This window comes from Stenella coeruleoalba (genome assembly GCF_951394435.1).
Source record: "Stenella coeruleoalba genome assembly, chromosome: 11".
NCBI lineage: Eukaryota > Metazoa > Chordata > Mammalia > Artiodactyla > Delphinidae > Stenella > Stenella coeruleoalba.
In genome coordinates, this window is record NC_137157.1 from 7,223,096 (window position 1) to 7,472,518 (window position 249,423).

At 48.1% G+C, this 249,423-nt stretch overlaps 9 protein-coding genes across 22 annotated transcripts in view; 4 read left to right on the plus strand and 5 right to left on the minus strand.

Annotated features, from left to right (window-relative positions):
* TNFRSF13C (TNF receptor superfamily member 13C) overlaps nt 1-9 on the plus strand; it is a gene marked incomplete at its 5' end in the record, with an annotated part of 2,160 nt that extends 2,151 nt beyond the window's left edge. Inside the window, one exon of the mRNA XM_079937707.1 lies at nt 1-9. This exon is cut by the window's left edge and continues 964 nt beyond it.
* A 7,600-nt stretch (nt 10-7,609) lies between these two features.
* On the plus strand, nt 7,610-13,370 carry SHISA8 (shisa family member 8; the record flags this gene model as incomplete). The annotated part of the gene is made up of 4 exons (XM_079935942.1): nt 7,610-8,845; nt 11,549-11,682; nt 12,458-12,604; nt 12,976-13,370. The coding sequence occupies exons 1-4, from the start codon at nt 8,322-8,324 to the stop codon at nt 13,368-13,370; spliced, it is 1,200 nt and encodes a 399-aa protein (XP_079792068.1). The 5' UTR covers nt 7,610-8,321.
* A 2,548-nt stretch (nt 13,371-15,918) lies between these two features.
* Nucleotides 15,919-76,764, minus strand: SREBF2 (sterol regulatory element binding transcription factor 2). Of its 4 annotated transcripts, XM_079937934.1 has the most exons (20): nt 76,412-76,764; nt 54,164-54,339; nt 53,908-54,049; nt 52,703-52,884; nt 51,876-52,022; nt 50,227-50,448; nt 49,108-49,222; nt 48,719-48,918; nt 42,249-42,441; nt 41,460-41,641; nt 38,969-39,245; nt 36,220-36,389; nt 28,746-28,914; nt 27,147-27,264; nt 26,199-26,308; nt 24,906-25,038; nt 22,270-22,438; nt 19,981-20,166; nt 18,375-18,486; nt 15,919-17,903 (listed from the first exon to the last, which is right to left on the minus strand). In XM_079937934.1, the coding sequence occupies exons 1-20, from the start codon at nt 76,662-76,664 to the stop codon at nt 17,683-17,685; spliced, it is 3,477 nt and encodes a 1,158-aa protein (XP_079794060.1). In that variant the 5' UTR covers nt 76,665-76,764; the 3' UTR covers nt 15,919-17,682. The 4 variants fall into 4 exon arrangements, with proteins under 4 accessions (XP_079794060.1, XP_079794058.1, XP_079794059.1 ...); XM_079937932.1 differs by having other exon boundaries at nt 53,908-54,339; XM_079937933.1 differs by having other exon boundaries at nt 48,719-48,900; nt 53,908-54,339; nt 76,412-76,763.
* A 1,114-nt stretch (nt 76,765-77,878) lies between these two features.
* CCDC134 (coiled-coil domain containing 134) lies at nt 77,879-94,658 on the minus strand. Of its 5 annotated transcripts, XM_079936269.1 has the most exons (8): nt 94,536-94,658; nt 94,051-94,138; nt 92,789-92,907; nt 91,963-92,084; nt 91,296-91,380; nt 89,308-89,489; nt 88,957-89,028; nt 77,879-80,377 (listed from the first exon to the last, which is right to left on the minus strand). In XM_079936269.1, the coding sequence occupies exons 3-8, from the start codon at nt 92,889-92,891 to the stop codon at nt 80,252-80,254; spliced, it is 690 nt and encodes a 229-aa protein (XP_079792395.1). In that variant the 5' UTR covers nt 92,892-92,907; nt 94,051-94,138; nt 94,536-94,658; the 3' UTR covers nt 77,879-80,251. The 5 variants fall into 5 exon arrangements, with proteins under 5 accessions (XP_079792395.1, XP_079792396.1, XP_079792393.1 ...); XM_079936270.1 differs by lacking the exon at nt 94,051-94,138 and having other exon boundaries at nt 94,536-94,582; XM_079936267.1 differs by lacking the exon at nt 94,536-94,658 and having other exon boundaries at nt 94,051-94,396.
* A 164-nt stretch (nt 94,659-94,822) lies between these two features.
* On the minus strand, nt 94,823-159,938 carry MEI1 (meiotic double-stranded break formation protein 1; the record flags this gene model as incomplete). Its single annotated transcript, XM_079936272.1, has 31 exons — nt 94,823-96,057; nt 96,846-96,958; nt 97,149-97,280; nt 98,229-98,335; nt 98,937-99,018; nt 104,568-104,743; nt 104,929-105,010; nt 107,601-107,761; nt 108,033-108,143; nt 112,842-112,946; nt 114,062-114,227; nt 118,494-118,769; nt 124,713-124,860; nt 130,121-130,289; nt 133,221-133,318; nt 134,637-134,697; nt 138,866-138,977; nt 140,572-140,713; nt 141,514-141,605; nt 142,704-142,818; nt 146,602-146,736; nt 146,864-146,963; nt 147,955-148,071; nt 148,893-149,007; nt 149,845-149,975; nt 151,184-151,387; nt 151,912-152,017; nt 153,342-153,415; nt 155,438-155,488; nt 156,552-156,675; nt 159,768-159,938. 31 exons carry the CDS (start codon nt 159,936-159,938, stop codon nt 96,012-96,014), a joined length of 3,822 nt encoding a protein of 1,273 aa, XP_079792398.1. The 3' UTR covers nt 94,823-96,011.
* A 14,812-nt stretch (nt 159,939-174,750) lies between these two features.
* SNU13 (small nuclear ribonucleoprotein 13) lies at nt 174,751-182,163 on the plus strand. Of its 3 annotated transcripts, none has more exons than XM_079937738.1 (3): nt 174,751-174,859; nt 180,175-180,295; nt 180,948-182,163. In XM_079937738.1, exons 1-3 carry the CDS (start codon nt 174,857-174,859, stop codon nt 181,208-181,210), a joined length of 387 nt encoding a protein of 128 aa, XP_079793864.1. In that variant the 5' UTR covers nt 174,751-174,856; the 3' UTR covers nt 181,211-182,163. The 3 variants fall into 3 exon arrangements, with proteins under 3 accessions (XP_079793864.1, XP_079793865.1, XP_079793866.1); XM_079937739.1 differs by lacking the exon at nt 174,751-174,859 and adding an exon at nt 178,229-178,256; XM_079937740.1 differs by lacking the exon at nt 174,751-174,859 and adding an exon at nt 178,268-178,402.
* Nucleotides 182,164-188,337: 6,174 nt separating this feature from the next.
* Nucleotides 188,338-217,903, minus strand: XRCC6 (X-ray repair cross complementing 6). 4 transcript variants are annotated; one of them, XM_079938213.1, is made up of 13 exons: nt 217,768-217,903; nt 216,526-216,612; nt 213,901-214,013; nt 209,032-209,170; nt 208,523-208,777; nt 207,791-207,974; nt 203,535-203,721; nt 201,564-201,732; nt 200,672-200,833; nt 197,773-197,902; nt 196,492-196,592; nt 192,555-192,668; nt 188,338-188,718 (listed from the first exon to the last, which is right to left on the minus strand). In XM_079938213.1, exons 2-13 carry the CDS (start codon nt 216,602-216,604, stop codon nt 188,522-188,524), a joined length of 1,830 nt encoding a protein of 609 aa, XP_079794339.1. In that variant the 5' UTR covers nt 216,605-216,612; nt 217,768-217,903; the 3' UTR covers nt 188,338-188,521. The 4 variants fall into 4 exon arrangements, with proteins under 4 accessions (XP_079794339.1, XP_079794336.1, XP_079794338.1 ...); XM_079938210.1 differs by lacking the exon at nt 217,768-217,903 and adding an exon at nt 217,270-217,398; XM_079938212.1 differs by lacking the exon at nt 213,901-214,013.
* LOC307193928 (small ribosomal subunit protein uS12-like) lies at nt 216,621-217,863 on the minus strand (the record flags this gene model as incomplete). The annotated part of the gene is made up of 2 exons (XM_079936538.1): nt 216,621-217,427; nt 217,859-217,863. 2 exons carry the CDS (start codon nt 217,861-217,863, stop codon nt 216,971-216,973), a joined length of 462 nt encoding a protein of 153 aa, XP_079792664.1. The 3' UTR covers nt 216,621-216,970.
* Nucleotides 217,904-218,069: 166 nt separating the features above from the next.
* DESI1 (desumoylating isopeptidase 1) lies at nt 218,070-241,066 on the plus strand. Of its 2 annotated transcripts, XM_079938150.1 has the most exons (6): nt 218,070-218,390; nt 231,385-231,406; nt 232,535-232,604; nt 235,816-235,925; nt 236,586-236,708; nt 238,466-241,066. In XM_079938150.1, exons 1-6 carry the CDS (start codon nt 218,303-218,305, stop codon nt 238,557-238,559), a joined length of 507 nt encoding a protein of 168 aa, XP_079794276.1. In that variant the 5' UTR covers nt 218,070-218,302; the 3' UTR covers nt 238,560-241,066. The 2 variants fall into 2 exon arrangements, with proteins under 2 accessions (XP_079794276.1, XP_079794277.1); XM_079938151.1 differs by lacking the exon at nt 232,535-232,604 and having other exon boundaries at nt 236,495-236,708.
* Nucleotides 241,067-249,423: the final 8,357 nt, after the last annotated feature.

The following is a 249,423-nucleotide window of genomic DNA, read 5'->3' on the forward strand; positions in this document are numbered from 1 at the left end:
GGACCTGCAAGAGGCTCCTTGTTAGGAGGCCAGGGCAGGCCTCTGGCCTTGAACCAGCTGGACCTGATGTCCCTTGAGTGTCCTTCTCTTTGTGGCCTGTCCTCCTCAAGTGCTTGGGTCACTTGGCCACTCTGTGCCAGCCCCCTATGGTCACCCACCATCCCAGTGGAACTGTTCCTCTGACAGTGGTGCCCCTTGCTCTGGGGCCTGGAGCTGAGACCATCTCTTCCAGTTCTGGACCATCCTGTGCACTCAGTCAGCCGCTGACTTTCCTGCCGATCCTCCTACACAGGGACACAGGGTTAGAACCTCCTGGCCTGGACTCCACCCTGGACAGTGTCCTTGGAATTTGTCACAGCTTAGCACCCTGGGAAGGCACGATGGACTGGGAATCAGCAGATGGGATTCTGAGTACCATTTTGTCCCACTTGTAGGTTCTTGACCATGTTCCTTTTTTTTTTTTTCCTTTGCCATGCTGCGCAGCTTATGAGATCTTAGTTCCCTGACCAGGGATTGAACCCAGGCCTTCGGCAGTGAGAGCTAGGAGTTCTAACCACTGGACCGCCAGGGAATTCCCATCTTGACCGTGTTCTGTTCCATGCATCAGTTGCTTTCTGCCCATCAAAGCTGCCCAGCAGACATCTGCCTTTCCTGCCCACCCCTTTCCCAGCTCAGAAGATAGTCAGCGGCCAGCAGTAGTTGGAGCCCCAGAACCTGGACTACTACATCTAAGCCTCTTCCTCTCCCTCCCAAACCCATCTCAGATGCCCCCTCCCCGCCCCCAGGCCACCAGGTGGCTGAGGTGAGGTCAGTGTGCGGGCACAGGCAGGAGGGTGGGGAGCAGGCCCAGAACGGGTCCAGCTTTCCACTTCCCTCCATCTCAGGATTCGGGGGGTCTGAGCTGTTCTCGGCCATCCGTCTCACGCCACCTTTTCTACCACAGCCAGGGGGTGGGCCCTGGAGGCGAAACAAGTGGGTGAACACCCCTGGGGTCCAGACACGCAAACCTCTGGCACCACCGTGTCCCCAGTGAACCCCTAGTCCAGTCTCAGTTTCCTTTTCTGAAAAATGGTGGTGGGGGGTTGGACGCAAAGTTGTCCTCGTGGCCTGTGGCCCTCCGAGTAGGACTGGGAAGGCAACGTGGAGGATCCTCACTCCCCCACCCCCATTTTACAGATAAGGAAACTGAGTCTCTTTCCCAGAAGGAGAGTCATTGCTTTAAAAAGGCCTTGACCTTTTTTAAGACCCCTGTTGGTCAAATTGCTTTCCTGAAAATCTGGACCCGTTCATGTCCGTGAGCAGGATGCTATGGCGCATTTTGCAGGTAGGGAAGAAGAGGCCCAGAGAGGTGAAGGGATCTGGCCCAAGATACAATAAGCAGCGGTGGAGCTGGGCTCCACCCGGGCGCCTACCTGTCCAGAAGTACCCTGGCCCAGGTGCTCTGCTGGGGAGCAGCAGACTCCAGGCGTTGATCCCAGGCTTTACTCCTTGTTTCTATCACTACTCAAAGATTTCCCTCCCCAGCTGGTCTCTTTCTGCAGTAAGAGGGATCCACGATAGACTGGGAGAGCTGCTTGTTGGGATGGGAACTGAGGGAAGTAGCCCGCCTCCCACTAGCCTGTTTCTGGACAGTTTTTCCTGATGGAGGGTCAGGTGTCCCGGAGGTCCCCAGGGCCCCACGGGGGGGGGGGGGGGGCGGGGTTGGCTGAAGTCTCAGTTCCTCCTGGGGCTTCCTGCAGGCACGTCTCACTTCCTGCCCTGGCAGCCCTAGCTCCCGGCTCAGGCTGGGGGTGGGGAGGCCCAGCTGGTGAGGCCAGGGAGGAAGGACCTGACCCCTAACCTCCCTCTGTCTCGGCAAGGATGGCCCCCTTGCCTTTAGACGCTGCTGCATCTCTTTGGGCCTATCTCCCATATTCAAAACGGAGCCTGAGGACCAACCAGTTGTCCAAGATTAAAGAGGTCATGTGGAAAGTATGGTCTCCACCTCAGAAGTGCCTCTACTTCCTTCCTTCCCTGGAATGAAGACACCTTTCTGCCCAGGGCCCCCAACCCTTAGAAATTCCCTCTGGGAAGTGAGTTTCCCAGTGAGTTTCAGAGCCTGAGGCTCTGGTCTCAGGAGTTACCACTCCCATCGCTCATCTATTTACTGCACCGTTGATCACACCAGATGCCAGCACGCCTGCTTTGTGCCAGGACCATTCTGGTCAGTGCCAGGAGGTCAGCCTCAGACCCTGCCATTAGGTCCTATTCCAGTGGGAGAGACAGAGCGGGACACAATGACAGGACAGGGTCCTGATCCCTGCCAGAGCCAGGGAATGCCCCAAGCGCGGGAGTGACTAATTTTTTTTATATATATATAAATTTATTTATTTATTTATTTATTTATCTTTGGCTGAGTTGGGTCTTCGTTGCTGCACGCAGGCTTTCTCTAGTTGTGGCGAGCAGGGCTACTCTTCCTTGCAGTGCGCGGGCTTCTCATTGCGATGGCTTCTCTTGTTGTGGAGCACGGGCTCTAGGCGCGCGGGCTTCAGTAGTTGTGGCACATGGGCTCAGTAGTTGTGGCTCACGGGCTCTAGAGCGCAGGCTCAGTAGTTGTGGTGCAGGGGCTTAGTTGTTTTGCGTCATGTGGGATGTTCCTGGACCAGGGCTCAAACCCGTGTCCTCTGCAGGGAGATTCTTAACCACTGCGCCACTGGGGAAGTCCCGGGGAGGGTGTGTGTGTGACTAATTTAGCATTTAGCGTTCTTTGGAGAGTAGGAGGTATGCCCTGAGTTCTGTGGAGTTTTCCTGCTGGAACAGAGCAGAGAAAGGGCATTCTTGGCCCAAGGAACTGTGTGCAAAGGTGCAGAGAAGAGGGGGCAGGAGGAGAGGCTGGAGACTTGGGCAGTGTGGCCCCTGAGTGCCAGGTGAGGCTGTCAGAACCTTCCCTGTGGCCATTCTGCCCCCACGGCACACAGGGGCACCCACTTCAGGGAACCCAGTGCTCCTCCAACCCCATCATTTGGTCTCACCCTTTCTGTCACCTCCGAGAAGCCACCAGACCCCTCTGGCCCTTCTCTGGGCACAAGGTGGGAGCTCATTCCCATTTGCTCTATTGTTGGTGGCTCAGGCCAAATTCTCCCTCACCCAGAACGGAAATTTGACCTCTCTCCAATATGAGCCAGCTCCCCAGCTGCCTGATCCTGACCTGGGGGTGGGGAAGGCGGGGTTGGGGGGTAGGAACCACTGCCCAAGATCACATGGAGAGTCGAGGAGAGGAGAAGCCAGGAGGACACCCATGCCAGTGTTCCAGCCCATGCTCTTTCCAGGGACTCTGCAGGGGTCCCGGGGCCCAGGGGGCCTCTGAGCATCTCCTCACTCCCCTGAGCTGCAGAGACTCTGAGGACCAGCCCCGGGTGTCCTGCATGGATCTAGGACGGTGCCAGCGACTCCAGGGCAGGTGAAAGTCTATCTCGGCAGCTCCTGCGGTCAGCGAGACCGGTGGCACTTCAGAAGGCGGGGCTGTGGGACGGAGTGGGTGGGGCCAGGGCTAGAGGCGCGGCGAGGGCGGGGTCAAGAGAGGTGGGGCTGAGGAACCCCGAGCCTCCAGGTAACACGAAAGGGGCGGGGTCAGGAGCATGTAGAAGGGGTGGGTTCAAGGCCCACCCGCAGGGAAAAAGGGAGGCCACGGATGAGCGGAGGCTACCAACTGTAGCCTCTCTAAACTCTGGACCACCGCGCTCACGCGGGGTCCCCATCCTCAAGCGAGGCCCGAGGACCGCGGCCCGAGCCAGGAGGGGTCCAAATGCAGGTCATGGCCCCGACTCTGGGGAGAGGTGGCCTCCCCCACTCCGTCCCCCGCCCTCCGGCTCCGGGCTCGGAGCTGACCTCGGAGGTGTGTCCCAGGAATGGGCAGGCTAGTGGGTCAGGGAGCACCTGTCCCGGGTGGAGGCGCTGTACGGCCTCTGCCGAGCACCGTCCTCTCTGGGTCTGTTCCCGTGCTATGGTCTTGGTGGGCAGCTCCGGATTTGCACCTTCACTGGGTGATGCGGAATTAAGAAGGGAAGCTGAGCTCCAGTTCCCAGCACCACCACCCCGAACCCCCGCTCCCTCGCAACCTCAGGAGCCCGGGGGTACCCTCCCTCCCACAGGCAGCTGGAGCCTGAGTCACGAGCTGCCTCTCATGGAGACAAAGGAGCCTCAGGCCCTCCCCTCCAGACCCCGCTCCCGGTACTGGCTTCGCATCTGCACTAGCAGGGAGTACGTAGTCCCCTAGAATCTCTGCTTCTTGCGTAACCCTCCACCGTGGACAAAACAAAAGCAGGGTGGGCTTGGGAATGAGGCCTTTGAGGCTTGTGGACGACACCCACAGTGGCCATCACAATCTTCTCAGCACCGCTGTGGCGGGGGCTCCCAAAAGGCTGCATGTTCCTGGATGTTTTTCATCCAGGGACCCATTGGCTTCTTCCTGCAGCCCTGCCAAAGAGGAGCTAGCAGCCCATCTTGCAGATGAGAAAACTGAGGCCTAGAAAGGTCGACTGGTCTTACTAGAGCAGGAATTCTAACCCACAATAGTCTGGTTCCAAAATGAAGAATAAACAGGAGCTCTCAGTGTGAGGGGCTGGAAAGGCCTTCCAGGAAGAAACAACCTGCTGGAAGGCCTGGGGGCTTATGGAGGAGCTGTCGTGTCAGGCGTTAGTCAGGCACTGGGTGTGCTGCTACTGGGGGTAGGAACACCTGCCTGGCCTCTGGGCTGGGGTCCTCCAGCTGCTCTCTCTGTTTGTACTAAACTGGCCAGAAGGTAGGTTTGGGGCTCACAGGGCAGGTTCCAGGCCATACCCCAGCCCTTCCAGGCTGTGTGCCGGTCACAGCAAGTCATTTCTTCTCCCTGGGTCTTGGGTTTCTCTCTAGGAGGGCTGGGCAGACTGGTGACCTACCACCTAAAATCAGGACACTGAGGCCCAGGACAGGTTTTCCTTAATGTCCACAACCTCTCCTCTCAGGACCCTGAGCCAGAGCTGGACACCAGGCGAGAACTCAACAGTGAGGGAAGAACACATATGCAGAGGCATATCCACACTGACACACACATGTGCGGGGAAGGCTCTCATAGCTGTGCCAGCACCAGACATGCACACTCTCACTCACATTCGTGAGCACACTCAGACACCTGCACACTCCAGCTTTCGGAGCTGGGGGTGGGGCGGGTTCCCTTCATGAACAGAGACACGGCTCCTCTGCCCGCCACATGGGGCTCACTGCAGATGCCAGGGGTTATTTTAAGCCTGGATCAATGGATGATTTTTGGTGACACAGGCTTGGGGACGGCGGGCAGTGGAGATGAGGGGCTGGTGCTCTGGTGCCTTGCTTTGGAGAGAGACCCCAGGGTCCAGGGAGGGCAGCCTGGGCAAAGGGATCCCCCCTTAGCTGGACTGCTCCCTCTCTAGATCCCCTTGCCCAGCACATGGCTGGGCACCTGGAGGACAGTGTCAGCTGAATGAATGGCCAGACCCCAGGGCTCAGCCAGTTAGCTGTGGTCTGTCTTTGCATTTGCCCTCTCCTGCTTCCCCCACTGCAAGGCTATGTGTTCACATGGAGAGGGCATGGAGCGCCTGGCACAGACCTGGTAGATGTGGGCATCTGTTGTTCCCGGCTGACCACTGAACAAGACTGAGATGGGGAGGATGGATGTGGGGAGGAGTTGGAGGTTGGACATCAATCCCTTGGGGGCACAGTGGAGGGGACAGCTGAAAGCCAGCTCCTTCATTGGATAAATGGATATATATATATATCTCCTGACTGCAGTCAACTTGGGGTGGAAGCTGAGCAGAGCACCCAATGATGCCAGGACAGTGGGGGCAAGAGAGGGGCCCAGGGAGGAAAGCATTGGAAGACTTGTTCCGGGCCCAGTAGGGTGATCCTACCTGGGAAGAAGCCACAGTCCCAGGGGGCAGCGACAAGCCTCTTTAAACCTAGTGCCCAGCAATAGGGTGGGAAAGTGGGGAGAAGCAGTCACCTTCCAAGACCCAGTAACACAGAGGACTGCTTGGCAGCGTGTGACGGGGGCACTGATACAGACTGGACAGTTTGTGCCGTGGTTCCCATGTCTAGGAACACCAGCTAAGGGAGCAGAAAAGGATGCACCAGAAAATACAGTTATAATATATAAATAAACAGAATAATAATCTGAAAGTTTGACAGCAAAAAGCAAACTAAAAGCCAGTTACAAAACAGTATGTAAAGCCTCAGTTATCCCTGGTGATGGGATTAAGGCAATTTCATTTTATCCCTTTGCTCATCTAGTTTCTTTTTTCTCTAAAATGGTAATAAAGTCTTTTAATGGGGTAGTGTCCTCCGGGCTGGGCGTGTTTGTGGGGGGAGGGGGGAGGAGCAGGCTGTCTCTGGCCAGGGCACAAGGAATCACCCTGATGGGGGAGGGCATTATAGGGAGGTCACCTGCCTTCCCGTTTTAGCCTTGAAATTAGCCTGTCAGCCCCTCATCTCATCAGCAGAAAACCTGATCCTCCTTTAAATGTAAATCCTTCTCCCTCTTCCTCCCTCCACCTCCTCCATTTTTATAAGCTGATCCCAGTTGCTGAGTGAAGAGAGGATGCAAGGGGGAGCAGGAAGGGCCCTAGGAGCCCAAATTCTTTATCTGAAACTAGAGACTAGAGTCACTTCACTTCATTCATTCAGCAAATACGGCAGAGGCCTGCCCTGTGTGGGAACATCGGAGAAGTGGTCCATGCAGCCCTTGCCCTCCTGACGCTCCCATCTAGACAGTGGGAGGCCCCGTATTGATCCCTGACCCCAGAACGGGCAGTTTTTGATGTTAAAATGAGAAACAGGCAGAGAAAAGCAAAGCACCTGGGATCGGGTCATATTCTCCAATTAAAACTAACTTCAAAAACACAGCCGAGGGCTTCCCTGGTGGTGCAGTGGTTGAGAGTCCGCCTGCCGATGCAGGGGACACGGGTTCGTGCCCCGGTCCGGGAAGATCCCACATGCCGCGGAGCGGCTGGGCCCGTGAGTCATGGCCGCTGGGCCTGTGCGTCCGGAGCCTGTGCTCCGCAACGGGAGAGGCCACAACGGTGAGAGGCTCGCGTACCGCAAAAAAAAAAACAAAACCACAGCCGAGTAGTGCTCCGAGTAGGTTCCATACCTGCCCTTCACCCTCTTCCCCCGGGCTTGAGAAAGGACCTGAGCATCCTGTGGGGACCAGGGCAAAGGATCTGCCCATGGCTCTGCCCCCAGGCGACGCCCTGCTGTCCTCATACAAGGCAGGGACTAAACCAATCTCCTCCTTTTCACACCTGGGGTGGCGGAGAGATCCCAGGAGGGCGCCGACCAGGCCAGGTCCATCGCCCATAGGCGTGGGGTCACCCCAGGACCCCAGCCCGGTGACTGAGAAGTTCTTGGACCAGGGTGTGCGCCCCGGGGTTAAAGCTCCTCCCTAGGTGGCGCGGAGGGGACCCATACTTGGCCCTCTGCTGCGGCTCTGCTGGGAGTTTCCTTCCCACTTAACATTCCCTGCCTCAAGTCACACCTCTGTCTCGATCGGAACCGATGGAGGAGACGGGAAGGAAGGCGGGTGGGCAGCAACGACTCTCTGGGGCTGCTGGGTCCTTTCAGTCCCCGCACCTGTGAACCGAAGCGCTCCCGCGGCGGGCGTAATGTCCGAAGTAACAGTTCCGAGAGCCTTGAGCTGAACCCTCTGGAGCACCAGTTCCGGGGAATGTTTGGGGGAGGCCTTCGGGGAGGGTCCCTGGTGGGGCACCCAGGCTGTGCGGGCCCTGCCGCGCCCCCTCCCTCCCGTCGCCTCGGCCGCGCTCCTCCCCCGGCTCTGCTTCCCTCCCGCCTGTCCCCCTTCCCCCCGCTGTCTCCCTCCCCCGCCCGCCCGAGGCCGCGCGGATCCGGAGCCGCAGCCAGAGCGCGGGCAGCGCGGAGCGGGCGGCGGGAAGGCAGCCGTGTCCGGCGGCCCGCCGCCCCCGCTAGGCCCCAGACTCGCACACCCGCCGGGCCGGGGAGAGGCCGGGACCGAGCGCAGGCGAGGACCCGCCGCCCTGCCCGGGAGGAGTCCCAGGGCGCGGACTGGCTGGCTCGGGTCCGAGGTGAGGCTCGGCGTAGGACGCGCCCGCCGGAGGCGCGGCCCCGCGACCCCACCAGGGTCTGGGGTCCTCTCAGGAAGCTGACGACCGAGGAGGTATCCGCCGGGAGCCAGCGCTAGGACGGCAGGGCGGGCTTGATCCCTGCGGGCGCGGACGAGCGGGCCCGGAGCGCGGCGGGAGGGAGCCGCGGCGCGCCGCCATGCGCCGGGTGCTGTAGCCGAAGGCGCGGGCCCGATGGAGCGGGCCTGGGCGCAGGGGCTGCGCGGAGGCCGCGGCCCGCCGGCGCTCGGGCTCGCGCTCGGGCTGGCTCTGCTGCTGGCGCGGCCGCCGTCGGGCAGCGCGGGGTCCCCCGAGGCGCAGGAGCCGGCGGCGCCCGGCACGGCGGCCCCGGCCGGGGGCGACCGCTGCCGCGGCTACTACGACGTGATGGGGCAGTGGGACCCGCCCTTCAACTGCAGCTCGGGCGCCTACAACTTCTGCTGCGGCACGTGCGGCTACCGCTTCTGCTGCCACGACGGACCGCGGCGCCTTGACCAGAGCCGCTGCTCCAACTACGACACGCCGGCCTGGGTTCAGACTGGCCGGCCTCCCGCGCGTGCCCGCGACGCCACGGTGCCCCGGGATCCGGGCCGCGAACGCAGCCACACGGTCGTCTACGCGGTGTGCGGCGTCGCCGCCCTGTTCGTGCTGGCCGGCATCGGGGCGCGCCTGGGCCTGGAGAGGGCGCACATACCGCGCGCGCGGCGCACCGTGACCAGGTGAGAGCGCGCCGGCCGGGGCCGGGGTCCGGGATCCCCTCCCAGCCCAGGGACAGGTGGCCTGCCAGGTGGGCGCCCCCTCGCGATCCTTCATCCTTCCCGCCCTTCTCCGAAACTCTGGTCCTCTCAGCAGCCCCCTCCTCCAGGTTTTCCCTCCCTGCTCTGTCTCCAGGTCTCTCTCGCCCCCCACCCCCACTTCACGGAGGGAGACAGCTGATACCGCTCTGTCTCCCCTTGACCTTCCGGCGGGAGCTGGGTGCTGGGCCGCCTTCCCCCGAGGCTCCCGCCTCCTCCGGAGTGGGCGGGGAAGGCAGGTCGCTCGACCGAGGGCACAAGATCCGCGCCTAGGGGAGGGGACCTGGGGCCCCCGAGCCCCACTAGCGCAGGGTGGAGGCGTGGGTCCCCGGGGAAGGGACACTTTCTATAGCTCTCTTGGCTCTCTCCCCACTTTTCCCTCCCTCCTCCCCTCCCACCCCGCATAGTTGTGACTCAGGCCTGACCTTATTTCCCTAGGATTTTTAAAAGGCCTCCCCACTCACCCCACTCAGTGCCCCCAGGCAGGGTCAGGGTATCCCCCTGTGTAGAAGCGGACCTGAAGTGTGTATGTGGCGGGGTACAGATTCGTTTTTGGTGAGGCCTGGACAGGTGTTAGCTGAGTTCTGAGTTTCATGTGACGTGGGGGCCACAGGACCCAGGTTCTCTTCCTCAGCTGGGATGGGGCTCTGGGATTCTGTGTCCTGACCCTGGAAGCCTCACCTGCCCCCAACACACTCACACCCCCCCTGCCCCCGACACACTCACATGCCCCCAGCCACCCCCATCCTGGGCCCTGCACCCTCCTCACTTGCTCACCCAGGTCCCCACTCCCTTGGCTGTGTGGGCTGCTGACATGTGTAAGACAGGTAGGCTGGTACTTAGAAGTGACAGTGGAGAGAGGCCCCCATGCCTGGGTGGGCTAGGTGTGGACGCTTCCCCACTCCTAGACCTCAAGGGCAAGAGGGCTTCCTTGGCACTCCACGGCATCCCTTGTCCCCCAGACCACTTAGGCCACCAGCTCCCAGACAGCTGTAGGGCAGAGCTGGGCCTGGAACCCTGGCCTCAGCTACTGTGCTGCATCCGTGATGTGTAATGTGGTGGCTCTCAGCCTGCGTCCTGGATGCTTCAGAAGCACGGCCTGGGCTTCCTGAGCTTGGAGCCTCATGCTGGGTGAGGGGGAGAGGACAGGGCCTGTTCTTGACCAGAGTGGGGCAGCAGGAACTGAGGGCCATGATGGTGTAGAGGGTGTGGCTGGGGCAGCCTAGTGACTCGTTCACTGGAACCCACTTCATCCTCAGGGGACCGGGAAACAAGTCTAGTAATGCTTCAGGAAGAGCTGGACCACCCTGATGTGCTGTGTGGCCCGGGCCAGTGCCTTCCTCTCTCTGGGCTTTAGGGTCCTGTGTGCCCTGACTCCTGCTTCTTATCTGGGGAGACCTGGAGCCTCACTTCAGTTCGTGTGTGGCTATGCTCTGAACCCCTGCCCTCCCCTCAAGTCTCACCCTTAATTCTGCCGTGTTGAGGTTGGTGGTCAGGGAAGGCTTCTCAGAGGGTTTGGTGAGGAGTCGGAGTCTGTCTTTGGAGAAAGTTTTTGCGAAGGTTCAGAGGCATGAAAATTGCTCAGGTGTTTGGGAGGGCTGGTTGGTGACTGCTTGCTCGGAGATGAGACCACAGGTGTGGGCAGCTGAGGAGTGGGCAGGGCATGAAGGTCAACTCAGGCAGGCACTAGGAGACTTTCAGACCCTGCCACATTGCAGCCAAACTGCGCCCACCCCAGGTGTCCCACCTCCAGTGTGCTTCTTCATGAATCAGTCATTTGAGGCCCCAGCTCCAGGAGGGAGAGACCAAGCTAGGAGAAAATCATGGGTTCCGTGCTCTGAAGGCAGCTGGGCTGAAGGCTGGGTCTGGCTGTCTGTGGGGAAGGCTCAGTCGGATTCCGTCACAGCTGGGTGGGGGCTGGGTGTCCTGGTAGCCAGGGAGGCAGCTGCCCAAGGTCACACAGCCTTTGGTGCGGGGCTGCCACTGCAGGATCTCCTGGTTCCTCCTTCCCCTCATTTGTCTGTCCTCCGTGCTTGTGCTGGCAGCTCTGTTCCAGAACCCAGCAGAAGCCCCTGCTGCAGGAGGGGCGTTAGGTAGGCAGGTAGAAAGGGCTTCCTGGTAGAGGAAGGGTTCTGGTGGGGTTTGAAGAATGAGTAGGAGTTTTCCCGGAGGAGATGGAGGAAAGTAACTGATGCCAGAGGGAATGGCACAAACAAAGTCCAAGAGCCTGATACACTCAGAGCAACTCTGTGTTGTATCAGAGCCTGATACAACACAGAGCTTGTGTTGGGAGAGGAGGCTCAACATGGAGGATCTGGGGGAGTGGACTCCAGAAAGGGGAGGAGGGGAGCCTTTGGAAAATAAGGTGGCCCTGGTTACACGTGACCCCATTGGTTTCCTGACCTACTCTGAGAACTGGCCATGTGGAGGCTACAGGTCGTGCCTGGGAGGGGAAACTGGATGTATGAGGTCAATCACAGGAGAGAAGGGAGGCCAGAGGGGTTGAAAGAGCTGCCCAGGGCCACACAGTGAGAAGCGATGGCCGGGGCTGGCCTTTGATAGACCAGACCTGGCTGATGGGGAAGCAGGAGGCATGGAGGGCTGCTTGTCACCACTCTTTCCCCACAGGACACTGACAGAACTTCTGAAGCAGCCTGGCCCCCAGGAGCCACTGCCTCCACCTCTGGACCCACCTCTGGGTAGCTGTGTCCAGGTGCAGATGGGCGATGGCCTCCCCCGGGGCTCCCTCCACAGGAGCACAGGTGAGTAGACTAGCGGGAGGGTGTTTGCTGATCTACAGCACAGAGCCGCCCTTGTCTGAGGAGGGCCTGGGAGCAGGGGAAGGGGTGTGCTGAGGCTGTGAGCTGTTTCCCAAATAGAAGTGAGCCGCCTGCCTCTGCAGGTGTGTGAGTGGGCAGTGGGCAAGCTAGTCAGCTCCTCTTGTTGGCCAGGGTCCCTCGACGGGTCCTGCAACGTCCAGCCTCAGGGACTCTGTGAGGAAGGTTCTAGATTCGGGGATCCCCAGCTCAGGCTCTGGGGTCTGCCTGGTTCTAGGCTCTGGCTCAGTGCCCTGGGGTCCGACTGGCCCACGGCTGTGGCCTCCTGTGGGCCTCTTCCTTCAGGCTGGTGCCTCCCTCTTGGACTCCTGCTGGTGAAGCAGGCTTGACAGCACCTCCCCTCCCCCCAGTATGGGTTCCAATCCTCAAATATTCTCTTCATCTCTGGGAGAAGCAGGTCCTGGGCCTCAGTGCCAGGCTCAAACGTTACGTGCTGGCAAGTCTTTTGTTAGATGAGCACCGGCTCAGGGCTGGCCACTGTTACTCACGTTATTCTGAGCCAGGCCCTGTCCTAGGCACTGGAGAGTCTGTCTTCAAGAGTCAGGTTCTGCTCTCAGTCTCCAAGGCGTAAGTTCATAAGTCATCTCACAAGCTCTCATTGAATCGTAGCTGGGGAATGGGCTGCGAAGAGGCGGTAGTGCTGGGGCAGGGTGACCTCCGGTCAGCGGGCCGAGTCTCATCTCCTCCTCCCCCCATCCAGACAAGAAACGCCCCATCAACGTGCCCCTGGCTTCGGCGACAGCGGGCCCCCCGCGCGCCCCGCGGCTGCAGGGCGGCGGCAGCCTGACGAGGCAGCCGGACTACGCCAAGTACGCCACCCTAAAGGCAGCCGCGCTCAAGGCCGCAGGTGAGTGGCCAGGTTTGTGCCCGGAGCGCCGGGCCCACCGCACCCGAGGTGTCCAAGCTCCAAGACTGCAGGGCTCGGGGTCCCAGTTCGAGTTCTAAAGTTCCCAGCTTCCGCATCGCGCCTACGCCAATCGGCTGCCACGCCTCGGCCGTACCCCCCCCACCCCGATCAGGCTGCCTGTCTGGGACCCCGTCGCCGAATCCGGAGCCCCGGGCCTAGGAAGCCCTCGTCTCCAGCGGCCTGTCCCCGTCCTACCCCTCCCCGGTGGGGCTGAGACCCAGGCCCCTGCGGACTGTCCCAGCCGGGAGGCTCTGAGGCCCCGCCCCCGGAGCCTGACCACGCCCCCGACCCACGCCCATCTGTCCCCGCAGAGGCCTCCCCGCGGGACTTCTACCAGCGTTTTCCCGCGACTGAAGCTGCCCCGCCGACCCTCCCGGCGCGAGCCCGGAGGCCCCCCGAGGACTTGCCTGCACTGCTCGACGCCTGCCCCTGGGCCCCGCCGGGCTACGTGCCCCCCGCCGGCCCCACCCCATCGGGCCACTACAAGGCCTGGACGGACGGCCGCCCGGCCCAGCCCGCCCCCCGTGGCCACCTGGCGGCTCATGCCTCCTCAGCGCCCCGGAGGCCCGGCGACGCACCCCGGCGCCAGTTCAGCGTGGAGAAGCTGCCCGAGGCCTTCAGCCCGCAGCCCCCTGGCCTTTATGGACGCGCCAGCCGCGGACCCAGGCACCTGAGCACCAACAGCAAAGCCGAGGTCACCGTGTGAAGAAGGGGCCGCTCGTTCTGAGGCACTGCACTGCCAGGAGCCCTCTTCTGCCTGGGGGACTCGCCATGGGCTTGATCGGGGGGCCCAGGCTACCGGAAGGAGGGGTGCTGGCCATGAAGGCCAGCCCTTCTGCCTGCCCACTGGACTAGGAGCCTCGGAGCCTGCAGGGCTCCTGGGTCCACTTGGGTAAAGTCAGTGGTTCTGTCCTGGGGGCCTTAGGGCCCGGGTTCCTTGTGTAAATAAACCCTTTTCTGTGACTCCCAACCCTGAGAATAAAGGAGCCCCAGCTTGGCTCTGCGAGGCACTGATGGCGGAGGCACTGGTCATTGACGGGACAGACGGCAGTGCCGGCAGAGGGCACAGCATGTGCAAGAGCAGAGGACCGCTCCTGAAAGCTGGTGGGCAAGGGTTCTGGGAGCCAGGGAGAAGTAGCTGGAGAGGGTGGTCAGGGCTGAATGCCAGGCTTAACGTCCACACCAGTAGGAGCCACGGGAGAGGGCGCAGTTAGGCCCCAGCCATCTTGAGGCTGGGCACAGGGGAGAGGGCTGGTGGGCTCCCTAGGGTCCATGCCCCTTAATGGAGGTGAGCCCCTTCCAGCCGGTCACCTGCTCTACAGCTTGAGTTGGCTGAGCCTGGCTGAGCCTCATTGACATTTTCTGGCCCTGGGCCGGCCCCTGGGCTGTTGGCCACTTGGCCAGTCTGGCCCAGGGCCACCCCCCTGATGACTGTGGGCTGTGGGCCGAGTAGACAGCTGGTACTCAGGATGGGGGAGCCTCTTCCCGGTGGCTGCTCTGGGGGAAAACAGGGATGGGGATGCTGGACCCAGAGCCTTGGCAGTGCCCCCACCAGGGTGCTTACCCCACTCATGCTTGGCACTGCCAGCTCTCCCCCTTCCTGCCAGGCAGGCTCCCAGCACCTGGCCATGGCCCAGGGCATTGCCAACAGCCTGCGTCCATCAGGTTCGTCTGTGCCAGGCACTGATGGGGAGCTTGAGGGCTGGGTTGTGTGTGTGACCCCATTGTGTGACCTCAACAAAGTTTCCCTCGTGTGTATCCTAGGCACACGGTATACTGTTTTAATAACAGTGGCCACCATTTGCTGCTATTTCTTCCATTTAATCCTCACAAAAGCCCAACGGGTGTGTGGCTTTTCAGAAGAGGAAACTGAGGTCCTGAGACCTAAGTAACATGCCAAGGTCACCCAACTGACTCCAGTTTAGGACTCTTCCGTATTCTGCAACCACTGTGAATCTGGTGGTGGGATGGCAGCAGCAGTCGGTGTGGGGGAAGAGGGAAGGTTGTGTGTTGGCAGAGGGGCCCTTGCTCCCAGGGTACAGGGAGTCTCAGGCCTTCCTCCTGCTGGCTGGGCTGCCCTGAGGCCCCCAAACCCACCAGCTCTTCACCCATAGGAGGGTCCACCTTGCTGTTTCTTCCGTCCGTTGAGGAAATCAAGGCCCAGAAGCCCGCGGGCAGAACAGAGCCCAAAGCCCATGTTCATGCCTGCAGTGAGGACGCCCATGGCTTACAGGGAAGGCAGCCCTCACACCCTCAACCCAGGATGGGGTTGTCCCCGGGACTCTCCTGCAGCCGTACAGATACGGCTGGGGGAGGGGGGTGGGTGCTGAGCCATGGATCCTGCAGAGACTCACGAAAGGACTGGGTTCCTGGGCACGTATCAGCCACCCATGGCCACCCACCCTGGTGACATAGGCCCTGGCTAGGCTATGCTGGGAGGTGGGCGTGACCTCTTGGTTCATTCTCAGTCCCAAGGGCCCTGGATCTACATCCCAGGGGGCCAGGCCTCCACTGAAAACGCTGCTGTAATAACTGTGGACAAGGACCAGCTACAGCTGCCAGCCCTGCCCCGGGCTGCTCTGGCCCGTGGGACGGTGTGGTCTGCTGTGACTGCCCTTCAGAGAACGGAGTGGCTTCGGGAGCTGAAGGGACTTGGCCCATTTCTCAGCCCAGCCAGGTCATGGACCATGCACTTCAGCCCCCAGGCGTATCCTGATGTGGCACTGCTGACCCCGCCTCCCCACAGGGCCCAGCACTCCCCCATCCCAGCCCTCCTTGGGGTCCGGCCCCTCACCAGCCTCACTAGGCCCTCACCATAAACTGGCACTTCACATGTGCTGTGTCGCTCAAACTGGCCAACAGCCTATGGGGACTTCGTCAAACGCAGGGACTGTCAGCCCCATTCTGCACACACGGAAGTGGAAGCTGAGGTGATGCATGCGCCCTCCCCCCACCCCACGCAAGGGGACCCAGCTGGCAAGTACAGGAGCTGGACTTGGACGTGACTTGCAGGCCACATCCTCAGAAGCTCACTGCTTCCCGGGAGACGGGGAAACCAAGGTGTGGCCCACCCAATAGGGGAGAGGTTCCTCTCTGAGGGGTGAACACAGAAGGGCTTAGCATCCCAAATCCCAAAAAACCCTGCTGTCCCCTAAACAGCCAGCTCTGTGTCCTGCATACAGTGACCTCTGACCCCAGCAACACCAATACCCCTTTTATCCCAGGTCTGTCCCAGCCCTGGAGTGTGAGCCAAGCAGCCAGCATTGGGAGGAAGGGGCCAAGTGCATGGGCAGGCAAGGAAGGTCCATCAGATTGAAGCCCCCTGGGGCCTCTCAGCAGAGAGGGAATGGCTATCCTCAGTTCTGACCCACTGGAGGCCGAGCCATGCAGTCACCACAGCGGTCGTGCCACAGACCCTCACACGCCTCACGCTGGGTGGTACCAATCTGTGTTTATTCAATAACCTACATCCAGGACACAGTGAATGATTCCACATCAAGGAAGCCATAGGTGTATCCCCCTGTTCAGTGAAAAAACAACCCCCCCACCCCTAAACGAGAATGAGAAAAGGCACAGTATATACACATGACACAAAGGCTGGCTCACCCAGTGGGCCGGGGCCATAAATTACAGTTGGGGGGGGGGTGGGCAGGAGAGAAAAAGTGGGTGAGGTCCAAGCTGACTGTTCCAGCCTGCACTTGGCCAGAGGAGCCCCTCCCTGCTGTGTACCCCCATCTGTGCTGGGGTCCCGGCCCACTTTCTGCCCCAACCAGCCTGAGTGGGTGAGAAGCACAGGGAGGGAGGGAAGGAGGGCAGCCCCTCTCAGCCTCCCAGCAGGCCCCGGGGTACCAGGCAGCCCTCGGGTCCCAGGAGAAATGGCCTCCGGGTAGGCACCAAGCCAAGGGATCCAGAAAAGTAGGACCACTTTTCCCTCCAGGGTCCCCCCCCGCAAGGAAGGGGGCTTCATTCCTAGTGCCCACCTTGGGCAACACTGTGCCCACCCTGAAAAGGGGCTTGTCACTGGGGAGGGGTTGGGGTCTGGTCCCTGCCACCCTGGCTTATTTTCAGGTCAAGAATTAGGGATAAAAACAGACTATGGAGGTAGGAGTTGGGGTGACAGGGAGCTGAGAACCCATGAAGGCCCCTGGTCCCCAGTCCTTAATGGGTGGCTTCATCTTTCCCAACCCCCTGGGACTAACCCAAGGTTGGGCTGACATCCCAGGGGGCGGGGGAGTGGGAAGGAACAGGACACTTAAATAAGATATCGTTTATTTTTTAAAAAATTAAAAAATTATGCCGACATTATTTCATCCATCCCCAGGTCTGCCCCCTACCCCCCACCCGCCTCCCAAGGGCTGGGCCCCCTCCTCCCGGGGCTCCTGTGTGGTAAAGAGAAAACAACGGACTGGCTTTGTTAGGCACAGGGGAGGGGACGCAGACCCAGGGAGAGAAAGAGAGATGCCACAGCAACTTAGCCCTGCATCACGGCAACCCCAAGCACACTGATATAAAAACATTCGTATAAAAAGGGGGGGCGTGCTGGCACAGTGCCAAGGGTGAAGCGCTCTGGTGCCCAGAGACCTAAGTCCCCCAGAGGGAAAAAGCCTGATAAACAACCAGGAAGCAGGAAAAGGTGGGGAGATGTTCACAGGAGAGAGTGTGGGAGGGCTGGAGGCGGGGCCGGGCAGCTTGGGAGCTCCCCCTGCCGCTTCCACGTCAGGGCGCCCCCAACTCCTGCCCCGCCCTGACTTTCCTCTCTCAGGCCCACTGGTGCCTGGACTGTGGGCATCTATCCACAGCAGCTTTAAGGGGCTCTGCCCAAGGGGCCCACTAGCCTGAGGTGGTCCAAAAGCCTTGGCAGGTGACAGCTCAGAAGCCACGGCTCATCCCACAGCTCCCAGAGGGAGGAGGGAGACTGGGAGGCAGAGGAGGAGGGAGAGGAACACAGACAGAGGGAGGAGGGAGAGAGAGACTGAGAGACAGAGGGAAGTGGTGGCCGAGGTGGGCAGAGCCGGGGGTCAGGAGGCGGCGATGGCAGTGCCGCCCCCCAGCTTGACAATCATCTGCTGGCAGTCGCTGCACGAGCGCCGGTCGCCCACCTTCTCCAGGGTGCGGGCGGCCTCGGCCAGCAGCACCGCCCGCTGGCCCGGCGAGGAGAGGAAGGAGAGGGGCAGGTGGCGGCAGGCCAGCAGGATGGCAGTGGCCCGCTCTCGCTGGCCGGGCCAGGCGTCCGCCTCTCCTGTGGGAACGATGAGACACGCACTCGCTGAGATGAGAGCCCGCCAGGACGCAGGCGCTGTTCCCAGGGCTCGGTGTGAGCTGGTTTATTTAATCCTCACACCCCTCAAGTGAGGGCGGTTCCAGTGCCCTGCCTAGTTCACAGAGATGAGCTGAACCCGAGGTGCCACAGGCTATTACTCCAAGGCGGGGCCGAGGTGTGGCCCATCAGCGCAGCCGTCCCCTCCTCACTCGGGGTTGGACCACGTGACAACGCGACCAAGGCTGTCCCAGCCCCACAGCACCTCATGGACCCTCCCCCGGCACCCACCAAATCAAGCCTCGGGTTTCCTCGGTTCTCGCGCTGCCTCTGAGAACCCTGCAGATGCCGAGGGCAGGGTAGGGCTGGGCTCCTCCCCCGTTTCCCCGCCCCTCCCCAGGCAGGGCCCGCCCAGGCTGCCCAGGCCGTGGCGCAGGGTGCCGGTGGGCTCACCATGCTTGGCGTTCTGAGCGGTGCGCCGTCGCAGGCTGTGCTCCAGCAGCTGGTGGGTACGGGTGGGGCTGGCCCCCGCCATCAGACGCACGGTGGCTTCATGCAGGAACACCTGGGAGGTGCAGGGGGACACAAGCCGGGGGTCCTTACCTGTCTGTGCCCCAGTAGGTCTCTCTCCCTGCAGCATCTCGTCTGCCACCCGAAGGCACCCCTTCTCTCCACAACACCCTGCCGTGCTCACCCCTTGAAAGCAACCTCTCTCGTCCTCACTCTGACCCCCGACACAAGCCAGGCAGGAAAGGGGAACACAGCACAGGCCACCTGGTGGGGCAGGAGCAAGGCTGCGAGCTGAGAAAGAGGCCAAGGGCTGCCTCCTCTACCGCTGACCCGGAGCGCCAACGCGCCCTCTGGGGTTGGAAAACAAGTAGCCTGGGGGGACCCGCACTTCGCTGGAGGCTGCCTCCAGCTGGAAAACAGGACAGAGGTGAGGCAGGGACAGGAGGGGGCAGGGGGACGGCTGCGCTAGCACCAAGGAGGTTCAGGGTCCTGTTGCCTCCTGTTTCTTCAGAAAGGAACAGAGTCCAGAGGTTTCCAGGTGAAAGTCTGCAGCTCTTCTGTAAATACAAGTCACTGGGGATGGGGGGCCAGGCCTCGGTCTCTAATTTCTTAACATCTCAAGGTTCTTTTACACCTTAACATCTCAGTGTGTGAGGAGCGCTGCCCTGGAAGGCACCGGGGGAGGCGGTGAAGGGCTTCCGCAGCAGTCTTTTCTGAGGAAGCCTTTGATGGGGGCCACAGTGCCTGGGGCACACTTCCTCTTCTCCACGGTGAGGGGGGTGGCTGTCACATGACTGTACTCCATCTGCCGTGTCTGTCCTGGCTCGCTGCACACGGGCCACAGCGTAACCCTGCGAGGGCCCCATAGCACCCTAGGGTGGGGGCAGCCTCACCCTGAGCCCTTCTTTTTCGCACCCTTCCCTCCCCACACTTCTGGCCTTCTCGCTTGAATTTCTGGAAAATAATTCAGGCAGCGAGAACATGCTGAGTATATTACCCTAATTAGCAATAAAAATAAACCAAACAACGAAATGATTTGCGTCCAGCAAGCCCAGTTACACATCTGCCCCCAGAGCTCATCTCAGACCGTGTTGCCATCGCCAAGGGGATGTTACGTGGGGCGTCGGGCAGCAGAACCAAAGCCCCCAGGGGCTCAGAAAAAGAATGAAAGGCATGTCTAGGGGCATTCTGCTGCTCTGACACCAATTATGAACCCAGAGTAGAGAGCTTCCTCGTGGCCTTCCCGCCCCTCTCCGCTCAGGCTGGGAGCCCCTTCTTGCTCCCACTGCCCCCAGAGCCCCCCATTCCCGAGTTTAACTGGTGAGGTGCAATCTGTGTTGTCCTCTGTCTGCGGCCGTGTGGCCTGCTCACCACCATGCTCCAGGGCTGGGCACACATCAAGTACTCCACCAACATGAGCCAAGCAAAGGGATACATGGCACCCAGCCCAGTGCCTGATAGCTCAGCTGACCTCAGGAGACCGACTCCACAACCCCAGGCCAGTGCTGTGCTGGGTTCTGCCCTCTCCCACCAGCAGGCCGGGCCTCACCTTGCGGTAGGCCGGGCGGAAGCTATGTGCCAGCCTGCGCAGGCTGCCCAGGTCCCGCTGGAAGCCAGCCAGCTCAGCGCCCGACGCGTGGTAGGTCTCACCCAGGGCCTGGCTGGCTCCTGCTTGTTTCTGCCAGAGTGCTGTCCGCAGCGACAGGAGCAGGTCACAGGTCAGCAGCTGGACCACCTGCAGGGTGGGCCACGAGGGAGAAGACAGGTGACTGGCCGATTCCTGGGGCAAGGATCCCAGCGCCCACCAGGCCCTCCCCAGCCTGATACCCGCCAGCTCCGGGACGAAGGGTGAAGCCCCAGACAGGGGAGCCTGGAAAACACCCCACAGGGAGCAAGAGAACACCTGGAGAGTGAACTTAAGCTCACGGCATCTAGTCCTTTCCATGGCCCCAGGTGGTAGATCTGTTCTCCCATCTTGCGGGTGAGGAAGCTAAGGCTCAGAGAGAGGCTGCAGGCTCATGTAGGGGGCACAGTGGCGAGGACATGGGCCTGATAGGAAGTCGCAGGTCCCTCCCACCTCACAGGAGCCCTCTCATGGCTGGCCGGGAGGCTGAGATACTCAAAAGGTGCCTTGGCCCCATCCTTCCAGTGGAATCCAAAAGCCTGCAGTGGCAGCACAGCCTGGAGATGGAGGACCAGGGAGAAGAGGCTCGCTTCAACAGAGGGCAACCAAGGCCCGGCCCAAGTGGCCTCTGGGGTCAGGGAGACAGGAGCCCAACAAGGCAGAGCCGCAGAGCAGCTGAATGCTTGGGTTTGGATCCACTGACCCAGATCTACCCTGACATATGACCAAACCTCTCTGAGCCTCAGTTTCCTCACCCACAAAACGGGCACCTCAGGGCTGCAGTGAGCATTACATGAGAGAATGCGTGGAGGCACCATGCCCGGCCTCAGAAGCACTGGCCTCAGCCCACACTGGCGCCATTAAGCACAGATGCCGCCAGGCGCCAAGGCCAGGCCACCTGCCTTGCTCCAGAGGGCCCTCGGCACCAGGGAGCAGCGCTTCTCGAGATGGGTCACATGCGGCCCTCAGGCTCTGATGGACTCCCCCAGGCCATTCCTCATCTTGTGCAGCCTGGCTTTCCCCTTCTCCAGGGTGCTGGACCTGGGGAGCTCACCGTGCTGCCCCAGACCTGGACCCTGCCTTGAACCTGCACGTTGGCTGACCCTCGGCCACAGTGTTTTTTGGCTGCTGACAGCTTGGTGGGGGGACACGGATGAGGTCTCTCTCCTCAAACAAAGGTGGCACTTCTAAGAGGTGGGGTAGCAGCCTGGGGCTGAATTCTGTCCCCGAGGAAGGCCAGCTTCTGTGGAGTTCCCTTCTTCTAGGCCCATTCTCCCACGCAGGAACCCCAATCCCAAGGGTGCCCGCAGCCTCTCTCTCCTTCCCCAGACTAAGCTGAGACAGTCTAGTTCTCACGAAGACGAACAGTACTGGACACCAGCGAGGAATCGCACAAAGCGAGCCGTGGCTCCCCTCGAGCCTCTGGTCTTGGGCCCTGTCGGCACACTGCCTGTCCTGTAGGGCTGCCTGCTGTCCTGGGTTCACCCCAGGGTCCGGGCCACTGATGACCTCTAGCCAGAAGTGCCAGACCAAACCCTAGTGAGGGGCTCAGAGCCGGACCCTCCAGGACACACCTCCTGTCTCCCTTTCTGGAGTGAGACCACGCTCCTCCCTGCGAACAGATGATGCTTCACCTTCAGCTGCGTGCACGCCTCCCCTCCCCTCTCCCGGATGGCCCTGCCTTGTGACCCAACAGCGAGAGCAGAGCCCTCTGACAAGGCCTGGCTGGAAGTCTCTCGAGGGCTGGGCAGGCCTCTGTGATGCACTGTGGAAACATTGCATGGGTACCGCCAGAACATGCAATGCAACTACAATGCACCACAGCTGCCCGCTCGAGGGTGTGCAGCCAGCCACGGGGGTGCCCAGGACGCTCAGCTGGCTCAGGATGTGCATGTGAGGGGGCGGGGGCCCGTGGGGGCCTGGGGAGTCGGGCAAGCTGCCTGGAGCAAATGCAGAGCCCTGGCCAGCTGAGGTTCGCCTGGGGCTGACCAAGCTGAGGGCCCGCAGGACCCAGGACTCAGGTGGGAACATGCTTGTCCAAGTACTGAAAGGAAAGCCACCTGGACCCACAGCCTACGATCTAGGGAAGGGGGCTGCTTGCCTGGTCTGTCTTTTGCACAGCCCCATGGGCTGGGTGGGCTCAAGGCGGGTCAGAGTGCTCTTACCCAGCAGAGCTGAGCACCTCCCCGAGGGGCCAGAGAAGCCCTCACTCACATGGCTGAGGGCTGGGTCGCAGGCAGCCCCACTGACGTTGAGGCTGCTCCACAGGTGGCCACTGGCCCTCTCGCAGTGGCAGAAGGAACTCTGCTGCCCGTCCGCCTTCCCGGAGAGTGAGGCGTGCATAGCTCTGCAGGTGTGGAAGACGGCCTTCACCAGGGGGCTCCTGGGCGGTGAGAGAGGCAAGAGGCAGGATGTCAGTGCACGTCGCCTGTGGAGAATGAAGGGGGAGCCCAAGCCGGAGACGACTGCCCCCTCGCTGCTGTGACACGTGGGTCTGTCTGTTAAACCAAATGCTGCCATCATAATGGTTTCAGATCCCCAGCTCCAGATCGGAAATGCCAGCCCTGAGTGAGGGAGGCTTCCCACCCCTAAGCACCTTCCTCATTCAAGGAAGGGTGACGGCGTTCATTTCCTAGTGAAGGAGTCGGATGATAAATGCATTAGATGCTGACTGCGTAATGCCAGGTGGTGCACGTGCCATGAAGGAAAGTCACGCAGAGGAAGGGGGTGGCATTTTATAAAGGATAGTCAAGGACGTCCTCTCTGGAAAGGTGACACTCGCGCAGAAGGAACCTGAGGGAACTCCTGAAGGAACCGGGGAAGCAGGAGTGTGGATTTCTAGGAAGGAGGGTTCCAGGCAGAGAAGCAGCATATGCAAAGGCCCTGAGTGTCTGACACATGTGAGAATATCCAGGAACGAGCATGGCTGGAGGAGGAAGTGAGGGGAGCAGAGGGAGAGCAAGCTCTAAACAAGGCCCTTCTCAGCCTGGCCGCGGCCCTGCCTCCCATCTGCCTCTGACCCTGCTCCAGGCTCCAGGCAACCGAAGCTCATCTCCTCTCCCTTCCTCACTCCTTGCCTCTGCTGACATGGGTGCCTCTGCCGGGAATACCCTTTCTCACCATTTCCCACTTGTCTCCTGAGACTTGTTCCACCTGCCCGGCCCTCTGGTCCGCCTTCTCCTGTCCTGCCCCCCACAAGCCTCCTCTGGCTGGCCCCCGGGTCAGGCCCCCTGGCTCCCCCAATTATGCGCCTCCTTCCCTCACCAGGCGCTGTGCGAACTCCCGGAGGCTGACCGGCCTCTGGCCCGGAACCCCTCCCAGCGATGCGCCGGCTGCTTCACGGGAGCCAAGACTGGCCTGGCACAGGCAAAGGCTCCCACAGGAGAAGGCGCCGAGCAGGACGGCCACTGTCTATTCGCTTACGGCTATAACTTGCTGTCCTGTTCACTGCCGCCTCCCAGAGCCTAGAACGCAGCCGACACCGAGTACGCCCTCAGCTAAGTATTCGCAGAAGAAATGACGGAATCATGGAAGAGGTACAGGAGACCCCAGAACGCGGCTCGTGGCCAACAGGAAGGGATCAGAGACGCAGGCTCAACCACCAGGGCTGCCACTAAGAAGCCGCCTAAGATGGTCATTCAAACAATCTGTGCCTCAGTTTCCTCATCTGTAAAGTAGCCACAATACCACTCGCTGCTACCTGTGGTGACGTACAGTACTGGTCCCATTATCTGCACCTGTTCTCTAACGGCCATTGCCCCAGAAGCCAGGTGTTCAACTCTTTGGAGAAACTTAGCCTCGTTTCATAGAGCAGGTCAGGGAGACAGTGGGGAGGCTGGGATTGGGGGAGGGGTCCCACAGCATCATTATCCCTAAAGAGCAAAGGGGCCCCGGAGTGACTGAGTTCGGGGGAAGGAACGCCCGCTGGGGGTCTCAGCTGCACACTGGGGCTCTGTTCTCAGAAGTGAGGTGACTTCAGATGATTTGCCCGCTGAGCCTCAGTTTCCTCAGGTGCGTTGGCTGGGAGAAAACACACACAGGGTGGGCGCTCACTGGTCAGGGTGCTTAAAAATGGGTTACTTCAATGAAACTGGAGTGTCAGACCGACTTTAGGGAAACTGCCTCAACCTGCTTTTCTCAGCTCCCTCCCGCTCTCCTGGTTAAGCATCTGCTCAGCCTTGGCTCTGAGGAAAGACCCAGTGAGGCCTTTCTGTCTTGGAGCATTTTACCATTTCTCTCGAATGGCAGAGGATGTCAGGGACACTGAGATCCAGTCAGAAGCAGCCAGGACACCGGCGGGCTGCTCGTCACTACGGGCCAAACGCCCCCGAGAAGCAGGCGTAAGTCCCCCAAGAGGACAGTCAAAGCTCTCCGGTGATGCCTTGTGCTAAAGGCCTGTTTAGTGATAGCGCCGGTGGCGGGGGGGAGGGCGGCGGAGAGGAAACTGGATGCAGTGCTGGCACCTGAGAGAAGGATCCTCGGGCCTGCACAAGCCGGTGCTGGCTGTAAGCCATCAGCACCCTGCCCGGCTCCACCGGGAGCTTCTGAACATGCTGGGGGCTGCCGGCTCTCCCTGCCCGTCAGCCTGTGCAAGGAGGCCCGGAAGCAGCGCGGACCGCTGCTGGAGTGACACACACGGACAGACGTGCTCGCCACGTTTGGTCTCTCCATGGTGCCCTCACCCCCTCACTTCATCTCTCCATCTGTCATGTAGTCCCCAGGCTGCCTGACCCTTCACCCAGATGGCCACCCAGACCTGCTCCCTCCCACTAACCCAGTGAGCCTGGCACAGCTGGCGCTGGGGACTCCCCTGGAGAGAAGCAAGCAAGTGGTCAAGGGGGGCTACGCACTCTGTCACTTCCAGGGCCTTGGGAACACGCTCCACTTCGGTAAAGTGAGCGCGCACAGCTGCGTCGTCTCCCTGGAGCCAGCTGATGGCCATGGTGATCGCGGACGTCCACCACCGACAGACAACGTCTGGACCTAGAGGTGAACAGAACCAAACGCTGCTCCAGCGCCCACAGAAACCAGAGCCTGCTGGCTGCACCTGGTTCCCATCGTTCGTGCCACCTCTCCCTCCTGGCGATGGGCTGGGGCCTGTGGGCTGCCCTCTCACACGATTCTGGTGGGAGCGCCAACGAGCACCATCTCAGAACACATTTGGCAATCTGTACTGACAGCCTTAAAAACGTTCACTCCTATTAACCTAGTAATCCCATTTTTTGGGCAATCCATCACAAAGCAATTGGCCTAGAGAAAAAAGGCTCCACAAAGATGTTCACTGTGGTGTTATTTTTAAGTAAAAAGCTGGAAACAACCTAAACTTCCAACAGTTGTGAAAAGTGGTGTTTCCAAAGTATTTGTAGTAACAGGCTCAGGTTAGAATCTTTTTAGTGTTTTCCTCTCTGAGGCTAAGTTTTCTCAGTGAACCTGTACGATGAAAGGCCTAAGAACATGTTCTTTTCTAAACTCTGAAATAAAGACAGGCCACGAGGTCAGTGGTCACGATGGGGCGGCTGCTTCTCTGGGATCCTTCTCTCTCTAGGGAGAGCGGCCAGAAGGGAGCTCCGTGTCGCTGTCCCCCAGCAGCCTCAGAAGCGCAAGAGGTGACAGCTCGTGTGCCATCACCCAGATGGCAGTTTAGAGACAGAAGCAAAGAATGTCCTGGTGACAACTCAGTCGGTGGTTGTGCTGTGCCACCCAAGGCAACGGGTACTGTAGCAATATAGGTGCCCAGATGAAAGGCCTCTTTGGCAGAGTGTCAGACCCAAGAGCAGCCCCGGGGACCACTGTGTATTGAAAGGTGAGCCCCTCCCCAGCTCCCGGTGCCGGGACCACTTGCTGCCCGTTCTGAGCGTTTGGGAGAATTCCTGACCTGCCCCACCCATCCAGGGCCCAGGGAGGGCACTGACTCACTCATCGTCACACTTCTAGGAGAATCATGATCTCCTGGCCCCAAAACGCTGTCCAGCACGGCGGAACTGTGCATGAGGGCTACGTGGGGGCTGCAGATACACACCTCAGATCCAGAGAAGATTCTCGAGTGTAGACTCATAACTAACCCTGGACCCTGGGACACAAGGGCTGTGAAGGGCTGAATCAAGCAACCTGAGGCCTGCGGAGCTGCCCCACAAGATGCTTACCAAGGGCTGACTTGAGCACGCAGCTGCTGGAGAAGGGGGCGGTCACAATCCCCACAGAGTCCACAAAAGAATTAAGTAACTTCAGGTACTCCAGAGCACTGGAGAATTCACTAGGAAGAAAAGAAAGGGTCCCACACACATCAGAATGTACACAAGGACCACGCTCATGGCCTGGCTGGTCAGCCCCCAGCTCTGAGACCCACCACACCAGGCGCCCCGAGCTCTGCCTCTCACACCACTCACACTCTCCCCAGGCTGCCCTGACACCGGTTCTGACACTCTCCCCTCTGCCGGGAGAGCCAGCTTTCTCTTGCATCCCTCGCCCTTCAAGACCTAATTCAACTGTCGTCTCTGCCCAGAAGTTTTCTGACCTCCCAGGTAGGACCGCCCTCCCCTCTCCGCTCAGGTGCACTCCAGTCAGGACCTGGGCCGTGAACCAGAGTGACCTTGGCCCGTCTGCCTCTCAGGTCTGACTCTGTGAAGGAAAGACTGCACTCAATAACTCTGTAAGAATAAGACACTGTCTGACACACTCAGTACAGGTCGGGGTCCCACAAGGTGTCTGGGCCAGAGCGCCTGCCTTCTGCCGAGCTCCCCACATTCCACTCCACACCCTCCACAGGCCACCCTTCCCCTGGCAAAGAGCAAAGCAAAAGAATCAAATCCCTGACTGCTCCGAGAACTGACTCCACTTGGTGAAGGGATGGGTAAAAAGGAGAAAAAGGCGGAAAGTGATACCCTTGGTCTGGCAGTACAAGGCAAAGAGGCCAGGTCAGAGCCCGCAGAGGGCCCTCGCGGGGCTGCCAGGTTCAAGAAGTAAACATGAAGGAATCACTGGATCTCCCTCTTGACCCTACACTAGGGCTTGTTTCCTTCTAGGCCTCACAGCCACCTCTGCGCTTCCCGGGCAGACGGCCCGAGGCAGGGGGCCCCTCCTGGGGTCAGTACCTGCTCTCCTCTTCCTGGTCTGCAGCTTTCTTCTTGGCCTGAGGTTTCACCAAGGACTCCACAGCTCGCTCCAGCAGGTTCCTGCAGAAGGCCTGGTGCACCTGGGCGATGGGGTCGGCTGAGGAAGAGGAGGCAGGCCGGGAGAAGGGTAAGTGGGTCTCACTTATGGGCTCATTTTGCCTTACAGAGAAAATAGAGGGTGGGGAGAGGAACCCAAGGAGCAGCTGTCCCCTCCGAATCGGGGCAAACGTCCTCAACAGACCCCAGCACTGCTTGTTGAACAGTCAGAAGGTGGGGATGGGGGTGGGGAGAGGTGGGTCCTGGACTGGCTCCGGGGGCGTGTGAGGAGTGCTGTGCCTCCTGGCGCAACGGCCAGCGCTTCCGTTCAAGGTTGGGAGCTGTGTGGCGGCCACAAGCCTCGTCAGGAGACAGGAGATGGGAAGGTGGACAGTACACCTGTGCACGTCTCAGGGACGGCCTCTTCTCCTGCGGCCCAGGAGGACAGCCAGCAGAGGGGCACGTGGCGCCGGCTGCTGCCTGGCGGGATTAGGGAAACGCCGCTCCCGCTTACCAGAGCCTTTGCGTGAGGCCTGTGGCCAGCAATCGTCTGGCTGAGCCTATTAAACAAGAAGCCTTGCAATGCTTGTGACAGCTGACTGTCACCGACAGGCCCCCCCAGCTGGCAGGGCGTCACCAGCCTTCCCCTCACTCACACGCCACAGCCGTGTGGGTTTCAATTTGACAAGAGCGGGGAGGCAGGACACTTATGAACACATTCTGGGCGAGAAGGCCTAGAGCCAGAGCCACCAGAGGTGAGAGAGCCAGGGGCAGTCCACGGCGCAGACAAAGCAGCCTGGCGACGCAGCTGAGATTTACGATGGCTTTTGCTTTCATCCTTACTTTCTGGTGTTGTACATCACTCTTCCTTTGAGCAATAAAGTTATTAAAAAGAAACGACGGTGGAACCTCCCTTCCCCACAAAATGTTTGACACACACCCCTGTACCTGCAGGACATGTCTGACTCGCCCCAGACTCCCAGTTCAGAGAGAGGAAAAGCGCAGAAAGCAGAAAGCCACGGCTGCTCAAGTCTGAGCCACCCCGAACAGCCTCTCCTGCTCCGAGGCCGGGTGCGGGGACTCCAATCACTGTCAGACACCGGGGACAGCAAGCCAGCATCGCCTCCCAACGCCTGGAGCCCTGTCCCTGCCACCACTCTGAGCACTTGATGACCGTCTGTTGCCTGTTGTTCCCTAACTGCTCTGTCTATGTCTGTCTGCTTTCCAGGGGGAGCGGGAGATTGGGGCCAGCAAACAGCAACTCCACACATCCTCTGAGTCTCCAAAGCGCCCAGAACAAGGGCAAGATTCCAGCTGGTGCTCAATCACCATTAGTAACGTGTGGCGGTGTGACTGATGTCAGGACCACGGGCTCTGCATGTCAGAGAGAGGCGAGCTGCAAACCCAGCTTAGCTGCTGACCAGGCTCATGACCTCCCTGAGTTTAAGGAAAACATGGCTGAGGCATCCTGTGTCCCCATGTGTCTGGAGTGTAGCCACCCTGTGGTACCGGTGGCTCTCATAGCTGCACAGGTGCTCTCACCTGGGTTCCTCTGGGCACAGTACAGACTCTCCTTGGCAGCCGACTTCACGGACCAGCTCCGCTCCATGAAAAACTTCTGACCCAGGGGGTGGCAGAGCCAGCGCAGCGAGTCGGGAACAGCGCTGCGCTCCGGGCCACACAGGCTCTGGGCGCGACTGAGGAAGTAGCTCTGTGGAAGGACAAGGACCACGGTGACAGCAGGGTGGCAGAACGCTGGCTGCGCCACCATGGTGGAGGCAGACTGGGGAAGGGAGGTCAGCAGGAGGGCTGGGGCACTCACATACCTGGAAGGAAATACCCTCACTGAAACCAGGGCCATGGCCCTGGTGGAGTCTTCCGGGCTCTATGACCGCATACCACCCCCAGCTGGATGGGGGTGGGGCCTCAAGGCACCCACGGGGGCCCGGCTGCACCCTGTCCTGCTGGGTCTGCCTAACCCGACTCGAATCTTGTTCTGGGCTGTGCTGGCATTCAACTGCAGAGCTGAGGAGGGCTCTCCCAGGCCCCTCGCGGCACTTTAGCCCTCAGCCCCGTCAATGGCGCTGCACCCTAGCCAGGTGTCCCACTGGGTCCTGGGACTTTTTCTCATCTGTCATTTTAATTACATATCTTTCAGAGTATTTTTAGGCAAAACCGTATTCTGCTTTGACTAATTTTCATCTCTTTTACCTCTGAGTGTGAAGCGTTTAGAACAGGCGCCCAGCAAGTGGTCAGTGACTGTTATTTACCATCACTGTCACTCTAGAAAGCACTGGAGTGAAAGGGCAGCCCTGAGCCTCGTCCAGCCCCCTAAAGAGAACCCTCTGCCATCCCTGGATGAGTCCTTGACGTGAACACCCTCTTTGCTGGACAATTCAAAGAGCCAGTGCCCCAGTTTCCCAGGCCCCTCTTCTGCCCACAGGATAACATCACTCCAGGGCCCCAGGAATAAGAATTGTAGGGACGATGCTGTCTAACCATGTTTTCAGAAATTGTGTCATTTTTTGAATAAGGATATCTTTATTCTAAAACCCATGTTTTCCAACCCATAAAAACCACTCGATACAGGCCAATCTGAATGAGAAGCTCAGCAGAGAAGGATGGAGGGAGAGAGAAGCGTGAGATGCAGGGAGCCCAGAGGAGGGGCTGCTGGGCCGGGCAGTGGACCTCAACCTTTACACTGCAGCCCTCACCTCCACAACGAAGGTAGCCACCTCCTTGTCTGGTTCAGTCTGATGGTTCTGACCTTTACTGGGCTCTGAGCAGCCATCAGCTACTGTGATGGCCTCAGAAGACTTGAAGGCCAGGGTCAGAAATAGCCCTGCCAAAGTACCACTCAAGAAACATGGACCAAGGAGACTGGCTTTCTTGGGGAACCTGGTGACGGCTGCCTAAATCCGGAAGAAAAGGACCCGGCCAAACTGTTCTCTAATGTTATCATGGCACTCACAGGACCAGGCGGGGCATGTCACTTCAATCTCTAATCACAGGGCCGGCAGCGCTAATGGCCTTTCCTCCTCTTTGCTGATCACCATACTTTAAAAAGGGGACTGGAGAGCAAATGTAGAGAATTCTATGACCTTCTCCTGACCCTCAACAAAGCCCTCCCTGGATGTGAGCTTGTAACTGCAACGGTCAGAGAACAGCAGCTGAGGAGCCTGAAGGGGACAGAGGTTGGGGGTGGTTTGGTGGTAATTCCAGGCCCTTTGAAGACTGCGAACCTTCTAACAGTTGCCCCCAGCTCTCTCCTGAGAGCACATACCTGACAAGCAAGGGAGCTTGATGGCTGCTCCAGGGGAAATCTAGGACCACTGATCCCTAAGAAGGGCCCAAGCGTCACCAACAGAAGCAGAAACAAAGCCTGGTTAGGTGATATTGCAAGAGGAACCCAGAGAAGCGATTTAGAAAATCATTAAGTTAAAATACATTTTTAAGCTTAATTCTTAGAAAAGAAAAACTTTAGTTATAACACATCTCAGCAGGAGGGGGAGCTCCAGTTTAGTGGTTTGAATTAATAAGAAATATAAATCCTGGGATAGTCATCCACGGCATGGCTTCTAGAAGGGAAACTGAGAAAATAACTTCTGTTGCTCTTTTTTTTTTTTTTTTTAACAAATACATTTATTTATTTATGGCTGCGTTGGGTCTTCGTTGCTGTGTGTGGGCTTCCTCTCTAGTTGCGGTGAGCAGCGGCTACTCTTCGTTGTGGTGCGTGGGCTTCTCAATGCGGTCACCTCTCTTGTTGCAGAGCACGGGCTCTAGGTGCACAGGCTTCAGTAGTTGTGGTGCGCGGGCTCAGTAGTTGTGGCTCACGGGCTCTAGAGAGCAGGCTCAGTAGTTGTGGCGCACAGGCTCAGTAGTTGTGGCACACGGGCTTAGTTGCTCCACGGCATGTGGAATCTTCCCGGACTAGGGCTCGAACCCATGTCCCCTGCATTGGCAGGCGGATTCTTAACCACTGTGCCGCTGGGGAAGCCCACTTCTGTTGCTCTTTTAATTTTCCCATGATCATTTCCTAAATTTTACAGACACCAGAATTCACTCAAGCTGGGGCTGAGGAGCAACCTCACCACCATAACTCATCTGCTAATTGCTGAATTGAGAGGCTGTGGCAGGAGACTCAGAACTGTTTGGATCCTGAGGGCCACCCTGTACCCCTGGGCCAGTTCCAACTCCAGGTTATGTCCTCCCACTCCAGTCCGACTCGGCGGTTCTCAAACTGTGTGCCAAGGCACCCCAAAACACTGCAGCAAACTCCACAGGGGTGCCACTGGATATGTCACACTTTGGGGGGAAACACAGCAATGCTCAACATGAATCGGACACCATGTAAACTGCTAGATGGAGGCAGTTCGGTCTCAATGTGAGACTGCATGACCGTCCTCTGGGTGGTGTCATCTTTGGGAAGCTGAGTTTTTGGAGGCTGTTTTAATAAAAAGCAAGTGCAGCGTGAAAGCTGGTGTGGGACAGGAAGTGAAGGTGGTGGTGTCCAGCCTGATTTCAAAGTCTGAGAAGGCACATGCAGCAGGCACACACATCCCATTAGTAAGTATCTATGGTTATTAAGAATAGAACTCAAACATTATATCTTCCTTCAGTTTTGTGTATTATTTTTCCAAGTGGCTACTAAGTTGTTAAGACAAGTATCTATTAAGATGTTTGCACCTAATTAACAAACAGAACTGTTAGGTATTTCCTTTAGCCCAAGGAAACCATGAAAAAAATTACTGAGGCACAAAGGGTGCCGCGAACCAAGAAAGCTTGGCAACCTCTGGTCTACACCATTTTCACGGAGGCCAGCCCTCTGCGTGACCCCCAATGCCTGACTCATTTGCTGGCTAAATACATTCCACCAAATTCAAAGCTTCTTCCTATTTAAGAAAGTACTATCTGGGTCTCTCATTCCCCTTCCAAGAGAAGCAAACAGATGAGAGGAGCAGCTACTTTCCTAGAGACTGGTTCCTCTCCTCTTCCCACCTTACTGAAAATGCACACTTGGCGATACCACTGATTTTCCAAATATTGATACTCTTTGACCCAGCATCACCATCTCTAGACTTAACCTGAAGAGGTATTGTACAAGCGGGTGAGGGTACTTCCTGCAGTACTGTTTCTAACTGCAAATGCTGGAAACAACCCAAACATCTAGCAGCGGCACACTGGCTCCATCAAGGACAGTATTTACACATGCTGGAGCAGCAAGTGGAATAGGCGGCAACAAAGAAAGAGGCCCAAGACTTATAATCTGGTTGAAAAAAGCAAGTGGCAAAACAGGGTTTCTGATATGATCACATTAAATAAATTATAATGCATATATGTTCTGACATGCAGGAAGAAAACTGAGGAAATGCACATTAAACTGCTCACTGCTTGTTAGGCATACCCAATATTTTTGGGGTGGGGGGACACTCATTAGGGAACCATTTTCCTGATCCTCAGCTGTTACACACATGCCTTCCTCAAATGGGCTGAGTAGCCCATTAAAGAACACCTGTGTCTTAGCAACAAAGACAATCAAAACCCCAGTGGGATTTCTGGGATGACGGGATGATCCTAAAATTTATAAGGCAAGGTAAAGAGCAAACACTAGTCACTAAAGCCGGAGGACTGACACTTCCAGATATCAAGACGTATTCGAGGGGTTGGCCATTAGGGGTGTGCGGTGTTGGTGCAATGGAACTGACTAGAGCGTCCAGAAGGAGACTCATCACACGTGGACATTTAATTTAAGCAAAAGGTGCCACTTGGTGCGGTGCAGAAAGGGCAGTCATTTTAACAACAGATTCTGGGGTTGGGAGATAATACATATGAAAAAAAGTCGATCTTGCACCCCTACCTCCAGCTCATACAAAAATCCGTTCTAAGTGGATTATAGACCTATGTGTGAACATTTGAAAATAAAGAGACTAGCAGATACCATAGGAGAGTATCTTCATGACTTTGGGGTAGGATAAAGATATATTAAACAGGACATAAAATGTCTAATTGCTAAGGAAAAGACGAATAATCTGGATTTCATGAACATTAAGAACTTATGCTCAGACTTCCCTGGTGGTACAGTGGTTAAGAATCTGCCTGCCAATGCAGGGGACAGGCGTGCGAGCCCTGGTCCGGGAAGATCCCACATGCCGCGGAGCAACTAAGACCGTGTGCCACAACTACTGAGCCTGCGCGCTAGAGCCTGCGAGCCACAGCTACTGAGCCCTCGTGCCACAACTACTGAAGCCCACGCACCTAGAGCCCATGCTCCGCAACAAGAGAAGCCACCACAATGAGAAGCCCGTGCACCGCAACGAAGACAGTAGACCCTGCTCACCGCAACTAGAGAAAGCCCACACACAGCAACAAAGACCCAACACAGCCAAAAAAAAAAAAATAACTTGTGCTCATCAATCAACACCACTGAGAGAGAGAACAGGCAAGTCACAGAGGGAAACGATATATGCAAAGCACATATCCAACAAAGGATCATAGCCAGAAAAAAGAACTCCTCAAACCAACAAAAAGAAAGACGTCACAAATAAAAAACAGGTAAAAGACTTGAACAGGGTTTTCACAAAACAGGCTATCCAAATGGCCAACAACCTATCCCAATGGCCAATGATCAAATGGCCAACAAACTATCCCAATGGCCAATGATAAGGTGCTCAACATCCTTCATCACCTGGGAATTGCAAATGAAAACTATGAGATACCACCAGCAGGGCTAAAAAAACAACACTGTCACGTGGTTGGTGAGGGTGCAGAACTGGAACTCTTTCCACTGTTGGTGAGGTGAAAATTGGTACATCCACTTTGGAAAACTGTCAGGCAGTGTCTACTGAAGCTGAACATATGCATAACCTCTGACCTAGCAGCGCCATCCCAGAAACGCAGTCACATGTTCACTGAAAGATGAACAGGGATGTTCACAGCAGCACTATTCACAATAACCAAAAACAGGAAACAACCCAGAAGTCCATTTGTAAGCGTCTAGTCATACAATGGACTACTATAACGTAATGAGAATGGGCAATCTGTAAGTACACGCAACGTAAATGAACCTTACACGTGACACTGAGCGAAGACAGCCAGACATATACAGGACCTATGTGTGACTCTCCTTTCATGGGGATGGTGGTCACCTGGCTGGAGGGCTTGAGGGGAGGGGCAGTTTGCTGACTGCAAGGGGCCCAAGGTAGGCTTCTGGGATCTTGGTCGTGTTCTGCTTCTTGATCTGTCTGCTGGTTATAAGAGTGTGTTCATTTTGTGAAGTCACTGACCTGTGTATTTATTTATTTACTTATTTATTAATATTATTTTTAAATATTTTCTTATTTGTTATTTGGCTGTGCCAAATAAGTACTTAGTTGCGGCACACAGGACCTTCATTGCGGCACGCGGGATCTTTAGTTGCGGCACGCAGGATCTTTAGTTGCAGCATGTGGGATCTTTTTTAGTTGCGGCATGTGGGATTTAGTTCCCTGTCCAGGAATCAAACCCGGGCCCCCCTACATTGGGAGCGCGGAGTCCTAGCCACTGGACCACCAGGGAAGTCCCTGACCTGTGTATTTATAATTTGCGTACTTTTCTACATGTATATTGTACTTCAATAAAAGGTTTACAGGAACAACAAACAACAGGTGGGTTAAATTACGGTGACAGAAATCAGAATGATGGTTACCTCTGAGGGGGGCAGCATGAGTGAAGGCCTGAGGAGGCTTTGGGGGTGATGGGAACGTACCACTTCTTGATCTGGGTGGTTGCTTACATGCGTAAGTTCACTTTGTAAAAAGAGCTGTTAAGTTAAAATGTGCATATTTTTCTGTATGTATGCTGTATTTCCGTAAAATTAATGCCTTCAAAGTACTTCTGGGGGGCAGAGAAGTTACAAATGTAACGACATTGGCCCAGAGCACTAGGACTGCTCTCAGCCTAGATTCACTTTGCCCAGAAAGCCCACCTTGACTTCCTCTAAGATGGGGTCGGGAGCCCAGTGTGCTCTCTGGGCAGCCAGATTAGCCCCACCCTCACACTCATCTACTGCCCTGAAGGCCTGGTCCTGGTCTGGTTTCCCTGACAGACTATGTGCTCCCCCAGGCAGGGCGAATGTCCTGCTTGCCACTGCACGTCCTCCCTGGGAAGTGCCTGGCCTAGAGCAGGGACTCAGTCACGTTTGCTGAATGAACGTCTTATTTGGGTCTTGGAAATGGGGTTGAGACACAGAAAGTACACTGGGCTCTCCTATGCCCTTCGTCACCCAGATTACGGTGACACACTTCAAGAAACGTATCAGCGTCACCACAGGGCACGGTCCTGCTCATTCTCAGCTCATCAGCGTTATTAATGAGATATGGAAACGGATAGGGGGGATGTGATCATTCTTTTCTGAAACAGCTGATGTGTTCGTCAGCCTACCGAAAGTAGACATTGAATGAAACGTGCCTGTGTCTGCTGCAGTAAGAGGAAGCCTGAGGTCAGCAGAGGCTGGGAACTAGCTGGTAACAAGGACTGTGAATTATCCAGTTGTGAATTCCCGAGGCTGGCCCTGTGTCAGGCTCACTGGAGGCGCCTGAAACCCCAGTTCCCACCCCAGAATCTGACCTGAGTTCCTCACAAGACATACATTGTTTTCCATTTCTGGATCCACAGTGCCGTGATCAACACAAGGTACCAAATAGAATACTTCTGAGTGAACAAAAGAACCAGGAGACACAACCAGAAGATTCCAAGCAGAAGAGTCATATGTTAACCCCTGAATACAGGTCGCTCTTATCACTGAATCAATCTTCTCACCTCAGGGCACTAAAATGCCTTGTTATGCTTCTAAGGGAGGAATTTGGTCTGTTGTGTTCACTGCCCTAAGTATTTGTGGAATGACCCACTGAATGAATGTCTACCCCTCTAGGTGGTCGGCCCCCCAAGGGCGGGGGCCCACACCTATGTTCACATCTTGGCTCCTGGCTGGGAAGGGCACTCAGCGAAGGTCCACAGGAGGGAACTGAAGCACACTTACCGCCAGGAAGCCCAGCTTGCCTCCACACTGCGTCTTGAGCCCCATGGCGGCCGTGAGATGGATCTCAACCAGCGTGCTCGGGGGGATTTTCTCCTCTGCACATTCAGCCAGGTTCACAGCGCACAAAGCCATGTGTACATCTGAACAGGCGGATCCCACAGGAAGCTTGCCTATGGCGGCAGAAACGGACAACGACTGTTGACAGATTCCCTCCACCCAAGCTTTTTCCTGCTTTCTCAAGCATAATCGGAGCACCAGCAGAACCAGAGGAGAAAGTCTGTGAGCTCGGTGATCACACAGTCCTGGATGGGGTGCCAGGCTCTGTGACTTCGTAGCAGTGTGCTCCTTTCTGCCTCACAGGTTGTTGGGGACAAGAGAAAACACAGGTCACAGGTCTGGCCCGCGGCCCCAGCCCTGTGTAATGGGGAGTGGCTGTGACCGCAGGCCGGTGAACAGGACTCAGAGGCGCGAACTCCAACGCTTTCCAAAACGGCGTCAACAGCATGGCCACGTCCTGCTAACACAATCCTGCGTCTCCAAATGTTGCGAGAAAGGTTATAAAAATTAAAGACAAAAACCCAAGAACAAACTGACCTGACTTTATTTTCATTCAACAAGACCCCACAGTATATAAGCGCACACCCTCCTGAGGTGGGGGGACGTGACACACAACTGAGCCGTGACAGCGGACACATCATGGGGCGGAGGTGGAAGGCCAGGAGAGGCTTACTAACCCTCCCGTGAGGGCTGTACAGCTCATCTGCGGTGGCCCTGAACTCGGGGACCAGAGTGCCCTTGCTCAGGCCCCGGGGCCCGTCGAGGCTCTGAGGCTTTCACGCTGCTGCCTGCTTCAGTCCTCACCACAGTGCAGGGAGGTGCCCAAGGCAAGCAGGCGCCTCACTTTGCTGAGCCTCAGGGGTGGCCCAGCCAGGCCTCCCAATCCCACCCAGCCTCTCTGGTCTTTTATCAGCCCCCAGACTTCATTCTGCACAGGCGTTAGGTGTTGGTCTCCCCTGGGAGGCACCACCGACTGGCCTTTCTCCTTTGCAGGGAAGGAAGGCGGAGGGCAGTGTGGGGACCGTGTCACCTCTGTCCTCTTGGTGCCTTGCGTGGGGCCAGGCCCACAAAGTGCTCAGTGAATGTGGGCAGAATGAGTGATGTGAACCATCCCAGCTGGAATTCTCCTGAGCAGATGCAGCCTCCAGATCAGAGACCTGGGATGGAGCTGCTTCCCTCCCCCCGGGCCCGGGCACACTGATGGGACAGAGAAGCAGGGGAGGTCTGCAAATGGCCCTCTGCTAGAACTCTACGAAGGCCCCAGGTGTTCACACCCCACAGCTGGCTCCAGTGTCTCATCTCCACTCCCCCTGGGGCCTGGGCTGAAGCTCCCTCCCTCAGCCACCAGGGCTGTTACCTATATCCTGTTACCACATCCCACTGCTGTTCTCTGCCCTCATCTTATCGATGGCCCAGCAGCAACTTCCCTTCTTGAACCCTCTGACTTTGCTCCCTCTACACCAAGCATCTTGGCCTCTCCTGCCTGACCACCTCTCAGGCAGCCTCTGCCCGACTCCTTGTCCCGGGCCTGCCCCTTCCGTGTGGGTCTCCTTCCACATGCCCTCGAGGGGCCCCCTTCACCACAAGCCCTCTCATCAGCACCCATGGTTTTCATTCTCACCTGCAGGCCAAAGACCCAGCTCCTTTCCTTGGCCTGCAGATCCAGCGTGGCCCCCACCACTGCATCATTTCCCCTCGGTGTCTCACAGGCAAGTGTCCCGAGCGGAACTTCTCATCTCCTCCCTAGAAAACTGATTTTCCTCTTGTTTTCCTTACCTTTGCTGGTGGCAACAGCGTTCACCCAAACGCTCAAGCAAGAAACCAGAGAACCATCTTAGCTAGCTCCCTTCCTTACCCTTCCCATCCAATGAGTCCCCAAGGCCTGTCAACCCCACTTTCTCCTTTATCTCTGTCCTGTCCTCTTGGCACCTGCATTAGCTTCCACTGGTCCTCCCTGAAGGCAGCCTCAATGCTCTCTTCAGAGCGTATCATCTCGACCTCAGAAGCACAGACCTGATGACGTCATTTCCTCCACTGCACTGGCTCCCATCCCTCTCCCCTTGCACAGCCAACCTTGGGGACCACTGGAATATTCTCCTCCAGAGCTACCCACGTGGGGTTCCTCCTTGGGAACATGCATCCCTCTGCCTGGAAGGCACCTCCCCTTCTGCAGAGCTGGTGAACTCTACGCATCCTTTCGTGCAAAGCCGAGACTTTCCAGAAAGCCTTTCCTGAAACCCTCCCCAACAAGGACCCCTTCCCCTGAACTGAAATCCAATTCTTCCGCTACCTCTACCACACGGAACTCTAATTCACTTGCTGACCTGTCTGCTTCTCCATTAGAGCAGGAGTTCGTTGAATGAAATAAATGATCATATTTCACTGAATCTAAGATGCCATCAATTTTAAGTTTCACTATTAAGTACCACCAAGGAAAAAACACTGCCAACTCAACCATGACATTCATTGTGTAGAGGACAAAGCCAAGCGTAGAGATGTTAATGTGAAAAACGTGTGTCTTAAATTGATGAACTGCAATCTTTACCGCTCTAGCTGTTTGTCTAACCATCCTAAACGGGTAGTGTGAAGGGGACATCATTCAGCTGGGGCAGAAAACTGGCAAACTGCGCCAGGGTGGAGCGATGGCATGGGGGCACTTCGAGGCAAGACAGGCCGTGGTGGCAGCCCTCACCTGTGATGTGCAGCTGGTGCAGCCTGTGATAGGCCAGGGCTGCATCCCGAGCGCTGGTCTTAGCTTCCTCCTCAAAGCCTGCGGCAGTGGCCAGGGTGGCCCGCCGGTGCTGGAAGACCTTCTTGAGCAGCCAGCGCACCAGGCGCAGCTTCTGCAGGCTGTAGCGGATCACGTTCCAGGAGAGGCTGCAGGCCAGGTCCAGGCGGGAGGTGGGCAGTGCCCGGCCCAACACCGACAGGCAGGTTTGCAGGTTTGCAGCGGCAGCTGCAAAATCTCCCTAGCAAGAAGCAAGAAGGTGTAACGTTCGCTGGCTTGACGTGGCCTTTTTGTTTTACTTTAACAAAAACTCTTACTTTCTCTTCACCCCTCCAGACTATTAGAGTAATACATACTCACTGAAGAAAATCTGGGAAAATTTAGAAAGCTACAAAAAAGTAAAAAGAAATCACCTGTAATCTTATCCCCCAGAAAGAATGACTGCTGACATTTTAATATATTTCCTCCCAGTCTTTCTACTAAATTGGGATGGTACTATGTTATATCTTCAAGCAAATACTATTCAGAATTTCAGAATTTATGTACGTAGCTTTCATACATATGGTGATGACATGGATCTAGATGATGAACGATGTGATCTTTCAGGTTCTCAAAGTGTGGTTCCCAGAGATCAGTAGCATCTTGTTAGATGCTACTGGTTTCTGGGAATCTTGTGAGAAATGTGAATTCTTGGTGCCTCACCCTAACCCTCCCCCCCCCACCCCCCCCCGACCTAATGAATCAGAGCCTCTGGGGTCAGGGCCTCTGGGTGATCCTAATGTCTGCTGACGTTTGAGAACCACAGTTTTAGGCAAATACACAGCTAAACTACTCTAACCAAGGATCTGAACAACTCTCTGCCAACCTGAGAGGGTCTAGCAGGGAGTCTACTGCCCTGTATTGAAGGCCTTTTTCTCTGTTTTTCTCATTACTGGAGGCGACACAGTCTTGAGAAACTGGAGTAAACGCTCTTCTCCTTTCCCATCACGCAGTGGGTATGATACCTGTACTTTCCTTCCTACACCATTACAGAAAAGAGGATCCTTACAAGGGGAAAGTAGATGCCAACGCTCTGAGGATGACAATCTCTGAGGTGGTGCTGCCATCCTTCCAGCCAGGAGAAGCACCTGTGTTTACAGGTTCCAAAGGAGGTGGGCCTTTCTCTGTGTCTCCTGGCTCCTCTTCCTCGTCTTTCCCAGGAAGGTTGGCTGTTTCCAAGGCTCGGGCTTTGGCTCTTGTCTCTTCCAACTCACCAATCCAACTCGCCCTTGAGTGCCCTCCCCTGGCAGACGCACAGCTTCCGGCACACTCTGGTCCCAACCCATCTTGGCCACCACGGCCTGCCTCCTGGTTGGGAAGCTTCTCACCCTCAGGGCCCTCTCATAGCACTTTCAAGCAACACGGTTAGATGGAGCCCACCACAGCTTCCAGCCTCCCCCATCTCTGAGTCACTGTCACTGCCACTTTCCTTCCATTTCACATCCCAGGTATTTCTTGAATTCATGCCTTTCCTTTCAATTTCCAGCTCCTTGTCACCTCTCACCCAGCCTCCTCTAAGAGCACCCTCACTTGCTTCCATGCATCTGTGTCTCCCTCCTCCAACCCACCCTTCATACAGCCACCAGAATGACGTTCGTAAAACACAGCCCTGAACCTGTCTCTAGGATAAACATCTATGGGTACGTGTCATCCTGCGTTAGGGGTGGCGCCAACAACCACACCTATATTGCAGTAGCCGCAGCCCTGGACATGGCTGACAGGTCCACTGACAGACTGGCTGGCCAAATTCTCTCTTGTGGGCTCCGCAGCTGGCAGGCGGGGAGAGCAAGCCCATGGCTACCTGCTGCCGAGGGCTGGACTGGTCCTTGCTCCTCCTGAGACACGGGTGTTTAACTCTTCCTTCCGTGCCGTGAGTTTGCCCCAGAATCCTTCCCATAAACTCCTTTGTTGATTTCAAAAGAGGATTTGCAGCAAATTTTCCTGCTCAAAAACCTTCCTGGTTCTCCAGAGAACTGGGACAAAAACCTCAAATCAGTTGCTAGTCAAATACGTCTCCAACTTGGGCCCTAGCTACACTACCAGCCTTAGCCCTCGTCTCCCCCGACATATCCTACACTCCAGACATACCCATCTACTTGCTAGTCCCCCAGAAGCCCACCTATTCCTGCCATCCTCTCCCCTTGGAAGGGCCTTCCTGCTCTTGACCACTCTGCTCACACCCCAGACTCCCAGAGCACTTTACTCTCCCGTCATATTACAGACTAGAGATCAGCTCGTGTCCGTGGAATCACTTCTGCCTAGGTGCCCTCTCCTCCGCTGCCCTGTAACTGTTGGGGGTAGGGTCCCCTCGTCCTCTTGTCCCGGGGTATTTTTATATGCTGGTGTGTTGGAATAAGTTGCTGAGTTATGGGCCGAGCCTGGGGGAGGAAGGGGAAAGGCAGGCGGCAGGACTCACCCGGGCCAGGTCCAGGTCTGCCTGCTTCCGGTGCCTCCAGAAGGTGACTGAGGAGCGCGAATGCGGCCGGACCACTGGCTCCCCGTGGACCAGCAGCTTCACAAAGACGCTCAGGACAATCACACCGTTCACCAGCCACAAGAGGAGCGTTGGCATCATCCAGTCAAACCAGCCCGCAGAACCTAAGGAGGAGCGTCTCAGCTGAGCCCGTGGGGAAGCGCCTCCTGAAGCAGCCCTGGGAGACTGCAGGGCACCTGACTGACCCCTCACTGTGAAAGCAAAGAGCCTCCTACCTCATTTTTGGAACAAATGCGACTGCTTCATTTAGTAGCAATGTCGAAGTGCATAGGGGAGGAATAATACATGCACCTTAATCCACACTATAGCAAATTTGGGACAGTTCTACAGCCTAACTAGGAACCCTGTAGCCCTTGTCTCTATGGGGCAGGATGCCACAAAAATCTTTGTTAGCCAAGGCAGGGTTAGGCCACTGGTTTAATGACTCAGGCAGTAAGAAGACCACATCCTCCTTCAAACAGCCACACCCTCAAACCCCCAATTAAGGCAGTGCAGGGTCCTGATTTGTTTTGCTCTTTCTGACTGAACTTGGGTTTGCCCTGTTACTTCTGAAATGCGACTTATGCCAGTCCCTATCAGAAGCAAGCAGGCGGGGGCCCCCTATGAAAGCCCTTCGGGACCTGGCGGACAAGCCGAGTGGCTGCATGCAGGGCCTTCTCCTGCCACAGCAGCCCACCCAGGCCCGGGTGGCACGAGGGGCCTTCCACCTACCTGACTCGAGAGACAGCATGCTGCGGCCAGAGCCTGAGTGTGGACGCTGGTCCGAGTCGTGGGCCCCTCCCCATTGCAGCAGGGCGGTCAGGGGGTTAAAGGAGAGGCACAGGAAGGTGAGGACACACAGCAGGATTCGCGAGCGGTCCACCATGCCAAGTGCTACAGGAGGAGAGTCTGGCTCATCTTTGACCTTCAAAACGGGGCCACAAGGTTAGAACGAATACTGCGTGGATATTTATAGCATTTTACTTTTATATATATCGGAATCAGATCATGAGATTCAAATTCAAGACCATTAAGTCAGATGGGAATAAAGCACTTGCCCTCTTGCCACCTGGGAGAAGAACATGTTCTAAAGACCAGAGGGACATGAGCTCTGCTTTTACAACAGAGCTCCATCACAAAAGAGAACACGCTGCAGGATTCTGTTTCTGTGTAATTCCACAACAGGCAAGCTCATCTAAAGCGACAGAAGGCAGATCAGAAGTCTCAGGCTGGAGAGACGTGTGTGCACTTCCTGCAAAGTGTAAGTTCATGGGAGATAAAAATGTTCTATATCATTTTGTTCTAAACTAGAAGGGATTTATTCATTTATCATTTTGTTGTTTTTTTATAAATTAATTTATTTTTCTTTTATTTATTTTTGGCTGCATTGGGTCTTCGTTGATGCGTGCGGGCTTCCTCTAGTTGCGGTGAGCGGGGGCTACTCTTCCTTGCGGTGTGCGGGCTTCTCATTGCGGTGGCTTCTCTTGTTGCGGAGCACGGGCTCTAGGCACGCAAGCTTCAGTGGTTGCCGCACGCAGGCTCATAGTTGTGGCTCCCGGGCTCTAGAGTGCAGGCTCAGTAGTTGTGGTGCACGGGCTTAGTTGCTCCGTGGCATGTGGGATCTTCCTGGACCAGGGCTTGAACCTGTGTCTGCTGCACTGGCAGGTGGACTCTTAACCACTGCGCCACCAGGGAAGCCCCATTTATTGTTTTTTGTTTTGTTTTGGTTTTTTTGGCTGCACCACACAGCTGATAAGATCTTAGTTCCCTGACCAGGGATCAAACCCGGGCCCTCAGCAGTGAAAGAGTGGAGTCCCAACCACTGGACCTCCAGGGAATTCCCTATTGTTATTTTTTAATTGAAGTATAATTGACCTACAACACTATGTTGGTTCGAAGTACACAACAGAGTGACTCGATGTTTTCATACATTACATCAGCTCCATGGTAAGTCTAGTTACCATCTGTCACCATACAAAAACACTACGATACTATTGACTATATTCCCCATGTTGTATATTTCACCCTTGTGACATTTATTTTGTAACTGGAAGTTTGTAGTATCTTTTTTTTTAATTTTTTTTTTAGTTTGTAGTATCTCTTAACCTCCCTCACCTATTTCACTCACCCTCCCAACTCCCTCCCCTCTGGCAATCACCCATTTGTTCTCTGTATCTACCAGTCTGTTTCGTTTTGTTGTGTTCGTCCATTTGTTTTGTTTTTTAGATTCCATATGTAAGTGAAATCCTATGTATTTGTCTTTGTCTGACTCATTTCACTTAGCATAATACCCTCTAGGATCACACATGGTGTGACAACATCTCATTCTTTTTTACAGCTGAGTAACATTACACGGTATATATATATATATATAATCACATCTCCTTTATCTACTCATCTATCTGTGGGCACTTAGGTTGCTTCCATATCTTGGGCTATTGTAAATAATGCTGCAATAAACATAAGGGTGAACATTACTTTTTGAATTAGTGTTTTTGTTTTCTTTCAGAAAAATACCCAGAAGTGGAATTGCTGGATTGGATGGTAGTTCTATTGCAAATTTTTTGAGGAAACTTCCTACTGTTTTCCATAGTGGCTGTATCAATTTTCATTTCCACCAATAGTGCATGAGGGTCCCCTTTTCTCCACATCCTCACCAACACCTATCATTTTCTGTCTCTTTTATTACACTTAGCATAATACCCTCTAGGTCCATCCACGTTGTCACAAATGGCAAGATTTCACTCTTTTCTTATGGCTAATATTTCATTGCATATATACCACATCTTCTTTATCCACTCATCTATTCCTGGGCACTCAGGTTGCTTCCTTATCTTGGCTATTGTAAATAATGCTGCAACGAACACAGGGGTGCATATGTCTTTTTTTTTTTTTTTTTAATATTTATTTCTTTGGCTGTGCCGGGTCTTAGTTGTGGCATTCAGGATCTTCGTTGCTGCATGTGGGATCTTTTTAGTTGCGGCATGAGAAATCTTAGTTGTGGCATGCAGGATCTAGTCCCCTGACAAGGGATTGAACCCATGCCCCCTACAATGGAAGCTCGGAGTCCTGACCACTGGACCACCAGGGAATTCCTGATGTTGAGCATCTTTTCATGTGCCTGTTGGCCATTTATATGTCTTGCAAAAATGTCTATTCATGTCTTCTGCCCATTTTAAAATTGTTGTTTGTTTGGGGGTTTTTCTGATGTTGAGTTGTATGACTTCTTTGAAAATTTTGGATACTAACCCCTTATTAGATATATTGTTTACAAATACCTTCCTCCATTCAGTAGGTAGCCTTTTAGTTTTGTTGGTAGTTTCCTTTGCTGTGCAAAAGGTTTTTCTTTTGTTTTTTTTTAGGGTTACATCCGTCTACTCTCTTTTTTTTCTTAATTTATTTTTATTTTTAGCTGCGTCAGGTCTTAGTTGTGGCACGCAGAATCTTTTTGTTGTGGTGCGCGGGCTCTCCGTTGTGGCGTGTGGGCTTCTCTCTAGTTGTAGCCCGTGGGCTTCTCTCTATTTGTGGCGTGTGGGTTTTTCTCTCTCTAGTTGTGGGGCGCAGGTTCCAGAGCACTTGGGCTCTGTAGTTGTGGCGTTTGGGCTCCAGAGCGCATGGGTTTTGTGGTTTGTGGTATGCAGCCTCTCTAGTTGAGATGTGTGGGCTCAGTAGTTGTGGCGCATAGGCTTAGTTGCCCAGTGGCATGTGGGATCTTAGTTCCCCGACCAGGGATCGAACCCGTGTCTCCTGCATTGGAAGGCAGATTCTTTATTTACCACTGGACCACCAGGGAAGTCCCAATGCAAAAGCTTTTTAATTTGATGTAGTCCCATTTGTTTATTTTTGCTTTTGTTCCCCTTGCCTGAGGAGACACAGCTCCTCCCAAATTGCTAAGACCAGATTTCCCTGGTGGTGCAGTGGTTAAGAATCCACCTGCCAATGCAGGGGACACAGGTTCGAGCCCCAGTCCGGGAAGATCTCACATGCTGCAGAGCAATGAAGCCCATGCGCCGCAGCTACCAAACCTGTACTCCAGGGCCTGCAAACCACAACTGCCGAGCCCGTGTGCCACAACTACTGAAGCCCGTGCGCCTAGAGCCCGTGCTCCGCAACAAGAGAAGCCACAGTGATGAGAAGCCCATGCACCGCGACGAAGAGTAGCCCCCGCTCGCTGCAGCTAGAGAAAGCCTGCACACGCAACGACAAAGACCCGACGCAGCCAAAAATAAATAAATTAAAATTAATTAATTAATTTTTAAAAATTGCCAAGACCAATAACAAAGAGCATACTGTCTATGTTTTCTTCTGGGAGTCTTATGGTTTCAGATCTTACATTTAAGTCTTTGATCTATTTTGAGTTTATTTTTGTAGATGGTGTGAGAAAGTAGTCCAGTTGATTCTTCTGCATGTAGCTGTCCCATTTTCCCAGCACCATTTATTGAAGAAGCTGTCATTTCCCCTTTGTATATTCTTGCCTCCTTTGTCATAGATTTAAGTATGGGTTTGTTTCTAGGCTCTCTATTCTGTTCCATTGATCATGTGTCTGTTTTTGTGCCAGTACCACACTGTTTTGATTACTGTAGTCTGAAATCACGGAATGTGCTACCTCCAGCTCTGTTGTTCTTTCTCAAGATTGTTTTGGCTATTTAGGGTCCTTTGTGTTTCCACATAAATTTTAGAATTATTTGTTCTAGTTCTGTGAAAAATGTCTTTGGTATTTTGACAGGGATTGCACTGAATCTGTAGGTTGCCTTGAGGAATATGGTCGTTTTAATGGTATTAATTCTTCCAACCCATGAGCACAATATACCTTTCCATCTGTTTGTGTTGTCACCAATTTCTTTCATCAATGTCTTATAGATTTTCCAGTACAGGTCTTTTACCTACTTGGTTAGATTTATTCCTAGACATTTTCTTCTTTTTGATGCAATTGTAAATGGGATTGTTTTTCATTTCTCTTTCTGATACTTTGTTGTTAGTGTATAGAAATGTAACAGATTTCTGTATATTAATTTTGTATCCTGCAAACTTACTGATTTTATTTATTAGTTCTAACAGTTTTTTGAAGGTGTCTTTAGAATTTCCTATATATAGTATCATGTCATCTGCAAACAGTGACAGTTTTTTTTTGTTTGTTTATTTATTTATTTTTGGCTGCATTGGGTCCTTGTTGCTGCGTGCGGGCTTTCTCTAGTTGCAGCAAGTGGGGGCTACTCTTTTTTGCGGTGCACAGGCTTCTCAGTGCGGTGGCTTCTCTTGTTGCGGAGCATGGTCTCTAGGTGTGCGGGCTTCAGTAGTTGTGGCACACGGGCTCAGCAGTTGTGGCTTGCAGGCTCTGGAGGGCAGGCTCAGTAGTTGTGGCACACAGGCTTAGTTGCTCCGTGGCACGTGGGATCTTCCCGGACCAGGGATTGAACCCATGTCCCCTGCATTGGCAGGAAGACTCCCAACCACTATGCCACCAGAGATGCCCAACAGTGACACTTTTACTTCTTCCTTTCCAATTTGGATTCCTTTTATTTCTTTTTCTTGTCTGATCACTGTGGCTAGGACTTCTAATTCTATGTAGAATAAAAGTGGTGAGAGTGGGCATCCTTGCCTTGTTCCTGATCTTGGAAGAAACGCTTTCAGCTTTTTACTCTATATCTTGATTACTGTGAGTTACATAAGCGTATACACTTGTTAAAACTCATCATACTGCACGATACAGTAAAATAGGTGCACTGTATCACATATAAATTACACCTCAAAGTTGATTAAAGACCATACTTTAGTATGAACCTATTTACAGAAGCTTGCTTATTCTTTTTTTTTTTTTTTAGCCACATCACACAGCTAATAGGATCTTAGTGCCCCAACCAGGGATTGAACCTGGGCCTTCAGTGGTGAAAGTGTGGAGTCCTAACCACTGGACTGCCAGGGAATTCCCAGACGCTTGCCTATATCTAAAACCACAACATTGTTTTGTTTTCTCCCCAGTTTTATAGAGGGAGAACTGGAGGCAGAGGCCCTGCCTGCCCAGGGAGCCTAAGGAGGGAGGGAGACTGGAACCAGATCTCCGCTGACTCCCAGGGTGTACATCCCACACAACTTGTTTTCAGTATTTTTAAACCATTTGAAAATTTCTTCTGAGGATTCAGACACCTATCTAATTCAACGTATATGTCACGTGGCCTTTTGTTACGAAGCAGAATCACATTTATAAAATATTTCAAAAATAGAGCTTCCTTAATAAAATTAAGTACATGATACAATAAATGGTCTGATCAAAAACTTATGCTAGGGGCTTCCCTGGTGGCACAGTGGTTGGGAATCCGCCTGCCAGTGAAGGGGACCCAGGTTCGAGCCCTGGTCCGGGAAGATCCCACATGCCAAGGAGCAACTGGGCCCGTGCACCACAACTACTGAGAGCCTGCGCTCTAGAGCCTGTGCTCCGCAACAAAAGAAGCCACCGTGGTGGGGGGCCCGTGCACCGCGACGAGGAGTGGTCCCCGCTGGCCGCAACTAGAGAAGGCCCTCGCGTAGCAAAGAAGACCCAACGCAGCCAAAAATAAACAAATAAAATAAATTAAAAAAAAAAAAAAACTTATGCTAGAAGGGAACTCTGTGCTTTTGAGGCCAGAAACTGCCAATGCCAAAATACAGCACAAACCCCAGTGGTCTCCACAGGCTCCTGGGAAGATCATTAGGCTTGAGCCTCTTTTAACGAATTCCATTAAACAAGAATTGCCAGGGGCTTTCTTCCACAATTAAAGGCCCTTGGTAGGAATGTTATCTATTAGACTGCAAATTGTAATCATTTCCCAAAGAGGACCCAGAGGCAGCATCATCCTAACCCAACTGATCAACCTCACAAAGTGGTCTTGCCAGGCTCATTATGGGCGAGGGAAGTGATGAGGTGCCTCCAGCAACTCCTGGCTCCGCACAACAGCCGCTGTGTGTTCCCATGCTGGATTTGGCCATTATTCCCCTCTGATGGGCCCGTTCAGCAAGGACCAGTAAAACCGGAGGTTGTATCCCCATAGAGTCAGCTTTCTTTTTCTTTATTCTCCAGTACGTGGCTAATTTCACAGAATTCTCGTTCCTCTCCAGCCCAGGGCCTCTGAACACCTGACCTGGACCGCTGTCTGCAGCCTCCCCACTATTAACTTCGGGGAGATGGGAGAGATTCCAGGGGTCAGGGGATTTCAAAAGCTCATTACCTTTGCGTCATCCAATAGAGGGCTTCCTGGCTCAGAGTCGATGGAGTAGGGGGAGAAGCCTGCCTGGGACCCTGAGTCGGAGGCCGGAGGCGACATCAGAAGGACATTCTGATTAAAGTCATCGATCTTCAGGTCCACGTCATTGTCCACCAGGCTGCCTAGGTCAATGCCCTTCAAGAGCTCTGTAAAGAAAACCCTACCTGGCAAACGGTCCGTTTTATAGCACCCCACCTGGGCTGGAGCTGGGCTAGGTGAGGGATGCACAGCCCCTGCTCCTGCTTCACCCCTGAAGGCACCTTTTACACAACAGTGGACCCTGCCCGGTGCCCAGCACAGGACTTCTACTATAACCGGAAAGTCTGAAACCCTTTCTCAACGAGCACACTTACTGTTCTTCTGATTTGCCAGTTTCAGCACCATGTTCTCCTGGCGCAGTTTATGATTGACCTGCTGCAAGTATTTGATGTAGTCAATGGCCTTCCTCAGAACGCCAGACTTGTGCATCTGGGAAGGAAGACGGGTGAAAAACACGGTGGCGTCAGACCAGCTTGCAGTGAAGAGAGCAGAGGCCCAGAGCTCGGGCTCTGGAGTGGGAGGTGCTGAGTTCAGATGCTGACTCTCCCACTACTTAGCTGTGCAACCCAGGACAAGTTACTCAACATCTCTGAACCTCACTTTCCTCCTCCGTGAAATAGGGATAATGATAGTATATGAGTCATAGGCTTGCCATGAGGATTAAATGAGCTAATATGTGTAAAGAGTTTAGCCTCTGGCCTGGCACACAGTAACACTATATATTAGCTGTTACTCCTACTTCCTATGATAATCCTAGCATCAAAACAAACTTTAAGGAAAACAAATGACAAACAAAAAACCAGAGTACTGTTGGCTGGTTATCTTAAGTAAAGGTATATTAGTACCTTTCAGATTTGTAGGCTACAAGGAAAATTATATTTTCTTTCAAAATAGAGGTAAAGATAAACAGACAACAGGTAAAAAAAATCTCCTATGTGCCAAAGCCAAAAGGTACATTCATTGAAACACCAGAAATTTATGAAAAACCAATTTCCTCTATTTGTTCTTTGTCAAAGATCCAATCTCCATTTTTCCTCCTCCCTAAAAGGTTAAAATATTGTTAGCCATCCCTGAATACAATTAAACATATGCCAAAAATGCCATCAGCTGCCTCAGATGTACACACGGTTGTGTATCTGGCCATCAGTGAGCAGTAGGTGTCTGCGACACGGTGGTGGTAGTGGAGGTGGTGGTGGCCACCACCACTGCAGAGCAGACTCAAAGGTCCAGGCAGGCCACGGCCTTACCAACACCCAACAGTTAATATTTTATAATCCTGGAATTTCAAAACACCAAGATGCTTTAGTAAGAGAGCACCTTTAACTATTCTTGCATTCACTCAGCCTGGGCCTGGGTCTTCCCTAAATTCCTGCAGCAAAGACAGATAGAGGGGAGATGATGGGGCATGAAATAACATTTTGCTTGGCACCTACCTTGGCATCTGTCCCCATGACCAGGTCCTTCAACTCAATGATTTTGTCATTGATGGAGGAGCGATACCGCTTCTCAATGATGTTGTGTGTCGTCCTCCTTTCTCCTTCCTTGGGGGGCTCGAGCTGCTTGACTCCTCCAGGTACCTGCTTAATGGGCACTTTCTCTTGTCCCATCATCACAGGCATTGTGGTCAGAATGGTCCCATTGCTGCCCACCAGGGTCTAGAACAGACACAAGGGCAGAATGACCACTTGGTTAGTCTGAGTAAAGCAACCTCGCAACACAAACCCACTGGCCCTGGCCACGTGGCATCACCTGAAAACGCTGTATAGCCTGACACCCTTCCTGGGTTAATTAAGTCCAGAAGCCTTAGGAGCTGTGGTACCTCAGGTACTGTGCCCCTTTCAGAGTCACTGTTGATTAGTCATGTGCCACAACAGCATTAATGTGGATACACACCAACCTTTGATGTAGGGATGCCAGAAACACGTCATGTGATTCCTGCTTTGCTGTCGACCCATTAGCCACCTCTGAGCTCGCATACAATGCACCAACCACAGAACTTTCTCCTGGTGTATGGCACGTATTTTCCTCTCACATGACGGTGAAGTTAACTTACTGCATTTCCTTATACGATTTGCCCATCAAAAAGCTCAAGGGCAGAAGTGAAAATCAGAGCCATTTTATTAAACAGACCAACTAGAGAGGCTTCCCCTTGTTTTCCCCTCAAATCTGCTTTGCCTGCTCTTTGTTTCTGTTTTCACTACTTTTAGTTTTATTTTCTTCAACAAATGGCCTCAATATCCAAATGGCCAATGAACACACAAAAAGCTTCTTAACTTCGTTAGTCATCAAGAAATAATTCACACATAGTAAAAAGCACACAGTTTAAGTGTACAGCTTAATGGAATTGTGATGTATGCATACAATGTGTGTAACCAAGGTAACCCTGACCAAGACACAGACCATTTCCATCCCCTTAGAAAGTTCCCTCATGCCCCTTCCCCCAGAGCAGTAATCATGCTCTGACTTCCAGCACCATCTTCCTGAACTCTGTATAAATGGAATCATCAGCAGGAACTCTCTGTGATAAGCATCTTTTGCTCAGTGTACTATTGTTGAGGTTTAGCCACGTAGTTGTAGGTATCAATAGTTCTTTTTGGATGGATAGTTGGGTTGTTTCTAGTTCTTGGCTTTTATGAGTAAGGCTTGCTTTTGAATTCTGATCACTTTTTCTCTCAGACTCTCTTGCCACAAGATGAGACAGTGGCCAAGACCCTACAACTGAAGTATGGGTGCATTTCATGTACCCCACCTTGGAGCCCCTCCCTTCCTGGGGGGCCTAGGGTCCTTCAGAAGCTAAACCTCCATCAGCAGGACCTAAGAGGCAGATGGTCCTGTGTGGAGCTGTTGCCCAGAAACTGGGGCTCCTCTGCTGTTCCTCTCTTGCCCCTCATAAACCCTAGTACTCCCACATAACATTCAGTGCTGGTACTTCTTAAGGGAAAAAAAACCTAAAATGGGGTAATTTTGCAATCTGACACACTGCATAGAGCTGCCACATCTATTCAGTATCTGGAGGCTTCGTTACCATCTCTGAGGCCTAAAACCCCCAAGAAGTGGGGGTGGGGTGGGGGGCAGCTCTTACCGGAACTTGAAGGGCAGCTGTCTGGATGGGGGTGGTGAGGGCAGTGAGGGCTGGGTTCTGGACTGCGGCCATCACAGGGCTGCCATCTGTCTTCAGTGTGGTCAAAACAAGGGAATCTGTCTTGATGATCTGAGGCTGTACCAGGACCTGGATGGAAAAGGAAGAAAAGGAAAAGGAAGGTAGCATTACTTTTCTATTTTGCATTACTTCTTCCTGTACAGACCCTCCAGAAAAGAATGAGAAAATAAAATTTTCATAAAACTGAGAATGTAGCTTGATTACTGGGTTGCCGGGGAGAAGGCGTACAGCTAAAGAGGGTCTGGGTTGGAAGGCTGAAAGGCTTTGAGGAGAGCAATGCCAGCGGCCTAGCCGGGGCAGAGCAAGCATGGCTCGGGTGGACAGTGGAAGGAAGAGAGACCTGATTGTGGACAAACTTAGGAATGTGAGGAAAAGGGCTGGGAAGCAAAAATGGTAAAACTGGATTGTTTTTTAAAGCTAACTTACTTCATTAGTTAGAAATACAGTCCACTATGATACACACCTTAAGAACATTCTGGCACATTTCTTTTCAGTTTTATACCCATTACATGTGTAAATGAGTTAATACACCAGCATTTACTGAGTTTAGGTGGGTGCCAGTGTGCATCTGCAGACGTCTTCTCTGCCAGGTCTCACGGGTGTCTCGTAAGGTCCAGGTGCCCCTACCTGCCCTGCAAGCTACTCCCTCACACTCCGCTGGTCCTGCTTAGCACGTAGACCACATCTTCAACCACAGGCCGGCCAAGAGCCCCAACCAAGGCCTCCCTGAATTCTTGTCAGCCACCTACCGGGACCTGCTGCACCTGGGGCGCAGCAACTGTCTGCACCGTGGCTGGGGCGAGGGTCTGCAGCGTGCCATTGGCTGTCTGCGTCAGCACCCGCTGGGCCTGCACCGTCTGCACCTGCTGCTGGATGGTGACCGGCTGCACCTGGGAGGATGTCACTAGGCTTTGGACTTGAGGCTGAAGGACTTGGGAAAAGAGAAGAAAAAAGGTCACGTGGACGAGGAATGCATTCTGTCACCGTAGCTGTGGCAATAACCGAGGCTGGAGTGCCTCCTAACGATCCCAACTCCCCACCTGTTGCTGAAGAAGATGTGCACAGCCATTTACAAGCTGGTCTAGATGACAAGAACATCCCATAAGGGCTGCATCAATTTCTGAGGGAACGAGTACAAATTATTTCATTACTCCGATGCTGGGGTGGAGGTGAGAGAAGCTAATCAGCAAGTGACTGCACCCAGCAAGGGAGTTAGCAGGTGTTGAGAGCCAACTCCCTGGGGCTTCATTTCCTCCCGTGAAGTGAATGGAAGGTGCACTTTGGGATGAGGGTCTCAGCTTCTCGCTTTGTGGCCTCCCCCCAGCCCCTAAACCCTTGAAGCCCATTAAAGACCTGTCAGATTCTTTGAAATTAGTAGAGCAATACTAACCCCACCCAGGGGTCCCCACAGGGTCAGAGAGCAATCTGATGAAAAGGTGCTGGGACACAGCACAACACAGAAAGTCCCTCATTCACTCAGCACACACCGAGGGCCTACTGTGAGGCCCGCCAGTCGGAGACACGGCACCTATGTTAACAGGAGTACTCTTCTCTGCAGTGGACGCTCAGGAGATGTCTCCTGGATGAATGGTTCTCAACCTACAGGTGCTGAGATCTTCCTGGTACCTGGGTGAGTTTCAAGACTAATTTTATTCAAGCCCCCACCTCTAGTTACCAGGACATCCCTGTGGCTACTGTGCCCGCTGGAGTCTCTGACCACGCATCCTTGAAACAGGCACAGTAGACATTAAGGTATTTGAAGAGACCGAATGTGTTCCTGCACCACTATGCTTACGGCCAGCTACTGAAACCTCATTCAGACAGGGCCAAGTTGATAGGCTGTGTCAGCCCCAGAGAGGGCAGAACTATTTACAGTCTACCTCGGAAGTGTCTGCAAACTGGCACAAAAACTTTTGAACCAACCAATCGCTATTACATCTGAGTTCTGAGTCACCTTGAAAGCTGGTAGCTGCGTTCTGGTATATCAAAGGCTGCTGGATGATCCTCGTCTGGGGAGCGGTGCTGAATGTCGGGGTGATCATTACTGTCTGCTGCTGCAGCTGAGCTGGAGGCTGGGGCTGGGGCTGGGGGCGGGGCTGAAGAACGGGAGTTGCCCTTGGCGGAGGGGGAACCGCGGTGGGGGGAGCCTTGACTTGTAGGGCTGGAGCCTGGGGGGAGGTAGCCGAGGGCGAGAAGGAAGGTAACGGGACCTGGCTGAAGGACCGCTGCACCGAGGGGTCCCCGGCTCCGGCTCCGCCACCGCTGCTGCTGCCATTGCTGCTGCCGCTGTTGCCACTTCCACCACCGCCAGGGAAGGAGCTGCACAGCTGCTCTGAGAACAAGTCAGGGAACTCTCCCACTTGATTGCTGACAAACTGCAGCATCTCTGTGAGCAAATGGAAAGGAGTAATTCTACTGCCAACCAAAATATCTATTAACTTTCAAATTTGCTTAAGAAACCGAGGCATGAAAATCCAATAGCTTTCCCAAGACACTGCAGAGATGGGTCGCCTCTCTCTCATGGGGGAGTGGGACAGGACTTCACTTGCTTGATGCTCTTCTCCCTCCTCACCACCTCCAGGCTTGTTCTACCCACTTTCCTCATTGTCTGTACCAGGCCTAAGAGGAGCTACCTCTGTGCAGGGTGACTGTTCCTCTTGGAGGGTACAGCTGGTCACATTTTACGGTTGGGGTATTGCTGTCCTGAGTCTTTGGAGCTCAGCAGCCTTGTACTGTGAGGCCACCTCCAGTCTCAGCACTGCTTCCCATGGCAGGGGAGTCCCCAGACCCCAACTCTCCTCACCACAGGCAGACTCTGGGCCTTCTCTCCAAGATGGGCATATCCCTGGGCACTGTTGGTACCCTCAGGAACACTCGGGGATGATAAAGTTGATGGCCTCCAAGTCATGGAACTTTAGAGGTGGAATGGATGGAAAGATGATACACGAAGTCCAGGACAGGGAAATAACTCGGCCAAGGTCACACAGCTCATCGGGGCACAGCAAGGATTAGAACCAGTTCTCTGCCTCCCAGCCTCGCCTTCTTCGACTGTACCCCAGTGCCTTCACTGTCAGAAGGTCAGGGCAGAACAGCCCAGGCCCTGGACCCCTCTGGCTGTGCCCCTTTCCTCTGGGCAAGGAGCCTGTGGAGCCAAGGGGATGTGTCCGCTGAAGATCATGCCGCCTTCTATTGGCAGATCATGCTCCAAGTACCCGGGACCCCTAAATTCCCAGCCCAGAGGGCCTCTTCCCCTGCTTCATCCTCCCAATGGTTCACCCAAATCGAACTTAATCCACAACTAACAACTCATCTCTCATGACTCCTTCCTCCCCGTAGGGCTGCTCCCCATTAGGAGTCTGGGGCCTCAACTTTGACCCAGGTATGTTCAGATCTACAATTCTCTCCCCTGTTCACATTCTCTCCCCTTTCCTTTCCAACACATTCCCAAAAAGCTACTGCTTGTTCCTAAACTCCGGCACCCTCCTCTCAAAACCCTCAAGGCTGCAGCATGCTCTGATTTGGTCACCAAAAAGAAAAAACAAACAAAAACGAAAAACAAAGCCCCCAAACACTGTCTCCATTCATTCGTCAAACCTCCACCAGCAAGTCCCTCCCAGGTTTCTAGCAGTGTGTGTGTGTGTGTGTGTGTGTGTGTGTCTGTGTGTGTCTGTGTCTGTGTGTGTCTGTGTGTGTGAGGGGGAGGAATCTGGGCTATAAAGAGTCTTATGTTAGGCGAGCAGAAAGCTACCAGGGGTTTCTAGCACGACCTCCACACAGGATAACTGGAGCTTAGCAGTTCAGCATGTTCAGTGTTCAGTCAGTTCAACCTGCTGGCGAGACTGCATCTCACAAGATTCAATGACTACACGGTGGTGTTATTTACCAACACCTCGACACCCTGCTCTGTCCCCACTCAGCCGTCAGCTGTGGGAGGGAGAAATGGGCAGAATGCCACAGATACTGTAACCTGTACCAACAAATTCCAATTCCTTGTACATGATTAAACTAAGAAATACCCTCAAACTCAGCACAAAATTTAAACAAAACACAACTTGGTGCTGACACATTCCAAGCACAACACAATATTATAAAATGCTTTAAGAAATTAAGAGAAACCTAATAATTCGTTGAGCTTTCCAGAACTCCCATAAAATCCTGACTCTGGGGAATCAACACAGAGGACTACTTTGTGAGCCAAAAGAACATCACTCCCTGGCTGATTGTTCTAAGCCATGGAAAGCTAAGGAGGGCAAAAGAGGCCAGAGGGTAGATGGGCACAGGCTTTGGCACTAGGTGGGTCTCAAAGGGCCCATCTAATCAGCTGTGTGAACGTGGGCAAGTCACTTCTTTCTACACCCTCGTTTCCTTACAGGAGGCTGCCACAAGAAGACTCACTTGGCTTCTTTGTGGTGAGGATTAATAAGAAAATTGATGCACAGTGCTTGGTGGGGGCAGACCCTTACAAAGGTCCCTGTCAGTGGTGCTTCTGAAGCCCCACTAAACAGGCACTCAGCTCCACTTATCCTGTCGAGTGCTCTCTAGAACCTTTTGTTGGGGAGACATGGTCTGGCTGGTGAAGTAATGTACGGAGGTCACAAAGCTTAGTTCACAAAGCAGGTTAAGTGTGTGTAGGCAGATGGAATGCGACTGCTTAAATTTAAAAAAAAAATCCTTTTCGACCCACACATGAGGAGCTCCAGGGAGCTATCTCCAGCCAGGCAGATGGGCACGGGGCTGAGGGGCACAGAGGAGCTGTTAAGACTGAGCATTTGAAGGAAGAAATAACGAAGAGGTTCTTTGAGCCACTGCTGCAGCAGGCACGCTGGGCCTCCCGGGGACCCGTCTGGTCTGCGGTGACAGAGAAGGGGAGGCCCCGGTAAGTGGAACGAGGCCCACCCAGGCGCAGATCTGCTCAGTACCTGGGGGCTACACCTCGGGAGCGCCCCACATCTCCTGGCTCTTCCCTGTTCCCATCATTCAATCATTCGTGTGCTACGGACAGACAGGCTCTCGTGTCTGCAGAGAGCCATGAAACCTAGAGAAGGAGGCCTGGGAGAAGGCAGTTTTTGTTTTTTTTTTTTCGGTACGCAGGCCTCTCACTGTTGTGGCCTCTCCCGTTGCGGAGCACAGGCTCCGGACGCGCAGGCTCAGCGGCCATGGCTCACGGGCCCAGCTGCTCCACGGCATGTGGGATCTTCCTGGACCGGGGCACGAACCCGTGTCCCCTGCATCGGCAGGCGGACTCTCAACCACTGCGCCACCAGGGAAGCCCAAGGCAGTTTTTATGGAGGTTTGAAAATGAAGTTTGGCTAGACATGGAAGGCCAGACACGGGCCTCCTTGGAGCTGGGTCGCCCACCAGGGCCTGCAAACCCCAGCTCACCTTGAGGGGGGACTCCTGTCAGCCACCCTCCCCCACCAAGCCACATTCCTGTGTTTAGCTGCTTCATAAACTAAGATCTAAGTTGCTTGATAAAGTAGGCTGGGCCCCAAGAAACTATATCTGGGTTTTGATCACGTAACCAAAATTAGAGGCTCCGGCTGTCACCTGTGCCTGACAGTCTCAGGCTTCATCCAAGGAGACCCCAAGTTCACTTGTACTTTACAGAGCTCGCGACCTAGAGGTAACATAAGCCACTGTGTCTGGCTCAGTCTAGTGGCATCTACCTCAGAATGAGGTAATTCGAAATCTGGTCAGATTAATTCTGGTCAAGAATAAAGAATCGGAAGCCCCAAATGGGGTAACGCTGTCTCCAAACCGCAGTCAGTCAAAAATTCTTTCAGTGGGTATTTGTTACCTAGCCCTGTTAGGTGCCAGAAGAACTACTTTTACAGAAGTCATTTATTCTTATATTTTGAATTTATTATGGATCTTGTGTTAGACAATGTTTTAAAATAATTTTCTTTTTTAAATCATAAAAGTAACCTTCACTACCAAAAAATGTAGAAAAAAGTTAAATGAAAAAATAAAAATCATCCAGCAGGGCTTTCCTGGTGGTTCAGTGGTTGAGAATCTGCCTGCCAATGCAGGGGACACGGGTTCGAGCCCTGGTCTGGGAAGATCCCACCTGCTATGCAGCAACTGAGCCTGTGGGCCACAACTACTGAGCCCGTATGCCACAACTACTGAAGACCACGCGCCTAGAGCCCGTGCTCCCAACAACAGAAGCCACCGCAATGAGAAGCCCACACACCGCAAAGAAGAGTAGCCCCCGCTCCCCGCAACTAGATAAAGTCCTCGTGCAGCAACAAAGACCCAACACAGCCAAAAAAAAAAAAAATCATCCAGCAATTCCACCACCCTGAGACATCTACCGCCAATGTTTTGATGTGTATCCTTCCAGACTTCTTCCTATACAAGGCTTGCTTGCAAACACAAGTGTGCACATGTATGGGATGGTTTTACAAAAATGGGATCACGCTGAAGATGCTATTTTGTCCCTGCTCCCTTTGGGAACAATACATTGTATTGTATTATATTAATGCACCAGACTTTAACCACTTAGTGATGATGGACGAGTGCTTTCATCTTTTCACCATTATTAACAACACTGACAAAAATCTTTGAACAAGCATCTTTTCCCATTTATCTGATTATTTTCTTAGGATAAATTTCTAGAAATTAAATGGCTGGGTCAAATGACAGGTATATATACTTTGGAAAGGTTACAACAATCTATACGCTTGCCAGTGTTTCCCCGCATTTAATGGGCTGGCCAAAAAGTTCAAGTTTTTCTGTAACGTCTTATGGAAAAACTCGAACGAACTTCTTGGCCAACCCAATATTTCTGTCCATTTGATAGTTGGAAAAAACAACATCTAATTGTTCTAATTTACATGAATGCGTATTAAATGAGGTCAAACATCACCCCCCCCATTTTACTGGCCATTTGTATTCCTTCTTTGTAAATTGCCTGCTCTTGACCTCTGTTCATTTTTCTACTGGGCTGTTTGTCTCTTTTTAGTGATTTTAAAAACTTTCGTACATTATGGATATTTGCTCGTTCTTATATATTTGCAAATATTTGCCCCACTTTGTTGGGTTTTTGTTGTTGTTGTTGTTTCGTTTTTTTGCTCAGGAAAGAGAATGGCATACTCACTGAGAGCTACCCTGGCCTAGCGCTGTAACCTGGGGCAAGTTTTACCTCTCTGAGCCACAGTTTTCTCACCTATAAAATGTGGCTAACAATTATATCTAACTCGTCATGTTGTTGAGAGATAATTCACATAGAATCTACAGCACAGTGCCTGGCACTTACTATTAGCTAGTACATGTTATACACAGTGGTTTCTGACAGTTAGTTTTGCTTTGACTTTTTTTTGGAAAATTCAGATTTGTTCCAATGCATTGGATGTATTAGGGAATAATTTGGGCATAACATAAATTTCGTGTTTACTTATGCATGAAAGAAACACTAAAAAATGCAAAAAACCATACCCAGCTGAAATGAGCCACACAGGAAAACAAAAAACGCACACATTTCAAACATCCACCAGCTGTCAGATCACCTGCGTGCGTTATGAGCTGTAACCCTCTACATCTGGGGTCAGAAATTTCCATCCGACTTCAGAAAGCCTTCCTTCCATCACTTCACAATAACTTGCGAGCTATAACCTTCCAACGCCTACTTCCACAAGCAAACCTCAGGTCTTTTTTAAGGTAGAGTGCTACATTTATTGTGGTAGTTATACATTTCTTAGCCACTTAACATCTGTAAAACTGTGCTGTTTAGGGGGTCTTATCTTATTTTTTATTTATTTTTACCATTTAATTTTAATTTTTTTATTGGGCTATAGTTGATTTACAATGTGAGTTTCAGATGTACAACACAGTGATTTCAAAATCTTTATAGATTATACTCTATTTAAAGTTATTATAAAATATTGGCTATAGTCCATGTGCTGTACAATAAATATATCCTTGTAGTTTAGTTATTTTATACATGGTAATTTGTACCTCCCTATCTTTTTTTAGAATGCCTACTTATTTTTTCTCTCTCTTTTCCGGTCACCTATGAAGTTTTTGAGTGTTATGACCCTAACCCCACTTTCCCCATAAGCCCTGTGGTTTTTACTGTGTAATTTTGCATAATGCGGTAATTTTTAGGAATGTGTATGTTCCATTACAGCAGAACAATTTCAATCCTGTGCAGTAAAATTACATGGTTTCTGTTCCTCCTCCCAAAGATCCTAAGGATATTGACCTAAACTTTCTTCAGTTACTTTTGTTCATTTCATCTTTCACATTAGGTCTGCCCAACAAACCTACGAACACAGAAGCATGGTGTGTGATGTGTGTAAGGCTGTTGGGAGTGAGATGGACCACAACCGTGGGGGAGAGGGAGGTAAACACAAAATCTAATATCCAGCAAGAATCCTTCTTGAGCAACAAGTATCCTGCTTTCAAGCTGACGATCCTGTCTCCCCTCCTAGGATGATTTTTTTCTAATAATTAAAGAATCTTAAAATTTAAAAAAATGAAGTAAAATGTAGACCCATATCAAGCCTGAGGGTCAATGGTAAGATAACTCTTCGTTTTCCCACCATCTTGCTGTTTGTGATCACCACTGCTTTCCCAGGACGTAAAACATCAATTATCCCCGTTCAAGTCACCCAGAGGGGCAGGTAAGGAGCTGGGTTGTCAACCACACCCTTCAACCCAGAAGCCCTGAAATGCAAGCAATAACAGAAGGAACAGGGGGACAGTTACAGCAGGCAAACTGCTGCCTTAAAATTGTTCCACTCAAACACCAGGAGGCACAGCCATTTGGTAAGAAGCTCAGAGCACAGGGACACAATTGTATACTTCAAGGGAATTCTGGGTCACCATCCTGGGGAAAGGGAGTCTGGAGGAGGCACTGAATGACACAGGATGACAAACTAGTGACCTGGGCATCCTATATTTTAAGCGAGGGATGAGTAAACTCTTTTTACTGGCAAAGAAACCACAAAGGGAAACGGGGTGGGGAGGTGGGGTTCTTAAGTGCTTGTGTTCCACAACACACACAAATGTGTCATATATTCCTTTGCACATATCAAGTATTACATAATAAAATAAAACATTTGAAAATTAAGAGAAAAAGAAAACACAAAGAGAAGCCAAGTCATTCTCAAATGGCCTCTGGTCTGCTCTGTCTGGCTCTCTCGCCACCTGCCCAGGCTGGGTATCAGGGGCAGCCCCAGAGGGCCCCAGCTCAGTTGGCCGGTCCTGGCTTCTCTGGTCCAACACAGCAGGAGACCCGAGCCAGCTCTTGAGTTTCAATCAAACGAGAGTGATCTTTGGCACTACCTTCAATTGCTCTTTCTTCTTCTTTCCGCTGCCGTGAGTTCGCTATGAATTCCTGGCAGGTCTCCTTCCGTAGTATCACAGAGTTATCTCTTTGCTCCACTTCCATACCCTGCCTTGATTTCAACCGCAGCCTTCAACCCAGTGACAATCGTCTTCTTTGAGTATCTTGTTGGTCCAACAGTCTTTCAAAGCAAATCAAACTTCTTGAACATGAGCTTCCTACCAATTCCTACCAACTGGTAGCTTCCTACCAATTGCTCCCTCCTACTCCAGGGGATTTCACTTCCCATTCACCTTAGCTCATCATCCAGCCTGGAAAAATACCCACTCCCTTCCTTTTTGGCACATGCCTTTGTGGGGTGGGGGAGGCAGCCTTACCCTTTCTGCTTGTTACAGCCCTCTTCCTTTAACTGCACAATTCCATTTCAAAATGACTCACAATTTCTTCCACCAAGGACTCTTTTCTACCTCAGATCCAGCCATCTTTTAGATCTTGAACCCAACTGTGATTTATTTGTTAAGAAAAAAAGTCTAAAACTTGAAAATATGGGAGATTAAAAAAAGTACAGTTCTGGGCTCCCCTGGTGGCACAGTGGTTAAGGATCCACCTGCCAATGGAGGGGACACGGGTTCGAGCCCTGGTCTGGGAAGATCCCACATGCTGCGGAGCAACTAAGCCCGTGCACCACAACTACGGAAGCCCACGCGCCTAGAGCCCGTGCTCCGCAACAAGAGAAGCCACCGCAATGAGAAGCGGCGCGCACCGCAACCAAGAGTAGCCCCCGCTCGCCGCAACTAGAGGAAGCCCCAGCACAGCAATTAAGACCCAAAACAGCCAAAAAAAAAAAAAAAGTACAGTCCTCTTTAAAGTCATACCAGAGCATTGCCTAAACTCTGGTTTAGACAATGCTCTAAAGGTCATCTGATGCTCTACAGAAACATAAAGTTGTCTGACTTCCTATTTACTACTGATTAGGCACACATTCTGTAAAATTAGATGTTCTCATGTAGAAAATAAACAAGTTGCAAATGATTTCTCTCTGGTAAAAAAGATAACCTTGAAAGCTTTGTTTTTATTGCCCTGTAGGACATTAACCAGTTATGCATCTAAATTTGCAATCTTATTTCTTTCCAACTATGTAAATATCAGTTTCTTACTTTCCCCTTGAATCCAGCCTGGTCATCCTGCTGGTTTTCTCAATAATGTTAATAAATCTTTGGTATGTGCTGATGATATATTAGTGTAAGAGTTATGTTTTTCACCTTAAAAAATTTTATTTTGCCATATTACATACAGTAAGATATATTTTTGTGATGCTTTTCTTTTTTTAAAATTTATTTATTTATTTTTGGCTGCATTGGGTCTTCGTTGCTGCACGCGGGCTTCCTCTAGTTGCGAGAGCGGGGACTACTCTTCGTTGTGGTGCGCAGGCTTCTCATTGCGGTGGCTTCTCTTGTTGCAGAGCACGGGCTCTAGGTAAGCAGGCTTCAGTAGTTGTGGCACGTGGGCTCAGTAGTTATGGCTCATGGGCTCTAGAGCACAGGCTTAGTAGTTGTGGCGCACGGGCTTAGTTGCTCCGTGGCATGTGGGATCTTCCCGGAGCAGGGTTCGAATCTGTGTCCCCTGCCTTGGCAGGCGGATTCTCAACCAGTGTGCCACCTGGGAAGCCTTTTAATGCTTTTCTTATACCTTGTGTTCTACAAGCACCTAGACAAAATCTTCCACTCCCCTGTACCTCTCCAGGCACTAAGCACTCTGGTAGTTAAAAAAATTGGCATCGGGCTTCCCCGGTGGCGCAGTGGTTGAGAGTCCGCCTGCCGATGCAGGGGATGCCGGTTTGTGCCCCGGTCTGGGAAGATCCCACATGCTGTGGAGCGGCTAGGCCCGTGAGCCATGGCCGCTGAGCCTGCGCATCTGGAGCCTGTACTCTGCAACGGGAGAGGCCACAACAGTGAGAGGCCTGTGTAACGCAAAAAAAAAAAAAAAAAAAGAGTTCTGGTTATGTATGAAAACTGGGAAACAGGCCACCTATCTCTTAGGGACTGTGTGAAGGAAGTGTGGCAAAGAATCATATTAAAGAAGAAAAGCAGGAGGTCAAACAGGTAAACCAAGACTTAACTGGAAGGCCAAACAGCATGGGGATTCCCAAGTTTAAATTCAGAGAGAACTGGCTGTGGAATCAGCAGCACTGGGTTGTGAATCTAGTGATGTAATTGTTGTGCTGCCTTTGGAAAATTCATTACTCTCCCTGAGACTGTTTCTTTATTTATAAATATGGGAATAATCCAAACTCCTATGGATGCATATTAATATACAGAAATATGTCCAGCACGTAATAAAATGTATTTGACTTTTTCATAGTTTCTTTTTATCATAACATTTGAAAAAGGGACATCTCTCCAGGTTAGATTCCAATTTAACCTCTGAATAAAAGCCAACAGTCACATTACTGATGTTTAAAAGCAAAAACAACTCAGTGACAAAGCTAATAAAACTTATTTTCTAATTAGAAATCAAATTTATAGTTCATATTTTATTTAAATGCACAGAAGGTGGTTATGACTAAAATTAAATTAATTTCATATTGATTCTATGTGAACAACATGATAATCAGCTATCACTGATACCTACTTAGCACTTTACACAAACCCAGATGCTAGTATTATTATTCTACTTTACAAGTGAGGAAAATAAGGTTCAGAGAAGTTAAACTACTTTCACAAGCCTCTCATGTAAGCTACAAAGTGGCTGGGCTGAGATCTGAATTTATATCTGTATTTAGGTTTGTCTGAGTCTCCCCTCTATGCACTCTATTTTCCCTACAAAACAAACATTTCTTGGATTTTACAACTTGGGAGAAAGATGCAAGACAGACCTGGAGAGACAGTAAAGTACAGGGAATCTGGGTGTGTGTGGAGGGGGGCACTTAATGTAATCCGTCTCATTACTCTCAATATGAAGTTCAATGTTAATGGAAGAAGATTCATCTCAGGGCAACACCCATGTAACTGACTCATGGGGGAGTAGAGAGATTTTTGCCTGACTGCATTTTGCAAGTATACCTCCCTCCCAAATTATTAAATTATTCTCCAAATGAGACCTTCTGCCTTGACAAGATGCTCCCTTCTAGAACACCTCTCTTTCTTCAAACAAATAACAAATCAATGAAGACACATCCCTTAAGACATGCACTCAACAAACATTAACTTAGCCTACCATGTGCCAGACACAAAACTGAACACCTTCAAGAGGCACATGTTCTGGCAAAGAAACCCTGTGTAAACACTCGCCAGGGCCAGCTGCTGAGTGCTGGGATGAAAAACGGCACATGATGCAAGAGGAACCTGTTGGGAGTATGTTGCTTAAAAAGCTTCTGTTGTTGATTTTTACTGCGATTTATCTCATGTTTGTGTGTGAGTATGGGTGTATTTATAGACAAAGTTTAAATGTGATTTATTTTTCTTTACTAGAAAAGAACTTCATTAGCAGTGTCACCCAGTCGTAAGTCATGCCACGTGGCATGCGGGATCTTAGTTCCCTGACTAGGGATTGAACCTGAGCCCCATGTATTAGAAGGACGGAGTCTTAACCACCGGACCGCCGGGGAAGTCCCCAGTTGTTTCTGCTTTTAACACCTTGCTAGCAGCTCCACACGTCGCGGTATACAATTCAAATCACCCCATGAGGTAGCTTCAAGCACTCTTTTAAATGAGTTACTCTATGCACAGCACTCAGAACAGTGCCTGGCACAGAAGTGCCTGAAAGGGGTGATGGTGGTAGGGCTTGTTACACAGGACGAAACAAGCCCAAGTCCAAAGAGGGGGTGCGAGGCAGGTGAGTCAGCGAGCGGCAGGCTGGGGCAGGAGCCTCCTCCACCCTCGCCCAGGCCCGGTGCTCTTTCTGCAGGCACCCTGCTCCAGAAGTCGCCCCAACAAGCACATTGGGGGGCTTCCTCTCAGGAGTCCCTCCACCCCTGGGGCTGCCCCACCTCACAGCAACTGGGCTCTAGAATGTCCCCACTCATGCGACAGTCCCACCCTGTGTCCTGGCCGGGAACCCAGGCCTCCAGCCCTTACCCAACACCAAATTAAAGGCATCAGATTTGTTGACACTCCCCGTTTGAAAGGCTGTCCATCTTATTCCATTTATTACTTTGAAATGCTTGCTTTTAGAAAGAGGTCAAGAACAGACTTTGAGAACAACAATTAAGAAGAAAAAACTCAAGCCAATTACTAGCAGTAATAATAAAAATAGTATAGTAATTGTTCATGTTTCCTGAGCTCTTACCATGTGTCAGCAATTACATTAAGCACTTCACACAGATTTCATCACTTAATCTCCACACTTTGAGATGGATGCCATTATTGCCTCCACTTGACACACAAGGAAGATGAGGCACAGAGAGCTAAAGTAACTTGTCTAATGTCACGCAGTCCGCAGGTGGCAGAGCTGGGATTTAGAGTCAAGCTCTTAGCCACCATACTGGACAGATGCTTCGTTTCTATTATTGCATAGACGTCACCAGACAGAGCCTGGCATCAGACAGATGCTCAGTAAGAGCCTTGTTCTCAAATGAGAACGAATACCCCCAGCTGGGGAAGGGAAGGAGTGTCATCCCAGGTGTCCTGTAGCTCCCAACCCTTCGTCTGCTCCCACCCGCATCGCACTGTTCTCTCTTTCACTCTCCTGGAACAAGAGGCTAAAAGTTGAGGAACAGAGAGTAAGATGCCAAGGAACGCTCCCGCACAATCCTGTTCGAGGGCCTGGCGTCACATAATGCCAGGTGACTGAGTGTCCACAATGTCTGGCAAAAGCCACTTCTTCACCTGAACTGTCCTCCCGTGGGTAGAGTCTCCAGAGCTGGGGATCTCAACCTTTTTCAGTCCTTAAAGCATTCAGGCAAAAGTGAAACACCCACAACGACTCACCAACGTACCCTTCCATTCATTACCACACCCCCAAATCTCCCTCAAACTAAGGACAAAAATAATACTTGCAAAGCAGGTTATTAAATCATGCTACAAACAGCCACCCAGCACGCGCATACAACTGTGCACTGCAGTGCCGGGAGTGGGACCCAGCATAGAGGAAGGGCTCCGAAGTGTCGTTTCCCTTCCCACCCCCAACCTCACAGGGAAGACGGAGAAATCCAACCAACTCCACAAACTATGACAAGGGCGAGAACAGACAGGTGCCTCACAAAGAAAGGGCTGTCAGAGGGCAGAGAGAGGACTGACCCATCCTGGCAGGCAGTGAAAGTGGAGCCTAGAAGGGTGAAGAGACTTTCATGAGTTAGAGAGAGGGACATGTATTGCAGGCAAAGGAAACAGTCTGAGCAAAACCACAGCACCAGGAAATGTCCTGGGAGGAGATGCAGCGGACAGCACATGGAACAGAGTGGAGAGGTGGAGCTGCTTACACTTAAGTTGTGAAAGGCCTTAACGGTGCCATACGGCATAGCACAGAAAACATAGTGGACATCTGCAACTTTTGTTTTGTCTGTCATCCTTCAACCCGACCCTCCCATCAGCACCCTGATCTTCCTTTTGGAGAACGCCCACTGGGTGGTCTTGGTGGTAAGGTTTCCTGCAGGTCGGCTCTGATGAATGCATGATCCCACCAGGAACATGACTCTTGCAGGAATGACCCCAGGAAGCAGAGACAAGGCAGAGATCGCTGAGGCAGCGCGGTCCTAAACAGGTTGCTCCAGGCTCTCCTCAGCTGGACTCTGCTGCTGAGCTGCCCTTGGCTCCAGCGCATTTTCCAAGTCTGACTCTCCAGGTTTTCTGATCAGTCTGTGCACCATCCTTCCAATAAACTCCTTTTCTGTTTGAGCTAGCCAGAGGCAGCTTCTGCTGCTTATCACCAAGCCTCCTGACTGACACAGGACACACTGAAGCAGGAGAGGGACCCAATCAAAGCTGTGTTTGAGGAAGACAGCAAACAACAGTCATCAAGAGTATAGCCTGCAAATCACCTGAGCACAGTGGTCAAACCTTTCAAAGTGGCTGTACCCCGGTGGGGCTCTTAGGCACATTAAAGTTTGAGACCGTCTGTTCTACACTGTACTATGGCCACAGTGAATCACATATGCCCAGAACATGCCAAATTATTCCCAACTTTGGTCCAGCTCTGTCAAAATGAACATTTTGCCTTTCCAAATTCTCCTTTCTAAAATGCTGTTCACTCACCCTTCACAACTCAGCTCAAACGCCAAAGTCTCTGTGAAGATTTTCCTACTTCCCTTCCTTAGTGCTCCAAAAGCCTGGAGTTTATTCCTCTGTTCTGGCCTCTTCTGCATTTTGCTTTGTATTCTGACTGGCTGCTTAGATGTCAGCTCCGCGAAAGTCGGGACAGTTTCATTCATCTCTAACACCCCAGAGTCTAGTGATGTGCTGCGAATGTAGTGGATACTCACACTGAACTGGAATGAACAAAATTTTTTTAATTAAATTTAAAAATTTTAAAACAACTACTGACCAGAACAGGGGCTCCTAGACAGGCTTCCTGAGTCAGGGCATCTCCCACCTCATTCCCACAGGGCAGGGAAGAGTACAGGAGGCCATGTCAGAAGGCCCAAGTTCAACTCCTGACTCCACTTCATGAGCCCAGTAAACCATGGGCAAATCATTTTATCTGTCTCTATGTCTTCATCTGCAAAATGGATATAAATGGATATAAAAATCAAGCGCCTCACAGCACTGTTAGGAAGACAAATGTATCAGAAGGACTTCTGTAAAGTGTAAGGCCTCGTAGGAATGTCCACACTTAGGAAGAAGCATTATTTCCACTTGTTGCTATGGGATGGTGAGGGCCTGAGCTAAGAAGACACCGGTTTAACAAGGCAGTTCCACATCTGGTTCAGTAGCCAGAGGAATTTCATCACTGTTCCAAACTAGACCCTGAACCCAACAGACCAGATGCAGAAGCCAGATTATAAGGGACATTTAGACATGTATTCATTAGCAATTCCAAAGGCCTGAGAGATGCAGAAAGAGTCCTGTTTTCCAGTTTCCAAGCCCTTCAATGGTTTAGGATTAGTTTCTAAACAGAGGTTCCCCAGAGAGCCTTACTTTGAGGCCCAGGCTCTGGGATCTGCTACTCTTTAAAAAATTCCATCATGTCAACAAAGTTTAACCCTTGAGGCTTGTGGTCCAGAAGTGGAACACTTTACCCTGTTCTGTGACTGCTCCTTTGTGTCCCATCCACCACCTTCAAAAGGAAAAGAACAAACATTCCAAAACTGTATTCTAAAAAAGGGCCCTTGGTCCTAAGAGTCAACTTGCAAACTGTAGTTCCTCATTCATTCTCAGATAGAGTCAAAGAGAATGTTATTTTCTGCCCTCTTCCTTTTATGTGCTGTAGCTCACTCAAGTCTTACAACACCTGTGATGCAGACATCCCCACTCCCCACCCCACAGCAGAAACTAAGGGTTAGAGAAGTGCTGCAGGACCCAGGGGAAGTCACTTGAAGTGCCCAGCACAGGGCAGACCCTTCCTGATAAACACATGTGGTCTGAATGTGTACCTGAGCAGAGGATCCTGGGTCTCTCCAGCCTCAGCCCACCACTCCACCTTGTGTTCACAACTCTGAAGCCCGCTACATCAGATGGGGATTTGGCATGGAGTAGAGGAAAAGTACATGGGTTTTGGACTTGGACTCGTGTGGACCGAGGTCACCATTTTATGACTTACTAGTTGTGATCTGGGTCTCAGTTTCTTCATCTGTAACACACCGTGGAATTGAAGAAAAAATTAAGAGCAAAAGACAATGTAGGTAAAGGGCCATACACACTGTGTGAGGATAGGGACCTTGCTTACCCTGCTAGTGCTGTACCCAGAGCCCAGCACAAAACAGGCCCTCTGTAAGGGTCTTAACTGCAGGTCTAACCAGACATGGTGCTGGGCATGTAGCGGGTGCTGCCTACAGTGTGATTTCAAAACCTCATGAAGGATGGAAAAGTAGCAGTGACTGCAGAGACAGTCAGTAATTAATAAAGAATAAGACAGTCACCTTCACCTAGAGAACTGATGCACCTCAGGATAAATGATGGTACACCTGTAGGATCAAGATGAAACGGTCCCATATTTGTTATCAAATACAGTGTATGTCTGTAAGAATCACACAATGGAAAACAGCAATCACAAGTCAATTTCAGTCCTGCCCAACAAATAATCACGGAAAGCCCACCCAACTAGCTCAGAAAAACTACCACAATTGACTTTTAAAAGTTCAAAGGAAAGTATTGTGAGAAGTGAGGCTATTCATAACAAAAGGGCATTTCCTAAAACGTCTGCAGATGTTGGTGAAAGGTGGTCTGAAGAGAATCAGAATGAAAGGAAGCAACTTCCAGAACACTATTTATAGGAATGGAGAGCCCCAAAGAATTTTTATGCGAGGATGGAGGATGCACTGAAATTCTGGGGCAGCAAGGGCTGCCACCAAGACACCAAGAAAAGGAACCCAGACAGGAAAGAGTCCCACTGAAACAATGTAAAGCAAGAAGTCATTTTTCAAGTCCCCCAAGGCAGAGGGCTGAAAATAAGGAACTGCTGCTGTACCTTCAGGAGCAATTTTAAAAGTATAGAGAGCAAGCAAACCAGACAAAGGACCACTCCAAGAAACCAAAGGCAGCAGAGGAGTAAAACAGCCGCAACCACTAGGGTCCTGGGCAAGCAAAGGGAACATTAGAGGCACAGGAAGGGATTGCTCAGAAAGTTGGTGGCTGCCCAATGACTGTCCAGTGGTCTCAAGTATAGAAAAGAAATATGAGGAACCAGGAGGCCAGGACAGAGGGGTCTATACATGTGCATTGTTGGGGGGCTGGGGCAGCATCAGCCCTTAACTGGCATACATGTGGCAAAGAGACAGGCAGAATAAGGGACTAGAGTTCCAGACTCTAGCTGGAAGCTGAGAAGGACAGGCCCTCTCCTCCACAGTGGTGGAGGAGTAAACTGGTACATCTAGTGAGGAGAGCAGTTTGACAGGACCTATCAAAACCACAAATGAACCAGAAGAGGATGTTAGTACCTGCCCCTTCCTTTCACATGTTTTATCTCATTTGACTCTTACAGCACCTATGGTGTAGATATCACCACCCCACCCTGACGCACACTTCCGGTCATTTATCCTGCTCCAACACCTGCACATGTGTGAAGTGACGAATTTACACAGCTATTCGCCACAGCATGTTTTTCATAGTGAGGCTGGAAACACCCTCAAATGTCCAGCAAAAAGGGACTGGATGAATTACAGTGCATCCATACAATGGAAAACCATGCAGCAGTGAAAAAGACTGGAAAGATCTCTAAGGTACGCTGTTAAGTGGAAAAAAAAGGGTAAGCTGCAGAAGAACACAGCTTAGAGCACGTTATTTGTGAAAAATAAAAAGGGGGGCAAAAATGAAAATCCATACTTGCTATTTGCTTCTATTTGCATTAAGTTTTGAAGGATGTAAAAGAAACTAAAAAATTAATAACTTGGGGTTGTGGGCCCTAAGCAGATGGTGACAGGGCTGGGGGCAAGACTTTTCACAGTACCCTTTCATACTTTTTATTTTGTCATATGAATGTATCACCTTTTTGAAAAGATGAAAATATTTTCCAAGTGGTAAGTTCCAATCACCACAGTAATTTATAACACCGGAAAAGTTTTAAAAAATGAAAGGGCTACAGCTGGCAGTGTGTAAGAGCTGTCACCCAGCTCTTCACTTGAAGAGTCCTTGACGAGAAACACGCACCAACGAACTGACTCCAAAGTGATCTGCTCATCTGTGTTCAGGGCAACAGTACTTATGTTAATGAAAAACTGCAAATGATGCAAATGTTCCACGGGGACATGGATAGGTATTTGCCCCCTCAGATGAATTACACTGGATCACAGGCAATTATACCTCAACTGTTTCAACATACAGCAACCCGTAAGTGAAAATGCTGTAACATTTCATGTGCACGTTAATAAAGTTCAGACAAGAATCCAGCAGGATAGACAATTTGATATTCAGGGAGCGCTATTTGAATAAAGTTGCTTAAGAACTTCTTTTTTAAATTATGAAATTGAGAAAAGAAAAGATCTATTCGATACAGGAGCAAAAATACACTTTTTTAAAAATGCCAAGAAAAAATGCCAAGACCTGAGCTGAGTATGAGAATGACAGAAAAGACTGACATGAGAGGCAGGCAGCGCTCAAGAACATTGGACCAAAGGCCCAGGTGTGAATGCAACACGTTTGTCAAGGGCGAAACCAAACAGACCCAGGAAGAAGGAGAAACCCCAGGAGACTGGTTCAGTGGTCTGAGCAACCCTAGAAGATGTATCCCACGAAATGGAACCGGATGAGACCAGGCGCTAAAAACTGGCAGAAAATAAATAAGCTAAGAGCAGCAGCAGCTCTTTCAAGCCAAACACTAGCAACAGTGATATATGTTCTAGTGTCAAGAGAAAGCTTACATCTTCAAAAAGGGGTAAAAAGTAGATCTCTGCTTCACCTCACTGAGCAGTTTTTCCGAAGTATGACTCACTGGAGAGACACGAAGCCAGTTTCTACCCGTCTCCTCGCCTCCCTGCCAGTGGTGTGCTGGCCACACCTTCCCCGACACAGGCTGGCCACTCCGATCTTCCCAGTGATGTGGACACCTCGACTAGGGGCCCACCCAACACCTCAACCTGAAGCGCCTTCCTTTCCTCGTTAGACACACTTTTACAGAGCGCCTCTCCAGTGCCTGACTGCTGGGAGAAGCCAGCAGAGGCCCAAGACAGTGCCACCCAAAGGCTCAGGAACAGCAAGTTACTCTGAAGCCTAGGGCACAGGGTGGGCTACCAGCAAGAGGACTGTACGAATGTAGGTATCTGACTTTGTGAGCCCTTCAGAGCCCACCAAGCAGGGACAGTGACTGACAGCTCAGCCCATCAGTGGACATCATCGTGGAGTTCAGAACACCAAGGACAAAGACAAGAGCCCACAAGTTTTCAGAGAAAACGTGTCACACACAGAGGGTCAGGAATTAAAATGGTATCAGATTTCTCAACTACTGGAAGCTAGAAAACAATGAGGCAATGCCTTCAACCTAAAATTCTAAACCCACCCCAACTATCAAATTGGAGACGTCAGAATATATTTTTAGAGGTAAAGCCCCACATATTTACCTCTAAAGTACACTTCCTTAGGAAGCTACTGGAGGATGTGCTCCATCAAAACAAGGGAGTAAAAAAAAAAACAAGAACTAGGGAACAAGGGCTTCAACATCGCCCCCGACCCCGGGTGATGGTTAAGGGTAGACCCAGGATAAGTGTGAAACAGCAGACCTAGACAAGCATCAGATGGGGCAAAAAGAGGGAAGGCCCCAGGAGAGACATCAACAAGGGCGATAAAAGGAACTGACTGGACTTCCCTGGTGGAGCACTGGTTGAGAGTCCGCCTGCCGATGCAGGGGACACGGGTTCGTGCCCCGGTCCGGGAAGATTCCACATGCCACGGAGCGACTGGGCCCATGAGCCATGGCCACTGAGCCTGCGCGTCCGGAGCCTGTGCTCCGCAGCGGGAGAGGCCACAACAGTGAGAGGCCCGCATACCGCAAAAAAAAAAAAAAAAAAAAAACTGACCACCAAACTGAGTTTCTGTCACAAGATTTAAGGCTGCATTAGTTACGGGAACATGGAAAGTAAGCAAGTGAATAAATGGGGCTACTATGAGCGCTAGGAAAAAACAAACAGCGACAAAAACCGTAGAGGATCTACCCAAGAGAAAAGAAAACATATGTCCACAGAAAAACCTGTACCCAAATGCTCACAGCAGCTTCATTTATAATAGCCAAAAAGTGGAAACAACCTAAATGTCCAACAACTGATGGATGGATAAACAAAACACGGTGCATCCATATAAGGGAACACCGTGCTGCAACACGGATGAACCTCAACGTTATGCTAAGTGAAGAAGGCCACATATTGCATGATTGCATTTATATGAAATGTCCAGAATAGGCAAATCCATGAGGACAGAAAGTAAATTAGCTCACCGAAAAGTTGCTTCAACCTTCTCCACGGAGAACAGCTGCCTCTACTTGTCCACCCGCCCCCCGCTCACTCCTGACTTCGTTCTGGTTTACCTGGCCTTGGATCACCCCATCTGACTGCTGTGTCAAAGGTGGAACTCCTAATTGCCAAATCCCATGAGTCCTTTCATAGTCTTGTCATCCGTGCTGTCTTCTGCAGCACTATCTCCATCATCCACTAACTGCTCCTCAAAAAGCTCACTTCCCCTTAGGTTATTATGTTTCCCTCACCTGATTTGACCTCTGGTTCCATCTTCTCCTCTCACCTCTATACTCAACTCATCAGTATGGGTGGGTGACTAGTCCTCAATCTCCATCCCCAGTTTTAACCTTCTCCTATCTGCCTCCCATTTCCTACTAGCACCTCAATTTCAGTCCATTTAAGACAAATTTTCATCACCTCCCCAAACCAGCTCTTCCTGCTAGCTTCTGAGCCCTCCCAATGCCCAGGATCAAAGCCTTAATGGGATCTTAGGATTCCACCTCTGCTCTGCCTTCAGGGCCAAGTTTCACTGAGGCCATGTCCTGTCACATCCAGCACCTTGCACAATGGCCACTTCTTATCCCCATCCCATCACCTTCTTAGGATCATCACCTCACATCCACATGGCTACCTCCTAGAGGCTGGCATGTGCTCTCAAGGTGACACATACCCTCTCTCCCCCACTACCCACAGCATCTCTTCTTCCTCACCCAACCAGCTCCTAGAAGCATCTGGCTGGCCAGCTCTGACCTAAACCAACACCAAGGGCTGAGTCTAGTATAACTTAGAATCCTGCCTAGCTCAAGGTCCCTGGATTCATTCAGGCACCCCACAAATATTTAATTCTAGGTGAAAGAAACAAAATGCAAGGCCCTGGCCCTCATGGGGCTGATGTTCTGGAGGGAGATGGATGGGTAAGTTTTCAGGGATATTTGTGCCTGCAGACCACTGGCCTTCAGCCCACCCAACCCTTCTTTCCTCTAAGACCCACATCCAGGGCCATCTCCTTGGTGTGGTCTTCCTGGTAAGCCAGCCTTTACCAAGCTCCCTCCACGCTTACTTTCACTAACTGCTCTGCATAACTGTGAGCTGTTCTATACTCAGCACTACAGTTTTACTATTATTCATCTCAAACTCCACAAAGCCATAAAATTCTATCTTTCCTATCTTTTCATGTTCCCTACAGCTCTCACTTGAATACTTGTTGACCAGTGAAGACAGGGAGCCATTTTCTCCCAAATCTAATATGGAGCCCTGTGAAGCCATGGAACCACTGTGGTAGTTTCCACAACATACATATTACTCAGAAATCTATAGGGATAAGGTTAATACTTAACTACCAGGTACTTTAACACATTACAAATTAAGATAAATAAGAATCAGTTTTGGAATGGGAATGCAAAATGCACATGAATTTCTTTGTGTGAGGTTGCTAGTGGACAGTTTAGGACATGCTCCTTACTGGCTGTGTAACCTTGGGTAAGTTAATGAACTGCCTTGAGCCTCAGTTTCAGGATCTATGAAGAGGGGATGAATGTAATATAACAAGCAGTCTCTACCTGATGGTACTTGTTAAGGATTGAGGACATTAATGTGCAATGACTGCTTAACACGGTGCCTGGCACATTAAGTACTCAAAACATGTTAGCTGCCCTTAAGTTCCAAGAACGTCCCTCCCCCATTTGTCAACACATTTCTGTATTTCTGAGCATTCAGTGGAAAAGTCTGTAGTTAGACTTGGGGCGTCATTTAAGGGTCTTACCACACTGTCTGTATGACCAAAATCAGAAAGAAAAGTCAGGCCAAGGGGTGAAATGTTACAGAAGCAAAATGGGAAACGGATTCTTTTGAATTAGCTGTTGCCACTATCTCTTCCCCTGGAAGAGAATCTTCTGCTGCCTCGGTTTCCTCATCTGTATAATGAGATTGTAGTCATCATACCTGCCTGCAAGGCTGTAGTGAGATCTTGGACATGAAAGCACTTTGTAAACTCAAGAGCACAATGCACCTGAGTTACTGATTAAGAGTATGGGTTCTGGACAATCTAAAATGAGCGACCTTAAACAAGTTAACATTTTCTGGCCTCACTCTCCTGTAAAATGGGAGCAAAAAGAGTATCTATCTTAAAGGACTGTAGTAAGGAATAAGTGAAACAATTTAAGCGTTTGGGGCCTAGAATATCAGAAGAACCCACCTATTCAGAGTTATTATTATGATGACTAACCTATTCACTGGACTCCTCGCCCCCAAGGAGCAGGTGAAAGCTTGATGGAGCAGCGACACCAACACTGGCCCAGGAACTGTGCTCCGTAACCAGCTGGGTGACCTTGGGCAAGTCGCTGACCCTCTCCAAACTTTGGGTTCCGTGATCACAAAATGATCCCTGTGCTCCTACCAGCTCTTCCTCTCCGCTGTTAAGGTCGCCGGAACAAAGGCCACCCGCTCCCCAGCCTCTCCCCGAGGGGCCACAGCTCAAAATTCCTGCTGCTCAACTCCCTTTGCAGCGCAACAGCAGGAGCGCCCGGGTCTCTATCCCGGAGAGATGCGTCCACACTCCGCCGCCACCGCTCGCTTCATCAGCAACTTGCTTCTGCAGCCGCTCGCTGCCCAAAGTTTTCCCAGGCGCCAGGAGACTCGGCCCTGTTTCAACCCCGGGAAGACCAGGGGTGAGGGCGCAGAGCCTGGGGTCCCGGCCCGGGGAACCCCAAAGCCGCCCACGCGGTCGGGAGTGGAGTGACAGGTGCGACGCGGAGCCACTGGGCGGGCAAGCGTGACCTCGCACCGCGCGTGTAGGAGCGCGAAGGAGGCAGCGGTCGCGCGCTCTCCTCTGGCTGCTCCCGCCAGGCCCCCGCGACGCCCCCGGCTCCGCGTTCCCGACCCCACGACCCTCGCTGCGCTTCCGGACACGAGGCGCCCCGAAGCAGATCCCGCGGCCTGCCCGAGCGGAACGGCCGGGAGGGGCTCAAACCCACAGCGCCCGGAAGGGCTGGGGACAGCCGGGTCGACCGCGCCTGCAGGGTCTTCCCGCGCGAGACGGGGCTGCCGGGGGGTGGGCGCACGCGCACCCGCGCGCGCCGCCGTAACCCCTTCCTCCCCGAGCGCCCCCGCACTCCCACCCACCCACCCACCACTCACCGTCGATGTCCCCTAGGGTCAGCTCGTCGCCCAGCTCCGTGAGCGTCTCCATGGTCTCCAGACCGCCCAGCTCTCCGCTCCCGTCCATCGCCCGGCTCGGTGCAGAGGAACCCCTGCCGTCCCGCTCAGGGAGACGCGGGGGCGGTGCCGCCGTCACCGCCCATGACACCCAACAGCCCCCGCCGGATACCGCCTCACCGGCCGGTGCCAGCCGCCGCCATGTTTGCGCCGCGCGGGCGGGGCGGGGCGGCATTGCCCCGCCCCAACCCGCGCCCTCTGTGGCCCCGCCCCCAGGCCGCGCGCGCCCCCTTGTTTGTTGTCAATGGGACCAGGCTTGTCCTGGCCAATCGGCGCGCGAAGCGGCGCGTGGGGTGATGGCGCGTCAACGATCAGCAGCTCAGATTTGCATATCGAGGCCCCTCCCCTGGCGGCCTCTTAGCGAATGCGAAGAGAAGCCTCCAGGTCCTCAGCCCAACCTCCTTCCCGTAGTTTAAAGGAACCGCTCCCTTTTCTGTTGGTTCGGCTCCACAAGCTACTCCATCCACCCGCTGGGGAATGAAGGGTTAACACCTTCCACCCCGCCCCCGCCCGCTGGGCGCCCCCAGAGTAAGCCTTGAGCACATTACGTCATCGTCCCAGCTGTCTCTCCCCCACCCTAGCCCCGGTCCCCCCAGCCCGCTTGGGTGGCGGGTAGAATCAAAACTGGACCCCAGCACTGGGGCCCGGAGGAGTATGGAGATCGTTCACGTCGCGTTTCTCCCAAGCCCCTTACGAAGGCGGCTACCGAGGCTCGCGAACTGCCCAAGTACGGAGTGTATTTTACAAACTCTGCGCCCTTGCACCTGCCGCGACCACGCGCTTACTCCAGCTGCCTCACCCCGGGTACCTCAGAATCTCCTGCAGTCCTTTAAAATAACGCCAGTGCCCGGAACCACCACAGGCATTCTGAGGTGGGTTCCGAGCACATCTTGACAAAGTTCCGCAGGGATTTTGAGGCGCAACCCACCCACAGATTCCCACTCCTTCAGCCACCGCACTTCCAGTGTTGCAGTTGGTCACGATGTAAACAACTGTGCAGGTTTCTAGGAATTTATACTAAGGAATAAACGTATGAGTGCTCAGAGAAGTGTGCCCTCAAAGGAGCTCTTCAGAGTCCGCTGTAACTGGGAAAAACTGGGAAGCCCAATAAGGACCTGATGAATATACCTGTTGACAAAGACTTCCGCGATATATTGTTAAAAGGGAACACTATGTTTTCCTGCTAGTCTGTGAGAGGTAGCAGTTGCTTTGCGGTCAAGACTTAAGAGTTCAAAGGCTGGGTGGAGGCAGCCATGTGGATTCACTTACAAACCGTGTGACTTTGGGCTGGTTAAATAACTTTTTTTTTTCCTCAGTTTTTTTAGCTCTAAAATGGGAACAGTGCACCCTTGTAGTGGTGAAGATTAAGTGAGATCATCTGTACACTCATTTGACAATATTTATTGAACATTTCTGTGGCAGGCAGAGAGACAGTTCCTGCCCTCTGAGAGCTTCCAGTCTGATGAAGAAAACAGGCACTGATATTTAAGACAAAACCTAAAATTATGAGGAGGGAACTGCATCTGGCATAGCTAGGGGAACACACAACACACACAAAGGCCCTGAGGCAGAAGGAGCTGATGCAAGCCAGCACTTGGAATAAGTCCTGACACACAGTGCCCATACAAGGTAGCTACTGTAACTGAAGTTACACGTGATCTGTGTATCACATGAAGGACAAAAAGGATGGAAGGCCCAAGAGCTGAGTGTCAGTGATGGTTATGGGAATGGTGGGATTTAGGGTGAATTTTACTTTTTTCTTGGTATTTCAGTATTACTTAAATTACTTTTGATAATTAACATATATAACATAATAAATAAAGTACCTTATTTGGGGGGAAAAAAGACAAGAAAGTCCTTTTCATTGTTTACATGCAGGAGGGTTGGTATAGATTATACTAGTCTCACCCTGAAACAGAAAACTAAACCCTGCTGCCCTGCTCTGGACTAGGCACTGAGCTGGACAGTGCCACCTGCAACTCCACCATTCAGTGGCTCTCACAGGGCTCCCCACAGTGGGGGGTGACTGTCTGCTGGCATACCATATGACTCACTTTCACTTTGGTCCAATGCCTTCCCATCCCAGAGCCTCAGTAACCCTCTGCAGAGGGCTACCTGAGTACCAGGAGATCAGGTAAATGGGCACAGTGCCTCCCACTCTGCAGCTGTTCCCATAGCTCCCAGCTGGAGCTGCCTGGGGAAGAGAGCAGAGTGGTTCTGTTTGTACCTTTGAAGGTGTCAGATGGGAAAACTTGGGCCCACTGGAGGGTGGAGAGGAAGGGATCAACCAAGATGGTGAGAAGTGAAGGTATAGAAGGAAGAACCCAGGAGGATAAAGATGCTAAATGGGACAGAGGTGAACACAAGTTAAGACTGGGCTCCTCTCTTTGGCTGTGCATATAGTGGGTGCTCAGCAAATCTACGGGATGACCAAAGAACCATCAGAGAAGGGCTCTTGTCACTGAGAAGCCAGGCCCCAACCTCAGAGAAGCAGTTTAGGGCTGGCCAGACGGTTCAGACATTATCAAATTCATTACACCAATGAAGCCACAGCACAGGTAAGGGGTGGGCCAGGGTCACTCCGCAAGTCTGATGGGCTAAGACCCTGGGTCTCCCTTGGGCACTGTTAGTGGTAGAGGGTTGGGGATAGTTGTGTGTCTCTCCCCTGGCTTGGCAAAGTCAAAGAGACAGAGCTAGAATTCCCCCCAGAGCCCCTCCCTTCTCTGCCTGGAAGGGATATGACAAGGGCGGCAGCCCACTCAGGGCTTAACTCCCTCTGCAGCTTCCCTGCTCCATGGCCCTGGTCTTTTCTTACACACCTCCTGACACAGGGAGCTTGCTATCTGATCAATCCAGCTTGGAGTAGCCCTACCATTACAAAGCACAGCCTCCTGCAGAGCTGCAGCCTGTCCCCCAAGAGCCCCCACCCGCAGGCTATGGTCTCCCTGCGCTGCCAGAGAGGACAAGTTGATTCTTCCCCGAGCCTGCTCAATGACTTCCCTGGATACCTGAGGACAGAGATCACGCTGCTCCAAGGCTGTCTTGGGCTAAACACCCTCCCAGGATACTTCTGGTCCCTTCTCAACACTGATCCCTTGTCCATGACAGTGCTGAGAAGGGAACTGGAGGTCAAAGCCAAGCCCCTGCTTTGCTGCCCCGCCAGGGCTTGAGGCTCCTCTGAGGAGGAGGAATATCCTCTAAGGTGGTCTCTACATCTGAGGGCCCCCTATCCCCTGACCCAGGCCCCTCTCACCTGCCCCATGGAGAGGCTCCCTGGGGCCCAAACCAACCTGCTAGCCCAGAGCATTTGCTGGCTTTTATTGTCTCTGCAGGGGACAACTGTGCCAGGCAACTCGGTGACACAGTGGGGCCAGCAGCAGGCATGACACCTCCACACATGGCTCAGAGCCTAGCTCTGCTGCCTCGCCAGGAAGGGCAGCAGCCAGCCGGCCAGCGGTCCTAACCCAGCGGGAGAGTCCAGCCCAGGATCCCTCCTGCTCCCCCCAGCGTCTCTACAGGGTTAGGTCTGCAGCGCCCTCTGAAGGCTCCCTTGGCACCCCTCCAGGAAGGTCCCTGGGGAGAAATGCAGCCCTCTGCGGTCCAGTCCCTTCAGCTGGGGCTCAGAGCCAGCTCCAGGGGTCTGAGCAAACTCGGCCTCCCCTCTCACAGGGGCCAGCTCTCACCACCAGTCATACCGCTGCATTCTCCTCTTCCTCCCGACTGGCCTCCTCCTGGCCCCCTGAGCCCTGGGCTGCTCCAGGGCTATAACTCGGACTGGGATCTTGAGATCCGAGGGCCTTTTCGGATCTCTTTCCGCTTCTCCTCTTTCTTCCGGCGTTTCTCCTCTCCTCTCAGGGCCTTCTGGAAAGGGTCAGTGCTGGTGCTGAACTGAGGGGAAGAACAGAGTGGTCTGATTAAGTCTGCTGGCAGCAAAGAGTTCCCTCTGAGCTAGGCTGCTGTGGGGACAGGAAGGTCACTGAGACACAGGCCCTGCCCTCGGGCAGCCCGCAGACATGGAGATAGTTAAATGGGCTTGGGGAAACTGCTGAGCGGGTCTTGGAAGATAAGCAGGAGCTTGCCAAGCAAACAGGACAAGGGACGAGTACATTCCAGGCAGAGGGACAGGTGCTGAACCTACATGGCGCATCTGAGAAACAACAGAAAGACTCCACTCAGGGTGAAGGGGCTGAGTGCCGAAGACCACCACAGACTCCCAGAACCCCGAGGAAGAGATGGCAGCCGGCAAGAGTAAGACAACAGGGGTCCTGCCACTTGCGAACAAGTTGCAACGTCTAGGCAAGGGAGTGTACGGGAAGCAGGTGGGCCAGAGGTTAAACCGGCAGAGCCTGAAAGAGGTGGAAAGACGACAACAGTGGTGCCCAGACTCGTGGCTTCCACAGTGGATGCACGGTGGTACCCAGTGAGGAGATGGGAACACAGAGCGAGCTGGGCAGGAGGATGAGGACTTCAGCCGGGGTCATCCCCAGGCCCTCTGCTCTTCTTCCCCCACTCTCCAGACTGGCTCATCTGACCACAGGGCTTCCGTTCCACCTCTATGGTCAGTTACCACTCAAATGTGCATCTCCCTATCTAAATGCCTGTCTGACACCTCCACTAATGTGCAAACGTGCCCCAAGCCCAGCATGGCTCCATCTCCCCAAAACCCAGTCCCCTTCCAGAGTCTCTGTCCTCATGAACAGCAGTGCCCCACAACCCAGTCGAGGCAAGCAGGGCAGAGACCAAGCATTGCCCCCACCCCCACCCCTACCCCTCACAGTCCATTGCCAAGGCCTGGCCCATTTTACCCCCTAAGTCTCAAACCCATCTACTTCTCTCTGTCTCGCCTATCCTACTGCTACCCCCATCACCTCCCCCACCGCCCTCCTGATAAATCTGGGCATCTCCCAGTCTCTCCACACCCTCTTTGGCCCCTCTTAAGCCATTCTCCTCACTGCAGTTAGCTACTTTCAAAATGTAAGTCTGACTCCTGCTTAAACCCTTCCACGACTCTCCATTACTCTCAGGACAAGGTTTCACACAGCTGCATCTGCAGGTCTACCCTGCCCCCCTCTCCTCCTCCCTCACTTCTGGTCCCTGGGCTCCTTCACTCCCATTTCCAGGCCTCTGCACGTGCTGTGGCTCTTCCCAGCCCCCACCCCCTCTGCCACATTAGCTCCAGCTCAGCTGTCACCGTCCTTGGGGACCTGCCCTGGCTCCCGGCTGGGGCTGCCTCCTCTGTTTCCTTCTCAGTGCTTCTCCCCTGCCACCAGCTGCCTCTGTGACCACCTGCTTCGTGCCTGTTGCCCCCACTGGACCACACTCTCCACGAGGACAGGCAGATTGTGTCGGATGCTGCTCACTGAGCCACAAGCCCCCAGTGCAGGGCCTGCTGGGCTTATAGATGGCACTTAGCATGTATTTTTTAAATGAATGAATGAATAACGTTAGAATATGAGATACGATAGTACCCAAAACTCAGGTAACCTTGTTGTGAGATACACCCATTTTATTTGTTCATACGATAAATCTGATAAATGTCTGATCAAGGTAGATGTTAAAAACAAATTAGGAGCTCCACCTTGTGGAGTAATCCACCTACCATGTTAGACTGAACCACAAATCTGGAAGATGGGATGAAGCCAGAGAAGTGCAGCCAAGAGAGGGTAAGTGATCTGCTCAAGTCACACAGTTAGCCCCAACTGGGGCTAGCCCCCAGGCCTCCCACTTCCCTGACCAGTGCTTTCCTTATCACACTCTGCCTCCTATCCCTACAAGTTAATTCTGATCCTCTTGGGAGGGAGGAGGAGCTGGGAGACCCCTCAAGCCACAGAGGACTCCACACTCTTGGCTCCGGCTTGGGGAAGGACAAGTCAAGAGATCCTGGCCCCACCAGCCCCAGCTAGGTGGATCAGAAGAGAAACAATGCCTATCCCTTTCCTGGATCTCCTCCCCGCTAGATCTGGCTAATGCCTACTTTAAGTTCTGATGCTAACCTCGAGCGGACCCTTCGTGCTGCCTGACAATCCAGAATGTTTCCCTGGTCTACTCACTCTCCTGCTCTCCTAGACACACCTTCTCCTAGAACCTCCATCACTCCTCCCCTCCTCACTCGCAGCCCATGACCTTGCTTCCTGTTCCAAAGAGAATGGAAACACTCAGAAGACAACTTCCACAAGCTCCCACCACCATACCCACCAACCCACTTGCTGCTGTGCCCACACTGCTCTTCCAGGCTAGGCCACGCCCCCCCCCCCCCCCCCCCCCCGCCGGGCACCAGCTCTCCTCTCCCCCCTCCCCTCCTCAGGGATGAGGCTCCAGCAACTCTCCTACCCCTGCACCATCGGTTCTTCCTCCCTAATAGGTTGGGGGGTCCCATCAACATGCAAACGTGCTGTAGTCTCTCCCATCACACTAAACTTTACCCTGGAACCCACACCCTCCTCCAGCTAGTCTCCCGTTGATCTGCTCCCCTTGAAAACAAAACCTTTATCATAAGCGACAAGGATATACTGTACAACATCGGGAATTATAGCCATCATCTTGTAATAACTTTTAATGGAGTATAGTCTGTAAAAATACGGCATCACAGGCTTCCCTGGTGGCGCAGTGGTTAAGAATCCACCTGCCAATGCAGGGGACGCAGATTCGAGCTCTGGTCCGGGAAGATCCCACATGCCGCAGAACAACTAAGCCCGTGCGCCACAACTACTGAGCCTGTGCTCTAGAGCCCGCGAGCCACAACTACTGAAGCCCGCATGCCTAGAGCCCGTGCTCCGCAACGAGAGAAGCCACCACCGTGAGAAGCCTGCGCACCGCAACCAAGCGTAGCCCCTGCTCGCCACAACTAGAGAAAGCCTGCATGCAGCAACAAAGACCCAACACAACCAAAAATAAAAATAAATTAATTAAAAAAAAAAAACTGAATCACTATGCTGTACACCTGAAACATAAAAAAAAAAGAAAAACTCTTCAAAAGCGTCACCCGTACTTGATGGGATGCGTCCACTTCCTTTCCTCTCATTTTCTCCAAACTCAGTCTTTTGTCCCCACCACTCAACCAAAACAGCTTTTACTGAGATCTCTGATGGCATGTCTCCATGCTGCTAAATCCAGTGGCTGATTCTCAGCCTCATCTTCCTTGACCCTCCAGCAGCATCTGACAGGAAGATCACTTCCTCCTTCTTGTCACTTTCCTCACACGGCCTCTGGGAAATTATTCCCTCTTGGGTTTGCTACCCTAGCACTGACTGATCCGTCTTGGGGTGCTCTGCGAGTTCCTCCTCATTCTCCCGTCTCTAAGTGCAGGCACATCTCAGGCCTCAGGCCTCAGACCACTGCTATACCTGCCCTGCCCCCCTGCTACTCTCACATTTGCAGCTCTAGCTTTAAGCTCTCCCCTGAAACCCAGTCATATACCCAGTCGCCTCCTTGACATCTTCATTCAGATGCCCATCAGGTCCAGAAACGAGGCCTTGATCCCCGATCCAGCCCTCGACCTTGTCCCACCAGTCTGCCCATTTTAGAAATGGCAGTCCCATTCTTCCACACACTCAGGTAAAAAATCGTCGAGTCATCCTTAATGCAGCTCTTTCACTCCAGATCTGCTTCCTTAGTGAATTTTATTGGCTCTGCCTTCAAAACAACCAAAATCTGACCATTCCTCGCCAGCACCATTGTTGTCACCCTGGTTCAAGCCACCATTAATTCCCAAATAGACAAGCACAGCATCCTCCTTACCAGTATCCGTCTCCTCCCTGGTCCCCCTCACTATTCTCCACACAGCAGCCAGGCTGATCCTTTAAAAGGATAAGTCAGAGACCCTCACCCTGCTCCTATGTGTCTTGGAGCCAAAGCCCTTGAGAAGACATGCAAGGGTCCTGTGCTCTGGCCTACAACTCTGACCTCACCCCCTCTCACACTCCCCACCCTTCCAAATTTGCTTCCAATTCAGGGCCTTTGCACTTGCTGCTCCTTCAGCCTGGAATGTTCTTCCCCAGAGACAGAGCTGGCTCCCTTGCTGTTTCACGTCTTTGCAGTAAGAACCTTGTGTGTCCAAGTCATGTGAAATAGCAACTGTACTCCCATGTTACCCCTGGAATTCCTTAACCACGTTCCTCTGTTTTTCTCCGTAGCCCTTATCACCACCTATCATATATTTTTTATTGACTGTCTATCTCCTACAACTAGAATGCCATTCCCAGGAGGGCAGAGCTAGAACGCTTCTCTAGTGGCTGCGATTCAGTAGATACTCACTAAACGTTGAACAAATGCATGTGCTATGCCTCTGAGCCTTTGTGCAAGCTGGTCCCTCTGCCTGGGAAGATCTTCCCTGAGCTGGTCAACCCCGCACTTCTTACTTATGCCAGAGCCTCCACCCCCTACTTCCATAGGCTCCCTCGCATGGGTCCTTCCCTCTTGCACTGGTACAGAGATCATGCTAGATTGGGACTGGGTTTCTCTGCTACCTTCCCCAACAGACGGTGAGCATCTTCAGAGCAGGGAGAGGGCCAGCTTCCTCTGGACTGGGACAGTGGCCAGCACGAAGCCTGATACAAGTTAGCTCTAGTGATGGGTATGTAGTAGGAGGGGACTCCCGGAACACCCACTGGTATGGAGAGAATGCCCAAGGTGAGTGGAGCAAACCTGGACTGTTGCTGGTGGACAGGTCCACACGGGATACCAAAAAGTTGAGTAAAATCTTGGGACCGTCCCCAGCCAATAAAAGGAAAGTATGTTGCTTCTGAGGTATGCCCAAGCAGAGCACATTATGATGAAGCTAAATTACATCTACCCTGGAGCCCATTCTCTCAGTGCCCCATGCTCTCACCCTCCTCGTGTGTGAGAGGCATTCATGATCTGCAGGGCAAGAAGAGCCAGTGACACAGCAAAAAAAGCATCTCCACGGGAGCCCCCTCATTGGGAAAGGCAATCTGCCATGGTCTTGAGCATCCCTGCATGTTCTTGCCGTGTAACCAAGAACCCAGTCCTGACTGTTCTTACCCAGGCCATTTATCAGGGTTGTGACTGCAGCAAGCAACCTTGAAGGATGTGTCATCTTGGTTTTACATGAAGGGGAGGCAGCTACGCTAGTGTGGAAAACCATATCCCCCACTCCGTCACCTGAAGCAAAGCCACTAGTTCAACAGGGCCCTCGAGTCAGAGGTTCCTCTGAATAGTCAGGTCTGTCCTCTGATTGTTCACCTAAATGAAGAGCTAATGGTGCTGTGCAGAAGAGTTAACATAGCTGGCCTCACTGCTATCTTTTAGAAGGCTTGCTTCCAAGGTTGGTCCTTGGCTGGTGTCTGGGAACTTGGTTTACTGGGAGGGATTCCCATCACCCTAACTGATAAGAGTGGCTCACTGCACCTAAACTGTGCAAAAATGTGGTTTATGCTAAACACCCACTTTCCTTCTGGAGTCTGGAATTTGGTATGTGCTAGGCAGAGGGTGCCTACGTGACCAGTTCCCAGTAAAAACTCTGGGCACTGAGTCTTTAACAGGCTCTCCTGATAGACAACTTTTCACACGTATTTTTATAACCTGTTGCTGGGGGAATAAATTGTGTCCTGTGTGACTTCACTGGGAGAGACTCGTGGAAGCTTGTATCTGGTTTCCCTTAGACTTCACCCAAGAAGCATTTTCCCTTTGCTGATTCTACTGTGGATCCTTTCACTGTAATAAATCATAGCCTCGAGTACACGTACACACTGAGCCCTGTGAGTCCTCCTAGCGAATCATCAACCTTGGGGCGGCTTTGGGAACCCTCGGCACAGGTGACCACGGGCAGCAGCAGCCATCTGGCCCCAGGGATGACACTGGAAGACCAACTGCCATAAAGGCTAGTAAGACAACACTCTGAATTAAAAGCCGTCACTCTTGCCTAGACAATATTCCTAATGACCAGGCATGCTGTATTCTTACTGACTGTTGTCAGTGTCCTAGCCATCTGGTCTGCCAAATGAGCAGGCTACAAACTGGCAGATCAAAGATGGCCATCCCTCCTGGGGGCCATGAACTGTGGAAACAAACTGTGGTTGACAATGGGGCAGTCTGGGCCACTCGCTTAGATGCTCATAGCCAATTCTCTGATGAGACCAACCAGAATCAAAAGGCTGATCAAGCCTACACAGCCCAGTTGACTGGCACTGCCACCTACATGCATCATTGTACTAAGTGTGGCAATACTCTCACCACCATGGACTGACACAAAGCAGAGGACTCCGTATTTCTGGTTCAGCTACCTAGAGTCCCTGGTTGGAACAGTATGGCCCAAGATCGTTAGAATAATGACCACTTGAGGGACTTTCCCTGGCGGTCCAGTGGTTAAGACTCCACGCTTCCACTGCAGGGGGCACAAGTTCGATCCCTGGTTGGAGAACTAAGATCCTGAATGCTGCGTGGCACGGCCAAAAAAAAAAAAAAAAAAAAAAAGAATAATGACCACTTGGTTCAGTACGCTCCTTGCCACGTCTCCCTGTAGTGGCCCATGTGGGCCAAGATGGGAGATATGTGTCTGTAGAAATCTTGCAAAAATGCCCTTGTCCCACTCACATATGACCCTTCTGAACAAAAAGTCTAGGTGAAAGTAGGGAATAATTGGAGAAAAGTGAAATTATAGGTCCTGGGATGTGACATGTTGATTTTGTACCAATAATCTGGGGAGGGAGTGCCTTAGATCCCAGGAGGTGTGTGGAACAATTAATCCTCTTTGTCCTTTAGATCCAGCACTGCCGCCTGGCAAAACAATCCTAGGGTCCACCCAAGCCAAGCGGCAGCTGCAGTTGAGAGTCAGACCAGCTGTCCAGTGTGTCATTCTCAACCACGTGATGGGAAAATTCACATAGACGCAGTCAGTCCTGAACTATTCTGCTGTGTCTGATACCATCCAAGGCAGCTCCCAAAGTAACCCTGTGTAGACACACAGACCAGAACAACCTTGTTTCAATCTGACATACAAATCCATCTGCTTCTCCTGATCCCTGAGTGACCCTGGTTATGCCATGTAGGGCAACCGAGGCTGCAACTCAGCAGCAACACTGCCTCCAGAGCTCAGCCAAACAATGCAATGGTGACCCAAATCAAGTGGTAACATGTAGGAGACAGTGGGCCGCAGAATGCCTCTCCACTGGGGATGAGCGTTGCTTTGGGTCTATCTCTTGGCCCCTATAATCACTGGCAATGGCATCAAAGATCAGCAGCTCAGTCTAAACCCTTGTATGGGTGGTAACAGATGATAGATTGGTCTTAGACGGCGTGCTGATTTTCGAATGTAAGACCTACTGCCCCCGCCCCCCCAGGACTTATCAGAGCTGGCTAAGTCCAGGACCCTGGAGCATATGGTTGAGATCAACACTGCGTGTGGCCTCATCCTGCTGCTTAGAGTCCTACTGACAGGAGTCTGAGACAAGCTGAACAAACGTGGTCCTAGTCTCTACTGATCAGATGAATCATGGAATAGGACATTCCTGTAGAAATGTGAGTTAAGCCAAGACACGTAGGGCTGATGGATGGACCGTGGGGAGGTGATCTCCATCGCCCTGCACATTCTTGCTGGTACACCAGACCACTCTGTACCTGGGCCATTTCTCAGGTTGTGTTTGCAGAAAGCAACCATGAAGGATGAGGTGATGTCTGCCTGCAAAGACTTGGTTTTCTTCTGTTCATTATAAAGGTGGTGAATTTCCCAAGCTTGGTGCTTCTAGACTTGATGCAAACCCACTGCATGGGTGGCATTTGCCTGGGCCCCTCTGTGTCACCTTCCTGGGACTTGGGGAATACGGGAAACCCACATGACCAGGCCAACAGCAACTGCTTTTGCTGCAATAAACTCTGATGTCTCTAACCTGTCAGCATCCATAAAACAGCAGCAAAATCCTAAACCTTCAGAGGTCCCTCCCTACACCTGAGGAGAGCTTGTGATTTGAGGAGTACAGTGCTCTGGCCCTTCCTCCCTGCCGCTCAGGCCCTGCCCTGCCACCTCTGATCTCTTCCTCCCCTCTACTGTGTGTCCGTATCTGTCATGCTTCCCCTGCAGCCTCCAGCTCTCAGAGCCCATCTCAGCCCCTAGGAGGAGAACATGTGCAGGAATGTGGGACAGAAGCCTGGCTGGGTGCTCAGAGGCTCAAGGGCAGAGAAGCATGGCCTGACCTCCCATGGCTTCCCTGACATTCGCCTGATGGGCACAGTGCCTACCGTACACTGGGATGGATGTGTTCATAGCCTCTGACTGGCCCTCACAGCTGAGGTCCACACCGCATGGACAGACGGGGAGCTGAGGCTAAGACAGGGCCAGCAGCTTGCCCAAAGGTACCAGTGAGCGAGTGATACTCAGGCCCAGACCCAGGCACTTCTGGCTCCAAGTCCAAAGCCCTCACACTCCACTCCAGGTGCCCCAGCCCTTGCAGGCCCTGGCCTCCCAGGGCTCAGCAGAGGCCAAGCAGACATGGCCACAGGTCCCAGCAGCTCACCTCTGTGTGGTCTACTTTAAATGGGTTCTGGAAGTCAGAGTCTTTCTCGCTGATTCCCAGCTCCTGGGCCATCTGCGGATGAGGAAAAGCTAGTCATCCTCTGCCTTCTCCTGCCTCCTGCTCACCCAAGGGCCACCCCCTTCGAGGCCTGAACAAATGTGGGCCAGGTGGTGACCCCTAGGGACCCAGGTCAGCATAGAACCCCATGAAAGGGCACCTCAAGGTGGCCCAAGGCTTATCACAGAAAACGCAACCAAAGGCTGACATTCAGGCCTCACTAAAGGCAGATGCGTGGCTCACAGCATACCACCAGACAGAGGGCTCCCGGACCTCCTCCACCCCAGTCCTTACCAGGCGGAGGATGGGCGAGTGGGGGCCCTGGTCAAAGACGCCCGACTGGTTGCAGAAGCTGATGCCCCAGCGGATGAGGAGGTTCCAGTTGGAGTTGTGGTCAAAGCAGTGGTGCACGATCCTTGGGAAGCGCAGCACCACATCACCGAAGAAGGCTGTGTTCTCCACCACTTGGGAGAAAGCTGGTGAGAGGACCCTGATGAGTGGCCAGGGGAGATGCCCTTCTACAGCCCTCCTGGCCAGCCCTACGCACCCTCCAGAGAACAGAGGCAAGCCCACTAATCAGAGAAGGGGAACGGTGCCTGAGGCCCACAGGCTGCTGACCACATGTACAGTGCATGCTAAGGGCTTTATGTCTACCAGGTCACTGAATCATCAAAACCACCTTTAGAAGGAGATGTGTCTGCTATTCCCATTTCTCACATGGGAAACTGAAGCTGACGGCTCGTGAGTAGCAAACCTGGGCTGCAAACCCAGGGCTGACTCCAAAGGACATGCTCTTTCCCCTGTATCTCACAGCTCAGAAAACTCGTTTGCCATGGGGACCAGAGAGGTGGGTGTCATTTTGCACATGGAGGCATATGCAGCCCATGAGGCTTCGCTGGGCCTAACCTCCCCAACTTGGTATCCTAATGTCCAGAGCTGGGCCCTTTTGTTAACACAACTACAGTGTCTGTGAGGGGTCAGTTCTGTTAGGATGGCCAGGGAACACATCAGGGTTTGTTTTCTTTTTAGCGTATGCCCAATTTTATTTTAAATGCTTAAGTTCTTATTTTGAAATAATTTTAGACTTACATAATACACCACAAAATTCCTTCATTGGCCTTCCTCTAATGTTATCATCTTATATAACCATTGCACAACTATCTAAACCAGGAAATTAACATTGATACAATACGATTAATCAACCCACAGACCTAATTTGAATTTGGTCAGTTTTCCCACCAATATCCTTCCTCTAGTCAACAAATCAGTTTAGACTGAGTTTAGTGTCCATTATGGTGGCAGGTCCCCGAACCCAGGCTAGCATGAAGAATAGTAACTATACGCCCAGCCCTGGTGGCAGCCCCTGTTTGAGTGACCCCTATAGATAAGGCCCAGGCAGCGCTCACCAGCACTGGCCAGGCCACACAGAGATAAGCAGACTCCTACAAAGATATGCCAGGTTGGGTCTGAGACAAGTGGGGCAGGGACCCCTGGGCTTCAGAACGATCTTGAACCGCAAAGAACTCAGGAGTTCGCTTGGTTTACAGGTAAGAGCCAGGCAAACCGCCTGTCCTCTTTCACGTGGAAACTGGAGGGAATAGTGCCTTCCTCAGTTACCATGGAGATTAGAGATATTTGTAACGTGCCCAACATTCAATACGTAAAAGCTCCTTCCGTCCTGTCTCAGACAGTGCGACCTAACAAACTCTACTGTTAGAATGTAACCAGTTAATGGGGAGAAATTACCACTGAAGAGAAATTCTTGGAAAAGGAGATGAAGGGATTCAAAATATTCTTTTATTTATCTATGTTGGTCTCACCTTGTCTCAAAAAGGATTTAAGGGGGTTGAAGCTTTTAGAACAGTAGTAAAGAGTGAAGGTAACTGCTCCCATGGGCCAGTCACTTCAAAAGGCCTCAGTTCTTTCTCCTATAAATGGGAACCACCCTTGCCATCTCTACCAGGAGGGTCAGGGTGGTGAAGGCAAGGATTTCTGGAGGGGAAGTGGGCAAAGCCTCCTCCCTAGTTCCCCCATCTCAAACACCTAACCACACGACAGAATATATGTGTCAGGGACACAGAAACTGGCTCTGAAACGAGCCGAGAAACACTCGGAGAATCATATACTAAGTGCCCAACTACCCAAAGAGACTCCTTGGAAGGTGCCACAAGAGGGTACTTCCAGAGAGAGAAAAGAGTGACAAGAACAAGAGGGAAGGAGCAGCTAGAGAAGATCAAGGATGGAGTGGGGAAGAGGAGAGGGAGAGATTGGGAAGACCATACCATCCTTCAGTTTCTCGTCCTGGGGGAAGGGCCCATCTGGGAGCACATCTGCAGCAATGAGCACTGTCCGGGAGTCCTCCAGCACCTGAGGGAACCCCACCTGGGCTGAGTGGCTTTGAAAAGGTCTTCCCAGACCGGCCCCAGCCCCATTTACTTCAACCCTACTTCAAATCTTCTGTGAGGGGCTTCCCTGGTGGCACAGTGGTTAAGAACCTGCCTGCCAACGCAGCGGACACGGGTTCGAGCCCTGGTCCGGGAAGATCCCACATGCCACGGAGCAACTAAGCCCGTGCGCCACAACTACTAAGCCTGCGCTCTAGAGCCCACGAGCCGCAACTACTGAGCCCGCGTGCCACAACTACTGAAGACTGTGCTCTAGAGCCCATGCTCTGCAACAAGAGAAGGTACCGCAATAAGAAGCCTGTGCACTGCAATGAAGAGCAGCCCCTGCTCGCTGCAACTAGAGAAAGACCGTGTATAGCAACGAAGACCCAACATACTCCAAAATAAATAAATAATAAAATAAATTAATTATATATAAAAAAAAATCTTCTGTGCATGCGCTTCCCCCTCATTGAACACCATCCCCTTGGGGAACTCCTACACATCCATCAGTGTCCAGATCAAAGACCAGGCCTGCCATGAGCTGCCCCCTGCCTGCATGCACCTTAAAGAGCCCCTTGAGCATGACATCAAGGATCTTGTACTGCTGGTGGACATCATTCAGCTGTGCTAGGTTTTTCAGCGCCAACAGCTGCTCCCGCCGCTTCACCTCAAACATCTTCTTGTCTGAGCAGCATTAAGTTAAGGAACTGGCACCAGTTCTCCTGCCTGGATAATCCAGTGGTCCCGATCGAGAGGGCCCACCCTGGCCAGCAAGTCTCTGCCAGGGGCATAGATGTGCATGCCTGGGACTCCCCAGGGAACGAATACACTCTCCGAGAAGCATATGAATCCTGCAACATATCATTCATCCACTTCACAGAGGATTCCACACCCGACAACCTGAATACAACCCTCAGGACCTGGCTCCTGCCCTCCCCTCCCCGTGGTCTTTCCCCAGTCTCCTACAGCCACTCACTGCTCCCAGAACCTCCACCCCTCTGCTCATACTGTATACTCTGCCTGGGGTGCCCCCCACCCTTCTCTATGAGTTTCTATTCTTTCAAGACCCAGCCCTTGGGTAGGCAGCCCAGTATGCCAGGGCTTGGTCTCCAGCCAGGGTCTCACCCAAAAAGAATGAGGCACATGTACAATCCTCAAGAGTCCTCATGGCTGTGAGATATATGCCTTGCCTTCTCAATTTAACATATGGGGAAACTGAGGTTCAGAACAGAACTGACTTGAACAAGGTCTGGTTAGAGCACCTTACTTTTTCTCCCCTGTTCCTATTAGGGGGTTCTGCTCCATCCCTGGAATCTCCCAAGGGGTTGTGGGTATAGAGGAACCTCATTTATAGACCCCTCAAAAACACCTCCAATCCCAAAGGATACAGATCTCCAGGCTCGGGTCCAGGGAGGTCCTCAGGGTGTCTGTGACTCCTGTCCCAGACAGTAGCAGGACAGAGAGGAAGGCCAGGAACCGAAGAAGGTCCATATCTAAGACTCTGGAGCTAGGGGAGTAACCCAGAGAAAGAAGGTGAGACCCAGAGCTTGGTGTTACATGAAACAGAAAGTGAGTTGAACAGCAACTTCCCCTGATAATGACACAGCCTCCAAACACCAAGAACCCAGCTTTGGGAAGCCCTGGATCCCCAGTTCCTAGCCCAGGGCCTGTGACCAACAGACACAAAATAAAGACATGGGATGATAGGAGGGAGGAAGAAAGATAAAGTCAGCAAGGCAGGGATACTTAGAGAACAGGGATCAACGCCTGGAACCCTGCACTGGAGCTCTGGCTCTGTCTGACTTCGGGACCTCGGGCAAATTGCTCAGCCTCTCTGAGCTTCATCTTCCTCACTGCAAAATGCGGATAAGGAAGTCATCTCCCTGTTGCAGAGACAGAAGGCTGGGTGAGGCACTGTGCCTGAGGAAGGAGGGCCTGGTCAATATCATTGCCTCTCAATTCCCCATCCTGGCCTCTCAGGAGGCCCAGGCAGTCAGAGATGTGAAACTTCTGGGGCTTCCCACCTTTCCTGACTTCTGTCATCAGAAAGGAAGAAGGGGTGCAGGCTGGGAAGGGAGGCAAGACAGTCTTGGGATAAGACGGCTGTTATTCTCTTAGGAACCACCTGTTCCTATCTAGGCAGTATTCCCCAATTACCTACTGAGTACCTGTCACGTTCCAAGCACTGTTCTAGAGCCGGGAATACGGCAGTGACAAACAAAATTCCCTGCACACTGGTACTTTCATCCCTAGTAGGGTTAAGAGAAACCAATGAAGTTGTAAAACAAGCACAGAAAGATAAGAGGGAGTCAGCAAAGTGCAATCTTAAATACAGTAGTCAGAGGCAGCCTCTACTCAGATAATAGCTGCCCAATTTTACCAACGTGGAGACCAAAGCACAGAAAAAGGAGGAGACTGCCCAAAGTCACTCATGGGTTCTCAGGCTAAATCAAGAGTCTTAATGAGCACAGGCTATCTCAGAGCTGGCCACTGTTCTATTAGGACACCTAGGTGTGTCCCAGAGATGCTCAATTATTGACAGTGAGACCCCACACAGATCAACCAGAGAACCGCCCCCATCCCACGCTGATGAGACAACTGAAGCCTAGAGAATGGGAAGAAACAGTTCAAACTCACCCAGAACCCTTACCTTCCACCGTCACGCTCCAGACTCAAGGGAACCAAACACTGGTTAAGGCAGAACTTGGGGTCAGGGGAAATCAGACAGCCGGTAATGACTGAAGCAGGAAAAAGTGGGAAAAGAAAGCCGAAAAAGCGGACTTGCGTGGGGCAGATTCTGCTGTCTCTACTGTTACTCCCACTTATCCGCCTCTCAATCCCGCTCTCTGCCCCATGAGTCCCCAGAGCTCTTCCCGGCTGGGCGTACGACTCCGAGGCCATTCTGCAGAGGTGGCTTGGTGGTGGATCCTGAGCCGGCAACCCGGGCTCGGAGACCAGGGTCGCTGCCCCTAGCCTTTAGAGCTCCGGGAAGAGAAAGTCTTTCTAATGAGAAGAGGCGTCCGGGTCCGCGAATCCCAACCCCCAACGTGTGCAGCCAGTTCTGGGCCCTCGGTCCCTCCCCCGCCCCCCGCCCCCACGGGAGCCTGCCCGCCCGGCGCCCCCGCCCCCACCTACCAGGCCGGGCGGGTGGGTGGGCGGGCGGACAGGAGTCAGCGTGCACCTCGCCTCGAGGGTCCGCAGACGACCGGCAGAGGCGCAGAACCTCAGTGTCCCACAGAAGCCTCGCAGGAACTGCCAAGCGCCGCCCCCGCCCAAAGATCGCGGGCCGCGACGGCCGCTCCTTGACCTAACTTCCGGCCCCGCCCAGTAGGCTCCAGCGCTAGCCCTGCCCGAGGTCCGTGGGAGTTCGGTCCCGCCCACCCTGCGTGGCGGCTTGCGCACTTGCCGCGTTGAGGTGTGGTTGGAGGAGATAGTCAGCCTGCGGTGTGTGTCGGACGCATCAGCAATGAGGCCCTGACCCCTGCAGGCTGGGCGGCCTCCCCAGCGCCCTCCCCGAAACTGTTTCGTTAGCTGAGTTGTTTTTTTTTTTTTTTTTAATATTTATTTGGCTGCACCGGGTCTTAGCTGCGGCGCGTGGGATGTTTAGTTGCATGTGAGAATCTACTTCCCTGACCAGGGATCAAACCCCGGCGCCCTGCATTGGGAGCGGGGAGTCTTAGACAGTGGACCACCAGGGCCGTACCAGCTGAGTGTTTTTTAAACTGCAGTTGTCAAGATCAGTTTAGTGGGTCGTGGCTAACACTTTTTTCTTTTTAAGTAACGTGCAGTGCAGAGTTGGGGCATACCCTGCTCGCCCCTCGGATCCACCAAGTTCTAACCCAAGTTCGTGGGGTCCTTCCCTGTCCTATCATTAGGATGGAGTTCAGCCCAGTTTTGCGTAGGGTCAGTCCAGCCAGACCCAAGGGCTAGCCAAGTACAGGCACCGGGGCCCTGGCAGACTGGCAGGAAGGGAGTTAAAGGCCCTGGTGAGCTGAGCTCAGAACATGTGCGGGCAGTTGTGGAGGGCAGACATTGAAAGACGTGTGTGCACAAATACACGCTCTGAGGAGGGCCGGGAGAGAAAGGAACACTGGGGACCTACTTTAGCCAGGGAAGAGCTGAGCTGGGCAGTTTCCCTCAGCTAGGAAAGCTGAGGTTTTGACCTGCTCACCTTCCTTGCCTGGAAATTGTACCTCTCTCCACTTTCACCTGAGGTGAAGCAGCAGGTAAAGTACTTCCTAGAGCACTTGGACCACAGCAGCACCAAACACATGGCCTTTCTCTGCCCCTTCTGCCCCAAGGATGGCCTGACTGACGTCTTCAACTGAGGTAACCAGCTGGTGTTAGCAGAACAAATCCCTCCCCTTCTCTCCCTGAGGCCATCCATCCTGGCTGAGGAACCAGCTGGAGGGAGCCAAGGTAAGTCCAAAGGGAAATGTTTTTGGAGAGCCCACACAGGCATGTGAGTATATCACTATTTCCTATTTCAACAATGGAGTAAATGGCTCCAGATGCACGGCTGCAGTTGTCATCCATTTCCCCCAAACCAGTGTGCCCTGACTTTGTCTTCTCCAGGTCTCAGTTCTGTTTCTGGGCCTTCAGGTCCTGAGATCAGTCTCTGATGTGGGACAGGGATACAGCCACTCCTCCCAGGCAGCTGGCAGCAAACATGAGAGGAGAATAGCAGGGAGGTGGGGCCAGCCATGGGAGAACCACACTTCCAGGGCCCAAAAAGGCAAAAACAGACAAGAGCAGAGGTGCACCTGAGAAGAGTGGGATGGATTCTAAAACTGGGACCTGAACACCTGGGCTGGGTAGTTGCTATACATCAGGGAACGTTCCATGGAAAGGGTTAGGAGGAGAGCCAGGGAGGCCACACACACACCTCCAGACCACAGGGTCTCTGGAGCACCCCAACAACCCCTCAGAGGGCCAGTGAGCACTGCCCACAGCCCCAGGCTTTCTCAGGGATGTGCCAGTCACCCAGCACCCTCCCCCACCGTGTTGTGCTTAGGGCAGCATCTATGCCAACCGGGCTTGGGCAACTTTCTCCAAAGCTCCTGGGGAAGGACTACCTCCCTTCTGAGTCTGGTGATATGACTTTGGAGATGGTCATGTCTGGGGTCAGATCCTGATGCTATCACTGTGTGATTCTGGGCACGTCATTTAACCTCTCTGAGCTAAGTTACAACTGTGTTAACACTCGTAGCTACTGTGAGGATTAGATACAGTGCATGTAACATGACTGGCCCTCGGTAGGAACTTAATAAACAGAGCAAGTCATTGTCCTTGCTACCACTGTTAATTCTTCTCGCTGACCCCTGCTTGCCGTAGAAGACAGGGCTGTAGACAGTGCAACTCTCTGTCCTGAAGCATGACGTTATAGCTTCCCATTACCTGGGTGACCCTGCTCAGGTCAAAGCTCCCAGATGCAAGAAAGGATACATCATGTCCTGTAGGGGCGGCTGGGCCGTGGAGGCCCTGGGGGAAAGACCCTCCAAGGAGGCCTGCAGGGTCTGGGCCATGCTATGATCAGCCAGGAGGCCCATGCTCTGGACCTGCGGGGAGAAGAGGGTAGGGAAGACAGGCTTTCTCAGTGCCCACTCCATAGAGGCCCTCTCTACCCTCCACCCCCTGCACTCCTGACCTCCCACTGGCTGCTGTGACTAGAGCTCCCCACCTCCACAGGGAAGATGATACAAAGGGTCTGGCCTCACAGTGGCTAAATAGCATCCCCTTTCCACCCACCTGCAGAAAGAAGCCACGCAGAGCCTGCAGTGTGGTGCTGGAGAGGGTAGAGAGGTCAGCCAAAGCTGCGCCTTGCAGAACATGGCCCACCTCTTCACGAGAGAGGATGCTGCTGCTCCGGAACCGCACAAACTGGCCCAGGGAGAGAAGGCCCAAACATGTAGTGATTCGGCATCTCCTTCATTCACAGGTATTTGCTGTGCCCTGCTGGGCTCAGCACTGGGCTGGGGGCATGGATCTGAAGCCCACAGAACTCTGCCTTCAAGAGCTCAGTGTTGGTAGGCAGGGGTGGGGTTGTGTCACAGGAGAGTGAGGTAATGAGGAGGATTGCAAGACCCTGAGAGTTTGCTCTGCTGACCCCTTCAGTCCCACCACTCCTACCCTGCCCCTCACACTAGACTATGTGTGGTTACCCAGACACACCACCACATTCTCGTATATCTGCTGTTCTCACTTCAATACTGTACCTGCAATACTTTTCCTTCTCTTTGCCTATTAATCCTTCAAGCCTCAGCTAAAATGTTACCTTCACTGCTGAATGTTTTCATTTTATTAAAGAAATACAGGCATTAACTGGGTGCTTACTATATTCTTACTCACTTCTCCCTCACAGCTCTGGCAGAAGCAATTACTCTTTTCTCTGGGTTCCTACACCAACCATTGATTTATTCATTGATCCACTTTACTATCATTCACAGGCTTGCTGCCTTGTTTATTCAGTGGGCACTTACCGTGTTCTAGGCACTTAGCATTATCTTCTACTCTTCCATTAATAACCATATTTTAACTATGAATTTCCTTGTCTATCTCCTTCTCTAGACTGAGGGACCTTTAAGGAAGAACATTTGGCTCACTGACATCTTTGGTACCTAGCACAGGATCTGGCAGGTGGTGGGCAGGCCTGGTCAATGTTTCATGAGTGAATGAGAAAGAATGTCTGGGTAGTCTGGGCAGAGGAGATGTGGGCATTCAGAGGAATTCCCTAGGCAGGCTTCTTGTAGGGTGAAGGCTCATCCAGCCCCTCTACCTTCTTGGAGGATGGCATTCTTCAGACCACAGGACCATCCTTTCTGCACTTACCAGGGTCATGAGCCTCAAGATCTCAGCTCTGAGGAAGGAATTCTCTCCAGCATCCAGGAGGGTAAATAGCAAAAACCGATTCCAGGGCTGGGAGGCCACATGGAGTGCTATGGGAAACACCAGTCAACCGTGTGTTGTTAATGCTGCTTTTCTAAAGGCCTTGAAACATTGCTAAAGAAAACTTTCTCCTATTGGCTCAAAAAAGGGTTGCTCAGCAAAGGCAGGGCATTGGACAAGCTGACCCCAGGGCGTTTCTTTCTCCTGGGCTTCTATCCACCCATGCTGCCTGGCACAGGGAGACCACATATCCCACTATTGTGGGAGGCAGGCAACAGGAAGAGTTCTGCCACTTAAGAGCTATGTGACCTTGGTTGGGGCAAGTTGCTTAACCTCCCTGAACCTCGGTGTCCTCATCTGTATGATGGGCATGGCAGTGCCCTTGCAGTATTGTTAAAAGAATTAAACAAAATGAGTGTGAATCAGGGAGCTCCCTGGTGGCCTAATGGTTAGGATTCTGGGCTTTCACTGCCATGGCCTGGGCTCAATCCCTGGTTGGGGAACTGAGATCCTGCAAGCCACATGGCTTGGCCAAAAAAAATGAGTGTGAATCATAGAACAGAGGATGGGAGTCTGGGGTGGGAGGGTGGCAGGTGCTGGCCCCGTCCAATCTCCCCCATGGGAACATCAGAGAATGGGGAGGGTTTCTACCGACGTCTGGACTCCGGGCATGCAGGTAGTCAAGCAAGGCCTCCAGGCAGCCAACACAAGCGTGGGACAACAGAGGGTCCTTCTGCAAGAAAACAACAAAAACAAAAACCCCACAGAAGTTCACGTCCGGTTTTGCTACCAGTGGATTTTGGTGCCAACCAAGAAAAAAACATTTGGTTTTCAAAACAATTTAGATTTCAGAATTTCAGATTTGGGATTGTGGCTCTGTAGATAATCAAGAAATGTTTGTTGGTTTCATCTCTCACCCACACACACAAAGCACGGTGCTTATTATACTGATGATTTACCTACATTTGAGAGACTGTTTTGCTTCAGAAAAGGATGGGCCCTGGGCCCCATTAAGAGATTCACAGATTACAGATTCTGTAAGAGCCACACAGTTTATCTAAGCCAATGCATGTAAATCTTTTTGTAAAGCAGCAGAACCTTTCATCAAACAAAATTTTATGCTCTAATAAGCATAAGAAAAGAACTTAGGGTTAGGGAGATGCAAATTAAAACCACCTTGAGATACCACTACACACTCATCAACAGCTAAAACTGACTGACAGTACCAAGTGTTGGCAAGAATGTGAAGCAATTGGAACTCTCATGCACTCCTGATGGGAAGGAAAAATGGTGCAGCCACTAATGGCAGTCTGATGGCTTTTTTTTTTTAATTAATTTATTTATTTGGCTGTGTTCGGTTGTCGTTGCTGCACACGGGCTTTCTCCAGTTGCGGCGAGCAGGGGCCACTCCTCATTGTGGTGCGCAGGCTTCTCATTGTGGTGGCTTCTCTTATTACGGAGCACGGGCTCTAGGCGCGCAGGCTTCAGTAGTTGTGGCACGCAGGCTCAGTAGTTGTGGCTCATGGGCTCTAGAGCTCAGGCTCGGCAGCTGTGGTGACAGGCTCTGTTGCTCCGTGGCATGTGGTTCTTCCCAGACCAAGGATCAAACCCGTGTCCCCTGCATTGACAGGAGGATTCCCAACCACTGTGCCACCAGGGAAGTCCCAGTCTGATGGTTTCTTATAAAGTTAAACATACACTTACCATATGTGGTAGGCAGAATTTTAAGATGGTCCCATGACCTTTGCTCCCAGATGTTATTCCCGTGATTAGGTTACATTACATGGCAAAAGGGAGATTGTTTGGGTGGGCCAAATCTAATTACACCAGTGCTTTAAAAGCAGAGTTTTCTCTGGCTGGTAGCAGAAAAAGAACCAGAGAGTCCAGAAGTGTGAGAAGGACTCAACATGCATTGCTGGTTTGAAGATGGAGGGGCTGTGTGAGAAAAAATGTGTGTAGCCTTAAAGAGCTGAAAGACCCACCCACCCCCAACAGGAGGATGAAGTGGATTCTTTCCCAGCTCTCCCAAATAAGCACCCAGCCTGACCAATACCTTGATTTCAGCTTTGTGAGACCCTAAGCAGAGAACCTGGTCGAGCCCACCCAGACTTCTGACGTAGAGAACTGTCAGATAATAAATGGGTGTTGTGTTAAGCCATTACATTTGTGATATGTAGTTACACAGCAATAGAAAACTAATATGTCATTTGACCCACCAATCCCACTCCTAGGTATTTATCCAAGAGAAATAAAAATGGATATTCACAAAGACTTGTACTCCAGTCTTTATTCATGATAGCCAAAAATCTTTAAGTCCCAAATATCTGTCGGTAGGTGAGTGGATCAACAAATTGTGGAATAGCCACATAAGGGGCTACTACTCACCAATAAAAAGAAATGAAGTACTGATAACACAATATAAATGAATCTCAAAAGCATTAAGCTAAGTGAAAGAAGATAGACATATAAGACCACATACTTTATTTATGTGGAATTTTATTTTATTTTTTTTATTTTATTTATGTGGAATTTTATTTTATTTTTGTGGAATTCTAGAAATGGTAAAACTGTAGTGCCAGAAAGCAGATCTGTGTTTGCCAAGGGTCAGGGATGGGGAGAGGGGACTGACTAAACAGGGGTCCAAGGGAACTTTTTGTGGTGATGGAAATCTATACCAGGATTGTGGTGGTGTTTACAAAACTGTATATGTTTGTCAAAACTCATCTAGTTGTACATTTTAAAATCAGTGAATTTTATTGCATGTAAGTTATATCTCAATAAAACTGATTTTTTAAAATGTAAAGACAAACTAACAACACCAACAAAAATCCTATGCTCTCCTCATGCTATTTTTTGGAAGGTAGCAACCTGGAGGTTAACGTATGGGGCAGACTTGGGTTTGAAGCCTTGCTTGGTCACTTACCATCTTGTGTGATCCTGGCCAAGGTTACTTGATTTTGCTAAGTGGGGATAAAAGGATTACTTGGGCTGCCAAGAGGGTAAGATGAGCAATGCATACAGAGGGTTTAACCAGTGCTTGGCACAGAGTTAACACTCAAAAAATGGTAACTATACTGAAGGAAAAAAAAAAAAATCAGTTGGAAATTAATCCCAGGCAATGACTTGTTTATTTATGTATTTATACTATACAGGTAAATCATAGGATAAATATTCTTCCCACTGTTTAAAATTCTACTAAGATCCTATACTAAAATAACTCTGTTATATTTTTTTAAAAAATGGTGAATATCTTAGTGAAACGTATAATAGGGGAAACACTATCGCTCTTTAACAACCCCTAAGTCTCCTTCACAGGATCCGTAAGGTCTTTAAGACCTACAGTTTGAAGTGGTTGAGCTAATTCACTAACCTCATTTTACAGCTGAGAAAACTGAGGCCCAGAGAGAAAATACTTGACCTGAGGACACCTGAGTGGTAGGTGGCAGGTCTAGAAACAAACCCTAGGCCTTGTGCCCTTTCTCCTTCTCTAATCTAAAATTAACTCTTAACCAGTGGGCACTTCCACCCTTTTCCCAGGTACCTAAGATTAGCCAGTTCAAAAGTAACCTCTCCTGTGGAGCCTTCCTTGATTCAAATAATAGGTCATTTTGCCATTAATTATAATTTCTTGTGTTTCCTGCAATCTGTGAGTGCTTAAATGGCTGAAACAGCATCATATTCATTTCTGCGTCCTCATTCACTCATTCAACAAACATTACTGAATGCCAATTCTGTGGGAGGCTTTATGCTGGGTATTGAGTATAAGGGAATCATTTTCCCACTCTCTGTTTTGAATATTAAAACAGGAACTTCAGGGCTTCCCTGGTGGTGCAGTGGCTGAGAGTCCGCCTGCCGATGCAGGGGACATGGGTTCATGCCCCGGTCCGGGAAGATCCCACATGCCGCGGAATGGCTGGGCCCGTGAGCCATGGCCGCTGAGCCTGCGCGTCCGGAGCCTGTGCTCCGCAACGGGAGAGACCATAGCAGTGAGAGGCCCACGTAACGCAAAAAAAAAAAAAAAACAAAAAACAGGAACTTCAGCCCTTTCAGAAACATTGGAGAGAAAGCATTTGCCCTTCCTCCCACCTCTAACTGGCTTCTCCTCACCCAACGAGAGATTTATCTAACAAGTGAGATGCTAGCTTAACACCTACTGAGCCATCAGGGCAGGACTAAGGTATTAAAGGTCATGCTCCCAGGAACTCAGACTCTTAAGATCTTGGCCAGCTGGCTAAGTGTCCAACATGGACATTATTGGAAATGCAAACACAATTTACCTGCCTATGGGCTCCCGGTCTGGCCCAAGGGAAGGAGGGTAGTTAAAAAATCCTTTTGGATAAGATATGATAAAGCAAGCATAGTAAAATGTTAATGGAAGAATGTACATGGTGGGTATATGAGTGTTCACTGTAAAATTCTTTCGTCTTTGCTGTATGTTTGAAAAATCTCAGACGAAAAAAAAGCCCGTTCCGACCTTAAGTCCCAGCTACATTCTACTATGGTGTTTGTCAGCAATAAAGCTGATGCTTTGGTTCTCATTTGATTCGTGATTTCCCAGCTGGATTTGAACCCACAAGGGGAAGGAGACACAAAGATTAACCAGACACAGTCCCTTCCTCTGAGGAGCTCACAGCCTGGGGAAGACCGATATGAAAATGGGAACTCACAACAGAGAGAGATAAGTGCTATACGTGATAGAGGTCTGATCCATGAAGAGCACAGAGCCTTTGAATAGATGTGCTGGCAGGACAAGACACGGCATCCGCACAGCGCCCACTTCAGGAGCCTTCTCTACATCCTCACATTTCCCCACTTCCCCCAACCTGTGCACAGGCCCAGTGGGGATCAATCCTTGAACATAATCTCCCACAATCAACAGCCATATCAAATATGTCTGTCATTATCTGGGCGGCCAGCGGAGACCACTCATATCAAGGCCCCGCCCCCTCCCCCCCCCACCACCACCGAGGAAGTCTCTGCAACTCCTCTCACTCGTTTGCTGGCTGCCCCCACCTCCCTCTTCTTGCCCATGATGCCTTGCCATCAGACTAGACCACGTGGATCTGTGACCGTCGGTCTTGGGCAAGCTTTAAGGAGCAGGAAAAGAGAGTCCAAGTCTAACTAAAACAGCATAAACATCTGGGGCCTTGGTCACCCTACAGTGACCAGCTCATATTTGAAAATAACAGACAATAAGCTCCTTGAAAGAGAAGAAGGTCTCAGGGAATCATGGGTGGGAATGGGCCAGAGGGCCAAGGACAGGGAATGAGTCCATATCAGAGGACGAAATTGTGCTGCCATCAAGATCAATCCCATCTCTGATGCCCCCTACCCTCGGGGACCTAGGACAAGTCACTTGATATTTCCAGCCCAGCTCAAGCACCTCCCCCAGAAAGTCTTCTCTGACAGCCAGCCTCACAGTCACCCTACACCAGCCTGTAATGTACGTCCTGTGCCCCCACTGTGCAGTGCTTCCCTTCAACCCAGCACTGCCCACTCTGTGTTAGCACCTCTTATCCACATGGCACCATCCACCGCCCCCTGAAACTGTGAACTTCTCAAAGGCGGGAATCTGATCGATCTCCATGCCCCCACCACCCGTCACAGTATGTGACTGCTGGGTAAACTATGATCTCCAAGAATCCTCTAAGCTGTAAAACACAAACCCCTCTGAGGTGGACATCTACTGTTTTGCTTGTCCAGGATCCATTCCTCCTCCTTCTAAGAACAGTTTTCTCTTGCAGAACCATTCCTCTCTTATGTTTAGTCCATGTGAGTTAGGGAGAGCTGACCATATGCCCCAGCCTCCAGGAGAGGACACTCACCCAAGGCAGGTCAATCAGAGCATCCCATGTTTTGGGCATAGTGACTGCCACATTACCAAGCCAGGCTAATGAGACTCAATTCTGGGGACTACGAGGAAAGAGAAACTTTCTTTCTGCTGGAAGGACATAAGCCAGGAGCTGCTGCTGGTCATCCTACCAATCCCATGAGAATAAAGCTGAGAGAGAAATGCAGAGCCAAGAGATGGAGACAGAGTTCTGATGACACTGTTTGAGCCTCTGGGATCCCAGCTGTGCCTGAAGTCAGTTTTGACCCCTGGACTTCTCAGTTATGAGACAATTTGAGTTTCATTTCTGTCACTGAAACTTTAAAACCAGTCAAACCTCTCTCTAGGCCTTAGTGGGAATACCAGGATCTTGACAGGCAGCCACCCCTTTCTGCTGTCATCCTGAGAGAAGCAGGCTCCACTGCCAGGGTCCCACTCCACAAAGGCCTTACCTGAACCAGGAGGTTCTGCAGTCCGATGACCAGGGACAGCACTTGTGATGTTCCCAGTGGAGCCAGGACAGTGTCCTCAGGGGCTGGCGGTGGCTGGGTCCCTGAGGGCAGCAGAGCAACCAGGGCAGAGGAGAAGCTTTGTTGCAGGGCTGTCCGCAGGAAGCGTAAGATGGCAGCTGAAAGTAGAAAACGCCTTACACCCAGTTCTTGCCTCATTCCCCTCCTCCCCACCAGCGCTGTCATGGGGAAGACCACGGGGATAATAAAGGGGTGATCGCGGACTGGTCTGGGTGGGGTGGTCTCATCTCAGAATCTAGGGGAAAGGTTTTTCCTCTCCTGCTAGAGGCCCTTGGTCCCACACCTGAGAGCAGCGCAGCCTTTTTCTTCGGAAAGCTGAGGGCCTTCAATACTTGGTCCAGTTCCACAGACAGTGTCTGATGAACCTGGCAGGGCAGAGGGTAAAGGGGTAACCCCCACATTCTGGGAGCTTGGGCAGAAAACCACCTGCTACAATATCTTTTACCCCCCCTACACATACCCGCTGCATCCAGAAGGACAGAGGAGGCCACACAGAGTCTTGTGAGCCTCACGGATCCTGGGTTCAGGAGCTTGAGGAGGAAAATCAAGCCCAGACCTGGAGAACCCTGCTTCTCCCAAGTGTCCCCCATCCTCAGAGAGCTCCTGCACCAGGGAGTCTTCCCCAGCCTTAGCTGTGGGTCAGTCTCCTCTTGAGCCCACCAACCACCTAACTCAGATCTGGAGTCCAATGGCCCGGAATCAAAATCCTGGCTCTGCCACTTGCCAGCTGTATGGCCGTGGGCAAGTCACCGCACTGCACCTCTCTCAGCCTGCCTTACTTCCTTCACCTATGAAAAGGGAACAGTGCCACCTGCTTTCACTCTCTCCAGAGCTATCGTGAAGAAGAGCTGAGGACCAGCATCGTGAATATGCTCCTTAATGTCAAAGCAATGACCATACTGAGGGGTTAGTTTGGGTGACAGGTTCAAAGCTGTGAGTCTGCTCTGCTCTCCTTACCCAGAACATACGCTGCCTGAAGGCAGCTTTTCCTCTACTTGGATCTACAAGTGCTTGGCACAAAGCAATTCCTCAAAAATGCTTGTTAGGGCTTCCCTTGTGGCGCAGTGGTTAAGAATCCACCTATCAATGCAGGGGACACGAGTTCGAGCCCTGGTATGGGAATATCCCACATGCCATGGAGCAACTAAGCCCGTGCACCACATCTACTGAGCCTGTGCTCTAGAGCCCGCGAGCCACAACTACTGAAGCCCGCGCGCCTAGAGCCCGTGCTCCAGAACAAGAGAAGCCACCACAACAAAGAGTAGCCCCCCCGCTCTCTGCAACTAGAGAAAGCCCGCGCACAGCAACAAAGACCCAACACAGCCAAAAAAAAAAAAAAAAAAATGCTTGTTAGCTGGTGGAATTGGCAGGTTCCAGGCAGAAGAACCAACTTGTATAAAGGTATGGAGATGCCATACTAATCTAAGATGTAAACAGAGGAAGCTGTGTGTGGAGGTTATATGGGAACTCTGTGCTATCTGCTCAATGTTTTTGTAAATCTAAAACTGTCCTAAAAATAATAGCTATTAAAAATCAACCAAAAACAAACAAAAAATGTACTGAGATGTGAAAGAGCACAGTTGACTGGGAGAAGAGCAAACACTTGGTCAGAAGACAGGAAAGGAGGGTAGAATGGCAGAAAGTAAGGCTGCAGAGGGGCCTGGTAGGAAGGGTCTCAGCAGCTATGAGGAGAACAAAAAGGCTGCTGAAGGACAGTGAGCAGAGGGTAAGTGTGGACAGACCGTGGCCATAGGGATAGGAGCGGTGGAGCAAGGGAGAGGCTGGAGGCCAGAAGATTGTGAATAGGCCATATCAGTGGTGAGGATGAATGATCAGGCCTGAACTAGGGCAGAGGGGAGAACGTAGAGTAGAGATAGTTACGTAATTGGCTAGTTATGAGCTGAGGGCCAGGGCAGAACCAAAAACAAGGTGCAGGCTTCCATCCAGGCAGGTGACTGCAGGGGGAGGGGTGGGCCCAATAGCCGCACATAGGAAAGTAGGAGAGGTTCCTGTCCCAAATCAACCCCATTGGCAACTAGCTGAAGATCTGCTATAGTGTAGATGTGCTACAGCTTACTGAAACCCTAGAGGCCAAACTTGAAAACTCACTTCACTTCTACACAAATGAGTGTGTGCCTGGCATTAGATTGGCACAGAGCTGGGCACAGTGTGAGGATACCTCAAAGGCTAGGAGATGGTTTCTGTCCACTAGGGGCAGCCAGCCTTAGGGAGGAAACACCTGACTGTGAAGCAGCCCACAGAGGAGCTCATGCAGGGCACTAGGATGACAAGGTCATACAAGAGGGAGGGGCTGCGAGGAAACGGGGTGCTCTGTGGATATGTCCATGGCCCTCCTGTTCCCTGCATCACCTTCTCAAACGGTCATATGACAGCTTACACAGTATGGCACTCACAGCTTGCCACCCACAACTTCAAGGTCACACGCTGGATTCTGCCTTCTTGTCCAGTCTGACAGTCCATTCCCTACACTCCAGCCACGCAGTACCTCACCACTCTTCAAATATATATACCAAGTCTTAAATTTGTGCAGCTTCAGGCCTGTGCTCATATCATTCTCTTTGCCTGGAGCACCCTTGCCCCACTATTTTAGCCGGGTACAGTCTTGCTTACCTTTTAGGGCTTTGCTTAAAGATTACAACACAAGTTCCCCAAGTCTGGGGTATATACTGTATTCATTTTTTATTCCTCTGTGCCTAGAATACAGCCTGGCATGCAGGTGATCCATGTGTGCTAAATGGATTAATGTAAACCAACTTGACAACAGCCTTGAATGTTTTTTCCCTGTTTTGTAGGCAAGGAAAATGAAGCTCAGAGAGTTAAATACCTTGCCAAGGTTACACAACTAATAAGCCACAGATCTGGGATCAGAACTCAAGATCTTGTCACTCCTTGAGTGCCACCCATGCCCCAAAGCAACAGGGGTTAGAAACTAACCTGCAGATTGCCATCGTGCTGCTGGGCAGAGAAGGAGGCAGTGAGCAGCCAGGCGGAGCAGAGGAGCTCGGTCCTGGGAGAGCCCTCCTCAGCCCAGGTGAGGGCCAGCGTCTTCTCTAGAAGCTCTATCAGGGCCGTGCTGCTCAAGAGCACTGCAGCAGCTGTAGAGGGTTGGGCAGGGCAGGTGGTGTTTAGTTAGCACCCGATGGGTGCTTCATACACACATGGTGAATGAACAAAAGGATCAGCTTAAGGCTCTAAGTTCCATTTCGGAACCACAGGTTACTGGAACCAGAAAGGACCTTAGGACCATCCGATCCAGCCACACACCCCCTTTTTAATTTTTTTTAGATGGAAAAACTGAGGGCAGCAAGGGCCATAGACACTGCCCAGCACCCTTCCTCTTCACTATGCCAGCCTGGGCCCCAGCACCTCTTTTCTGACTGCCCAGCGTGGTCTGATGAAGGCTCCAATACAGGAAGTTGAAGGAGGGCTGCAGGATGTCCGTGTCAGTGGGACTGCACTTCCCACACAGCTTGCTCACTGCAAGAGATGAGAGTGCCCTGGAGCCCCAGTGCTCAGCACTCCATGGCTTTAGCACACACCAGCACTCACACTTCTTACAGCTAGGGGCCCTCAACTGGCTAATTTCAGATGTCAGTCTTGGGGACCAAGCACAAACTGAGCACCCCTGATATTACGGCCAGTGGAAAGAAACAGTGACAAACCCGAAGGTATGTTCACACCCTCCACCTGAACAAACATCAGGCAAGCAGCCCACAGCTGCACATTAGAACAGACTGCACAAGTGTAGGTGGTCAAAAGGCATCCTATGACAGCACTCATGCCAGCACGGACTCCAGGTTGGAGAGTCTGCAGAGGTCATATAGGCCAACCTGCCACCATCAGCAGAAAGAAGATCCAGTCTCTGAATTCTTCCAGCAACAGGGCACTCACCACCTTCACAGGGGAGCTCTGTAACCGTCAACGTGCAGTTCCCTAAACTTGCCGTATTCTCTCTCTCACATCACCTCCATCTGGCTAACTACTTTCCTCCTATTCAGCAATCAAGGTTCAGCTCAAAGTTCACCTCCCTCATGAAGCCTTAATCTCTCATGGCAAGATTAAACGCCTCTTCATGCTCTGCCAGCCCTCAGCGAGCAGTTACTACGCTGGAGAGTAGACATCTACAGAGCACATCCCTTTCCTCTTGGGAATTACCTCTCCTTGCTCCCCTGCCCCCCACCATCCTAGATATGAAACCTACCTAAGTCTCCATTCCTTTTTTTTTTTTTTTTTTTGCGGTATGCGGGCCTCTCACTGTTGTGGCCTCTCCCATTGCGGAGCACAGGCTCTGGACGCGCAGGCTCAGCGGCCATGGCTCACGGGCCCAGCTGCTCCGCGGCACGTAGGATCTCCCTGGACGGGGGGCACGAACCCATGTCCCCCAAATCGGCAGGCGGACTCTCAACCACTGCGCCACCAGGGAAGCCCAGTTAGATTGTTTATTTGAGATTTTTCTTGTTTCTTTAGGTAGGCTTGTATAGCTATAAACTTCCCTCTTAGAACTGCTTTTGCTGCATCCCATAGGTTTTGGATCGCAGTGTTTTCACTGTCATTTGTCTCTAGGCATTTTTTGATTTCCTCTTTGATATCTTCAGTGATCTCTTGGTTATTTAGTAACATATTGTCTAGCCTCCATGTGTTTGTGTTTTTTACGTTTTTTCCCTGTAATTGATTTCTAATCTCATAGTGTTGTGGTCAGAAAAGATGCTTGATATGGTTTCACTTTTCTTAAATTTACTGAGGCTTGATTTGTGACCCAAGATGTGATCTATCCTGGAGAGTGTTCCATGTGCACTTGAGAAGAAAGTGTAATCTGCTGTTTTGGGATGGAATGTCCTATAAATATCAATTAAATCTATCTGGTCTATTGTGTCATTTAAAGCTTCTGTTTCCTTATTTATTTTCATTTTGGATGATCTGTCCATTGGTGTAAGTGAGGTGTTAAAGTCCCCCACTATTATTGTGTTACTGTTGATTTCCTGTTTTACAGCTGTTAGCAGTTGCCTTATGTATTGAGGTGCTATGTTGGGTGCATATATATTTATAATTGTTATATCTTCTTCTTGGATTGATCCCTTGATCATTATGTAGTGTCCTTCCTTGTCTCTTGCAACATTCTTTATTTTAAAGTCTATTTTATCTGATATGAGTATTGCTACTCCAGCTTTCTTTTGATTTCCATTTGCATGGAATATCTTTTTCCATCCCCTCACTTTCAGTCTGTATGTGTCCCTAGGTCTGAAGTGGGTCTCTTATAGACAGCATATATATGGGTCTTGTTTTTGTATCCATTCAGCAAGCCTGTGTCTTTTGGTTGGAGCATTTAATCCATTAACATTTAAGGTAATTATCAATATGTATGTTCCTATGACCATTTTCTTAATTGTTTTGGGTTTGTTTTTGTAGGTCCTTTTCTTCTCTTGTGTTTCCCAGTTAGAGAAGTTCCTTTAGCATTTGTTGTAGAGCTGGTTTGGTGGTGCTGAATTCTCTTAGCTTTTGCTTGTCTGTAAAGCTTTTGGTTTCTCCATCAAATCTGAATGAGATCCTTGCTGGGTAGAGTAATCTTGTTTTTAGGTTCTTCCCTTTCATCACTTTATTAAGTATATCATGCCACTCCCTTCTGGCTTGTAGAGTTTCTGCTGAGAAATCAGCTGTTAACCTTGTGGGAGCTCCCTTGTATGTTATTTGTCGTTTTTCCCTTGCTGCTTTCAATAATTTTTCTTTGTCTTTAATTTTTGCCAATTTCATTACTATGTGTCTCAGCGTGTTTCTCCTTGGGTTTATGCTGTATGGGACTCTCTGTGCTTCCTAGACTTGGGTGGCTATTTCCTTTCCCATGTTAGGGAAGTTTTCGACTATTCTTCAAATATTTTCTTGGGTCCTTTCTCTCTGTCTTCTCCGTCTGGGACCCCTATAATGCAAATGTTGTTGCGTTTAATGTTGTCCCTGAGGTCTCTTAGGCTGTCTTCATTTCTTTTCATTCTTTTTTCTTTATTCTGTTCCCTGGCAGTGAATTCCACCATTCTGTCTTCCAGGTCACTTATCCGTTCTTCTGCCTGTTATTCTGCTATTGATTCCTTCTAGTGTAGTTTTCATTTCAGTTATTGTATTGTTCATCTCTGTTTGTTTGTTCTTTAATTCTTCTAGGTCTTTGTTAAACATTTCTTGCATCTTCTCAATCTTTGCCTCCATTATTTTTCTGAGGTCCTGGATCATCTTCATTATCGTTATTCTGAATTCTTTTTCTGGAAGGTTGCCTATCTCCACTTCATTTAGTTGTTTTTCTGGGGTTTTATCTTGTTCCTTCATCTGGTACATAGCCCTCTGCCTTTTCATCTTGTCTATCTTTCTGTGAATGTGGTTTTTGATCCACAGGCTGCAGGACCGTAGTTCTTCTTGCTTCTGCTGTCTGCCCCACCATTCACTTTTTTGGCAGCCACAGCACACTTGACTTTGCTTGGCTTGTGGTCAACCAGACAAGCAGGCCCCCCAACCATACCCTCACCTGTGAACTACAGTCCTCTACCCTCAATGCTCTCAAATAAAAGTACTCAAGGGTTATACATAAATGTATATTCATTCACCTGTTTCAGCCTGTTATTTCTCCCTGTTAGAGGCCCTTTCTATTTATTTATTTGGCCACAGTATATGGCTTGTGGGATCTTAGTTCCCCAACCAGGGATCAAACCCATGCCCCCTGCAATGGAAGTGCAGAGCCCTAACCATTGGACAACCAGGGAATTCCTTAGAGGCCCTTTTTTTTTTTTTAGATTACTGCTTTTTTTTTTTAAAAACATCTTTACTGGAGTATAATTGTTTACAATGGTGTGTTAGTTTCTGCTTTATAACAAAGTGAATCAGCTATACATATACATATACATATATCCCCATATCTCCTCCCTCTTTCATCTTCCTCCCACCCTCCCTATCCCACCCCTCTAGGTGGTCACAAAGCACCGAGCTGATCTCCCTGTGCTATGTGGCTGCTTCCCACTAGCTATATATTTTACATTTGGTAGTGTATATATGTCCATGCCACTCTCTCACTTCGTCCCAGCTTACCCTCCCCCTCCCCGTGTCCTCAAGTCCATTCCCTAGAGGCCCTTTTGATGGCTGTTTTTGTCACACACAGACCTCCCTCCCAGTTGAGCATCATCCTTAACCTGATAAGATAGGCAGCCGTGACCAGCTCCAGGTCAGGCCTGGAGGCTCTTTTTGAGCTAGACACTGATCTTCTCATGAGAAGCCTTGGGCTCCAGGCAGGGAAAAAAACCATCCTCACCTTTGGCCACCTGACAGTCCACAGGTACTGAGGACACACCATTTCTCCTATTAATTTCAACCTTGCTTCAACAAATTTTCCTGAGGGTACTGCCTATGAACTAGTGACCGCATTAATGAGCAATAAAAGGTCCTGAGAGGTTTGAAGTATGGGTAGAAAAGAGGCCTAGAGAACTGTGACTGGATCATCAGATCCTGAGTCAGCTGTGGGGTGAAGTGGAAAACTGAGTTTGTGCCAGGAAAAATGAAGATACATGGATTGTACCCAATGAAGGCCTACTCTGTGCCAAGCATCCTGTGGCATTCTACATCTACGGTTATTTTTGTATCAACCCTAAATCAGGTATGCACTATTATTTTACCTATGAGGAACCAAATGCTCATAGAGGCAAGGTGACTGCCCAAAGTTGCATAATTAATGACTAAGCTGAGAACAAACCCAGGCATTCCTGATACTGGAGCTTGTCACAATGATTTTTTTTTTTTTTTTTGATTTTCCAAACATTACCAGAGAATGAGCAGAGAAAGTTCTGGAAGGTCCTTTATCAAGAAGCCCACAGGAGATCAACCAATCAGGGAACTGTGCACGAGCTGATTGCATACCCTGCAACCCTCAACCCTCACCTTGCCTTTAAAAATTCTTTGCTGAAACCCTTCGGGGAGTTCAGGGTTTGGGGGCATGAGTCCCCGTTCTCCTTGCACGGCCCTGCAATAAACCTCTCTCTCCTCCAAAAAGAAAAAAAAAAAAAAAGCCCACAGGAGTAGACTGACCCACTAGCTTCTTCCAAAAAGATGAAAGGGTGGAAGAAAGGAACAAGGCCAGCACCACTGAGAACACACCCACAGCACGCCCAGCCCCAGGCCCTCAGGCACTGTCCCAAGCAGCCAGAGCACCTTGGTGAAGGAGCTTCATGGCCATGCTGTCCAGTTCTTGCTCTGACTCGTTTCTCAGCTGCACTAAGGAGAGGAGGCTCAGCAGCAAAGGCAGGTTCCCCGAGGCTGTGAGAAACAAGGAGAGCTGGTCAGGGGGATTGACCATCAGATCACCCTAAGGTCAGACAGGCACCCACGACCCACCAGCGGTAAATAGTTTGTTGGGATTTACCCCTATTTCCTGTCTTTTTCCTTCTTCATTTAGAAGAGGGGCAACTGACGTACTGAGTGCCAGCTCTGGGTTGGGTACCAGGAATTCATTATTTCACTTAATCATCCTAAAAATCATGTGAAGTAGGGATTGTTATTCCTATTTTGCAGTTAAGAAAACTGAGGCCCAGAGAGGCTGAGTGACATCTCCAAGGCCCCACAGCAGCAGGGCCAGGGCCAGGACTTGAACCCAAATCTCAATCCAGTGCTCACAGTCATTCCACTATGTGTTTCCAAGAAATCTCATGGCTCTTAAACACTATTATTAGTTAGCTGTGGCTTGTCCTTCCCTGAAAAAGAAAGACTCAGCTCTTCTAGATACCCTTAAACATACCTCCAAACCGCCGTCCTCAATCAGAACTGGACCAAGTGAGCCACAGCTCTCTACCTACTTCCTCTTAACTGCTTTGAAGTTTAAAAATTCAACTTTCTGAGAGTAATTAGACCAATCCCAGTCTTTCAGTGTCTTCATACTGTACCAAATATCAAGCTTCCTTGACTCCAGGGAGTCCCATTCCAGATTTAGAAACCATCCTTTTGGATCTCACCAGGAGCTTCCAATACATCACAGATCCACCCCCTTCCCAGCCCCTGCTGGCTGCTGCTGCCTCTCTGACCTCCCCAGTATTTACCCCTTTTTTCTTCCCAACTGGAGGCTGCCATTCCTGTGACAAACAGCTCTGAGCACATGCTGGGCAGGGTGGGGACATGCATGCATACATCAAACACTCTCACCCATGCAGACATTAAACATAAGCACACTCAAACCACATACACAAACCAAATATGTTGAGCACCCACTCTCCAATGAGAGGAAGGAGATAAAGTTTAGTTTGATGCCCCACTGTTCTGACTTTTCTTTTGCATGGAAAACTCTGATTCTCTCTCCTAGAGCAGACCTCATCAGGGCAGAGATGCCACTTCTGTCTGACCTTCAGGTCAATACATGCCCCCAGCAGCTGCAGACTGACCTTCTGATGGGGAGGACCCATGTTCCACCAGCAGATGCTGTAGGATCAGCAGGAAGTGGCCTCGGATGAGACCACCCACTTGGACATCCTCATTCCTCCTCAAAAAGGTCCTCAGGACGATCAGTACCTTGCGGGCTGTGTCCACTGGACTGGAATAGATGAGGTCCTGAGCAGGAGAGAAGGAAGCCAGAGCTCAGAGGGCATTATGGTTAGGGACAGGTGGACAGTGAATAAGAGAGGAGCTGGGGAAGGGTCCCAAATGATGGTGTCACAGAACCTGGGGAAAGAAGCACTCACTCAGCATCTACCATGCATCATCCTGTCAAATAAGTCTATCCTAAATAGGAGAAAATGAAGGCTCAGAGAGATTATGTGATGTGCCAAACTTCATGTAAGCTAGTAAGTGGCACAATTAGGATTTGAATACGGGTCTCCTAACTCCAAGCCCAAAGCTCTTTCTACTTTCCGGGATGCCTCTCTCTTGTAAATGGAATTACAGGGTCAAGAAGAGGTTATTTCAGAACAGGGGACCTGAGGGTGCCTTAAGGGAGAAGGGGGCGGGGAATGGAGATGTCACAGGGCAGGCAGAGGATGGGTTAGGACAGATTCAGGGTACAGGAAGGGAAGCAAGGACTAGATCAGGCCCTGTCTCTGCCATGGCATCTGGCTATTTCTGCCCCAAGGTGTAAAGGCCTTGGTTTCAGAAGGTGGGAAAGAACATTGCTTTTTATTTGCTTTCAGAGTTATTTTAATGAGTATATGTTAAAGGCAAAGCCAGCAGAAGCCACACCAGAGGCTATCCTACTGATAGCTCCTGGCACCTTCTAGCTCAAACAAGCCAATTCCATTGGACAGGCCAGTTAGGGCTGGGTGTCATGAAACCAAGGTTACACACAGACTCCCTTTCCAGGGAAGACAACTTCTGACACAGAGAGACATGATTACAGGGCAACTGGCCAGACAAATCCAGATGGGCTGATCACTGGGTAGCACAGGGGTGTCTGGGCCTGGCTCTTTAAAAACCTCCGCAGCTGCCAGAGAAACAACTAAAATATTGATGAAATAATTCATATTTTATGGCAAGATGAGAAAAATTAACAAAATTTTTTTTCTACTCGTTTGGGCCTCCTCCCTCCCCTTTGGCGTATACTGTGCATCTGCATTAACCAGACCTCCTTAGGAGACAACATTCTTTCTTAATCTCATCAAGGGTCACAACGCACAACTCCTTAGGGGATAATTTCCTTCCTAATCTTGTAAGGAGCCACGATGACCTGTGACCCACTACTTGCTTTGTACGTGTAGATCTGGATTGTGTAAACTGTCAATAACACATCATTTGTCTCAAAAACTTACATCACTGTGCTTTGACCTCTTACAGGCAGAACAGTCCTCAGAGCTTTCCTTTTTTTTTTTGCCACACCACGTGGCTGGCAGGACCTTAGTTCCCCAACTAGGGATCGAACCCTTTCCCCCTGCAGTGGAAGCACAGAGTCCTAATCACTGGACCACCAGGGAATTTCCCTCAGAGCTTTCTGAAAGACTGTCTCCTGGGTTATAATCCTCAGGTTGGCTCAAATAAAATTTTCCATTTCTTTCTTAGATTGACTATTGATTAATTTTTGTTGACATTATCAATAGCAATCACTCAATTAGGGCCTGATAATGTCAGGTACTGTGCTGTGTTTAAACTGTAGTTGTATGTTTGTTTATACATTATCTGTATCTTCATGATAACTCTTCCAGGTAGGTGCACCCCGATTTTTCAAATGAGCAAACTGGGACAGATTAAGTAGTTTGCCTATCAAAAAAGCAGTGGCATTGTAAGTTCTACTACACTATGATTTAATGAAGGGCAGGGATGAGATTGGCCTCATTTTTGTTACCTTGTAGGGACTCAGAAAACATCTCTGGAAGGAAAGGATCTCAGAATGAGAGGGCTAGAGGTTCATTTCCACCACCTTTTTTACTTTACAGAGTATGAGGCTAAAGCCCAGATGACGTGTGATTTGCCCAAGGTCACAGGGCCCAAGGCCAAACCAGTTTCCCACTCCTGCTCCTTCACTGGCACACAGCTGCCTGACTGCCAGAGCTGGTCCCTTAGAAACCTGAGTTAGTAAATGTTAGTGCAAAAGGAAGGGGGCTACTTAGCATTTGGCAGCCATGCTGAATGCCAGGGGAAGGAGTGCACCCCACCATATGGGTCAGTGGGAAGGCTCTGGGTGGAGCATGGCCCACTCCACAGTCTCTCCTGTCCAGAGCTGTCCAGAACTCTCTGGGACTGGACCGACCAGAGGGATGTGGCCAAGCAGGGAACAAACAGAGCTGCTGTTTTTTACACATAAACAACCTACATGAAAGACCACGCGTTGATAAGAGTGGCAATTAACAGCTTTGTTTTCACCTGTTAATTACACATATCAAAAACAGAAATTGGTACCACCACATATTTTTAGACTCTTTCCTCTCCTGCGGCTAGAAGCTGGGGAGAAATGGTAGGAATTATATACACATGAACAAACAACAAAGCTGTTCCTTGCTATTTTTTCTTACCACTGATGTTTCTAGGATCTAATTTAGTGAAAAACTCATTAATTTAGGCTCCAGTCATGGTCATGATCTTTATTAGCTATATGACCTTGGCAATTCAATAAGCCTCTGTGAGATTAACATTATCCGGTTCAGAGTCAGTCAATAATCAGTGAATGATAGTCTACCGTGTATAGCATATCACAAGTGTTCCTAAATATTCTTTCATTTATCCCCATGTTATCTCCCTTATGCATGTGAGGAAACCGAAGCTCAGAGAAGCCTTCATCTTCCAGTTGTTAGTGGTTTGTTGTGTCTGAGTCTCTCACTGGCCCATGGGGCAGGGACTAGGTGAAATTCATCCCTATATCCCTAGTGCTCAAACAAACAGCTCTCCCATTAGATGAGACACTGAATTTAGCTGAGTTTACTGGAAAGAACATTAGGGAGTCAAAATCTGGGTTTTAATCTCAGCTCTTGTGACCTTGGACAAATCTCTCTAAACCTATTTCTTCATCTGTTTAAAAAGAAAAAAATAAGATACCATGATTAGTATCTTTCTCAGAAGATCTGAATTTTTCTTTTTTGAGAGACTTAGATCTGTCCGGATCCCTAACTCAATAGGTCAGCAAAAATTTATAAGTACCTGTTATATGTGAGGAATTGACCCTGAATACATTACCTGGCAAAGAAAATCCAGTATCTTAGCTCTGTCCATTGCTACTCTGCCTGGCATCCCATCTTTTCTTCTTTCCCTATGCACTAATGGTTTATTTTTAACCCGTTCCTTCTTCTCTTTTCTTCCCCCTCCAAGGAAGAATTTGAGCCAAAGCATGAATGTGGCCCCTATCAAGCCAACACGTGTGTGATTTCACAAGACGACAGATCTCAGGGAAAAAGGTGAAGATTTAAGTCTGAGTGGGGAGTGTGTACATGAGAATGTGAATACAGACAGATGTAGGTACCTAAGGATGTGAGATATATAATATGCAGGTGTTATTTCCACCACAGTCACTCCAATAAAGTCAGGGAATCGTGTTTGTTGATGATAAGAATGTCAAAGGAACACCCACTCTTCTCTAAAGGGCTATGTCATTCTTCCAGGACTAAGGGGTGGGGAGCCAAGTAACTGGCATTGAAGGCAGGGGTTCTAAAAAGAGTTTCTCATATGCTAGTGTGCTCAGTTTGGGACCTAAAACTAGTAATTGGTCACTAAATACAAATTGTCAAATGTGTAAATAATTTCCTTTTTAATATATATATATATAAATTATAGCAGTCATCCCTATAATAATGAGGAAAAAAAGATGGAATTAAAGTCAGTGTGTTAGAAACTGCAGACAGCAGGTGGCTTACTTATCTAACTGATGTACCTGACAGAAATTATAGGAATGTCTTACTTCATAAAAAAAGCAATGGAATATGCAATAAACTCATGACAAAAAAATTCTGGGTATGCCTAAGGGAGGGTGTTGCACATGTAACATTATCCTGAGAGTTATGGTAGAAAAGAGGCTGAGTCCCTCTACTATCAGACATCTTCATCTACGTGCCCCAGGGGTCCCCTATGACATCAAACCCTTGTTAACAGAATATGCTTAAGAGAAGACAGGGAGGCGGGAGGGAATGGTGACTGAGGTCAGCATTTCATAGGTATATCCCCTGGGGATTAGAGAGGCACATATCTCTCAGTGAGCCGACCTCCATCAGACTTAAGAAAGGGTATAGACTTACAGAAACCAGGCACCTGCCAGCCGAAAGCACCTCCTACTCACATGGAAACAGTGATAAGTCCAGAGGCAGGCAGAAGCAGCTGCGGGTGCCTCCTGACCTCAATAAACTAGCTCCCAGAGAGAGAGGGCCCACCATCTCTGAATGTAGAAATGAGCAAGTGGTCACCTACCAGCAAAATGAGCAGGGTGCTGGGGCTGCTTCTGAGCACATGAAACAGGGCTGCTAAGCTGGCGGGAAGGGTGGGCTGCCCAGCAGAGGCGACATCATCCAGCTCCTCACAGATGCTCTCTTCCCAGGAGAACCAAAGTTCCAGGACACGGTGCCCAAACCTACTCATCAGCTCTGGATACAACAGGAATAACCTGAGCAGGAGGGGGTGGTGGGTGTACACTAGGTGCAGGTCCGGGATGCCCTCTAGTAATTTTCTGATGGCGCCAACCACAGCCTGGAGGCAAAGAAGAAAGGGGTAAATACACCTTGCAGAGGACTCAAGAGACCCCAATCCCCAATAAACACAGACAGCCAAGACATAGCGGGAAAAATGTACTGGCTTCTCAGTGCTCCAGGATATCTACTACCAGCACCCTCTAGAGAAAAGAAAACCTCACTGTGCTTACCTTATAACAATGGTCCTCAACTGGGGGTGATTTTGCTCCTCAGGGGACATTTTAAAATGTTTACAGACATTTTTGATTGTCTTGATTGGGAGAGTGCTACTGGCATCTAGTAGGAGAGAGCAGGATCCCACTAAATATCCTACAATGCACAGGACAGCCTCCCACAGAAAAGAGTTAGACTGTGCAAAATGTTAGTAGTGCCATGGCTGAGAAACCCAGCTCTATAATGATACCACAGTGTATCATAATTGTCAGCGTGTACTTGTCCACCTCCCACACTAGACTTGAGATGCTTGAGGGGAGGGACTGAGGCAGATTGATCTGTGCACTTGGCCTAAGACCTGGCACAGAGAAAGCAAAGGGCAGGTGTTCTGAATCATTTATTAACCCTCAAAAACCTATCTCTTCCCATTGTACATATTACAAAGCTCAAATTCCTTAACATGTTATTTTAAGAATTTTATAGTTTTCACTCTTCATTTGGGTCTTTGATCTATTTTGATTTATTTTTTGTGTACGGTATGAGGTAAGGGTCCAAATTCATTCTGTTGCTTGTGGATATCCAGCTATCCCAACACCATTTATTAAAAAGGCTATTCTTAAAAAAAAAAAAAAGGCTATTCTTTCCCCACTGAATTGTCTTGGCATCCTTTTAAAAATATATGGGTTTCAGCTTCCCTCGTGGCGCAGTGGTTGAGAGTCCACCTGCTGATGCAGGGGACACGGGTTCGTGCCCCGGTCCAGGAAGATCCCACATGCCGCGGAGCGGCTGGGCCCGTGAGCCATGGCCGCTGAGCCTGCGCGTCCGGACAACGGGAGAGGCCACAACAGTGAGAGGCCCGCGTACCGCAAAAAAAAATAAAAATAAAATAAAATATGGGTTTATTTTTGGACTCTTAGTTGTATTCCATTGATCTAGTTGTCTATGCTAGACATATACCAGAACCACACTGTCTTGATTACTCTATTTTTGTAGTAAGTTTAACTTAAGAAGTGTGAGTCCTCCAACCTTGTGCTTTTTAAAAAAATTTATTAATTTTCTTTGCTGTGTTGGGTCTTCGTTGCTGCACGTGGGCTTTCTCTAGTTGCGGCAAGTGGGGGCTACTCCTCGTTGCGGTGCACGGGCTTCTCACTGCAGTGGCTTCTCTTGTCACGGAGCATGGGCTCTAGGTGCACGGGCTTCAGTAGCTGTGGCACGCGGGCTCACCAGTTGTGGCGCATGGGCTCTAGAGTGCAGGCTCAGTAGTTGTGGCGCACGGGCTTAGATGCTCTGTGGCATGTGGGATCTTCCCGAACCAGGGCTCGAACACATGTCCCCTGCATTGGCAGGCGGATTCTTAACCACTGTACCACAAGGAAAGCCCTTGTGCTTCTTTTTCAAGATTGTTTTGGCTATTTTGGGTCCCTTGCATTTCCATATAAATTTTAGGATCAACTTGTCTATTTCTGGACAAAAAAAGAGAAGGCAGGGACTCTCCTGGTGGCGCAGTGGATAAGAATCCGCCTGCTGCAACTGGAGAAGTCCTGTGTGCAGCAACGAAGACCCAACGCAGCCAAAAATTAATAAAATTAAATCTTAAAAAAACAAAAGAGAAGGCAACAGGGATTTTGATCAAGATTATGTTGAATCTATAGATCAATTTGGGGAGTACTGCCATCTGAACACTATTGTCTTCTTTTTTCCTAATTTTATTGAGATATAATTGATGTATAACATTGTATAAGTTTAAGGAGTATAACATAATGATCTGATAAATGTATATATTGTGAAATGATTACCACAATAAGTTTAGTCAACATCCATCACCTCACATAATTACAAAAGTTTTTTCCTTGTGATGAAAACTTTTAAGATCTACTTTCTTAGCAACTTTCAAATATACAAAACAACATTGTTAGCTGTAGTCATCATGATGTACATTACATCCCCAGTACTTATTTATCTTATAACTGGCCATTAAGTCTTCTGATTCATGAACACAGGTTGTCTTTCTATTTAGTTATGTATTCTTTAAATTCTTTCAATAATGTTTTGTGAGTTTCAGTGATCAAGTCCTTGCACTTCTTTTGTTAAATTTATTCCTATATATTTAATTTCTTAATGCTACTGTAAATGGAATTATCTTCTTAATTTCCTTTTCGAGCATGTTATTAAAGACTTAGGTCTACCTCCCAGCTTCTTTCCACTCCTTCTCCCACATGACCTAGCCAAGCCACACTAAACTAGGCTTCCTTCCTTGAATGGATAGACTGGGTAACTCCCCACTTCTGTATCTTAAATCTTACTCTACGCTCAGCCTGAAAGTTCTCCCTTCACTACCTCCATCTCTTCCACGAAGCCTCTCTGATGCCACAATCGGACACAACCTCTTGCCCCTTGTGCTTTCGTAGCTCTCAATGGTCCTCCAGCTCCAGGAAGCACTGCAGCTGTTCCCTGCCTTGTAGGAGATCTTTTTGTCTCTCTTGCCAAACTGGTGCTCCCTGAGGGCAGGGAGTTTGTTTGATTCACCTCAACCCTGACAGGGACCCACATGGCACCTGGCACCTGGCACGTGATAAGTGGTCAATGCACATAGGGGAGTTATTGTTTAATGGGTATAGAGTTTCAGTTTTGCAAGATGAAAAGATTTCTGGAGATAGATGGTGGTGAGATGGTTGCACAACAATATTAATGTACACAATACCATTACTGTACACTAAAAATGGTTAAAATAGTAAATTTTATGTTTGTGTATTTTACCACAATTTTTTAAAAAACCTGGATAAATAAATAAAAATAGAAAAACAAAAATGAAGTGAAAAAAAAACAAGTTGTGACTGTATATTGCCATTTATATATTTATATAAGAATTTTTAAAATGCAAAACAATGTTATATATCATTTATGGATTCACACCTAACAGGGGAAATCTGGAGCTCCTCCATAACTACCTCCTAAGTCTCCACACCCACTGGTAGATGGGAAGAGAGGGCCCCCAAGAACCAATCTTGCCACGATTATTAGTCTTGAAGCCATCAGGACTATTCCTATTGTGTCCTTTTCCCCCGTTTACATCAGTCACCTCAGAAAGCCCAGAAATTTCAGGTCACCCCCATATGGCTCAGGACATGCCCTCTTTAAATCCCATCTCCCACTCTTACACAGCTCCACAACCCTTCCACGTGCCCTCTAGAACTCACTCACAGTTATCAGCAAATTCCCTATGTCCTGTACCTCTTTGAATATTCCCTTCACCTTGCTGCTTTGATTCTCTGCCAAAAACCTCTTTTGCCTACAGTCTCTCAAGGGGGGCTATTTTCACTCCCATTTCCCTAGTTCGAAAACCTTGGCCTCTAAATTCTCTTACTTCCTCCTTCTAATCTCCTCTACCTGCCTCAGCCATTCATTCCCACGGTCATGTATCTAGACCTTGTCATTACAAAGAACTGCACCCTCCCAAATAATCCCAGTTTCAAGCATCCCATTTTACCACCACCCCTCCTATCTTTCCAGCTCACTCCCTCTAGTATTTCAATCCAACAATTCTTTGACCCTCATGAGAACCAAAATCTTTGAAAACATCCTTTTATCTTCTCTTATTCTCATACTTCACACTGGTCCATCAAGAGATCCTATGGCACCAACTTGAAAATATATCCAGAAGCTGACAATTTTCACCACCTACTCCACTATCTCTTCCCTACATTATTGCTGTAGCCTCCTAACTGGTTTCTGCATCCTCACCCTTGTACTCCTCTGTTATATTGTCCTAGTGGCCAGAGTGATCTTGTTTAATCCAGCCATGAATTAAACCATGAGACTGTATGAGATCATCAAAGCAGTAAATTTAGAGAAAAAAGAAAAGCAGTCACAGACTGAGCCCTGAGGTACTACAACATTTAGAGGTCAAGGCGATAAAAGAGAATCAGCAAAAGACACTGAGACATAACTGCCACAGAAGTAGGAGGAAAACTAGGAATACCTGGTATTCTAGATGCCAAGGAAAAGCAGTGTTTCAAAGAAAAGAGATGTTGTTGATAGGTCAAGCAAGATGATGACTAAAATACTGACTATTGGCTTTAGCCATGTCTCTGTTATTGGTGACTTTGACAAGTGCATTTTCAGGGATATGGTAAGAGTGAAAGCCTAACTGGGTAGGATCAAGACAGGATGGGAGAGCAGGAATGCCTGAAGCATCTTGTGATACTAGAAAACTCAAACTCAGGCTTCCCTGGTGGTGCAGTGGTTAAGAATCTGCCTGCCAATGCAGGGGACACGGGTTCGAGCCCTGTTCCGGGAAGATCCCACATGCCATGGAGCAACTAAGCCTGTGCACCACAACTACTGAGTCTGCACTCCAGAGCCCACGTGCCACAACTACTGAAGCAGCGCACCTAGAGGCCATGCTCAGCAGCAAGAGAAGCACCACAAAGAGAAGCCCACGCACCACAATAAAGAGTAGCCCCTGCTCGCAGCAACTAGAGAAAGTCCACGTGCAGCAGCCAAAAATAAAAAATTAATAAATAAATAAATTTATTTTTAAAAAAAGAAAAGAAAACTCAAACTCTGTGTCAAAGATCACTAAGGTTGTGTCAAAAGGGCTTAGGAGCAACCTTGAATAGTCTCCCACTGGCCAAAGATAGGACGGTTTGATCCTCAAAAGGATAATATAGTGGATTGAAACCATCAAATATTTTTAAATCGATGAGCTCATAATGATACTAAAAAAATCTCTTTGGTCACTTTTAGAGAGTGCTAGGCAACCAACTCATTTTTTTTGAAAACTGGTAATTAAAGGGAAAGAATCAAACATTCACTCTATGCTTCCTATACAATCTATCATTCAGAGTAACTGAATAGTTGGTGAGAGAAGTTTTTTTTATACAAATAGTCCAGTTAATAAACAAAGAGAGAATGACAGAATTAGGATATTATATTTTGCAATCCCTAACGAATTAAAGGATCTAGGGAATGATCACCAATGGCTGCTAATACCACAAAAAGAGAGACAATGGGACATTATATACCTACATCTGTCTTACTTGAGAACACTTGCACTTCTACTATACCTTCCTGATTCCATTCAGATTAAACCAGGTCTGCTCATGTCACATTTGCCCCAATAGTAATTTTTTTAAAAAGGCAAAATTAATAGTCAGTGAAGGAAGAGAGTCCTTAATTTGAGGCTGAAGAGTCCACATCTAAGGAATAAAAGCAATTTTCAGTGGAAAAGGTGACAGATCCAGTGATGAATCACACATAGTCCTCCACCCCTGAGAGTTTATAAAGAAGCTAGAGAGAGAAAACTTGTAACATATAACCACCTTCAAAGCAATCCAAGACCAGCCTGGTTAACAATGATCTGGGTGCCGGCAACACACTTTGATAAACTGTTACCTGGAGACACCTCACACCTCTTTCCTCCTGCATAAACCAGAGGTGGTACTAAGAAAAGAGCCTTGGGAGTTGGTCAAGTCTGAGCTGGAGTCCTGGTCACGCCATCAATTAACTGTGTGACCTAGCAAAAGTTATCAATACTCTAACCTAAGTCTTGATTTTCTTATCTATAAAATGGAAATAATAATCTCTGCCTCCCAGTACTGTTGAGAGAATTGGCTAAGTTACAAGGGCTATGCATATATCAGCACTCTATCTTCCCCCACTCCCCCAACACACACTCTCTCTCTGCCACCCACCTTCTCTACATATACATCATCATAGTCTCCCAAGGAACCATGATGTGAAGAGGTGCAAGAGGAGGAAGAAAAGCCCCAGGCACTTTGGTCCATACCTCATCTAGCGCACCGTCTTTGTCCTGGCAGATTGCAAGTAGATAGATGGAAGCTCTGAAGACCACCAGTGGAGGGCATTCACCCTGGTCCTGCAGAGACAGGAGGAAGCTTCGCACAGCCATGAATAACTCTGCCTCTGAGACAAACCTGTCAACCAAGGAGAGTCTGAGTGAAAAAGGCAGAGATGGCTGTCCTGCCCGGCCACGTCCTCCCTCAGCCACTGTCCTTCTGTCTCAGCATGTCCACATTCTAATGACACCTTGCACAAAGAGTGTGTTGTATATATTTAACAAAGCATCGTCACACATGCATAGCACATAGTTCTGTGCTTTGTGCAAGGCTCTATTAGAGGCCAGAGACTCCTCACTCACACCTAGAAGGTAAAGCATCAGGCAGCTGGACTGGCAGTGTTAAACAGAAGGATGCTGCTTCTGGGGTTCAGGAGGCCCTGCTTTGGCAGCCAGTCCACCTTCTCGTATTTATCATTAAACATTTCTGTGTTCAATGGGCTACTTTCTGGGGGAGGGAGACGTCTATACTTGTACATGCAAGGGACATGGGGATGAGGAGGAAACTGACTTCACTATATACCCTCTTATATCTTTTAAATTTTCTACCCTATGTCTCACCTATCAGATTAAGACCCCCCAAAATTAAACATTTTTAAATAGGTAATAGTAAAGGCAATGCAGTATCCTGGATTGTGTCCTAGAACAGAAAAGGAACGATAGAGGAAGAATTGGTGAAATCTGAATAAAGCTTAGTTAATAGTATTGTACCTTCACATATATCATCAAATGATTTTCAACAAGGGTGCCAAGACCATTCAATGGGGAAAGGACAGTCTTTTCAACAAATGGTGCTGGGAAAACCAGATTTCCACATGCAACAGAATGAAGTTAGATTCTTACCTAACACGATGTTAAAAAAAAATTAACCCCAAATGGATCCACACTTAAGACCTAAAACTATAAAATTTTTAGAAAAAAACATAAGGCAAAACTTTCTTGACATTGAATTTGGCAATGAATTCTTGGTTATGACAACGGCATAGGCAATAAAAGAAAAAATAAACAAACTGGACTTTATGAAAGTTTAAAAATCTTGTGCATCAAAAGACTACCAACAGGGCTTCCCTGGTGGCGCAATGGTTGAGAGTCCGCCTGCCGACGCAGGGGACACAGGTTCGTGCCCCGGTCCAGGAAGACCCCACATGCAGCGAAGCAGCTGGGCCCGTGAGCCATGGCCGCTGAGCCTGCGTGTCCGGAGCCTGTGCTCCGCAACGGTAGAAGCCACAACAGTGAGAGGCCTGCGTACCACAAAAAAAAAAAAAAAAAAAAGACTACCAACAGAGTAAAAAGGCAACCCACAGAATGGGAGAAATTATTTGTAAATCATATATCTAATAAGGAATTAATATCCAGAATACATAGAGAACTCCTAAAACTCAACAACAAAAAAGCTGAAACAATCTGATTAAAAAATGGAGAAAAGATTTGAATAGACATTTCTCCAAAGAAGATATACAAATGGCCAATAAGCACATGAAAAGATGCTCAACATCACTAATCATTAGGGAAACACAAATCAAAACTATGAGATAACAACCTCATATCCATTAGGATGGCTACTATCAAAACAAAAACAAAAACAAAAATAAGTATTGGAGAGGATGTGGAGAAATTGGAACCCTTGTGCACTGCTGGTGGGACTGTAAAATGGTATAGCCACTGTGGAAAACAGTATGACATCTCCTCAAAAAATTAAAAATAGAACGACCAGATGATCTAGCAATTCCACTTCTAGGTATATACTCAAAATAATCGAAAGCAGGGACTCAGGGAGATATTTGTATACCTATGTTCACAGCAGCATTATTGACAATATATAATAAAAGGAAGCAACCCAAGTCTCTATCGACAGATGAATGGATAAGCAAAATGTGGTATATACATGTACAATGGAATATTATTTGGTGCAAAAAAGGAGGGAAGTTATGACATATGCTACAGCTTGGATGAACCTTAAGACATTATGCTAAGTGAAATAAGCCAGTCACAAAAAGACAAATACTGTATGATTCCACTATAATTAGTACTAAGCATAGTCAAAATCATAGGAACAGAAAGTAAAATGGTGGTTGCAGGGGCTGGGGGCAGGGGGGAATGGACTTACTGTTTAATGGGTATAGAGTCTCAGTTTTGCAAAATGAAGAGTGCTGGAGACGGATAGTGGTAATGGTAGCACAATATTATGAATGTATTTAATACTACTGAACTGTACAGTAAAAATAGTTAAGATGGTAAATTTTATGTTTGTGTATTTTACAATTTAAAAAATTGGAAAAAATAGTAATGTGCCAATGTTACTGTCTTAGTTGGATAAATGTACCACAGTTATGTATTAGGAGAAAATGGGTGAAGAGTAACTTTTCTGTAAATCTAAAATTACTCCAAAATAAAATGTTTATTTAAAAACTAAAAAGAAAATGGATAATAGCCATAATATAAATATTATGCTACCAAAAGAATAAGGTAGACCTATTAATACATGTAGTAGCATGGAAAGATGTCCAAGATATACTGTTAAGTTAAAAAGCAAGTTGAAGACCTTGTATTATATCCCATTCTGTATATTAAAAAAAAAGTATATTTGTGTGATTTTTGTTTTGTTTTGTTTTGTTTTATTATTATTTTTGGCTCTGTTGGGTCTTCGTTGCATTCTCTAGTTGTGGCGAGCGGGGGCTACTCTTCATTGCGATGCGCAGGCTTCTCATTGCAATGGCTTCTCTTGTTGCAGGGCACGAGCTCTAGGCGTGCGGACTTCAGTAGTTGTGGCTCGCGGGCTCCAGAGCGCAGGCTTGGTAGCTGTGGCGCACGGGCTCGGTTGCTCCGCAGCATGAGGGATTTTCCCGGACCGGGGCTTGAACCCGCGTCCCCCGCACTGGCAGGTGGATTCTTACCATGTGCCACCAGGGAAGTCCCTCTATTCGTGTTTTTTAACACACAGAAGAGTTCATGGAGGGTACCTAATAGTAGTTAACTCTGGCAGGTGTATGGGGAAGTATTCTAACGTTATAGCCAATCATTTTTCTTGAGTTTTTACAATAAGCACGAGTTTTAAAATAAGAAAAAAACTTTTTATATATATATAAATTTATTTATTTTTGGCTGCGTTGGGTCTTCGTTGCTGTGCAGGGGCTTTCTCTAGTCATGGAGAGTGGGGGCTACTCTTCGTCGCGGTGCATGGGCTTCTCATTGCGGTGGCTTCTCTTGTTGCGGAGCAGGGGCTCTAGGTGCGCGGGCTTCAGTAGTTGTGGCACACAGGCTCAGTAGTTGTGGTTCATGGGCTCTAGAGCGCAGACTCAGTAGTTGTGGCGCATGGGCTTAGTTGCTCTCCAGTCCAGGGCTCGAACCCATGTCCCCTGCATTGGCAGGCAGGTTCTTAACCACTGTGCTACCAGGGAAGTCCAGAAAAAAACTTTTAAACTATCTCATGGGTCAAGTGATGTTCAATGAGGGTGTCAAGACAATTCAAAGGGGGAAAAATAATGTTTTCAACAAGTGGCGCTGGAACATCTGTATAAGCCACATTATGAAAAAGAAGTTGGGGGCTTCCCTGGTGGCGCAGTGGTTGAGAGTCCGCCTGCCGATGCAGAGGACACAGGTTCGTGTCCCGGTCCGGGAAGATCCCACATGCCGCGGAGAGGCTGGGCCCATGAGCCACGGCCACTGAGCCTGTGCGTCCGGAGCCTGTGCTCCACAACGGGAGAGGCCACAGCAGTGAGAGGCCCGCGTACCACAAAAAAAAAAAAAAAGAAGTTGGACCCCTACCTCACACCATCATAAAAGTTAACTCAAAATGGATCATAAACCTATATGTAAGAGCTAAAATTGTGAAAGAAAATAACTATAGAAGAAAATATAGGAGTAAATCTTCATGACTTTGGGTTAGAAAATGGTTTCTTAGAATCAACACCAAAAGCATAAATGACAACAGAAAAAACAGACATATTTCATCCCCCCCAAATTTTTAAAATTAGATTTAATAAAAATTTAAAACTCTGTGCTTCAAAGGATACCATCAAGAAAGTTAAAAGACAACTAACAGAACGGGAGAAAAAAATTGCAAATCATATATCTAATAAGGGACTTGTATCTAGAACATATAAAGAACTCTTACAACTCAGTTAAAAAAATGGGTCAAAGATCTGAATTTCTCCAAAGAAGGCGTGCAAATGGCCAAGAAAAACATGAAAAGATGTTCAAAATCATTAGTCATTAGGGAAATGCTATTCAAAACCACAATGCAAAAACCACTTCATAACCGCTAGGCTGGCTATAATCAAAAAGATGGACAACAAGTGTTAACAAGGATATGGAGAAACTGGAACCCTCAAATATTGCTGGTAGGATTGCAGCTACTCTGGAAAACAATTTGGAAGTTCCTCAAAATGTTAAACATTGTATTGCCATATGACTCCTCAATTCTACACCTAGTATATACAGAAAAGGAAGAGAAAAGCAAGTACTCAAACAAATACATGTATACACATATTCACAGCATTACTATTCACAATAGCCAAAAGGTGGAAACAGCCCAAATGTCCAGCCATGGATGAAGGAATAAACAAATTGTGGTGTATATATACAACGGTATATTATTCAGCCAAAAAAAAAAAAAGAATAAAGTACCAATGCATGCTACAAACATTATGCTCACTGGACGAATCTTGAAAACACTGTGCTAAGTGGAAGAAGCCAGGTGCAAAAGGTCACATACTGTATGACCACATCTATAGGAAATGTTCAGAATAGATAAATCCATAGAGACAGAACACAGACTGTTGGTTGCCAGGAGCTGAGCAGAAAAAGGAATGGGTAGTGACTGCTTAATGGATAAGAGGTTTTACTTTGGAGTGATGGAAATATTTTGGAACTAGATAGAGATGGTGGTTGCACAGCACTGTGAATGTATTAAATGCCACTAAATTCGCTTTAAAACAGTTAATTTAATTATGTAAATTTTAACTCAATAAATTATTTTTTAAAAGCTTAACAGAAAATAGTCTTTTGATTTTAAATTTTAAAAAATTGTATAGTGATTCTTAAAACCAAAGTAAGGCACTGATATTTTTTTTTGGTGCGTGAACAACACCCTCAGGGATATCAAGGAACTCTCATTAGCATTCTAGGCCTCTGTCTCTAGACAGACTACCCACCTGTCTTAACCCCCTCTCCAACATGTGAGCCCCTGAGGAATATAAGCCATTTCTCACTTATCTCTGTGTCCCCAGTGCCCAGCACCAGGCTTGGAGAGGATGCCTCTGTAAACATTTATTGAACTGAACTTGGCTAAAGATGTAGGTTCCAGAACCAACTGTCAGCCACCAGCTCTGAGCACTGACCTGTCCTCGTGAATGTAGGCCAGGTAGAAGAGGAGCAGGATGCAGTACTGTCTCTGGCGAGTGGCTCCCTCCACGTACTGGCGATCCGACAGGAAAGCAAGGCTTTCAGGGCTCCTGCTGCTTATCTGGGGCAGCCCATGCTGCAGAAGCTCAGACACTGCAGATAGTTCTGGGGAGAGAACAAGCAGGAGAAAAATCACACAAAGGACACAGGAGAGCAGGTAATGAGCACATGGGTGTCTACTACATACAGAGTACTGCACAGGGCAACAAGGATACACGCCAGATAAAAGGAAATCAGTCTCTTCTTCCTCTCTACCAGGAGAGACTAAAGGTAGCATGTGGAAGGACATAGATACATTCATTCACTTGACAATGTCCACTGATTGGCTACTCTAGGCCAGGCTGTGAGACATGGGCCCTACCTCCAGTAGCTGGCAGCTGGTGGGAAAAAACAGATAATGAGACAGATAATTACAGGACATGTGATCAGTGCCATGTTCAAGCGTGGAAGAGAGAGTGACTCACGCCACCTGCGACGGGGAGGGCAAGCTCAAAGAGGAGGGAACTGTGGAGGGTGAAGAGAAAACAGGCAGAGAAAGGAGGGAAGAGACTCCCTGAGCCAGGAAGCAAGGAGTTCAGCAGCCTGGAGGCATAAGAGGAAGTCATGTATAAGGGGCAGGAAGGAGTTCAGTGTGACTGGCCCCTCAGTGAATAGATGTGGAGTGTTAGGGGTTTGGGACTGTGTGATGTAATTTGTAGCTAGACTGTGAAAGACCTTGAATGATGAATAGAGAATATGGCTTTTATCCTGAGAACAGATTCCTAAATTTCTTATGAAACTTCTGTTTCTTAAAAGAAAGAACATTTGATTACCAAAAGAATATGAAAGAAAAGGACCTCAGAGCTTAAATTTTGAATAAAGTCACCTTTATGGAAAATTCACTACATTACCCTTATTTTCCAAATTTCACCATAGACCAGAGAAAACTCCATCACTGTCGGACAATGCCCCACAGACTGATGTTTGGAGACAATGGCTGAAGGCCAGGGTAGTTGAGATGTTAAGGATAAATCGTCTAGCAGTCGGTGAAGACTGGTTGGAGGATGAGAGACTGCAAGCAGGGGGCCAAGTTAGAGGTCAAATGAAAGGGTCCATCCTGCCAGTGCAGTGGGCCTACAGGCAAGTGGAAGGTGACATGGAGAATGTCCCACTGCGATGTGCTAGCAGAGTCAGGTCAGGTTTCCTAATTCTAAGCTTAGGGCCTTTTCTACCAAAGCACACTATGACCACTGTGATAATAACAAAACTAATATCCTTGAGCCTCGCACATCCATAAGTAAGTAAGGTTGGCTGCTCTTCCTGGTGCTCTGAGATATGACAAGATCTCAGGGTCTGAGGGGGCAGACAGTGTGGCCCCTCCTATTCCAACAAGAGAGGGAGCTGCCTGCAGCAGGGGCTGGTGCTGGTGAACACTAGAGGTCGTTGTGATGCGGCTGCCACCATGGTGGAAGTCATCATGTCATTCTCTGTGCAGGCCAGACCACACCTGAATAGGAGGCAGAGAGCTGGACACCGAGCAGAGAGGAGTGGCTGGTACAGTGAGAGAACTAGAAGCCAAGCCATGTTGGAAGGAATGAAAATGCTCACCTGTGCTGCTGTCTCTCTCAGCATAGTGTCTGAGAAAGACAAAGGAAAAAGAGCGGTTTGGGAAGTCTGTAGGAAGAAGACAACATCTTCATAAATGTAAAAAGAGGAAACACAGCCAGCAGCAAATGTCACCCACAAAGAAGGCACGGTATTTGTTGAATGAATGAATAAAACAATGATTAAACTGTTTTATGTTATAGCAAGAGGGAGAGGTATAGGATAGAGGAACTCCTTAGGGCAGAGAACGTATCGTAATTATCACTGTATCCGCAGCGGCACTTAGGCCTCCCTGACATGCTGCAGAAGCTCAACTAATACTCAGCAAAAGGGAAAACCTCCAGCTCTCAGCCCTGCATCTGCTGCTCCCCCTGCCTAGATGGTGCATGGGACTCCTTGACCTCACTCAGACCTCCACCAACATGCCACCTCCTCACCTCCTCATGAAAACCCTAACGTGTACCTCCTCCTTCCATCACCCCCATCCCTTCACCTAGCTTTATTTTTTTCATAGCACTCATCCACCCCTGACATTATATCTATGTGTTTATTGTCTGCCTCTCCCACTCCATTGGAACAGGACTTTGTTTCCCTATTACCAGCTCCTTGAATAGAGTCTGGCACATAGTAGATGCTCAAGAAATATTTCTTGAATGAAGGAATGGAGAAATGAAACAGGCTGTTCAAGATATTTTGAGCAGGGCTTCCCTGGTGGCGCAGTGGTTGAGCATCTGCCTGCTAATGCAGGGGACACGGGTTCGAGCCCTGGTCTGGGAGGATCCCACATGCCACGGAGCAACTAGGCCCGTAAGCCACAACTACTGAGCCTGCGCGTCTGGAGCCTGTGCTCCGCAACAAGAGAGGCCGCGATAGTGAGAGGCCCGCGCACCGCAATGAAGAGTGGCCCCGCTTGCCACAACTAGAGAAAGCCCTCGCACAGAAACGAAGACCCAACACAGCCAAAAATAAATAAATAAAGTACCTTCTAACTTTAACATTAGAGTACTCGCCATTTCCCCATTTCTACAACAAATACACTTCTGCATGAAATCATAGACTAGGAAAATCTCAGGTTTCAAAAAAAAAGAAGATATTTTGAGCAAAGGTATCTGGGGGTAACAGGCAGAGAGCAAGAGCCCTGGTGTGAGGGACAATGCAGAGAAGTTGGTCACGGGGAGGAACTGGACTTGTTGAGCTTTAGAGTCCTTCTCAACCCTTAAGTCTAAAGGTCCCAGGGGCTTGGATTCCACTGTTTTCTGATTTATTTATTATCTCACCTCCCTAGGAAGCAGCCTACAGTTCCATCATTCCATGATTCCATGGTTCCTCTGGGTAGCTTCAAGCAAAGGTTTCTTATTACTGTACTGACTCACTACCCAGCCAATCAGCAAGGCATCCAGACTCTAAAAGACCACCACAGACCTCATGAGTGGTCAAACTACAGCATCTTACCTTCTTGGGAAGGTGGTCCTGTCTTCTCTGGAGCTGAGAGGAGGTTGATGCACATGTAGTAGAGGAAACTGGAACACACCTGGTTTAGGGCTGAGTGACTTAGTGGGAGAAGAGGAAGACAGAACAAGAGAGTACATTGCTACTTTGGCTGGGACAGCATTATCCCTGCCATGTACTGGGGCACCACTGGTTTGTGCCAGAGCCCAATGAAGTTCTAACCATGGCCCTGGTAGAGAAGGTCTGGAGGTAGCTGTGAAAAGTAAATATGGAACCTGCTGCCCACAGATGTAACTTAGGCACTTGGCCCATATAGGCATTCACTAAAAATTTCCTGAAAAAAATAAATCAAGGAGGGCTACTAAGCTCCAATTTAATAAAACATATAGGGCTTCCCTGGTGGCACAGTGGTTAAGAATCCGCCTGCCAATGCAGGGGACACAGGTTTGAGTCCTGGTCCGGGAAGATCGCACATGCCATGGAGCAACTAAGCCTGCGCGCCACAACTAGTGAAGCCCGCACACCTAGAGCCTGTGCTCCGCCACAAGAGAAGCCACCGCATGAGAAACCCGTGCACCGCAATGAAGAGTAGCCCCCACTCGCCGCAACTAGAGAAAGCCCGCGTGCAGCAACGAAGACCCAACGCAGCCAAAAATAAAATAAATAAATTTATTAAAAAAATAAAATAAAATAAAACATAGAAACAAAAAAGTCCTCCTGGGTCAGGAAAGGGCTGAGGCGTACTAGAAAAAGAGGAAGCTGTTGAATCCAAAATGGGTAGCTGAGGAGAACTACAAAAAACATCTAAAATTGTGACTCTGAATCCAGGTGGATCCCTGTATTCCCTCCTGAATGTTGGTGTTCTATTCGGAGATATGGAAGGAGAGCTAGACGCTGCACTGAGGTCACCCTGAGGACTGCAGGCAGTAACAAGTGGAATCTGCTGAGTAAATGCAGACAGGTGGCAAATCAAAAATGGGAAGGCACGGAATGCTGTCCTAGAAGCCTAAAGAGACAGACTGAGGCAGCAACCTCTCTACTTTAAACAAAAGAGTCTCTCCTCTGGAATTGCTGGGCTGGCAGCAACTAGAACACGATTCTCTCTTGATGGACACAGCATCGATTACCCTGTGAGGGCCTTGGTTTCCTTGTTTGTAAAATGAGGGGTTAGACAAATGATCTCTAAGAGCCCTTCCAGTTTTGATGTTACAGGTGCCCATCCAAGTATCACATGGAATGAAAGTCGTATCAGAACCAGACAAGTAAAAGCTACAGGAGCCCATCCAGCTCGTACCATCAGCTGCTGAGCAATTCCCACAGTGTCAATCCCCCCCAAGGTCCTATGACTAAACCACACTAATCAGAAATTTCCACTTGTCCAGTCAAGAAGGACACTTGTCCCCTTGGGACCATACATACCTCAGGCCGCTGCAGAACCTGGCCTTCAGTTCCAAGGTCAGTTGTATGAAGGATGAGGCAGCTTGGGAGAATTGAGAAGAAAGCAGAGAGCAATTTAAAGTAGACTTTTTACAGAGACTCCCAAGTCTGGGTGGTACTAGTTCTGGAATCACACAGACCCAGGTTTGAAATTTGCTCCATCACTATCTAGAAATGTGGCTCTGGAACACTTACTTAACTACTCTGAGACTCAGTTTTGATATCTATACCTCGAACGTTGTTGTGAAACTAAGTAAAATAAATGAATATAGAAGATCTAACAAATACTTAGCTCAGAGTAGGTACTGAATAAAAGTTCATCTTCCTTTCTGATGAACAGTCTGCATTAGCTGGTGACCCTGGCCCAGGCCCCTGCACTGCCTGACTCTCCTAGTTGCCCCGCTCCCACCCCGCCCTGCCATGCAGCTCTCTGTCAAAACTGACCTCTGTCCTGTCCATCCTTGGTCCCTGTAAAAGCAGTATTCTTGACAAGAGCTCCCACTATACCAGCTCCAGGGCTGGGGATAATCTTATTCTATTGCAGGGCTTCTGGTAGGGAATTAATCCCTCAGTTTCATAGTAACTTTCGAGGACAGCAGTTTAACCCATGGCTCCCTCAGCAGGGGAACGCCCAATTTGTCTGCTGGAAGGGTTCCTCGTGGTACAGACTCTCAGGGATCCAGAGTTTCTCCACCCCCAACTTCAGGTCTCTACCCCCTCTTGGCTGGCGGTGTCTGCTTCCCTCTTTTCTCTTGCAGTTTGGGCCCTGACCCTGTTCTCGCTGGCTTCAGGCTACATAGACCTCCCTGTAATCACACTTTCTCTACATGCCTTGCGCTCTGCACCACTGCCCCGCCGGAGATCTACACTTCTGAAGCTGCACCCATTCAGCACCCCAAGACTGGATTCTCTTGGCTCTTGAAGTATGGCAAGCAGAAAGAGCAGATGAAGGGAAGGAAAGGAGTATATGTCAGTTGTCACAATGACTAAGAGGTACACTCATTCAGGAAATCTACATATGTTGCCTCATTTCACTCCCATTATTATCACCATGTTCTAGTTGAGGACATTGCAGATAAGAAAATTAATTTGCCCAATGTCAATGAGCAAGGGATGTTTATTACACAACCCATATGTGCTAATCACAAAGGTCCTACTTTTTCCCCTCTTACACACAGCCTCCTACTGTCTCCTAGAAGTTCCTCCCACTTCCTACATGGAATAGCTTCCTAAGGGTTTCCTGTACTCTGTTCTTTTCCTAGAGAGAACAAAGATACCTCTGAACAGCGACAAGGGACCTCTCCAGGATGACCCAGACCATCAATCAGAAACTCGCTCAAAATCCCACATCAAATATACAGACAACTGCAAAAGGTATGCCCCTCAACTCCCCAGTTCTGGATCCTGGCCCCTCTCCTTTCCAAGGACCTTGCTCTGCTGAGTACCCCTGCATCTCTCTACTGCTCCTTCGTATACACTGCTAACAGAAATAAGTGTTTCCAGTCTTAGGGGGTACTAAAATCCTTCCTAACTCCATGTCCCCTTCCAATTACACCCCCAGTTCTCACCTCCCCCCTTACACCAAACTTATGGAAAGATTTGCCTATTTTGCCTTTACTGCCTCACCTTGAACTCACTCTTCAACTCACTACAGTCCGGCTTACACACCAACCACTCACAGCAACTGCTCTGGCCAAGGTCACCAACAGCCTACATGATGCCAAGTCCAATATACATTTTTCAGTCCTTGTCTTACTTGACCTCTGGGATGCATCTGACACTCATGACCACTCCCTCATCTACAAAACTCTCTTCACTTGGCTTCCCTAATGTCATCCCCTTCTGGGTTTCTTCCTACCTCTCCAACCATTCCTTACCAGTGGACTTTGGAGTAATCTGTTCCGCCTGACCACTAAATATTGTACTTTATTTTGTCTTGGTCCTTTGATCATCTCATTTTACACACTCACCATGAGGAATCTCACCTGTTCCCCACTAGAGACTCAGCCCCACAAGGACAGGGGTCTGTTTTGTTCACTGCTACATCCTCTGCCCTAGGACAGTGCCCTTCATGTAGCAGGTACCCAATAAATGTTTGTTGAATGATTGAAAGGCTGGATGATGAAAACTTCTATATTTATTGTAAAGAAAAAAATGCTGCCTGCTATTCCAGTTCTACAAGGATCAAGCCATTAGCCAATGCAGTTCCTCAGCCCACCAACAGTGTACCCTGAGAGGAAGTCAGGATGGGGAAAAACAGGAAACATTCTGCACTTTGGATATACTGGCCCCTAGATAGTTAAGATGGCTATCTAAGGGAAATTTTCAAATGACCCCAGATTCTTGCATCTTCCCATACACAAAAAAAGGCACTAAAATCATTAACTTGAGATGTCCGTTTTTTGTGACTAGCAGTAATCTTTTTATGATTGACTACACGTTTTCCAAACAAAAAAGTTCATATATATTGTGCCTTCCCGTTTACCTCTTTGGAGCAGTTCCTCAGAGCTATCTGAGAGGCTGTCTCCCAGGCTATAGTCCTCAGCAAGGTCCCCAAATAAAACTTAACTTACAACTCTTACATTGTGCGTTTTTCTTTCAAGTGACACTATATTTAAGACCAGATGTTTCCCATGACCTCAGACATAGTCAATTACCTACCTAAAAGCTCCACTGGGACATCTCACAGGCATCTCAGAGGTACCCTGATCCAAACTGATCACACCCTCTACTGCCTTCCCAAACCAGATCCTCCTCTAGGGAGCCTCCTCTCAATAAAAAACACCACCACCCACCTAGATGGCAGCCAGAAGCCAAGGCATTACCCTAAACTATTCCCTCTCCCTCATGCCCTACATCCAATCATTCTACCACAGCCCACCCCCCCACACACACACATACTACCTTAGTTCCTAACACCAACCTGAGTTAATGCAAGAGGTTGAACTTCTTGCCTCCAATCTTGCCTCCCTCTAACTCATGGTCCACACTGTTCCAAGAAGGATCTTTCTGAAACAGCAATCTGAGCCTGTCACTCTCCTTCTTTAAGACTCAATGATCCCAAGATAAAGTCCAAATTCCCAACCTGGTCAACAAGGCCCTTCATGACTGAGCCCTGGCTACCTCTCCATGGTAGACTTCCCACTGCATGCTATGTGACAGGAATAAAAGAAAAGACAGTAAATGATAATGATAAGGGGCAGGCATAGCATAAAGATTAAGAAAGCAGGCTCTAGAGCCAGATTAGACTCCCTGAGTTTGAATCCTGGGCACACCACTTCCTGTGTGACCTTGGGCAAGTTGTCCAACCTAAGTTTCAATGTGCTCATCAGCAGAATGAGGATAATCATAGTACATACTCCTTAGAGTTTTTCTGAGAATTAAATGAATGAATACATGTAAACCACTGAGAACAGTATCTAACACATAGTAAGAGCTTAATATTATGTTAGTTATCATTAGTTATTAATGATTACTACCATTCTCTCTACTCCCTTTTCTGCTTTTGGCTATCTCCCCTTCCCATTCTCACCATCACTACCACTTTCTGAAGAGGATAAAGGAGACTCTGACTCTGATTCCTGGGCTTACTCTGCAAATTGAGGTATTTATAGGATGAAAACTGGAGACGTGGGAAAGGAAGGTTTATATTTTGAAGAGAAAAAATGACTAGTGAGGGAAGAAAATAAATACATGCAAGAAGACCTGGAGAAGGCTGAAGGAGTCAAGAGCCACTTGGGTTCAATTTTAGGAAGGCATTTCAGTACAGTATAGTTAGACAGCACTTTCACACAGAGTGCTACCGCCCTTCTATAAGGCACTTGCAAGTACACAGGACATTTTTCAGTTGTCACAATGACTGGGGATACTTCTGTCATTCAGGGCTCAGGAGCCAGAGACACTAAACATCTTGTGAGGGCTGAGGGAATGTGGAGGATGAGAGTAATTAGGGGAAGGAGGTCTGTTGTGGGCTCTGAACTGGAACCTTCTTGACATTCTCAGAGAAGTGTCAATTAATTTGAGAACTGCCTTTAAGGACTTTTGATTGATGGATGATATACCCTTCCACTCAACACTAGGCAGAGTGTGGATGTTAATTCTGAATGAATACGTAAGCCTCCCATCCACAGGTTATGCACTCTTTAAGTACCCTGAGCAACTGCCTAAGGCGCCTGCCTCCCTCCCAACTTCCACACTTGCCTGCTGCCTACCAAGCTTCTTGGAGAATTCCTCCTTCATATGGGGGACGATGACAAAAAGGCTGTGCAGAACTGAGAGGAAAACCTCCATCAAGGCTGGATGAGTGGCCTGTTCCGAGTACCTCTGCAAAGAACCAAGAGGGAGAGCACAGTCCTCCAGGACTGAGCCTCTGAAGAAGAAACAGCATCAGCAAAAACTGCATCATCTAGCAATGGGAGACTAAATTCTTCCATTTCAAGGGCACAAGAAACACTAGGGGACCTGAAGTCACAAGCCTGCATCCAAGGCTTACATCTTCTGCCACTTGATAAACTGTTCAAGATTCATTACCGCTCTGGGCCTCTACCAAAGAGTAAAACAGAAATAACAAGTCCTACCTCCCAGAAACAAATGATATCTCATGTGTAAAAGGCACTTTCTAAACTGTAATGCAGAGTGACGCTCATGCTTCTAACATATAATAATTTAGTTTACAAACTTCCTTCACGTTTCTTTTTCATGTGATCATTGAACAGAATCATGAGGCAGCCTGATATGGTAGACAGAGCTCTGGATTAAGAGTAGAGAAATCTGAGTTCTATTTCAAGCTCTGTACGAAGTCGCTGTGTGCCCTTGGGTCAGTCACCCCCTCCCTTCTCGCTGTTTCAGTTCCCTGTGTGTAAATAGGCAGGGCCTCAGGGACATGGTTCTTACAGATACTTTTCATTTGGTTTTCAAACCAAGTTTTTTTCGACTAGAAAAGTAATACAAGCTCATTAAAGAAAATGTGTAAAATACAGAAAAGTAGAAAGCAAGAATAATACAGTAATTCTATGATCTAGCCCTAGATCTAGCTCTAACGCTCCATAAATCTAGGAGGAAGGCAGAGCAGGTGAGGAAGGGCTACTGCTAGTGCGAGCCAGTCAGAGCTGCAATCCCGGGCTCCTGAGAGCTACCCACCTGAAGACCCTGGCACTCTGCCTCAGAGGCTTCTTCAAGAAAAAGAGGCTCTCCTGTCAGAACCAGAGGATGCTCCCCTGCTGCCACCTACTGTTCCCAGTGGGTATTTTGGAGGTGTCCTTTCCCAACTAACAGTGGCTCCTCACAGGCTCACAGGATATCCAAACCTCAAAGAGGACAAGACTCACCCAAGGTCATCTGGGCAGTCAACAGCTCTGGACCCCGCTCTTCCTACTATCTCCATCTCAAGTCAGCTCAAACCCAGGGCTCTCTTCAGGTCTCTCACCTGTCATTTTATAGAACTCACATATGTGCTCCTTAGTGAAGCCTAGATCAGACATTGACTGCTACTCTTTACTAAGCAGAAAAATACATAGGTTCAAACCTCAGAACTGTCATATACTTGCTTTACAACCATAGAAAAATGACAAGCTCATCTTTAAATTGGGGGAAATGATAGGACCTATTTCACAGGGTCACTGGGAGGGTTAAATTATGAATATAAGGCATTTATCACTTCATAAACATTACCTATTTATTATTTTATTATTACTGCTTTCTACTTTTTAAGAGGCATCTATTAATCTATTATTTACAACCAAACACTGTACTGTGATTTTAAAACCAAAGGAAAAGTGGCTGCAAGAACAACACTGCTACGACTCTCAGAAGGTCCAGTTGAGCAGTCGAGTCACTGTCTTGTGCCTCTCAGCCTGGCTTGCTCTCACATTCTTCTCCTCCCCAAGCTTCATGCTGTCCAAGGCTCAGGAAAACCCACCATCACCATGGGGATACACAAGGAGTCACAGGCACTGAGAAGAAATTCTGAGAAGGCCTCCAAGGTGTCTTCTTTCTCAGCACTGGGAGCTGTGAACGGATTCTCCTGGGCCGAAGGCTCGCTCTGGAATTCCACAGCCAACCTAAGAAATCAATGTGTGGGTATATCTACAACTACCTATGCAACATAAAGGTTAGAAGCATCCTCCTAGAGGGATACCTGAGCTCAGGGCTCAGGGAAAGTCTCCCGACCAGCAGATCTGGAGAAAATTCCAGACGCCTCAGTGAGGGAGAACCTGGTCTTTGGTCACCTCTTCAGCTTCGTGCTCCCTACCCTCTCTCCCATAACACATGACTCATCCACCCTACTACATGTATTTCCCTGAATATACCATGCTGTTTGCTGTTTCACACCTCTTTGCCTTTACATATGCTGCTCTCTACTTGGAATGCCTTCCCCAGGTTTGTGACAACGTAATGAATTCCACACATATAAACAAAACTGTCTCTTCCCCAGGAGACTGTGAGCTCCTTGTGGGTAGGAGCTAATCTGACTTACCTTTCTACTCCCACTGTCTAGCACCAGGCCTGGCACACAGTAGATACAACAAATACTTGTTCATGTGTACTGAATTAATCCAACAAGCATTCAGTGAACACCTATAGCACTAGGTTACTTGGGAAGAGGAACAAACCTGAGTGAGATACAACCTCATTGCACAGTAACAAAAACTTCGCCAGGGGGGAATCTTTAGAAACCTCCTCCACATACCCATTCCATACCCCACACGCATCCCCAGCCTCCATCCCAGCCAAAGTCCTCTCACTACGCAGCAAAGCATCAGAAACCAAGTGCTGCTTCTAGAGCTTCATCCTTTGTCCGATTCCTTTCTACACCCACCCTCCATACTACTCCCTCATCAGACCACAGAGGGCCCCTCACCTGCAGGCATTTCTAAATCCCTCCAGAGTGCTCAGGAGGAAGCTTCCTCTTCGAAGAATGGTCTTCTCCGAATCTCTACTGGAGGCATGGCCCTGAGGTGAGAAGGAAAGAGGGGAACCTATTGGCCACGTACCTACTTCGTGTTCTGGTCTTTGCTTAGAGGACTACAGACTTCTTCCTCTCACACTGGAGTCTGGCATTCCCATACACCTAACAATTTCCAGGGGATCTTAGGTACATCCCCACAAATCCAGCCATCTAATAGCTCCTTTAAAACATGGTAGAAGAGGAAACCTTAACCACTTGGCTCCCTGTGAAGCACAGGACTGGTTCTTGTTCTGTTATACGCAGAAAACTGTCACAGGCTAGTGGACATTAGCCTAACTGGCTATAATGCCCGTATTATTGCTCCAAAACACACACAAAAATCCCCACCGCCTCAGGCGTGAAGAGCTTAGTTTCCAAAGTTAATCCTGAAAGACATAATCAGCACCCACGTTAATAGTATTTCTTCTGATATTTTAAGTCCATGGCCCATTAAAAGCCAACAATTATGACACAGTGCACAGTGGTCAGATTCTTTCTAAGATTATAGCGAATCCAGCCTTAAATAATCTTGTGAGCATGTTTACCATACCTGCTTGGATGATATAAAAGACAAAGTGGGGCTTCCCTGGTGGCGCAGTGGTTGAGAGTCCGCCTGCCGATGCAGGGGACGCGGGTTTGTGCCCCGGTCCGGGAAGATCCCACATGCCGCGGAGCGGCTGGGCCCGTGAGCCATGGCCGCTGAGCCTGCGCGTCCGGAGCCTGTGCTCCGCAACGGGAGAGGCCACAACGGTGAGAGGCCCGCATACCGCAAAAAAATAAAAATAATAAATAAATAAAAGACAAAGTGTGTAGTAGGCTTGGGTACAAACACCCTGGGATTTACTATCCAAACTCAGGTCCTTGCTAGCTTTGGACCTGAGAGAAAAACTATTTAACCCCTGCGACTTCAGTTTCATAATGAGGATAACGATTATTAAGTCCTACAGTTCTGCAGTTAGGAAAAAAAATAACATCTCATTGTAGGCGTGTGTGCATGAGAAAAACCTATAAAGTAGCATATAAAGGTAATGCAATGTACTAATTATCTTCCAAAAACACATTACAGCATGATCTCCAGAAGAAGCAGGCTGCAGTGCACTGACCAGGGGCCTCCAGTTCAACGGGATCTGGGAAAAATCTGCACATCGGCTCAGCATGGCTTTGAGCAAGGCCTGCAGCTCCTTGTACAGCACAGGTAGAGCACTCTGATGATCCTTCCTGCACCCAGAGAGACAAAGGTAGGCCTATGGTGAGGTAAGGGTACTCCAAGGTACCCTCAGGTTCTCAGGCAATGGGGGACAGGTGGTAGATCAGAACACGGGTCCAGGATCTGATCTGATAAAAACCCTTGCTCCAACACATATCTGCTGCACGACTTCATGCACATTCCTCATCCTCTCTAGCCCTCAGTTTCTTCATCTAGTCAATGAAAGTTAATAGTACTCTCCTCATAGAATTATTCTAAGGATCAAATTGGATAATGTATGCCAAACACTCAGCATGATGTTTGCTAGTTAGTAAGTCCTTATAAATGACAGCTAAGACTATTATTATTGTTATTAAAGATACAGAAGGTTTTCTCACTGAGAAGGGCCTCCCAGTGAAAAAAGTACTATCTAGAACAGAAGGTGGTCACTGTTCTCAAATAAGTGATAAACTGTCTTGGGGACGAGAGATCAAATTTGCTTTCTGTTTCCTTGATGAGGAAAATCAGGATCAATAGGTAAACGTTATCAAAGACCCAGATCTTATTTAAAGAATATAAGGAAGAACTTTCTAAGAGTCAAAACTCTATAAAGTGGGCTTCCCTGGTGGCACAGTGGTTAAGAATTCTCCTGCCAATGCAGGGGACGTGGGTTCGAGCCCTGGTCCGGGAAGATCCCACATGCTGCAGAGCAACTAAGCCTGTGCGCCACAACTAGTGAGCCTGCGCTCTAGAGCCTGCGAGCCACAACTACTGAAGCCCGCGCGCCTAGAGCCTGTGCTCCACAAGAGAAGCCACTGCAATGAGAAGCCTGCGCACTGCAACGAAGAGCAGCCCCCACTTGTCGCAACTAGAGAAAGCCCGCGCACAGCAACAAAGACCCAATGCAGCCAAAAATAAATTAAATAAATAAATTTTTAAAAAAAGAAGAATGAAATAATGCCATTTGTAGCAGCATGGGTAGACCTGGAGATTATCTTATTAAGTGAAGTAAGTCAGACAGAGAAAAACAAATATCATATGATATCGCTTATATGTGGAATCTAAAAAAAAAATGATACAAATGAACTTATTTACAAAACAGAAAAACAGACTCACAGAAAACAATCTTATGGTTACCAGGGGGAAGGGTGGGGGGAGGGATAGATTGGGAATTTGGGATTGACATATGAACAGAGAGCAATCTGCTGGGCCTTCTAACAGGCACTCCATTAACTGTATATAGTGAAGGCTTGATTTCCCCTTTCCCTCTTCATTTCTGGAAGCTCTAACTTTCTATCCTACATTGACTGTCAAGCCCTGGTTCTGCCATCTTTAAATTCTTTCAGCAGTTCTCACTTTTCATTCCTCCTTCCGGTTGTGCTCCCCAGAGACCCTCTGAACCACTCCACCTCAGAGGGACCACCTCAGTAAAAATTCTGAAAAATTAAAGTCAAAAGTAAAATTATCTAAGGATTAATAACCAGCCCCCTACCCACAGCTCTCCACAATTCTGACCCAACCAGCTTTCTGGCTTCTTCATGTACTACTCCCCTTCACACAATCTGCTGGCCAGACTGGCTACCGTACCCTCAGTAATCCCTAAATTTTCCTACCTACATGTTTTGGCCAACCCTGGTCCTTCCACAAATCTAAATCTCTCTCATCCCTCATAGCACAGCTCAAATACTACCTCCTGTCTGAAAGGTGCTAAAGGTGCTACCAGTCCCCCATAACACTGACCTCCTGGGAGATTTCCAGCTCTGCATGGGAACTTCTGATTGACTCTGGCTCTTACTCTATGTCTTTGTTACCCTGTTGGTTTACTCATCTCACCCTTGTTGGGATTCATGCCCCAGATTTAGAGATTCAAATCCAGGAAAGGACAAAAGGGGAAAAGAGACAAACTGAAGCCATTATAATGTAAATGCTATTCTTTTATTCAATTTTTAGAAGCAACCTAGAGTCAAGTGATGAAGACTTAAATATAGTTACAGAAGAGACTATAAATGTTAACAAACTTTACAATATAAAATTAAAGGTATAGGGAGTTCCCTGGTGGCGCAGTGGTTTCCACCTGCCAATGCAGGGGACACGGGTTCCAGCCCTGGTCCGGGAAGATCCCACGTGCCGCAGAGCAACTAAGCCCGTGCACCACAACTACTGCGCCTGCATTCTAGAGCCCGCAAGCCACAACTACTGAGTCCATGTGTCACAACTACTGAGCCCGCATGCCACAACCACTGAAGCCCACGCACCTAAAGCCCATGCTCTGCAACAAGAGAAACCACCGCCACGAGAAGCCTGCGCACTGCAACTAGAGAAAGCCCGCGCGCAGCAACGAAGACCCAACGCAGCCAAAAATAAATAAAGAAATTTATAAAATTTTTAAAAATTATAAAATAAAATAAAGTCCCCAATGGACATTTCACTCCCCAGATCTTCCTTTTAAAATAAATAACTAAATAAAATTAAAGGTACAGCTGACATTGAGAAGTAGACGGTAAGGAGAAGGGAAAGAAAGAGCTGGGGTGCTAATATACTCAGCTAACGAAGTAGGGTGTCAAGAGGTACTGCTTCAAGTTGAGGGAACAAGAAACACAAGTTTTAAGTATATTATTTAAAATTTTGAAAACATAACATCAATTAACATAAAATGGTAACTAGCAAAAATGCCAAGGAAGTGTAGAGAAGACAAAATAATGTGACCTAAGTCTTGTTTTTCTTATTGGCAAGTCAATGAATAATGTTCTAAATTGACAAATAAAGAAATAGCATTACAAGCATATTGTTTAGATTTAGGGAGATAAATCACCAGAACTAAAACCAAAATGAGTTAAAATTAGTTTCCTTTAGGAAGTGGGGACAGGGGGCTGTTCCTTTTCATGATAAACCTTGTGTGTATTTTATTTTTTATCACTTAAATACATTACTTTGTTAGATTTTTAAAAGGGAGGGCGTGGAAACAAAGTAAAATTTTCTATACAAATAAATATGGGTTATCCTCCATTAGTTTTCTCAAGATATCAAGCATCTTACTAAGGAATGATTTCCCATCATGACCCTAGGATTGCTTAGTCTCACCATCCATTTTAACATCATTCATATACTGAGTATCTATTAGGAGTGAGGCATATAGCAGTGAAAAAAATGACATGGTCCCTTATCTCCTGGAGATTATTTTATATAGTGGAGGAGACACAGAACAAATGAATAAACAAGAACTGTCAAGTGTCTGGTAGGTGCTGTAATAGCCAGATGGGTCAGTTAGGGAAGGACACTCTGAATGAGACCTGAATGATGGGAAGAGTCCAGTCATGCAAAGATTTCAGGGAAGAGTATTTTGGGCAGAAGGAAAAATTAGTAGAAAGGAAGTGGGGGCAAGGTCTGGACTAAAACAAATGACCTAATTTTAAAAAGTTACATCCACAAAATAAATACAGAATAAAATCCTGTTTTAAAAAAACATGCAGAGAATTGGAAAGAATTCTTCCAAATTAAAAATATGAAAGCAGAAATAAAACACTCAATAGTAGAGGTGAAAATAAAGTCAAGAAAATCTCCTGGAAACTAGTACATAATGACAAAAAGATAAAAAACTGTCAGACAAAGAAAAGAAAGAGATGACCAATCCAGGAGGCCCAACATCCAAATGGCAGTTCCAGGAAGACAGAACAGAGTAAACAGAGCAGCGGAAGAAATAATTCAATGAAATTTCCCTGACCTAAAGGACAAGCATCCCCTGGAAGCTGCTCTGGCCTTGACAGGCCCTCGGGTACACGCAGGGGTGGAAAGTTCAGCCTGTCTGGGTCTCTCACCTCAGAAAGGCAGAAATGGCCTTCACTGCCTCAGCAGCCACCTCCAGCACAGGGCTGTTCACTGCCTCTTGGAGGGCACGGCCAGCATCTCTGCACAGGGCTGAGCTTGGGAACAGCTTGATCTCCTCTGGCTGCCTGAGAAATTGTAAATGAGAAATGAGTGTGTGAACTCCTATCACTGACCCCACCAGGAATAAATACCTCACTTCTTTCCTTCTCCAGTCTGGCCCCTACAGGCCTGACGCGTCACTACTTTGCTCACCGAGTCAGGATCTGAGTAAAGAGCAGCAGGCCCTGCTTGTGCAGCTCGGTGTTGTTCATCCTCAGGATTCCCTGTAGGCTCCTCACCACTGACTCGATCCCTACCGCAAAATGACATGGCAGAGGCCAGGGATCAGGGCTTGTTGGCTTCTTTACTGCCTTCCCAGGAGAGATGAGAGGCTCTGGACAGCAAATATTTGCTAGCAGCCCTCATGGAGCAGTCCTGACAAGTTGAGCTGATGGGACAGGACTGTGAGATCTTTGAGGGAAGGCCCTTATCTGATTCATCTCTGTCTCCCCAAACCCAGCACAACCCAAAGCACGACCCTGACATTCGAGGTATTTAGTCAATACCTACCAGCTGAGCTTCACCTTCTCTACTACACGCACTCCTATTTCTTCTTAAAGAATAAGGTAGGACATCCACTCCTCCAGGAAGCATTCCCTGGTCCACTCAGGCAGAGCTGTGGGCCTCCCCTGAGCTCCTACATGTCTTGTACCTCCCCTCTTGCACAGTCTTAATAAGCTTGCTTATATCTCCCTCCCCTTCCAGAGGACAGGGACCACATTTTATGTATCTCTAAATCTCTAGGTTCCAGCCTGGTGCCTGGCATAGAACAAGAACACAGAATATAAAATGAGTAACTAAATGTGCCCAGTCTAAAAATCTAGATGTGATATAAAAAGTCCCAGACAAGAAAGGTATCACCAGGAAAGAAGAAGAAGGGACAGTTTCAAAAAACTTTGAAAGGATAAATCAGCAAAACTTGGGGACTAACTAGATGGATAGATATCTGGGGTGCAGGAAAAGACTGAATCCAAGACTGAGTAAAGTTGCTCTTAAGGTGCAACAGGAATTCATTTAGTGGCCCTTCTCTTGCTAAACATATATACTGCCAATCAATGAAGAACAGAACTGTTTGGATATCACTGCTTGCACGTGGAATCTGGTAATGAGTTTGGGCTGATGGATATGACCAGACCAGCACCCCTCTCCAAGGTGTAGGCTGGCCCCCCGTCACTGCTGTTGCCACCTAACTTCAAAGTGCTGTCCACCTGAGCCAGAGCTAGTACAGGACCCACAATACCAACCGTACACCGTGTGGCACTTGGAAAAGAAGAGTGGCTCTTCTGCCAGAAGTATCAAGCAGTTGTAGCTGGACCAGACAAGCACTTCACTGGAAGAGGAAAGATGCTCAAAGAGGAACTCTGGCCAGGGAGACAGGAGGAAAACAGTCAATGACAACAGTGTAATCATGATCCCTTAACTAACGCTATGGCCTTGGATTTATTCAGCATCTCACACCTGCCACTTCATCTGTTCACACACCCTCTTGACGAGACATGATCATTCATTCACAGATAAACCTGGAAAATGCCCTCAGACTTATGGTGTAACCTTATCTTTTTAATAGATGGGGAAACTGAGACCTAGAGAGAAACAGTTGGTGGTAGAGGCGGGACTGGAATTCAGGTCCCCTAATTCTCAGGATGGGCAGCAGCATGATACAGAGAAAAGAGACTTTAGAGCCAGACAGCCTTGATTTTGTATCCCTTCTCTGCCAATGCCGAGTCTTGCTGATTTAAACAAGTTATTTCCCTTCTCTAGTTCAATTTCCTTATTCATAAAATAGCAAAGATGAGGACCTAAATGTGGCAACATTTGCGATGCACCTCAGGGCGTATTTCCTGGCTCATAACAAACCTTCAAGACACATTAGTTCATTTTGCCTCCCTGGTCCACGGGTCTTTCCACCACCCCACGCTAGGTGTTTATTCCTAGATGGTCAAATTAATGACAAAGTTCAGTGACAAACTGCTCAAGGTCATATTAGAAATCTGTAGCAAGAGGATTCAGACTTCATGAGGTCTATTTCCTAGAGTCTGTCATATACAATGAACATGCCACCAACCATCCCTCCAGTATGCATATCAAAGAACTCCCAACAAGACTGCTGCTGCTGCTACTCAAGGGTCTCCAGGCACAACTCTGCGATCCTCAGAGGAGAAAGTTAGAAGGGGCCTCCTACCTGGGATGTCAGCATGGATGAAGGCTGGGGCGTGCTTCGCTGGCGAGTGGACCAGTACTGCAGTTATACAGTGGGCACTGGCCACCTGCAGAGTCTCATCTCTGGAAAGGAGAAGCTGGAGAAACAGGCAGCAAAATGTGTCACAGTCACACCACTGACAGGACCAGAGGGAAGCAGCCTGAATGCCTCAGGGCAGGAGCCTGATTTGTCTCTGAATCCCTCACACACTACTGGTGCCAGGCATAAGGATGGTGCTCAAGGAGTGCAGTTATAGATTATGGAAAGGAGTCTCTGTCAACAGCAGCAGGAGAGAAACAGAACAAAAGAACACAATGGCACTCAAAGAACACTAACATCATCCCCAAGAAGGGCTCAGGCCTTCATTGGCAAAAGTACTTTCACAGTCCTCATCTGGTTTTGATGTTTCAACAAGCCTGGGACATAAGGGAAGGTTCTGCTATGAGCCTTGCTTCAAAGAATGTGCAGAAAAGAGTTAACATTGCAGGCCTGAGTCTGTTATCCTTAGAAAGTCCTGCCTGCAAGGTTGGCCACTCACTGGGTTTGGGAAGTTGAATTTCAGGAGGGTTCTCAACCCTCCAAGAACTGGTAAAAGTGGCTCACTGTGACTAAACTATTTGCACAAGCAATGCAGTTTATGCTGAACCCACCCCTACTTTCTTTCTGGGAATCTAGAATTTTGGTATGTGCTAGGCAGAGGGTGCCTCTATAACCAGCCAGCTCCCAATTAAAACCTAGGGCACAGGTTTTAACTTATCCTTTCATGACTGAAAGAAAACCAACTTTGAGCCTTCTAATAGCATATTGTTTTGGCCAGTAAGAAAATACTTAGGAAATCCTGGATAGAAGGAGTGGTAGATAAGGAAAAAGGCCCAGGAAGCATTCAGGTTCCCTTGTTATTGAACCCAGAGACCACGAACCACAAGACAACTACCTTTTTGAGCACCAAAGGCAGTGAGGTCTCTCCTGGTGGCCCCTCAACACTCTCAGTACTTTCCACCAGCGCAGATTTGTTCATGATCATGGACACAAAGAGGTCATACTTCAGCAGCTGCCTCAGCAAACCTAGAAAACAAAGGGGTTGGGAAGTGAGGCAAGAGGAGCATAGGCACCAGAATACACCCAAGGCAGCTCCTCCGACTTCCCCTAGAAACTTCTTCATGTCTCCATAGATATTCCTAAGTATTTTATTCTTTTTAATGCTGTTGTAAATGGGACTGTTTTCTTAGTTTCTTTTTCATATTGTTTGTTGTTAGTATATAGAAACACAAGTGATTTTGTATCCTACAATTTTACTGAATTCATTTATTAGTTTTAACAGTTTTTAGTGTAGTTTTTAGGGGTTTCTATATATAAGGTAATGTCATCTGAAAACAGAGTCAATTTTACTTCTTCCTTCCTTTACTTCTGTCTCTTATTTCTTTCTCTTGCCTAATTGTTCTGGCTAGGACTTCAAGTACTAGGCTGAATAGAATCCCACCTTTTTCTTTGCAATCTCCACGAAAGCATGTACCACAATGGACTCTGATCACATCTGTCCTCCACATTGGGCTATGAACTCCCACAGATGAGAGCCTGGGTTTGATCATCTTTATGACCCCAGAGCCCAGAACAGGGCTGGCTCAGAATGAACACTCTCTATGTGTGGCTGAACTAGTCATAACAGAGCTCTTGGCCCAAACTGTGAAAAGAAATTGTTGTTACCCACAGACTATGCTTTTCCCTGTAGCTCCTGCTCTGAAACAGGTCCTCACCCAGTCACCAATCACAGTGCCCATTTGCTCTATCCAAAATACAAAAGCTCCCTGCTCAAAAGCATTTAGTAGATCTCGTGTATTTATGTAAGGAAGTAACAGGAGAGGCTGAAAGGGTACACTGAGCTTCAAATAACAAGCAGAGAAACTTGGACTTCACTCTGGAGGCCAGAGGGAGCCATAGATGATTTTCCAAATAGAAGACTGACAGGATGCAAGCTATGCAGTGTGAAGATTAATTTGACAGCAAGTACAGGATGCACCAGGGCATGCAGTAAAGACCAGAGGCAAAAAAATTGCTGTCCCACTCTTCTTCCTCTTCTCCTTCCAAAGATGACGTTCTTAGGATACCACACCCAACATTAGGCATCTTTCACAGTCTGTGCCTCTTATCTCCCAAACCCACAGCTTCTATCCGTTGCAAAGCAGCAAACCTCCCCACCACTAGTGAGCCAATATCTCAAATCCTCAAGCAAAACCTCAAAAGCTTCCTCTTTTCTCTCCAGTCCCATGTCTTACCCAAGCAGTTGATCTTTAGCTCCTTTGTCTGGGCACCATCCATGGTAGAAAGGAAGAGAGGACACAGTTTCTCCCGGAAATGGCCCAAAAGCATCTCGGCTGCAACTGGTGAGGAGTACAGCTTCCCATAAAGGTAGCAGACAGAAGCTTGCACCCCCTCACTGGGGTATACTAAACCTCTCAACAGATGTTCCATCAGGTCACCTATCCAGAAAACAACCAAGGGGCCAGGGGAACCTCACAATGTCAACTGCTAGACGACACTCCAAACTATTGCCCTGAATGGAATAGTGATGGTAATCCCCTACAATGCCCCACAATACATGATTTCTGGGAACTTAATCAAAAGGGAAAACCAAGGCTTAGAGAAGTTAAGTGATTTACCCTTGGATAAATACTCTGTGAGATATTTATCTGCTTTTACTGATAGAAAAAAAGTGCTTCTATATTCCAGAATTAATTCTTCCTCTCACCTGAAAGGAAGGCTCATAGTAGGTACTTAATTCTTTTGTGTTAACAAAATGAATTGAAGGAGCCCAAGACCAGAGTTGAGAAACACTTTTTTTCCAATTGGCCAACATAGAGCAGATTTTGCAGATGGGGAAACTAAAGCCTAGAGAAGGAAAGTAATGATTTCCCAGATGTACACAGTGAATGGACCACCCAGATGGAAGTGTGATCAAAACAGGTGAAAGGGTAGTGGTAGCTCTTCCCCAGAGGTCACTCACTGTGCTCCATCACAAGCTTGTCTGCCAGAGCAGGGATCGCATCCACCAACTTGCCGAGAAGGGTCAGGGTGGCCAGGCTGCCTCGCATGGAGGGCATGTTACACAGCTACAGAGAGTGAACATACTCTGCTCTATAAATTAGGATCAGGACAGATCTCCCACCAAAATTCATCTTGCCCTATCCACACCAAACCCTGTACTGCATGTGTCTCTCACCACAGTCAGTAATCAGCCTCTTTAGCTAAGTGTCTATATCCCCTATTGGACTGGGAAGTCCCGAAGGAAAGGGACTGAGTCAGATTCCTCTCAGTGTCCTCAGTACCTAGCTCAGTACATGTTTGTTAAACTAAATTAAAATGAGCATATTTTGCCTCCTATGGAGCCAGAAACTGGGAGGTGAAATTTGGGAACATCATAAAGATGGAATTCTAGTTCATTGCAAAAAAAAATTGGTTATCATCATCATTATTGTTATATTATCACTGAACCCTCTATTTGTCAGGTACTATGCTTGATGCTTTACAGGCAGAGTCAATAGTAAATATTTCACCTTTTCTACTGACTAGCTGTAGTACCTTAAGTAAGATTCCTAACTCTTCTGGTGGGAATTAATACTAGGACCAACTTCATAGGGTTGTTGGGAGGACTAAATGAGATAGTGCATGTAAAGCACCAACATAGTGCCTAGCATATAGAAAGTGCTCAAAATGTTAAGTGGCATAATCATAATGATAAATGTTGATATATATAATTATAAATTCAATCATATGTTAACCACATGCAGAGTAATTATAATGACATGATTATTTAACATTATTTCTAATTAAATGTTGCTCTTGATGGTGTTAAATGAACATTTGTCTTCCTTTTGCAAAAAAAAAAAAAAAAAAGTGACTCTGATATTATTCCTAAATCTTAAACACAATGCAGAAGCTGCTTGTTTAACTGATATCTATGGCTACATTGAAGAAAGCTGGTTAAATATACCTTCTCAGTGTTTACCTTAGATGCTGATAAAAGCAAATGCCTTCAGTATAAAATAAACCAAACAAAAATACTAAGGCAAGAGAGCAGTTAGTGAACATATTTCCTTAATAGTGAACATACTTCCTTAATAAATTCATCAAGGAAATCTGTATTATATTTAGGAGGATATAGAGAATGGCCATGGATGATTACGCCAGAAAATGGACTTCAGCACATGGAGGCAGCATTTGGGAGACTGAAAAGGGAAGGAAAGAAGCTACAAAGAGTACTGGAGCAGAAGACCCAGGCCCTAGCTCTGGCTCTGCCACTGACTCAGTGACCTCAGGCAAGTCCCTTTTCCTCTCTGGATTTCAATCTCCCCATCTATCCAAAGAAGGGTTGACCCAGCTCTGACATCTGAGGATTCTGAGGGGTACTCAAGAACCAACAGCTACTTTACTGACCTCTTTGTGACACTCATACAGCAGGCAATGAATGGTCTGCTCCAACTTCAGCTGAGTTGTAAGCTGGATAAGGACTGAGAAGACACAATAACATTACTAATCAGAAGACAACCCATGGCCCACAGTTCACTTTTCATAGTCCTTCTAATCAAAGTCATTTGCTTGTGGTAATCGGCATTAGTCTTTTCTATCTCCCCCATTCTTCGCTGTTTTTAATCAATGGTTGACAACTAGGCTGTACATTAGAATCACCTAGGAAGCTTAAAAAAAGAAAAAAAAAACTAACACCCAAGTCCCACCCCAGACCAATTAAATCAGAATCTCTAGATAAAGGGTCTAAGCATCTGGATACTTTTTTAGTTTCCCAGGTAAGTCTATTGTGAAGCCAAGGTTGAAAACTACTATGTTATTTCTACCTTTTTCCTTCCTCAGAATTTGCTACTTCATATATGAAAAAAACAGAATTAGGAGTTAGTTCCTGTGCCAATAATTGGCGATAATATTATCACTCAACCCCAAACCCGCCCTTCTATACAATTGTTTGTGATACTTCTGCTGGTGTCTTTGAGGAGGAGTAAAGAAGAGGCTGGCTCTACAAGTCTGGGGAAAGCTGCAGACTAGATCTGGCTGCTGCTGAGGGAAGGCTCTGCCACCTCCAGGGTAAAGAAGCATTCTAGGACAACACTCACAGAAACAGGAAGACAGGAAGCAAACAGGAAACAGTAAGGAAGGAGCAAGTCCTTCTCCCTCTAGCTTTGCAATCTCCATCTAGTATCCACCACCTCAGTGAAGTTCCTGGGATCTGATGAGGGTTCTGCAAGCTATGCTGGTACCAACCAGGAGCAGATGGCTTTAGGATTATAGCCCCACTCAAGAGTGGTCTTGAGGAAAATGGTGAAGGGAAATCTCCCCACCTCTGCCAGTTGTCGGACCTTCGAGGGGTACATCTGTTTGTCCACATTCTCTAGACTGAGAGATGGGCAAAAGTACATACAGATCATATTGATTTATCTGTCACAGCTGCTAGCAGTTACAGCTGCTAACTGCATGTCTGGATAGTCATGGACCCAGCAGCAGCCAAGCAGCATCCTCTCCTCAGAGATTTGTGTTTCATGTATGGGGTCCTTCCTCCAAACTTGTAAGTCTTAATAATTCCAACCTCTCCCTTTGTTTCCCTATCCCTAGGGGTGGAAGCTGTTTTCAAAAATTGCTACCTCAGTGAAACTTGGTTCACTTTTGCCTTCAGTAACCTAGTCAATAATTCTTTAAAGTTTTTTTCTGTTCAAATAACTTGTGTGGTTTATGTTTCGTGACTATAACCTAACTGATACAGTTCTTGCTCTTTCGGCAAGAATCCTCGCATCTCAGGGACTTCCCTAGTGGCGCAGTGGTTGGGAGTCCGCCTGCCAACGCAGGGGACATGGGTTTGAACCCTGGTCCAGGAAGAGCCCGCATGCTGTAGAGCAACTAAGCCCGTAAGCCACGGCTACTGAGCCTGCACTCTAGAGCCCACGTGCCACAACTGCTGATCCCGCGTGCCTGGAGTCCATGCTCCACAATGGGAGAGGCCACCACAATGAGAAGGCTGCGCGCTATGGCGAAGACCCAACGCAGCCAAAAATAACATAAAATGAAATGGATAAGTTTATTAAAAAAAGGAAAAAAAAGAAAAGAATCCTCTCATCCCAATGCTCTTGTCTTCCTTCTTCTTGAGTCCTTTATAGGTAAACCCAGGCACTTCCACCGCCTATGTGCAGACAACTTCCAACCAACCAATATGAATGTAACAAAAACAGAGTTTTGTACATGTCTCTGTAACAGCACTCATCAGCCCTTGTTATTTACCAGACAATCTCTCTTCCAGATTGTAAACTCTTACAGGATAGGGACCATGTCAGATACAACGCTAGTGTCTGATACAGTACGTGGCACAGAGTAGGTGTCCAAGAAAGAAATGCAAAATTAATGATTGATAATTGAATTTTCTTTATCTGTCTCTAAAATGGAACATTTCATCAAGGTCTCAAATAATCAAAGCTGCAATTCAGGCTAATATCCCCGGCTTCAAATGCTAGGTACACACAGTTTAATCTTACCTTCAATACAGAGGTCTGTTATACTCCCATCCTCCACATTGCATAACAGTCCTTGGAGCAGAAGGAGGTAAGAGGGGGATGGTTAACAGATAAAAGACAAACAAATCCAGAAAGGCACACTGTGAATTCTAAGACTAACAGCAGCTTTAAGCAATGTCCCAGCTAAAATCTATCCTCAGCACCAAACCCTAGATTTTCAGTAACCCACTCTGGCTTTAAGAGGATAAAAATAGTCAGTATGGCACAGCACAAAAACTGTGTGTTCTGGAGTCTCTAACAGACCTGGAGTAAAATTCCAGTTCTGCCAGCTGTTAGCTAAGACCTCCCTGAGCCTTGGAGATCATCCTCTCTCCCTTAAAAGACTGCCCTGGCAGTTAAAAGCCTGAAAAGCCTCCGGCAGAGAAAAGCACCCAATTCGAGTTAGCTCCCTTCCTCCCTAAAAGGGCTCATTCCATAGGACATTATAATTGTATTAAAAGAAGGGACCTTTTGGGCTTCCCTGCTGGCGCAGTGGTTGAGAGTCCACCTGCCGATGCAGGGGACACGGGTTCGTGCCCCGGTCCGGGAAGATCCCACATGCTGCGGAGCGGCTGGGCCCGTAAGCCATGGCCGCTGAGCCTGCGCGTCCGGAGCCTGTGCTCCGCAACGGGAGAGGCCACAACAGTGAGAGGCCCATGTACCGGGGGAAAAAAAAAAAAAAAAGAAGGGACCTTTTAATCCATCTCATTTTACACATGAAGAAACTAAGGTACAGAAGAGAAGAAGTAACTCAATCAGGGTCACACTCAGATCAGCAGACTCCAGATCTGACTCCTAATCCTGTTCAAAGACCACAGAGACTGGACTTTTTGAAAGATCACACATTTCCTACATTCATCTTCACACTTTTACTAACCTCTGAGCTGTGGTAAAGCCAGTTACCATACAATGCATCGTGTATCTTAGAAAGGGGACAATTTCTTCATTATTATGACAAAACAACTTACTAGTAAGTTAAACTGTTATATCGCAAAAAGTCTAAACTATGGTTTCAAGACCATTTCTCCAAGACCCCAAAAGCAAATGTACAAGGTATACATGCAAAATTCATGCCAAGTTTTCCTTTCAATCTCACCGAAAAGCATGCTTATGAAGTGGATACAGACTCTCTGATCCTGAGCCACCAGCTGCATGACCAGGGAGGCATGCCTCATGAGAGCATCTCGGAAGCCGGACAGCACGTGCTTCTTGCGCACCAACTTGGAGCAGATGAAGAAAAATATTCAATAGCAACCAAGTCTCAGCCATTCTGAACCCAAACAAGTGTAATTTCCAAATATAATTACAAGATAATACTGGTAGAATCATCTAAACTATGGAGCATGAAAAAGGGCATCATTTACATACAGGAATCCATGTGTTCAAACAAAGGATTATACAAGAGTGAAGGTTCCTAATAAAGTATATTTACATAGCACTTTACTGTTCACAAATCACTCATTTGTCAACTAGCTCATTTAAGCCTAATGAGTTGGTAAAGCAAGCAAAAACAGATATTATTATCGCCATTTTGGAGATGAGAAAACTGAGGCTCAGGCACCTTTCCAAGGACTCAAATCTAAGTATCCAACCAGGTGTTGTCCGAGGTCAGGGCTCTTTCCACAGTCTGTGAGAGTGATACTGGGGACCATTCATGAGCCTCACCGAGGTAGGTAGAGAAAAATTCATTCTTCCTTTCAATGTAGATATAAATCTTCACACTCAATTCACCTCCCTATACAGGGAACTGTGTAGCAGCTGTGCAAAGTACTCAAGACAATAGCAAAACTTAGGTCAAAAAAGGGGTGTGCACCGAGGACAGAACTGGAACATGGGTACAACTGACTACATCACCCCTTCGACTGGTGAAAACTGAAGCTAAGAAAAGTGTGTTCAATAAAAGGTGGAGAAGTTGCATCTCTTATTGCCTCTAAACTGTGTAAATCTCCTGTTCTCCTTCACCAATTCCTCCCACATAATGCATTAAGCTAGTGATCTAAATGAGTTACTCAAAAATTTTCCATGACGTCCCTTCACCTGACAGATTAAATCCAAGCTCCTTAGCTTGCATTCAAACTCTTAAAGGAACTGATCTCAACCGTGGCTCTCCAATCTCATCTCCCTCAACTGCCCTTCAAATACATTCTGATTACCTCCCAAACTCATCCTTGCTAATCCTTGCCTCCTGGAAAAAGCTCCCCCATTTCCTCTAGCCCAAATCTCACCCATCTTCTCAAGCGTAATTCAAATGCTTCCTCCTCTAAAGAACCTTTCCTAATTTCACTCCTTAACCCACACAGCACTTGACCACAAATATGTCCACCTTCTAGATTCCCAGGAATGCAATCTCTTATTTTCTTCCCTACCTCATTGTCTTATTCATCTCTATGTCTCACTGTCCAACAATGGCAGCCTCAGAACTCTAGCCTCAGTGATATTGCAGATGTTACCAGCTAGCCCAGCGGTTCTCAGAGCTGTCTTTGGATCCCTGAGGGTGCCCAGAACACTTTCAGGGGATCCACAAGATCAAAATTATTTCTGTATAATACTAAGATGCTATTTGCCTTTTCCACTTATTCTCTTACAAGTGTACAGTATTTTTCAAAGGAGGCATGTCACAACAGATAAAATGCAGAAATATATGAGAACCCAGCTGTCCTCTATTAAGCCAGACATTAAAAAGATTTGCAAAAATGTAAAACAAAGATATTCCTTACACTCTTTTTTGCTTTGAAAATAGTTATTTTTAAAATCATTTATGCCACAGAACTGTTCACTAAAATAGTAAATTGTGTGTTATCAATACCTATATTTTGCCAAAATAAAAAGAATTATATTAATATGTAATGGACTATTATTTTTATAAATTTATTTATTTTTGGCTGTGTTGGGTCTTTTCTGCGGTGCACGGGCTTCTCATTGCGGTGGCTTCTCTTGTTGTGGAGCACGGGCTCTAGGCATGCGGGCTTCAGTAGTTGTGACACACAGGCTCACTAGTTGTGGCACACAGGCTTAGTTACTTCACAGCATGTGGGATCTTCCCAGACCAGGGATCGAACCCGTGTTCCCTACATTGGCAGGTGGATTCTCAACTACTGCACCACCAGGGAAGCCCTACTATTATTTTTAAATGAATCCTTTAAACTTCTGTTATTTTTAATACAGTAAATAAACAAAAGCTCTTTGGGGGTCCTCAACACTTTTAAAAAGTGTAAAGCCAGACTTCCCTGATGGCACAATGGTTGAGAATCTGTCTGCCAATGGAGGGGACAAAGGTTCAATCCCTGGTCGGGGAAGATCCCACATGCCGCGTAGCAACTAAGCCCGTGTGCCACAACGACTGAGCCTGCGCTCTAGAGCCCGCGAGCCACAACTACCGAGCCCACAGGCCACAACTATTGAGCCCGCGTGCCTAGAGCCCGTGCTCCCAACAAGAGAAGCCACTGCAATGAGAAGCCCGCGCACTGCGACGAAGAGTAGCCCCCCTTGGCCGCAACTAGAGAAAGCCCGGTAGCAGCGAAGACCCAACACAGCCAAAAATAAATAAATAAATAGTTTTTTAAAAAGTGTAAAGCCATCCCTAGAGCAAAAATTTGAGAACCGCTGATCTAGCTCATCCCCCACCCACCCACGGCAACAATTCCAGCCCTGTGACTCTGAGAGAACAGTCATCTCCCAAACTCTTCTTGGAGGTCTCCACGGACAAAAAACTCACTGCGAAGGTGGGTAGGCATTGAAGGAACAGGCAGGCCACGCTTCAGCCAGCTCTGCCTGTCAGAAAGCTCTTCCCCTCACCCCACTCCTGCTGGGCGGTAACTTCCACTCGTCCTGCCGCCACTGAGCCCAAGGAGCCCCCTCCTCCCATTCGCACAGTCAGAAAGCGAAGGAATAAGCCCCCAGGGTGCGCGCACCTTGCCCTCAGGCTGAGCGGGGACTCAAGCGGGAGGGAGCCTGAGTGAAGGCTAAACCCTGGAGAAGTGGTGAGAGGGTCGGCAAAGGGAGGGCAGCTGAGAGAAGGGCTTACGGGAAGGTGGGAACGCGCGCCAGTGAGTCTAGGCTGGGGGCCCTGGGAGCCCCGGGTTTAGTGCGGACAGGGTAGGCCCACTTGAGGCGCAGGGCCAGGGTCTGGGCCTCCTTGGGGAAGGGGATGCTGAGCGGTCTGCGGGGTAGGCCGCCGTGGCCGGTAAGGGGGTGGGCCTGTTTAGGGGCTAGATTTAATGAGGCGGGTGGGCCCGGCTTAGTTTCGGGGAAGGTGCGCTCGGTTGAAGGGAGTTGCTCCCGCCCGGTTGGTGAGGGAAATGCCAGTTCGCACCGATACGCTAGGCTCTGGCAGCAGCTCCAGCGCGCAGGCCAGGCAGAGGCGTGGGGGCACGGGCAGCAGCCAGCGCGGGTCGTGCCGGTAATGGGCCCTCTCAAAGAGCAGCGCTGCCTCTTCGTCCCTCCCGGGCCTGGGAAGGCCTGCCGCTGGCTCCCTCACAGACATCTCTCCGCTTGCGTTCTACCACGGCAGCACCTTTTCCCGCGCAGTTCATGCGCAGGCGCACTTGGCAGAGCTCGACACGGACGCGTGGGGAGAAGGGTAATGCGCGTGCGCGAACCGAATGCCAGCCAGTCTCAGGAGAGCAGCGGCCCCTGTGGGCGGGTGACGCGCCTCAGGAGTCGGAAGAGCGTTACCTCTAAGCCTCAAGCTGTTTGCTCTTGGAGCCTGCAGGAATTCGGCTTTACCACGCCGAAGGTTGAAAAGCATTTATAAAGACGCTGTTATTATCCTTGAAAAAGTAAGAAAAGGAAACAATCTATTTCTGGTATTTAAAAAGTAAACGATCTCAGGGATTCTTATCGAAAAACTATCAGCTCTATTGTTTTAAATTTACGTGGCACCTTTCAAACAATCTAAGGTGACACCTTTCTTTCAGAGATTCTAAGATGGTCCCCTTAAAATATCGTCTCACAGAGGGCTGCACAGTACTTGCGATTTTGTGAGCGCAGAAGGTATACTGAAGAAGAAAAAATAGTTTGTTGTTAAGTGTATTAACAAAACCCGTCAATCTACAAGGATTTAATTAGCACCAAAGTGCCCAGCAACCGGTTAGTGTTAAAGGAGATAAGTTCAAGAGATGTTTTCTACATTCAGAAGCAGTGTGACAGAGTAGAAAAAGTGATTTCCATGCAAAATAATTTGGAAAACAATGGTTTATTTTTAATGTAGTATTATGAACTGATTCTTGAGAAAAGTAGATTTAACATGGAAAAATCCTCGTTAAAATGCTAAGTGTACAAAAGATGCAGAATTATATACATAAGTATGTAAAATAAATAAGCAAACATTTATTCAACACCATTAAATTATATTATAGCAGTAATATATGTTCAGTGAAGAAAATAGAAGAAAAAAATATTTTGATGTATTTTCTTCTAGTCTTTTTCTATACCTTTTTACAACAGCAACATACAAAGGTGTGTAAACTTTTCTCAGAAAAAATATATCATGTACATCTTCCATATAATTAAACATTATTCTATGTTTACATTTTTAATGTCAACAAATTATGTATTCTTTTAGACAAAATTTGGAGCCAGGAACTCCGCTATGATCTAGAGGATTCAAAAGTGAGCAAGAGACAGTCCCTGTGCTCAAGGAACTAGAACTAGTCAAGGAGAAAGAGAAACAAATTATTACAGTTGGGTACATTTGTGTTAGTTATCTATTGCTGCATAACAATCCATGTAATGGATTGAATGGTGACCCTCAAAAAGACACCTCCATGTCTGCTGTGGACTGAATTGTGTCCCCCAGATTCAGATGTTGAAGTCCTAACCCCTAATGTGACTGTATTTGGAGATAGGGCCTTTAAGGGGGTAATTAAGTTTAAATGAAGTCATAAGGGTGACACCCTAATCCAATAGGATTGGAGGCCTTATAAAAAGAGGAAGAGAGAAAGATCTATCTCTCTCTTTATGTACAGGCATTGAGGAAAGGCCGTGTGAGGACATAGTGAAAAGGTGACCATCTCTAAGCCAGGAAGAGAGCTCTCACCAGAAACCAAATTAGCCAAAACCTTGATCTTGAACTTCTAGCCTATAGAACTATGAGAAAATAAACTTCTGTTGTTTAAGCCACCCATGCTGTATTATTTTGTTATAGCAGCTGGAGCAAACTAATGTAACGTCAAAAATCCCCACAACCTGTAAATTACCTTTTTTCCAAAGGATCTTTACAGTTGTAATTAAGGATCTTGAAATGAAGATATCATCCAGAGTATCCAGTGGGCCCTAAATCCAATGATAACTGTCTTGAGAAGAGGCACACAGAGTAAAGGAGGAGGCACTGTGACCACGGAGGCAGAGATTGGAGTGATGGTGCCACAAGCCAACAAATGCCTGCAGCCACCAGAAGCTGGAAGAGACAAGGAATGGATTGCCCTCTAGAGCCTTTGGTAGCAGTGTAGCCCTGCTGACATCTTGATTTCATTCAGACTTCCGGCCTCCAGAACAGAGAGAATAAATTTCAGTTGTTTTAAGCCACCAAGTTTGTGGCAATTTGTTACAGTCGCCATAGAAAACTAACACACCCCAATATTTAGCAGCTTAAAACAACAAACATTTATTATCTCATAGTTTCTGTGGATCAGGAATCCAGGCATGGCTTAGCAAGGTGACCCTGGCTCAAAGTCTCTCCTGAGGTTGTACTCATCTCAAGGCTCACTAGGGCCAAAGGATCTGCTTCCAAGTTCATGCAAATGATTGGTGGCAGGATTCATTTCCTCAAAGGCTGCCGGACTGAGGGCCTCACTTTCTTGAGGGCTGTTATCCAACGGCCGCCTCAGTTCCTTGCCACATGTGCCTTTCCATAAGGCAGTGCACAAAATGGAGGACAGCTTCCCTCAGGGAACAAGCAAGAGAATTGAGAGAAGGTACCCAAGATGGAAGCTACAGCCTTTTAACCTGTTCTCGGAAGTGACATTCCATCATTTCTGCTGTATCCTATTCGTTGGAAGTGAGTCGCTGGATCCAATCCACACTCGAGGAGGGGAGAATACACAGGGCATGAATACCAGAAGGTAGGGAGCATCGGGAGCCTTCTTAGAGCCTGCCAACCCCAGTATAAGTGCCGTGGTAGTGATAGGCAACACATAGGAAGAAAAACATCAAAACATTAACTGGGTGATGGGATTATGGATTGTTTTTCCCTTTTTTGAATTTTCTAAACTCTCTTTAATGAGCATGTATGGGTTTGACAATGAATTTAAAAATAGGAAAGCTAAATGAAAGAGAAGAAAGGAAGGGAGAAAGGAAAGAAGTGGGGGAGGATAAAGGAGAGAGGAGGAGAAAACCTGAATTGAATTTTCTGAATTAAATTTGAGTTCTGTGAATCTGCTTCAACCTGCTGAAGCTGTCTACAGAAGTATCACAAGACATAATGCCTTTTAGCTAAGAAGTTTCAGACTTGATTGAAAAAAACAATTAGCTCCAGGATGTCCTGGAGGGTGAGGTGAGGGAAAACAACAAGGATTAGGGTTGCCAGTGCTTGAGAATTGAAGAGGTGGAAATGGTTTTTCCGTGAAATCTGTTCACAGGCAGCAGAATCCCAGCAGGGCAGATACTCAGTGATCAGCTCCCTTCCTTGTGACTGAAAGGACATGAATAATAGTGTCCGGTGCAGAGCACCACCCCTCCCACAAGCAGCTGAAGCTATTTGAGCATCCGACCTCAATCAGAATTATCTTGGAATAGGACAGGACTGAACTATGATAGAAACTTCAGTAAACCCTCCTCTGAGGAACTGGAGAGGGGAGGTGTCAGGAGATGGCATTGGGCTGACCCACATTCCCTGAACCTTCAAAACCATAGAGTAGAAGTAGCTTCTATCCCACCCACAAAGTATCCCAGACCGCCAAAGGGGGGCGCTCATAAAACGTGTACCAAAGAAATCAGAACCCCACAGGGCCCAAATAACCAATTTTATTAGAGGTTATTTTATCATGCCCTTTGGGAGTAAGCAGACCACTCTCCTGCCTTCTCTGACGTGTTTTGAGGATTCTGAACCCACTGCCTACTTCCTAAAGCCATGCTGGAGCAGGAAACCCCTCAAATGCTTCATAAGACCAAACTTTTGGGGGGCTGGTGGATTCCTTGGGGCCCCATGTGGGTTCTCAATTTCCTCAAGTTCTTCTGTTTTGGGAAGAGCAACCCCAGCACCGCAGTGACCTGGTGGCTGAAGGTCCCTCTTCAAAGAAGCGTGGTCTCTGATGCTGTCCTCCCTTGCATGTGGGTCACCCACTTCGGGAAGCAGGATAGGATCAGGATCCCTCACACTCAGGTTGGGGGCTAAGTGCTGGGGCTTGGCCAGGTGTGGGGACCAGGAAATCCTCTTCAAAAAGCTCATGCTCAGCCTTGCTGCAGCAGAGTGCAGACTCCTTTTGGAGCTGAAGGTGTCTGTGGGACAGGAGGAAGGCTGCTGCCCAGCCCCTCTGCCTTCCTCCAGCTCCAGGCTTCCTCTTCTCCTGTGTGTGGGCTGCTGACATTTGAATCTGGGGGGCTCCTGAGATGCGTGCTCCTTCCTCCAGTGGTCTGCCCCAGAGTATGAGATCCTCGCTCTGCCGGGAGCCCTCTCTGCCATCTGGGAGACCCCTGGCCTGACCGTTTTCCTGCTCCCGCTGTTCTCACTGGAGGGTTCTTGGACGCTTTCTTGGCCACACCAGCTACTAGATTCTGCTGCAGGCCTGGGGTTCCTGGGAGCAGTGAGCTTGGCCCCAGGAGGAGCCTCTTTCTGGACATCCTGTCGTTCTCTGAGGCCCCCTGGTGGTCTGACCCTCTTAGGCTTTTCAGGATGGATAGAAATGCCCATTGGCTCTGTCTGGTGTGGTCTTCGCTTCTCCAGAGCTCTGGCCTGCGTAGGAGGTTTTGAGCTTTTCCTTTCTTGGCGCCGAACGCTCTGGGACCTCTCTGGGGACTTAAGGCCTGGCCTGGGGCCCTGGGCCCCACAATGCCCTTCCTGCTGCCCCTGCAGCTCACAGGCTTTGTGTAACCCAGGGAGCCTCACCCCCTCAAGGGGCAGTGGGCATGGTGCTAAGAAGTTAAAGTGCAAGTAGGATTCTAGGATCTGCTGGGGGAGGCCCCACTTCAGGTGTGCAATCTTCCGCTGCATAAGGGACTCCAGGAGCAGTAGCTGGCACTTCGTGAGGACTGGCCACTTCGGCAGGATGGTGAGGGCAGTGGGAAAATCCACCAGAGCTGTGGCAGCTTGGGGGGCTTGGCCACATGAGACAGAGGGACAGGCAGAGGGCAGGCCCAGGGCAGCAGCCAAAGACTGTGGGTTGCAGAGCTGTCGAGTCAGGCCAGAGGTCTTCCCTGGAACCACTCCTTTGTCCCTTTGTCGGCTTTTCTGGAGTTTAGGTTGGGCCTGCCAGGAGGCTGGAATGACACTGTGCTTCCTGGCAGTGGCCGTGCTCTGGCTGGCCAAATGCTCTCCCTCCCCACTGGCAAGCAGGAAGAGTTCATTCTGGTGGGGGAGAGCCTTCATCTCAGGGCAGGGAGCAGAGGCCACAGCCTGTTCCTGGTCCATGGCCCCATATCCAGAGCCAGTGAGGGCTGGGGGCCCCTCACCCACAGAACAGTCAACTCGGAGATTGCCTTTAGCAGCATCCTTTCCTCTGACTTGGCCCTTGTTTCTTCCCCTTAGTACTCGAAGCCTTCCAGCATCCTCAGCTCTGCACTTTCTCTGGCTCCCTACATCCTGGATTTCTGCAGCGTCCTCATCTTCACCCTTATTCTGGCTGCCTTGCCCTTGTATCTGGATCTCTACATCGATTTCACTTCTTAACTCTCCCTGATAATCTCCTCCAGGAGCCTGGGTCTCTTTATCATCATCACCTGTGGTCCCTCTCAGGTTTCTCTTCTCTTGGATTTGAAATTCTGCACCATTCTCACCTCCCATCTGCTCCTCTTTCTTCCATTCTGCTGAATGAGTTTCTATATCAATTTTACTTGCTAATTCTCCCCAGTTCTCTGCCTCAGATGCCTGGGCATTTGCACCATCCTTGCCTCTAATGTGTTCCTGATTTTTCCACTTCAGTATGAGAATCCTTCCATTAATTTCACTGTTTAACTGATGCTGGTTTTCTTCCCCAAGTTCCTGAGTCTCTTTACCATGTTCACCTTTAACGCCTCTCAGGTTTCTCTTCCCTGTTGCCTGGATGTCTGTACTATTCTCATCAACAAACCGCTCCTGATTCCTCCTTCCTGGTAGATGGGTCTCTACATGAGGTACACCTCTTAATTGTCTCTGGTTCTCTGCCTCGGGCGCCAGGATATTTGCACCATCTTCATCTCCGTTCTTTCTCTGGTCTCTCTTCTCCAGTGCCTGAATTTCTGCTCTATGTTCACCTCCAATCTGGTCCTGATTCTCCCAACATGGTATCTTGAATCCTCTGCCAATTTCACTTGCTACTAGTTTCTGGTCTCCCCAGAATCGTGCCTGGATCACCACCCAATCCTCCTCTCTTATCTCCCTGAGGTTCTTCCTTCTAGATATCTGGCTTTCCCCAGAATCCTCACCTGTTTTCAGGCCTTGATTTCCCCACCCCACTTGAAGTTCATGTCTTAGTTGTTTCTGGATCTCTACCCTAAATGCTTGGACCTTCCCAGCTTTCTCATTTCCGTTTTGATCCTGCATCTCCCACCCTGGTGTCTGGATCTCTGTAACATTCTCACTTTGAACGCATTCCTGTTTTCCCCACCCTAGGGCTTGGGTCTCTAGGCCATCCTCTTTTTTCACTTCCCCCAAGTTCTCCCTCCCAGATATCTGAATTTGCACAGCATTCTCACCTCCAACCTGGCCCTTTCTTCTCCTCTTTTCTGCCTGAATTTCTATACTAGTATCACCTTTAATCTGGTCTTGTTTTCCCCACCCTGGCAGCTGGGTTTCCCCACCATTCTCAGTTCCAGTCTGGCCCTGCTTCCTCAACACTTGGGCCTGGGTCTCTCCTTCATCCTCTCCTCTGGCTTCTTTCTTATTCTTCTCAAAAGACTGGGTCTCTATAGCATCCTTATTCCTACTCCTATCCTGGGTCTCCCACATTGGCGTTTGGGTCTCTGCATCAGTTTTACATCTTAACTGTTTCTGTTTCTCTCCTCTTCGTGCCTGAGTTTCAGGAAGATTCTCACCTCCAGCATCCCTCCGATTTCTCTTCCGTAGTTTCTGACTTTCAGCTCTATTCTCAACTCTCACCTGGTCTTGATTCTCCCACCATGGTGTCAAGATCTCTCCAACAGCTTTACTTATTACTAGTCTCTGTCTCCCCAACTCCAGGACCTTAGGTTCTGCCTTGTCCTCCATCCCAAAGTTTATTGGGAGTTGCCTTCCAGATGCCTGAATTTCCCAAGCATCCTCTCCTCTTCTCTCTCTCTGGTTCACCCACCCTGGAGCATGGGTCTCTCTACTATCCTCTCTGCCTAGTGTCCGGCTTTCCCTCCCTGGTGCCCAGGCCTCTCGTGGGCAGCGCCAGGACTTCCAGATGGGCATTCCCACTTGTTGGTTGGAAGGAACCGGTAGGAACTCTCTGGAACAGAACTGCAACCTCTGGGCTGATGGGAGGTTTGGGCAAGAGGCCATGGAGGTGGGGTGGCATCTCATGTCGACAATATGCTCCAGTGGTACCAGTTCTTCTGAGGAGTGGACCAACAGCTGCTCCATCCCTTGGCACGTGTCCAGGGCAGGGGGCAGTGGCTTGAAAATCGGGTGAGTCTGGTCATCACTACGACACCAGGGTACCTGCCACGCTTCCCAAGAACTGTCCTGAGCTAGCATACAGGTGCTTAAAAAGGAGGTGGTGCAAAAGATGTGTTCCAAAGGTGGGTAGGCATCCCAAGGTAAACCTTGACCTGGGTGCTGACTAGAAAGCAGATGTTGGGTCCATGAATCCTGGTGGCTCCTCCAGTATTCCCCTCTCTTATTTTGGGCCCATTGTTGGGCATCCAGGCCCCTGAACTGGCCAGGACTGAAGGAGAATTCAGGGGTCAGCCCAAAACAAGTGTCATGTCTCATGGAGGGCACTGCCCCCTTCTGCGATGGCACCTGTAGGTGAGAACAGAGAAGCAAAATTTTGCATTCACATTATCTCATCTAATCCTCAAATCAGGATTGTAATCCCCATTATCCAGATGAGGATGCTGGGGCTCAGGAATGGGGAGTCAGTTCTCTTAGGGAAAACAGTATTCATTCAAGAAAGAAAGATAAAGAGTTTGCTCCAGGCCAGGCACTGTTCTAGGTGCTGGCGGTACCAGCATGAACAAGACAGAAAACGTCTTTGTTGGGAGCTGTCTTTTAGACATGGAAGACACAATAACTAAGTATACAAATAATGTTAGGTGTTGAAAAGTGTTTTGTTGGTTTGTGTTTTTTTGGCCACGCTGCATGGCATGAGGAATCTCAGTTCTCAGACCAGGGATCAAACCCGTGCCCCCTGCAGTGGAAGCGTGGAGTCTTAATCACTGGACTGCCAGGGAAGTCCCCTTGAAAAGTGTTCTAATGGAAATAAAAGCAGAGTGGGAATGGGGTTAGCTCCTTTAGACATATTGGTCAGAGAAGGCCTCTCAGAGGAGGTGACATTTGAATGGAGACCTGAATGAAGCAAGGGACAAACCAAGTGACATCTGAGGAAAGAGCATTGTAGGCAGAGGAGACATTAAGTGCAAAGGCCCTGAGGATGGAACTGGGTCATTTGTATAAGAACATCTAGGAGGCCTGTGTGGCCAGAATGGAATGAGTGAGTGATGAAGACAGCGCTAGGAGATGAGGTCAGAGAGGAATGCAGGGCAGATTATTCTGAGCCTTGGAGTTGTGGTTAGGAGTTGGATTTTATTCTGAGTTTGACTGGAAGTGTATCCATCAGAGCCATTGCAGAGTCTTGAGTGGCAAAGTCCTGTGATCTGTTTTTTTTAAAGTTGGTTCTTGCTCATGAGCATAATGTTAGGCTTAAGCCAGGTGCAAAAAAAATACTTACTGTATGATTCCATACGGACAAAACTAGTCTATGCTATTAGAAATCAGCACAGTTGTGTCTGCAACCTTCTGGGCTGCTGGTAGTGGTCTATTTCTTTTTTTAAAAAAATTCTTCTTTTTTTTTTAAATTTTTATTTATTTATTTTTGGCTGTGTTGGGTCTTTGTTGCTGCGCTCATGCTTTCTCTAGTTGCGGCAAGCGGGGGCTACTCTTCATTGCAGTGGCTTCTCTTGCTGTGGAGCAGAGGATCTAGGCGCGCGGGCTTCAGTAGTTGTGGCACGTGGGCTCAGTAGCTTTGGCTCACGGGCTCTAGAGCACAGGCTCAGTAGTTGTGGCGCACGGGCTTAGTTGCTCTGCGGCATGTGGGATCTTCCTGGACCAGGGCTCGAACCCATGTCCCCTGCCTTGGCAGGCAGATTCTTAACCACTGCGCCACCAGGGAAGTCCAGTGGTCTGTTTCTTAATCAAGTGCTGCACCTGGATGTGTTCAGTTTGCAAAAATTCATTGATCTATACACTTATAATCTGTATATGTATATTCCCTTGGATTAACATTTTTTAATATAAATTTATTTATTTATTTATTTTTGGCTGCGTTGGGTCTTCGTTGCTGCATGCAGGCTTTCTCTAGTTGCATCAAGTGGGGGCTACTCTTTGTTGCAGTGCATGGGCTTCTCATCATTGTGGCTTCTGTTGTTGTGGAATACAGGCTCTAGGCGCGCAGGCTTCAGTGGTTGCAGCACGCGGGCTCAGTAGTTGTGGCTCGCGGGCTCTAGAGTGCAGCCTCAGTAGTTGTGGTGCATAGGTTTAGTTGCTCCATGGCATGTGGGATCTTCCCAGACCAGGGCTCGAACCCGTGTCCCCTGCATTGGCAGGCGGATTCTTAACCACTGCGCCACCAGGGAAGTCTGGGTTAACATTTTTAAAAAGAGAAAGAAGAAATTCATTCAGTTGGCTGCATAGAGCACTGACGATGGTTGGGTGAGAGAGAAAGCAGGAACCAGGCAGAAGGCAGTACCTACAGTCCAGGTGAGCCCTGAGGGTGGCTTTGCCCAGGAGGGTGAAGTGAAGTTTTAAGAAGTGATCAGATTCGGGGCTTCCCTGGTGGCGCAGTGGTTAAGAATCTGCCTGCTAATGCAGGGGACACGGGTTCGAGCCCTGGTCTGGGAGGATCCCACATGCCGCGGAGCAACTGGGCCCGTGAGCCACAACTACTGAGCCTGTGTGTCTGGAGCCTGTGCTCCGCAACAAGAGAGGCCGTGACAGTGAGAGGCCTGCGCACCGCGATGAACAGTGGCCCCCGCTTGCCACAACTAGAGAAAGCCCTCGCACAGAAATGAAGACCCAAAACAGCCAAAGTAAATAAATAAATTTAAAAAAAAAAAGGAAGAAGAAGTGATCAGATTTGAGATACGGGTTGCAAGTAGAGCCCATAGGACTTGCAGGTGGATTGATCCTGAGGAGTGAGGGAGAGAGAAGTCCAGGGTGACCGCTGGGTTTGGGGCAAGATAATGCTCTTCCTGACCAGTCTGAGTTCATCTCTGATACACAGGGCATAGAACAGGGTCCTTGTAACAAATGACTGAGACAATCATGGTGTTGAGGGAAGGAGGTGTGTAGGATCCCCTCACCTTGATGACCTTCCTCATGCTGGAGTGGGTCCTGGTGATCTGGTGCCAGTAGTTCTGGACCTGTCAGATCAGAAAGAGGCAGAGGACAAGCAGGTTGCCGCAGCACCGAGGGTCCCTGCAGCTGTGATTCTCGGAGAGCAGGCCCCGCACTGGCTCCCACTCAGGGCCCTGGAATGGGGCCCCACCATGGCACAGACGCCCAGGAGGGGCAGCAACATGACACAGCTTAGGTCAGGCAGGTGGTGTTCAGGAGTTGTAGGGCAGGACTGGTATGGCTGACCCAGCCACTTCAGGGCGGGGTAGCCCCTGCCTCATAGCACCCCCGTCGCTAAGGCCACCTCACAAAGGCTCCTGATGCTGCAGCCTCAGCTCCAGCTGCTGCACCTGGCATCAGGGCTGGATAACATGCCCTCAGTACAGGTGAGGGCAACATCAGGGAACTGCCCAAAAGGAATTAAGAGGAAGAAGAACTTGTTCTAAATATCCTGACCTCTGGAATGGAGAGATTAAGTTCCCCTGTGTATGATGGAGGGATGGAAACTGCAGTCTGCTTGCTTTCTTTCTTCCTATTTGATACTTTCATCCTTTTGTCCATCAGGCTATCCAATATCAAACATTTAATGAACACTGTATTGAATGTGTGTTCTTGTTTAACCACCCAACATATCCTGATTTTTTGTTAGGGGATTACTTTCCCATCTCAAGATCACTGTTTGTAGGAGTATAAATGCTACCCTGGAGACTTTCACCCAAAGGTTATATTCAAAATATTGAATTACAGAGCAGGCAGGGTCATCAGCCAATCAGAATGGGCCACGCCTTAACCCTTTAATACCTGGGTGGTAAGTGGCCCCTGGGGTCCCAGTAGAAGGGCATCACCTATTTACCAACCAGTTGGGAAGTATTTCTCTACTTTAAGAACCCAGGGACTTCCCTGGTGGCATAGTGGTTAAGAATCTGCCTGCCAGTGCAGGGGACACAGGTTTGAGCCCTGGTCTTGGAAGATCCACATGCCACGGAGCAACTAAGCCTGCGAGCCACAACTACTGAGCCCGCATGCCACAACTACTGAAGCCTGCGTGCCTAGAGCCCGTGCTCCGCAACAAGAGAAACCACCGCAGGGAGCAGCATGCCCACTGCAACGAACAGTAGCCCCTGCTCACCACAACTAGAGAAAGCCCGTGCGCAGCAACAAAGACCCAGTGCAGCCAAAAATAAATAAATAAAATAAATAAATTTTTTTAAAAAAGAACTCAATATACCACACAATGTATCTTGGTTAAATGTTACCCCGGCTTATACCTGATACTCTTTCACAGGCCCAGGACAGCCAAGGAGTGGAGGTGTGACCTAAGTTTGGCCAATTGGGCCCTCTCTTCCAGGGCTCTAACTATCAAGGTAGGGATAGGAAGCTGGTAAAAAAAAAAAAAAGAAAAGCAGCCCATGGCAGCTAGAAACTGGCCCAGCTCTATCAGTTAGGCCTGATGTTGCTAGGAGCTGGCCTGACACTCATAGCTGAGCCTTGGTGTTCTCCTGTTGAACATAAAATACTTCATAGAGTGTCAGCATCAGACAAAACCACTCTAACTGTGATAATCAAGAAAAAAACAAGACCACTCTTTAGTCATGTCTGAACACAGACAAAAGCATGAACATTGTCAAAACCACAAAAATAACCAAACACCTTACCATCCTGGCTAATATCTATTTTGTCACCAATTATAGCTTTAGCCTCACTTCATTCCTTCCACCTTGTAGATAAGATTTATTAGGATGCCCAATCATAGAATTACTCACACTTTCTAATAGCGTCTAATCCAGAGCAAAGCCCATTTCCTTGAACCCTCCCGAAATCATTTGACACAAGGTCAAATCCTATAGTAAATCCAAACACCCTCTTACTGAGAAGTGCCACAGTTCCCCATGGTATGTGTTCTCCCTTGTTGCAATGAGTAATAACACTGTAGAGGTGTGTGCCTGGTGGTCTTTAGCTAAATTTAGGACACTGGCGTAAGATTTTATGTCTGGTCCTGCTCGCACAACCAGCTCCCCTTGAGCCTCCAGGCTCCACTGCAGAGTCTTTTCCCAGATTCCTTTTTGCTTGCTTCCCACCAAAGATCCCTAAGTGAAAAAGAACTTCCTTTGGATCAGGCACAGTGCCAAAAGATAGATATCCAAAGTGTCCAAGGCATCTACCAGCCCTGCTCTCATAAAGCTCTCAGTATGGTTGGAAAGGCAAACACTGAATAAAGACAGAGTTGACGAAGGCTACAAAGGGCAAGTACAGGGGGCTTGTGGGTGCATCCAGCAGGGGTAATTACCTGGTCTGGATGATCAGGGAGGCTTCACTGAAGAGGTGATGAATACTAAGCAGAACAGTGGAGCACATCACATCACTCCCAAAAGAGAGTGATGGATGGGCTTGGGGAGATTGCGGTGAGCTCAGGGTAGAAAAAGAAGGTGGGTGGGGCTGTAACATGTGGATGAGGAGGGGGGTACCAGTGGGGAGAGGCATAGTAAGCCATGGCAAGGATTTAGCATTTTAAGCACAGAACTGTGGTAAAAGACAAATTTCTAAGACAAATTGATTCTGAGCCTATGTTAACATTTATCAGCCAACTAGCAAGTGAAATAGCAAGATACAAGAGGGTGGGCTAGTTCTGTGAGAACATGGAAACTGAGTTATTATATAGTTGGGAAACAATTAATTAGGTAGAGTATACAGTCTCATTACTCATGGTCATAAAAACATCAAGCCCCTATCAGTCATTACTAGGAGATCTGGGATATAATGGTCCAAGATGCCAGGTAGGCCAAATAACAACCAGACATTATTATAAAGGATATCAAAAAGGCAAATGATAATGACACATCTATGACTGTAAACTGGAATAATAAGGTTTCATTCTCCCACAGTGGTAGCTGATAGGTCCAATTAATATGGAAATATGGGGCTTCCCTGGTGGCGCAGTGGTTGAGAGTCCGCCTGCTGATGCAGGGGACGCGGGTTCGTGCCCTGGTCCGGGAAGGTCCCACATGCCGCGGGGCGCCTGGGCCCGTGAGCTGTGGCCGCTGAGCCTGCGCGTCCGGAGCCTGTGCTCCGCAACGGGAGAGGCCACAACAGTGAGAGGCCCGTGTACTGCAAAAAAAAAAAGGAAATATGAAACAAGATCTGAGAAAGATGAGGAGCAGGGTCCAAATCACAGATTCTACTCTTTTTTAAAAAATATCGATTTATTTATTTATGTATTTGGCTGTGCCAGGTCTTAGTTGTGGCACGCAGGATCTTCGTTGTGGCATGCAGGACTGTAGTTGCAGCTTAGTTGCTGCACGCGGAATGTGGGATCTTTTTTTAGTTGTGGCATGCAAACCCTTAGTTGCAGCAGGTGGGATCTAGTTCCCTGACTAGGGTTCGAACCCGGGCCCCCTGCATTGCGAGTGTGGAGTCTTAGCCACTGGACGACCAGGGAAGTCCCCTCAGGTTCTACTCTTAAACAGGAGCCATCAGTGGGAATTTCTTAATTTGGAGACAAAATTTATTTTTTGACACGTCATAGATATGCATGGATGAAGTCTGATGGGGGGATTTTTCACGTAATAAATGTTCAGTCCTGGAGCCACTTCAAACCCATCTGGCTGGGTTTTCAAGCATAGCAACCAGATGTGGTGGAAGTAACCCAAGCCGATAGCCAAAATTCCCAGGGTCCAGTTCTGGCTCTGCCACTGCCTCATTCTGTGACTGTGGACAAGGAGCTTCCCCTCTCTGGGCCTCAGTATCTGTAAAATGAAGGGGTTGCACTGCGTGATTCCTAAGGGTCCTGCTACGTCTCTACTTCTAGGTTTCCAAAGGAAATAACTGGAACTGGCCCACTACAGTCTAGTTTTGGCTAGATCCAAATGGTCCCAAGAGGGAATTCCCAGGCAGTCCAGTGCTTAGGACTCTGCGCTTTCACTGCCAGGGCAATCCCTGGTTGGGGAACTAAGATCCTGCAAGCTGAGCGGCATGGCCAAAACAACAACAGCAACAACAACAAAATGGTCCCAAGATATGCCTGGCATCATGCGAAGAGAGATGAGTAAGGGCCATAAGAATCCAGGAGCACCTCTTGGAGGTGGTGAGGCATGAGTGTAGCCTTAAAAAATGGAGATTTGGAGCAGCATAGGGAAAAAAGCACCATGCTAAGCCAGAAGAAATTGAGTGTCCTAGACATTTCCAAACTCAACCTGACAAACTCAGCCCCCATCCTCAAACCTGCTGTTCTTCTTGAATTCCCTACTCAATGGATTCCATTTCTGGTGGACTCCACCCCCACCAGAAAAATTTAACAAAGGCATCTGAATATGAAGGAGAACATTTAGGATTACCTATCATTATCTCCATACCATTCCTTTACCAGGGTAGAACAAAAAAGATGATTTTAAAAGCACAAAAATGTGCTAAAAGATAAACTAGCAATGGAATGACGACACCCTTGAAAATCTTTGTTTTGGTGTGTTATTTTTTGAATGTTTAACTCACTGTTTCGGCCAATAATTTATGGTAGAATAACAGTAAAAACAGCAAAATACGGTCCCTCGCCCAAAACTGGCGTCATTCCCCGCTGGTGCCTTTAAGGGGCGTGACCCGCCCGCCTCTTCCGCCACTTCCGCTTCCTGCCGCACGCTGCCATTTCCACTTCTACCCTGCGACCTGCCTCAGCCGTGAGCGCTGCAGCTCTGACGTCGCCTGTGCTCCTTGAAGAGTGACGGTACCACGGAAGCGGAGCCATGGTGAGTGCGTGCTCGTGGCTGAAGGGCTGGGAAGTGGGAGACGGGGTTCCTTCTCTCACTAGCTTGTCGGGTGCTTAGAACGTGCGCCGTCTCGTCCGCCCGGCCCGGGCGGGCGCGTAGCGCCAAGCACTGTCTTCTCTCCCGGCCCGAGGTTAGAAGTCTAGAGGACTCAGGGTCTCAGGTGCTGTGCTGGGGCTTCTTTCCGCAGTTTGTGCTCCTGGCCGAAAGCCTCCGGTGAGCAGAGGGGGCATGGCCCAACCTGGGAGAAAGAGACAAACCCACGTAGGAGAGAGTTGAAAGCTGGATGGATGGGGAAACTTGGCTCCATCGGTTTTCTTTTTCTTTTGGGGGGATCGCTAGAGTATGGGGTGGAACCCTGGATTTGGATCAGCCCTCTCCTACCCCGCTTTCTCCATTGCTGATGTTCAGGAGAGGGAGCTCTCCATGGGTCTGCGCGCCTAGTGTCTGCCGCGAATTACATGGGCCAGGGATTAAAGTGGCCTTTGGCGTTTGGGGGCTGTGGGGAACGTGGAGTGAACCCCAGCCTGGAATGCAGGAAAGACTCTTCCTGCGAGGCGGTAGCCTCTGAAATCTGAAGCGCTGGTAGCACCACGTGCGGCTCCTCTAAAACTCTTGGTGGTCTCCAACTTTTTAGTCAGATCTTGTGGCCTGGTAGCTAGTTTTGGTTGGCACTTAGTAAGGAGGGAAGAGTTTACAAAACACTGATTTCCGTAATGAGGTTTAATCCTTTTAACGGATTTTGGATCCTAGCGGTATCTCTCCTACTGCCCGCCCCGCCCCCATTTTGAAGCTAGTACGTGGCTGAGCCTAGAATTTAAAGCTTCTAAACCAGTGCTCATCTTTCGCAGTGCCGTGAAAAGTTTTGGAATCGGTTGATCTCAGTTTAAATGCATTTAGTAGACCTAACGTTTGGTATGGAGAGAGTGAGCATGCACTATTTGTTGTTAAATCAAAACCTTGCAGGTTTCGGCTGTCTGGTGTATGGGGAAATCAAACGCATCAAGCTACGGGTTACAGTTGCCTAGCAGTAAGATTTCATTCATTCATTCATTCAGTTAGCCCTTGGAAAAATTAAAAGGTGAATAAATACACACTAAGCAAATTTCAGTTGCTATTTATAAGGTGGTTTGGTTTTAAAGTTGAGTGGAATTTTTGTTGTTGTTGACTTTTATTAAACCAATAAAGTGACTCTTCTTTGATCGTGTTGGATCTCCTGAAGTCTCCCCTTTTGTGCATTTTATGTTTATTAAGAGTTGAGAATCCTAATTTCCAGAGATGGGCTATTGGAAACTGCAATAAAAATATCTGGCATTTTAAAAAGTATATTTATGAGGAGTGATAGGAATAAAAGTGTTGCTGGAACCTTTATTGTTTAAGAGGAGGGTGACATTATTGAGCATTAGATTTTGACAGACATAAGTTGTGATTTCTCAGATAGCCACCAAAAGAATATAGATAAATAACTCCAAACCACTAGAGGGGAAAATAGTGGGGAGAAAAAACTCAAAGGAAGGAAAGAGAGAAAAGGAAACCGAACAGGTGGGACAAATAGAAGGCACAAAAGAAGGGAGATTTGGACCCAATATATTAGTACTTAAATAAATACAGGAATGGACTAAGTGCTTCAGTTAAAAGACAGGTTGAAGTAAAAAGAACGGGAAAAAAAATCAGTAAAGATAGTGGCTAAAAAATAAGGTACAAGGAAAATGAAAATGACATAATTACAAGAAGAAATAGACAAATATGCAATTATATAGCATTTAATTGATCGTGAAGCCAAAACATCAGTGTGGAAATAGAAGATTAGAACAGCACTATGAATAAACTTGACCTAGTGGTCGTAGTGAAACCAGTGAATACTTTACCTATCAGTTATAGAAGACACTTCTCAAGCAGAGAACATTAATGAAAATTGGCCACCTACTGGGTCATAAAGCAAGTTAAACAACTCTTAAAAGATGATAATAATATAGACCGTGGTCTCCCAACCAAAATACAAATGACTTAGAAATCAGAAACAAAGTGTTTAGAAAGAAGGTGTAAAGAACTCGTGGGTCAAATGGAAAATATGTAAGGGAAATTTGAAAACAACTGAACAATAATGAAAATACCACATATTGAGAGTATGTAGGGTACAAATGAAGCACTGGAACCTAAAATGCTTGGTGGGGGAGAAGTAGTAACGTGAAAAGTCCCTCCTGGTGAGATTAATCAAGAAAATAAGCAAAAAGTTATAAATAAGGAGTAACAAACTTGAAGGAGATATAATTTGCAAACATTAAAAGAAAGGATATTATGAACAATGTGATATCTATAAATGTAGAAATTTAGATGAAATGAACAAATACCTGAAAAAAATAGAATCAAAACCAATTCAAGTAGAAATAGGACGGCTGAATAATAATAAAGAAACTAAGTTAATGTACCGTATGTTAATTATAACTCAATAAGAAAAACTAAAGTTTTTTGACATGAAAAAACTTTACACCTACTTTAAAAAATAGCTTTATTGAGATAATTTGCATACCATAAAGTTCCACTCTAAAAGTGTATAACTCAATGGTGATCATTTTGTAATGTATAGAAATATCAAATAACGGTGTTGTGTTTTGCACCTGGAACTAACACAATATTGTGGTCAATTATACATTAATTTTAAAAAACAAAACCAAAACAAGGTGGTAGTAGAAAAAAAGTGTATAACTCAGTGGGTTTTCTTATATTTACAGAATTGTGCAACCATCATAAGAAAATATTAAAATTGGTTTTATCTCGGGAGTGTAAAAGTGGTTTAACATTAGAAAAACTTTAAGGAGAAATGTCTAATTCATCCAACTCAGTACAAAAAACATGACAGAATTCAACATCAATTTTATTTATAACAGAAGAAATTCTTAGTATACTACGGAATAGAGTGAATTTTCTTAAGCTGAAATATCTTAAGAGTAAATCTAAAAGATATTAAAACTTTTGGAGAAATTACAAAGCTTTATTTAAAAGCACTAAAGGTAGATACATGTGTTTGAATGGGTTGACAGATTCTGTATCCTAAAGGTGTCTTATCCTAATTGGGATTACTTCAAATCTACAAATCAGTCCCAGCAGGCTTTTTTTGTACACCTTGAAAAAGCTGATTCTAGAATGTATGAAGAGAGCAAATAATTAGAGGTCTACTCCAGCCCTTGCCTAATTCCTCACCACCCTGGGACCATGACAAATTCACCCAGTGCGATGTGTTGGTATTAGGGAACAGGCATTTTGGTGCAATCAGGTTATTGACGCCACTTCCCCTGACGTCACTTCCTGCTCCTCTGTGGGTGGGTCATTTCTTTGTCTTTGCGGCATCGGGCTGGAGACCGCCGAGGCGGACTCAATGGTGAGTGTTCCCACTGGGCCATCACCCATGGGTCACCACCTAGAACCGCTGTGCCGCCGCGGCACCGCACACGTGTATAATCAGCAGCCTCCAAACCCAGGGTTAGACAGCACCGCTGCGGGCGAACTGCTCAGTGCTCAGGAATGGTAACGTGGGCTGCACCCGGGTTATGTCTATAATAAAATATAGATTTGTAAAAAGAATCACAGGGAAAACAAATGAGAAATTAATAAAAATGGTTAAAGTTGAGAGGTGAAGATGGGATAGAAGGAATGGAATAGGCCAGGCACCACCCAATTTGTTCCCTACGTGTGTTATTTTGAAACGGATCCATTGAGGTAGGATTTTTTTTTTTTTTTTTTTTTTTTTGGTACGCGGGCCTCTCACTGCTGTGGCCTCTCCCGTTGCGGAGCACAGGCTCCGGACGCTCAGGCTCAGCGGCCATGGCTCACGGGCCCAGCCGCTCTGCGGCATGTGGGATCCTCCCGGACCGGGGCACGAACCCGTGTCCCCTGCATCGGCAGGCGGACTCTCAACCACTACGCCACCAGGGAAGCCCGAGGTAGCATTTTATCCATAGGTATTACAGTATGTGACTATAAAATAAGGATTTTCAGCAACTGCAATGCCACTACAATACCCCAAAATTTAATAATTCCTTAATATAAAATATCTAGTATTAGAGTCAAAGGCTGGGACTTCCCTGGTGATCCAGTGGTTAAGACTCCACAGCTTCCACTGAAGGAGGTGTGGGTTCGATCCCTGGTCGGGGAACTAAGATCCCGAATGCCCTGCGGTGCAGCCAAAAAAAAGAATCAAAGGCTGGATCAGATTTTTTCTTAGCTCTCCGCCCACGCCCCCCCACCCCAAGACAGCTTGATCACAGATGTTTTGCTAAGAGGGGCAGTGGTCACATGGTATTTTTTGTGATGTTGGTAGCTATTAAAATCAATGTCTGGATCCATTAATTTGGATTAAATTAGTATGGGTTGCAAGATGGTGCTATTTAATTTTATCATTCTTTCTTTATTAGGTGGAATACAGGAGAAACTTATCCTCGCTATTTGGTTACCTAGTAATACAGTCTGTATAGGAAAGGCAGGATAAATGCTCTACAGTTTACCTTTACCAGTTTTCAAAACACTGACTTTGGAACCATGTAGATGTTTTATATATTTTTAAGAATTTTTTTAAAAAGCAAACTAAATACGAAGGAGCCCTAATTGTATATCAAATTGATAACCACAGGAAAAAAATAATTTGAGTAACTTTTGAATATAATACTCTGGACGGCTTTAGTCAGATTATTCTAAGAATAAAAAGAAATGTTGACCTTATAGTTGGTGGAGGTAGTATTGGTATAGCAATTCTGAAACAATTTTTATATGTATTGTAGGGTAGAATAAATGAGAAAATATGTTGATGTTTTGGAAACCGGGATTCTTACTGAAAACAGAATAAGATTCAAATATTGAAGGGAATAGAGGGAACTTTGTGCTAGGTTTCTATAAATTATACCTTAGTTTAGATTTAGTAAATTCAGGGTGGAATATGGAAATCTAAATTTAGAGATTACCCCATGTGACTGAAATGGGTACTGAGCCATGGAAGCCTGTAATAATCCATTTGCAATAATATTAGCAAGCATTAGGCTAAAGAGGCAAAAATACATAAGCTTTAGTATACATTATTGGATTATGTAATTACTAATTTTTTTTTTCTTGAGCCTAATATTTTCATTTTTCTAAGTTGAGAGTGGGCAGGCCAGTGTCAATTATTAAATGTGTGTGTTTGGAGGGGGGGAGCAGGGAAGCTGACCATTGTCTCTCTCAATTGTTGACTGAAGTATTTTGTGACTTGTCTGGAACAACTTCTAGTTCAGTTTGACTCATGCTTTGATTTCCCCCCCCCGCCATAGACTGAGGCTGATGTAAATCCGAAGGCCTACCCTCTTGCAGATGCCCACCTCACCAAGAAACTATTGGACCTCGTTCAGCAGTCATGTAACTACAAGCAGCTTCGAAAAGGAGCCAATGAGGGTAAGGCAACCAGAGAGTGCTCCAGGAAGAGTGCTAAAGGCACTGTCCCTGTGTGGGGTCTCTGGACTAGATTTCCAGTATGGAAAGAGGGCTGGATGCTCTTGATTAGGCCCAACATGAGGACCTAAGAGTGTGGTCCGTGGGCTAGCACTGGGTCACAGAGATAAGCAATCAGGAATAAGTATTTGAACAATGCTGTGGTGCATTGAACTTGCTCGGTGAGTTGCATGTGGTATGAGCTTTCCAGAAGTATAGATCGTGGCAGATTGGGATGGTAAAACCCTGATCCTTGATCACAGAGTTTGAGAAGTGCTGCATTGCACTGCTTCGTGCTGGTAGAGGTCAGCCAGGCAAGGGGTGGTGGTGACTTGGATGAGTGTGGTAGCAGAGGACAGGAAAGAAGCGCTCTGATTTAGGATGTGTTTGGACAGAACTGATGGGTTTGATGTAGGGTTTGAGAAAGGCATTGGGGATGAGTAATTGGTGCTTGGCTCCCTATCACTTCCCAAGGCCACTATGGGGCACAGAATTGCTTAGTCCTGGACGTTTTGCCCAGTTTTCTTGCACCTGTTTCTTTTCCTTGGAAATTGCTTTGTTGTGGCTTCCCTGCCCCAACCCCACATCACCTATTGGCCTCATGTTCTCTCTACAGCCACCAAAACCCTCAACAGAGGCATCTCTGAGTTCATTGTGATGGCTGCAGACGCCGAGCCCCTGGAGATCATCCTGCACCTCCCACTGCTGTGTGAGGACAAGAATGTGCCCTACGTGTTTGTGCGCTCCAAGCAGGCCCTGGGGCGAGCCTGTGGGGTCTCCAGACCTGTCATCGCCTGTTCTGTCACCATCAAAGAAGGCTCACAACTGAAGCAGCAGATCCAATCCATCCAACAGTCCATTGAAAGGCTCTTAGTCTAAACAGGTGGCCTCTGCCACACTCCCTGCTGCTGACTCCTACCCCAGGGGTTATGTATCGTTTGTTTGTTAGCATATAGTATTTCCAGCTACCTTCTATTGTTATAAAATATTTTAGTGCTCAATTTGGTTTTTGTATTTTTGTATTGTTTTTGTCTTGTTTTTAGGTTGTCATCTCCTCCCCAGCCTCTCCTGTAATCTCCACTTCCACTCTCTCTCTGCCGTCTTATCCTCCCTTTTGGAAAATGCATGCCCAGAATAGGTGGAAGCAGGGTGGTTGATACCATTCAAAGGCAGGGAAGAGCCAAGGTAGAGATTTGGTTCCAGCCTTCAGGTGCCACCTTCCTACTGTGCAGGGCATGATGGAAGTAAACACTGTCCACTTTGTATCCCTTGTGCCCAGCATACAGGATCATGTTTGAATAATCAAGGGGTTTCCTTTGCTCTCTAGGACATTATGTATCATTTGGGGAGGAAGCATGTTTCTGTGAGGTTGTTGGGTGTATGTCCCAAGAGTCAGTTTCTGATGTACCCCTGCTGTTTGCTTTTGGTAATATATTTCCCCCCAACTCCCACCTATGCCTCTGAGGGTGGCAGGGCAGCAACATACCAAAGAGATACGCTGCAAAATTCCAGAGGCACCTTGGTGAGTGAGACATGGGACAGTTGACCTAGGTCTTGAAGGTGTGGCAAGAGGTTCTGGAATGGAGGATTCTGGGCCAGTCATGGAGAACTGGAAGCTACAGCAAAGATGATGGAATTCAAGGGAACATCCTTGCTTTGGTGAATGGAGATTTCTACAGTAGACGCTTGGTACCAGCTCTGAGAGCCCTTACCCCTTGCCTATTTCCTGCCATGATGTGGGTCAGATGTGTGTATTCTCTGTCACATCAGAAGGACAGTGCTAATGTGTCATTCTTGTGAGCACCCTAATAAAGAACACATATATTCGTATTCCAGTTTAAAGAAGGTGTGATTCTTGTTAGGAGTCCAGCTGATACTTGAATGAAGCGTTAGAATGGTTACTAGTTTCTTGAACTTTTCACCAAGAAGGTGTGGAAAAGCCATGACCTCCACCAGATGATTTCTGGTAGTTCAAAATGTCTTGTTCAGTCATTGAGGTGTTGCTGTCACTCTAGAGCAGTATTTCTCAACCTCAGCTGCCCTGTATGTTGTAGAATGTTTAACAGCCTCCCTGGCCTTTACCCACTAGATGTCACTAGCAATCTTCCCCGTCTACCCGGACATTGCCAACTGTTCCCTGGTGGCAGAGTCACCCCTGGTTGAGAATCACTGTTGCAGGACTAGGGCTCCTAGCAGTCCTCCACAGGTGCTAGAGAGCGGGGGAGCCGGTATTGCTGACTGAAGCTGCTGCCACCTCGCCTGCCGCATTACTCTCTATCTTAAAGTACCATGAGAGCCTGACACCTCCTCTACCTTGAGAAATTTTCTTCCAAAGTACAAACAACTGGATACCATAATGGTCATATTGATGAGAATGGATTACATTTAGTTTACTCTTGGCCAGGTTGGGCCAGTGTGACCACTCCAGCAGTGGGTTCCTAGGGAACCTAAAATCACCCTGTCATGCTAAGGCCTGTTCTGTACCTACTGAGTTCATCATCTCCCCCAGCTCACTCCAGTGTTTATATACCCCGCCCCAACTGCCACCCCAAGCAGTTTTCTATCTATCTGTGGATGGTGGAGTCTGAGGTAGTACATACGTTCTTTTGTTGTATATGTATCTTTACAATCATACTCTAAAAGACTGAAGTAATTTGGGGGTGGAGGGAGATCAAGTAATCCAACCTCAGGAATTCCCTGGTGGTCCAGTGGTTAGGACTCTGAGCTTTCACTGCCAACGGCCCAGGTTCGATCCCTGGTCAGCGAACTAGGATCCCACAAGCCATGGGGCATGACCAGAAGAAAATAAAAAAGGTAATCCAACCTCCACTTAGATGGAAACTAGGGCATACCCACCAGAACCCTGAGAAATGGGGTGCGGCAGGGCTTCTGGAATCTTCATCTCTAGGGTCCATCTGGAGTGCTAACTCAGTTCCCACAGCTTCATCGTAATCCTTCAATGGACAGGGCATCGATTTGTGATCACCCGAAAAAACTCCATGACTCTTCCCTGTTCCTAATGGCTCTGCTGTGTGTCTTGTGTCTGCCTCTCTGCCATGTTCTGTCTTTGCTCAGTGTTTCATATTTGGTTTCTTGAACACGTCAAATCTGTTTCTCAGATTCTTTGTACTTGGTATTCCTTTACTGCACTAGTGGCTTTGTCCTCATGCTAGTCTTAATTCAAGTACCACTTTTTAAGGGCCTTTCCTAGCTACATCTCATGTTTCCTTTACCCCTAGCACTGTAACATTCTGTTTTTTAACCTGTCCTTAGCTAATATCTGAGGTTGTTTTCTGATTATTGCCCTCATTAGGAACTTGTGTGACTGTGATCCCCTAGCACCTGCAGCAGCGCCCTAACACTGATGCTCCAAAAGTGTAGAATGAATAATTCCTAAAGCCTAGACATGCAAGCAAGAAGGAAATCTAGTAATTCCATTCAGTCACCTATGAAGTAGGTTGCAAATTTTTGTGTGTAAACATTTTATTTTGGAGAGAGAATCCATTAGGCCTCAAAGGGTCCTCTGACCTCAAACACTGGTTAGGAATTTCTGTTTTAGAATAAGTTTCCTGAAACTCTTTTCTCAAGAGGACCTATGATTAAGGAATATTTTTACATTAACAGTAATGGTCTTGTTAAAGAGATTATTCATTCTGTAGTATTCTTAAGTACTAAACAATGCATTTCCATTATCTTTAATCCCAAACTGATGTGACAAGGAAGGGAGGGAGAGGAGCTTGTTCTAGGCACTTAGTATCCCTGGGTTCCTCTTCTCAGTGTCAGCTAAGTTACATTTTGAAAAGTCAAGAATGTGCTTTAGCAGATATATCTGCTTGAGGGAGGTGGGGGGGGGGTATAATTGCTTGTTTTCTGAAGGAAAAAAATTTTTTAAGTAGCAAGTCAGTATTTTCCATGATACCCTGTGGCAGCCAGCCTCTAAAATGTTCCCCAGTGACACACACAGCCACCCCCTAGAATTCATGCCCTTCTGTGTGAATGCTCTGAGACCAGTCTACACCAACTCAGAGCTGGTCTAGCTGCAGGACTCAGTATTATGGAATGACATGTGACTTTCAAGTTTCTATAAAAGACATTGCAGCTTCTGCCTTCATGTCTTTGGATCACTGACTGTGACAGAAATCATAGCCATGTTATAAAGACTTCTAAGCAGCCTGTGGAAAGTGCCTTGAGGCCTCTAGCCAAAAGTCAGCACCAACTACCAGCTGTAGGAAATGAGTCTATCTCATCTGTACTTGAGGGATTTTAATTCATAGAGGTGACAGAGTGATGACATGGAGAAGTTGGTACTACTGAAAGAAGAATTTATTACTTTTCCCAGGAGAAGGGTGCCAGTGTGCCATGCAGGACCACAGGGAAAACACCAGGTTTTGGTCAGGCAGCAGAAGCAGGAGCAAGGGGAAAGCTTAGGCCACAGCCTTTATTGGGGTTTCTTTGGCAAAGGCAAGGCAGGGCAGAGTAAACAGCTTAGGATTGGCTAGTTTGAACAATTCTGGTGGGCTTTGGGCTATAAGGGTGGTCTCTAGTTGCCTGGTACCCTGCCCTGATAATTTAAGGCAAGGGCAATACTGGCTTGGTGTGTGACGTAGATAAAGGAGGTGCTTCGCTTGCGTGAGAGGTATGCTCCCAAGTAAGTTTTTAACTGGCTTTAGTAACTACCTAGCCCTGGGAGGAGCAGTCTCTCCATCCATTTGTAAGGCCCCGCAGCTTATGTCAAAACATAAAATACAGAAAATAGAAAACGTGATTAATACAGCCTCCCTGCAAGTGGATCCTCCAGCCTCAGTCAAGCTTTCAGATGACAGCAGCCCTGGGCAACATCTTGAATGTAGCCTCATGACTGACTTCAAGCCAGAACCACCCAGCCTCTTCTTTCCCAAATTCCTTATCTACAAAAATGGTGAGAGAATATGTGGTTATTGTTGTTTTCAAGCCAACAGTTTTGGGGGTAATTTGTTACACAGTAATAGACAACTAAGGTTGGGAGGTAGATGAAGAAAAGCTGAGGCAGTCTTGTCAAAACAGCACCAATAAATACGACCATGTCAAAATTGCTCTGGTGACAAAGAATGCCGGAAGTGCTAGCAGGGCCCACAGGTGAGAGGGTCCCAGCTGCTTGAGTACCCAGAAGTAAATTCTAGGTAGGACTGGCTTTCATATATGAGGCAGTCAGTTACAATGAAGATTACACATTCAGGGATAGTTTGGGCTCAAACCAGAAAGGCTGGATAGTCATCATAGCTGCTGGTCGAGAATAACAGGTATGTGCTTTCCCTCCAAAACAGATTTGAGGTTGGAATTTCTGTTTGAGGGGGAGGGAGAGGAAGTGGATGACTAATCTCTCCCAGATTTCACGGTCCTGCGTTACTTTTCTTCTAATTTTTTAATAAGACATTACATCTAAACATTACAGGACTTCCCTGCCTGCCAATGCAGGGGACGTGTTTGAGCCCTGGTCTGGGAAGATCCCACATGCTGCAGAGCAACTAAGCCTGTGCACCACAACTACTGAGCCTGTGCTCTACAGCCCCCGAGGCACAGCTACTGAGCCCGTGAGCCACAACTACTGAGTGCCACAACTACTGAACCTGCGTGCCGCAACTATTGAAGCCCGTGTGCCCAGAGCCCGTGTTCCACAATGAGAAGCCACTGCAATGAGAAGCCTGCACACCACAATGAAGAGTAGCCCCTGCTTGCTGCAACTAGAGAAAGCCCTCGTGCAGTAACGAAGACCCAACGCAGCCAAAAAATAAAAATTTAAAAAACAAAACAGGACAAAAAAAACTAAACATTAAGGGACATCCCTGGTGGCACAGTGGTTAAGACTCCACGCTCCCAGTGCATGGGACTGGGGTTTGATCCCTGGTCAGGGAACTAGATCCCACGTGGATGCCGCAACTAAGAGTTCACATGCCACAACTAAGGAGCCAGTGAGCTGCAACTAAGGAGCCCCCAAGCTGCAACTAAGACCCAGCGCAACCAAATAAATATTTTAAAAAAAAATTACAGATGTTCCCTCTGCATTCAGCCAGGAGGCATATGCACCTATGCACATATGCTTGTTTGGTGCAGTTTTGGCCAAACATCCATCTGTGCTCTCCAGCTCTTGCCCTGCCCCCGCCCCCGCCGCTGGCCATTCAGAGGCAGATGCACCTCCCTGCCCTTCCCTACCCGCGTGGCTCCTAGCCGCGAGGTCTGCAGCGCGCATAAGCAGGCCGTTTCGTCCAATCATTGGCCGCGCGTCACCAGCACCTGCAGAAGCGAAGCGTGTTTGCAGCCAGAGAAGTTAGAAGGATAAGAGTTAGTGCCTATTGAGTACCGTGCCCATTTACATGTTTTCTCATTTATTTTCCATATTCCACGTTATTATTATTATTATAAATATGATGAAACTGAGGCTTGAAAATGCCAGGTAAATTGCCGGTGGTCACTTGTACGTACGTGATGGAGCCAAGATGCAAATTTACTAAATCTGACTTGTGAGTTTACAAAAGCCCAACCAGATTATGTCTGGACATGATGTTTCTCTCCTGGGGAGCTCAAGAGCAGAGAAGGCAAACATTAATTTACAGAGAAACTGAGATCACACAGTTGCTCTTTATCACAGACCTCAGTGGTTATTTTTCTAACATTCATATTACTGGTGCTTTGTTGGACCCTTGAACTCTTTCCTTCTCTCCATTTTGTAAATAGAACAGAGGAGAAGGAGCCTAGACGTGGGTAAGGTCCTGCAGGAGTGCACAGAGAAGCTTGGGACTCACTAGGTTTCCTCCTCACTAGCCAAGAAATCCAGGCTTGAAAACAAAGGCCCAGCAGTGGTACTCATTCTTACCTTCCTACTTATGGTGACTAGCCTGATTCTAATCTACCTTTGTGGTATTAGTAACCCTCTCTAGAACCCAGAGTTTCCAAGCATGCTTCATTTAACGGGGATGGTCTTATTTCTCAACAACAAGAATGAATAAGTACTATATTAAATGGTTTTGCATTATTTTGCTGTATCCTCAAAGGCATCTCTTCTAATTGAAGAATTATTTTCCCTCTCCCCCAGATAAGGAAAGAAATCCAAACAAGAACATAACATCTCCTTTCCAAACAAAAACAAGCAAAAAGAAGTTAAAAAAAAAAAAACGTATAAAAATCAGAGCAAAGAATCCAAAACTGAAAAATCTCTTCCAAGGGTAATCTGACCCCTCCAACACTCACCTCATGAGATGCTCATTCTAGTTTTGAAAGACACAGGACCTACAAGCCATCCTCAGAGGATAAAAACCCTTCCATCTCCTTCCTTCTCTCAGGCTAATTCTTCAAAAGCAATAGCTGCAGGAAGAGCAGGAAAGGGGCAGGGAGGATAGAGGGATGGGAAGGGGAAGAAAACAAAGAGAGACACTCCCCTCCTCTTCCTCTTTTCCTGACACTAGGACCCTTCCTTTTTCCCTTCTCCCATCGAACCTCTCTGTATCTTCTCGAACTTCCTACAGCACCCCTGAAAATAACAGGAATAACTCATTTCACTTGCACTGCAACCCGAACTCTCAGGGCAACAGAAAATGTGTATCTCTTCTTCTTATACTTGAGTGTCACATTAAGAAAATACAACATGGGGGGGGGGTTGCTATTTACTCATGAAGCAAGTGGTACCAGAATTAGAAATGTTGCCTCCTTATTACTTCTGAAATCTGATCTTTAGATCTTCAATATGACACATTTAAAGGAAAACAGGTGGGAGGACAGAGGATCAGGAGAATATAACCTTACTAGGGCTTGTCATTCCTAAACTATGTTCACCTGTCCTTAATTGTCACACTCTTCCCTACCCTCATGGATATTCATTTTGTTTCCATTGTGATGAAATGCGTTCCCAGTGGGAGAGAAAATTAAGCTAACAGCCAATGGCATCTTTGGATGCAAAGCAGACACATCTTTCTCTTTTATACTATAGAACAATATACAGTACAAAGTTAGGGCTCTTTATTCAGACAGTAGAGTAAGGCACAGCAAAGTGAGATGGCAATGCTCTCTCCATGACAACAGAAAGTCTCATAAACAAAGTCCTTGGCTTCTGTCAGCCAGACTCTTCCTGGCTCAGGAGAAACATGTTTTAACTTGATAAAAACAAAACCAGGCCACCTGGCTGCAATGTGGAAGGGTAACTGGCTGTATGGTCTCTGGTCAGGCCTTCTGGAAGCGCTTGGTGAGCGCATCCAGCAGCTCCTGCTTCTTTGTCCCGCTCTTCAGCCCATACACCCTGCAAGCTTCCTTCAGTGTGGGCACAGTGAGCTTACCCAGTGTGCCCTTGCTGACGTGGGCCTTCAGCTCCTCTTCAGATAACTCCACCTTGGGCCTTTTGCTTCCAGAATTTTCATCACCTGGGGAAACAGGTCAGGTGGGAGTGATTGGAAATGCTACCAGTGGGATCCCAGCTATACTGCACGGGGGCCCTCATATGATCTGGGCTGCAGTTAACCATCTTCCATAAAGCTGTGATGCCTACCTAGAACACCATGGGGAAGACAGATGTCTTGATAAGGCAGCTTCAGTTAAACACAAAAAAATGTATCATGTCTAGGAGGGAGTTAAAAGTAGTGAATCCTATCAGTTTACCCGAAACTGCTGATCACGCTGGGTGAGCAAGTCATTCCTTCCTTCCTTTCTTCATTCGAAAAGATTTATACTTTCAAACTATACTACAAAGCTACAGTGATCAAAATAGTATGATATTGGCCCCAAAACAAGACACATAGGTCAATGAAACAGATGGAGAGCCCAGAAATGAACCCACACTTATATGGGTAATAAATCTATGACAAAGGAAGCAAGAATATACAATGGGAAAAAGACAGCCTCTTCAATAAATGGTGTTGGGAAAACTGGACAGCTACATGCAAAAGAATCAAACTTTCTCAGACCATATTTTAAAAAGACCTCAAAATAAATTAAAGATTTTTTAAAGATTAAAAAATAAAGATTAAATGTAAGACCTGAAACCATAAAACTTCTAGACGAAAACACAGGCCGTATGCACTTTGATACTAGTCTTAGCAATATTTTTTTGGATATGTCTCCTCAGGCAAGGGAAACAAAAGAAAAAATAAACAAATGGGACTATATAAAACTAAAATGCTTTCACACAGCAAAGGAAACTACCAACAAACAAAAAGGCTGCCTACTGAATGGAAGAAGATATTTGCAAATGACATATCAGACAAGAGATTAATATCTGAAACATGCAAAGAACTCAACATCAAAAAAACAAACAACCCAATTGAAAATGGGCAGAGGACCTGAAAGTCCATTTTTCCAAAGAAGACAATACAGATGGCCAACAGGCACATGAAAAGATGCTCAACATCACTAATCATCAGGGAAGTGCAAATCAAAACCACAGTGAGATATCCTTACACCTGTCAGAATGGCTATTATCAAAAAGACAACAAATAACAAGAGTGGAGAAAAGGGAACCCTCATGTACCATTGGTGGTAATGTAAATTGGTTAATGGAAAATAGTATGGAGATTCCTCAAAAATTAAAAACAAAACTACCATACAAGCCAGCAATTCCACTTCTGGACATTTATTTGAAGAAATACAAAACACTAATTAAAAAGATACATGCACCCCTATGTTCACTGCAGCATTATTTACAACAGCCAAGATATGGATGCAACCTAAGTGCCCATAAATAGATGAACGGATAAAGAAAATGTGGTACACATATATGCAATGGAATATTAGCCATAAGAAAGAATGAAATCTCCCTATTTGTGACCACACAGATGGACCTAGAGTGCATTATACTAAGTGAAATAAGTCCGACAGAGAATAGCAAAAACTATATGATTTCACTTATATGTGGAATCTACAAAACAAAACAAATGAAAAAACATAACCAAACAGAAACAGAGTCATAGATACAAAGAACAAATAGATGGTTGACAGGGCGGCCTGAGGGGAGGAGAGAAATAGGTGAGGGAGATTAAGAGTATAAGCTTTTTTCAGTTACAAAATAAATGAGTCACAGGAATGAAATGTAAACTGTGGGGAATATAGTTAATAATTATGTAACATCTTTGTTTGGTGACACGACAACTAGACTTATCGTAGTGATCATTTTGAAATGTATAGCAATATTGAATCACTATGCTATGTACCAGAAACTAACATTGTGTTGGAGGTCAATAATACTTCACAAACAAACAAACAAACAAACTCATTGAAAAAGGGATCAGATTTGTGGTTACCAGAAGTGGGGAGTAGGGGCAAGGAGAACTCGGTGAAGGCAGTCAAAAGGTACAAACTTCCACTTACAGAATAAAGAAGTACTAGGGATGGAATGTACAACGTGATAAAGATAATGAACACTGCTGTATGTTACATATGAAGATTGTTAGGAGAGTAAATCCTAAGAGTTCTCATCACAAGGAAAAAAAAATTTTTTTTCTATTTCTTTAATGTTGTATCTACATGAGATGCTGGATGTTCACTAAACCTAATGTGGTCATCTTTTCATGATATATGTGAGTCAAATCATTATGTTGTAGGGACTTCCCTGGTGGTGCAGTGGTTAAGAATCCGCCTGCCAATGCAGGGGACATGGGTTCGATCTCTGGTCCAGGAAGATCCCACATGCCATGGAGCAACTAAGCCCATGCGCCACAACTATTGAGCCCACATGCCACAACTACTGAAGCCCGTGCGCCTAGAGTCCATGCTCCACAACAAGAGAAGCCACCGCAACGAGAAGCCCGTGCATAGCAATGAAAACTAGCCCCTGCTCGCCACAACTAGAGAAAGCCCGCGCAGCAACGAAGACCCAATGCAGCCAAAAATTCAAAAAATAAATAAATTTATTTTTAAGAAAACCATTATGTTGTACACCTTAAACTTATACAATGGTGTATGTCAATTATATATCAATAAAACTGGAAACAAAACAAAACAAAAAGCATTTACAGAGCACCTTGTCAGTACCATGGCGCTATGCTAAGTGATAAGGACATGCAGGCTGAGTGAGATAAACAAATATATCAATCACACTCATGCAGGTGTGAAAAGTTCTGACAGCACACAGGGCACTGGAGGAATCACTTCTGATGCAAAAGGGAGAAAGCGCAATGACCACAAACCTAACCTCTCATAGCTCCACTTCCTCATGGGTCTCAGGGGCAAGCAAGGCCCAAATTTGGCTTTACTTGAGCAAAGATAGTTAAAAGGATTACAACCTAAGACAGAATTATTCCCAAATGCTGAGGAATTCACAACGTGCTGTCCTGAAAAATGTGAGAGTCGCAGTAAAGACATTTTGTTTGGGTCCAGCAGTAAGAAAAAGGGCAGTCTAGTAGGAAAAATGGTTAAAGCCCCAAACTGGGAGTTCACAGAAAAAAAAAAGTCCAGTAAAACTACATCTTACTCATAACTGAAGAACTGCAAATCAAAACAGAATACATTTTCCCTCTATTATTTTTTTGTGAATATATAATTTTTAAAGTATATAAAATCTACAATTGGTGAGAGTGTAGGGAAACACACCAATCCCTTCTTGGATAGGGTATAAACTATCACTTTTTCAGAGGCAAACTGGCAATTCTTATCAGAATTTAAATGCCTACACCTTGACCCAGCAATTCCACTGCTAAGAATTTATGCTGTGTAACTGCTCACACCAGTATGCAATGGTGGTTCCTGTTCACTGCAGTATATCTATCCATCAGTAAAGGTCTGGTTGGATAAATTGTGTATATCTATCCAATGAAGTACTCTGTAGCCTTATTTTTTTTTAAGTAGGTAGATATGTGAGTGTAGATATAAATACCTGCCCAACATATATAGCTGAGTAACAAAATAAACTAGAAAACAATGTGAATATTGTTTCATTTGTGCTGAAATATGTTGTGTTAGTAAATATGTAGGTTTGTATAGCAATTTCTGAAAGGACATTATCCTCTGTGATAGGACTATAAAGGCAACTTTAAAAAATAACCCACTGGGAATTCCCTGGTGGTCCAAAAAATAACCCACTGGGAATTCCCTGGCGGTCTAGTGGTTAGGACTCCACGAGTTCACTGCTGAGGGCCTGGGTTCAATCCCTGGTCAGTGAATTAAGATCCTGCAAGCCGCACATGTGGCCAAAAAGAAAAACAAACAAAGCAAAACAAAACCAAAAAAAACCCAAAAACCCACTGAACGTCCACACCCAGCTCCTTACCTTGTTTTCGCTTGGGAACTTTTTCCTCAGGATTGTAATCTGGTGGGTAGACAAGTTCCTTAAACTCATCCACCAGGGAGCCCAGTCTTCTGTCCATTACTTCAACCTTGGGCACTAGAAAATAAAAACACAAGAAGAGTGGCCTGTGAAGTCACAAGCCCTGGCTTCCTGTCCAGTTCAACTCTACTGGGACCGGAGGAGAAAATACTTAGTTGCTGAGATGGGGGAGGGTCCACAAGTCAGCTGAGCTGGCCATGAATACATTTGCTCGAAGTCTAACATTTACCAAGTAGCTTTTAACAATTGTACTTAATGAGCACTTTTGACAACCAGGCACTCTCCTAAATGCTTTAAACTTATTGTTTTTATTTAATCCTCCTAACAATCTCTGGGGTAGGTAAACCTGTCTTCCCGTTTTACAGAGGTGGAAATCAGAGACGTTAAATGACTTTCCTGAAGTCAAACAGCTGGGAAGCGGTAGAGTTGAGAACCGGGCTAGACCCTGTGGATTCAAACAAGAGTCTGTACCCTCAGGGCTTACAGTCCACGCGCCATAAGGAGGTGGTAAAAACACCAATGCAATACAGCTGCACAGTGCCATGAAGAAAGGGACCGTACAGGGCACGCTGGAACACAGGAGGGGTCAGGAAGGACTCTGTGCAGCACAGTCTCGCAAGCTGAGTGTCCTTCCTCAGGCAGATACTAGTCTAAGCAGAAGGCACAGGGGTGAGAGACAGCCAGTGACACACAGCTTGCAGGCAGGGTGTGAGATGGGCAGGACCAGCAAGGAGGCTAGAAAGACAAGCATGGCGAGGTCATGGAAGCCTCGAATGCCTGCCCAGGAATTAGGCCTTATCCTAAAAGCAGTGGGGAACCTTTGAAGGTCTACAAGCAGGGGAGCGACGTGATCAGATGGACGTTTTAGATCACCCTGCCTGCCAGCTGTGTAGAGTATGAATTGGCGGAAGGTGAGACAGAAGGCTGAAGCAGTGTGTGTGAGTGGGGCGGCTGGGGGGTGGCAATGGGACTGTAACTTGAGAAGTGACAGCACTGGCAGGACTTATGGACGGAATAAGAGGTGTGGGGGTGGGTGGGGGAGGAGGTGAGTGGTTGGGGTGGCAGGAACATTCCCCAAGGCAAATGCAATAGGCAAAGGAAGCTCTGGGGGAAAGATAATATTTTTATTTCCTTTCTTACAGCTGTATAGCTTGTAGAGCTTTTGCTGAGAGCTGGGTCACATCAAGGACAAGCATGATGAGATGAATATCTCATCTCCTCATGTGACCACGTTTGCCAAGTACAGAGGGGAGCTCCTGCCCTGTGGTGTATGTACCTACAAGACGGCAGAACGTCACCGTCAAACTGCGCTACCACCGTGTCAGAAGCCCCATGTTCCAGGTTACAGGAATCTCTACTAGAGCTTTGGTTCTCAACCTGGGGACTTTTAAAGAGTACTGATGCCCAGGAGATTCTTATTTAATTGGTCTGGGGTGAGGCCTAAAGAGCCAGATTTTTTTTTAAGTCCCCCAGATGAGTCTGCTGTATAGCCGAAGTTGAGAACCAATGTGCTAGAGGCAGTGGCATGTCTCAGAATCACCGGGAAGGCTTGTTAAAACACATGTTGCTGGGGACTTCCCTGGCGGTCCAGTGGTTAAGACTCTGAGCTTCCAATACAGAGGGCACGGGTTCGACCCCTGGTTGGGGAATTAAGATCTCACATGCCACATGGCATGGCCAAATACAATAAAATAAAACACACGTTGCTAGGCCTCAACCTGAGTTTCAAATTCAGTCAGCTTGGGGTAGGGCTCAAAAGGTGCATTTCTGACAAGTTCCCAGGAGATACCAGTGCTGCTGGTCCAGGGACCACACTTAGAACCACTGATGTAGCCTGATGAGGCCATGCAGGGACAAGTGAGAGGACAGAGAAAGATGGCGCCCAGGATCACCCAGCACATTTCCATGTTAGAGGAGAAAAAAGGGAAGCAGGTCCAGCAAAGAAGTCTTAGGGTCTCCACAGGCATAGGAGAAAAACCAAAACAGTATGGTGTGACAAAGCCAAAAGAAGAAAGAAAACAATTTTGAGTCTTTGATAAGGTATTTATTAAAAGAAAGCCTTATGGCTTCCCTGGTGGCACAGTGGTTGAGAGTCCGCCTGCTGATGCAGGGGACACGGGTTCGTGCCCCGGTCCGGGAAGATCCCACGTGCCGCAGAGCGGGTGGGCCCGTGAGCCATGGCCACTGAGCCTGCGCATCCAGAGCCTGTGCTCCACAATGGGAGAGGCCACAACAGTGAGAGGCCCGCATACTGGGAAAAAAAAAAAAAGAAAGCCTTATTGTGTCACAGAGAAGCAGACACATTTGATTAGAACTGAGGGAGGGATGTGAAAGAACAAAGAGTCAAAGGGGTCACATGTTTGAGCAGTAGGATACCCAGGGCCTTCAATAGATGTCACCTGGGCAGCTGGAAGCTTTGGCCACAGCTTAGAGGAAAGGACAGGGCTGGAGATACAGGTTTGGGGGTTGTGGGCATGAGGTCATACTTAAGGCTATGGGAGTGGATAACATAACCAACAGAAAGGAGAGAAGAAAGGGCTAAAGACAGGAACCTGAGACATTTAGCTTACAAGAAACACTACAGCAGCCAAAATTGTTTTTGAAAAATAGAAGTAGAAAGAGAAAAACAAGACTTTCTCCCAAAAAGTATAGGGCCAGAAGAGAGAATGCAAGAGGCTGGGGCGCTAGTAAGTAGAGCACACGGCTGTGGAATAAAGGAGAACAACTGTGTTCTGAGCCCCTTCCCGAGTGTCAGGGCCTATATTTTGTTAACACCTTGTAAGGACAGATCATTATCCCCATTTTACCAATAAGGAAACTGGGCTTCAGTGAGATTAAGTATTGTTCCAAGGCCACGCAATTTAATAAGTGCCAGAGAGCTGGGATTCAAATCTACCTACATCGAGTGTTTCCAAAGTCTGTGTCTCTAGCCATCTTGCTAGAGACTAGGCAATTGACTTCCTGATCTGCCTAAAGGCCATAAAGGAAGAGATGGGCTGCCTCACTCAAGGGTTCTTCTTCTGCCAGGCCCAGCTGACAGTCACCACCATGACACACGTCCAACAACTCATGCTTTTAATGCTGGCGCTAGCATGAAAGAGATCAATAATAACTGGGAAGCTAAGCAGGCCGAACTAACTGTTCTGATCTTTTCAACCTCTGTCAAGAGTCTTTATTAAATCCAATCTGTTTTCCAGTGGGTATTTACTTACACTGCTAAACTTCATGCATCCTCTTATGAAGTACATGAGAGAACCACAATCCAGAAAGGGACCAGCAGGGAGCTCAGAACACCTCAGCCTGGGAGGCCAGGCAAATGTCCTCCATGCTGGGTAACGAGGTCCATTTTCTCAGGGCAGAGCACGCCGTCTGATGGAGCAGCAGTAAGGTAAGCATAGTGGTTCAGAGCAAGGGCTCTGGGCCAGACTCACTGGATTCTGCGCCGACAGCCACCGCTTACTACTTAGTGCAAATCACTCCCTTCCCTGCAAACTAGGGACAGTGACAGAACCTACCTCATAGTCACGCAGAACAAATGAGTCAACACACAGGACAACAAGGCCTGGCACACAGTAAGCACTCAATAAATGTTGCAGATTTTTGTTTTTAACTTTTACCAACATGTAGTCATGGATGGTCTACTTCAGAGGCAGGTCTCAGAAGCCTGGCACTTCCTCCTCCTCTTACTGCAGAATCGGCCAAACCCGTTCCCAGGCAATCTAAGCTGGTCTAGGAAACCTCTCAGGCAGAGATGATCTGGACCACAAGGTTGTGTACTTAGAGGGTGCTAGGAAATGCATCCATATTACTGGTCCAGAGTAAAATCGACACGAAAGCCTCCCACGAAAAGAACTTCTCAACTCAGTCACGGCCTCCTTACGTGTCAGATCCACGGCTTGTTCGGGCTCCATCAAATCCAAAGCCAAGGCCTCCATGTTCCTAAAGTGCTGCTGCAGCACTGGGTTCTCAAAGCTGCCACTTCTGTTAAAACATTAACAGTGGCATGAATAAGTTAAAAAATAAAAATTTAAACATTTAAAAAATAAAATAATAGAGTTAAAAACCCAGCTGAGACAGTGAAGGCCCAAGGTCAGCTGAGAAATACACCCCAGGTAAAACAGTTGGGAATCTTATCTCTTGAATCAACTTCTCTCTTTCCAATTTTCAGTTTATTGTCCAATGCTAGGGATCCACAAGCAAATTTTAAAGCAAAACAATACCTGCCCACCTGTCTGTCACTGGAAGCTGTGGACAGAGACAGAAACAGAGGAGGCAGGGCCAGAGGAGGTAAGTACAGAGAAAACACAACAGAGGGATGGTGGGAGGTGAGGAGACAACGAACCTGAGTATTCTTTCTTCCCATACTCGATAGAACATGAAAGTAAAAACAGAAAGAATCTAGAGGCATACAGTCCTACACTTGAATCCTGGCTCCAGTTCCTTCTAGGTGGGTGAGTCTCGGCAAGCTGCCTCACTCCTCTAAGCCTCAGTTTCTTTACCTGTAACATGGGCACCAAAACTTTCAGGGTTCTCATGAAGAATAAATGAGATACTGTTGGAGTTGTATCTAGAACAGTGCATGGCACATGGTAGAACCTTAACAATGCTTCCATTTGCCCAACAAAGGACTACACCAGGAGGTTTCCTTTGGAGAAAGAAGGTCACTTTGCCCACAGGTAGGAAGAGTTAGGGAAATAGCCCAGAGACAGAAGACGAAATGTGAAAAAAATTACGTTTGGTGTCACCTTATGCGGGTTCTGGGAGATGGTCTATGTGCATTATATAATCATTTTTTCAACCCCATGACAATTTACACTGGATTTACTTGCTTTTACTCACCATGTGACAACAAACAATCAAGGAGAAGGCCAACCAAGAATCTTCTCCTTACTGCTGCTTTGCGGAGCTTGTTCAACTAACCAACCTGGCTTTCTAAGCACAACACAGCAGGTCAACCAGCTGTGAACCCTTAGCACAATTCCAGAGCCTTCAATAAAAGAACTTCCACTCTCCCTATAGCTTCTAAAGACTAATTATCTATCAGTTAATGGAAAAGAATACAATCACATTCTCTTGGTTTATGCTTAACTCAAATCTCCAGTACAACCTTCAAGTCAGGAGGCAGTTCCAGAAGAAAGCCTGTGAATGACCCATCACTCACCTGTACTTGAAGTGGAGCTTCTGAACAATAGCCTTCATCTTGTCTATCTGCTCTGGGTTTGCCATGACTTTTTCAGTAAAGGGCACCTTCCGTTTGTCATCAGCATAGGGCAAGAAGATGAGCTGGAAGCCTGAAGAAGAAAGAAAAATACGTTTTCGGAGATTTGACTCAACGAAAGGTTTCAGTCACTGAGCTATCGTTTTAATTCCTTTTTAAAAAAAATTAATCTATTTTATTTTTGGCTGCATTGGGTCTTAGTTGAGGCAAGCAGGATCTTTGTTGCAGCACGGGGGGCTTCTCTCTCATTGTGGCGCACGGGCTCAGTAGTTGCGGCACACAGGCTTAGTTGCTCCGCAGGAAGTGGGATCTTAGTTCCCGGACCAGGGCTCGAACCGGTGTCCCCTGCATCGGCAGGCAGATTCTTGACCGCTGTGCCACCAGGGAACCCTCCTGAGCTGTTGTTTTTTTCTCAGCTCCAATTCACCCTTCTGCGTGCTGTGCTGCTGGAGCTAGGACCCTGCAAATCCCATTTCTCCTTTACCAGCTGATTCCCGTTAGCATCTGCCTAGCAGACTCCCTTTGGAGTCTCCAGAGGGGGACCTGAAAGGAGACTTCTTCCTTCCTTCTCAGGTACTTCCTGTTCCTGCAAGTGTCGCTCCAGCCAGCTTCCAGCCACCAGCTTTTTCCATACACCCAGAACCAGGTGGACAGTGCCCCTCCCTGGAGGGCTACATCCAACTCTGTCGGCCCCTCCTCCGAGCTTCAACCTCTCCCCTTTGCTCCCCAGTCCCCACCATGTGCTAGAAGGGAAGAGGTAACGGTTACCAGCCTGACCCTGTCCAGTTGCTGACGGGCTCTAGAAAGACTGAAAAATCTAGAGACTGGAACCCACTGCTGCTGCCAAGTGAAGAGCCCTTGCTGGCAATGCCAACAGCACTGAGCAAGAGGAAGTCTCTTAGCTATCCACGGCCCTAATGTCTCCCTCTAGCACCCACTATTGACAGAGCATCACCGAGAGCCCGCTGGCAAAGGAGAAATGGGGCTTGGAGAGCCTCTGCTTCATCAGCACAGAGCTGAGAGACAAAGCGTCAGAACTGACATAAAAGGTGTTCCTGAGCATTCACATGACCAGGGTTGGAAATATAACGCATTCAAAGACTTACTTTATAATTTTTATTAGCATGGCTAAAGAGGAAGGATGGGACTCCCTGGTGGCGCAGTGGTTAAGAATCAGCCCACCAATGCAGGGAACATGGGTTCGAGCCCTGGTCTGGGAAGATCCCACATGCCGCAGAGCAACTAAGCCTGTGCGCCACAACTACTGAGCCTGCGCTATAGAGCCCGCGCGCCACAACTACTGAAGCCCGCGTGCCTAGAGTCCGTGCTCTGCAACAAGAGAAGCCACCGCAGTGAGAAGCCCATGTACCGCAACGAAGAGTAGCCCCCGCTCACTGCAACTAGAGAAAGCCCATGTGCAGCAACAAAGACCCAACACAGCCATAAATAAATAAATATTTTTTAAAAAGAAAGATGACTAGTAGTCATCTGTTGGCTGCTTTGTGCTAGGCACTTATCTGTTTATTAACTTATTTCAAATGTGAACTGACCTTGAGAGAAAGGTGTTCCAGAATTCTCATCTTTGCAGATAAGGAACATAAACAGAAAGGTTAAATTATTTGCCCAAGGGCTTCCCTGGTGCTGCAGTGGTTGAGAGTCCACCTGACGATGCAGGGGACACGGGTTCGTGCCCCGGGCCGGGAAGATCCCACATGCTACGGAGCAGCTGGGCCTGTGAGCCATGGCCGCTGAGCCTGCGCGTCTGGAGCCTGTGCTCCACAATGGGAGAGGCCACAAAAAAATAAATAAATAAAAATTTAAAAAATTATTTGCCCAAGTTGGCCAACTAACAGGTGGCAGAGAACGGTCTAAAACAAAAGAAAGTGAGCTTTCAGACACATAAGTGTAAGACAAAGTCAAGTGTGACTTCAAAACCCACGGTCATGGGACTTCCCTGGCATCGCAGTGCATAGGACTCCACACTCCCAATGCAGGGGGTCCGGGTTCCATCTCTGGTCAGGGAACTAGATCCCACATGCATGCTGCAACTAAGAGTTCGCATGCTGCAACTAAGGAGCAGGTGAGGCGCAACTAAGGCGCCCTGAAGCCGCAACTAAGGAGCCCTGGAGCCGCAACTAAGGAGCCCTAGAGCCACAACAAAGGAGCCCACCTGCTGCAACTAAGACTCGGTGCAACCAAATAAATAAATAAATATTTTTAAAAAAAAGGGGCTTCCCTGGTGGCGCAGTGGTTGAGAGTCTGCCTGCCGATGCAGGGGACACAGGTTCGTGTCCCGGTCCAGGAATATCCCACATGCCGCGGAGGGGCTGGGCCCGTGAGCCATGGCCGCTGAGCCTGCGCGTCCGGAGCCTGTGCTCCGCAACGGGAGAGGCCACAACAGTGAGAGGCCCACATACCGCAAAAAAAAAAAAAAAAAAAAAACCCACAGTCATTCCATGATACCTCACTGCTTTGGTATACACAAGAGATAAACCAACCATTAAATATTACAAGGGTACCAAACAATGGTTTTTAGTAAAGAATGTGTCAGCAGTGAGACCGCATGAACTTATGCCAGTAACCTGCAAACAGTCCCTATCAAGTCAATTTTCAACCCTGGCTGCAGAGCTGCCTTGTACAGTTGTACATGCTGTGCACTGCACAACCATATTTGACAGACTTACCTGGCTGTTGATCAAATTCACCTGTGCAATCTTATAAACACACATTTCCCAGGCCCCACTCCTGGAGACTCTGGTTCAGCAGGTCTGAGTTGGTATCCCAGGAATGACTCCAAGGCTAAGCAAGGTTCAGAAGCACTGAAATTATCTCTTTCACATACCTGGGGGAGTCACCTGAATTTTCTGGTCATCCAGCTCCTCTTCCTGTGGCATCAAGGCCACAAAACAAGGGGGGACATTCTGGCGGGGTGTGTATCTGCACACTGCCATGACCTCCTTCTCCAGACACTTGGTGAGTAGAGCACTGAATAGGGTTGAGCTCCCTGGAAAACAAACATCCCAGGGATCTATATCCTAAAGATGTCTCCTCCTTTCTTAGCCCACGTTATAAACCTACAGTTTCTCTCACATTTTCTTAAAAGCATTTATGATACTTTGATAGCTCAGGGGTGATGGACCCAGAGGTGAGGGTAAAGTGACGGTAGCAGAGGCATAGAAAGGAAGAGAAAGGAAAGGGCACCTCAAATACTCCATTTAGGGGTGTGAATTATTACTGTCAGTTCACTTTTACTATCATTAGGCTAATGACATAAGCCCTAGTTGCTAATGAAAACCAGTCAGGTCAGATCTGGGAGGTTCATTAGCTATAGCACAGAGGAATATAGGTCTGGACAGCACAAATAAACCCAATGGCCAAGTTCGTATCATCCTTAATCGCAACACTAGGGAAGAAGCCAGGTTTGTTTTTTAGTTTTTCCCGAACTCTTTATTTGATGCCTCAAAGAAAGAATTTCATAGCAACTAAGTTTTAAATATGCTAATTCCATATCCCCTCCTGGATATTCACAATGCTATCAGTATATTATAGTTCCTAAAGAAATCTCTTTAACTTTGTTTAGTCCCACGTTTCCAAAATTTATTTGAGCGTGAAACACTTTCAAAACACCCAGTAACACATCCTATATAGTTTCCAGCAGCAGCCATTTAGGAATGCTGCTCGGTAAATTGCCTTCTGCGTGGCTTACTCGTTTATCCCTGGTTTATGCCCCTTACCATTTATCAGGGACTCCTCGGGGTACACGAACAGGGAGGGCCTCAGGTAATGGTGCTTCTTCAGCATTATCAAGGGCTTGAAACCGATGAGAATCAAACCTGGTTCATCAAACCGTTTAAGCTCTTCTGTTTCCTCTTTCTCTAATACAATCTGACGACTCCCATAGGTCTATAGAAGGGGAACGAGGGCCACATAGCGAGGATACACAGAGATGCGAAATGGTTGCCATAGGACACTAGCAAGTTAAAATCAGCTTTCTTCTAAGGAGCAGGAAGAGGGCTCATCAGAGGCATCTTCCTCCTATCAACAGCAATTGACATGTATTGAGTGCCAGCCAGGCACTTTACTTTTGCCACTCAGTTTATCATCTGTAACAATCCTAGGCAGTAAATGTTAAAAACTCTGTTTTACAGATGAGTGAACTGAGGCTCTACAGTTAGTAACTTGCTCCAGAGTATACAACCGAATTGGGCTTTGAACTGTACCACATCTGTCTGGTGCTAAAGGCCATGCTCTTCAGGCATTTGTTCCTTCCCTCATTTAATGTGTACTAAACTCTCAGCATCATCCCTGACACACAAAGGATGCTCAAACCTTACCTACTTATTGAGAGGACCTACGTCAGGTATTGTGCTAGGTCTCAGTGTAGGAGGCCCACACGCACACACACATACACACATACTACTTCCAAACTTTAACATTTGCATTTCGATCCTAAATATGTGATTAGTAACAGAACTTAGTAAAGGTCAAATTTGGGTTTTATAAACAAAAACAGAGCCCTTAAGACTTTTTGTAGGCACAGTTAATCAAGAAAGAAACTTAGTAACCGGAAGAGCTACTGCCTATGAATAAACCAACATGGAAAACTAGCTACTTCCAAAATGGAAGGAGAAATTTCTTGTCGTCTTCTCCTCCTGAAAAGTAGGGCAAGACACTCTGGCCTGAAATTTGTGCTCCAAAAGACATCTCGAGGGTTGAATCAAAATAATATTTAATTTTAGTCACTTAGTTGATCCTTCTAGGTCCTGAACTTAGGCAAAATCCGCTCTCCCACGTTTTGCATAACTAAAAAGGAAGAATGACTCACTTGATTTTAATTTCAGATATCAAATCCTTCTATAGGGAACTACATTCAATATCCTGAGATAAACCATATGGAAAAGAATATTTAAAATGTATATATATATGTATAACAGAATCACTTTGCTGTACAGCAGAAATTAACAGAACTTTGTAAATCAACTGTACTTCAATTAAAAAAAATCCTTCTATAGATTGAACAAAGGTGAGAGGATGAGGAGAGATAATGTTCTGCATCCTTAGTATGTCTTTCAGGTTAAGAAAGGCATGCGGGGGGCTTCCCTGGTGGCGCAGTGGTTGAGAGTCCGCCTGCCAATGCAGGGGACACGGGTTCGTGCCCGGGTCCGGGAGGATCCCACATGCCACGGGACCCGTAAGCCATGGCCGCTGAGCCTGCGCGTCCGGAGCCTGTGCTCCGCAGCGGGAGAGGCCACAATGGTGAGAGTCCCGCATACCGCAAAAAAAGAGGGTATCATTTCAAGGCACAGGAAAAACTGGTTAGTTTGGCAAAAAAAAAAAAATCTCCCTAAAACGAGGGTACTTCACACCTAACACACTTTCTTTCCCTAGCTCATCTCCCTAGTTAACTATAAAACAATTTCTGCCACTGTACTGGAATTAGACTGTTAAGACTCAGAGCAGCATGTGCTGGCTGATCGAGGGCTGAAGTTTTCACTGACACCTCTTCCAAATACTGGCTCTAACTTTCTAGCTCCCAAGGTATTACTGATCTAGATGCCATATTCCAAAGGGTAATGACAACAACTTTCTAGCTTGGCTAGAAAGATGCGCACATGAAAGTTATTTAACTAGTTAGGCTGATCATGTCTCCCCCTCCCTGTTAACTCTTCAACAGGACAAAATTCAGTAAGAAGGCAGAGACCTACCTGGGACCTCTTGGTGTCGCTAGGCAAAAGCAAACTGCCTGTATTTACATTAAATGTCCGGGTCTTGGTTTTCACTGGTTCATTTGTTTCCCGATAAAGCCTCACTGGAGAAGGTTTGAGAGCCTTCTGGACCATATTGTAAATGCCAACAGTGAGCGCTACATCTTTGTTGAGCTTAAGCTTCAACCTGAAGGAGAGAAAAACTTTTTAATTTGGACAGAAAGAGTATATTTTCCTATCTAAAATTCATTCATGGCACCCAAGCCCTGATTTGTTTTATTCTCTCCAATAACCTAAGCTTTTCGAATACAAATATAAAGCTTTTTAATAATACAATGGAGTTTGCTGTAATACATCTCAGTGTTTATATTGCACAATATTAGTCTCAGAATGTATTGTTAACTCCTTAAAATAATGATAAAGAATGTACCGTAATAAAAATAATGATTTTTTAAATAGAGCCTAGCAATTTATTAAATCACTTTACAGTTATTCTCTCATTTAATCATCATTATAATCCTATAAGTACTACATTATCTGCTGCTTCTGCTTGTCTACTATACCTTCCCTCTTATTTTAACAATGAAACCCCAATTTTTCTTAGGGAACCACCCTTGCCCCACTGCAGTTTTAGGAAAATGTTCATCCAGGTGCTATGCTTTACCCTGACCAAGAGATAGGCACATCTGGCCCAGGCTCAAGCCATCAGACTTATTCTCCTGAGAATCTGGGTCTTAAACAGTGACCAAGAAAGGACACGGTTGGAGGGGATGCTTGCTGACAGTGGTACCCCAAAGACACTGTCAATAATTTTTATTTTCTAGATTCCTGGTGCCGCCCTGGTTCCTATACTACCCACCCTGTTCAGGATTTTGTTTTAATATGCTGAAATTAGTCAAGAGTCAGTGTCTGTTACTTGCTACCCAATAACCTTATTGTTGTCATTTTTACAGATGAAAACACTGAGGCTCAGGGATGTTATCTAACTTGCCCAAAGACATACAACTAATGAAAACTGGTATTCAAATTCACGTATGTCTGATTCAAAGCTCAGGTACTTTTCCTTTATAACATTTTGCTCCAGCGTATTTATATCAACATCTTAAGCACAAACAGGACCTCTTGAAAATGTGTTCTATAATAAAGACAACATGCAAAAATATTTACAATACAATACTGTGGGGAAAAAAGGCAGAACAGAAAACTAACCTGTGCTACACGTTCTCTTCAAGCACACACAGAACATTCTCTAGGATAGACCATATACTGAGACACAAGACAAGTCTAAATGCATCTAAAAAAATTGAAATTGGAAATTCCCTGGTGGTCCAGTGGTTAGGACTCTGCGCTTCCACTGCAGGGGACACAGGTCAATCCCTGGTCAGGGAACTAAGATCTCACATGCTGTGCAGCGCAGCCAAAAAGGAAAAAATAAAAAGGATTGCTATCATACAAAATATGTTCTTTACCCCAAATGGAACTAAGTTAGAAATCCACAACAGAGAGAAATCTGGGAAAACCTCAAATATTTGGAAAGTAAACAATACAATTCTAAATAACCCAGGAGGTCAAAGGAGAAATCACAAGGGAAATTTAAAATGATTTTGAACTGAATGAAAGTGAAAACACAACATATCAAAAGGTATAGGATGCAGCTAAATCAGTGCTCAGAGGGAAATTTATAGCTTTAAAACCTTTACCCCAAAAGAAGAAAAGTCTTAAATTAATAACCCAGTCTTCACTGTTGTAGAATGTTTAGCAGTATTTACTTTAAAGAAGAGAACATGTTTAAACAAGTTATAGCTAGTTCAAAGATATATTGGTTCACACAGTAGAAAGAACATTGGTTTGGGACAGAGCCCTGACTAGAAATTTTAGGTTCCTGGAGCAAGCACCTGGTAGGTATGGTACAATTTGGTAATGTATGATGTGCCCCAGAGATGAGTGTTAGTAACAGATGGGCATTAGTAATAACACCACCCATTTGATGGCTTCCTACTTTAAATCATTCCGGCTTACTAGGTGTTAAACACAGTTGTTTAAAGGCTGCTGAAGGAGAGCTGACAATAAATGTAACCGATTTAAAAACTGCACAATCTGCAAAAGTAATTTTTTAAGATTGTTGTGCCCTCTAAATTTTAGTATCCTGGGAAAAAGCACTGGTCAATGTGGTCTACTATGGCCTCAGGCTTCAAGTGACCTTAGTTCTATTTCTGAACCAAAAGAGCCAATCGGCTAGTCCCCCCACCCCATATTAAATGTTCACATCTATAAACTAAGGTACCTTTCGACCTTGAAAATGTCATAACTCTAAGTTAAGACAGAATTATAGTATAACATCATGTGGTTTGTGTCATACCAAGGAAAGGAAAATGTGAAAGCCCACAGCACAAAACAAGCTGCTTATGTTAAACGTCATCTGAAATGATTTAAGGTTAATAAATGTTACTAATGGGTAGGTTTCAACCCAACTCAAAGCACTGTTTTTATAGATTAAATGAGGTAATTATGTTAACAAAGAACTTAGGACATACGGATGAACTGGTTTGCAGGGCATAAATAGAGACACAGGTGGCACAGTGGTTAAGAATCTGCCTGCCAGTGCAGGGGACACAGATTCAAGCCCTGGTCCGGGAAGATCCCACATGCCGCGGAACAACTAAGCCCGCGCGCCACAGCTACTGGGCCTGCGCTCTAGAGCCCGCGAGCCACAACTACTGGGCCCACGTGCTGCAACTACTGAAGCCTGCCCACCCTAGAGCCCGTGCTCTGCAACAAGAGAAGCCACCTCAATGAGAAGCCCGCGCACCGCAACACCCCGCACGCAGCAAGAAAGACCCAACGCAGCCAAAAATAAATAAATATATTTATTAAAAGAAAGAAAGAAAGAAAGAAAGAAATAGAGACACAGATGTAGAGAACAAACGTATGGACACCAAGGGGGGTAAAGTGGCAGGGGTGGGAGTGGTGGTGTGATGAATTGGGAGATTGGGATTGACATAGATACACTAATATGTATAAAATGGATAACTAATAAGAACCTGCAGTATAAAAAATAAATAAAATTCTAAAATTCACAAAAAAAAAAGAACTTAGGACAGTGCCTGGCACATAATAATTATGCAATAAAATAATTCTATTATTTTATTATAGCAAGAATAAGTGTAATAATTTTCTAAGCCTTAGGCAATTAATTCTCAAACAGCTCCAATTTATTATTATTACTACCAAGTATCCTATAATGACTCTTTCACAAAATAGTAAGAATAGCTAACGTTTATAATTACTATGTTATTCCATTTAATCATCACAGCAGCCCTATAAAGAGGGACCATTTTTGCTCCCATTTTACTGAGGCTCAGAGAAGTTACATGATTTACCCCAGGTCACACAGCAGAGGACTAGAATCTGAGCCAATCTGACTCTAGAACCTACTTTTAACCACCATTTTATCCCCCCTGCCACTCCCACCAATATGCGTAGATTTCCAAATTATAGTAGTAACAATATTCTACCATTTCAGGAAGGAGAAAAGGTGACAGGGTAATTGTTTGAGGAAAGAGAAATAGTTCCTGGGAGGAAAAGGAGAACAATGACAAAACTATAACTGTAGCAATGAGCTGCTTCATGGTTTCCTTAAAATATTTAATTTCATGGGTTTTCTAGTAGAATTGTCAGTAATCTCTTGAAAACAGCTCAAAAACTACCAAGGGTCTTATTCCTCTATACTGAGGAAACTAGTCTAAAATGAAAGTCTGATGCTCTTTAGGAAGAAACACTGAGGCGGCCTTAGGATTCTAATGTCAAAGGTCTCTAAAGGAAGATAATCCAACCACCTGGTTCTTATTGGTCTCAAGTTTATAAGAAATTAGAATAACACAATTTTAACAACAATGATAATAACTAAAATTTATTGAGTTTTTGCTCTATACCAGGTACTATCGTTATCCCCAATTTACAGAGGAGAAGAAAACAGACAATGTCCTAGTGAGTGCAACTGAGGATACCGTTAGCCGCAACTGTTTACCCCAAAGGAGTGGAGAGCTGTTTTATTTTGGAGAAACAGCATACCAGCTCTTTCTAGAGAAAGAGAAGCAAATAGCTTGTGCTATCCTGAAATAAAGCAAGTTTTTTTTTTAGAGGAACAGTGAGGCAGTGGTACAGCCCAGAGTTAAGGAGCCAGGGAGGTCAAAGCCATGCACTGCTTATGATCAGTTAGGGGCCTTGTGGGCAGCTGACCCGGGCTTAGTGCCTACCTGTAGAGCACGCGCTTCCTGGTCTCCTTGGCGCGAACCTTCCTCGACAGGTCTTCGAGCTTGCTCGACTCCTCAAAGTGAACCCCTATGTCCTCATCCTCTGCTATGCTGATAATATCTCTGTAGAACAAGGATATGTCAAAGCCCCCACGTTTCCTTAGGTGCAACAAGTCAAGGAAGATACCTGGAGCGAGGATAGACAAAAGTGAGGGGAAACAATTTCCAGCAAGGGAGAATTTTTTTCAGTTAAGTTTAATTATGCTGTTAAAAGCTCCCAAAGAACTAGATTGATTATAAACATTTTCAGGACTTAGAGAAAGTGGTTAAGGGGATCAGCTGCTCTAATGACTTCAGACAACTTATTCAAATAACCACCATTTGTGGTGGCGTTAAAGTCAAGAAAAGCTCCCTCTGGTAGAGCCCTTCAGACAACTAATGGCCTGGTCATTTTCACTGGGAATATTACATAGGGGTCTCCCCCAGCTTCACTACATTGTGTCATTTTACTTTGAAGGGTGAAAAGCAACTATTTGACATCAGCTATAAAAAAGCAAAAAAAAATTAAGTGCCAAGTTAAAAGAACAGGGGGCAACTTCCCTGGAGGTCCAGTGGTTAAGACTCCTCGATTCCATTGCAGGCAGCACGGGTCCGATCCCTGGTCGGGGAACTAAGATCCCACAAGCCGCACAATGCGGCCAAAGAAATAAAATAAAAGAACAGGGGAATGCCGACCTGTGTCACGGAGATCCCCAGCTTTGGTCCTGGCCCTGCTGGCTTTGGCACTGTCATTGCCGTGGGGGTCATCTTCATTGGTGAAAAGCATGATCCTCTTATGGCTCATCTTGAACTGGACATCGCTAAAGAGGTTGGCGCAGACCCACAGTACTTCACTTAGGGAGTAGTCAGATCCGTGGCCAATTAGGTCTTGGAAATGTTTCTTCCCCTCCTGCCCCTTAAAGCGGTCAAGCTCTAGCACTCGTTTAGCACCTGATCAGAGACAGGGAGTCAAATGGGCAGAAAAGTCGGAACAGCGTCAGTGTTTTACAAGACTAACAGAAGCTCTTTCTCACCCAGAGCTGTTTAACCCACATAACAAAAGTCTACACCCCAGTAAGAACCCCCTTGTGCAGGAAAGCATACTCCCAGTCAAGATGTTATCTGCTTCCTTCTTCACATCCCCCTTTGTGTATGTTAGTGACCTTCTCATGTAAGGGAAAAGCTGATCTTAGAATACTACTGACCTGGATTATCCAATTCCTGCAAGACGTAAATATTTTTGAAATTCACTGAATTTTTGTCCTTCTTGGTACCATAGAACACCACTGCCAAGAGATCTCGATCACTGCTTATGATCTTACTGGTGTATACACTCCGGATACACTGAAAAAACAAACATAAAATTTCAATTAATATTTAACTACGTACCACTAAACTTAAGCTCCACAGGTGCCTGACACATAGTAGGGCACTCAATATATATTTGCTGAATTTGTACATGGCATTAGAGTAAGGCGTGACCCCTACCTTCAGGAAACTCATAATCCAGTGAGGGTGATGGTCATTTATATTATGTATAACACAAAGCAAAGTGTGGTTAAGTATACAACAGACATATAAGCAGTCCCTACAATAAGAAATCGGAGAATTCAAAACATGTAGGGCTTCCCTGGTGGTGCAGTGGTTGAGAGTCCGCCTGCTGATGCAGGGGACGCGGGTTCGTGCCCCAGTCCGGGAAGATCCCACATGCCGCGGAGCGGCTGGGCCCGTGAGCCATGGCCGCTGAGCCTGCGCGTCCTCAGCCTGTGCTCTGCAACGGGAGAGGCCACAACAGTGAGAGGCCCGTGTACCGAAAAAAAAAAAAAAAACATGTATATACTCCGGAAGGAAACTCTGCTATAGGGAAATAAAAATCAATAAAAGCCCAGCACTAGAATCGGAAAACGTGGATTTGAGTCCCAATGATGTCACTTACTTAATTGGCTGAGTTTGAACAGGCCATTTGATCATTCCTCAAGTAGCTTTTTTTTTTTTAATGTGGACCATTTTTAAAGTCTTTATTGAATTTTTTACAATATTACTTCTGTTTATGTTTTGGTTTTTTGGCCCTGAAGCATGTGAGATCTTAGCTCTCTGACCAGGGATCAAACCCACACCCCCTGCATTGGAAGGCAAAGTCTTAACCACTGGACCACCAGGGAAGTCTCTTTTCCTCAAGCAGCTTGATACCAAGAAACAAAATTTACATATATAAAATAATTACATATATAAAAGGTTTAAGTGAATGTTAGTATATGTGACATTAATAAATAATGGAAAATAAATCTATACCTACTAAAAGCAACTTTTGAAATAAAATTTGCCTAATTACACAATTAAACACATCAGTATTCCAGGAAATATAAACTAAAGCCATATCTAGTAAATCAGTGTCTCATAAGTGGTCAGTCCTGGTGGCCTATAATTCTGGGGGTACTGACAAAATTAAGTTTCTGATTCTGCAAAACTGAGGAATAAACCAACAATGGTGACCTCCCTCCATATCCTGCTTGAGACTCTACCTGGCCTTCCTCCATAGCAATTCTCTCCTTAAATGCAGAACTTACGGTATGTCTAGTCATTGACAGTTATCTTCATGGCAAGCAATCATTTCTTTTTATTTATTTGTTTATATATTTATTTTTCATATTTATTTATTTATTTGGCTATGCTGGGCAGGATCTTTAGTTGCGGCATGCGAAATCTTAGTTATAGCATGCAGGATCTAGTTCCCTGACCAGGGACCAAACCTGTGCCCCCTGCAGTAGAAGTCTTAACCACTGGACTGCCAGGGAAGTCCCAGTGAGGGCTTCTTTAGGTTCTACTATTAACCACCCCTCCCCACCCACACACACACACACACACAAACTAAAATAGAATTTTAGAAAATGTTTTTTCATTGCTCCTTATCAAATACATTACGTTCATCGGTGAATGTTTCACTTACTCACTACATAATACTACAGTTGCTTCTGGGTTCTCTAGGCGTTAGCATTTCATGAACCCTTTCAAATTACATGTAGAACTGTATCTTTTTGGGGAGAGGGTACATAGCCTTCATCACATCTTCAAAGAGGTCCATGGTCCAAAAAAGGTTAAAGCAGTGCTCCTCAAAGAGTGATCTCCAAACAACATCAGCGTCACCTGGGAGCTCTGTTGGAAATGCAAATTCTTGGTCCCTCCTCTAGACCTATAGAATCAGAAATTCTGATTGCAGGGTAAGGCCCTGCAATCTGTGTCAACAGCCCTGCAGGTGATTCTGATGTAGGTTAAAGTTTGCAAACCACTGCTTTAAAGTTAAGAATTGTTTTTATTAATTCTTTTTTTAGATGCAAGATATTCTGACTTGTCAATTGCAAGAACTGTCTGTGTACAAATTAGGACATGAGAAGCTTCTGTTTGGTTCCAAACTCCAGAAATATGAGAAATGAGATGTACAATAAATTCTTAAAAATTCTTCTCTATGAAGAAATACTAAACTTTTTAATTGAGGTGAAATTCACATAACAAAATTAATCTTTTTTTTTTTTTTTTGCGGTACGTGGGCCTCTCACTGTTGTGGCCTCTCCCGTTGCAGAGCACAGGCTCCGGACACGCTGGCTCAGTGGCCATGGCTCACGAGCCTAGCCGCTCAGCGGCATGTGGGATCTTCCCAGACCGGGGCACGAACCCGTGTTCCCTGCATCGTCAGGCGGACTCTCAACCACTGCACCACCAGAGAAGCCCCAAAATTAATCATTTAAAGTGAACAATTCAGTGTTCAATTTAGTACATTCACAATGTTGTGCAACCACCACTTCTATCTAGTTCCCAAACATTTTTATCATCCCAAAAGCAAACCCCATACCAATTAAGCAGTTGCTCCCTCCCCTGCAGCACCTGGTAACCACCAACCTGCATTCTCTATGGATTATCTATTCTATACTTCATATAAATGTAATCATACAGCATGTGACCTTTTGCCTGGCTTCTTTCACTTAATGTAATGTTTTCAGGGTTCATGCACCTTGTAGCATGTATCACTACTTCATTCCTTTTTATGACTAATATTCTACTGTATATATAAACATTTTGTATATCCACTGAAAAAGTTTTAGAATGAGATAGGGGTGGTGATTATTGCATGACGTGAATGACTAAATACCTTAAAACTGTATACTTTAAAATCGTTAATTTTGTTATGTGAATTATACCTCAATTTAAAAAGTAAAAATATTTAATCCTCATAACAATTTGACAAAGTAGGTACTATTATTTTATTTTTTATTTTTAATAAATGTATTTATTCATTTATTTTTGGCTGCACTGGGTCTTTGTTGCTGCGCACGGGCTTTCTCTAATTGCAGCAAGCCAGGGCTACTCTTTGTTGCAGCGCACAGGCTTCTCACTGCGGTGGCTTCTCTTGTTGCGCAGCACGGGCTCTAGGTGCGTGGGCGTCAGCAGTTGTGGCATGCGGGCTTCAGCAGTTGTGGCTCGCGGGCTCTAGAGTGCAGGCTCAGCAGTTGTGGCGCACGGGCTTAGTTGCTCCACGGCATGTGGCATCTTCCCGGACCAGGGCTCGAACCTGTGTCCCCTGCATTGGCAGGCAGATTCTTAACCACTGTGCCACAAGGGAAGCCCAAAGTAGGTACTATTATTATCTCCATTTTACAGATGAGAAAACATATCAAGAGCTTCAGCAACTCTTCCAATATCATACAGTTTGTAAGTGGCAGAATCAAGATCTGAGTAGCTGTTATTTATTTAATTGGGTAAACACCTAGGAGGGGAACTGCTGGCTCATGTAAGTCTACGTTTAACTCTTTGAGGAACTGCCAAACTGTTTTCCACAGCAGCTGATCCATTTCACATTCCCACCGACAATGTATGAGAGTTCCAATTTCTACATCCTTGTCAACACTTCTTATTGTCCCTTTCTTTTTTTTTTTAAATTACAGCAGTCCTAGTGGGTGGGTATGATACCTCATTGTGGTTTTGATTTGTATTTCTCTAATACCTAAAAATATTGAGCATCTCTTCATGTGCTTTTGGCCATTTGTACATCTTTAGAGAAATGTATATTCAAGTTTTGTGCCCATTTTTAAATTGGGTTGTTTGTCTTTTTGTTGTAATAATCTTTTTCAACCACAGGTAACACTCAACTACAAAAGGACTCATCTCCACACCATAATAGCTGGAACTTCTTTCCTTCCTTTACACTGACATCTCTATAGAAAGAGGAGCCCACTTCTGCTACCAGGGCTAACACAGAAGGTGGAAGCAGTGTAGTCCCAGGGTCGGAAGTTCAAACCCAAAATAAAATGGGCCTGTTCTCCAACACTGCTACTCTTTTTTTTTTTTTTAAGTTTATTTATTTATTTATTTATTTTTGGCTGCGTTGGGTCTTTGTTGCTGCGTGTGAGCTTTCTCTAATTGCGGCAAGCGGGGGCTACTCTTTTTTTTGTTTAAAGGAATTTTGCCTTATTTATTTATTTATTTATTTATTTATTTATTTATTTATGGCTGTGTTGGCTCTTCGTTTCTGTGCGAGGGCTTTCTCTAGTTGCAGCAAGTGGGGGCCACTCCTGATCGCGGTGCGCAGGCCTCTCACTATTGCGGCCTCTCTTGTTGCGGAGCACAGGCTCCAGATGTGCCGGCTCAGTAATTGTGGCTCACGGGGCCTGTTGCTCCACGGCATGTGGGATCCTCCCAGACCAGGGCTCAAACCCGTGTCCCCTGCATTGGCAGGCAGATTCTCAACCACTGCGCCACCAGGAAAGCCCCGGGGCTACTCTTCGTTGCGGAGCGTGGGCTTCTCATTGCGGTAGCTTCTCTTTTTGCATAACACGGGCTCTAGGCACACAGGCTTCAGTAGTTGTGGCACGCGGGCTCTAAAGCACAGGCTCAGTAGCTGTGGCACATGGGCCTAGTTGCCCCGTGGCATGTGGGATCTTCCTGGACCAGGGATTGAACCCATGTCTCCTGCATTGGCAGGCGGATTCTTAACCACTGTGCCGCCAGGGAAGTCTCCATATTTTTTAAAGTGGTGTTGATACTTTTTGTTGTTTGCTTAATTAAATGAAAGGTAGTCTTACCTGGATGCTCATGTCAAAAGGAGTCAACTCATCTTCATCCTGAGTTTCAAACATGGCCTCAGAAGCATCAATCAAAAAAATCAAACTATCTCTTCCTGAATATTTATAATCTCCTATGGGGAAAAAAATAGAAGGAAATGTTTGCCCTTGTTTTATATTTATCATGTTTATTATTCATATAAAACAAACAGAGGGACTTCCCTGCTGGTGCAGTGGTTAAGACTCGCACTCCCAACACAGGGGGCTAGGGTTTGACCTCTCGTCAGGGAACTAGATCTCACATGCATGCCGCAACCAAGAGTTCACATGCCAAAACTAAGGAGCTGCTGAACTGCAACTAAGGAGTCTGCCTGCCAGGGCTTCCCTGGTGGCGCAGTGGTTGAGAGTCCGCCTGCCGATGCAGGGGACACGGGTTCGTGCCCGGGTCCGGGAAGATCCCACATGCCGCGGAGCAACTGGGCCCATGAGCCATGGCCGCTGAGCCTGCGCGTCTGGAGCCTGTGCTCCGCAACGGGAGAGGCCACAACGGTGAGAGGCCCATGTACCGCGGAAAAAAAAAAAAAAAAAAGGAGTCTGCCTGCCGCAACTAAGACCCGGGACAACCAAATTAATTAATTAAATCATCCGTCATAAGCATGTCAAAAAAAAAAAAAACCCAAAACTTCTAAGAAATGGAATTAAAATAAAATAAAATAAAACAAATAAAGTAAAATAAAACAAATAGAGAAAAGCCCATTAAGCAAAATTATAATCTGAGGAATTCCCTAAGGTGAACACCCTTAGGGAATTTCTTGGTGGGCCAGTGGTTAGGACTCCATGCTTTCACTGCTAAGGGCGCGGGTTCAATTGCTGGTCAGGGAACTAAGATCCCGCAAGCCACAAGCTGCGCAATGCAGCCAAAAAAACAAGAAAAAAAGTGAACACCCTTAAAACCACCATGCACATCAGGCAATTGAATCTTGCCAGTCACCCCAGAAGCCCTCTCCAGGTCGCCTCCCAATTTTAACACCCACCTTCCTCCCAAGAGTAATCACCATCCTGACTTTTGGTAATCACTTCATTTTTTTCTTTATAATCATCCAAGCCAACATTCCTAAACACTGGTTTTGACTTTAAAAAAAACAAAAGCTTTTAAAGCCTCTTATAATCTGTAGATACCCCCTCTGTCTTTTGTCTCATAATTTATTTGCTGAAAAACCTGGATATTATGTCATATAGTTTTCCACCTTCTGGATTTTGCTGACTGCATTCTTTTGGTGTAGATTAACATAGTCCTCTGTCTTTTCTACTAAGGACCTAGAGAGGCTTCATTGGATTTGGGTTTTGGTTTTTTTTTTCTGGCATGATTACATTATAGGTGATGTTGAGTTTTTCATAAAACGGCATATAATATCTGGTTGTCTCCCTTTTTGACGATGCTGCTTCCTAATGCAGTAAATTTAATTACCCATCTTTTCTGAAGCAATACAGCAATACGTGTCAAGGGCCTTAAACAAAAATTCTACCTTGAGCCAGTGAACTCTACTTCTTAGGAATCTATCTTAAGAAAATAAAATATGGAAAAACCCTATGCAAAAATTTCCACAATGTTGTTTATTAAAGAAACTGAAAACTAAAATGTCCAACAAAAGGTAGAATGAACAAATTATAGCATATTTAAAATGATTTATAGAGGCTATATTTGCAGTTACATGGAAAGATATATCTATAATACAGTAAGAAAAAAAGACAGAACACAAAACTGTGTATATATGTTTAAAATTCTTTTTGAAGATGTAAATTTTGAAAATGTAAATTAAAATGAAAAAAATATATGCACTATGATTACAACCATATAAAAAATCAGACAAAAACAAACTATATATAGTTACAAAATATAAAGAAAGATATATGAAGGAAATATGCAAAATGCCAAAATGCTAGTAGTGGTTGTGTTAGGGTGGTAGATTACATATATTACTGAATTCTGTTTTATTTTTTATATAAATAAAAAATATTTTTAATAAAAAAATAAATATAAAAAATATATAAAATATATAAAAAATATATTTTTCCTACTTTTAAAAAATAAAAATACTTTAAAAATTTCTACCCAGGACTTAAATTAACCAGTATGTAGAGTACAGGCACCCCTTATTTCTCTTCCTTTGTCCTATGTGTTACTGTGTTGTCTGAACATATACTCCCAAACCTGCAGGCTAGGTGAGGGAATGACTCTTGTAACTGTGTTGCTAATGTATACTCTTTGGTTGCTGCAGTTATTGAAGGGTGAAAGCATTTTCACACTGAGGTCCAAGAATGAGGAAAACTACTTTTCTGGGTGAGGAAGGGTCTTACCTGAGTCACCTAAGGTGACACAGGATACCAATGTTCAGGGTCATTTATTGGAGATCAATCTACCAGTGTCCAGCAAAAGTTTAAGGCTAGGAATGTTCCATAAACTAGAGTAGGACCTGAATAAAAGAGCCTAGGGTAGCTCTGCAAAGTTCAAAGGGAGAAAGGTATTGGAGATTCTCTGGGGAGAGAAGCATGGACCACAAGACAGCAAAGATCACCCAGCAGAGACAAGTAGGGAAAGTCTTTCTTCCACACACACAAGGGTACATGTTAATGAAAGTCACTTACCACCTTCTTCAAGGCCCTCCTCTTGATCTTCTTCTTCCTCATCACCCTGATTTTTGTAATAAGACTCCCACCCTGACATGTTGGTTACTGCTCACAAGATGAAAGAAAGTGGAGATCAGTAACAACCAAATTTAAACCTAAAAGTTATCGACCCCTAGGCTTCTTTGAGGTCTGTTCTAAAAGCTACATGTTACTGCTGAGGAACGTGGATGCTGGATCCTGCTGCCTGGAGAGCTTGGTAATTGAGATGCAAGGTAAAAGGGCATGGGGATCATTCCTGAAATAGTCTCACCTTAGCTATCCCTTAAGGACAATTCAGGGCCAGTGGCCCGTAATGACCTCTCTGACGGGTGTGCTGGGGCAGCCTGACCTGGAGGTCCAGTCCCGCCTCCAGCATCATCTGGCATATGAAAATTTATTACTATCGTGCTTTCATCATCAAAACTTATGATCTTGGTCTTTCCTTCTTGCCTTTGTATAAGGCCAAAAGAGTGACACTGGCTACTCTGACAACCTTAAAGCAGACTCCAGGAATGTCACCAACAGCATGACCTTTGCGACCAAATCCAGAAACCAGAACTTCATCATTTTCCTCAATAAAATTCAAACAACCATCATTGTGTACAAAGGGTGTGATTTTTTTGCCATTCTTGATTAGCTGAACCCTGACACACTTCCTGATGGCAGAATTTGGCTGTTTGGCCCCTACTTTTTCAAGCACAATTCCCTTGGCATGAGAATCACCTCCAAAAGGGTTGGCCTTCAGGGCTGTACCCAAATGGGCTCTTTTGTACTGTTTATCATGCCACTCCTGGTCTCGTCGGCGGCTACGGAGCTTCCTGGCAGTACGAAGACCGCGACACTTGCCCAGCCTGCCTGCGCCACGGGCCTGAGCGAAAGAGCTCCGGCATCATCTGGATTTGAGAGATTCCCGGTCCAGTGTACTGCGTCCTTTAGCAGACCCACTTGTCCTCATCCCGCCCCCAAATCTCCCCCAACTCCTCAGCCAGCTATGCCCAGTGGGGTCTCAAACGCAGGCGGGCCTCCAAGGCCGGGTGCGCCTCCCCTCGGAGGAAGGAACAGGGATCAGAGGCCGTCTCCACCCCTCGGGTCCGCACACTTCTGGCTGACGCTGCCCCACGATGAGGCTACGGGGACGCGCAAGGCTGAGTGGGCAAAGCAAAATGAAGCCAGCCCTGGCAGAGAGCAACAAACACAAAACTCAGCCCCATTCCTACCTACCTTGAGCGTAATGAAGAGATCAATTTGGGCAGAAGGCGGGGCGCCGCACACGCGCAGGCTCCTGTTCCCGCTCCCAATCAACGCCCCTTACGTCATCACGCATAGCGCGCGCCTTTCGCGTCCAGGTGACACGCCCACTCTCTCAGGCGCTTTCCACACCCGTCCCGAACTAACACCACCCCGTCCGCGAAGCCCCGCCCCCTGGGAAAACCCGCCCCCCGCCGCCCGTCAGGACGGTACGCACATGCGCGAGAATGCGTCCCCGCCCGCGTCCCCGCCCCCGCTCCCGCCCCCGCCCCCGCCCAGTCTTCCGCGCGAAGCCGGCCGGACCCCGCTCTGTCACCTCACGGTAGTCGTTGCCGGTGGCGGGTGCGGGGGCCCGAGCAGCGCTGGGCGACCTCTACCCCGCCCCTCAGGCCGGGCCCGGGCTCGGTCTCCCAGCTCCCTCCGCTCCCCTCCCCCGTCGGGTACGGGAAGGTCCAAGCAGCTGCCGGGTGCCTGAGGGACTTAGTGGCTGCAGCCGCCACGGGTCCCGATGGAGCCGCCAAATCTCTATCCTGTGAAGCTCTACGTGTACGACCTGTCCAAGGGCCTGGCCCGGCGGCTCAGCCCCATCATGCTGGGTGAGGGGCTGGGGGCGGGCGGGAAGGAGGGCGGGAGCCGGGCCGGAGGGCGCCGAGACGGCCGGCCGAGGTGGGGAGGCCTGGGCCATGGCTCAGGGGAAGGCCCAGAGGATGGAGAAGAGCCCCAGTAGAGAAGGTGTGAGTCTGAGGTTTGGGCCCCCGAAGCCCCTCTTGTCCCTCATCACGTTTGAATCCACGGAGAGGGGATAAAGGAGTCACGCTCTCCCCTAGACCTTCAGAGCCACTTCAGCTGGGAGGTGGGGGAAGCCGGCGCTGGGTCCCCGTGGGTTTCCTGACTCGCTTGGGGAGCCCCCTACACTCCTTCCTCGGCGCTGTGGAGTGGAGGTGAAGATGCCTGCCGCGCGGTGCCCCTCGTGGTGAAAGGGACACTGCGGAGGAGAGCCTTCCCTCCGTGCCAAAATGAAACTCTTTGTGCAGTCTCTGGGGTAGGTGGGGAGAGAAAGCTAGAGCTGCACAGGGGCCCAGCCGTTGCCCCCAGGTAGAAGTAAAGTCAGGTCTACTGGAGCCCGAACTCAAGAATTCACCAAGTTCCGCCTGACAGTGCGGTCTTCTCAACAGCTTCTAAGTTAATTGCTTTTGCCCAGGTGGTAAGAAAGCAATTCTGGGGGAGGATTGGTTGCTGTTGTGTCAGTAAGGATTAGTAAGGGAAGTATTTCTGTTGTGCTCCATTAAACTACTTAACTGCCAGGAGAGAAAATCAGCCCTAGTTCAACATGGATCAAACCTCTTTATAACCCAAATACCAAAATGTCTTGTGTAACATAGGAATTGTCAGATTTGTGATTTCAGATGATGTTGGGCAGGAAAGGATTCTGGGAATTGAAAATTGAACAGCTTTGGCAACATCCATTTGAATGGCTAGTATTTCCTGGCTTCTATGGAGACATTAGAGAATGTTTTAGTTCATGTCATATCTGTGAGACAAGAGGGCAGAGATCAAGTAAGCAGGGCTACTTTTGAGTTTCAGTGTCCTTGAGTTTCTAATGTGCCTTAGTGGGTTGAACTTAATCTCTTAACCCTGGGGCAATGAGTGATTCCTATATTTGGCTTCACATCAGAATCACCTAGGGTGCTTGTTAAAGATACAGATAACTTCATTTCCAACATATATTGTTTTTTGTTTATTTTATTTTATTTTATTTTTGGCTGCGTTGGGTCTTTGTTGCTGTGCATGGATTTTTCTCTAGTTGCAGCAAGCGGGGGCTACTCTTCGTTGCGGTGGGCGGGCTTCTCATTGTGGTGGCTTCTCTTGTTGCGGAGCACGGCATGTGGGATCTTCCCGGACCAGGGCTCGAACCCGTGTCCCCTGCATTGGCAGGCAGATTCTTAGCCAGTGTGCCATCAGGGAAGCCCCCAACATATATTGTTAAATGGGAATAGAAAAAAATGAAGTTGGAACAGTTCTTTAAATATGCAGTTGTGTGTTTAAAGCAAAGGATACATGGTTGTTTAGGCAAATAATTATCTGGAAGATACATAAGAAAATTGCTAACAGTGGTAGCTTATGAAAAGAGGAACTTAGGGAATTCCCTGGTGGTCCAATGGTTAGGACTCCGTGCTTCCACTGCAGAGGGCACAGGTTTGATCCCTGGTCGGGGAAACTACATGCTGCACAGTGAAAGAAAAAGAGAAGAAAAGGGGAACTTGACGCTGAAGACATACATATATTTTCTATTCAAAATAAGCAAAGTTTTTTTGGCCACGCCGCACAGCTTGCGGGATCTTAGTTCCCCAACTAGGGATTGAACCCTCACCCTTGGCAGTGAAATCATGGAGTCCTAACCACTGGACCTCCAGGGAATTCCTGCAAAGTTTTAAACGTATGGATTCTAGAGTCTTATTACACACGTACTTAATAAGAATCTTTTGGAGTTTTGATCCAGAAATCTGTATTGTTAATAAGCTCCTCAGGTAATTCTTACGTAGCCAATCCATTATTAGAAGGTTGGGCCTAGATCTCCAACTGTTAAAATGAATAAGGCCAATCTGAAAGCAAACTAACAGAGTCACTGTTTGAGGAAGGTGCTAGTCACTAGTACATTACATCAGTCAAGTTCTGACTACACGTCTTGTAATGGAGCCATTTAGTTAGCTTGATCATAGTGAGGAGTTACTTAGGTATTTCCTAGACCCATAAATAAAAGCCTCCACCTTTACACTGGATATTTTTTTGTTCTGTTGTATACTAGTTATTGATTTTAGCTAAAGGGGGCCTTAGGGTCATTGATTCATGATTCATTCAGCAGACATTGAGTGTCTACTACGTGCTAGTCCCAGTGTTAAGCTTAACTGAAAATGATGTGATAAAGATGTTCTCTGTCATCATGGAGCTATTTAGTGGGGAAGACATTAAAAATAAATAAGCAAATGAAGTAATTACAGATCGTGATAAGTACTAGGTTGTGCAGGAAGCCAACTAGGTGCTGAGACAGAAAATAAGAAGAGAGACCTACTTTAAATAAGGGGATCAGAAGTAGTAACTTTTAAGTTGGGAATTAAAGGATGAGGAAGAAGTAGTCACAAGGTGGGTGGTGAGGGAGTTATAATGTTCCAAACAGAAGGGGGATTAACCTGCCAAGGCCCTCAGGCAAAAAAGAGCCTGGCCTGGTCTAGAAGTGGCCTGGCCTTTGTGGAGTTTGGTGGGTGAAGAGGAAGGTGCCATAACTGAAGGTGGAGTACTGGGACTCCCTCCCACCCCCCAAACCTTTTTTAATAGATGTGAAATCCTAGAAGACCTCAGCCAACGTCATCAGTTTGGCACATCTGATTCCAGTGGTATTTCTGAGAACATTACCTTGCCTGCAAATCTGATTCTCTCTTCTCTATCCCATTTTCTCATATTGCTTTTATGCCTTTTTCAAAAGTAATGAATAAAGGGTTATCAAAGGTGGTAATCATTACTTTCTAGAGTTAAAAACTTATGGAAAATGGGCATTGCCTTATGGGTGCATCCTATCCAGACATCACTAACCTTAAAGTTGGGTATGTCCCAGTTCTGTTAGGAGCCAACTATTAATTTCCCGTTCCTAAATATATTTGAACCTTTAAAAAATCAATTTGTTTCCTGATTTTTGCAATGAATTCTAGAAGCATATTAATAGCTAGATTTACTGAGTGCTTACCATGTGCCAGACCCTTTTTTTTCTGAGTATCTTCATGTGTTATATTCTTCACCACAAATTTGTGAGATAGGTCCTGTTATTATCTCCATTTTTCATTTGAGGAACCCAAGATATAGGACATTAAGAAATTTGCCCCCCACGTCACACAGCTGGTAAGTGGCAGAGCTGGGTTATAAACACAGGCAGTCTGACTTCCAGAGCTCATGTTCTCAGGTATTTTGCTATACCACCTTTCCTGTGTAATATGTTCCTTTATAATTGATGTAAAGTAGGTCCCTAGTTCAAGTTTATAAAGGCATCTCTGGCCAAGTGTTTCAAATTTGGATGAGGAAAATAGCTGGATTCAATGTGAATGTGCCATTCATAATCATAGTTTTATGATCATCCCTCCCAGCCTTCATTGTCCTGAACTAGTGTGACCTCATCAGCAGTGCCAACTTCTTCTTTTTTTTTTTTAAAGGGGGAACTTCATGGGTGGAGTGGCCTGGCTCTTTATCTAGTTATAGTAGCCTCTTATTATGACAGCTCCTCATTGTAAGACCCCCATCTAGTCTATTACAATCCTGATTAGACTAGATAAACCCAATGTAATTCCTTTCTCCCCTGAAACAATGTAGACTCCACAGTTTTACCCTGTCCAGTTTTCAGTCTTCTAGAATTGCTTCCTATGAAGGTATTCCTGCTCCACAGTCTTTCACTCATAATGAAGACAGTCCTGGAATTATCCTTATCACTCTAATCGAGTAGACAGCCTGATTGTACTTTTTTTTTCATAGTTACTATTTGCCTAAGATAATTAGCTATTATGATTGTCCTTCAGTTTGTCCTTTTAATAATTTTGGCTGCTCTTTAAATTTCTTGACCTCTTTCTGTGCTAAAGTACATAAAGATAATGGTGGAGGTTTGTTATATTTGTTTAATCGTGGTAAGGGATACTTTATATTTGTTGACTGTTTTCCGATCTGAAGTTTGTGTGCATGTACGTGTTCCAAGATCACATTTATTTTTCTTTACAAGTCTATCTCAAAATTGTTGTCAGGGGGCTTCCCTGGTGGCACAGTGGTTGAGAGTCTGCCTGCCGATGCAGGAGACGCAGGTTCGTGCCCTGGTCCAGGAAGATCCCACATGCCGTGGAGCGAGCGGCTGGGCCCGTGAGCCATGGCCGCTGAGCCTCCGTGTCCTGAGCCTGTGCTCCGCAACGGGAGAGGCCATAACAGTGAGAGGCCCGCGTACCACACACACACACACAAAATTGTTGTCAGGTTTAAAGACTTAGGCATATGGAATGTGTGTGTGTGTGTGTGTGTGTGTGTGTGTGTGTGTGTGTGTGTGTGTGTGTGTGTGTTTATGTATTTCTTGGCAGAATGCAATCAAACGAATATTTGAGATTTTACACTGCTCAGTTCCTTGCTTAATTCTGTAGTACAAATAGTAATGAAATAAAAGACATGGACTCTGTCCTCGAGGAGTTTAATTAGTTAAAAGTAATGCTGTGCATATGCAACATTAGATAACAGCACAAAAGAGATTATGATTAGGACTTCCCTAGTGTTGCAGTGGTTAAGAATCCGCCTGCCAATGCAGGGGACACGGGTTCAAGCCCTGGTCTGGGAGATCCCACATGCCACGGAGCAACTGAGCCCGTGTGCCACAACTGCTGAGCCTGTGCTCTAGAGCCCATGCTCTGCAACAAGAGAAGCCACCGCAGTGAGAAGCCTGTGCACTGCAGCAAAGAGTAGCCCCTGCTCGCCGCAGCTAGAGAAACCCCACGTGCAGCAGAAAAGTCCCAACGCAGCCAAATAAATAAATAAAGTAAATTTTAAAAAAATAAAATAAAAAGTGAATTAAAAAAAATAGAAATTATGATTAGATGCCAAAAAGGGGTGAGTGGTGAAACAATTATTTTAGGCCTTGAAAGATGGGACAGGCCATGGTGGGCTGGATGTGTCAGAAAGACTTAAGCAAGAACCTTGAGCTCCTGGAGGGCAGGAACTCTGACTCCCCTGTGTGTCCCCTGTGGCCTTTCAGAGCTAGTGGTCAGTAAATATTGATTATAGGAATGATTGAGACTTGAACTCAAGCTTAAAGATTAAGTAGAATTTATTTGAATCTGAGGATTTTTTATAACGTTTTAATGCCATCTATTGTGCTTTGTTTTAGATTTTTTTTTGTTCATTGTGTGCACTGTTTTACATCCGTCCAGTGAATTAATTTAGTAATTGTGCAGTTTCTTTCTGGCAAAATGAAAAAACACCAAGCCCTTCGTGATTCTTCTCCTGCTTTTCTCTCCACCCTCACCTGTCTCTACATACTGAACACGCTGTACATGAGCCTTTCTCAACTGGGTTCCACAAGAGAATTAAGCACTAGGGAAAATGATCTGAGTAGCTATTTTCTCATTCTCCCAATAGATTCCTCAGGGCATAAGGGCTTGATTCTCTTGCAGAACCCCAGTGGAGAAGGGCTGTTTCACACGGTAACAGGACTGAACCCGTTCAGTTCTTTTTTACCTCTAGACTTTTCAAAGGCTGTGCTCTCTGCCAGGAATACTTTCTCTCCCCATCTCTTAGCCTGGATAACTTCTGCTTATCCTTGAGGTTTCAACTGAAATGTTACTTCCTACAGGAAACTTTCCCTGTCCCCCACCTCGCAAATCTTGGTCATGTGTCTCTATAATGTGCTGATAACATCCTGTAATCTCCTTTAATAGCATTTATCATTCTATTTTTAAATTGCATGTTTTCTCATCTGTGTCCACTCCCCCAGCGCCAACTTGACTTTAAGCTCCAATGGGGGCAAGAACTCTTGAGTGTATCCCCAGAGTTTAGCACAGTTACTGGCATTCAGTAAATACAACCTGAGTAAGTGACAGGATGTTGCAGACCTACCTCAAAGCATTGCTACAAGGCCTGACTAATAACAACAAGCAGTGGTTAAGAGGGAACCTTCTGAGTACTGAAATAAAGAACTCACAAATTAGTTATTTTTATTCTGAGAAAGAATCCTGTACTGGCTCCAAGGAATCCTAGTGCTAGAGTATTAAGTAGTTTTAAATCTACCCTTTTTTGAGGATTAAAATACCCTCTTAGTTTTTAGCAATGTTTTGCATTTTGATTTTGTGATAACCTCTCTACCTAAAGGAGGGGCAACTGGCAATAGGCATTTTTTTTAGCCTATAGGCACAGAGGTCCACTTATGTTATACAAATGTATCCTTTTACCTTTTCCCACGTAGATTCGACATTTACCTGGTAGTTCCAGAGAAGAATAAGCTGATTTTTTGAGTTAACCCCTTCACATTGCTGGTAATCTGGCAAGTCACATTAAAACACTGCCAATTAAGAACACTTTGTCAGGGACTTCCCTGGTGGCGCAGTGGTTAAGAATTCGCCTGCCAATGCAGGGGGACAGAGGTTCGAGCCCTGGTCCGGGAAGATTTCCACATGCCGCGGAGCAACTAAGCCCATGTGCCACAACTACTGAGCCTGAGCTCTAGAGCCTGCAAGCCACAACTACTGAAGCCCGCATGCCTAGAGCCCGTGCTCCACAACAAGAGAAGCCACTGCAGTGAGAAGCCCTCGCGCCGCAACGACGAGTAGCCCCCCACTCTCTGCAACTAGAGAAAGCCCGCGTACAGCAACAAAGACCCAACGCAGCCAGATAAATAAATAAATAAAAAGAACACTTTGTCACTATGGGGTGAAATCTAGGAGGTGAGCTAGGGCTACTTTTGATTTATACTAATGAGCTAATACTGCCTGCCCCTGGAGTCCCAGCAACATCACCCACTTTATGCTTATTAATAGACATTTATTTAGCACCAGCAGTATACCAGGTGCTGATCTTGAGCACAACCCATAACCAGCAGGAATGTCTATATGCACAAGCTCCATTACCTTAATTGATGAGGAGGTAGATGGAGTATTTTCTCCTTGGCTTTTATGTACTGACTTTACTTTTTACAATCAGTGGACGGCTGACTAGTGTGGACCTCACTCTACATTCTTTGTTGTGCATGATGAAAAACAGGGCTAATATCCATGTCTTCCATTTGTTTTCTTTTTTTTGTTTTCTTTTTTATTTTTGGCCGCGTTGGGTCTTTGTTGCTGCATGCGGGCTTTCTCTGGTTGCGGTGAGCAGGGGCTACTCTTCGTTGCAGTGCGTGGGCTTCACATTGCAGTGGTTTCTCTTGTTGCAGAGCATGGGCTCTAAGCACGTGGGCTTCAGTAGTTGCAGCATGCAGGCTCAGTAGTTGTGGCTCGCAGGCTCTAGAGCACAGGCTCAGTAGTTGTGGCACACGGGCTCTAGAGCACAGGCTCAGTAGTTGTGGCACATGGGCTTAGTTGCTTTGCAGCATGTGGGATCTTCCCGGACCAGGGCTCGAACCCGTGTCCCCTACATTGGCAGGTGGATTCTTTTTTTTTTTAATAAATTTATTTTTTTACTTGTTTTTATTTTTGACTGTGTTGGATCTTCATTGCTGCTCACAGGCCTTCTCTAGTTGCATCAAGTGGGGGCTACTCTTTTTTTTTTTTTTTTTTTGTGGTATGCGAGCCTCTCACTGCTGCGGTCTCTCCCATTGCGGAGCACAGGCTCCGGACGCGCAGGCTCAGCGGCCATGGCTCACGGGCCCAGCCGCTCCGTGGCATGTGGGATCTTACTGGACCAGGGCACGAACCCGTGTCCCCTGCATCGGCAGGAGGACTCTCAACTACTGTGCCACCAGGGAAGCCCTTTTACGTTAGGTTTTTTTTTTTTTTTGAGGGGGCTACTCATTGCAGTGCACGGACTTCTTATTGTGGTGGCTTTTGGTTGCAGAGCACGGGCTCTAGGTGCATGGGCTTCAGTAGTTGTGGCACGAGGCTCAATAGTTGTGGCTCACTGGCTCTAGAGTGCAGGCTCAGTAGTTGCGGCGCACGGACTTAGTTGCTCCGCGGCATGTGGGATCTTCCCAGACCAGCGCTCAAAGCTGTGTCCCCTGCATTGGCAGGCGGATTCTTAACCACTGTGCCACCAGGGAAGCCCTTCCATTTGTTTTCATGTGCATACCTCATAGGCTTCAAAACCAACGCAACGGACGTGCCAGCAAGTTTGAGACATGCAGCCATCTGACCCACCCACTCTCCAGTTTGCTGAGGAAATCCTAGTGGGAAAACAGTCTGTTCCTATAGTGTGCTAATATCCACTGAGCCTAATTCACATCCCAAAATGACCTTGTGCCCCAATTCAATCTCAGACCCCCACCATCTACTCACCTACTGTACCTCAGTCTGGCTGAAAAAACTTTTTAAATCAGTTCAGTCCCACTTTACAATGCCTGTCACCCCCAGAGGAGGCCATGACCCTCATTCTTGTCCTCATGAGAGCAGGCCACTGTGTAGCCAACCTTACGTTTCTACCTGAGCTGCTCCAACAAGTACATGGTTACATCCTTTTTTTTTCTTGTCTTTACACTGGACAAACCATGCATCTTTATTTACCTGTTTGAAATGATGTTAATAAACATTTGTTCCACTCTATCATGTAAAGATGTGAGAATAAGGATAATTATGAAGCACTTTAAATTAAGAAAGGATGTAAATCCACTCAATCCATTTTAAATGTTGTTGGCTCCAAGTGTTTGGTAGACAGATTAATAAATGAAAGAATGAATAAGAGGATCTTTTTTCTACAGTTTCTATCACCATTCTATGGATGGATGTGATCTTAAGCATACCTTGATGTAGTTGAATAAGGAGGAAGTATAATGTCCAGCTTACAGATAAATTTAGTGATCAATACAGAGAATATCAAGTAGAATAAAGTAGGGTTTGTATCCCACAACTTTTGAATTGTTTTTCAGGTGTAAAATAAGTGGCAGGATGGTCTCTGAGGCCTCTCTCCAAAAACCCATTATTTTAGTAGGGCTGGGTTTGAACCGGTGCATCTGTACCTGCCACCTGTCCACCTGGGTCATTGAACATAGGCATCTGAGAAGGCAGTAGCACACTCAGGGTGCAATATGCCAGGGTTGCAAAGTCATTTGAGTAACAAGCCAGGGCAGCAAAGATTGGGATTAAGAACTTTGGCCTCATTAGCACTATGTGTCAACCACAACAGAGCTGTGCATGTAGCATCTCTGTTTCAGGTTCTTTGCTAGGTGCTAGAATTGCAAAGATGCATAAGAAACTGACCTTGTCCTTGAAACAATTATAGTCTAATGAGGGAAAAAGGTAGTTTCCATACCAAGGTACTATGAAAGCAGCCATAACACTTTCAAATCATGAAGGCTAAAAGAAGAGTTAGTTTTTGTTTGTTTGTTTTTATTTGGCTGCGTCAGGTCTTAGTTGCAGGATCTTCGTTGCAGCACGTGGGATCTTCTGTTGCAGCACGTGGGCTTCCTTCTAGTTACAGCGCGCAGGCTCAGTAGTTGGGGCACGGGGGCTCTAGAGCCCGCAGGCTTAGTTGCCCTGCGGCATGTGGGATTTTAGTTCCTCCAACAGGGAGCGAACCCAAGTTCCCTGCATTGGAAGGCGGATTCTTAACCACTAGACCACCAGGGAAGTCCCAGAAGAGTTAGTTTGTGGGGGGCATATATTATGTGCCAGGCGCTGTGCTGGGCCTATTTTGTGTGTCATCTCTTTTAACCTTGGAAATGTTATGAGGTAGACAGTATTACTATGCTTTTTTTTTTTTTTTCTGACAGAATAGGAAACTAAGGTTTAAACAATGCCATCCAGAAAAACTTCCTGCAATGATGGAAATGTTCTAGATCTGCACTGTCCCATCTCTAACTGCTAGCCACATGTGGCTACTGAGTACTTGAAATGCAGTAGTCAACTGAGGAACTGAATTTGTTCTTTTCATTTTAATAGCCACGTGTGGTCAGTGACTACCATACTGGACAGCTTAGGCTTAGAAAAATTCTCAACTTCTACAAGTTCATCTATATGATCTGGTCCTCGATTACCTCTGCTCATCTACTTTTCTCCTCCTCACTCACCAAGTCTAGCCACACGGGCCTCCTTAAGGTCCCTCAGATACACCTAGCATGTCCTGCCTCTGCATGGCTCCCTCCCTTGCCTCCTTCAGGCCTTTGCTCAAATGACACTTTCTCAAAGAAGCCCACCCTGACTATCCCTGAAACTCCCAGTGTCCCTTACCCTGCTCTTATTTTTCTTTATCACTCATTATTGTTAACCTACTATGATTTATTATGTTTATTAGTAGTATTTATTGACTATCCTATCTCCCCACCCTGTAAATACAATGAAGGAGGTTTATTTTCATCTCCTTTGTTTACTGATATATCCCTACTGCCAAGAATATTGCCTGAAGTATAGTAGTCACTTCATAAACATTAGTTCACTGACTGAACTGATAGGATTCAGACCTGGCCTGTCCACACTAGAACCTGTGTTCTTGTTCACTACACTGTACTTCTCATACAAGTATAGTGTTTTTCCCAAAGTAAATGAGAGCAGGAACAGTCAAGAGAAAGCAATATCCCTTATATGTCTAGTTTCATGCATCATTGCATGTCTCCAAGGAAATAAACAACAAATTGCTGCCATTTAGACAGCAAGCTGTTTTATAAGTGGCAGTCCAGAAGAGCACATCAGCTCTATTTAAAATGCAATGTTAGGGCTTACCTGCTGGCGCAGTGGTTAAGAATCCGCCTGCCAGGGAAGTCCCTAACGTTGCATTTTATTTATTTATTTATGGCTGCGTTGGGTCTTCATTGCTGCACGCAGGCTTTCTTTTGTTGCAGAGAGCAGGGGTTACTCTTCGTTGCGGTGCGCGGGCTTCTCATCGCAGTAGCTTGTCTTGTCGCAGAGCACGGGCTCTAGGCGTGTGGGCTTCAGTAGTTGTGGCTCAGAGGCTCTAGAGCGCAGGCTCAGTAGTTGTGGTGCACGGACTTAGTTGCTCCGCGGCATGTGGGATCTTCCCAGACCAGGGCTTGAACCCATGTCCCCTGCACTGGCAGGCGGATTCTTAACCACTGCACCACCAGGGAAGCACCTTCTTTTATCTTTTGAAAGTCTTCATCCTTTTCCCCAAGGAGGCTATCATATGTAATATCTCCATTTATCAAACTTCTGTGTACCACACACTGTGATGCTTTATACAGATTATCATTACCGGTTACAACAACTTTGTATTGAAGAAACTGTGGCTCAAGTTGAGTTAACTTGCCCAAGATCCATCGCTAGCAAAGGGAAAAAGCTCAGCTCTGAACCTGTGCCATATTCTTAACTGCCTCTGATGACACTATGCTGAGCCATCAATAGGTTTTCATTGCAGGACCCATGGTTTCTTCTGTCTCTTCCAAAAAAAAGAAAATTAGGCTACTGTTACCTTATTTTAAAAGCTTTCTTACAGGGGCAAAATAGTGCAACTTATGCAAAGGGAGAAGTGTAATCATATCACCTCTCCTTCCACACAGTGCCTAGAGTTTCATCCTTTAGAAAGTCACAGGGCAAACACTGAAGCATTGAAAGTATTCAATTCAGCAATCAATAAACAGTTACCATAAAATTATTACCGAAGGTGAATGAGTGATGTTTGATAATGTTCTCATGTCTTTCACTGCCCTTCCTCTTCATCCTTAGCACTGTGGAATCTCCCGTGGGCTACTGCAAAGACCTCCTCACTCTCGTCTGCTCTCTCTACTCTCTGTCCTCCAATTCATCTTCTATTCCTACAGTTATCTCTTAGAAGATACAGTTATCATTTAAAAACATGGATCTGATCAGGGCACTCTACTGCATAAAAACCTTCAATGTCCCACAGTGTAGGGCAGCCTTCAGTCCAGGTTTGCCCTACTTTGCTCACACCCTGGCCTGCCACTCGTCCTCTTACCACCATCACTGCACCCTTTGCTCTACCCTGCAAGACCTTAGTCTTTTTCACAACTATGCATTTGTACATACTATTCCCGCTGGCACAAATGTCCATCCCTCCCCCGTTTGTTCATTGGTTGAATTGCAGCTTGTGAAGGTAATTCTTTATCTTTATTATGTTTACCACTATTATGGAGCCTATCAACATTGTGTTTTAGTAAGTTACGTGTGTCTCTCTCTTTCCATTTGACTTTGGGCTCCTTAAAGGCAGGACAGTAATCTGTTCATATTTGCATTTCCATACCTCGCATCATTTCTGGCACAGAGGTGTAGAATACATGTGCATTGACTATTCCAATGGATGGCATCTGCAGTTTGCTCTCTAATTTTCTAAAGGAGTTCACCTCACATATGCTCCATGAAGAAGTAGACAATAGTTTTTCTATACTATTTTTAAGATTTTTTTTTCTTTTTTCTTTTTTTTTACTGTGGACCATTTTTTTGCTGTGGACCATTTTTAAAGTCTTTATTGAATTTCTTACAATATTGCTTCGGTTTTTTTATGTTTTGGTTTTTTGGCCACGAGGCATGTGGGATCTTAGCTCCCCAACTAGGGATTGAACCCACACCTCCTGCATTGGAAGGCGAAGTCTTAACCACTGGACCACCAGGGAAGTCCTCTATACTATCGTTTTGCTTTATCTCTGTAGATGAGACAAAGACATTAAAAAGGCAGAGTTGAGTTGACCCTAAAGGGGAAAGAAAAGCAGACATAAAATTGGGTACCTCTATACCAGTGTTCCATCTTGCATTCTGCTTAAGGATTCTGATTATTTTTTCAGCTTATTTAACACAACATACCATGTCATGACCTAAGGACCTTATTGGAGGAGAATTGCGTTCCTAGAAAGACCCCCAGGAGGTTTATAATGGGTTACTCTGGGTTTGACTGATGTTCTGAATTTACTCCGGCTGGGGGGCCGGTTAGTCTAGTCCCAAGTGGTTAAATCTGTTCTTTTTTTCTCCACAGGGAAACAACTGGAAGGCATCTGGTAAGCTGGGTGGGACTCCTTAATTGGCTGGTTTATGAAACCAAATAGCACCCATGCATTTCAGGTTCCAATCTGTGGCTTCCAGTTTGAAACCTAGCTCTCTCAAGTCACAAATCTTCAAGTTCTAAAGCAGTGGTTCCCAACCAGGAGTTATCAGTGTCTCGAGACTTTTGGGGTGGATGGGTGAAGGCCAGGGATACTGCTATAAACATCCTACATTGTACAGGACACCCCTCCACAATGAAGAATTTTCCAACCAGAAATATCAGTGGTGCAGAGGTTGAGAAAGCCTGTCCTAAAGAAAGGTGGAATTATGTCATGCACACCCCTGACCAAGCTTTCTAACTATGGAAGTCATGAGTATCCCACATGTCTGTCTTAGAACACATTCTACTTTGGTCTCTCAGACCCATCCCTGTCAGACACAAGGTGGTGGCTGGGCTCAGTTCCATTTCTGAGAAAACCTTAGGTCAGCATTCTGTCTGGATCCTAGAGCCTGCTGACATATTGGTTGACCAGAATGACCCTTTGCTTTGTTTGACTCGAACCAAGAAGTAATATGAGCACCTTCACCTGAAATAGTTTCACACTTATCATCTGGTCTTTCTCTCAACATGGTCCAGGTTAACTGCTCCTGTTAGTTTAAAAAGTCTGGGAACACACCTTGGTCTGCAGAGATTTATTTCAGTAATTGATTTGTTAATACTGGGGTGAATCTGTAAGGACTCCTCTCTGCTTACATGATCTACAGCGGTGGTTCTCAACAAGGGACAGTTCTGCCCCCAGGAGACCTTTGGCGATGTCTGGAGACATGTTTGTCGCCACAGCGGAGGCAGGTAATGCTAGTGCCATCTAGTGGGTAAAGGCCAGGATCTGCTGAACATTCTAGAATGCACAGGTCAGTCCCCACAACAAAGGATTAGCCAGCCCCAGATGTCAGTAGTGCCAAAGTTGAGAAACTCTGGCCTATGGTATTTATCTTACCTTTGTTTGGTTAGTTTTATAAAGATGTTGACCTTATAAGTCATATCCTTAGGCAGAAATCACTCTCATTGCAGTGTGGTGTTTGCTTTTTCTCGGACCAATTTTAAGCTTTCTGGCTTATTCTGCCTCTTCTCTGCATTGCAGGCACACCTCCATAGTTGTACACAAGGATGAGTTCTTCTTCGGCAGTGGCGGTATCTCCAGCTGTCCACCGGTGAGTGTCTTCCCCCACCCTGTCTGCAGTCTCGGGTTCCCATAGACCAGGAACTTTGTTCTCCTCTATAGTTCTGGCTTCTAGCCCAGTGTATACAGGCCTGTGGCATAGTTCCTCATGGTGACCTTAAGACTCAGCTCAAGAATACCCTTCCCAGATCTTCCAGCTAGCTGACTTCCCCTCTGCTCCCATGGTATTCGTGGTCCCTCTGTGTCACACTGAGCATGTTATGGTGAAATGGGCTGTTCCTGAGTCTCCAGGGGGAGCCCTGTGTAAGCTCCTTGTAAGCTGAGACTGTCTCTTCTGTCACCATCACCAGCTCAGTGCCTTGTGCATGGTGTGAACTCAGTCAATGTGAAGCTCAGTCATTGTGAACTATGAGGGCTCTGAGAGGTAAAGTGAGTTGCCCAAAGTTACATGGCCAGTTACAGCACCAGTACTAAAACTCACGTCTCTCTGACTCCAAAGCCCATGCCCTTTTCCAGAAAATTTGTCGGAGCTGTCTAAGGGTCGTCACAGGAGGTACTCAAGCAAAGACTAAAAAAACATTCTTTTTTAAAAAAATTTATTTATTTGGCTGCGTTGGGTCTTCGTTGCTGCGCGCAGGCTTTCTCTAGTTGCAGCGGGGGGGGGGGGCTACTCTTTGTTGAGGTGCATGGACTTCTCATTGTGGTGGCTTCTTTTGTTGTGGAGCACAGGCTCTAGGCACGCGGGCTTCAGTAGTTGTGGCATGTGGGCTCTAGAGCGCAGACTCCGTAGTTGTGGCGCATGGGCTTAGTTGCTCCGCAACATGTGGGATCTTCCCGGACCAGGGCTCGAACCCGTGTCCCCTGCATTGGCAGGTGGATTCTTAACCACTGTGCCACCAGGGAAGTCCAAACCATGCATTTTGATACTTATAAATGGGAAGTCATTTTTTTTTATCTCTTCCTCCCACTGGCCCCCCCACCTCATATAACAAGTCCTTTGTTAAGCCCACGTCTGTTCTATCTTGTAAGTGTACCTTAAACTAGTCTAATTCTCTTCATCTCATCTCATTTTTCCAGAGCTTTCACCTTAATCCAGGCCACCCTCATTTCTAGCCTGGACCACAGCAATTCATCTACTATTCCTTCTCAGTGAGTTCTCTGTACAGGAGGCAAAGTGATTGTTTCAGAATGAAAATCTGATCATGGCATTCCCCTGCTTAAGTCAGTACTCTGCCCGTTGCTCTTGGAATAAAAACAAGAAAGCTCAGCATAGCCTACAAGGCCCCATCTGATCTGGTCTCGGTCTCTCTCTCTCTGGGTGGCCTCTTTGCAGGTTGTGCCCTTCCCCACCCCCCTCTTCTCATTCCTTGAACCCACCTTGGACATTTAAACCTGTCCTCTGACTTCAGTCTACCTCCCTGACCCTTCATGTGGTTATGCCTCTCCATTCTCCAGATGAACTCAATGTCACTTTCTCAGCCAAGTCTTCTCTGACCCTTCGGACTGGGAAGATCTCCTGTCTTAAGTACTGACAGCAGTACTTTTTCCAACAAGACCCTATCGCAGCTCGTAATTATACATGGTTTATGGGATTTTTTTGTTTGCCTTCCCTGGTAGACTATAAGCTCCGTGAGGGCAAGAATCTCATCTGTTTTGTCCAATGCCTAGCATAAGGCCTGGCAGATAGTAAGTTCTCAATACATATTTGTCATATGAGTGAATAATAGGGGGTTGAATAATGACCTTTTAGTTTCTTGCAACTCTGACTACAATGGTTATCCTGCTCACCATGTTTTCCCCAGTGCCTAGAACAATATCAGGCACATAGTAGGTGCTCAATAGCTGCTATTGTGTGAATTTATGGTGTTTTCAGGGAGCTCTGCTCTGGAGTACTCTCCCTTACTCCTCAGTCCATTCCCAGCTCTCTCCTCTTCAGTGACCCTGTTGCTTTCCGCTTGGCTGGTTTCCCCCAGGACCTCGGTCTCTCCTTGAGTCTGCTATGGCAGTCTGTTAACCCATGGCTGAGACTTTTCTGTAGGTCTTTCGGGGACCATTAACTCCCTTGCCAGAGGAACCCTATCACCTCGTTAACTTAGCCTCACAGATAAAAAAGGAACTGAATTGTGGAAATATTTGCCAGCCTGCCAGCTTCCTCACAGTTCTTCACATTTTCCCAGTGTTACAAGGGATATCAAGTGTGTCACAAAAAAAACTGGCTGCATACATTATGAATATAGACCTGGAAAGATGGCATGTCAAGTGTGAGCCATTTCTAGTCGTCCTGTTCTGCCCTCGTGAGTAGGCATGTTGGGGCCAAAGGGAGACTTCAGATTCCGGGTTTCTATCCTTTTATCAACTGAATGAATGGACAGTGTCAGGAGTCTGACCTGCAGGAGACTAAGCTTCCCAGGGCCCTGCCAGAAACAGGACACCTGACTTCTTAGCCATGTTGCCAGCACGTGGCGATGGAAAGTCTCCAGGGAGCTCTAAGCCATTATAACCTTGACACAAATAGGAACTAACTCTTGGGCTTCCCTGGTGGCTCAGTGGTTAAGAATCCGCCTGCCAATGCAGGGGACACGGGTTCGAGCCCTGGTCTAGGAAGATCCCACATGCCGTGGAGCTACTAAACCCATGCACCACAACTACTGCACTTGCGCTCTAGAGCCCACAAGCCACAACTACTGAGCCTGGGTGCCACAACTACTGAAGCCTGCACACCTAGAGCCTGTGCTCCACAACAAGAGAAGCCACCGCAATGAGAAGCCCGCGCACTGCAACGAAGAGTAGCCCCGGCTCGCCACAACTAGAGAAAAGCCCAAGCGCAGCAACGAAGACCCAATGCAGCCAAAAAAATTTAAAAAGTAAATAAAGGGGGCTTCCCTGGTGGTGCAGTGGTTGAGAGTCCGCCTGCCAATGCAGGGGACGCGGGTTCGTGCCCCGGTCCGGGAAGATTCCACATACTGCCGAGCGGCTGGGCCCATGAGCCATGGCCGCTGAACCTGCGCGTCCGGAGCCTGTGCTCCGCAACGGGAGAGGCTGCAACAGTGAGAGGCCCGCGTATCGCAAAAAAAAAAAAAGTAAATAAATTAAAAAAAAAATAATAACTCTTCATCTGTCCTGGGTGCTCTGAGAGTTAAAAGTTGTTGGAACAGGACATTTGTGGTCTTCCACGGGAAACCACATGAAAAAATTCAGTGGAGAGAGTGATTTACTGACTTTCTTTGGGTTGGCTTTTTTAGGGAGGTACGTTGCTTGGGCCCCCAGATTCTGTGGTTGATGTGGGGAGTACAGAAGTCACAGAAGAAATCTTCCTGGAGTACCTGTCCTCCCTGGGGGAGTCTCTGTTCCGGTGAGTGGAGACAGGGGTGGTGGTTAGTTGTGTCTGTCTCCCCCACTAGATGATTGGCCCGCAGGGGCAGCCACCAGGTCATTTCCCCCAGAACACTCAGCGTGTTTGACCCGGTATTTGCTGAATAAATATGAAGGGAAAGCAGTTAATTGTTACACAAAAAGAGCTCAGCATTGCCTCCAAGGCCACTGTTCCATCCCAGCATATGTACTGCTGAAACTTTTGAGGAAAGGAAGGGCTGTTTATTCCTTCTGATTAAAATCAGCTGCTGCTATTTCAGCACATGCTGCTCTCAACAGCAGTATTTTATCCTGAAAATCAAAAACGGAGTTTGTAGAGAGGCTGGGATAAAATACAAATTTGAGCATATTTTCTCTTAAAGAAACTTTAGTCAATTTGAAGTGTTAAACTCTAACCCTGTAGCTCTGATTTCGTGACTATAAAGATTCTCCTGAAACTGTGGAGGAGCCAAATGTGTTTATTTCATCCTTCCCTTAAAATGCCCAGAGTGGCAAATCAGGCACTCCTTTTGGGTGTAAGAGAGGGGAAATCGCAGTCCTCAAATTCAGCTGTGCTCACCATTCTGTTACCTGGTTTGAATGGTTTCCCATACATGGTTGCTGACTTTCATATCTGTTTCCCAAACCTCACAATGTACAGAGGTGAAGCCTACAACCTCTTTGAACACAACTGTAACACCTTCAGCAATGAAGTGGCACAGTTCCTGACTGGCCGGAAGATCCCTTCTTACATCACTGACCTTCCCTCTGAAGTTCTCTCCACGTAAGTGGCCTCTGTCTCTGCCTTTGAAATCCCCATTCACAGACAGGGCCTCTCCTCTGGCCCACATCTGCCCCCACTGTTCTCAGCAGAATCCTCCCAAGCTGGGTGGGGTGTCATGATGGCAGCTTCTAACATAGAACGCCACCATTCTTTCTACTCTCGGGTGCTCACCTGTGTTACCTTCACCCTCCTTGGAGTTGGACCAACTCTATCCTGACCTGAGTGCAACTGCAGAACTTAGAAACCCAGTTGACGCTGGCCCCAGTGTTTGTACAGAGTCCTGGTATCTGTCTTCCCCATTGCACATGAAGCACGCCACTCCCCAGAAATGCCCACTTAAAAGGCGGTTTAGATAGACGAGCCAAGAGTAGGTCAGAGAATTAGTAGGGTGGCTTGTTTTGAAACTGTTGTTCGTCCTTCTTCCCCTGCACCTTGAGTTCTTTGACACCTTCAAACCTCCTAATCGCCCTCGTACCTCGTAGCGCACAGTCAGCCTTCGGTAGATGTTTTCTTCAAAAATACTGTGTAGCCCCTCCTTCCCTGATGTGGTCCAAGCTTTGTGGGCCATCATCCAGGCACCCCCAATGCCATCACACCCCTCCCTCCCTTTGCTGTTGATTGCATTCAGGCAGTCTCTGCCCACTCTAGGACCGGGTCCATTTGCTGACTCTGACTCAGTTTCTCCTGAACTGGGGACCTGTTCAACAGGGATCCTGGCAGGTTTAGCAGACTCAGCAAGGTGAGCTGTTCTTCGCACCCAGGTAGGAGCCCCTCAGGAAAAACTTACACAGGAAAGAAGGCTATTGTCTGTGTCGAGCTGGTGAGGAGAGCCCCACGTCCCAGTCCTGGCCCTGCCTTCCTATTCCTTGGTGGGTGTGTTAAACACCACAGCATTGCTGAAGGATCTAGGTTATTGGGCCCTGAGCAAACCCGAGTAGCTGGAATGTTCTTGCTATTATTATTTGATGGGTGGGGTTCCTGGACTTGTTGGAATTGGGGTTAGTATTTCTTCGTTTCATCAGTTTATGCTTTAGAATATTTCATTTCCTTTGAATTTGGGGATGGTTTTCAAAAATGGCAGTATCACCGAAGAAAAAGAAAGCCAGTAACTGAGATGTGTTGTGGGCAACCGGACTTAAGGTTGCAGTAATCTTGGAAAGTCTCTAAGACTACAGCATTTGTGGTCTTTTTTCCAGCTAAGCTACTCTGAGAGCAAACTGGGAGCCCTTTATACAGTGGCATTAACACCTTCTGACATCCTGCACCTGTCATTTTTCCTGAGTATTCCCTGTACTCCCTAGAAGACCTCAGTTCCCTGAGGAGTCCAATTATGTACCATCCTCACTTCTGACTTTTTCTTTTTCATATCCTTTTTCTTTTACCTCAGCTTCCTCACTTAAACTTTATCTTCTTGTACCGTGAGAATTAAAAATACAAGTACAGAAAGTACAGAAAGCTCTAGTTCCCAGTACGTCACCAACCTTTTCAAACCACAGCTAACCAGGAGGCAAAGGTAGTACGATGGTAGCATTTACTAAGGAGGGGACACCAGGAGTAAAAATGCAGAGCAGCTATGTAGCGATCCCCTCTATGAAAAAGGATGGGTGAGATAGGTGAGAAAATTAAATGGACTGTAGCGAACTTTTTCCTGGCGTGGCAGTGCTGCTGCACGTGTGGGCAGAGCTGGGCGCGCCGGCCAGCTGTGGCAGTCTGCGTCCGAGAGCCCACTCCAGCTCCCGTGTCTGTTCTCTCTGCAGGCCCTTTGGACAGGCCCTGAGGCCCCTCCTGGACTCCATCCAGATCCAGCCTCCCGGAGGGAGCACGGTGGGCCGACCCAACGGCCAGAGCTAACAGGACTGCATGGGACCGCCCTGCCTCAACAGGGCTTTTCCTTTTTAAACAAAACAAACCCTACCAGATTTCTATTTTATAATTTTACATCAGAGCTAACAACCAGGGAACGGCTTTTTAAATTTCCCAGGGAAGGAGATCATCAGGCTGCATGTAGAACAATGCTGCTAAGAAACAGAACAAAATGCCATTCCTTCTAATAGTATTATACTAATTTATTCAGGCTGTCTTGTCTGTGAGTTCACTTTTGACACTGCTTCCTAAGCGTCCTCCACACTGGAGAAACAGAGGGCATTTGTTTAAGCAGAAAGCAAGAGACACAGTCTAGGGGAGCCCCAGCCCAGAACCTCTTTCCAGAGAATGCCCACGCTCTACCCAGGTTGCCACCACCTATGGGACCCAGGTGAGTTTTACATTATCCATGACCTGGAAACGGTTACTCTCCACCATTAAATGAACCAAAGGATTTGGTGCACATGGGGCCAGTTTCAGGATGACTAAACCAGCCTAAGTGAACTCTTTAGCCATGATCTCTCTCACCTTCCCTCTCCTCCCCCAAGCAAGGCCATGGGGTGGGCTGGAGCAACCCAAAGCCTCAAGATGGAGGGGGAGTAACAGCAAGTGTCAGGCCAGAGGAAACAGGATAAAGCCATTCCTCCCTCCACCTAGACTGATTGCCAGTCCTCTGACATCAATCTTGGAGAACCTGCTTTGCTGTCTACAGGCTGCATTTCCTCAGCATAGCTGACCTGTCATAGTTAATGAAGGTCTGGAGCAGCAGAGACCTTTTGTCTGCAAGTAATAATGTAGGTTATTTGCAGTCACTGTACCCACCCCACCCAGACCAATATGCAGTATTCAGCTAGGGGCCAAGGGGGAATGATTCCCTGCTCTTGGAAAATATCCCTGATGTAGCAAGAATAATGATGCAGAATCAAGGTGGCAAGAAAATTTAGAGTTATTTCTGATATGGATTTTTACCTTATCCTAAATGTGTTTTGAAGGCACGTGTTATTTCTGGTGTCATTCTGACGTTAAAGAAGCAAGGTTGAGGGCATGAGTGGGCATTTTCATAAAGAGCTGCTGCTAGGAGCTTATAGGCAACAAATAATCTGGAAGTTTCTAATCTGGAGAGGCTTTCATATTCTCTTTCTTCACGTGAACCTCCTTTAACTTGGGAGAGTGAATGTGGAGAAGAACTCAGAGCTGCGTGGTACCTGAGTCCCAGCCCTGGCATCCTCGGGCCCCTCATGCCGTGGCTCCTGCCACTTCTCAGACTTGAATTATGTTCTCTTTCCTGGCCTCTGGCCTGCAGCAGGTGCCTTTCCTCACCAAAAAGCTGCTGCTCACCTCTGGCCTCATCTCCTCCCATCTCTGCCATTAGCCATGGCAATTGGCATCATCAGGGTCTCAGCTAGAGGACAAGATGTTATTCTGCCTTAGTGTTTGCCTGTGACCTGACCAGGGCACGTCCATGATGACTAGCTGTGATGTCAAGTGACATTTTGGAACTGTTAAGATTGGAAGCCAAACCAGTGAGCACTTTAATTCTTCTCAAGACCCACTGATTGGCCAATGTGCATGGTAATAATACATTAGAGCAGAAACTATCAGGGGCTGTTATTTAATGTTGACCGACTGGCAGAATTGGGCCGTGGAGAATGGGTTTCAGGCTGGCTTTCTCCTGGGAGGGCAGCATGTGGATCAAGGCCATGGCTCTGCTTCTCGGCTGCTGGGTTTCTCTCCTTTTTCAGCTTGCCTTGCCCAGCGCTCTCTCCCTTCCAGGCTCCTGCTCCAGACCTCTCTGCCCAGGGCACTCAGCTCTGGCCAGAGCATGATGGGCATCACAAACTCCTTCTCTTCTCCCTCCTCCCCCACGTCCAGGCTCAGCTGATTGCTCTCCTTCCAGTAGTCACCTCCAGACCCAGGGCTGTACCACGAAGTTAGCCTGAGTGGCTCCCCTGAGAGACTTTGAGTCACTTGGTTCATTGAAAGACACCCTTCATGTGCAACAGCCACTTGTGCCAATGCCTGTGCCTTAGGGTTTGTGGGGGGAGAAGGAGGGATCAATAAGCCGTCTTCTCAGCTCTGCAGGAAGGCAAGCCCTCCCTCCCCCACCCTAGTCCCACCATCACTAACTGGAAACCTAGTCTCAGGCTAGGAACCCCCCCAGCCCCATCCTCACATTTCTCTGTCTATCCCAGAACCTCAGGAGCCTGCTCACTGTGACCAGCTAGCTCCACATGGGCGTGCGCAGGCAAGCAGGATGAGAAAGATGTGTGTGACTATATCACACAGGTGGACACCTCTATCAAGGTCCATTGGTTTAAAGGGACAGGGAAGGAGGAGGAGGGATGAGACTGTCACCCCCTCCCAGAAATAAAGTTTGTACCTTTGAGATTCCTTTTCGCCCTTGAAGTCAAACTAATAATTGTGTCTAGTACGGAGGTGTTTGCTGTTTTTCTTTGGTATTTTTTCTAATGCAATAAACTCATTTCTGCCTGCGGCATCTGGGTAGCGCTTGAAGGTCTGGGTATGCATCCACCATGAAGCAACTCCAGGCTGCTGCTTCATCTGTCTCCCTCTGAGCCTAAATATGCTGAGTCTGGCTATGCCGCCTTTGCTTGGTTGTACACCTTGTGGATAATAAGTGTCAAGAGCAGAGAAGAATGTATGACTTTCACCATTGGATTATAAAGATGGGGAAAGGGCCCAGAGAGAACTCGACTTGCCCAAGGTCACCTCGTGACTGGGGGTGGAGTAAGACTCAAAAGCCTGACCTGCTGGCCCCAACCTCTGAGATCTCAGAGGACCTCTGACCTCACCAAGAAGTGTTCACTTCTGGCTTCAGTTTGGCTGTAGGCTGGGACTGTGGCCCCAGGGATCTCTCCCCACCTTGTTACTGTCACCTCACTGAACAAGTGTTGGGGTGGATGGACAGCTCTCTGAATGTCCCCTGATAGGACCAGGCTCATCAGCTTGGCTGCTGGTGTCTGCAGGTTCAGTCAGGCCACTTTGAGTGAGCACCTTCCACTCACAATGGACGTGAGATGTGAGCAGTGGTCCCGTTTTACAGATGGGGAAACAGGTGCAGAGAAACTAAGTTATCCATGTGGCGAGTGGCTGAGCTCTTGTATCCAGGCTGTGTTCTCACCACCACCCAGCTGAGACCTCATCATTGAAGCACTGTATCTTTCCAACATGCTAGCTTAAAAATTAAACAAGAGATTCTGTCTTTCCAGAGGACACAGAGGGCGGGTGGCTTTGACTGACATATTTGCTTCCCAAGAGCTGACATTTTCAGAAGAGGAGTCCTTTAAGAACACCTGGTCTGGGGGAGTTCCGTGGTTTGTCTAGTGGTTAGGATGTGGTGTTTTCACTGCCGTGGTCCGGGTTCAATCCCTGGTTGGGGAACTGAGATCCTGCAAGCTACGTGGCACAGACAAAAAAAAATGTGCACCTGGTCTGAGATCACACAGCCTGGGCTGAAGTCCTAACTTTGCCACATATGGGCCAGTCTGTTTATCTCCTTATCTGTAAAATGGGGGAACTGGTACCTACTTCACAGGGTGGTTTTGAAGAGAGTAAATGGAATGCATTTTGCCCAGTGCCTGGCACAGATTAAATGATCGATGAATGTCAGGCCGAGGATGGAATCCATTCAACAGCCACTGACTGAGGACTCCTGCCAGCCAGCTCTGTGCCGAGGCCCTGACCAATTCTCTGTGCTGAGGACGGTTTACAAGATAAGGTACTGCAGACTTGCACTGTTTGCATCGGGTGGGGGGAATGGCAGAAAACAGATACTTTACCCTTAGACTTTGTGACTCATGACAAGTCACTGTGGGGTTCGTTCATTCAACCCCACAAACTTCCCTGGGAGCCTACCGTGTGTCAAGCGGCACTGGGCTCTTTGCTGGGGTACAGTGGTGAGCAGCACTGATAAGGCCTCTGCCCGGGCAGGGGTTAAATTCTGGGGAAGCTGAGGGAGACTTGGGGAGACAGGGTAGACAAGTTCAGCAATCTCAGGTGGCAATTGCGCTAGGGAAGAAATAAAACCAGGTGGCAGCATAGTGTGTGGTGGGAGTCGGGGGGGACAGGGGGATGTTTTAGGAGGCTGGGGAAGCCTTGTGTGACGAGGTGATGTTTGATCTGAGACCTAAATGACAAAGCACAGATCTGAGGGAAGAGCATTCCAGGCAGAGGGAGCAGCAAGTGAAAGAACGTTGGAGGGACTGAACGGGGGCCAGAGCAGTTGGTGCGTGAGCAGAGGGGTTGGTGGGAGGTGTTGAGGTAGTTTCTGGAGGGGCCGGTGGGCCAAACAGTGCAGGGCCTTGTAGGTCAAAGAATGATGTGATTGATTTGCACTGTTGAAAACAGACTGGGGGTGGGGGGAAATGGGGTGGGCGGGTGGCAGAAAACCAGAGAGGAGGGTAGCGCAATTGTCAGGCAAGAAGTGAGGTGTATTGTGCATCTGCTCTGTGCCCAGAGCTGTGAAGAAGCTCTGGAAATTGGTTTGGTCCCTGCCCCCAGGAGCTTAGAGTGCCAGGAAAAATGGAACAGCCCTTGTGAAACATGCAAAGAGTCAAGAGCTACAGGACTGCAGAGCCACTGTCAGCCACTCACTTTTACTGCACTATTCCAGCTTCGTTTGGGATGTGCTTAGATTTCTTAATTTGTTTTTTCCAAAATGAAAACTTTGGGGTTATGTGAGTATAAAGATAATATAGATTTAGAAGATGTAAGGAATCAGTAAAATTACAAAGATGAGAGAAAAGTCACCTAAAATTCCATCATCCTAAGATATGTTAACATTTTGTGAACATCCTTGCAGATGTATCTGTGGATTCAAAGGCACACATGCTAGACATGCCTTGTTGTACCTGGCTTTGATCCCTTGACACGTAGAGATCTGTACAGCCCCAGCAAGGTGGAAGAGAACCATGGAAGAGGGGGTGGGGGGGCTGACGGGATGGACAGAGGAAGTCCTAAGGAGAAGTTATTCCAGCAAAGTTCCCCAAAGCCTGAGGGAGCTTTAGATAGGAGTAGGATGCTCATCACAGATGTGTGCTTGGAGGCGGGCCCTGCTCTGGGGTGGGATGATAGTGTAAGAGGATTCCTGCCCAGGCTGGCAGGTTGGACCATGAGACCCATGTCTCCTCACGCTCTCATGGGGACCCTGGCCTGAGAGGGCAGGCAAAGAATCTAGTAGGGGTCTGGCACATCCCTGAATGTGAGCTCTTGACCATAAAGCCTGGCTGTTTTGGAAGGGGACAGAGGTTCCGGGACTGGTCCTGGTCCACAAGTTTGCCTGGGAGCCCAGAGTCCCCTGTAGAGATCTCTCCTACCTTTTCCCCAGCTAGAGAGCCCAGCGAAGTCAAGCTGCAGTGAGGGAGATGGGCACCAGGTGGCGCTGTGGACCCAGGCGGCCCAGCCCACTGCCAAACTCGGCGGGTCTTGGGTATCCCAGGTCACGTGAGCGTGCCCTGCTCCCCACACATCTCAACTTCTCCGTGACGCCCCCTAGAGTCCACGGGGCAACAGCCAAGCTCCCTGTACTCATGGATCAAGGCTCTCCTCAAACTTGTCCCCAGACCTCTCCAACCCGCACTCCCTGCTACATATGTGGGTGCCTATCACAGCAGGCAGGCAGTTTCCACCTCCAGCCTTGGTTTACCTCACCTGTCCTCAGAGCAACCCCTTAGCGCTAAAGCAGCACCAGCGTTTCCTCAGAACCTTCCTGATCTCTCCCTAACCCAGGGTCAACCTCTCCCCGCCGGTAGGTGCCTCCCAGCACACTCTCCCCAGCTGTGGCTCTCCAAGGGCAGACCCTGGCTCTGATTACCTGAGTGCCCGGCACAGAGCAGGCTTCTCTGAGTGAATCAATCCACCAGTTCAGTCCTGATAGGGCTGACATTTCAGGGGAGGGCAGATCATAAAAACCCTGAACTTGGACACAGACAAACCTGGATGGAGCCTCTGCCTCAGAGACCTTGATCAAAGCCATCCCTTCTCTGGGCCTGTTTCTGCATCTGGCAGTTTCTGGATCAGATAGCCTCAAAGGCCCCTTCCAGGGAGACTCCCAGCCACCGCACCCCACCCCACCAGCCTCATCCCCCAAGTGATGTTTGAAAGGTGAGGAGTGACTTGCCCAAGTTCTCACAGTCCTGGGGCTGAGTTCTGATCTGCAGAGGTCACTAACACCAAGTTTTGGGGGGCTACTGCCCCTGCCCCCAGCCCCAGGCGGGGCAGTGCCATCCCTGTCCCCACTGTCTTTGGCTAAGGGAGCCCCAAGGGGGCCTATGACAACCCAGCAACAGCCTCCACCCCTCCACAAACACCACCTTTGAGCATGCGCCCTTCAGCGTAAGTTCAATGGACTTATTTATTGTGAAAACAATGTAAGCACTGCTGGCATTTTGAAAAATGGAGAAAAAACCAGCCCACATCCACAGTCTCTCCAACTTCCCACTGCCCCTGAACCAAGATGGAATTGAAACCAGCAACCAGCCCTGACCTGTTCTTTGCAGAGCCTCTTTAAGCACTTCTCCTTCCCTGCACCCCTCATCTTCCTGACAGCTCAGAGAGGCTGGCAGTGGTGGCCCCATTTATTAATGTGAAACAGGCTCAGAGTGGGAGGCATCTGTCCAGGGTCACCTGGCTGTGGAGGGGCAGCCCTAGGAACTGTCGGTCTGACTCTACCCCCACTATACGGAGGCTGCCCCTGGGGCTGGGACTGCCTACCCTCAGAAGGCCACACTCCAGGTAGGGAAAAAGAGGGTCAACACCTCCTATATTCATTCACTCAGCAACATGTGGACACTTGGCCTTCTACCAATAGCCAGGGTCAGGGAAAAGTGTGGGCTTTGGGGGAACAGAACTGAATGAGAATCCTGGCTCTGCTGTGACTCTGAGAGAACCACTTCACATCTCTGGTGTCAGCACCTACCTCTGGAAACTGACTGTACAGTGCAAGGGTACTCACCTCAGAGGGTTCTTAACAAAAGTAAGTGAAACGCGCCAGGGAAGAGCTACACTGCCCAAAGCAAACACAGAAGTCACTAACCTCCAAACCTCAGCCACTGTCTGGCCCAGAGGAACCAAGAGTCTTCCTTTCTGATCAGGATTCTGCCAGGCTGGGGTCTCAGGCCCCCTGCTTTCAGGCCTGGCTTCCTTTGGTGCTCTGGAAACATCCTTCTGGCCAGACCTCCCAGTCCCAGTTCCCCAGTCCTGCCCCTCCCTCTCCCTGGGGCCTCCCTGAGCACCAGCTGCCAGGCATGAGCCTTCCTCTTAAAGGGACATACTGATGGCCATAAGGGCTACCCCACCTGGTCTTCCTGAGTCTGTGCCTCAGGGCAGTTCACTCATCCCCCTCTGAGTTTCAGAGGCCTCGTCTGTGAAATGGGTTATGGTGAAAATCCAGGGTGAGACTGTGAAAGGTACTTGTAAGGAAACTAGTTCACTACAGATCTAAGGCACTGGCGTGCTACTGTCAGGGAGCTTATCTTTGGAAAGGTGGATCGAACCCTAGGAGGAAAAAACCTGCCCTGCCCTGTGGGCCCCACCCTACAGCTTCCAGATCCCAGAACCAGGGGTGGGACCCAGGTATCTGCATTTACCCAGTTCCCTAGGAATTCTTAAGCAAAGGAACAGGTATTGACTGTGAGATATCAGAGATTAATCTAGGCAGTTCCAGCACCACCAACAGGCTCTAGATGAGGTGGACCCTGGGAGGGGTCTTGGGCCCTGCCAGCACCCAGAGTCATAGAAACCAGATCTAGATGGAACAGGAGGTGCAGAAAAAAGAGTTCAGTCTTCCCTCCCATGGAGATGGTTCCATTTGCTATCTGCATCCTACAGAAAACAAAAGCTTCTTGAGGGCAGGGTTCTTGTTTTGTTCCCTACGGTGTTCCTGGGACCCAGAACACACTGTCTGGCACAACAGTCGTTTAACGACTGAACCAAACTCTGTCACAGGGCCTGGAAGGAAAGACAGATTTTTCCTTTTGCCTCTCCAGCATGGCTCCTCAACTGGACACAGTTATTCATCCTGTCCTTAAAATTTTTTCTTGATATTTTGTTCATCATCTAATTTTGATTTTTAAAAAATTACATTAAAATGCTATTTGTTGTAAATCAACTATACTTCAATAATTTTTTTTAGATGCTATTTGTTTTGGTTACTGAGCTTTCTGATTCCCTCTTAAATTTTGTGCCTGCAGAAAGTACCTCACTCAGGTGCTCCGTGCAGTGCATCCCTTTCCATTTTCTGCACCAAGTGGAGACGGTAACATCTCCTAGAGATGCTGTCAGAGTGAATGAAGGTATGTGATCAAGGGTCCAGTATGGGGGCTGGCACATAGTAAGGGATCAATAAATATAAGTTATTACTATGTCAACTAAAGAAAAACACACACACACAACCTAAAAACTGCGAGTTATGTTTTATTTGGGGAACTTACTGAGGCCTATAGATGGGGAGACAGCCTCTCAGACAGCTCTGAGGACCTGCTCCAAAGAGGTAAGGGAGGTGCCAGGATATATAGGAGTTGTTTGCTGGAAAAAACATCAAAAGATTATTGCTAATCACAAAAACAGACATCTCAGTTATTTTAGTGCTTTTCTATATATGGGAAGATGAAAGAGTCTGGGCTCATTGAAATCATTCCCTACATATGCATCTTTATTATCTAGGGCCAGTCTCCAAAGTACATAATGCTTCCTGTTTTCCTCCATCCCTGAATTCCTCTCAGGGCCCACCATGGTGTGAGGCGTGGGGGCATCTGCAGTGGCTGACGGCTTGATCTTACTAGAACTGAAATGGCAGTCAACACTCTTCGTTTATTGGAATGGCAGGCAAGTCACTGTCCACAGGTGGAGATTACATCCCCATTTGTATAGATAAAGAAACTGAGGCCCAGCAAAGGAAGGTGACCTGTGCAAGTCCCTTTGGTTATCAGGGGCCTCACTGTGGTTCTCCTGACTTGGCCTCCAGTTATCTCCTCAGGGTACAGAAGCTACCGAGACAGAAAAACAAACAGGCCTATCAAAAGTATTGTGCACATCAGCGTCACTCATAGATGTGTGGAGTGTGTGTAGGACCAAAACTGCCAGAGTTGATCCCAGGCATCAGGGCAAAGATGGTGGATGTAGCAAAAATGCCTGCCTACCCAGGCACGCTGGCAAGCTGGAGGGCAACCCACACAAATACAGGGGGGACTGGAGGTGGGCCTTTGCCTCTGGCTTCTGGAGGAAGAAATAGAGAATCTTAGAAAAGACGAAGCTGCGGCTAATGCACTTCCAAGGGGGGAAAGGACTTTGAAATTTGCCATAATACCAGCATCCAGAGACAGTCTGCTACTTTTCCATTAGAAAAATGGGATTATGCTTTTTCCATGTTAAATTTCCTACAACACAGATTTTCAAGGCTTCACAGGAATTCATCTTACTGATGGATCGATCATAATTAATTTAACCAATCTCCAATTTTTTTTCCTTTTCTTATTTTCTAAAAGTTGAGGACTTCCCTGGTGGCGCAGTGGTTAAGAATCCACCTGCCAATGTAGGAGACACGGGTTCGAGCCCTGGTCCGGGAAGATCCCACATGCCGTGGAGCAACTAAGCCCGTGCACCACAACTACTGAGCCTGCGTTCCAGAGCCCGTGGGGCACAACTACTGAGCCCGTGAGCCACAATTACTGAAGCCCGCGCACCTAGAGCCCATGCTCCACAACACGAGAAGCCACCACAATGAGAAGCCTGCGCACTGCAATGAAGAGTAGCCCCTGCTTGCCACAACTAGAGAAAGCCTGCGCGCAGCAATGAAGACCCAACGCAGACAAATTAATTAATTTTTTAAAAAGTTGAATTGTTGGCTCAAAGGGTCTGCACATTTTTAATGCTGTTGACATGAAATAGCTGTTTAATTAGTAACAGTATCAAGTACATCTATACAAATTCTTCTTTGGAGAGGGCCTGCTATGTGGGCTTTTTTATATTAATTATTTCTTTTCATGCATAAAGCAACCCTACAAAGTAGGTGGTGTTCTTCACATTTTACAGATGGGGACACAAAGCCTCAGAGAGGTGAAGTGACTTGTCCAAAGTCACATGGTTGGTGAAGCTGGGAAGACACCTAGAACTGACTCCAAAGTCAACGTGATGGTTAAATAGTTGTGAATAGAGAGGTGTCCAGGAAGGCTTCTTTTTTTTATGCATTTATTTATTTATTTATTTTGGCTGCGTTGGGTCTTCCTTGCTGTGTGCGGGCTTTCCCTAGTTGGGCGAGCGGGGCTACTCTTCCTTGCAGTGCGCGGGCTTCTCATTGCGGTGGCTTCTCTTCTTGCAGAGCACGGGCCCTAGGCGCATGGGCTTCAGTAGTTGTGGCGCAAGGGCTCAGTATTTGTGGTGCACCGGCTTAGTTGCTCCGCGGCTTGTGGGGTCTTCCTGGACTAGGGCTCTAACCCATATCCTCTGCATTGGCAGGTGGATTCTTTTTTTTTTTTTTTTTGGCAAGAGTATTCTTAATCACTGCACCACCAGGGAAGTCCCAGGAAGGTTTCTTAAAGGAAGTAAACCGTTAGCTGCGCTTTATGTGGTGGACAGAATGACAGCGGGAGGAGTAAGGGTCGGGTCAGGCCGTTCGGCAAAGTCCAGAGCCTTGAGAAAAGGCCATCAGGAGATTTCTTAAAGCTCAAGATTTCTAGGTCAAAGGCATTAGTGGGGAGGCGTTGAGTCCTAGAGCGATTGATGGCCGCTGAGACAGCTGTGGACGCTGAGTCCCGCCCTCCCTCCGGGGACTAGGCACTGCGAGCTCGAGACCCCGCCCCAGTCCAACCACTTCTCGGTCAGCAGCAATCGGACT

Coding starts and splice junctions, on each gene's coding strand:
- SREBF2 (XM_079937932.1), bottom strand. CDS start 76,664: ATGCCGCCCCGCCCCGCCCGCGCGGCGCAAACATGGCGGCGGCTGGCA. Junction 54,340..76,411: donor GACCCTAGGGGACATCGACG/GTGAGTGGTGGG, acceptor ATTTGCTCACAG/AGATGCTGCAGTTTGTCAGC. Junction 26,309..27,146: donor GACCAGGAAGAGGAGAGCAG/GTACTGACCCCA, acceptor TTTTCTTCCTAG/TGAATTCTCCAGTGCTCTGG.
- CCDC134 (XM_079936267.1), bottom strand. CDS start 94,301: ATGGCCTCGGAGTCGTACGCCCAGCCGGGAAGAGCTCTGGGGACTCAT. Junction 92,085..92,788: donor GGACCCGAGCCTGGAGATCT/GTATCCTTTGGG, acceptor AATGCTGCTCAG/ACAAGAAGATGTTTGAGGTG. Junction 91,381..91,962: donor TGCTCAAGGGGCTCTTTAAG/GTGCATGCAGGC, acceptor GGGTTCCCTCAG/GTGCTGGAGGACTCCCGGAC.
- SNU13 (XM_079937738.1), top strand. Junction 180,296..180,947: donor TCGAAAAGGAGCCAATGAGG/GTAAGGCAACCA, acceptor TTCTCTCTACAG/CCACCAAAACCCTCAACAGA.
- XRCC6 (XM_079938213.1), bottom strand. CDS start 216,604: ATGTCAGGGTGGGAGTCTTATTACAAAAATCAGGGTGATGAGGAAGAA. Junction 208,778..209,031: donor GCAGGAATTGGATAATCCAG/GTCAGTAGTATT, acceptor GTCTCTGATCAG/GTGCTAAACGAGTGCTAGAG. Junction 203,722..207,790: donor AGGAAGCGCGTGCTCTACAG/GTAGGCACTAAG, acceptor TCTCTCCTTCAG/GTTGAAGCTTAAGCTCAACA.
- DESI1 (XM_079938151.1), top strand. CDS start 218,303: ATGGAGCCGCCAAATCTCTATCCTGTGAAGCTCTACGTGTACGACCTG. Junction 231,407..235,815: donor AAACAACTGGAAGGCATCTG/GTAAGCTGGGTG, acceptor TGGCTTTTTTAG/GGAGGTACGTTGCTTGGGCC. Junction 236,709..238,465: donor CCCTCTGAAGTTCTCTCCAC/GTAAGTGGCCTC, acceptor TTCTCTCTGCAG/GCCCTTTGGACAGGCCCTGA.